This window comes from Perognathus longimembris, chromosome 19 (assembly GCF_023159225.1).
Source record: "Perognathus longimembris pacificus isolate PPM17 chromosome 19, ASM2315922v1, whole genome shotgun sequence".
In the NCBI taxonomy this organism is placed as follows: domain Eukaryota; kingdom Metazoa; phylum Chordata; class Mammalia; order Rodentia; family Heteromyidae; genus Perognathus; species Perognathus longimembris.
Window position 1 is genome coordinate 37,272,680 of NC_063179.1, and position 288,358 is coordinate 37,561,037.

Consider the following 288,358-nt stretch of genomic DNA (forward strand, 5'->3'; position numbering starts at 1 on the left):
TATCTTATTTCAAAAGGAGAGAGGAAATTGAAAACAGAAAAGCTTTGTGATGTCTTTAAGAGGATTTTTTTTTTCTTCAACATGGCTTTCCACAGGCTGGTATCTTTAGCTTGGAGCTTCGTTGTTGATGGTAGTAAGGGTGATAGTGATTACCAGTGTGTGTGTGTGTGTGTGTGTGTGTGTGTGTGTGTTGTGTGCACCGGTAGGCACACATACACATGCTTGTTTGTGTTTTCTGTGATCATTAACCATTTGAAATGGAAGTCCTTTCATAAGTAGATCTAGTTATGCAAACATAGTCCATTGATGTTAACAAATAGAGACCAGATGCAAATAACCCATTCAAGCCTAACATGGAGTAACTAGCAAGAGTTAAAGCAAACGGTCTTCCCACCAAGCTATTACCTCATAAGAATTCCTTCCATATGGAAATAAGCAAGGGGAAAAGAGGGACTCTTCAGATGTTTCAAAAAATTTTAAAACGTCAGCAGTTAGTAAACTTGCTTGAATCACACAAGATTGCCTTAGAAACCACTGAAATAATTTCAGAGTTGTGTGGAATTAGACATGCACTCCTAAGACAGGTTCGGTCCTTCCATCTCAAGAATGGGCGTAACAGAAGGAAAAATTAATTACAGCAAGAAAATAGACTCCAAATGGAGGCCAGTGAGCAGTGACTCATAGCCAGGTGTTCCCAAGAAAACTTGGTTCTGCTCAGCTCACTGAATAGGGTGTCACTGAAGACATGGCTTTTACAACATTCCCTGGGGCACTGGGTGGTTTAAGTGTTCTGTATAGACTGCCAAGCAGTTGTTGGGTGAGGCCTAATAAGGAATGCTAGAATGGCAATGGTGCTAACATTTTCTGCAGAAAAGAAAGTTTTAGTTGAGTAAAAGGAACTAGATAGTGAATAAGCTCACAGAAAGGCTCCAAACCTCTAAGATGTCTATCTCCTACTGCTGTCTTTTCCAAGAATGCCATTGCTTTATGGACACGTTTAATTGAGAAGCTAAAGAAGTCTTAACCTATATTGGCTGAGATTTTTCTACTGTTAGAACACTTCTTATTTATTTATCTTGAATTTTTGCTTTTGAGACAGGTCTTGCTATAGAATCCGTGCTAGCCTCAAACTAGTGCTCGCCCTACCTTAGCCTTTTAAGTGCTTGGATTATAAGCATGCAGTCACACACTCAGCTTTATTCTCAATTTTTGAATATGTCTTTGTAGGCTCCAAGGATTATTGGCCTTGAGAAACTTCATATATATCTGAGAATAAAAAGAAAAGTGAAGGAATACTTACCTAGCAGTCTTCAGGCCCTGAGTTTGTCCTCCAAACCACAAAAAAATTTTTAAAAAGGAAAGTTCAGTGTGAAAAATATGCTAATAACACTTCAAGTTAGGGAAAGTACTGTAGGGAAGTGTTTGAGTGAAATATTCCCAGTTTTATTCCTAGGACAGAATTAGACACAAACTAGGAAATCCCTAGAAAGGATGCTGGGAGAACATATGTGTGGGGCCCACAAGCTCCTTCTGTGAAGTTCTCTAGCACTTCCAGGTTATTTACCGGAAGTTCATCCTAAAGTTGACCTCAAAAATCCCTTCCCCAGCAACTTTGGCTAATTGTTTCTCTTGCTCTGAGAAGAAACAAGAAACATATTACTATGGCTGTTCTTATATTTCTATTAAAGTTTTTACCTATTATGCTTGTTCTCAATCTTGCATTTTGTAGACTAACCCTCAATATTGTAAACTTTTCCTTAAAAAAGTGTGTGTGTGCGTGTGGGGGGTAATTCCACAAACATATCCACGTGCCCATCTTAAGAGGCACAAGTCTTCAGAAATAACATACATATTAATATATACATGTGGAACCATACTGAGATAAAAGCTGTGCTTGGTTCATAAAACTGCGGCTTTATATTGCAATTCCTGCATCCTGGGCCATCAGAGGCAGTGAAATAGAGCTCTATCTTCTCTCTGGAGTCTGGAAGGAGTTGATACTGATAAGCCAGACTACTAAGACGTACTTTTGTGCTGATTAAATGTCCATTTTCTTGGGAAATGGCTGACGGGAGCAGGATAAAGCTGTGAGCTTGTAGCAATTTCACAAATCTACCACTACCAGAGAACTGTATTTGTGTGCTTACAGCTATTATTAGCAAAACAATGGCTGGAAAATATACCAGAGAGAAAATTAAGAAATGACAGACTTGGTTTTTAAAAGAAAGAGCAAAATCTTCTTTTTTAAGCTTTTTTTTCAGGATGGCCATCCAGAAGATAAGGAGAAAGATGCTCAACTTCCACCGTGCCTGGGGAAGGGGATGTCAGCTGGGGCCGTGGGGGGGAGGGGAGAGCTCCAGTTACCTCAGGTACCTGCTTATGGGCTTCCAGCTCAACGACCATGGGAAAGGTCCAGGTCCTTTAAAAGGGAGGAAAAGGGAGAGCGATGATGCAAAACATACTGATTGCCATCACATCACAGAGTCACCTGTGAACCGTGGAGTACATAGATGCCTAGGGGACTAAGAGGGTTCTTAGGAGGAACTGGTGGATGGACAGTTGTTTTTCAAGAATAAGAGAACTTTAGCATGGTGGCCCGTGGCTGTAATCCTAGTTATTCCACAGGCAGAGATTGAGAGGATATCAATTTCAAGCCAGCCAGGGAAAATGTTCAGAAGACCCCCACCTCAATCAATAAAACGCTAAATGCTATGCTATACACCTGGCCTCCTAGCTACATGGGCTATACAAATTGGAAGATTAAAATCCAAGCCAAGGGTAAGAGGAATGACACCCTGTTCGAAAACTAGTGAAAGTAAAAAAGGCTGAGAACATGGCTAGAGTGACAGTGTTAGGCTTTGAGTTCAAAGCCCAGTGCTGCCAAAGAAAGAAAAGAAAAGTAACAGAAAGGATTCTGTTGTTGCTGAATAGTAGAGTAGCTACAATTTATTAAGATTTGAATGTGACTAGTCTGGTTGAGATGTGCTGGGGGAAAAAAATCCCTAATGTTCAAAAATAATATAGTGTGCTAAAGGCAATCTCGCAGAGTCAGAAGTTAAATGAATGGTTTCACGGGCCAATGGAGTTTTAGATGGAAATGCAAAGCGAGCTAATAGTATGAGGTTTCCTTGTGTTGTAATAAAAATGATCTAAAATTGGTTATGTGTTAATTGTATAACTGTGAATATACAATGTGCACAACAATGAGTGAATTACATAGTATATGAATTCTAATTCAGTAAGGTTAATATACATATAGATCGATATACAAAACCCTAATGTTAAATGTACGTGAGTTTTAAAACATGTGTGTTCTAGAAATTTTTGAATCATATAAATGTCTGCCATTATCTTCTACTGGACCTGCTGGGCTGGAAGAAGGATGAGGAAGCTGGGATCGAGAAGTGAAGGCCATAAACATAGGGCAGAAGAGCAGCCACAAATGCTCACCTTGGATGTACAACCAGAAAGGGTGAAGGAGCTGGATATGGTGACACACTCACTCCAGTAATCTCAGCTACCTGGGAGGTGGAGGAAGGAGGATTTGGGGGTTGAGGGCTGCCTGGGAAAAGTTAGTGAGACCTTATTTCAGAAACTAAATACAAATACAAAGGCTGAGGGCATGGCTTGAGTGGTACAGTGCTCCCATAGCATGCACAGGGCCCTGGATTCGATCCTTAGGACTGGCATATGTCACAGAGAACGAAAAAGCAAAGAATGAAGGGAACATTCCTGGGCCAGGGTCAACCACTGCCAGCAATAGGACTAATGATGCATAGGCATCTCTGGGCAAATATGAAGGTTCTATCTTTATTTACTTTCCTGGAGAATTCTCGTTAGCCCAGCTGATAAGAGGTGGGGAAGAGTTGTTTACCTTTCACAGGTGGGTGTCTCAGTTGCCTCTTGCTCTGGAAGCAGTTTCTGACTGGGGGCTTCCGTATCTTGACCCTCCTCTAGCATTTACATACTTGTAACACAGCCTTGGCAGCTGCAGTGGGCAAACCAGGAAGCCTGTCCTGTCCTGAGGGCTGAAAGCTTCTTCAACAAGTACTGGCCATGTATTGCTTTTGTAGTTGTTTTTCTTTTTGTACCCTGAGTCTCTCAATTTTGGTATTCCCTTTCAATTTCCTAGTTCTAATACCAGTATACACGGTTTCCAATATACTCAGATAATGTTACAGAGATAGTGTAGGTACAACCACAGGAAGGTGATACAAGAACATCATCAATAATAGAAGCTACAGATACACATGGTATGTTGAAGGTAGTTACAACTGTGATATAACAATCGTTTCCATAACATGGAAATCATTTCACTTAGCATCATCTTATGTGTTCATAAGGGTATAGCTATTGGGCTCTTGTGATCCTCTGCTGTAACTTGCCTAAACCTGTACTAATTACTCCCAATAAGGGAGACCATAGAGTCCATGTTTCTTTGGGTCTGGCTCACTTCGCTTAGTATAAATTTTTCCAAGTCCTTGAATGGAACACCTCATGGGGGGAAAGGGAAAGGGGGAGGGGGAGGGGGTATGAGGGACGAGGTAACAAACAGTACAAGTAATGTATCCAATGCCTAACGTATGAAACCGTAACCTCTCTGGTACATCAGTTTGATAATAAAAATTTGAAATAAATTAAAAAAAAAAAACAAGTACTGGCCATGCGAGCTTGTCTGACCTTTTCATGATCTACTATAAACAAACCTTAGCATTAGTCACAGGCTTGGCTAAGGCCGCATGCAGGGAAGCCTTGGGTGCCTTGCTGGCATCTTCTCCCTGCCCAGGTTTTGTTCCGATTCAGTTCTCCCTTGCTCTCCCCCAAACTGAAAGTCTTTCACAGCTCAGTGAATGACAGATAAAGAAGTTATGCCTCGGGCCCCACAAAAGAAAGGATTCTATTGCTTATCTCTGGAGATGACAAAGATGGTTGAACTGAAGGGGAGATTGGTGAATAAGCCAGATGAACTAAGACCCCAAAGGCCTAGCTCTGGAGGAAGGGTCAACAGCCTCAAAGGAAGAAAGAAAATCAAATGCACTGTGATTTACAGTAGCTGCTTAAACTTGAGAAATATAAAATGAATATTTGACAGTATTCTGTGCTTTATCCAAGCTATGTTGCACAATGTTTCCCCATGGCAGTAAACATTCATTTTTCTCTTGAGTGACCATGTGCAAGGCTCTGGTAGAAAGCCAAGAAAATGGACTGGACAAAGTTTATGACCTTTGAGTATTTTCTGGAGTAAAGCCATGTCCCTTCTTCCTTGCTCTGGTGTAGTCACAGAAGGAAGTTACTAGTGTTGGGGCCAGCTTGGTGTGTCTGTAAGCTCCTCGTGGGCAGGAGTCATGGATGTTCATGGTTGTCTCTCCATCATAGGGCCTTGGGTGTGTTAGGCTCTCAAGCAGTATTTGTGTCTGAATGGATAGATGGGTGGATGGGACATATGGTAGATATTTGATTAACATCATGTTATACAATGAATTAAATTTTCAGTGATTGATGATGAAAGATTTCATTTTTGTGATAAACACATTGTATTTTCGGATTAGTCATCCATTTATTTCCCCCCTAAACAGTGTGTACATATGTCAAATTAAAGTAAAAGAGGAAAAGGAGATTAAGTTTCATATAGTTCATGGAACTTGTTTCTTACGGAATTTTGTAAAACATCCAGTCAATAGAAAGAAGAGACTGCATTGTCTATAAGTTAGTCTTTCCTCCTGTTTTAATTTGGATCCAAACTGTTTCCCTAAAATGTGGTAGGCTTAGTCTCCTGTGGTGCAAGTGGAAGGTCTTGGAAGCTTTAAGAGGTAGAGCCTAGTGGAAGATCTTCTGGCCTTTCTTTTTTTGTCTTAGTCATGAAGTGAGCAGCTTTGGCCTACCATGTGCTACCCACCGTGATGTGCTGCACTGGCCCAGACCTAAAAGTAATGGGGGCAACCGACCAGAGAGTGAACCCTCAGAAATTGTGAGTCCAACACGAACTTTTTCACTCTACAATTTTATTATCTCAAGTGTTTGTTACAGTACCAGAAAACTGCCTAGCACATGCTCCTAAGATGAGCCTTCAGTGTGGTTTACCCACCAAAATGGTAATCTTTGCAACTCAATCTCCACTCGCTTCTTTTGCCAAACAATATAGACAGGACTGCTCAGTCCTCAGAAGAAAGGAACTTCAGTACTGGTTTCAGTTCCAGGATGTCTATTTTACCAGTGACCTCAAGGTGAAAGAACCACTCTGTTCAGCAGGGATCTTAGAACTGATTGAAAATCATTGATTAAAAGCAGTCCTAGCGGTAGGGGAACAGTATAAAAGCTAAGGTGAAGCAGTTCTTCCTGACCAAAGATTCTATTTTATAAGTGAGGGGTGTGTGTGTGTGTGTGTGCCTGTGAGAAGTAGCAACCTATATATGTAAACCATTTGATTTTTTTTTTCCCATTCCTGGGGCTTGGACTCAGGGCCTGAGCACTGTCCCTGGCTTCTCTTTTGCTCAAGGCTAGCACTCTACCACTTGAGCCACAGTGCCACCTCTGGCCTTTTCTATGTATGTGGTGCTGGGGAATCGAACCCAGGGCTTCATGTATGTGAGGCAAGTGCCCTTGCCACTAGGCCATATTCCCAGCCCTAAGCTATTTAAAAATCAAGAAAAAGCTATGTCTGGATCTAAAATAGAGTTGACAAAGCTCATCTGGAATATTAGAGGGCTGGGAACTTGAAAGCAAGCAAGCAAGCTAACAAGGAAGGAAGGAGAAAGGGAAGGGAGAGGGAGGAAAGGGAAGGGAGAAGGGAGGTAAGGAAAGGTAAGGAAGGAAAAGGAAGGAAAGAAGGGGAAGGAAGGAAAGAAAAAAGAGAGAGAGAGAGAGGCTTCTATTTTCAGATTTAACTAAGATCTCTAATGAACTCAGTAACTCTTTTCTATGAGTCCATGGCCCATCAGCAAAGGAGGTGGACATGACCTCACCAGGGTGACCTAAGCAACCAGATTCTTTGAGGGAAACAACTTGCTGTGATATCATGGCTGGCAGGGGTATGCAGGTGCAGCTGGATGGGAGACTATGGCATGACAGCTCCTTGTAGTGGGTCCAAATCCCCCTTGCCCACGCCGCTTGACCTAAGTCATTCCTGCTCATGCTATCGCCACTGTGACTCGAGTTGCCAGCATAGCTGACAGGAAATGATGTGGTGACTGTGTCTGAACTCTGATTAAATGCTGGAAACAGAAAAGAAAATCTACTTTGAAACATACCACTGTATTTTATAAAGGCTATGTGAGATTTTAAAAAGTATGTTTAGTATTCCAAGTATTTTCCCTTCTGTGTCTTTAGAGACTGGCTCTGAGAGTGATGTTTTGTTTACTTAACATTTAATCAAAAGAGATTTGGACCCCACCAGCTTTTGAGCAACAGATTCAGTGGCACAGCCTCTTCGAATTTAGTCTGAAGAGAGAAACTTCAACCAGACGGGGAATTTGATGTCTATAATATGTTCTAAAAGATCAGCTGGTCTAACTTTACAGGGCTAATAAAACGGAAGAATTTTCCTGTGCTCAGGTTTTTTTTTAATAAATTATAAATAACCATTCACTTTGGAAGATAGCACATCATAAAATCTTTTCACAAATATGCACAGATCCATTTTAAGATCCAAGGAAAAAGATGTTCAAAAGTCTCAGATGTCCTCAGTTTTGATTTCATGGGGGAAACATGTTCTTTAACCATATGGATGCTTTTAACAGGGCCTTCAGCTGGGGCTCAGTAATGACACCCCAGTGGCTAAATAAGAGATTTCTTTCCTTCTAACATTATTTCTCTGTTATTAAAGGTGGAAAAACCTTCCACAAATAGCATACTATTAGAGTGCTTTCGGGGGTATCTTGGGAATCAAGGTTATGTGTCTGCTCCAGAAATACTGTCTGTAATTATCATTCCTCAGTGGTTCTGAGGACACAGTCTCGGGCTTTTCATTAATTTCTTGATTCTGCAAAGTCTGGAGTGAGTGTCTCCTATTCATATTCAATATATTACAGAAGGAGTTTTGTGTTGTTGTTTTTTTAAGGTCATAGACTTTTCCTTCTCTCTCCTGATTCCTCTAATATGGATTTCCTAGCTTCTTTTGTCCATTCAAATGAAAAAGAGTATGAAAGACTGATATTGGGAAAGAAAACAAGTCAGCCATAAGATTCTTTCAAACCCAGATTTTGTGTTCTCTATAATCTGCTACTAAAGATATTAAAAAATGGAACATGCAAATCTAACAGGGGAATAGAAGAGGGTCCATGGTCAGAATAGCACACCGATTTCACTAACACTCTTATGAATATTTTCATACATATATCAAATTGATAGAATCTTACAGTGAACACCATCTAGTTGTAGATGTTACATTACTTGTACAGGGAGGTTTTCCATTGTGACATTTCCATATATAAACCACATCCCCTCTATTGCTCTCCTTTACCCCTTTACTCCTTTCTTTAAATTTGTTCAACACGTTTCATTGTCCTATTCCTATATAGGCATAGATAGTACTTCAACCATTTTAACCCTCATCTATCCTCCCTCTTTTTGCTGATACTCATCTCCTAACACAGCTGGTTTTATTTTTCTGTCACTCATTTTTTAGTATACATTGATTGTACCATTTTTCACTATGGTATTTTGTATATTCATCAATTATATTTGAATCAGAATAATTCTTTCTATATTGATCTCTTTCCCTTTCCCTGTTTCTCACTGACCCAATAGAGTTTTATAAACCCAAACTGCCTTGTTGATTCTCATGAAATTGTCTTGAAATAAAAAGCATGGATAGAATGGACTAATTCAAAAAGCCCTGAACAACTCTAGCCCTAGAATATATTAAGCAGTGACTCAGGTGTGATTCCTAGGATGGGATAGGACCTAAGACCGTGATAAGTTTCATAACTAACTCAGCTTCTCCAGTAAAATGTGAGAGATTGGTGGTAAGTTTTCTGGTCTTCTCAATCTCTTCTTGGAGAGTACGGACAAGGTAAGAATAGGTTCTGAGTTAGAACCTATTCTGAGTTAAATAGAATGTCAGGACCTCTGAAATAAAGATAAAAGCCCTAATTGATTAATACATAAACATGATAGGAGTATTTATAAAGGAGAAATGAGTAGAGCTAATGTCACAGGACCATATGACAAATTATGCCTAGCTATGTAAGTGGTATAAATCACTCCCTATGATGTTGCCAAGCAGCACAAATATCTGCATTTACTATCACATTAACAACAGAATTAACCAAATACACTCTACATTTCTTCCCCTTTAGAACAGTAATTCCTAATTTTAATACCACTTCCATTAAGGCACTTGGAGAACCCAGGCAAAGCCGAATCAAAATAGGTACTACTGGGTGCAGTGGAGATGGCCTTAAATGGGTACAGGAGGAAGTACTATACAGGGTACGGTGGAGGAAAACTATAAAGTTACTTCTTTTCTTTCTTTCTTTCTTTCTTTCTTTCTTTCTTTCTTTCTTTCTTTCTTTCTTTCTTTCTTTCTTTCTTTCTTTCTCTCCCTCTCTCTCTCTCTCCCTCCCTCCCTCCCTCCCTCCCTTCTCTCTCTCTTTCTTTTCTTTGCCAGTACTAGGGGTTGAACTCAGGGCCTAGGCACTGTCTCTGAGCTTTTGTGCTCAAGGCTAGTGCTCCACTACTGGAGCCACGGTTCCACTTGCAGCTTTTGAGTGGTTATTTGGAGCTAAGAGTCTCATGGACTTCTCTGTTAGGGCTGGCTTTGAACCTTGATCCTCAGATCTCAGCCTCCTGAGTAGGTAGGATTACAGATGTGAGCCACCAGCACCTGGCTCTGAAGTTTTATTTTCTGGGCAACTCTTCAGTCAGTCCTACTGCCAACCTTCTTCAAAATTTTATAATTTAGAAAGACAGCCAACTTAGTGAGAGATGATCTTTACCACCAACACATCTGACAAAGGCCTAATATCCAAAATATACAAGGAGCTTAAGAAATTAGTCTCTCCCTAAACTAATAAAACAATCACTTAATAAGCAAAGGAGCTAAAGAGAGACTTCTCAGAAGTAGAAATAAGAATGGCAAAGAAAGACATGAGGAAATGTTCAACATCCCTGGCCATAAAAGAAATGGAAACAACTTTGAGATTCCATCTCACCCCAGTGAGACTGTCCAATATTGTGAATTCTAGCAACAAAAAATTCTAGTGGGGATGTGGGGGGAAAAGAACCCTATTGCTGGGAATGTAAACTAGTACAACCACTGTGGACAGCAGTCTGGAGGTTCCTCAAAAAACTAAACATAGATTTTCCCTATGATCCAGCCATATCACTCCTGGCCATCTACCCAGAATTGCACAAACCAGGATATAGTAAAGACACTTGCATATTCGTGTTCACTGCTGCACTAGTCACAATAGCCAAGTTATGGAAATAGCCCAGTTGCCCTAGATGAGTAGATCTAAAAAATGTGGCACTTCTACACAATGGAATTTTACACAGCCATTAGAAAGGATAATATGTCATTCGCAAGGAAATGGATATACCTAGAACAAATCATGTTAAGTGAGGTAAGCCAAGCTCAGAGATACCAATGGCACATATTTTCTCTCACAGGCAGAAGCTAGATCTAAAATATATTGGGAATGGGCTAAAGACCTAAAGAGACTTCTTTGAAGAGGAAATGAGAATGGGCAAGAGACATGTGAAGAAGTGCTCTACATCACTGGCCATAAAAGAAATGAAAATCAAAACGACACCGATTCCACCTCACCCCAGTAAGAATGTCCATTATCAAGAAAACTAATAATAACAAATGCTGGAGGGGATGTGGCCAACAGGGAACTCTACTACATTGTTGGTGGGAGTGTAAACTTATTCAACCACTCTGGAAAGCAGTATGGAGGTTCCTCGGAAGGCTAAACATAGAGCTCCCCTATGATCCAGCAACCCCACTTTTGGGCATCTACCCAAAAGATTACAAGCAAGACCACACTAACACCACCAGCACAACTATGTTCATTGGAGCACAATTTGTCATCGCTAAAATATGGAACCAACCCAGATATCCCTCAGTAGGTGAGTGGATCAAGAAAATGTGGTACATATACACAATGAAATTCTATGCCTGTATTAAAAAGAATGACATTGCCCCATTGCTAAGGAAATGGAAAGACTTGGAAAAAATAATCCTAAGTGAAGTGAGCCAGGTCCAAAGAAACATGGACTGTATTGTTTCCCTCATTGGGAATAATTAGTACACGTCTAGGATAGTCCTAGCAGAAGATCACTATAATAGCTCAATAGCTATGCTCGTATGAACACATAAGATGATGCTAAGCAAAATGAACTTTCAGTTATGGAAACAAGTGGTATATCACTGGTGTTGTTATTTTCAACATGCCATGTGCCCTTTCAACATGCCATGTGAAACTGTGCCCTTTTTTTCTTTTCTTGTATTTCCTTCCTGTGGTTTTACCCCTGATATCACTGTCACTGATTCTAGTACCCTGGATATTGTATATACATATATTGGAACTAGGAGGACAAAAAGACAACCCACTGCAACAGCAATACTTACAAAACTATATGGTGTAAGCCAACTGTACAACTCATGGGGGGGGGGGAGAGGGAAATGGGTAGAGGGGAGGTGGGGAATAATGAGGGAGGAGGTAACAAGTTGGATAAGAAATGTACTCACTGCCTTACTAAGAAACTGTAACCCTTCTGTACTTCACTTTGACAATAAAAAAATAAAATAAAAGATGTTAAAAAATAAAATATACTGGGACATGATAAACTATACAAGACTTGTCATTTACACACAGTGAGACCAGAGGAGGACACTCTTAGGGGAGGAACACAAGGGCCCAATGTCTCTGTGCCTCTGATCATATTAAACAATATTTATTGAAATTAATTCCAGGAAATGGAAACAAGAGGGTTTTGGTTTTGTTTTGTCTTATTTATCTGTCTTTGGAATGGTAAGAGGGAGTGAAGAAATGAAGGGACAAAGGGTGAACAAATGCAGCAGTGATATTTGCTAGACACTATGTGGAAAATGAACTATATAACTTGAGTGGGGAGATGAGAGGAGAGAGTGAAGGGGTGAGATTGCCCAAAAAGAAATACACTCATTACTCAATTTATGAAAGTCACCCCTCTTTAAATCACCTTCATAATAATAATTAAAAACTGAAAAAAAATGTTCCCCACCCCCTGCTGCGGACATTCTTCTCTTTACCAGTGGACTGGGAGGTAAAACTGTCCAGAACTTAGAGTCTTATATCTTTTTTCTCTGTCATTTGGAGTCACTTCTTAATGTATATAAAGTAAAACAATCAACTCTAAAAAGCCATGGCGGCTTTAAACTAAGCTTACTCTCTGTAGCTTGACTGTAGAAGTAACAGCAGAAGGGACTTGACAAGATAATAGGGGATATACATAGAAAACATACACTGATAATCTTTCTTGGATTTTCCTTTCTCCCTTCCTCCCACTCTCTCTCCCTTCCTCCCTCCCTTTCTCCCTTCCTCCATCCCTTTCTTCTTTCCTCCTTCCCTTTCTTCTTTCTTCCCTCCCTTTCTTCTTTCCTCCCTCCCTTTCTTCTTTCCATTTGTATTCTTTTTTCATTCTTGTCCTCGTTTTTGGTCTGAGATTGGGACTTGAACTGGGTATCTGCTGCTTTTGCTCATTGGCTAGCACCCTACCCATGGAGTCAAGCCTCCAACGCTTCCATTTGTATTCTGGAATGGTATCTCTATCTTTATAGAATATGTCTGAGAGCCCAGTGAAAAGCTTGGCAAGGAACGCCTTGGGAGACTTTTCTTGTGACTGAATAAAAAGTGACAATAAAAAGGTTTAAAGCCTGGAGATTATATTAATAACTGAAAAGGAAAACAAGCTCATAGAGAAGCTTGGCTTATTTTTCAGCCAAGATAAGTTTGTTTTTTTCTTTCTCTTCTTTTCTTTCTTTCTTTTTTTTTTTGTCAGTCCTGGGGCTTGAACTCAGGGCTTGAGCACTGTCTCTGGCTTCTTTTTGCTCAAGGCTAGCACTCTACTACTTGAGCTGCAGGCCACTTCTGGCTTTTTTTTTTTTTCTATATATGTGGTGCTGAGGAATTGAACCCAGGGCTTCATGCATACGAGGCGAGCACTCTACCACTAGGCCATATTTCCAGTCCATAACTTTGGTTTTGATATAGCACCCAAATTCAGCAGGAACATCTTGCTAACGGATGAAATTATCCTTTCTGAAAGAGTGCTCTGCCATGACCATGGTCAACATGTGGTTATTTTCCTCCGTTTCCTAAGGTTTAGCTGACTCCTCAAATCTCTATGGTCTAGGTAGATCCAAATTTCCCTTTAAGTTGATATTTGTCTTTCACTTGTTTCTGACTTAGCCTGCTGGTTTCAGCCCAGGAGTGGCTTCCCAGAGCCCCAATACCTCTCTTGGTATGACCCTTACCATTCTAAAATGAATTTTGAGAACTCCTTTGTGATACTCAGCTTTGTTTGTGGTATGAGGTCTGTGAATGTTTAGTTAACAATACATGTGTGCCTCTCTCATTTCCTGTTTTTAAGGACTGCGTTTAATTTATTTGAAAGGGTGGAATATTTTAAATTACAACTCAGCAGTTTTACCAAGGAAGGCAGTAAAATACAATGAGCAAGGAGTTTTACTTCCTTCTTAGAATTGCTACTCCCCTATTTTGAACTCTAGATATCTTCCAATCACTGGAAATGACTCTTAACTTATGCTGTAACATTTTGTACAGCAACCAGGCAGGCCATGGCTGGAGCTGTGGAGAGCATGAAATTCCTGCACACTATAATTCCACTTTTCCAGACGCCTTATTAGTACACAGAATGCATCTGCCTGTGCTTGATATTGTTCTATCCTTTTAAGCCCCCATCTCCCCCAGGCAGAGCATTTGGATTGGTTAAGGAATACAATTGCTTAGCCAATCAAGTGAAAGATTTCTTCTGCAACCCTAGCAACACCTGACAATGGTCATTGACAAGTGTTAAGAGAAAAATTCCTAAGGAAGCCAACCAGACCTTGAAAGCAGCCCCTGTCAAGGGCAAATTGGGTTAGTGCTACCTACAGAGCACTTTGTGTGGCAAGGACACTAGTGGTTTGTGTCTGATCTGCTCCTATACCAACCAAACCGCTGTACCCACTAGCTTGTTTTCAGTGGTTGGAGGAAGAGTTCACAATAAGACTTTAGCTCAGGGGTCACCCTTCTGTCACTGATGCTAATTTGTTCCTCAGGGCATGGCAAGAAGAGCGTTTTCTGAGGGCAGCAGGTCACTTGGCTGTGTCCCCAGTGGCATCTTTCCCAGCCTTCTGGTTACACATCTTTCACCTCCCAACTTCACTCTGAACCCTGATGGGGTGCAGTTGGCCAGGCTGCCTCACCTGCGGGCATACTGGGGCAGTCCTCTAAGGATGCAGCTAGAACAATGGGCTCTCACCTCTTTCTGGAAGGCTTGGTAAGTGGGATCTTAAAGGCAGGCCTGACAGAGGAAGGGGCGGGGCAGCAAGCAGAAAATAAGAAAGGGGACCTGCCAAAAACATGCATAGACAGTTCATTGGCAAACACATGCTTCCACAAAAGACATAATAGCTGTGTGTATATGATACCCTCCTGAAGTTCCCTTACAGGAACATTCCAGTTAGGCTAGTTCCCTTGAAGGCATATTGCAGGCCCTGGTTGAGTAATCCATTGTGCAGTGATTAGCTGCTAATGAAGCTGAATATACCTAAATCATCTGACGAGTAATCTGAATTAATTTTTTTATGATTACTACTGCTAGACAAGCTGCTGTCACGACAAAGAAAGACCTTGGAATATAGACATAGACACTTGTACATACACATATAATGTACTCACATACACATACATAAGCAAACCCTGGCAAGAAATGCCAAGGTGGGAGGCGGGAGAAAGAGCTCTTCATGGAGAACCTGTGGATTGAAGAGTGTGAAACCCAGGGGAGAATTAGTCAAGTTCATTCCATCCCCACAACCTCCCCACCACATAATCCTTTTCCTAACTAGCACCACACTCCAGGGCCTGTCCTAACTTTAGTTTTCCATTGGGGTTTGTCACTCAGTTGGCCTAAGAAGTCCTTTAGGAATCTAAACTGATTGTGACTTCCAGTCTCAGCCTTCCTTCAAGGGATATTGGCAGTTTTCATAGTAGACTCATGAAAGTGCAAAAGAAATAAATCTCTAATGGCTGAATTATTAATCAGGGGTTAATTTTAGTCTGGAGGCTTCTTGGCCTTGCTCCAACACACCTTTTAGGTAGAGGCCTCCTCTGGGTACTCTTAAGACCAGAATTACAAGCAAGAAAAAGTTGTGGAAGATGGGATAAAGGGTTGCAGTAGAGAGTAATTCAGCAGGTAGGTGTTCAACAGGGAAATGCATCCTATTTAAGGAGAGACAGAGCTCAGGTGGCCGAGCTTCCGTGAAGACCCAAAGTAATAGTTGGTTTGGGGAATCTTTCCTATCTGCCCTTCAGAACATGTTAGCTTTCTAGTGGCAAAAGAAGTGAACTATTCTAATACAGTGTATTATAACATAGCCGTATATGTGCACATAGGTTATAACTTCCAAGTCAGAAGGACACAGCCAGTCTAAAAAGGTGTAAAACTGTGGACCCTTGACCATTGTGAAGGTAAGTATTTTCTTATTTTTCTAGAATTTTCAAAAGTTTTAATAACCTTTGGTCAAGTTTCCTGTGCATATGAGAAACTATCAACTGCTAATGATCCAGGATAACCACGAAAAGCAACATCAGATGTTGATTTCTTGTCTGAAAGCTAAGATATTTTATCTGCCTGTGAAATAGGTGCAGAAATACCTAAAATTGAGAATGCATATCATATGGCACTTTGTAAACTCAAGTTTCCAGTGTGTCAAGAAGAGCTCTAAAAAATAGGTGAAGGTTTGTGAAGGTGCCTAGAGGGAAAAGGAAAAAGTTCTCACTTAAGAGTTGATAGCTGGGTCTGGGGCTATAGCCTAGTGGCAAGAGTGCCTGCCTCGGATACGCGAGGCCCTAGGTTCGATTCCCCAGCACCACATATACAGAAAACGGCCAGAAGCGGCGCTGTGGCTCAAGTGGCAGAGTGCTAGCCTTGAGCTGGAAGAAGCCAGGGACAGTGCTCAGGCCCTGAGTCCAAGGCCCAGGACTGGCCAAAAAAAAAAAAAGAGTTGATAGCTCATGCTCAATAATTTGAACTTCACTTAAGGCGAAACCTGGGCACTGGAACCTGGGAGAGCACAGTTATGTTTAATGGGACAGTGTGGCAGTGGAGGCATTCCTGGCAGAGAGCAATGTCTGACACATTATAAGCACAAAAATAAATATTTGCTGACATAGAAACACTGCCTCCAATTTACAAATACTTACAATGTGCAAATACTACCACAGGCAGAAAACTCTAGAACCCCATAGAGTGGATAGCCCCCTTCCCAACTCTGAGATCATTATTTCCTATTTCCATGGCAACAAGAAGACTTAAAATTGCCCAAACTTGAGAGACACTTGAGACGAAAGCCAGAAAAAAAATTAACAAAAGACAAATGCTACAGGCGTCATATATGACAGTGTGGTAAAGTTTTTGACATTTGTTTGGGAAGATTTTTCTTCTATTTTTTTTTTTTTGCTTAGTATAATGCAACGATTTCCAGAATGTAGAAGCAATAGCTTCACACTATGCTGCTGAACATTCTTCGGGTAGATTTTATTCTTTTCTTAAAAGGAAAGAGCCATGAGCTTTGGCAGCAATTGAGTATGCTGCTTTCCAACTCTCTTGGCACTGCTTGACATTAACTACAATGAGGAGGCCAGTTTGGTTGAAGTGTCCTTGTTTACTCCCTTCCATGGAGTGAGCAAATATTTATTGAGCACCTACTATTTTTCCAGTTAACCTATCCTACATATAATTAAATGAAAAATTAGAACTCTGATAAGGGTTGTTGGGAGAAGTATATATAACAGGCAGAACTGACCTGGCAGGTAAAGAAGCTTTCCTAAGGAAGTGTGATTAAGCTGAGTTGGAGAAAACCAGGCCACGGCTATAGGGTCCGGGGAAGAACATCCAAGAGGCGGGAACTCTTGGGTAAAGGCCTTCTGGAGGAAATGAGTGTTCAAGGAACTGAAAGTAGGCCTGAGCAGTCTGCCTTGGCAGAGCCCAGGAGGGTAAGTAAAGGGAATGAATGTAGAGTAGCTGGAGAGGTGGGCAGGGCCGAGTCATTCCTAATGCATAGCCTTTGCAAGATGGCCTTGTGAAAGATTTGGTCTCCAACTCCTGATTTTGCGGGGAGCATGAAGGCATAACAGACTGTTCTTGTGTACCATCCCGCCAACAGCACCTTTTGGTTCCTCTAAACTCTGTCAGATCATTGCCATAGTATGTATGGTAGTATGTATGGTAGTATGTATGGTAGTATATGACAATTGGTACTACCTGACAATTTGGCACCTTAGAGTTATCATGGATTTAATTACCATCAGGTATTAACCCCTCAGTCACTGTTCTATAGTTTGGTCACATAATAACCTGTTCATTATTTGGGACCCAGAAGAGATGCAGGAAGTCTGTAAGAAGCCAAAATAAACAGGACAAATATCACTTATATTTTAAGAACTTGATGGATTTTTACTTTTTCATTAAAAAAACTTAAATTTGAATTCAACATGTCAGTCTTGATACATGTCACCCCTTTCATAATTCTCTCATGTCTCTCAACTCTACCCATCCCCTCAACTTTCCAAGCTCCATTGAATTTTTACTTTATACACAATTCTAACAAGCAGATTTCCTTTTGCATTCCAAGGAGCCAGCAGGGAGGGAACAATAGTTTGGAAAGAGAAGAAATGTTATGGGCAGTTACAGGACAATATTTAAAAGTAATAGGGAACAGTACAATAGTAAAGGGGAGGTAGAAAATACTCAGGACAAAAAGGAGATAAAATTTGAAAAAAGGAAAGAAAAGGAAGAGAGGGAGGGAGACAATGAAGGGTAGAAGGGAGAAAAGAGGAAGAGAGAAAGAAAGGAAAGGGACCCAGGTCCCGAGTTCAAAACCCAAGACTGGCAAAAAAAAAAAATCAACAAAGAAAGGAAAGGGAAGGGAAGGAAAGAAAATAAAAGCAATCTAAGAGGTCTTTAGTAGTTATGGACAAAAAACTTTAGATAGATATTAAATGCATCACTGTGTTTATGTTTAAGAAGCCAAGGAAGTATGTTATATGTTAGAAAAATTCCACTTACAAAGTTAAGGTTTATAAAAGTTGTGGTGCTGGAAAAGCAAATTTTCCACACTTTGTGAACCTGTCTTTTTAGGATGGCTCTGGCTAGCCCTCATGTCTCTGTAGTCTGGTTCTGTGGATGTATTAATGAATACAGATTTCTCATTGAAAAGAAAATGTCGGGTATACCAGCTTTAGTTGAAACCTCTTTAGTTTCACAAGTTGTCTAATTCTGGGGTTGAACAAAGTCATTGTAAGTGACACTTTTCACATCGGAACTGTCATGATGCTATTATTGACAGAGTGAGTTCTTGAATATTTAAAAATATTGTAGGTGATTACATGCCCTTAATAAATCATTTTAAAGCGTATCTCTTCACATTTGTAACTTTTTCCATGTCTGTCTTTTAAATGCAAATAGTATTTATCTAGGCGTAAGGTGCCCCCTAAAGTTACCTGGTTGTCTAAATTCTACATTTTTACTTGAACAAAACTGTTTGATCACATTGGCAAATGCTCATTCTACCTGCTTGTGAAATTATTTTTGGAATGACATTATTTTCTGCAAATATATCCTTCATACATATAAAAGGCTCTTTTGGGTCCCTGGAAAGTAGATTCATATTGTAGTACTTAATATCTTAACTGTGTTTCCCTCATGCCATATCATATATCAGAGATTAAAAGAGTGAACTGGTAGAATAATGTTATTTTGAGACAACCTTTAATTTTCCTTTTGTGCCAGTACTGAAGCTTGAATTTGGGACCTGGGTGCTATTCTATAGTTTTTTTTTTTCACCGCTTCCAGCTTCTTTCTGGTTAATTGGAGTTAAGAGTCTCATGGATTTTCCTGCTTGGTCTGGCTTTGTTTGAACCTCAATCCTCATACTTCAGCCTCTTGAGTAGTTAGAATTACAGGCATGAACCACTGGTGCCAGGCTTTTATTTTCTAAATTATAATTTTTGTATAATGTCCTTTTTCAGTTTAGAGTTTTCCCCCTAGTTGACAGAGGTAAAATAGAATTATGTTCAGTTTATCCAGTTAAAGTGTTCTATCTTATGAAGAGCTTTATAAAATTTATAAGTTAATTGTAGAAAGGAGGAAAAATGGAAAGCTACAACTAGATGTGACATTTCATATTTCTTTTGGCTATCACTTTGTTTTAGGCCTGATCTGAGGTCTGATAAATATTCCAGTTATGAGATGTTTTTATTTCCTAAGACCTTCACTACTGCAATGTGGGTTGGAATGAAGAGAAGAATGGTAATAATCTGGCATGTTTTCACAGTACTGAAAGGCAACACCTTTTACCTCTGGAGCATAAAATAATGGTCAAAATGACAAATTTGAAGTAAATTTGTTTCTGAGTAAACTGCCCCGCTGATTTTTAGCATGTGTTGATATTAGATGATTTATTCTTTAAAATACAGAGCATAACTAAAGGCTTCTAGCTTAGCAATTTTTTCTTTAGGAATATTAGCTTTATGATCAACTATTAATCAAACAAGTAGATCAAGAGTTGGATATATTGTCTTGTAATTACAGCAAATTTTAAAAAGGTACACATTATAGAATAATGTGTGTTTGTGGAAGATGATGTTTTCCAGTTTTCCATATTCTGAAGAATTGGCTTAAAAAGATCCTGCAGGCCCCAACCCAACCTGATTGAATCAGAATCTCCAGAGGGGAGGGTAAAGGAAATCTATATTTAAACAAGTGTTCAGGGTGGCTCGTAGGATCTGGAAAGCTTGGGAAATATTGGAAAATGAAAAAAAAAGGTCTGGTTTAGGAATCTGAATATGAGTCTCTGCTTGATTAGGAGCCAAATAACATTTTGCAAACTTCTCTGAGCCTCAGTTTCATTTGTTTCTTGTACTAAGGGGACTGGGGAAGCAAAACATTGAAAAGGATCTAGTATTTGTCACTCTCTAAAATGTATTAATGTTAGTGACTTGGCTCTCTAGTGATTAACAAAGTTGAAATGGGCCAAGTTTTTCTTCTCATCCAAGATGGAGCACCTGTTTTAAACTGTTCAGTTTGGGGTTCATCATTTCTTGCCCACCTCTTTTTCTTCTCAGAAATGTACTTAGTCGAAATGACCAGACTCATTTGATACGTTCTTCTATGAAGTGCCATCTGTAATACTTCATTCTTCATCCTTTTTAGCCACAGCACAGAATTCTGTCATTCCACTGGGGGGGGGGGGAATAATGCCTGGTTCATAGTTTTAACTATGCTGTCTGAAGCTTTCATTGCATCCTAAACAATTGAATTATATTCCATGGGCTATAATTGGCTTTGGTTATACTATAAAAAACATATTCCAGTATGGAAAAGAGAATGGAAATGAGCACAACTTTGTGTCCATCATCAAATGATTTGAAGTTTCTTAGCTCTAATCCAATTTTCATGTCTTGGAATCTTCCGACTAATAGCAAATAATTGTCTTAATTAGCTGAAATGACTAGCAGTAATGATGAGGCAATGTTATTTTCTTTCTGCAGATCTAACCACTGAGACTGTGAAGTTCTTGCCACTAAGGGGGTAGTTTTCAAACTTTAATGTCAAAAGACTCATGTGGGAAGCTTGCCACACGTTAGTTTCTGGTTCCTGACTCTGAGATTATGTGCATTTTGCTTAGTGTACCACAGGGATTTCTGAAAACCACCATTCCATGAATTTGGCAAATCCTTATTGAACTTAATTCAAAATTATTTTAATTGTTTGGGGGACAGTCTTGCTAGCCCAGGTTTCTTTCAAAGTTGCCATGATCCTGCTTTTAGTCTTTTAAATAGTTGGATGACTGGTGTGAACAACTAAAATTTTCAAATTTGAATTCAAGGTGAGAGGAAGAGGCCGAACTGATCTCAGGCTGGCATACACATTTTTTTTTTTTGCCATCCATCCATCTATATATCTGACTGCTATGAGTCAATGTTAGATATGGTAATTGATTAGGGTTTGGGAAGTGTTTCTCTTGTCCTTGAGTTTCACTTTAGCTACTGGGAATACTATTTACGAAACCTGTCTGGTAGCCTAGCACCTGACCACAATGGCCAATGTGGTGTGCTCTGATGTGATATGGTGAGTCAGTGCTTATAGGGAGCTGTAGACTTTCTGTACTTTGATTTCTTACCCATTGCCTAATGGCAAACATTGGAGAGGACTCTGTCCCTGGTCCCTGGGGTAGACGACTGCAGGAAAAGGGCAATTTAAGTAATTTGGTAATGATTTATATAAACACCAGAAAAATAACTATAAATCCTCAAAAATGAGCAGTAGTACAAGTTTTAGCCAAAGATGACACCATTACTTGACACATGGGCGTAGCTAACTTCTAGGGAGACAGAAGCCTTCCAAGTAAAACTGCTGGGCACTCTGAGACTACAGCGATGGAGGAGGAATCCTTGGGATGCTTAGAGAATTTCTAGTGGAAGGGGTTTGGAGGAAGGGAAGAAGAGACAGAGGGGGAGGAAGAGGAGAAGGAGGTGGCAGCTGGCAAGTATAATCACAACACAGAATGCTAAAGGGTTCAAGGAGAGATGGATCACACACCCTGGATGTTTTTCCAGAGGAAGTGGTATTTGATTAAATCCTTTAAGGAAGGGTAGGAATTTGACATGTTTAACATGAAGAGATGTCAGGAATTTCTTGGGCCAATGTGTGGAATGGACAAGTCCCATTGAGACATCATGAAATCCCTTTTGGGGAGCTGGGGTAGGTTCTTTTGGGTTTTAGGGAAGACAAGGCTGGAAAAAGTTGGGTTTGGTCAAAGTCATATCTGAGTTTGGACATTTTCCAGTAGGCAGTAGAGAGCCATTTAAAGGGCGACACAATCAGAAATGAACTTCAAGATGCACAGCAGCTGGGTGGAGGAGGATTTGGAGGAGGAAACACTTTACTGACATGCCAGCGAGGAGGCTGCTGCAAAGAGAAGAGGTGGAAGCAACAAGAAGGGCCAGGAAAGACAACAGAGCAAGAACTGTGGGAACTGCAAGCCAGAGGCAGTGGAAGAGAACTACAGTTCGGGGGCCCTAAGGACAGGAAGCAAAGGCAATAAAACTTCAGAGTAAAGGGAATCTGGACTGGGGGCGGGGGGGGGGGAACGGTACCTCGGTGTTCATAAGGCCACGGGCATCCTGATGGCGATGGAAAAGTGATGATGAGCAGAAAGGGTGAGGGAAGTTATCAGAGACTGCAGAGAGGGCAAATTGGGTCAGAGCTGGTGACAGTGGGCATATCTTTAAATTAAGAAATTAAAGTATACTCTCCCAGGGTTGGGGTGTACTGAGCCCTTTAAGGCCCTGGGTTCAACACTCCATAGGATCCGAGACAACTAACCAAGAGAAAACAAAAGAAGCCAACAATCTGGAATCTCTAAAGGCTAGGCACGTCTAAAGGTCTAAAGGTGTCTATTTTCCTGTTCAGTGTGAATTAATCCCTTCCACTAACAAACACTCCATACGACACTGCATGAGTCACTTATCCTGTCTGAGGGCGCCAGTTTTGTCATCTTCAACTTTCCAGTTCAATTATTCTGTGTGTACACGTGTAAAAATGCCCCGTAATCTACACATTACCACAAGCTCAAGTCCTGTCACGACGGAATCGAGCTCCACTTGTGTTTTGCTTTCCTACTCGGATCAAATGTGCTTTTAAACTGTTTCAAGCTGCTGGCTGTATTTTTTTTTTTTTAAAGAGGTCTCAAAAATGAAACGACGGGAAGAAAGGGACTCGGTCCGTCCGTCTTCCATTTGCCTACAAAGCTCTTCCAGTTTTCTGTCCAGGCCTTTCCCTAGGTACTGAGGAGGTGCCCAGAACACTTCGGGACAGACAGACAGACCGACCGACAGACAGACACACCCAGAACGTCACTCACATTTTCCTAACACGCTGCCACGGAAAGTCTGCCGGCGTCCCGTCTTCAGGGACCCGCAGCCTGGGGGGGGGGGGGGCTCCTGGAAACTCACGTGGGGCTCCGAGGCTCGGGCCCTCGGAGGACGGTTCTGTTTGGGGGGCGGGAGGAAAAGCCGCGGCGATCGGCTGCTTTCGGTCCCCGCACCGAGGCAGGCGGTGGGGAGCGGCCGGCCGCTCACCTCGGAAGCCGCGAAAGTGTCAAGGGAGATTCGCCTTATCTCCAACAATAGGACGCTATCTCCAACTCTGTTTACCCTAACGGCAGAAGGCGGGCCGCGGGGGAAAGGTGTCTCAGCCACCTGGTAATTAAGTCTGCGGCTTTGGAGGAGCTCCGGCCGAGCTCCGGAGAGTGCGGGCCAGAACAATGTCCGCAGGGCTCCCCGTTCAAACCCCGATTGGCTTCTCCGCCTCCTCCGGCGCCCCGGCACCGGCCGGCGGAGCCGACGCTCTCCGGGCTGCCCCGCGGCGGGCTGCGGAGCCGTTCGGGCGCTGCCCGGACGCCGGGGAAAGGCGGCGGCGGCGCGGCTCGGAGCGCCTGGGCTGCGGATCCGAGTGCGCACGGGGCGCGCTCCCGGGCTGCCGTCCGCCGCGGACCGGCCGGGCCGTGTCCGCGCGCGCCCCTGGGGCTCGCGGCCGCGCCGTGGCGAGGGTACCCACAAAGGTGTGTTTGCTAATCCCGCTGGCGAGAGAGGGAGCGGGGGAGGGGGGGAGCCCGCTCCGCCGCGCGCGGCCGAACGCAGGTTGTGCCGCGGGGGGTCGCGGCGGGGCAGCCCAGGGCGGCTCCGATTCCCGGGGCTCCACCCGGGCGGGCCGGCTTCCTGGCCCGAGGCGCAGAAGGGAGCGCGAGGGCGAGGGCGGGGCGGCCGCCGCCGGCTCCGGACGCGCGTGGCGGGGCCGCGCGCTCGGGGCACGTTTTCGGGCACCACGCCTGCTCGGCTTCCAGCCTGGCCGCCGGGACGGAGCGATTGGGGGTGGGGGTGGTGGTTGAGAGCTCGGGGTGTTGACGCAGTTACGAGGGGGGGGGCATCGGGACGCGCGCTTCCCCACCCGGCTTGGCAAAAGTGAAGTGGAAAGCGGCGGCCGAGTGCAGCCCGCCTCCCCCCTTCCCCGGCGCCGCAGCCTCGGCCGAGGGTGGTGGGGGAAGTTCCCCCGCACGGGCTGGAAGGAAAGCGGACCGCCGGGCGGCCGCGGCCGCGCCTCCTCCGCCTTCCTCTCCACCCGCGTCCCCTGGGCTCCGTGCCGCATTTCTTTGTTTTGAAAGCGCCTCCTCCGCCCAGAGGCTTTTCCCCCGGCGGGCGGGCTGGCGGGGGGCGGGGCGTCGGGCCGCGGCCCCGCCCCCCTCTCCTCCGCACCCTCCCCTCCTCCCCCCGGGTCCCCTGTCTTCCCCGCCGCTACCCACGAGGCGCGTCCTCACTTGTCCGACATCAAAGGGAGGCAGGGAACCGAAGGGGTGAGTGGAGGAGGCCGGGGGCGGGGGGGGGGGGCGCAGAGACTCAACTACCTCAGGCCCGCCCCGGCGGCCCGCCCCTCCCGCGGGAACCCCGCCCGGGCCCCGCCCCCGCCCCCCTCGCGTCACGGCAGCCAGACATTCTCACAGCCCACCCGGCACCCAACCCCTCGGCCCCTTCCACCCCCGTGTCCGCGAAGCGCTCTATTTATGTTTCAGCCCGGCGATTTGCATAGGCCCCGCCCCCAGCCCTAGGTTCTCCCTATCGGAGCCCCGCCTCGGCTTCGTCGTCACGGCAGAGGCCACACCTCCTGTGCCCGTACAAGGAGCGGCGGGCCCTAGATGGCAGCGTGGCGTCGCCACGGCGTGTGCGTGTCGCGCTTCCTTGTGCCGTTTATAGGGTCCCGGCACTTCCGCTGTCGGGTTAGAAGCGGCGCGGTCATGGCGGAGCGCGGACAGCAGCCTCCTCCCGCGAAACGGCTGTGCTGCCGGCCGGGCGGCGGCAGCGGCGGCGGGGGCAGCAGCGGCGGCGGCGGCGGCGCGGGTGGCGGCTACAGCTCTTCCTGTCGGCCCGGCCCACGGGCATGCGGCACGGCGGCGGTGGCGTGCGGGGGCGGCGCGGCACTGGGGCTGCTGCCGCCGGGCAAGACCCAGAGCCCCGAGTCGCTCCTGGACATCGCGGCGCGCCGGGTGGCCGAGAAGTGGCCATTCCAGCGTGTGGAAGAGCGCTTCGAGCGCATCCCGGAGCCGGTGCAGCGCCGCATCGTCTACTGGTCCTTTCCCCGCAGCGAGCGCGAGATATGCATGTACTCGTCCTTCAACACCGGTAGCGGCGCCGCGGGCGGCCCCGGCGACGACAGCGGCGGCCCGGGTGGCGCGGGCGGCGGCGCGGGCGGCGCGGGCGGCGGCGGCTCCTCGTCCTCACCGGCCGCCACCTCGGCTGCCGCCGCCGCCGCTGCCGCCGCCGCCGCCGCCGCCGCCACGGGGGCCGGGGCTCCGTCTGTGGGGGCCGCCGGGGCGGCGGACAGCGGCGACGAGACGCGACTGCCCTTCCGCCGGGGCATCGCGCTGCTGGAGAGCGGCTGCGTCGACAACGTCCTGCAAGTCGGTGAGTCACGGGGCAGCCTCGGGCCGTCTGTCCGTCCGTCCGTCAGTCGGTGGGGTGGCGGTGGGGGGGGGAGGGAACCCCGTTCTTCTCCAGGGTCAGCCCCCTCCTCCGCCCGGCCGGCCGGCGCGTGTCCGCATCCCCCGCCCGGTGCCCTCTGCGGCCCGGACGGTTCTGGGAGCGCAGCGCCCATTTCCTCACCGCGGTCCCCGCCCCCTGTCTCCCCGGACGGGCCGGCGCGAGTGGGAAATGAATCAGCAGGACGCGCCCCTCGGCGGGGTCCGCGGGTGGGTGCCGGCCGGCGTCCCCGACCCCGCTTCCTCGGTCCCCGCTCTCCGCCCGGCGCACGTCCCGGAGAGCTGCTCGCTACTGCCGGGGGGCGGATGTGGACAAAGGAGCGGGCGGACGGCGGGGCCCCGACTCGGGTGTGTGGTGGGGCCGTGCGGGGCGGGGGAGGGGGCGCGGGCCGCGCAGACAATGCCGGCCGGGGCGAGTCGGGCCGGGCCGCTGGGCTCGCTCCCCCCTCTTCCCCTGCCTGTCGCCGGCTCTTTCTCTCTCCCCTCTCCTGTCCGTCCCCCGCGATTGGAGGCGAGGGGGGGGGTGTACTTTGAACACCGGCTCAGGGGCCGCTCCGCTGTGGGCTCCGACGGGCGGGTGGCTGCGGCGGTCCGGGGGGTCTCCGTCGGCTGCCCGGCGTCTGTCCAGTTCACCCCCCCCCCGGTCCCCGATTCCCCCACCCCTCCCGGCCCGGTGCCCCGCGCCCCCCGCGGGAGCGGGGCGGAGGCGGGCTCGCGGAGGGACCTCGCGCCCCAGGACGTCCCCGAATGAAAGGGCGCGCGGCCAGCGCGAGCCGCTTGCGCTTCCCCTGCCTACGGGCTGGCTCCAGACGCGGCCCCCGCCCCCCACCGCCCGAGCTGGGTCGGCGCCCGGGTCAGGTCGCGGGGCTCCGGGCGAACCCGAGTTGCACCTACGGACCGTCCGCCGGGCAGCTCGCGGCCAGGCTGCGGGAGCGCAGACTTGCAGGCTGGGCGCCGCTACCCGGCGCGACCCGGCACTTTGTTCTGCTTTTTCAGGTTTATTTGTGCCCCTTTCAATTTTCTGTCACCCTCCGAAAAGGGGAAACCAAACAAAAGAGTCTCTTTATTTCTTTTCAGGGCTTGTAAAGTAGAAGATATTTGACAAAGGCGAGAGAAGGACTTGTGATTTAAAGCTGCACAGTTCTCCTTTCTCTGACAGACCTTCAGAGTTTTCTCAAAAACCCAGTTGACAAGCGGCCCCAGCCCCTCCCAACCCCCCCCCAAATATCTTTGCTTTTCCTCTCTGTCTAGATATCTTTACCAGCCGTTAGCAATGGAAATATTTGAACTGGACTGCAGTGAACAATGTTATAGTAAAACTCTTCTTCCCGTATTTTTCTCCTGATTGCAAAATAGCGTATTTTCTAATCCCCGCCCATGTTAAATCTAGTTGAAATAGCAGTGGTGAATACCGTTCCAAATGAATGGGGATAGATTTGGAAGCATCTCAGTCTCTTTGATTTTTAACTTAGCCTTTCCTCTTTCTGTTAGTCACTTTCTTTTATCTTTCTCTTTGGGAGTGAGACGGGGGTCTGTATAGTGGCCCCAAGAGAGAATTAAGATTTGTTTTAATCCCGTCTGGTTAATTTGAATTCTAATGCAATCTGCAAACGTGATTTTCTGCATGGTCATTTATTTCCAAAGGCAGCCCTCAGTGTTGCCTTTTCTGTGCTCAGCACCCTTTCCTTCTGTCTAGAGAGGGGGGCAGGCTTCTGAAGCTATCCATCCTTTTTCTCCCCTTCCTTCCTGTTTAAAACATCTAATTAACAGTCTTTCAAGCGTTATCTTTTCTGGTTTTTCTTTACCCCCAGCCTGTTTCAAACATATCTATGGTTTCTCAGTATAACAAACTAGAGTCTTCGGGAAATTTTATGGCTTGGCTGGCAATGTTGAGCTTCCCCCCACCCCCTTCTTTTTCCTTCCTCCCCTCTGTGCTTGACTCTGCTTGCAAGCAATGAGGAATGACAGGAGAGCACATAGGGAGGGTTTCTTGGCTGATTGCATTTAAGCCAGGAATTCACTGTGAAAATAAAGCCAAGGGGCGATAAATAAAAGATGCAATCTTCTCTAGGAGACAGACACACAGCGTGGGCTTTGCCTGCTTTCATCAGTGGAAGAGGCCTGGATGAGTACTTGTAAAAGAAAATAGTAACTTTTTCTTTGGTCCCTAAAGGAGAAGGTGGCCACTGAATGGAGTTGGCAGTGGTTGATGTGTAGTGTAGAATGATGTTACTAGTGTAGTTGGAAGAATTGACCACCACTTCAGAAACACATACGTGCTAAACCTAAAGTGCTGTACAAATTGTGGAAAATATTCTTTTTTCTCTTTTGAATTCTGCCAATATCCTTAACTTCCAAGTTGTGTTTCTTATGCCAGTCAGCTTAGAGATGGAAGGCTGTTAAATGCCTGGCAGCTGGCACTATGAGAAAGAAAACTTATGACCAGGTTTCCCCCCCTCCCCCCATAGAGTAATGGAAAGAGAGTGACTAGATTAAGCAACTAATTTAGCCCTAAGTGGTTTGAATCATACAGTAATTTACAAGGCATGTTTTATATTTGTGATTTAAGGTAGGATTCTTTTTGTTAGTTTCAGAACTGGAATAAAATAGAACAAAATACTTTGTTGATAGCACCAGAAACAGTTTTCTGTTATTGAAAACTTGCAAATTTAATCAAATTGATTATATAGAAAGTACTATTTGACTTCCATAGAGATGACTAAAATGTAGGTGTAATAGGGAAAACTTGTTCCTTATTTTACTTTTATGCTACCAAAGATTAAGGATTGAAGAGAGGAGAGCCAGCTTGTTTGCATTTAAAAGTAACAAATGTTTGTGTGTGTATGTATGTACATGTATGTACTGCTCCTGGGCTTGAACTTAGGGGCTGTGTGCTGTCTCTGAGCTTTTTGTGCTCAAGTTAGTGTTCTACCACTTTGAGCCACAGCTCCAATTCTGCTTTTTTGGGTGGTAAATTTGAAATCTGAATCTCATGGACTTTCTTGCCTAGGGTGGCTTCTAACCACAAACCTTAGATCTCAGCCTTCTGAGCAGCTAGAATTACATGTATGAGCCACTAGCACTCAACGTAACCTTTTATATAATAGTTATAAACAATTTTTGATTGATGCAGAGCTGCTTTTCTGTGGGCCATAAACGCTTTTATAGAAATGTAGTTTTAAAATAATATCCAAAGAGAGCCAGCTCTAACGATGCTGGTGTGTATTATCTACATTGTTTAATAATTTAGAAATTACTATTTAAGCAACTTTCTGCCTAAATTTGTGCTTTCTATGACCTTAAACTATGGAGAAAAAGACAGGTATATGTTGGATTAAAAACAAAAATTTCTGTAGGTTGTAAACACCATAAACTAAATACTGAAGCAGCTAGTCAGGACTAGTCTTTATAGCACGTTTGCCCAAAGTCTGACAAAAAAATAACCCCCAAACCAAATAACAGAACCAAATTTTTAAGTTAGTTAAAAAGCAGCAGCAGCAGCACACTGTGACCTATGCCTGGAATCCCAGCTACTGGGGAAGCAAAGATAGGACGATTGCAGTTTAAGACAAGCACAGTTATTAGCAAGTTAGTAAGACCTTATCTTTATTAACAAACGAACATGGTAGTGTTCACCTGCAATTCTAGGTATGTGGGATACAGAGGTAGGTAGGAGGTTCATGGTTTGTGAACTGCCTTGAGCAAAAGTGTGTAATAGCCTATCTGAAAATTGATTAGGACAAAATGACCAGGAGGGTGTCCAGTGGCCAGTTCTCTTAAAAATGAAAAAGACCAGTAATCCACTAGGAAAGACAAAGGAATGCAAATGGTGAAAAAACACACTCCTCTTCCTTCTTACAAAAGATATGTGAGACAAGTACAAATGAGATGCTGTTGTCCTCTACCACCTTGGCAAAAAGATAACTAAGGAGTAAAAATGCCCAGAATCGGTTGGCAAGGTAGAAGAGGACACTGCTTACTTTGCTGCTTTGTAAATCTTTTTGTGTTATTTCTAGGAATTTGTCTTATAAATACTGATACTCTGTATGGCGATGATTATTTTATTTTATATTTTTTTCCAGTCCTGGGGCTTGAACTCATGGCCTGAGCACTGTCCCTGGCTTCTTTTTGTTCAAGGCTAGCATGCTAGCGCACTCTGCCACTTGAGTCACAGCGACACTCCTGGCCGTTTTCCATATATGTGGTGCTGAGGAATTGAACCCAGGGCTTTCATGTATATGAGCACTCTTGCCACTAGGCCATATCGCCAGCCGCTATTCTCATTTTAGTAATGAGACATCCGAACAACCTTAAAGTCTATCAGAAGGGAACTGGTTAAGATATACTCAATGGAATACTATGCCATTATTTAAAAAAACCAAGTAGATTTATATATTTTTAACAAGGAAGGCTGTTTTAAAGCATATAGTAAACACCTTTGTGTAGTGTACTGTGATTTGTTTTTTAAAACAAAAAGACTCGTGTAAATGCAGGCTATGTAAGCATCTGAAGGCTAAACAAGTATTAAAGAGTGATGATGTCTTTGGAGAACAGTGCCTTGGTGAGGTTTTGTGGGGGGATTTTTATTTACGCCTATCTTATAGCATATTTTTTTTTGTAGTAAGGAGCTTAAAATTATCCTTGGTTATCATTTGTGTTTTGAGGTAAGTGCGTGCATACACATGCATATAAGTCCTTTGTAAAGACCTAAAATACTTCTTGGTTTTGAAACACTAGTTTCCTTATTTTGATGAAAATAGTCATTTTAGAAACAAGACATGTCTAAGCAAAACTGCAGTCTTTTGTATGAGAAGGAAGGAGATTCCCCGTCCCTCCTCCCCCCTCCCCCACCTGAGTACCAAACTCAGTAGCAAGGCAAGGGTTCGTCCACTGAGCTAAATTCCTAATCCCAGGAAATAACTTTTTTTCTTTTTTAAAGTTGCTGTGTTTTGTTAGTTTTCAGAGTGGTAATGCCCAGAAATCTATCAAGACTTTGGTCCATACATTTTTATGGTCTGAAATTTTCAGAACTTAAAAAATTACATTCTGGGCAGGGAATATGGCTTAGTGGTAGAGTGCTCACCTTGCATGCATGAAGCCCTGGGTTTGATTCCTCAGCACCCATAAACAGAAAAGACTGGAAGTGGTGCTGTGGCTGAAGAGGTAGAGTGCTAGCCTTGAGCAAAAAAAAAAATTATTAAAAAATACATTCTTCTAAGGGGACAAGGTAAAGGGAATCATTGTTAGAGTTAAGGTGAATAAATATTAGTCATATAGTTTATTGAGCTTTGAGTATTTTGATTTTTTTTACAGATCAGAAATGACTATGTGAAAGTGGAATTCTAGGTAGTGCTAGAGGCTCATGCCTGTAATTCTAGCTACTCAGGAGGTTGAGTTTTGATGATCACTGTTAGGGAAGGAAAGTCCATGAAACTCAAAATTAACCACCCAAAAAGTTGGAAATGTAGCTGTGGCTCAAAGTGGCAGAACACTAGCTTGAGCAAAAGAGGCTCAAGGACAGTGCCCAGGTTATGAGTTCAAGCCCCAGTACTGGCACAAAAACAAGACAACAACAAAAGTGTAATTCTGAATGCAATTTTATGATTGGGTCTTTATTTTTAAGTTGACAGCATTACATTTTATTGAGTACATTTTCAAGGTTAAAATACAGAATAATCTTTCATAGGATCCTGTGTGTGTGTGTGTATGTGTGTGTGTGTGTGTGTGTGGTGTGTGTATGTATGTGTGTCAAGCCCAGGGCCTCACACATGCCAGGCAAATGCTCAACCACTTAGCTGTGTTCCCAGCTCTTTTTGTTTCTTTCTTTTTTTTTTTGTGTGGAATGAAAGTAAAGTACAGAAAAGATTTTGAAACTATTCAAATAAGTATTTCTTCTTTCTTTTTTTTGATTCTAAATGTTTGTTTACAGTTGTTTTCTGAAATTATTCAGTATTGGGTACATTATGGTTGTGAAGTGTTGTTAAATGTTCAGTTTTAGGTGAAGCAAATGTGGCATTAGGCAATGATACTCTATTCTCTGATGGTTGGTATTGGTCCAGTAAGGAATTCTGTACAGAATATTTTTGCAGCCCAAAGGCTTATAATTTATAAGTCTTATAATTTAATGAATTAGTTAATTTTTGTGGTGATAAGCCTTGAACCCAGGGATTCATGTGTGATAGACAAATGCTCTACCACCAAACCATACATGTTCTCCAACCCCAGTCTTATAATTTCTTGCTATACAGTTGTGTTAAGAGTGTACCTTTGGACTGAAAAGTCCATGTCTGTTATTTTTTCTCTTTTGTATTGAAGTTCACTCTTTTAACACATGTGAGACTGATCTCTTCCCTTTTAGAAACATTGGGATGCATGTGAAACATGTTCTTTAAAAGAAGCATTATTGCAATTAATCAAACCATTAGAGTCCTAATTGTCTTAAGCATGTCCTTATTGATTTTTAAGATGTTTATCCTGGGCTTCCTTTTATAATAGGTAATCAATTACTACCTCAATGCTAACTCTAAATGTTTCATATAGAAAAATACAGGCCAATTTATTTTCTTGTCACACATTAAGTGTTTGAGAATGTATGATTTCATCTTCATGTGTCCCTGAACAGGATGACAGAGGAAGAAAGAAGAACATGTTTACTTTGAAGAAAGCTGCCCCTTTAATTTTTAAAATTATATCTGTACTGTTTTTCTGGAGGTACTGAGTTTTGAACTCAGGGCCTCATGCTTGGCGGATGCTCTAGCACCTGAGCCATAGATCCAGCTCTGCTTTTTAAAGATTATTTCATAGATAGAGTCTGGCAAACTTGTGCTGGAATGGTCTCAAACCTCAATCCTTCAGATACAGATGTGAGCCTCATCATTAGTTCCCAACTTGAAGCTGTACTATTTCTCAGTGTATCTTTTATATTTCTGTGGTCAGATGGTAAATTTTCTCCAGTAGAGTAAATTGAATTTGGTACCTTTAGGAAGCATTCTTAAGCTCATTTAGTGTTAGAAAATTTCATAGAAGCAGTTATTAAATTCAAGCTGTTAATGATTTAAACTGTTGTATTTAAGAGCACATATTTGTACAAAAGAAAACAGATTACTGCTACATATGATTGTCTAAGAAATAGCAGATTTATGAGCAAACTTTTTTTAAAGGCTAAAGTACATGAAACCTGCAAAAACATTTCTAGTCACCTTTCATATTACTGAGGTACAATTTTAAAATGACTGTTTCTTACAATAAAAAGACTAATTTACTTTCCTTGGCTTATTAACTTCTGACATGTAAATGTTTGGGGATTATTCTGAATTCAAAATATGATCAGTTTCCTCCTTTACATCTCCTTAGTAATTGATATCAAATGGTATTTTGAGAAAAATGTTCCATAGTATTTTTTTAATCAAAAGCTATTCTTGTTAATTCTAGCTAGATTCTCAAAAATAAAGTGTGTTGGTTATATGTGTTTAAAAAATCAGATATTCTTTTTTTAGTGCCCTGTGTGCTGCTAAGAATATGCTTTGTACATAGTTTTCAGTTCTTTAAAAATTGAATGCTTCCTTTTTTTCCATCTAGAAAAGATAGCTAAAACAGATCTTGGCAAAAATGTGGTTCAAAATCTGCTTATCGTGTTGAACCTTCCACTTGATTGAAGCGTTGGCTTTCAATTTATAGTAAGGAAATTTGCTAAGGGGATGCTAAATATTTTATATGGGTGGATTTTTTTTTTTTTTTTTTTTTTAGTACTCTTAGGTCATGCACTTGCTCCGCAGGTGCTCGGCCACTTGGGCTACATCCTTTAGCCCTTTTTGCTTTAGTTATTTTTCCAAACAGGGTCTTGAGTGTTTCCCATGACTAGTATGGACCGAGAACCTTCTAGTTATACTGCCCTTGTAGCTGAGATCCCAGGTCTGTGCCACGATGCCTGAATTGTTAATTGACAGGGGTGTGGGGTCCTCACTAACTTTTTGCTTAAGATGATATAGATATTTTGTTTTTAAGGCAAAATCTTGATACTCCTTGGTGGCCTCCAACTTTTGATCCTTCTGTCTTGTTTTAATAAGGGTGGAGATTGCGATCATGTACCAGCACACATGGGTAACATCTGTGGAATTCTTAAGTGATAACTAATTTTGTGTCAACTGCTATAAACATTTATGGTGTTCTCAAGTAAGCAGAAAAAGAGACTGATAAGCCAGTTATACTTCGAGTATTGTCATCTCAGGCATATTTCAGTGAATTCTGTGTACAGATGTATTGGTCCATATGAGAAGCTGGTTTTATAAATAAAACTGAATTGTGCTGTTCTACACTTAAAGAGAGTTATGGAGGCTTTAGATATAACATTGATTTCAGCTTTTTCCACTTGCCTGATGATAAAACTGAGGGCCTGCTGAACATTGAATGTGTTTTTGCACAGCATGGTCTTTGTTTTGCTTTACTGAGAATATTTGCTCAGAAATAAAAGCAACCATATTCTTGAATTGACAAGACTATTAGCAAGGTTATTTTATTGAATGTTATCAAAGTATTTTCAAGGTAGCATTTTAATTTCAGACTAAATCTCAATGGCTTCAGTTCAGCAGTGGTTCTAGAATTCAAAGTAGATGCTGCTAAGTATTTGTAGATGTTTGGAGATGTAATGTTATGAGATTAAAAGTTCATGAAAAGTTAGTTATGACTGCTGACTGTAAAACTGTATTACAACTGTATGAGTATACATAGATAAGGTATATACTCATATAGGAAAAGATACACTGAAAGTTTAAATACTTCTATGGAACAGAAATAATGCCAGCAAGAAGTTTTTTATTTAGTGTGTTTAATGTTCATATTTGCTATGTTTATATATATCTCACTGTTCTTGTCAGGGTACAAACTCCTGTTATCACCAGTGATTAGTATTATACACAGCCCTTCAGGGCGCATTCATATATTGCACAGTATTTCATGTAATTGATGTGGCCCCCAAATTTTAGTGTCACCTTTTTAATATGTAAAGACTTTTTGTATGATTTGGGATAGTCCTTTACTGAGCCAGCTGAAAATTACTATGGTAGGGTTCTTTTTTTTGGCCAGTCTTGGGCTTGGACTCAGGGCCTGAGCACTGTCCCTGGTTTATTTTTGCTCAAGGCTAGCACTCTGCCACTTGAGCCACAGCGCCACTTCTGGCCATTTTCTGTATATGTGGTGCTGGGGAATTGAACCCAGGGCCTCATGTATACGAGGCAAGCACTCTTGCCACTAGGCCATATCCCCAGCCCCTATGGTAGGATTCTTAATAAATATTTATTAATAGTAAGCGTGATAACAGCTAACCTTCATTTAACAGCCATGTACCAAATACAGCACTTTCTACTTTATTTCTTTACAGCAGACACAGGTATTAGCTGGTATTCACATTTTACTTATGAGGAAACAAGTGCAGAAGGCAAATAACTTCTTTCCCTTTCACCCCTCCCCCCCTGCTTGAAATAACAGAGTGAGACAGTGTCTTAACACTGTAAACGACATAGCTTTGATGCATCACCAGTACCTATTCTCGGTTGTCTTTAAACTTACAACCTCTTAGTGCTTTCTCGAGTGACTTTCAAAGTGATAGGACTTTTATTGGGATCATAGCTATTATTTTAAATATGTGTCTTACAATTTTGCTTGAATAGAATTTTAGTTTGTCTTTTCCTCCCATTGCTGAAGATTGAACCCAAGGCCTCTTGCATACCACAGTGTACATCTTGAAACTAACTTTTAGTTAAATAGTTAAATGAGCTTTTTTTTTTTGTTAAATGAGTTTTATAAATTTGTTTAAAATGAATTCTGGTTTTGGAAGATTGATTTGGGCAGTTGCATGGGTAGTTAAACTTTCCAAGGAAAAGTAACTGTAGGGTAAATTTTAGTCATTAGTGTGTTGCAGAGTTATGAAATTACTTCATTTTAAGGCTATTTTAAAATACTCTGATTAACCATGCTATTTGTTGCTACTAGTAGATTTAGCAATATTTTAAGAATATAGTTTTTCCTGTGCAGTCGCTGAACCCTGATGTAAATTGGAAGGACTCACTCAGTAGGATCTTTTAGTACATTTAAACTCTTACTGACCTGGTCAGCTGATAAGCTAAATTAGAAGCTCATTTAATGAATTAATTTGCATACAATTCAAGTGACTGCCGGTTTTATATTATTTAAGTCTGTATTTAGTCTTTTTTTGTTGTTGTTTTAAGACGGGGTCTTGCCATGTACCCTAAGCTAGCTCCAACTCATAATCCTCTTGCCTCAGGCACCTGAGTGCTGAGAGTATAGGTTTGTACCACCACATCAGAGTAAAGTAATAATGTACTAAGGATTAAACTCAGGGTCTTATGTGAGCTAGGCAAGAACCCTATCCCTTGAGCCACAACCCAGCTACTTAGAGCAAATTTTCCTTGTTAATTGGTGATGTCACATCACCACTACTGGAAGATATTATGCAGAAAATATGTATAGGAATGGATTATATAGGAAGATTCCTACGTAAGGATCAACTTTTAATTCTTCCTAATTACAGAAGTATAATTTGGAACTTTGTATTTACCTAACTTTCCCTGTCATTTGTTTGCTGACAGCTCCTATTATTTTTATGAGTAAACTATAGCCGTTTTATAATTTAGGTACAAAGGATAGAGCTTGGTGTCTTTCAAGACATTGACTTTCCTTGGTAAAGACTAGCACAAGGTTGAAGGGTGCATTATGTTTGGTCTTACTGAACTTTGGTTCCTGTTACCCTCCTTTTTATTAATTCATGTCTACATGGAGGTGATCATGAATTTCATAAAACCTATAAAATACAAACCTAATGTTCAAATACTAGAAACTTGTAATCTGACTTTTAATTATTAGCAAACTTCCTTAAGTGTTACCTTATTCATTAGGATTGCTTTTTTGTGTTGCTTCTCGATGGCATCTTAGAATTCTCCATTCCTTTTTCTCCTATATACCAGTTGTTTAAGTTTTTTTTTTTTTGTCTGACGAGCCTCAGCTGTCCAGTCCTAAGAGAGATTGTGGTTTATGTCTTTTCTAGACAGTAGTAAAGTTGAAGAGTAGCTGCTTTGTGATGATAGCAGTTAAGTGAGAGCTTTGAAGGCAGCTTACCTCAGAGGGGTCTCTCTCTCTCTCCTCTCTCTCTCTCTCTCTCTCTCTGTCTCTCTCTCTTCTTTCTCCTTCCTATCTTTTCCTCTGTTCTTTCTTAGGTTTGAGATGGATGAAATGTGGAGTGTGAAGGTGTAGTAGGAAAAAGGGAAAAGATTGGAAGATGTATGAAATAGCCCGTGGAGAGTGTGTTAGGCCCCCATTCCCTGTAATTGTCCTTTCTTACTCCAATCTCCCTTGATTTAGGGAAATAAATCTGAGGTCAGAGGGACCTATGTGTTCCAGCTGCTGCTTAGCTGCTATTTTTAGCCTGGCCCTACATCAGGCTGGCATCAGGCCATGATGGCATAGGGCCAGAACTTTTTCGGACTGCCAGAAAATGTCAAAAACTTATTTTTTTAAAATCAAATTGAACCAAGTTTCAGACATATTCTGTGCTGTGTGCTGCTTATCTGTACCTTTTTAAAATACATTGTGCATTTTTACAAGGAATGATTGATTTTTAATTATAATAAATAAGCTTGGGACATGTAGCATAGAGTTTCTTCTAGATAGGAGAAAGATTTAAACATTGCCTTGCAGGTCAGACATATCCAGCTCAGTTGTGTGTGAATGTGTGTGTATGTGTGTCTGTACACACACGAATGTGTGCATGTGTGCCAGTACTAGGGCTTGAATGCAGGGACTTGTCTCCCTTAACTTTTTTGCTCAAAGCTAGTGCCTTACTATTTGAGCCACCTCTCTACTTCAGACTTTTCGCTGTTAAATAGTAGACAGTCTCATGAACTTTTCTGCCTGGGCTGGCTTTAAACCTAAGTCCCCAGATCTCAGCCCCCTAAGTAACTGGGATTACAGATGTGAGCCACTGGCACCCTGCTTAGTTCTGCAGTTTTGATGCACTCGGGAGTGTGAAAGTTTCCCGATTTTATTTATTATGTCTTGGCATCATTACAATTGCCATTGCAGTTTAAGTTGTGGAGTCTGAATTGGTTTATGTAATCATAGGTGTTATCGGACACAAAGAAGGGCACTTTCCCTGTAGTGGTCGATATTCTCTTTACTATCATTTATGTGTGTTTAGGTTTAGCCAATACTCCAGTGATATATTTAACTAAAAATATTATTGTGAATAACCTAGGTGAGGTTTGGTAGGAATACCATTGTGTGGATGTAGAGTTTGTACATGCTATAGCTATGCTTGTAAACCAAGTTTTAATCTTTTGAATACATAAGTGAATTAAGAATTGACTTAATTATCTACTGTACTTAAATAGAATGTATGTTTTACTCATTCTTGAATAAAAAGAATGTTCTATCATGGATTTATATCTAGAGTGACTAAATTAAGAATAATATCTGGGTTCTTTTTTGTAAGGTTCTTAAGGTAAAATGAGAGTTTATTAGGGATGATTTGTGGTATACTGTGGACTACCTTGAATAGCAGTAGCATAATTATTATTTCCTTATTCAGTGAAGAGTGGTGTAATGTACTTAGATTTGTTAAATGTTGGGGTACTATTAGTTGGAAGTGACACTCTTCCTAAGGTAGCATAAAATAATTGGCCCAAATAGGGAAATAGAATAAAATAGATTCTACTTTGTCTTTATATTAGGCAAATTCTGCTGAGTTCACTTTGGTGAAAATAAGAAAGCTTAAATTTAGTGAACTATGAATGAGGAATTGATGATTCAATAGTTTACAGAAAGCAGATGTGTTATTTACATTATTTACATTTAGTTTTTTAATTTTTTTGAGACATGCACAGTCTGGCCTCAAATGTATGATTAGTGTGGTTTATAGTCCTTGTAAACACTGTTCAAATGACATTTCTTATGGAACTTTGTCAGAGGAAGTTCTTTGCAGCTTTATTTTTTAGTAGATTTCTACTTACCAAAAAAGTATTTTAAGATGTTTCCTAAATAACAAGAAATTCCAGAAGCCTGAAGACTGTATTGGTTTTTTGCTTTCAATAAGTATGCCACAATAGAAAAAAGTTATAACATTTCGTTTTTAACAATAGAAAATATATTTACTCTAAGATGGATGGATTTAAAATTGAGAAGATTTAAGTTTCATTCAAGATTTGCCATGTGATTTCATTATCAAAATGTTAGTTATTTTGGGTATATTCGAAAATGGTGATATTAGAGCTGGTGACTGAATTTATTTAAAATCAGTGTAAGTATAAGGTTTGGATTTGTGTTAGCTGATAGCTTAGTGGCTTTGTTCTGTTTGGGTGTTTTTATAAGCACTTGGTATGATTTATACTATCTACCCTGTATTCTTTTCTAGCTAGTAATCTTCAGTGGCTTCCCTTTGTCCATACGATCAAAGTCTTTCAAGGGTGTCACTCATCCTCGCCTCTCATCTGCCTCTTGCATTGTCTTCCTTGTCCTTCATTTGTCTCCATACTGTCCTGTCATTGCCTTTACCCATGTTCTTTTTTCTGTGTGGAATTCTTCTGTGCCGGGTTCATGTCTTAATTGTCTGGAATAGGGAAATATTTTCCTCCTTTGTAATCCTAGTCAGAGTTTCCTGTGCTGTTTTATTTTGTTGTTGTTGTTGTTGTCATTTCCTCTGTTAGATTGTGAGCTCTAAGAGGGCAGAAATTCCGTATTTGTATGGCTGTGTGTATGTATAATTTTATTTATTTCTATCAATGGCATTGGAGCTCAATAAAAGTTTACTAAATCAATGAATGAAGTGGTGTTTTATTTTGGGAGTAGTTTTCTAACTTTCTAGGAGATACTGGGATTCCATCTATCTACCCTACACCTGTTGCATGAAGAACATGCCAGTTTGAAAAATAAGAACCCTGTTTTGTATTTATTGTCATTTTTGTCCACTCTCAAATCCTCCAAAGGTACATTTGCGTTTACCTCTCTTTTTAGACTTCAGAGTTTGAGAAATGCTGTGGTATTTATTTATACTAAAGGACCTTATCAGGGTGAATTGCGTTGGGATGTGGGTCTAAATGACATGGACTGAGAAATTCAGCTTGGCATGTTTTACTGGAAGAAAATAAACAGTTATATGTTTATAATCACAGGTTTCAAGAGGATGGTAGGTTATATAATAAGGGAAGAAATCTGGGTTCTGGCAAATGTCAGTCACTTCTTTCCTCTTTTCCTTAGTTCTGGACAAGCAGTTGTATTTGTCATGATAGGGAACTGGCCTGAACAGAGTTCATGTTCAAGTTATTGTGGGCCACTTCAAAAAGAGTGACATATGATTTTTTCCTATTATTCTGTGCATTCTTGTCTACTTCAACTTTTCCTTTTCGGTTAGTTTTCATTTATAATTTTACTCTTTGTTTCCTCATATTAATCACATTTAAAAGTAGCAAGCCAGCCAGGCTGGTGGCTCAAACCTGTAATCCTAGCTAATCATGAAGCTGAGATCTGAGGATCTTGGTTTGATGCCAGCCTGGGCAGAAAAATCTGAGAGACTCCTATCTCTCATTAATCACACATGCATACACAGACACACAGACAGACACAAAAGCTGCAAGTGGAGCTGGGTTCAAGTGATAGAGTGTTAGCCTTAAGGAAAAGAAGCTCAGAAATAGTGCTCAGGCCCTGAGTTAAGCCCCAGAACTGGCACTTTACTCTTTCATTACACAAAAGACAGAAAAGAGCTGGGAACATAACTAAGTGGTTGAGCACTTGCCTCTGGCATGTGTGAGGCCCTGGGTTTGACACACACACACACACACAGACATACACACACACACGCGTGTGCGCGGGCGGGAAAATAAGAGAAAAAAGCAAGTCAGAATGATGCAGGTAAGAAATAACAAATATCTATTCTATTAAAAGCCATCATGAGCCAGACCAGTTAGGAAAGCCTATGAGATTCTTACCTGGTGCTGTGGTTCAGTGCTCTGGCCCTGAGTTCAAACCCCATACCAGTCCCACCCCCAACCCCACCCACAAAATAAAAGACACTGCACTTTTTTAAACCGTTGAATCTTAGAGCTAAGGGCCGAGGGGAAGCCTAACAATTATCTTGTTGAATTCAGTTTTCTTTATATAGAGATAAAAATAGCATATGTTCATTTCAAAATGCTAGAAGATTTATTCTGAGTCCTTGGGTAGCAGAGGCAGGGTCCTTTCTAGTTTAAGGTCAGGCTGGGCTACCCAGTGCCTTCTATGCCAGTCTGTCTCAAAAGCCAAAAAACACACAAACAACAACAACAAAAAAAAAACAAACAAAATCTAGAAGAAAGGATTTTTAAAGTATTCACCATTAAAAAAACGGCACTTATTTGATGAGACAAATATGTGTAACCTGAGTCAAACATTACTCAATGTACAAATATCCATCCAGCATTGCTTGTCATGTCATTCATGTGTACAGTTTTTATGTTTTGTATATTGGTGAAAATAAATTTAAAAATTGAAACTTAAAAAAAAAGCCATCATGGTGAAAGAACTTTTTCATGTTGTAGGTGAGGATTGGAGTCCACTCTAATTTGAAGTTTGCATTGAATTACTATGCTAAAAAGTTGCTGCTTATAATATCTACCACCTTGTGATTATTAGTACTGTTTCTTATAGACATATATCTTGTCCTATTACAAACTTGAGGAAGGTATTTTCATTTTACCTCTGAGGATATAGTAATGGGGTCCCAATTTACTTTGCCTGTAGCACTCAGGCATTCTGGGATAGATCTGCACACCTAGGCCTCACATTTTCTTAACTGGGTTCTTTTTGTTGTAATACCTTTCTTTGCAAGTATTGCCAGGGGCAACTTTTCTTCTTAAACATGATTGAAGGAACCACTCAGAGAATGGTGTCCTATGACTTACAAATTAGTTATGATATACCTTCATATGCCAGGTAAGTAGATATATGATCTACCCATATTTTGTACTTTTTTGCTCCTTGAAGTTGTACTGTACTTAGTTGAAGATGTCTTTTTTCTTTGCTGGACTCTTCTTCTTAATGGTTTCAGTCACATTTGATGACATTAGAGTTTGTTATGAAACACTTTCTTTTTACTCAATTTCTTGGTTTTAGTGAGACTTGGAGAGAGTGTGTACAGTAAAGACGTCATGGAGAAAATTAGTGTAACAAATGTTAACTGGGAGGTGCTCTATTACGGAGATATGGCCCTGGGTCTTTAGAGTGTATATTCCTGCTTGTCAATGGAGAGTTTTACCAAGTTGCTGAAATGCTGTTGTAATTCTACTACTACCAAATCATAGCCTACAGACCTGTTGAATCTAGAGCAAATCTTACGGTTTTTGTAATTTTAATTAATTTATTTTTAGGAAGTGTGTCTTTGTAGGAGAGGAAAATAGGTCTTTGGGATATTTTTGTGCTCTCACTACACCATACCCCTCCCTCAAATTAGTAAACTGCTTATGTGTTTAACTTTTGTGCCATAGCTGAGTCTGTAGCATTTCCAGCTTTCTATGTAGTTTGGTCACAAGTTAAAAGCTTAGGAAATCTATATAGTTGTTATAATTTTAACACTTTAACTTAGTAAATGTCTTGACTGTCTGATTTAAACAATAACAAATAAAAATCTGCCTATGTTATATTGTTGCTGAAATGTTGAGCTTTCCTTTTTATGGCTAGGTTACGGGATGAGTAATTACTCTCTAGAGTGAATGGTTCAAAATGAAGTAACTGTATGCCTGTGGTGTGTGGTGACACCAGATATATTTAAGTCCTAAAGGTATATGATTATCTCAGTACACTTGGACATACACACAAAAGTGTACTTATGCCTATGGCAGAAGTTTTATGTGCCAAAGAAAACTTAGTTTCTGATAAAGGAAAAAAATCTATTCCTTCAGAGGGACTCAGAGATTGTTTGCTAGAGGCACCATTTTAGTTAGGGTAACATCTCTGGATTCTAGAATCATGCCAGTACTCTAGTTTTGAGCTGTTAAGAATAGTTTAGGAGCTGGGTTGGTGGCTCAAGCTGTAATCTAGCTACTTGGGATTCAGAGATCAGAGGATCAAGATTCAAGGCCAGCCCAGAGATAAATTAAGAGATTCCATCTCAACCAGTGACTGGGTGTAGTAGTATGTGTCGTATTATTCTAGGTATAGGGGAATGCATTGGGGTGTGCAGTGTCTACCTGTTATCCTCAGTGACACAGGGAAGCACAAATAAGAGGATTGCTGTCCAGGCTATCCAGAGTATAAAGAGATATCCTGCCTTGAGAATAACCAATACCAAAAGGAAGAGAGGGGCTGGATGTGGTGGCCCAAGTGGCAAAGCTGTTAGCAATCACAAAGTACTGAGTTCAATCCCCAGTACTGTCCTCCTCCCCCCTCCCCCCCCAAAAAAGTTTAGGGTTTTACTCAAAGCACCATGCTTATTGTTTTGATTGCTTCTTTTAAAAGGCAATACCTGTACTTAGCTTCATAGTCTACTTGGAAGTTTTTTTATATAAATTATCTGGTATCATTTTATACATCATGAGCAATGGTACTTTAAGCTGACATGTCTTTTCTATTTTAGTTCACAACTGAAGTAGTATTTTCATCACATTAAAAATGGGAACCTCTTCTCCTCTTCTCTTCCCTTCTCTTCTCTTCTCTTCTCTTCTCTTCTCTTCTCTTCTCTTCTCTTCTCTTTTTTGGTGCTGTTCCTGGGCTTGAACTCAGGGCCTGGGTACTCCACAAAGTTTTTGTGCTCTACCACTTGAGTCACAGTTCCACTTCTAACTTTTTTGGTGGTTAGTTGAAGATTTGAGTCTCCTGGACTTTCCTGCCTGGGCTGGCTTCCAACCAGATCTCAGCCTCCTGAGTAACTAGGATTGCAAGTGTGAGTCCCTGGCACCTGTCTTTATTTTGAAATCACAATTCTACTAGCCTTATTGGGAACTACTCTTTTGGCTGGTGTGAAGTGATGAGGTAACATCAGTTTCTCTTGCTAAAGGACCAAATAGTTAATCTTGGAGATCAGTTAGGGTTGTAGTTAGGACCTAGCTCCCTGTTCACAAGCCCAGGAGATGAGAATTCCTTAGCCTGGAGATCCATAGAGACCTATGGTGCCTGCTAAGTTTTCCCTTGGGCTAGAGAAAGGCAACTTGAGATGAGGCCTGGCTTTGGGACTTCAAGTAAAGTAGTAGTGATGGTAGCTTACTTACCTGTTTACAATGTGATCCTCTGGAGAGGATTCTTAAAAAAAAAATAACAGAACTAGGTGACAGGAGCCAAACATTGTCTTATAAAGTCTGAAGACAAATATTTAAAACTTTAAATTCTTAAAATTGCAATTGGCAAGTAATTATGAAAAAAGCACAAGAAGTTGTTATATTATGCTACGTATAAGCACATTTACTAAAGAGATACAAATATCTGTTTAATAGTAGTTTTACCATCTGATAGAGTAGTTACTATCCACATGTCATTATTGAGTAATTGACATGTGAATTGGGTGCTGGAAATACATATAATTCATGCACCAGAAAGTAAAAACTAAAGCAATATAAACATTACTGATGGTTGAAATGACAATATTTTGTGCTAAGGAAATGAAGTGTTAATAGTAATTCCACCTGTTTGTTTTTACTTTTTTAGAAATAAGACTACTGTAAAATTTAAAATTCTGTATGTGGTTCATGTAAAATGTTCAATTAATGGTAGTCTGTAGGCTTTTTTGGTTTCATAGTAAGGATTTTATTATGTATACAGTTCAGATATAATTTGCTTACATGTTTGTTTATAGATTTTTGCCAACATTAAACACCCTATAGTGATTTTTAAAACTTGGTTTGAAGATAATGATCGTTATAATTTTAGTTGCTGTTCAGATTACTTGAGACTTTTTTTTCCTTGGTGGTGCTAGGGCCTGCTAGGTAGGCATATTACTACTTAGGCCATGCCCCAGCCCTTTTTGCTTTAGTTAGTAGTACTTTGGAGGGAAGTGTAGTGTCTTTTTAGCTCAGGGCATCCTCTGACCAGGCTTTCTACCTGTGCTTTCTGTGTAGCTAGGATTACAGATGTGCGCCATTGCACCTGCTTTGTTGAGAATGAGGACCTTGCTACTTTTTTACCTTTGCTGGCTTTGAACTTTGACCCAATCTCCACTTCTCACCCCAGTAGTGGGAATTGCAGATGTGCCCTGCCACTAACCTAGTTCCCCCCTTCCCCAAGGGGGAGGGGTTGAACCCTGGGGCCTGGGCACTGTCCCTGAGCTTTTTTTTACTCAAGGCTAGCACTTTACAACTTGAACTACAGTTCTACTTCTGGCTTTTTGTTGTTGTTGTTTTGTTTTTTGGTAATTTACTGGACATATGAATCTCAAGGAGTTTCCTGGCTAGGCTGGCTTAGAACTGCCATCCTCAGATCTCAGCCTTCTGAGTTGCTAGGATTACAGGTGTGAGTTACCAGTGCTTGGCTTTTATTTTCAAAGCTTGTTCCTCATAAACATACCGGCTTCTTTAGAAGAAAGCTAATTAAAATTTTTTTTTCTTTTGGTATGAAGATACATAAGGGTTTCATTTGAGTTTGAAAGTGTTATATTTGTTTTGGGCTCTGTCCAGTTTGCAAAAGAAAAAAAAAAAAGCAGGACAGACTAATGTATGATGGCCAGTATACCTCTTTTTTTTTATTTTAATAAATTTTCGGTTGACCAAGGAAATCTCTTCAAGGGCTAGCCCTTGTGAATTTAGGAAAAAAATTACTTACACTTTTGAGAGGCCTTTTGCTTCCTTTTTACTTGAGGACATGCTTTACCCTTTCTCTTCCTAGTTACCAAGCTGCCCTGTTTTGTTAGTGCCATCCTGTGGTAGATAGATCACCTCAACTTATCTTTAGGCTCTTGCCATAAATATTCTTGTTTTTCTCAGTGTTTCCTTTCTTATATATTGTATAAATCTAAGCTCCATCATTTTGTGTGTCCTCTTTGAAACCAGTATTTAACTCCTTTTTGATTTTTCCATGTTCTTTTCTCTCCTTGGTTTGAATAGTTTTAAACTGGCTGGTAGAAGGGTAGTTATACTCAGGTTGTAACAGTGCAGTTTGTCGGAGTGTTTCCTTTTCTTTTCCTCTTTAATTTTCCTTCCCCTTTTCCTTTTTGTTTTCTCAAAAAAATTTGCTTTTGCTATGTAGCCCAGGCTGGTCTGGAAGGCAATATATTCCTGATTCCACCTGCCAATGCTGGGATTATAGGTGTTTACCACCAAACCCAGATTAACTTGAAAAATTTCAAACTAAAGAAGAAATAAGTCTAAAAATGTCCAAGCCCTTGAATAAGTTTTGAAGATCTTTTCAGAATCTCTGTTAAAATTTTTTCATTTTCTCATCCTTTTAATCTGTTTGTTCCCAGACACCAGCATTTAACTGATATTATTGAAATGGTATCATTTTAAACTACTTAGAAGAATGGAAGCCTAAGAAGATAACCAGTTTCACCTTCTGAGGAAGCACTGTGTTCTGAATTCCATTTGATTGTCTTTAGAATACAACCATGTGGCTAATAGTCTAAGATAAAATACAATATTTGTGATTGCATATAAACTCAGAATACATATTTCCTTTTATTTAAAAGCTCTACTATGTTTATATATATGTATGAACATGTCAAAATGAAACCCCCTTATACAACTCATTGATGCTAAAAAAGAAATCTATTCTCAAATGTGCACACAAAAGATGTATGCTTTCAATTATTAACTTTCTCTTGTATTTACCTGTCAAAAACAAAAAATAAGGCAGATGAGAATCTGGTATAGTTTCCATTTTACTAGTAAGTTCCTACAGTAGGGAATGCTGCCAGTAAAAACTTGGAAATGGCAAAGTAGTTCTTTGTTTTTTGAGTTGCCATGAAAGACAAGAGCTATTGTTTTGTGCTCAAGGTGCTGAGCTAGATGCTATAGAGAAGTGTTTTGTAGTCTCTCATTTCATAGCACACAGAAGATAATATTTTGTACAGAACACTGGAGCACGAGATTTCTACTGCAGATAAGCTATGAGAGGGCTGGTAGGTGGAGACAGCTGGCCTTGGGCGGGACTGGCAGCTCCAAGAGCTGAGATATTGCTATCTCGCAGCTGATATCTCGTACTGGGAAGCTGTGCTGTATGGAGAACATGTAAGAGGTAATGAATCCCCATCTCATTAGGCACTTAATACTTGGAACTTTGAACACATATGACAGTAGATTATAAGAAGGAAGTTTAGTGAAATGCTAGGAATAAATAGGAAGTGTTAGTTATGATTGAGGTAGAGGGCTCTAACAAAGACCGAGGAGAGGGATGGGGCACTGAAGGCATTGCATCTACAGTGTGTGAAGATATGAAGGCACCAAAGGGCAAATTGAGTATGAGGAATGCCAAGGATTTTTGGGGTGTGTGTGTGTAAACCAGAGGATGCCAGTAGAAAGTAGTATATTGAGAACTATTCAGTTGGCAGGGGTTAACTTCAAAAGACCTTTAAGTGACCGAGTGGGCTCATTGACTTTGGGCACTACTCTGACATCACCACACTTGAAAAAAAAGCAGACAAAGAAACTTCCCTTATTAATCATGATAAAATACAGTAGAACTTTCAAGCAGAGAAATCTTCTTGGAGTGAGGAAGACCTTGATCTGGATTAGATGAGGGAGATTTATACCTGGTGAAGGGAAGTGGGTGGACTTGTTCAAAGGGAATCTCTTGATTTTGCTTATTGATAATGAAGAAAAGTAACTCTTGATTTTGACAAAGGTAAAGGAATGGATAATGGGAACATTTTTAGAATTATTTTCTACAGAAGGAACAAGAAATTCCATTTTGGACATGTGAATTTTTTAAAGTGCAGAGCAACACCCTGTTTACAAAGGCTTTCTGGAGCTAGGCAGATACCTATTTTTATTTTATAATTCATTTTATTATACAAGCCTCCAGTAGGTATTGCTCATTAGTATTCAGTCACGAAAATGAAAGTAGCAAGTATTTAAAGCAGAGAAGAATTTAATGCTGAGAATTGGTTACAGTGCTGTTTGAGAAGACTAGAGGAATAAAAAGAAAAATAAGTTCTGGGAAGGCAGTGTAGGAGCAGCAAAAAAGTGAGCATACATGTTTATGTGAGCACTTGGATGCAACACACCAGGTGACTATTGTGAACAAAAAAAGAGGAGATGCAACTCAACCAGGTGTCAGGAAGCTGCTGCATGAACTGCATGTTCTACATGTTTGTGAGAGATCCTCACTGGACTGTTGCTTTGAAACCACTATGGGAGATGTTGGAGCCTACAGTTGTTTGTTCCTGCTGTTTCAGGTACCACTAGAAACAAGGAAACCAAAAGGCATGTTCTTTAGCTCACCTTGCAGTCTCCTGCCAGTGTTTTCTAAAGGACAGAACCCAACAAGGAAGACAGCTGCCAAGGAAGGGAATTTGAATATGTAATTGATAAGATTCCTAGTCTCTTGTAATATTACCTTACAGATAAATCTACTTTAAATAAAAAGCTTTATTCTTACTTACTTTACAGGTGTGGAAACAGAAACATAGAAGGTAAGTAATTAGGTCATACAGCTTTTACTTGGCAGAATTAGAACTTGAATTCAGTCTTATTTCAGAGTCTGTGCTTTGAGCTCCTAATCTTTGATCTTGGCTACACATCTGATTGCTTATTTCCCCTTTTGTATTGATGAGCACTTAGTGACTGTTAACATTGATTTTGCTAACTTAGCACTTTAAAAAATTTCTGATGCAGTCTTGTTTTTTTACCCCTGCATTATCTTCTCTGTCTTGAAGGTCATCACTAGTTTTATAGATAATACATGGAAGGTATTTCGGGGTTCTGTTTATTGTTATTTCCCTGGCTTATGATACCAGTATCCATTTCTATGGAATTCCATCTGTGGCCCCAGTGATGCTGGACTTCACTATGCTTTCCCTTTATATCACTGAAGCATCTTGATTTTCTACTTTCTCTTTCTTTTCTTTAAAGAATTGCTGTCTCTTGGATTCAAGTTGGACTTTTCTGTCTTATAAGCAGCTAATAAATATTCACTTCGTATTTAAATAAAGGCCAACAAAAACATCAAATGTGCATTCTTGTCTTTCTTTTGTGTGGTTGGTAAAGTCACTGAGGAATCAGTGTAGGGTTGCAATTTGAGCTCTATTTTGGGAAGGGGGAAAGGTGAATAGAGATCGAGGAGAGGGAATCACTGTAGAGTACCTATCATGTACCAGCATTGCTTCAATACTCCTGTGTGAGATTGGTAGTTATTTGGAACTTTATACATGTTCTATAGAATACTAGTTTCCTGAGTGGTAGTTGCTTCTTTTCTAAGTAAATATTGATGCAAGAAGTAATCCCACTCTAGGAGGTATCTATCCTGTTTTCTTAAGACTAAAAATACAAACATGCTAATTTGTAAGAGATTGTCAACTAAGGCAAAGACATTTAAAGTAGTCATGATGATAGATCTTACATGTTTCAAGAGATTCCCATTAGCCTCAAATGAGGCTACTGCCCAGAACATTAGAGGCTGTGGCTTTTATTGACAGGAGCTCAGGATAATAGGTTTGGAGCAACTCCAATGTAAACAAAGGGTAACCCTGCTACTCTATTATACATTTTGTTGAGAGCATTGCTTCCAGATTATTATAAGTATACCTATCCTTCCAGGAAATTTAGTGTGAGATTTGCAAGATGATTGTGAAAAATACATTTTAAAGACAAATTTCACTTTGATGTGCTTTGACTCCTTTAGAAAGCCAACAGACATCCCTGAAATGATTGACTATCCTCTGCTTCTCTTATGTATTATCTTCAACCATGGACATAGATGGTTAGGTAACTAACATCATGTTGATGTGTGGTACTGTCCATTAAGTATCAAACAAATATTCCTAGATTTGTATCAGTGGAGTCAGTAAATTTCCAAGTTTGCCCTCTGCCTCATAAATAGTCTCTAACACTATTAATTCACACCTGACTTTTTAAAAAGTATAAAATGGGAATGGGGACACATTTTCTTTTAGGCTTACTGTTTACTGGTTTTCCTTACAGTGGAGGAAACTTTGAGGGGGAACCTCAACTCCTTAATTGTCTTTTTACCTCTTCATTTGGGATTGGTGGTGCTTCCTACTCTTTGCTTTCAAAGTGTTAGTGTCTTTAGAGTTTGAGGTTATGCTCTTCTCTGCCAGAGTTTTCCTTTTTTGCTTCGCTATAACAAAATATTTGGGAGCATTATTAACCTATGAGGAGAAAAGTTTTATTTTAGTTCACAGATTTAGAGGGTCCAGTCCAAGGGATTAAGCAGATCTAATTGCTTTAGCCCTCTGGTCCTCAGAATCCTTACCTTATGGCCAGAAAGCAAAAGAGAAAAGGTTAATTTGGTTTTGTTTTGGCAGTTTCAGTTATGATTAATTTGCCCCCATGGCTTTAGGCCCTTTGGTAGGACAGAAATGCATGATAGAGCAAAGACAAAGAAGATGAGGAAGCGACCAAAGTCCCAAAATTCCCTTCAAGAGATTATTTTCATTAACTTTAAGTAGTTCTAGTAGGTCCTACCTCCTAAAGTTCTGCCATGGTCCCAGTAGTGCCACTGTAGGGGACCAGCCTTTAACACATGGATCTGTGGGGATGGCTCTAAGGCATAGAGGCCACCAAGAGATGATTACTTTGCAATTTTTATTACTAGTCTGATTGCTTGTCTTTTATTTCTACTTAGGTCTAATAGACAGTTTTAGATGATCTTCCTCCAAAGTAAGAAACTTCACAATGCAGTAAACACATTCATAACTAGAAAACAGAACAAAAATCCCATGTGATAAAACTTAATTCTTAGAACATGTCATATTTGCAGATATTCTCAGTAATATTCTTTTATTTCCATTAGAAAAATGGTTTGTGACTTACTGTATAAATTTTCCCCCTTTAGTGAATCACAACACTTTATTTGAAAAACATAGTTCTTAAACCACTAAAGTTGTTTTCTAGAACTTAGATTGTGGGAAACCTTACTTTTTTTTTTCCCCAAAGCATAAGAAGTAAGTATAAAGTGAAAGATTGGTTACATTATCATTTTATCTTGAAGCTGAAGTTTGTTGGATGATATCAGTTCTTACCTGTTGCCAATAGTAAATGGGTGATCTTTCTAAGAAAATTACACTTTTGTTTGTCCCCTTTGTTCAAAGACCTGGATAAATGGAATTAATAATAATTTTAAAGGGTTTCACAATTACACTTGTTCATATTTCCAGGTTTGAAATAGATGTTTTGTTCATATATTTCCCCCTTCTAAATGTTAGGATATTATGGTGCCACTTCTCCAAACAAAATGTGTATGCTGGATATATCACTAATTTATAGATACCTGGGGCAAGCTACTCTGGTTTCAATTTGTCTCTTTTCTCCTGGAGGTTTGGGATGAAAAACTTATATCTAGATTTCTCACATTTGCTTGTGCAAAATTGTTGGAATGAGGAAACTGCCTCCATTTGTAACTGTACTTTTTTCTCTGCCCACTCTACCAAGGACAGTGCTTATAGGGAAAATGGTTGATCAGAGCTCACTGATACCAGCAGATGGAAAAGGTTCAGTGCAGGCTGTTGACAGTAGTTTAAAAGGCCGTTTATGAATTACTACATCAGAATTGTTTCAGTGTTCTCACCAGTTCTAGAAAAATAATTATCTACTGATAGATGGAACCAGTTTTGATACATTATATAGAGAATATATAATATTCTGTATAATTTTTTGTAAGTATTTACCTTGCTACACTTTTGCTACACTTACAAACGGTTGTTTTCCTTTACGTTCTCAAAAACTTGTGTCTATTCTGTTGTTTTTTAAAAAATACCTAATACATTTAACAATGCTTCAGGAAATAGCTTTTACAGTGCTATAGAAATTTATAATTGGCACAGTGCCCAAGTGGTTAATTGACTCCTAGGGGGTGGGGAGCGAACCTAGATATTCAAGGATAGTCCTAAAAATACTCTTTTGGGCCAAAGCACAGTGTTTCAAGCCTGAAGTCCCAGCCTAGCAGGATTGTAAGCTTGAGGCCAACCTGGTATACATAATGAGCCCCTCCCTGTTTCAGAAAAAAATAAAGCAACCCCCTCTGCTATTAATATGAGAACTGCCAAGGTTTACGGTATACTTGAGGAAAGTTAAACCTGTTTAAATATTATTAGATAGCACTGACTTAATTAGCATTTTGGTATTGACTTTTGAGACTAGAACTTTCCTGTAATTTGTATAGTATTGCTTCTATTTCAGAGGATATAATAGCATATTGACAGATCTAGGTTAGAATGTGACTTAAGTTCAGAGTTGCTGTTGATGTATTTTATTTTTATTTTTTAGTATTAGGGTAATCTGTATCAGGGATCAGAATAGTTATGGCCTGTAGGCCAAACTGGCTTGCCACCTGTTTTTTTTTTTTTTTTTTTTGGCCAGTCCTGGGGCTTGAACTCAGGGCCTGAGCACTGTCCCTGGCTTCTTTTTGCTCAAGGCTAGCACTCTGCCACTTGAGCCACAGCGCCCCTTCTGGCCATATTCTGTATATGTGGTGCTGGGGAATTGAACCCAGGGCCTCATGTATACGAGGCAAACACTCTTGCCACTAGGCCATATCCCCAGCCCGCCACCTGTTTTTGTATAGCCTGAAAACTGAGAAATGCCTTCATAACATTTTTAGTTGTTAGAAATATTAAAATATTTTCATGTGAAAAATGAGTGAAGTTCAGAATTCTGAGCCCATAAATAAAGTTTTATTGGAACACACACATGCACATTAGTTTATGTCTTATGCTTTTAAGACTGCCATAACAAAATACTGAATGCTGAATGGCTTATGAGCAACAGAAATTCATTTCTCACAGTTTTGAAGATTGTAAAATCCCAAACATACTGGCAAATTTGAATTTGGAGTTTACTGAGAGCCCTCTTCCTTGTTCATAAATAGTGACTCCTTGTTTTATGTCTCTTGACACAGAACTTTATGGGTTCAATGGCATAAAATACTCTCAAGCCTTGTACAGAAAAGGTCTGCTGACCCCAGACCTTTATGATTTTTATTTTTTAATGTAACTCATACCATCAGTTGTATCAGTGAACTTCATTATTTCAAAAAATTCCAGCGAAGAGTAACAGATAATGGAAAGATAATAGATTGATGATAGAAATGGTATGGAAATTAAAAACAGGAACATTATTCCTGTTAAATAATTTATAGACTAGCTTCTCAGATAGAGAATAGGTGACTTGCTACATTTTGAAAAATGTTTAGGAATGGCATTCACAATGGCACAACACAAATATAGCCGTACTTGGTATATTTGCTGTAAGAGGGGTGGACATTCTAAGCTTTAGTCTCAGATTTGAATGTTTTCCTTCCATTTTGGAGGCATCTCAAGTGCATTTTGTATGTTCACCTCCGTTTCACCCTCCCTTGTGTGTTTTTACTTTAATCCAGTGAAGACTGTCTCATAGCGAACAGTGTGATTATGTTCTCTACTACCACTTAGTGGTTTCACTACTTAACTTTGTCTAATGGGCTCATCATTGAAGGATCTGAAATGGTGGAGTTGGTTCCCTTTGCTGATTTACTGCAGAGCAAGTGCAAATAGCATTGGATTGGATAGCAATCAGAAATATTTTGTCAAACTACCATATTTCGGCTGTAAGCTTGGCACTCATGCCTAAAATGATGTTATCAGTCGACTGCCTTAGTTCTTCTTCCATACACTGTCCCAGCCTTCAATCTTTTATTAAAACTGGATGTGGTAGTACATGCCTATAATCCCAGCATTAAGACTAGGAGTTGGAGGTCAACCTTAAGTAGAGAGCAAGTTCAAAGCCAGCCTGGGTTATAAAGTGATATCTTGCCCCCCAAAACCAAGCCAAACTCTAAACCAAAAATGCTTTTATTAGGTCTCTCTTCCTCTCCTTCTGTCCTTCCCTCTTTCCTTCCTTTATTCCAGTAATTCACCACTTGGGTCTTTAGCCCAGTTATTTTTTGAATGGGGTCTTTTGTTTATATGTCAACTGCCCTAGAACATAATCCTCCTATTTATGCTTCTCTAGTGGCTGTGATGGCAGGTGACTACCACCACTCCTAGATTTTTATTGGGTGAGATTTTGGTATTGCTGACTTTTTTTTTTTTTTTTTTTTTTTTTTGCCAGTGCTGGCCTTCAACTGCTATCCTCCCAGGTAGCTAGGATTATAGGTTTGAACCATCATACCTGATACTAGAGTTTACTTCTAAACTTCCATAATCCATAATGAGCCTGAGAAGACTGATTATACTTGCATGGATGATTTGAGTAATCCAATATACTAGCTCATAGCCACCTTCTTTTTGTCTTTCTTTATGTATATGATTTGCCAGAATTGCATCAGTGCTACATTTTAGTTGTACTCTAGCAAGGCCAGCTTTATCTATGGGTGTAAAATTTATGTTATACTCAACATTTCAAATCTCACAAAGAAGCTAGAAAACTCTGAAAAGCAAAACTTAAATGTTATGTTGTTCACACACTGAAGTTTTTCTCTCAACTGTCTCAGAACCTAGCCTTAGAAATTGGTTATAAAGTCTTGCTCTTTAGTTTTCTGGTTTACAGTATAAGCATAGAAAGAGAAGAAGGAGATGCAGATTAGTAGCTATAGTGCCACCATGACTACGTGATAGGTTGACAGAGGAAACTTAAAAAGAAAAAAAGAATAAAAATAGAAATGACTCAAGAACTTAGTATGAGCAGTTTGAGGCCATTTGGTGTGGGGCCAAAGACCTACATATGTCATTGTCCCCTGAAGAGTAACTTGCTGACTGTGACTATTAAGTCCTCAGTTTGTGGAAGTCACTGCTTTCTAAGCATTCTATTTTCTCCTGACATTTTCGTGATACAGAATACCCCACCCCTAGGCCCATATTTGGAGCTCATACTTGCTAGGCAAGTTTTCTGTTACAGTTATACTCCCACCCCTTTTCATTTTCTTTTTAGAAAACATCTCTCCAAAAGTTACCCAGCCAGGCTGGCTTCAAACTTGTGGTCCTTTTGCCTCAGCCTCCTGAGCTTGGGTTTAATGGCACACAAAACCACGATGTTTGAATTCTTTTTCTAAGTTATTTTTTGTGGTGTTGGCATCAGCCATAGGGCTTTGTGCATGCTAAACAAGTGCTCCACTGCTAAGCTACACCCCCCAAACCTGCATGATTTTACCTCATTTATTACTTACCTTTTGTTGTTGAGAAAAATGAGACACAGATTTTCTCTAGCTTTCCCAAGATTCCTTACTAAACTGTGCAGCTGGGATTTGAATCAAGTAAGTCAGAGTTTAGAGTCCTTGATTTTTCTAGGTCTCAAACTCTCTAGAGAACAGGCAGAACACAGAGACCATACAGAATAATGGTTAGACTTTGTGATTTCTTTTTTTTTTTTTTTTTTTTTTTGCCAGTCCTGGGCCTTGGACTCAGGGCCTGAGCACTGTCCCTGGCTTCTTCCCGCTCAAGGCTAGCACTCTGCCACTTGAGCCACAGCGCCGCTTCTGGCCATTTTCTGTATATGTGGTGCTGGGGAATCGAACCTAGGGCCTCGTGTATCCGAGGCTGGCACTCTTGCCGCTAGGCTATATCCCCAGCCCAGACTTTGTGATTTCTGATCCCAGTTTTGTTACCTTTGTGTTAAATGTTTAGTGACTCTTTGTACATTTATGGGATGAATTTTAAACTTGTTTGTTCCAGTATCACAGGATTATTGCAAGGATTCAGTTAGATTTAATCAGTAGCATTGTGCCCAATACATGGTAAGAACTCAAAACATGTTAGCTACTATATTTTATGTAAAGTATAATTATGAGTAATTTATAGTAGACACACCAGTATAATTTTCTGCATTAAGGAAGATACCTAATAAATTGTTGAAAAATGTACTCCGTTGAAATATTTTAAGAGTGTTAAAAAGGGGCAAGCTATCATTTATTAGAATCAATTATGTAATTGTCACTGTCATTTTAGGCAATTGAAACGAGTCTACAGTAGAAAAGGAGAGGGAAGGACCTCTGAGAAATCTGCCTTCATTTTTCTTTTATAATGTTCGCCACTCAACTTTTAAAATCATCGTATTTCTTTAAAAAATGTCCAGTCTTTCACTTAACGGGTTTTTACCATTTTTGATGATCAGTTTCTTTTTTGGGTAGAAAAGTCCAGTGTTTCAGTAGATGAAACAACTGAACTACTACTGATAGTTATCTTGTAACTTTATGTAACTGAAAGTTACAAGTTCCATGAAAACAAGTTGGAACATACATGCATACAATTGTAAGTTCACTTGGGACTTAGAAGTTATCTCATAAATTATTTAATTCTAAATGTAAGTGGAAAGCCCCGGAGTTTTGAGTTTAAAACTGGGATGTTAAGCCCCTCTTGATAACTATTATTTTTAGTTTTGGGAACTAATCTAAAAGAACATCCAACTTCCATTTCTTAGAATTTGCAAACACCTTATAAAATGCTTTACTTTTTTTGGTGCCATTTCTGAGGCTTGGACTCAGGGTCTGGGCACTTTCCCTGAGCTCTTTTGGTCAAGGCTAGTGCCTTCCCACTTTAGCCACAGTTCCATTTACAGCTTTTTATAGATAATTGGAAATGAGTCTCATGGAATTTTCCTGCCCTGGCTACTTTTGAACCACAGTCCTTAGATCTCAGCACCTTGAGTAGCTAGGATTACGACATGAGCCACCAGTGCCTGGATCCCACCTCCATTTTTTAAAGCTGTTTTGAACTAACAAGTAAACAAACTACATTATGAAATATTTACAAGGTAATAGGTAAATTATTTTTATAACATTATTTTAATCAAGATGTATTTTACATCAATCAGTACTTTTTTTGGGGAAGTATTGAAGCTTGAACTCATTGTGTAATAAGAAGGTATTTTCACCAATCTGTACTCCCTCCTCCCTCCCTCCCCCCCCCTTTGGGGTTTGAACTCATAGGCTTTACCTTGTACCTTGTACTTGCTAGGCAAACTTTGCCATTTGTGTTATATCCCCAGCAATTTTTATGTTAGTCCTTTGAGTTATGTCCCCAGCCATTTTTATGTTAGTTTTTTTTTTTGAACTAGGTCTTACTTTTTTCTTCTGGCCATATTTTCTGTTTATACATCCTTTGTACCTGGGATGACAGACATACCTTACCACATCTAACTAATAGGTTAGAATGGGAGTCTCCATATCTTTTTCTCTGGGCTAAGGTGGTGTGCAACTGTGATCTTCTCCATCTCTGTCTCCTGAATAGCTGGAATTACAGATATTTGCCACCATGCTTGGTTATTTTTATAGCCATCTGTTTCTAGCCTGACACAAAAAGTATTTTTCTTGTGTTACACATTTTATCATTATTGTTCACACTATGTAATAAGTGAATTTACATTATTTGTCTATTGTCTTATTTTATGTCTTACTTGTTTCTGAGTTTTTCCTTTTCATATTGCTCAGATGAACATTATTGTGTTTGTTCCATAAGTACCCCATTTCACTCTCCCCTCATTTCAGTGTTTTCTCCTTAGTATAGAATTCTAGAGAAGGAAATGGGAGCCAAAGGAATGTTTTTATGGTGCTTTATGTCTGTTTCCCAGTTGTGTCCCAATTTCATATACGTATTACCTATACCTGATAATGACAGGGATTTGTATTTTCCCCACATTAATAGGATAAAATCATTTCCTTTGGAGGTATGAGAGTTTGAACTACAAACCTTGTGCTTTAACATTGAATCACTTTTGGATTAGTTGTTTTTGCAATGGCATCTCAGTTTCTGCCCAGGTGCTGCGTGGACCTTGGTCGTCTTACTGTTTGCTTCCCCCCATAGCTAAGATGGCAGGTATGGAGCATGGGCCCAGATTCTATGGAGATAGTCTCTCACGCTATTTTTTACTTAGGTGGCTTCCAACTTAGACTTTAACCTCCTAAGTCAGCAAAAGACACTATGAAAATTTAGAGTTACTTAAGAAGTAAATATTTCTTACATATATGTTTGTTTGTCCAATTTCCTATTAAATGGATGACTTTTCTATCCTCTTCATAGTTGGTAGAGTTGTGGAGGGTCACAGTGGTAGAGAGCATGAACCTGAGGATATGTACCAGTAACAATGTGCACTTCTGCCTTCAGGAGTGTGGAGTGTGGGCAGGTGCTGTCACCATGCTGAGATGTTAGCAGCTTTTTTCCCAAGGATGTTTGGAAGACTTTTAAGATTTCATTTTTTTGTTATAATTCCTTTTCTAAATTTAGAACAATTTCTCCAACTTTCCTAAAGTTTATGACTCATTCCAATTATTCTTCTAGTTTAGGGAATTCTCTTGTCTCCTTAGGCTAAGCAGATTTTATATTTTCAAAATCCTTTAAAATTGGTATAGCCATCTGTGCTGCATATTATGATAAAGACAATCTTCAGGAGTAGAATTTCTCACTTTTGAAGCCTTAAAGTCAGCTATGGGTTTCTTGGACAACTAAATGTTTAGAGTTTCATTGGGTAATATTTAAATAGTTAATGCCTTGAGCCAGATTGCTTTTATTTTTAGAGAAAAGCAGTTCAGGATTAATTAGGAACATTAATAGTTTGCATGGTAACTTGTTAGATTTGGGGAGTATTGTAAACAGTTTTATTTGTTGAGAAACAGTTAGGTTTTTATCTTTGAAGTTTTTTTTCTTCCAAAGATGAGTTTTAAGTAGGAATTTGTACCTCAGGACCACATAGTGTAGTGTGCAGTGTTCAGGGAGCAGTTAGAGCAATTGTTAAATCCTTTGCCTTAAGACATTAGGTGCACTATATAGGGTCCTTAGGGATGTAAATAAAGCATCCATGTAGTCTTTTTTTTTTTTCAAGAAACTGTAAAACCTTTAATCTGTGGACAAATCATAGGAAGTTTCTTGGTCACACACACAGATTATTCTTACCTCACAATTTACAGAGCAGTGATTGATCATTAGGCGCATGAACTTTAAAATTCCATTTCCCATTTGATATGAATATTCTAATTTAATTTAAGTGTAAAATCGCCTTGTGAACTGCTTTATGTCTGTTTTATGTTGATTTATTATCTTTCAGTGTGAATAAAATTGTATTGAAAATGGCTGAGATTTCTTATTACCACCATAAGATAATCCACAGAATTGAGCAGCATTCATATATTTCATGTGTGAGGGCATTATTGAAAAGAAACAATTTTTTCCTTTCTACTGCTTTGCATAAATGATGGGATCATGAAATCTCTTAGGGTCTTAAAATAAAAGGCTCCCTTTTGGGCTGAGGATGTAACTCCTTAGTTCAGAACCCTTAGCTCAGTTCTCGGCAATGCAAAAAAACCAAACCAAATGAAACCAAAAACAACAAAATACTCTTTTGATCCTGAGCCTTTCCATTCCATTTTGCCCCCTCAGTTCCTGTTTGTTTGTGCGTTTAAATTACTGGAGTCATCAGACTCAAGGGTTATTATTAAACCCTACTTCACTCCTTAGTCCCTTCTCCATTCTGGTCTGTGCCCATCACACTACTGAACCAGCTGAAAGTGCCAGTGTTGCTAAATGTAATGGGTTCACAACAGTTTTTCCTTGAATTTTATAAATTCAGTCTTGTTTTTTTCTTGGTTGTTTTTTTTTGTGGCAAAACCAGTTGTCTTCATGAGCCTACTCTCTTCTACATACTTTTCTGGATCATTTTCCTATTTTTTAATTTACTCTCAAATTACTATGTAAAACATTTACTTTTCTTGAGCTCCAGATTATGCAGTACAGTTGGTTAACTGTATATCTTTTCATTACAATCTTCCTTCTGAACTTGCCTTTCTTCCTTGTTCTCTAGTTATGTAAAGGGCGCCACTAACTACTGAATTAGACAAGACAGGAAATTACCAATGTCTTGTCATTTCTGTCTTCTCAGTGTCTGTAAAATGAATCTTCTCCCTGTCATCACTATTGCCACACCCTAACTCCATCATGGCTGCTGTGTTGCAGTAACTTTCTATATCTACCTTTATTTTGTTTTTAGTCAGTCATGGGGCTTGAACTCAGAGGCAGGGTGCTGTCCTTGAGCTCTTTTTACCCAAGGCTAATGCCCTACTACTTTGAGCTACAGTTCCACTTCTGGTTTTCTGGTGGTTAATTGGAGATAAGAGTCTCATGGACTTTTTTTTGGTCCAGTCTGGCTTTGAACTGTGATCCTCAGATATCAGTTTCCTGATTAGCTAGGGTTATAGGCATGAGTCACCAGCACCAGGCTACATCTACTTTTATCATCTTGCAACTAAGCTGTCTCTTAACTGTAATGCAGTCATCTTTTAAAAACATTTATGATCACTTTCCACTTTCCCTATTTGAGATCTCTTGTTGATTTTTCAGGGGTTTCTCTTTCTTTCTTTCTTTCTTTCTTTTTTCCTCCCTCCCTCCCTCCTTCCCTCTCCTTTCTTTTCTTTTCTCTCTCTCTCTCTTTCTTTCTTTCTTTTTTTTTTTTTTTTTGGTGCCAGTACTGTGGTTTGAACTCGGAGCCTTGCACTCCTACTTGGCTTTTTCACTCAAGGGTAGTGTTCAAAGGCTCTCCACTTCTTTCTCTTTTTTGGGTAATTGGAAGTAAGAGTGTCTGGGATTTGTTTGCTTAGGCTAGTGTTGAGCCAGGATCCTCATATTTCAGCCTGTTGACCAATATAAGGATTATAGACATGAACCACTGGTGCCTGGCAATTTTTCATTATTCTTAATACCAAACTAAAATTTTTACTGTTGCCTATAGAGGTTTTATGATCTGACCTTGCCCTATTACTTTGGTCTCCTATCTTGCTTTTACCTTTCAATAGAGAATATGATGCTGTTTTGATATGTATGATTTTTTTCTTCATTTCCTATGTTTATGCCCTATTCTAGCCAGTCTTCAACCTTGCTTTTCTCCCACCCAGTAAAGGGACTTGGACTCATTGCCTTGTACTCTTGCCCTGCTTTCTTGCTCAGAGCTGGTGCTGTACCACTTGAGAAATACCTCTATTCTGACTTTTTGATGGTCAATTGGAGATAGCTTTTTGGATTTTTCTGCCTATGTTGGGCTTGAACTGTGATCTTTCAGGTCTCAGTCTCCCGAGTAGTTAGATTACAGGTAAGAGCCATTAGCAGCCAGCTGCTGCTTTTGCAGATTATTTTGGAGATAGACACTATGTACGTTTCTGTCTAGCATGTCCTTGATCCTCCAGATCTCAGCTTTCTTAGGAGCTCACAAGGGTGAGCCAGTGGTGCTGGCTGATAGTTATGATTTTAATGTTACAAGTATAGACTGGAGAGAAAAAGAATGTTTTTGTTTAATAAACCTGATTATCCATTAGGAAGAATGATACTGTATGGTGTGCAAAGAAATGGAAAGACCTGGAAAAGGTTATGTTAGTAAGTCTAGACCAGAGAAATAAGGATGCATTTTACCCATGTATGTGGAAGCTGGATTTAGTTTATAAACGTTTAAGTAAATCTGTTGTGTGGTTTGCAAGTGTATTATAAGTATGTTAACTAGAATATGGTAGATTCAAAGGAGAACTCAAATACTGTAATTCCTTAGAAAGGCAAAGTAAAAGTTCACCAAAATAAAACACCAGGAAGCAGATAATCTGAAGAGGTGGGGTGGAGTCAAGGGGAAAAGAGTAGACAAATAAATAGAAGTGGGGGAGAATGCAGTCAAGAATCCAGTGTATTACAGAATTAAAAGAGTGAGAGAAGGGATAGATAGGGGATAGATGGGTGAGAAGGTTTAAAGGGGTTACATTGATCAATATATATTGTATTTATAAAAATTGTTTTGGCAACTCCTTTGTTAAAACAATAAAAAAAACTACTTTAAAAAATCTATTCAGGGCTGGGGATATGGCCTAGTGGCAAGAGTGCTTGCCTCGTATACTTGAAGCCCTGGGTTTGATTCCCCAGCACCACATATACAGAAAATGGGCAGCAGTGGCGCTATGACTCAAGTGGCAGAGTGCTAGCCTTGAGCAAAAAGAAGCCAGGGACAGTGCTCAGGCCCTGAGTCCAAGACCAGGACTGGCAAAAAAAAAAATCTATTCATTTATTTACTTTTTACCAGTCCTGGGACTTGAACTCAGGGTCTGAGCACTGTCCCTGGATTCTTTTTGCTCAAGGCTAGCACTCTACTACTTGAGTCACAGTACCACTTCCGCTTTTGCTGGGTATGTGGTGCTGAAGAATCGAACCCAGGGCTTCATGTATATGAGGCAAGCACTCTACCACTAGGCCATATTCCCAGCCCTAGAAAAACTACTTATAACATTATTATTCCTTGGGCTGAAGGTAAAGTGATTGCCTAGCATGTATGAAACTCAGGGTTTGATCCCAAGCACTTTTAAAAAGTTCGTTATTCTCTGGTTTGTAGATAGTTTGTGCATATGTGTGAATGTGTTAATGTCCATCAAAATGTAAACTAAACCATAAACATAAAAAATTGATTCTCTTTATTTTTTGCTCTTATCCATCATACCTTTTGCTTCCATTTACATGGTGAGAGATAATTTGTTAATAATTCCATAGGAACAGTAGAATATGACTTTTCAATTTGGAGTGTCTTTTGAATGGAAAGGTAGAAAGCAGTTTACAAAATAAACCATTACTAAAGGAGAATTAAAGTTTAGAAGAAGAGCTTAGAACCTGTGGCTCATCGATACAGTTTCTTTTCTGTTTTCTTAAGAACAGTTGTTTCCTATTTAATTTGTGGATAACGCAAGGAAAATCCTATTTTTATAGTATTTTTGATACTTGTACCTTTTTCTTATTGCCCTTCAGGCTGAAGAAGGAATTACTACATTAGTGATGTACTAATATGAAGGCTAGATTTTTCTAGTTAAGGCACAAATCACAGCATTCGCAGTTTGGTGTGCCAAAATTGCCTTGCATAAGATTATTATTAAAGTATATTGGCTGGCCATAATATGGGATACTATTATTCAGACAGTTTTATATGTATGTACAATATCCATAAATATACACACACATAGTGTACTTTGCTCCTCTTCACTTTGAATATTCTCTCTTCTCCCTTCTACTGATCTTTTACTGTCTGCTTAAATCATGTCCTATTATTATTGTTAATTCAGCTACTATAATTTTAGACCAGATTCAGCAAGTAAGTGAAGACATGCTAAAAGTGGACCTACCTTATGAGCTTGCCTTACTACTTTTGGGCATATATCTGAAGGAGTATAAATCAGTAAACAAGAGACACCACATATCTCTGTTTATTGCAGTGGTGTTCTCAGTAGGCAAACTATGGGATCAGCGAGGAACCCCCAAACTAATGAGTAGATAGGGAAAATATGGTATGTGTGTATATATTTTCCTATATACAGCACGTTTATATGACAATATACATATTTATTGATATGTATCAATATGTGTTTAATGGTGTATATATGTGTTTATACATATAACACAATACATTTATGCCATGGAGTAGTACTCAACCATAAATATAAATGAATTGAGGGATGGGTGAGAATGTTGAAAGGGGTGACATTAATCAGTATACATTGTATTCATGAATTGCTTTGTTAATTGGCAACTCGTTTGTACAACTACTTAAATATAATTAAAAAAATGAACTCATGCCTTTTGCCCTAAATGGATGGCACTGAAGATCACGTTGAGCCAGATAGGCGAAGCTCAAAAGAGGTTTTTAAAAAGTAACTGACTCCCTAAATTTGTAAATTGAGTAACCCCACATAAAATGCAAACAGGACTTTGTTTTTGTGCTTGAACTCAGAAGCTGAGAGCTCTCCTTGAGCCTTTTTGCTCAAGACTAGACTTTAGCTACAGCTCTACAACTTTAGCTACAGCTCCACTTGCTTCTTTTTTGGTGGTTATTTGGAAGTAAGAGTCTCCTGGACCTTCTTGCCTGGGCTAGTTTGAACCAGGATCCTCAGATCTTAGTAGCTAATCCTGAGTAGCTAGGATTATAGATTTGTGTCACTGGCACCTGGCTCCAACAGGACTTTTTATGGCCTTCAAAATCTAATGTTAATATAGAAGTGAGAATATGATAATACATTATGGAAAAGAAGAGCAATGAAGATGTTGAATCAGCTCTAGCAGGTCTTAAAGAAACCATTAAGCAATAGTAATTAAAACTACAATGAAGGTATGTGTATGGTTGTACATACCAACAAAATAAAACCTCCAAAACACAAGATATAAGTTAGGTTGACATCTGAAATCAATGATGAAATTTATTCAGTAATTATGGTGTTTAGGATAAGTGGGTACACTTCTACAAGAAAAAGCTGTTCTGTAATTTGTAACTTCAAATGATAGCAGACTTTAAATTTATAAATCAAAGGCACAAAAGAAGTAGTGCTAAATGGGTTTATTTTATAATTTAGCATGAAGTTATTGAACTATAAATCCTTGAAGCAAGAGTACAAAGAGATTCATGAATTAGACTGCTTAAAAATAAACATTTCTCCATGTCAGAAAGTACCACAAAGCAAAGTAAAAAGCCAAGTTGAAAGAACATTTCCAACTCATCAGAAATAATGGGTGAATTTCCTTAATGAATAAGCAGTTCCAACAAATCAATAAGAGAAGAGTGTGGAGAGATAAGCACTAATGCATTGATAATAGGAGGGTAAAGTAGGTTTTTTTTGTTGGATAATTTCACAGCATTGATCAGAAATATATATGCATAGACACATTTGACTCAACATCTATAAATTTATGCTCAATGGAAAAGTAGGTTTATAGAAGCATTGTTCATAGTAGCAAAGCATTGGATATAGCCCAAATGTTCATTGTAGAAGACTGATTAAATTAAATATTATCCACTCAAGTAGAACATTATGCAATATAAGAATAAAATTAGTGATATAGAGTGAAGTAAAATATTTATTAAATGTAAAAAATCCACAAAATATAGGATAGTATGTGATATGCTAGTATTTGAGCATAAAGAAGGAAATATATGTTGGTTGTATGTCTGGGCAGCATCTTTGGGAGGGTTTACAAGAAATTAGTAACTTTATGTTGCCTTGAGAGAGACTGGGAGACATACATTTCCAATTTTAAGTCCTTATGGAAATCAATAAAAACTTAAAAGGTGAATAAAAAATAATTTGAAACATAATATTGTATCTTCAGGTTATTCAGAATGTTATTTTAAAACATTAGTTTCAGGACGAATTTTTTTTTCTTTTTTTTTTTTTATGGAGCCTGGGGCTTGAACTCAAGGCCTAGGCACTGTTCTTAAGCTCCTATGCTTAAGTGAGGCTAGTGCTCTACCACTTGAGCCACAGCTCCACTTAGGGCTTTCTGGTCATTATTTGGAGTCTCACAGACTCTCCTTCCCCAGGCAGCTTTGAACTCTGATCCTCAGGTCTCAGCCGCCTGAGTAGCTAGGATTACAGGCATGAGCCACCAGCACTCATCTCATGACTAGATCTTGTAAAAGAACTTCTTTTTCTATCCTTGGAGTGATCTTTGTATTTGTGAAGTGTGTTTTATTGCCCCACTTTTCCTTTAAATCTGTTGTACACTGTCATCTGGAAATAACAGCGATTTACTTACAGTTGAGTAGTCTATTGCCTTTTACAGTTTCATTTTTCCAAAGGGTCTTTTGGTTAGTTTGTGTTGAAAAGTCTATGAAAACCAAGAATTTAATACCACAAAAAAGTGAAGCCTCTTTTTTTTATATTACATACTAGTAAATAGCTCTTTCAGGGATTTTTATTTATATTGTTTTTTTAATCTTTTAAGTGGGCTTTTTCAGGAGATGTAACATATTATTTACACTGGCTTTCGCACAATATCAGGTAAAGACTAGAACAAAGCATGGTGAACCTTCTAGGGTAATTCACCCTTCCCAAGAGAACACCTGTACCTAAATCTTTCTACTCAATTGTAGGCCAAAAATGAAGTACACCATCTAAAGCATAATTTTACTAACTTGTCTTTGTCCTAGGGTAGTTAGATCGGTTAATGACATTCAAAAGCAACTTAAAGTGTGAGCACACGTTGAAAAAGAACTCTGAGCAAAGCAAATGCCAAGTTGCATCTGATAGACAATAAGCAAAATGTTAAGCCTGTTTATGTGATGTTTAGAATATTCACTGACCAAGTTTTCTTCACTGACAACTTTTGCTCTCCTTGACTATTGTTCAGGTAATTATGAACCCTTGGTTTAGAATTATCTCAAGTATAAACTACTTCATTTCTTCACAAATAATGTTCCTTATAGTATGTAACAGATATTTTTGTAGAATGACTCATTCTGGACTTTTTATACAATACCATTGCAACTTCTCTTTTAAATGAGAATTGTTGGTAACTTAAAAAATGTGCGTATGACTATACGGAACTTATTTAAGGATGATGCATCTGTCTTGGACAGTGAGGTCAAATAACTAACAGGATGCATGACATATAGTTTCATTTTAGGGTGTGAATAAAGGTGTACCCATGCTTTGGTGATAGTTGTCTGTACAGGCCCTTTTAACCCAGAGTTTGATTTCCATTTCCTCATTTTAGTTACTTGTAGTCCAAGAATACTAGAAGAAAAATGGCTGAGGGCTGAGAATATGGCCTAGTGGTAGAGTACTTGCCTTGCATACATGAAGCCCTGGATTCGATTCCTCAGCACCATATATGTAGAAAAAGCCAGAAGTGGGACTGTGGCTCAAGTGGTAGAGTGCTATCCTTGAGCAAAAAGAAGCCAGGGACAGTGCTCAGGCCCTGAGTTCAAGGCCCATGACTGGCAAAAAAAAAAAAAAAGAGAAAAATGGCTGAACCAATTTATAAACATCAAGTTACTCTTATTACAGCATATTGTTATAATTCTCGCTTGTATTGTTAATCTCTTACTGTGCCTAGCTTATAAATTAGACCTTGTCATAGATGCATATGGTTAAGAAATGACAGTATATTTAGAGTTTAGTACTAAGCATAGTGTCATGCACCCACTGGGGGTCTGGGGTTATCCTCTGTAAATAAAGGGAATGCTAAGTTTTTTTGTTGTTATTTTTCTGGTCTTTGACATGTGGCCTCTGGTTTGTAAGAACCATATATGACAGGATATAGTTTTCTCTGTTTAACTAGAACTCCCTATAGACAACCATTTGAATGCTATAAGGACAGTTTCCCCCTTTAGTAACTGAGGCATTTATGCAGTGTGATGTGATAGAACCCTTCATTACAGTGCATTATGCTTAGTTCACTGTTTGGATAAATGTAATACAAGCCACTCAAAACAAAATTTACCAGGACTTTTCATGTGGAAGTGGAATGTGGATATCTTTTGTGATAGAATAGACGAAGTTGGTTGTAGCCAGCATGTGTTGTATTAGGAAAGGTCCACCTGCTAACCTTTTTCTTTATTGTTGAGAGATACACAGTAGTGTAATACAGATAATAAGAGGAAAATGAGAACTGGAATGCATGCCAAAAGCTAGTCCTTTCCACATGAATGCAACCAAAGACTATGTAGCATCATGTTTATCTGATAGACAAGTGCATTCTTTTGCTCCTTCTTTCTCTTTCCATATATAGCTGTCAGTCACTTGGTGATAAAATAGCCAGAATTTACACTGAATTATTTTAAACTGAAAGAACCTCTCAGTCTTAAGTTTTCTAGGGTATTATTTCACTGGAATTATGGGAGTGTCCTTATTTCATCTTTCTTTGACATTCACATTAACATTCATAATCTTGAGATGCATTTTTATGATCTGGGACTACCTAGAGTTACATAGCAGTAAATAACAAAATTAACTGAACTCTAAGGTGTCAGTGTTTCCTTTTTTCTTTGACCAGTTTTTTTTAAGTTTTCCAAAAGCTTTAAAACATAAAGTTATGGTGCCTATGTGTAGAACGAAAAATATAGTATTAGAAGTACTTAGGATGTAGATAGGAAATTAAGGGAGATAACTAAAATACACAGGCCCCACAAGTCAGGAAACACAGGATAAAATGTAGTTTTAAATATGTTAGTTTTACTTTCTAGTAGAATGCTGAGTATAATTTTCTTTAACTTTGAAACATCTTTCTAGGTGAAATATCCCTAAAGTTACAGATTAGTTCTAAATCTGAAAGTTGTACAGCAGACACAGAATTCAAACTGAGCACACAAGGAAAAATTTGGGCTTATCAATTGAACATGTTATTGGAAATAAATCTTATTGTATACTATTTTTAAATGCCTTGCTTTTTTGAGTTTTCCAAAGCACAGGGCATTTTGCTTTTGTTTAAAGTTGCTTTTCCTTTTAAATTTCAAGCATAGGATAAAATAACTTTGTATAGATAACAAAAAGACCGAGCAGCTGACAAGGCCGCCTGCTCCTCATTGGGTTAAAAATCTGAGCATTTTGGAGGTGGAAGGATAATGAGAGGCAGGTGATCAGAGTGGAGGATGGGATGACTGGCTGTCATTCTCTTTTCAAGCCTGCAGCTGGCTGTAGTTGCAATTCAGATCTTATTTTGAGTGAATGAAAACCTGGAAAGGTTTTTTTACTCTAGCAAAAACTGCTTAAATAAGTTTAATGCCTTGAAAATAAAAATGACAAATTATAGTATTTGTGGGATATAAATTAACCATTTCAAAGTGGAATCTGGAATGTAAAAAATAAATGACATTAAAAAATAAATAAAAATTTACATTTGCAGAATCACATGTAAATGGCATTTGCTTCATCTTTTTTTTTTTTAACACTTATCTCAGAAACTTAGGACATTTCCTATAGGTATTCCTAGGCTTCAGTTAAGTGATTTGCATAGTCCTTTTCATCTGTAAGGTGCAATGCAATCTCATCTCAAGTGGCAAAGTATTTTAGACATGGGAAGCACACTTAAAAATAGTAATGTTTGGTAGCACCTGTTGAAGAAGGCACTTAAATATTTATTTTCAGAAGTGTGGGAGAAAGATGGAAGGAATAAAATAGGTTAAGATGCATCGTATTCATAAATAGACATGTAGAATCAAAACCCCTTTTACAACTACTTAAATAAAGACTGAATGCATATCTAAAAATACATTGAGAAGGTTTTTTTTTTCTTTAAGTCAAATGTGGCAAAAAGAAACATTTAAGGAAGTCCACCCAAACCAATGTGTACTCAGATGCCAGGAAATGTTCAGATCCTTCTTGAGTTTTAAATTACTTTTGTAGATGCCTGTAGTTAAAATTTTGCTTTCTTTGAAGCCTGATGATGGTATTGGAAGATACCAGATTTAAGAGAAAGAAAGCTACTTTTGTAGTTAAGCCAATTGGTTTGTATTATGGTTCTAGCTCTTAGTCTTTTTGGGACCTGGGGTAAGTTACTTAGCATCTCTGGGCCTCAATTGCATTAATTGAGGTAATTTATGTCTAGTATGTAAACTACTGCATAGGCACTTTTATCAATGTTGGTGTGTTTTCTCCCTTATTGTCCCATGAAAGAATACACAATACTTGTGTATCACATATTGTCTTATGTTTCTAGATTCCTCCACTGAAAAGTATAACCGAAACTCAGTTCTTTTGAAGCCTCTTCTCAGCTTCTGTGTACTAGGGCAGAGAAGTTATGTAATTCTTGTAGTTATGATGTTCACTTCATAACTCTGTGTCTTTTAAATATAGATAGATACCTTAGACTTTTAGTGTCTGATTGGATTTATTGTGTGGCTAGGTTTGGATGTTTGAGTTTTCAGTGGGGATTACTTAGACAGGTTCAAGGTAGAGCTTTGGATATTCCCATTTCTTGAATTGCATTGGTAAGGCATAGGAAATAAAGGGAACTGTGGCATTGTTATCTAGCAATTGAACGTAGCTAAAGACAGGTAATACACAAGTCGTAGCCTGCATTTTTCTTTTATATATTATATACTAATTGGGAGTACATTTTTATGCTTTGAAGTTGTGAAAAGTTCTCTCTACGTTGCAAATTGATGTCTACCTGCCCTCAGCATGCCATTTAGGTACTACATCAGGGAAACAGACCTGGTGAGACCTTTGGTTTACCCCATTGCATCATTGGACATTTCTCTTCCTGCTTCTGAGTTATTTGTCTTTTTCTTTTGTGCCTTGGCAAATTTTTTTCCTTACCTCTGTCTTTAAACAAGGATTAATAAATACTTTTGTTAGCTGAGCTGTGGCTATTTTGTTTGATAGTACTTGGGATTTGAACCCAATTCTTACTAGGCATTATACTGATTAGCCATACTGTCAGCAGTTTTTTTTTCCGGGGGGGTGGGTGGCAGGTTTGATACGGAGTTCAAACTCAGGGCTTCATACTCGTATTCAGCAGGCTACCATTTGTTGTTGTTGGTTTTTTTTTTTTCCCAGTCCTGGGGCTTGGACTCAGGGCCTGAACACTGTCTCTGGCTTCTTTTTGCTCAAGGCTAGCACTTTACCACTTGAGCCACAGCACCACTTCTGGCCTTTTCTGATTATGTGGTGCTGAGGAATCAAACCCAGGGCTTAGTGCATGCTAGGCAAACACTCTACCGCTAAGCCACATTCTCAGCCCAAGCTGTGGCTATTTTACATGGATTGGTCATTATGCTTTTCTGAACAGATGTGGAACAATGAATAGTCTCTCTAAACTTTTTTCAGGTTTTTTTTCCAGTTTACATTTTTTTCTCCTAGATTTTTCTATAACAAATGGTGAAACTCAATGGTCATACTCTTTATCAGCCAGTAGTTAATGGTTTTTCCATATTTCCCAGCTGCTTTATCATGAGCACAGCTGACAAAAACCAGAAGAGCCTTGCTGGTAAGGTGAGCTAAGCTGGCATTTGAGCAGGACAAAGAGCTTTGGTAGAATTAGGGATTTGATGAAGTGAACAAATGTAAAAAAGGCAGCTGGAAACCTGAGTGTTGCTAATCAGGAATATATTTCAAGATTCTGAAGTTTTGAAAACATGTGTGTACTTAAGAAAAACGATCCAACAACTTGTGGGTTAATAGGTTTTCCTGGTTTTTAATAATCCCTTTGTGTAGGTTTAAACTTTTTTTCATACCTTTGAACAGTTTACTTTCTCAAGGAACATGAATAGTTCTTACTTTAATTTTGAAACTCCTTACCCATGTTTCCTGCCAAATGCCCTCTGTCCAACTCACTCATTTACGGCAGGTTCCTTTATGTTTGTTTTTTTCAAGGAAACATTTACTTTCTCTGAGAATTTTTTTGATGTTAATAATAAATACTAAGTAGAGCTCAGAGGCCTATTCTAATTCTTGTGGGTTTATTTCTCTGCTGTTAGTTACATATTCTGACAACAACTTTCTTCAGTAGATTACCCATATACTTTTGGTGGAAATCTGTGCTTTATTCAAATCAAGGATGGGCTAATATCAATAATGACATATAGTAAATCTGTTGCCTCAGCCAAATAGCATAAGTACTTAAGGTTTGGGTTGTATCCATTCCATTTTCTTTTCCATGCTGCATCTAGAAGCATTGGTGATTAATCGATGGACTAGATAAAAAAAATGGGATAAATTCAAGAAAATACGAAAAAAAGGACAAAAACTTGTATTTAAATTACTTACAATGAAAGTAGAGCTCTTTGAATTGAGTGCTTATAAGTCTTAAAGAACTGTAAGGCAAAAACACTTGAACACAATGAATAATCTACAAATAAATTTAAAATTAGTTTAAAATAATGACCTGTCAAAGCTACTCTTTGATGAACAACCTCTGAAACTATTCCTTTTCCTTTTACTCTTTCAAAGATAGAATAGCTCACATTTCAAAACTTTGCTTACAGGCATAATGCCTTGGAAAACCAATAGTTTCTAAATAGTGCTGATATGCCAGTGTCCTTTCAGATGTAAGAAACAGTCTGGATATAAACTGTTTTTCACATTGGGATGCATTTTGGATGATTTTGATCTGACATCCTTTTTCCAGAAGATGATAGTGAGAAATGATTTTAGTAATAATATATTGTGCTAGGTAATGTTGTCAGGATTTTATTCTATTAATTTAAAACTTCCAACAACTGTGATATGGTTTAATGGCACACAAGTGGCTTAAAAGTGTCCCTGACTACTTTGCTGTGTAATTATTGAGAGGCTTTTCTCCTTTTGTTTTTTGCTATTGTTTTTATGGTCACAGTTGTGACTTGTAGTATTTTATGAGTAGGAAACCTTAAGTAGTGAAAACTTATATTACTGGTTTGCATAGAAGTAGGAAAAATTTTGAAACTTGAGTTTTGACAAAAATTATGAAATTTTGAATTTGTCTCTTAAGTTGCCAAACATTAATGCGTCTTTTGGAAAATAATTTTAGGTGGTATTTCTTTAAGTCTTCCACCTTTGAGAGACTCTTAGTAACTTAGAGCACCCTTCAGGAAGATACTCCCTCACCAAACTTGAATGGGTATGTTTTTCTTGCAGCCTTAAGTACTTGGCAAGTTTAACAGAGTACAAATAAGTGAAAAAGTCTGCAGTGACTCATGAAATGAATGCACTTGGAAACTATTATATAGAAAGAAAGAAAGAAAGAAAGAAAAAGTCCAGAACACAGTGGTGCTATGGCTCAAGTGGTAGAGCTCTAGCCTTGAGCTGAAGAGCTCAGGGTCAACATTCAGGCCCAGAGTTCAAGCCCCATGACACCCCCCCCCCCAAAAAAAAAAGTACAGAACACATTACTGACAGATTTATACCGATTTGGGGTCTGTCTCTTCTCAATCTGTGTTGTTAATCTTCCTGTGTAACTGTCAGTATTACCAGTAGTTTATAGCAGGACACAGGTGGATCTTGATGAAGACATTCTGCGCTGAGAAGAGTTTAATAGATTCATGATACATGCACCAGCCTTGATAATATATAAAAAGGAGCATGTAGTTTCTGATCTTGTAATAACAACAAAAAGAGTCCTTTGGTCAATGTCAGGAATTTCTGTAATGAGACCCTACTACCATTAATGACATCCTGAGGGCATCCAAAGCTTAAGGCAGAATGGAATTTTCCTTTCTTTCTTCCATCGTATTTCCTGCAGAGCTTACTTTTTGCTTCACCTTTGTTCTTTGGTTTCCTTTCCTTGACTTGTCTAGCCTGCCTGACTGCATGTAGAATGCCTGCTTACCACTAGAACATCCCAAAAGTATCCCAGGGCAGGAAGTCTGCCACTTTTCATAGTACTTTCTCTGTCTTTACTTTTGAATGTTTTCCCCCCTTCTAGGCTATATATTTTGACTAAGAAGGTTATTCTAATTAAGAATAATTTCCTTATCCCCTATGCTTTTATGAGGAGGAAAATTACTGAAATTCAGAAATAATAGACTAATATTGAACTCTTTTTTTTCCCTCCTAGGAGAAAATAAGTTCTTATTCCCCAGTGCTACCTATCCCTTTCCCCTTGAATTTCCCTTTTGCTTTAGAGAACACCCACAAATTATAAAGCTTGTGATTGAGCATTGTCAATTGAGTAGCAGACTCAGTTTTGAAACTTCTTGAGCTAAGGCTCTTCTTTTAAATTGTATAGCGGGATTTCCTTCAGGTTAATACCTTCCCCATCTTAGTACTTTTAGTACTTTTTTCTCTTATAGCAGAATGTGACACAGTGGTTAACTTGTAAACAAATTCATTTAGTTCATAATTTTGGCAGCTGAGAAGTCCAAGATGGAGGATCCTATTTGATGAGTGCAGAGTGCCTTCATGGTTCCTCAAAACCTGGCAGAAGGCAAAAGTGAACATGCATGTAACAGAAAGAGGAGCCCACTTTTACAGGAACTAACTGGTTTCTTCAGTAGCAGCAGTTTTCTGTTAATGAAGACAGAACTTTTGTCACCTAGCTACCTATTGTGAAGGTCCCATCCCTTGGTGCTGTTATAATGACAGTTACATTTCAATGTGAGCTTGGGAGAAGATAAACATCAGTATCTCCATTGCTTGACATTTTTTTTTTGTTTTAACATTAAACACTTGAGGAATGCTTTCCAGATAGAAATAAATATATTAAATTGGAAGGATAGTTTGGGCAATATGTAAGCTACTCTTACATATAAATATTCTAGTCTTTAAAGTCAGATTTTCTAGTGTTGATGAATTTGCAGTGATGAGACTATAGCTTTCTGCTGATTTTTCTGTTGTAGCAGATAGATGGAAAGCACCACATGGTAGTTGTATATTAGATATATCCACCTACTTGCCATTTTTTCTTTATCTTTTATCTTTTCAAGCAATGTTTGAGATGTATGTGTCTGGGCTAGGATGTATTCTGTTCATTTTTTTTCTGATTATATGAAAAATATATCGTTCTGCAGCAAATTGAGATATTATAGAAAATCATGAAGAGATGAAAACCACAATGAACCATTTGGTAGTACAGGGTTTTTCACCATTAATAGCTTGTTAATATGCATGCTTGCCATGTACACTTACTAAAGCATAAATGGTGAGACAATATGAGTGAAATTGCATAACTTCATGTGCTGTTTGCTAGTCTTTATTTTTGCACTCAATACTATGTTTCGGCTTTCTTCTCTTGTTAATGAATGTAATCTTATTAAAGGGCTGAGTTATATTCCATTTTATATGCATATCATGATAGGTTTCTCAGCTTATAGTTTTTCACTAATGGGAACAACTCTACACAAAGTATATGGGTATATTAGCTTAAATTTTGGGGCACATTTTTACAAGTGGACTTGTTTATAATTTTATTTTAAATGTAACTGTACTTTTACTGTGGTAATATATTGAGACATGTACAATTTTGTGTAATCAGCAGTCCCAGGAAAAGAATGGTTTGCCTCTTTAAACATCAGAATTATGCCCCTTTACATCAAATGTACAGATCATCCAGAAAGGCCAAAATAACTTAGATTGCTAGACTTTATGAGTGTTGGGTATGTTTTCGTAAATAGATTAAAATTTTTTCCTTGTAATATGTCTCAAATGAACTGCTTTTAATTTGTAAGGAGGTTGGGAAACAGATGTAAACATACTATATGCTGCACAAAAAAAGATCAGGAAACCCTCAAATAAAAAAACCTGTAGTATGTTTCAGTAGAGGTAAGATACAAATTTTGTTTGTTGAATTTTGCCTAGGTGAGGACTTGTTTTAGTTTGAGGACTAGCTAAATCAGATTATCTCTGTTACAAAGCAGCAATTTATTGGTGAACGTAGGCACTAAGATCAGATAGATAAGGATAGCCTGTTATGATTGTAAGAACCTCCTTCAGGTTTTGATTCCCTCACTGCTAGTGCAGTGTCGTCTCCCCACCTACCATACTTGCGGTCATCTTTGTGTGTGCTCTTGTCTCAGGGCACGCTCAGGAGTGCTCAGTACTTCTTCAGAGGTAGAAATGAGGAACCAGCCAAGAATGACTGCTATGGTCCTGGCATTCATTGCACAAAAAGAGTTTTTTTTTTTTTTTGCCAGTAGTGGAGCTTGAACTCAGGGCCTGAGCACTGTCCCTGGCTTCTTTTTGCTCAAGGCTAGCACTCTACCTCTTGAGCCACAGCGCCACTTCTGGCCTTTTCCATATATGTGGTGCTGAGGAATTGAACCTAGGGCTTCATGTATACGAGGCAAGCACTCTACCACTAGGCCATATTCCCAGCCTGGAGAGAGTTTTCTGGACCGCTGAACAATACTATTTTTTCTTTCATTACTAACTGATTTGTGCCAGTATTAACTGAGTCCTAGGAATGCAAAATTGACTGAGACCAATTCCTTATCATATTCTTGGGGATTACTGATAGAAAATTAGACAGTCTCAAAGAATGTAGCTTGATTGACAGTACATCATATACCTTGTAAATAGTCTTATATAATGGGGGAGTTATTTATTTGTTCTTCTTGAGGACTTGTGAAGACTTCCAAAAGAAGAGAAAACTTGGATCCAGTAGTGGCAAATGAGATGAGTAGATTGAGCAAAGTACCATTAAGAGAGAAAAAGGTTGGCCAGAAGTGATAGCAGTAAGTAATGCTTATAATGTGTGGGGGTAGGAAACAGTTACCTACATTTTACAATTAAGATTATTTTGCATAACTTCTGTGGCTGATACTGAGTTTTGGAGGAGAAGCTATGATAGAAGCAGACTATACCATAGTGGATCTTGTGTGCCATGTTAGAAGTTGAACTTTATCCTTTGTGATAGCTGAGGACTGTCAAGAGGCTTTAATTAGCCCACTTTGATTTATCACATAGCCATGATGAACAAGTGAAAGCTCATTGTGCTCATTTCAGGGAGTGATAAAAATCACATTTATGAGTTGGGATATATACACTAAGTATTAATGCCAGAGGGAGTACATTTATGATGCCACCATCATCTAGTTCCATCATTGTCTGAAAGATGAGCAGAAAAGAATCTTTTAATAAAGGGGGCTAAGAAAAACTTTCTGCAGGCAGTCTCCCCTGATGGAGATATAGCTATACGGGACCATACAAGAGGTTTCTTTGCATAGACATGCCCAAGACAGGACAGATTATACTTCTTAGTGATGTACCAAACAGACTGAGATTTATAATTTCTAATTTATAAATTGAGAGATTTTATTCACTGGAGTTAGTGAGCAAAATAAGGCACAATAGGCCTTTGATTCTACTATTAATCTGATACTAAAATGTTCTTAGGGAGTTTCTTTATAAAACTGTTCTGATGGAATAAAATTTGGTTTGCCTTTGTGGGTAGTCGGCAGTTGACTTTGAATGTTTTATTAAACTCTACAAATATATTTTGGGGGGAACTTGGTTTTAATCATTCTAAATCTATTGTTTTGAAACCAAACAACCTTGAAATTTTTATGTGTATGTCTGTGCACATCCATGCACACACATGCCCACATGTGTTTAACCTGTCTATGAGCTCACTGAAATCAGAAAATGCAGTTTGATATTGGGAGTCAGACTTAATCTTGGGCATGTTAGACCAGAGGCTGGGCTGGGCTTCCTCTAGGATCTGTATCACATTTTGCTGTGTGCGTACTTTGGAAGTACAGATGTTCTTTTACTTTACAACAGGATTAAATCCCAAAAAATCCACCATAAGTTGTAAAAACTAAGTTGAAATGTATTTGATACACCTAGCAAAATATCACATCTTAGCAGCACAGTAAACTATACAGTATCTGTCCTTTTGGTGATTGAGTAGTTTTCTGAGAATTGTGAGTTGTTACCCAAAGTATTGTATCACATATAGATAGCTGGAGAAAAGATAAAAACCTGAAATGTGGCTTCTTCTGAATAGCTGTCCCTTTCTCACCATTGTAAATTTGAACAATTGTTAAGGCGGTGACAGTCACTGTCACCTCCTTCATTTGTAAAATTATTACAACCACATAACCCTTCTGATTATACAAATTTATTTTGAGAATTCACAGTTTTCATTGAAAAGCAGATGAAACATTTAGGTTGCAAAATGCTATGTAAATGTCATCTGACAGATTTGGGGTCAGGTTCCTGTGATATACTATAATGTTTAAATTAAATTGGCTTGGCTAAGAAGTTTAAAAAATTGGAGAATAAAATCTACATTTACAAATAAATATTTTAAAATAAATTTCATAGTAGAGGCCAGTAGAATTTAAATAAGCTAGCCTTTTAATTTTTTTTTTTTTTTTTTTTTTTGGCCAGTCCTGGGCCTTGGACTCAGGGCCTGAGCACTGTCCCTGGCTTCTTCCCGCTCAAGGCTAGCACTCTGCCACTTGAGCCACAGCGCCGCTTCTGGCCGTTTTCTGTATATGTGGTGCTGGGGAATCGAACCTAGGGTCTCGTGTATCCGAGGCAGGCACTCTTGCCACTAGGCTATATCCCCAGCCCCAAGCTAGCCTTTTAATGTCTTTCAGGTATTCCTAAGTTGTTGAATTGGAGGTAATCTAAAAGTATTGCAAATTCAATACTCAAACTTGATTGCTATTATAGAGTTTAAGGATTGTTTCCAGTTGCCATTCTCAGAAACGGCTTTTCAGAGAGGGGCATGGCTACCAGTGATTGTCCCAATAGTGAATAGTAAAGGAATTAAAACCCAGGTCTTAAGGCTTAATTATATTTGTACTATTTGAAATGTGCTCTGTTTTGTATATATTTAATCAATCATTGAACATATTTCTTAATAGACTGAAATATACTTGGATGAAATAATGAAACAATCCATTTCTTCTGCTTTGTTGACTTACTGCCAGTGTCTGCCTGAATTTGTTTGTAGTACAAACTAAAAAGGCTATTCAGTTTGATTTAATCAGTTTGAAAAAAACTGTATCCCTCTTCAAAAAAAGCATTTCAATTTTTTATAATATATCTTAAACATCTTACAAAATTGTGCTTGTATAGAATGATTATCAAAGTGGTTTTGCTTAAGTACAGCTGGTTTACTAATAGCAAATTTGATCTTTATTACCTTGAGTGTTATATCTAGGAGTCTGTGAAATACCCTGATATGAAACAATCATAAATACAAATCTTCATTTAAAGAGAAAAGTGGCAGTTTATTTTTGTGGGTCTGTGTGTGTGTGCTGAGAATCCTCAGTCTGTAGTAGGATCTTCCAGTGAAGTCGCATGTATAGTCAGTGACAGACAATCTATTGTGAGGTGATTTCTGAAGGAGAGAGAGTCTATGTTAACTGTTTAGTCACAAACTAACTGCAAGGATAGAGAATAGACTAGGTGGTACAAATTTGCAAATCCATATTGAGAAGGAGTTTGATTCTGCTGCCTAGCACAGAAAGAAGATGTAATTATTATTTGAGGATAAGTTTGCCTTTTCATGTCTGTACTTAGTCCTCCTGCTGCCATTTAAGAGTAGTTACAAAGCAACATCTTAGTAGTAGTTCAGATTTTTTTTTTTTTTTTTGGTCTGTCCTGGGGCTTGAACTCTGGGCCTGGGCGCTGTCCCCGAGCTCTTCAGCTCAAAGCTAGTGCTCTACCAGTTCCCTTAGTAGTATTTCAGTAAATGAAAACATCTTTTTTGTTGGTATCTGTGAAACTCGAGTCCTCATTGGTTGTGGTTTCATTCCTTGATTGGAGGCTTAAATCAGTATTCCTGAGCAGTTAGGCAGGCAGCATGGTATAGTGATAGATTTTTTGGATTTATAGTTTTAAGTTTGAATTTTGATTTTAACAGTAGCTCTTGACTTTGGACAAATAACTCATTTTCTTGGCTCTTTGTTTTCTTTGCCTGTAAAACAGGGATACTTTTTACCTTCCCAACACGCTCATAAACTTGTTATTTAGCATAGTAGTATTTGTTCAGCACCAGCAGCAGTGAAGATTGTAACTTTTATGATTAAAGCAAGCAATATTTGTTTTCAATTCTTTAAACATTTTTCTCTTTGTTAGGGAGCATATTGAATTTGTAGACGGGTGAAATTGGGAGTGCTTATTAGTGAGAGAAGAAAAGATAACTGAGTTATAGTTGATTGACAGTGAAGTGTATGACTCTTATAAAAGACATGTAAAGACTGTTATTTAAAAGTATATTTTTACCCAGAAGCTGGTGGTTCATGCCTGTAATCCTAGCTACTCAGGAGGTTGAGGTCTGAGGATCATAGTTTGAAGCCAGCTCTAGCAGGGAAGTATGTGAGACTCTTATCTCCAATGAAATACTCCCCAAAGCCAGAAGTGTTGCTGTGGCTCAAGTGGCAGAAGAAAAGAAGCTCAGAGACAGTGCCCAGGCCCAGCATTCAAGCCCCAAGACCACCCTCCACCCCAAAATCTGTTTTTATTGAAAACACTGAATTTGTGTGGTTATATATTAAGCTTACATATGTAATTGTGATAAGAAAATTACTGACACTGATATTCCAGTTTCTCTTGCACAGTCAAATCTCTCTCTCTCTCTCTCTCTCTCTCTCTCTTGCAAAAAGTAAAAACCTTGTTTGCCTTTTCTAGGATCTAGAAGATTTGAGCACTTTGAAACATTGCTCTTCATAAATTTATGGGCCTAATTGTCTTGTTGCAAAGCCCTTGGAGTTGACTTCCTATGGAGAAAGCTTGTATATATCAGCATACATTAAGCATTGGTGTTTCTTGAGCTATTTGAGTAAGTTTGGACTTTACAAAAAAACCCTGAAAATCAAAATTTGTTGTTCTGAACAAGGTAATTGGTCCCCCTGATTCATATTCCAAGTCTGAGCTCTTAGAAAGAGGATCCTTCCTCTGGGTGAGGATCAGAGTGGCCTCCTTTCAGGGCAAAAAGATGGGGCAGAATTAAAAACACAGATCTAGGTGTTCAGAAAACTGTCCTTTAGTTCTGGCCCTGGCCTGGTTTCAGTTTTCTCCCTTTACACTCACTATCTATAATGACTGCAGTTGCCATTCTCAGAAACGGCTTTTCAGAGAGGGGCATGGCTACCAGTGATTGTCCCAATAGTGAATAGTAAAGGAATTAAAACCCAGGTCTTAAGGCTTAATTATATTTGTACTATTTGAAATGTGCTCTGTTTTGTATATATTTAATCAATCATTGAACATATTTCTTGGCTGGAAGTAGTTTTGTGCAACTTTGAGAACATATATGTCTGTACTTAACATTTACTTCAGGTTGTCATTTTTGTCTTCATTTATCTGTTTTGTTCAGTCTGCTTCTATTGGAGATGGTAGACCTGGCTTTTCAGGTAATTTTAAGAAGTTTGCTATTGGGTAGCTTTTCAGATTATATATGGGTTCTTTATTTTTTAAGTTTTGAACTTGGCCTTGCACTTGCTTACTTTATTAGGATGGTGCGCTGCCACTTCAGCCTCCAGGTGGGGCTTTTAATGGTTTATTTTGGAGATTGAGTTTTACAAACTTTTCTACTCAGGCTTCTGTGACCCTCTAGATTTCTGTCTCTTGAGTAGCTATAGTTACAGGTGTGAGCCACCAGTGTCCTGCTCTTGTCCTCTTAAAGTCCTAAGTTTTTGTTTTACATGACACATTCATGTAGCAAACGATGGTTATATTTGGTCAACTCCTGGTTTTGGTTCTGTCCAACCCTCTATGTTGTGATTTCAGACTTTGCATTCATTCTAGCTCTCCTGGAGTATTCCAGTTTTTCATTGCTACTCTTATAACATGGCTTTCAGGAAAGCATTCAGTACTTAAGATAGGTTGTAACAAGCCAGCATGTGCTAAATAAAAATTTAAAACTTAATTTCATTACATAAACCCAAGTTAATTTTTTAATAGATAGCATTTACCTGTAACATCCAGGATAATGCCATCACATGAATTGTTCATAGGTAAGGCTTCATTTTACAGATAAGCAGCTTATGCTTTTAGTCTTTGAGGACTACTATCTATATATATCCTTTTTTATGGGTTATATTTTATTGGAAAGGTGATGCACATCTTTTTCTTTGCATTCACAGTTAACATGATTACCAGACATCAACATTGCCTAGTAGAGCTTGCTGAACAAGGGGCTTCATGAACTAACATAAAGACAAACTCTCTTAAAAAAAGTTTTCTAATGTTTTCCTAGAGGTATACTGTAAATACATACCAAGGTTTTTCGAAAGGCTATAACTTGAGACAGTTTAAATATATTCTAAGAGATGATAAAGTTTAAAATTCATAAGGAGCAATATACTAAGGTCATATTTTAAGAACTTGAAGGAATATCTAAATACAATATTAAAAAGCACCTTTTAGAATAAAGGATATCTGGATACTGGTGATGTAGATTAAAATGTAATTTACCAAACAAATTTCTAGTTAAAGACATTACTATGATATGAATAATGTATTGGAAATCTTATATATTAGAGTTTGACTTACAGATAGTTTAATAGTGCGTATACCACATCTGTAAGATTTCTACTTTGTAACTTGTATTTTGTAATAGTTTTTCCTTAGTTGCATCAAGTTCTATTGCCTTTTCTTAGCTTGATGTGTTACAGAAGAAGCTTCAGCATAAATACCAAAATAATTTCACTGCCCATTTATCCTGTAAGCCAAGTATTTAAATGTTTTTATTAGCTTTAAGTAGTTGTAGAAAGGATTTGACATTCAGTAAAGTAGCTCATGAATACAGTGTTACAATGTGTCTGGATCACTGTCACAGGTTTCATCATTCTTTCGCTATCCTCAATCCTACTCCTTCCCTCAGTTTTCTTAATTTTATAGGCTGTGCATTGCAAATAGTTTATTAATTGGCAAATCATTCTCATCTTTTCTTGCTGCCACTTCTTTTGTCCCTCTTTTGTTCCCCTTAAGTTCATGTTTGTCTGTGTTCTTGAGCACGAATCTAGGCATATATATCCACTCTTTATTTTTTTCCACTCCAGGTACAGTGGTAAAGGGAAATTAAAAAAAAAATTCCACCCTAATGTTAGTGGCTCATGCTGTCTGTCATTTTAGCTACGTAGGAGGCTGAGATCTGAGGATCAAGATTCAAAGCCAGTCCAGACAGAAAAGACTGTGAGACCCTTATAACTAAAAAAAAAAAAAAAAAAAAAAAAGGAGCTAGAAGTGGAGCTGTGGCTCAAGTGGTAAAGTGCAAAAGCCAAGGGACAGCTCCCCAGCCCCTGAGCTCAAGTCTCAGGGCTAAAACAACAACAAATTCAGAAGTGTTAAAGATGGGACAAATGTCTCATCACTCTTAAAATACCCTTAATGGGATAGCTATATGTTGAGCGGTATAGAAGTAGGCAATATTCCTGTGTTTGAGATAACCTTCAGTGTAAAGTGTCAAGCAGTGGCAGAATAACACTGTACACAAGATGACTATAATAATTATAACTACAGTTTGAGGAAAGGAAGGACTTACTATTGAGAATGACTTTCTAGATAAGTCTGTAAATGCTTGAAATTTTAATATAATGAATAGGTACAATAGATCTGATCATATCTTTAAAACACAATGGAATTTTGCTGTTATTTCACTTATAATTGGAATTTTACTTTAGATTTATCACTCAATGTATATATAACCATTATCATTTGAAGTTGTGACTGAGGTTAAAGCTTTTACATCATGGAATCTAGTAGCTTTTTATTATTAAGAAAACATAGGAATTACTATATCTAAAATTTTTCCAAATGAAGGTGTTTTTTAGTGGCTTTTTCTTCAGAGAACAAGGTTTTGTATGGCTTCTGGATTATAGTGCTTTAGGGGGTCTATTGTAGAAATTGGAATTCTAATGAGATTAATTATTAAGTATCTAGTTTCATCCAACATAGGAAATTAGTTGTATTCCCTTATTAACTATTACTTGGTCCTTATGTGAAGATTTACTGTTGACATTTGGGGTATAATGTATAATTTATATTTCATTATATGTGCAGTTGAATTTGATACCTACATGAATGAACAATTAACTTCAGTTTTGTGTAGATTATAATCAGCCAACATCAATCAATGGTTTTGCACATACATTGTGAGGTAGGTTCTGGAAATATAGAAATGAACAGATAAAACAAATCTCTGCTCTGATATTGTACATTTAGCTGACATGGAAAATGTAAGTGTCTACTTTGGAATCCCATGATGAAATTAGGGAGTAAATTGTGGATTGTATCAGAAATAATGTGGTATTGTCCAGTGATGTCATCTGCCAGATTTCAGATTGGAGGGCACAAGTCTTTGCTAGCTTTCTTTCTTGATTGGAGTTCTCTAAAGAAGTTCAATACTGTATTTTGAAACCATTAGCAGGGTTTATTTTTAAAACCTTCAAAGTGAGGAAGTCATTTAATATTAAAGGAGTTATTCCTTAGAATGTCTTTTTCATGTTATCCATAGTCTATATAGTTTAGGATTTAGAATTCTTTTTATAGGTGTGTATAGTTATGTTTAGAACGATGAAATTAAAGTGTAAACATGTTATAGAATTTCTAAACCATGTAACTTTGGTCAAGTTTCATTCTTATTGATATAAAGCAGAGAGCCATTGTAAATTGGAAAATTTGAATCCATGTGCAGCTAGCAACTTTAGGCTTTTGCAGATTAGCAAGTGAGATTACTATGGACCCTATAGCTCCTGTTTTTCTCTTGTGAGTGCTTTATTATGTGGAAAAGGAGCCCAGGAAAAGGAATACTTTCTCTTTAGTCATAGAAAGTAACAATTGGGAAAAAAAAATCTTTTCAACAAAAACAAAAGGGAGAATATGAATGTGTACACAATATTACATGCTCAAATTCTTTGGACAGGAGTTGAAAACAATTATTGGCTAGTATATATTGTTATTATAAAAAGGAAGCACTTTTTAATGCCCAGTTCTTAGTTTTTATTGTGAGTTTCTGTATAATTCGTATTTTTTGTCAGTGATGAAATTAAACTATATGGAAATTCAGCCCCCAAAGTATACTTTAAGCACCTCTCCATGTATAGGTTAATTGTAGTCTTCTTGTCTGCTCATGGTGCATTAGGTGAACTCTTGCCTTTTCTTCAATAGCCATCATGGAATGTTTAGGAATTTTTTTTTTTTTATGTCACGGGTAACCTTTTTGCCCTTAGTTTCTCATGTTTTTTTTTTTCTGATTTAGTGTGGCTACATGATATTTATTTACTTTCCAATCTTTAGTCCAAGAATGGTATAAATTGAGGCAGATGGAGAACTAACTCCCAAGGTCTTTCACCAGCCTCTTAAGGTTCTGTTGTCCTTGGCTTCTCTAAGTTATGGCTACCATGCCATAAAGGGAATTCTTTCTTCTTGGTTTGGATTTGTTGGTGGGTAACATACTGTCCAGTAGAAAAGGGCAAATGAGTTTCAGGAAAAATCTCCTATAGCTAACAATTCTTCAGCTCTTGTTAATGCTAGTGCTGTTCTATTTTAGTAGTTTGTTTTTACTGGGTGGGGTGGGGGGGAGAAGGGAGTGGGCACTATGAAAGATAAATCCAGGACAGTCTTCTTGCTTTTATGGTCCTGCCCACCTTTTCCTTTTCCTTTTCCAAATTGTTTGGAACTGAATCAAGTCACCCAGGGAGAGTTCCTCCTACCCTAAATTTGTTGTAGGTCCTACCTTCAGCTATAATGCTTCAGAAATCTAGCACTGAGTCCGAAGATCATTTAATTTCTTGAGGTATATAGGTAATTTTGATGTTCAGTTTTATTTGAGAACTATGGGCTATGTATTTTACCCTAACTTTTGGAGTCAATACCAGTAGCTGAAATGGTGATACTGGAGTGCCTGAACTGATTGGTACAGCTTAGGAGTGAGGGAGCAGTTGACCTTAACCCACAATTATTCTCATCTGTCATTGGCATTCGTTTGTATAATATCATATTTAAGGTATATTAACTTTTGTTCTCTTTGTATTCCCTTTAATTTATAAACTGACAGAAAATTGTGTTTGAAGATAAAGTATATAAAACTTACTACAACTCCTTTCCTAAGAGGGGATTTATAGTGAGATATCCAAGTTGGGTTATTTTTTTCTAAATAGGCGCTATAATTTTCTTTGTAATGGTCTATCTAGTTGAGTACAGAATTTTCTTGTTTCATATTTACATTAACTATTTTAGTGACATTTCTCTTTATAGTCTTCATCACCTCCAGCACAATCATCATCATGGAGAGGCTAAATGAGTCAGTGAGGAGCTGATTACTACAAGGGGAAGGAGAGGTGGCCAAGGATTAAAGGTGGAAGAGGATTTGAATTTAGAGATTCTCTTGTTGGGAAGGTATTCCAGATAGAGGAAAATGAGAGCCAACAGCAGTCTAGTTAACAGCAGGCCTCACTTCCTTGGCCAGGTATATGACACAATAGAAGACCAGATTAGAGGCAGGTGTCAAGAGCTTTAAAATCATTTCTGTCTGGACTTTACTCAGTATCATAGTTTCTATAGGAAAATGGGTGTGAAGTTTAAAATGGTAGCTTTATTTACATAACTGTAATACCTCATCTTAGAAGATTCAAGTGTTTTATTTGAATTATATTTCAGGACCTTAAAAGGGGCATCTTTATGATACAAGGAAAATGTCTTTTGACATCCTGTCTGTGTTCCTGTAAGATCTGGTACTTTGGATTGCTGTGAAATAAATGATAGACTTGTCATTCAATGGACAGTAGGAGCTGCAATAGGTTCTGTATCTTCGCTTTGGCAAAGTTCCTTCCCATAGTCCTCCCTTTCCTTTAATGTGCAGATACGTTAAATCTTATGTCTGAAGAACTGTGTCATTTGCTATCCTTTAGGGGATACCTGACTAACCTTATGAGATCCTATTTAAAAAATGCATTTTGCTGCTTTCAGCAACTCATTACTGTCTTTAACATCTACTTAAAGTTGAAAACCCTTGTGTATTTAATAACTTGTATGCCTAAAGTAAGTATTTATCAATTTGGTAGTTTGCATAAATGTGAAACAGTGGGATTTCATAGGGACCTGGCTTAGTAATTACTAAGCTATTGAAAGAAGGGTAAAAATTATTTGAAAGGATTTTTAAAATCTCCTGGTCTTTTTTTTTTTTAAATTTGAAGAGTATTCTTTTATTCCCCTACATTAAAAAAAAAACCACAAACCTTAACATCAATTAGTTGTGCAAGGAGTGTTAAAGGATATTTTTAAAGAATATATTAAAAGACAAAGTTATCTACAGTCAAGATAAAAATCATGTTTAAACAGTGTAAGCATTTAAATTTTTTGATAATTATTTGAAATGTTTATGAAAACTAAAAGTATCTGACATAGTTGATCAGAAAGGATTTTTATTTTCAAGAAGTTTAAAGTCTTTTAATGTAGCTTGGTGACACAGGGCTTTAGTTTGGCCCAAAAATCTTAGAGAAATAATTTGGTTTTAAAAATCAATAAAACTCTCCAAACCTGAAGTCTGTTGGAAGCAGATTTTGTCCATGGAAAAAAAGCAGCTTTTCTTTCTCCACATTTAAATATTACTGTTATTATAAGAGTCGTATAAAATTTCTGTAACCTTCATTTTTCTGCATAGGAGAATTTACTTAATATGATAAGTATTTTTTCAAACTGGAGAGGAAAGATTCTTCTGTCAGTGTTGGAACTAGTGAATAATCACTCAAAGAGAAAATAAAATTACAAACCCCAAATAATGAAATGTGAATCTGGAAACAAAAAAATTAGAACTGCAGGAGAATTTCTTGTATAAGTGATAAACGATAGTTATGTCAGACATAATAACCCAAAGACAGAAAAGAATAGATTGATTTCAATTCAGGTATATTTATTTAAAAAGTCTCTAAGTTCCTATATGGCAGAAAGCACACGAAATGAACTCACCAAACTGGAAAAAAATTTCTGTAAATTGTACCTCAGATAAAAAGTTAATTTTCTTACTATATGAAAATACCCTGCAGACTAATTACTGAGAAAAGACTACTTGCCTAAAAGCATGAAAAGCTCTAACAAAATAGGAGAAAGTAAAAAAACCAATAAAAAGGGAGCCAAATGGGTGATAGAACAATTCACAGATAAATACAACTGGCTCTTAAATGGGTGAGGGGCGGGGGCGAGGGGACTCATAATCTGAACAGTAGAAGTTAAAATTATACTGAGATACTATTTTTCACAGTCTGTCAACAATGACCTAGCAAAAGATCTGTGATTTGGGAACATTGTGAAGCAAAACAACCCGAAGTTTATGAGAGAAATGGGCATTCTAAGGCACTTCTTCAGTGAAGGGCAGTGTGTAAGTTCTTCTTAAGATTATAACAAATGTAGATGTTAGCTTTAATTTAGCAGGTCTCCATCTAGGAATGTATTTTGGCATATGCCATTCATTGCAGGTTTTCATGGCAGTATTATTTGTATAGCAAAAGTTTGGCAATTACCTAAATGCTCATATTCCGGAGGAAAGCAAATTGTGGAATTTCATGCTGTTCAAAAAACAAAACAAAACAAAAACCAAAAAAGACTTAAGTAGCCAGATGCCAGAGGCTCACTCCTGTAATCCCAGCTATTTAGGAGACAGATTTGAAGATAGCGGTTCAAAGCCAGCCCAGGCAATTAATCACTCAGAAACCAGTGAAGCAAACAAAAGACTAAGGAAACAGTAGAGAACAGCCTATGTGATACTTTATCATTTGTGTAAAAAACGGAGAAAAGGGAATATGTTTCTCTTGATAATTAAAATATTAGGTGAACACAAAGGATATAAATACCAGTCATTTATTATGGGTTGAAAAGTAGGCTACTCGGGGGTGATGATGGGGCTAGAGGGAGATCTTCTCATTGTAAATGCTTTCACTCTGTCTTGTACACCACTTGAAGATACTATTCCTTTAAAAAGTAAGTTCTAAAAGATAAATTAGGAATGGTCTTGAAAAAGGAAAACTAAAATATTTTAGGGCTCTGAGTGTAACCCATAGATAGCATGTTTTGAGGATTTAGGTTAAATTCCCAGCACCACCAAAAACAATTAAATGTACATGCATGGTTTCAATAAAATGTTTCATTGCTTGCAAACTTGTTTTAGGAAGCTCATGGTTCCATGCCGTTTAGGGGGAGAATGTCTGTTTAATTAAATCGCCTCTTAAACGATATTAAAAATCAGTCAGTTGTGATTTGTTGAGGAATATATTAAAATCCTATAGAAGACTTGAAGTGCAAGATTTGCTTTGAAGTGGGAATGAGAAAAAGAAGGGGTTAAAGGTGTAATGCAGGTAAAGGAAAGGGTTAAGGGCATTATGCAAGCTGTTAAGTAAAAAGGAAGTGCATTACAAAATGCTGAGCTCAGGAGTCTGGCTGCCAGCCAAGCCTTTGCTTTCCTCACTACAGCTGAGGGCTTTCGAAGCTTCCCACCAGTGGGTTTGTCTGAACTGTTCAGGAATGCGGCCGCGGTCGCCAGCTGACGTCAGCGCCGCCAGTTCAGCCGCGGGCCAGAGCAGCCAGACTGACAGGGTTGGGGCGAGGGAGGGGTGGGATGGGGCGGGGCCTGTGTATGACTGACAGCAAGGGACGGCCTTATTGTGTGGCTGATAGGGCAGAGGGTTGTGTTCCCTTGAGTACTACATGCTGATTAAAGATGTTCTTTCTGATGAGGAGAAAGACTCTCCCTCTCTCCCTCTCCCTCCCTTCCCCCCTCCCCCCTCTATCTCTGTCTCTCTGTCGTCCCCCCCCCAAGAGTCTGCATTACTTCTATTTAAGTTACACTTAAATACCAAATTTTCAAGAACTTAGTGTCCTTTATTAAATTTTTGAGAGGCAGGGAGAAACAGTAAAACACTTGTTGATTTTTTTTTTTTTTTAACAGTTGGGCTTAGAGATGATTTTTGCTAGATAATGACATTCTCACCTAACATCTATTTGCCTTTCAGAACTGGAATGGGAAAGAAAGATCCACACTGAATTTTTTGTAAACATATTAAAACATAGAAAAGGTGGAAAATTGACAAAATTGAACATGTCTCTGTTCAAGCCATCTTTTAATAGTTTTCAATTATTGCTGCTGATTTTTCAGCCTTTCAGAAAATGTGAGCTTGGAGACATCTTACATGGTCATGTTTAAAGTTGTATTCTCCCCCATTCTATTTTAATGGTGATTTATTTTACTGTTAAAAACATTTGTTTTTCTTGGCTGTTTATTTATGAGATAATTTTGCTTGGCCCTAGCTAAATTTGTTCATTCTCTGGGTCTTAGTTAATGTGACTCTGAGTCAGGGATGCAAGTTTTATTTGCCTTTTTGTGGAGTGATATATGTGATGGTGAGACAGTACTACAAATTCACTAACAAGGACCAGAAAGGGGCCACCACACTTCCTGGGAAACTTTTGTTACTTGACCTGGCCAACAAAAGACTATTTTGAATGACTATTGAAGTTATCCTTTGCAGTTATTTTTAATTGGCTCTGGGCAATACTTACACAGGATCTCAGATTTGTAAAACTGGTATTATTATGACATTTGAAAGAAGTTTTGACCTTTAGAGAGGTAGATTATGCCTGTTTGTGTAACAAGTTCTTCTGTATGAGCTTGATCATTTCCTTAGTCAATAATTTTCAGCAAATGGAGTTAGTTGTTAGGATTTCACCTTTGTGTAGCAGTTCAGCTAAGGTGAAGTCAGGTTACATAGCAGTAAGAAAATAAAATTTCAGGACCATCTTTGATAAAAGGTAACATGCTCAGACCGGAACCTAACTACTCAGTTGTAGAGAATTTATTAGTTTGTAAACATAACTTGGCCTTCCCTCCCTCCCACCCTCCCTCCCTCCCTTTCCTCTTTCATTTTTTTGGTGGTGCTGAGGTTTGAACTTAGAGCCTTGTACTTCTTGTGCAACCACCATACCACTTGATCATGCCTCTAGCCCTTTATGATCTAGGTTAATTTAAAGTTTTATATTTTTCCTGGGGCAAAAAAGATCTCTTCCATGTACCTGGGACCACAGGAAGGCACTATGGTATACCACTATGCAACACTTACTGGTTGAGCTGAAGTCTTGCTGGGTTTTCTCCTGGGCTGGCCTGAAACCACAGGACTCCTGATCTTCGCCTCCTAATAAACTGAGATTCCAGGAGTGAGCTATCAGACCTAGTCTGGAAATCATATTAAGTGTAGTAAGCCAGACCCAAAGAAACACAGATTCCATGGTTCCCCTCATTTGTAATAACTAGTATAATATGTCTAGGATAGTTTTGGCAGAGGATCATAATAACCTTGTAGCTATGTACATACATATGACCATATAAAATGATGCTAATAGAAATAAACCCCAAGATATGGAAACTAGAGGTTTTTTTTTTTAATGTACTGTGTGAAGTTATTTCTTTATTCTTTCTCCCCCACCCCCCCCCTTTGGTATTATCTTCTGTTGTCACTGTTTTTGATACCCTGTGTCTTATTTATCTGATTTGGGGAAGGAAAGGAGAATAACAAACTGGTGAGACAAGGAAAAAAGGGTGAACTAATGCAACAGCAATACTCATAAGATACTATGTTGAAAATGAACTTTACAGTTTAGGGGAGTTTAGGGGAGCAGGAAGTCAAGGGCAGGGAGGAAAGTGGGAGAAAAATGAGGGAGGGGTAACAGTGTTTGACAAGAAATGTATTCATTATCTTAGTTTTGTAACTGTAACCCCTCTGTATATCATCTTTATAAGAAAATTAAATTAAAAAAATAAAAATGTAGATTAGACTACACTTCACAGATTCATATTACCTTGTTAGATACCTTTTGATGATAATGCATTTTATGCAGAATGATATTAACAGTGTCAGATATTAATGTCATTCATTTAGCACATGGAAAATCAAATGAAATGAGTTGATTGAACATTGAATTGAGAAGTGTGAGTTCTGCTCATTTTTCTTAGTCACTGATTATATGACTATCCTCTTTTAATCTCATTCTCCCTTTGTGGTTTCTCTAGAAGCAAATGCTTTTAAGTAGTTTCCCCATAAAGTCCTTAAAACAAAAGAAAAGGATATTGTTATGAAAAGATTAGAACCTTTTGGCCAATAATACAGTGTGATTTAGCATGTTAGGAAGATGATGATCTCGTGAGGTTCATCTCTGCTTGTCTGCAACACTGGGACACTTTTGCTGGGAAACGCCCTCTGAGAGTTTCTGCTCTAGGAATGGAGTTGTGAGTACATTTAGTGTGTACTTAGTATTACAGCTTCTGTTTGTTTTCTCCTTGGTTTCTACAAAAATGGGTATTGGTTCTTTTGTTCCTCAGAGTAATAGAGTGGATGCTTTTCATGTTTGGTGAATCTGTTGAAGAATAGTATGACTTGATTAATTATGTATCAACTGCTTGTTAAAGTTTGTTTTATACTAAGATGAGCACATTTTGCGCTATTAACCATGGGAATGCAGCAGAAATAGCTACTCAGTATTCTTTTTAAAAAAGAATTTATTGTCAAGGTGATGTACAGAGGGGTTACAGTTACATAATAAGGTAGTGAGTACACTTCTTGTCATATTTCTTATACCCTCCCTCATTTTTCTTTCCCTTCCCTAGCTCAGAGAAACATATGTACAATACCCAGTGTACCAAAGTCATATACAGTGACCATAGGGGGTATGCACTCAGTATTCTTGATGGTGGTGAAGAAGGATCTCTGTAATTGAAAGCTTTTACCCCAAAGCTGCAATGTAACTTTACTGCCTTTTTAATGTTAGAAGTTTTAACCTTGTCTTTATTTGTGTCTTTGTGTCTTTATTTGTGTCTTTACTTGTGTCTGGCTGGCACATATTCTGAAGGATCCTTTTAGGCTGATATAAAAAATACCTTTACCTGGATGCCTGTGAATAACAAATTTATTTTTCACAGTTCTGGAGGTTAAGAAGCCCAAGCCATGTATTGGCACATTCAGAGTCTAATCCATTGCCTTTGTCCAATCCAATCCAATGTCTCATGACATTGCCTTTTTGCTATATCCTCACATGGTAGAGGTGAAGAGTGAATGATCCCCTGTAAGGGCAGTAATTATACTCATAAGAATTCTTACCCCCTGGCCTAGTTACTGACCAAAGGTCCTACCTTGGAAATAAGAATTTCAATATTATTTTTTTTTGAAGGGAGGAACAAATATTCAGAAGCATAATGTTCATTTTCATTTGCAATTATTACATACTTCATTTTTAGAAAATTAACCAGACAATATAGCTGTTAGTGTAAGACAGCTTTAAATAACTAGTACAGCCCTTTTAACTTGATTTAATTCCAGCCCACAAAGAAAGAAAATTGAGGATTTTTAAGCTCTTGTTTCTTAGCCCTAGTAAATCTGTACTTTCAAGTAGATGGTTTGAAATTTGGGGCAAAGAATGTAGATGCTTTGCATTGCATTCAGTCAATCATGGAAGATTGAGACAGGGGTCCTTATGCTAAGACATCTTGATAAAAAGAGGAAAACCATTGGATATAGTGGTATACACCTGTAATCTCACTAGCTTGATCTTGGTAGGTGGATCTTGAGTTTGAGGCAGTAAAAGGAAATACAGGCAGTCAAGACTGGCCTGGTCATAAAAAGGGTTACTAGTCTCAAAGGGACTGGTAAAGTGGTAGAATATTTGCTTAGCAAGCACGGAGTCCTGAATTCAAACTCTAGTTCGAACTTTAGTTCCTCCCAAAGAAAAGTCGCTTGTCACAATCTTTTAGTATTTGCTTCTGGTTGGGCTTGAGTTAGCTGAAGTATTGTACATGCTATAGTGTACCCCGTAGGAATAGTTAGGTCTTTAAATATAAAAGCTTTTTATCTTAAGTGAGAACTAAGGGTAAAAGTCTTTATGAAGTATTTTTAATGAGAAGTAATGCATGCTTAAGTTATTCAAGATAAACTAAGCAGTGTGTGGAATACCAATAGTCTAATTTTACAGCAAAACCAAAATTAGAGATCATAATCAAAGTCTGACTTACTTTTATGAGGGGTAGATAGTAGTAGGACCATCCTAGGAATCACTGGAGACAAAAAATTGTCATATAGAAGTACTGTCTCTGCACCGAGATTGCAGAACAAAAGATTCATTTATTGTTCAGCTAATTCCAATTTGGAGAAGGAATAAAGAGAAAGAAAGCAGAAGGGTTTGATTCTCATAATGTGCTTCATCTTTTACTAAGGCATTCTTTAGACAATTCAGTTTTAGTAACCCTTGAAATTTCCTACTATTGAAACGTTCATTCATATAGCTTCATCATTTCCTCCCTAGGAGTTATGGAATTTAAAAAATAATAATTTTAGATACTTCGTGCTGCTTTTGACCATCCTCATAGCTGATAACATACCTGTTGGAGCAGATACACCTTAGCTCCTTCTGAGGATGTGATCGAATCTTTTTCTTGGATCCTCTCAGAAGTGATGAGAGTGGCCAGCAGGAAAGCCTTTTAGGCAAGTAATTAGGACCTCCGGCTCCTGAGGCATAAATCAAGAGTTTGATCTGTGTAGGTCAATGAATTACTTGGGTTAGCTATGCCCCCTCCTTTGGACTCATAAAGCCAATTAGCCCTAGCCAGCCACTTTTCCAGAAAACACCATTGGATGACAAGACTGAATTGAAAAGATGAGTTGGCACAAATATGGTAATAAGACTTAGGAAAACACAAAGCCAAAGTAAAAGAACAGAAGTTGAATGAAGACAGTGACTGAGATGGGTGGACATAAAGGTAGTACATACCTTTTATTAGCATCTGCCTTGTGGACTAAGTGAAATTAGATTGGAACTGTAGTTGTAGAAATGAAAAGTACTCATAGTTCATATACATACTAGAGGAGACATTCAAACCTTAGAAAGTATTGTTAAAGGATATAGGTTCAGAATTGCAGAACACAGGAACTGTTGTGACTAGAGTGTGTGAGTAGTCTGAAAAAGAAATGAAAAGCAAAAACTAAAAATGGTCCATGCTAGCATGTGACTTGGTGCTCCAGGTTGTCATACTGCAGATAATTAAAGTTTTATCCCAGGCCAGGCACTGGTGGCTCATGCCTGTAATCCTAGCTTACTCAGGAGGCCAAGACCTGAGATTCACAGTTTAAAGCCAGCTTGGACAGGAAAGTTTGTGAGAGTCTTATCTCCAATTAATCACCAAATAACCAGAAATGGAGCTGTGGCTCAAACCTGTAGAGCACTCGCCTTGAACAAAAAAAGCTTACAGACAGCACCCCGGCCCTTAGTCCAAGCCTATGTCCAGCCAAAGAAAAGAAGTCATACCCCTTCCTTCTTATTGGTTAAGGAAATTCCTCGTCGTCCTCCTCCCCCCCCCCTTGTGTGTGTGTGTGTGTGTGTGTGTGTGTGTGTGTGTGTGTGTGTGTAGACAGGGTGTCACTATTTAGTATAGGCTGGTCTTGTTCGGTGTAGTGCAAAACCACCCTCAAATTCAGATTACACGTGTATGCCACCACACCTTCTAGGACTGTATTATACTATAAATGCATGAATGTCTTTTTCTGTATTTAAAGAATTGGTTTACTTAAAATGTTGGAGAATGAATGGAGTGTTTGAAGCAGATTGTACATAATCCAGTTTTGCTATGTAAGAAAAATATGTGTATTTAAAAAGGTTTTTTCCTTTATTGTCAAAGTGAAGTACAGACGAGTTTTAGTTTCATATGTAAGGCATTGAGTACATTTCTTGTTCAACTTGTTACCTCCTCCCTCATTCTCGCCCCCCCACCCCATGAGTTGTACAGTTGGTTTACACCAAATGGTTTTGTAAGAATTGCTTTTGGAATCGTTTGTCTTTTTATCCCTTGTCTTTTGATATTCCCTTTCCCTTCCCTAGTTCTAATACATGTATATACAGTATCCAAGGTACTAAGATCAGCTACAGTGATGGGGGGGGGGGTGGTAAAACCACAGGAAGGGAATACGAGAGAAACAACAAAAAAGGTGCAGTTTCACATGGCATGCTGAAAATAATTACAACAATGATATAACACTTGTTTCCATAAGGTGGAGTTCATTGCACTTAGCATTGTCTTATGTGTTCATAAGGGCATAGCTATTGGGCTATTGTGATCTTCTGCTATCACTAGCCTACACATGTACTAATTATTCTCTATGAGGGAAACATGGACTCCATGTTTCTTTGGGTCTGACTCACTTTACTTAGTATAATTTTTTTCCAAATCCTTCCATTTCCTTACGAATGGGGTAATGTCCTTCTTTCTGATAGAGGCATAGAATTCCATTGTGTATATGTACCACATTTTTCTGGTCCACTCATCTACTGAGGGGCATCTGGTTTGGTTCCATATTTTAGCGATGACAAATTGGATTGCGATGAACATTGTTGTGCTGGTGGCTTTAGTGTGGTCTTGCTTGTAATCTTTTGGATAGATGCCCAAAAGTGGGGCTGCTGGGTCATAGGGGAGTTCTATGTTTAGTCTTCTGAGGAACCTCCATACTGCTTCCCAGAGTGGTTGAACTAGTTTACATTCCCACCAACAACGTAGTAGGGGTTCCCTTTTGGCCACATCCCCTCCAGCATTTTAAGGTTTTTGTTTTTTTTTGGCAATTAAGTTATACAACTTGGGGGTTGGGGAGGAGGGGAGGTGGGAGAAAAATGGGGGAGGGGGTAACAAGTTGGACAAGAGATATACTCACTACCTAACATATGTAACTGTAACCCCTCATACTTCATCTTGACAATAAAAATTTAAAAAGAAAAGAAGTTACAAGAAAGACATTGAAGCCAACCGAAAGCCAGTTAGAATATCACAGAATAGTAGTTTTAGGATGAAGGTAATTTAGATATAATGTAATCATTCCAATAATTTTCAAATGAGAAAACTGAAGCAATGAGGAATTAAGTGGTTTGAAGATCTTTAAATATATAATAGGTTGAAGAGTCAGAATCAAAACTGGAGAGTTTTGCTTTGCCACCCAGTTCTGTTATCGATACCAGTGAGATACTTTTGAACATAGACTTACACAAAGGAGTAGGAAATAGTAACTGCTTTTCTTTGTAACATTTACAAATTTATCCAAGAATTTTGAAAGGCTCAATTATTAGAACACAAAGAAGGATCAGATGCAGAATCCTGTCATTTTTATTTAACTGGAACCTAGTACCTTGCTAGGTTAATGAGGGGAAAGACCCTGAGACAAAAGTTTCAGGTGTGGATGTAGTATTGTAAGGACGAGAGACAAAGCTTTAAGGAGCATTTTAAAATTCTAACCATGGGCATAGTGTTAGTATGAGATAAATCATGTCTAATTTATTAAGAGAGCTTTGCTTTTCACATCTGTCAACTTGTGTTTGTAATTTTGTTGAGATATTTTCCATATAGAATGATGAATTCTCTAGTAGGAAAGTCGTTGCGGCCTATAGAACAGAGATGACTTCTGGTGCTATGTAGTTGATAGTATCAGCAGGCTTTTGGCTCTGCAGTCACTCACTGGAACGGCCACACAGAGAAGTTTGTTCACAAAGATCAACAGATAATTCTACCATTATCTTGCTGGATACGTTACTGTTGATGGTATCACTTTCATCCCACTTCCTGTAAACCAGTGCTGTGCTCTGGGTACACTATTAAGTTGATTTTCCTTTTCATTTTTGATCAGTGTTGAGCATTTAGGTTAAGCTCTGCTTCTAGTTTTCCAGGTATAAAATTTATTGCCCAGCAAGTTAGCCAGTAGCAACATAGATCATTTAAACTTAATTTAAGTATTGTTAAAAGTTCAATTCTTCAGTGTTATATTTAAGGTGCTAATAACAATGTGTAACTTATGTATTGAGCAGTTTAATGTAAAGAACATTTTACAAAATGACAAAGTTATAGTAGTCAGCATTAATGAAAAATAACATACAAGACACACAAGCCTCTCTGAAATGTTACCTGTCCCAATGAGCAAGCATATGGGTTGCATTAACTATACAGAAAAGTCTATGCAACAGATAATGGGTTGATCTAGGCTGGAGCAAACTGTGTGTAAAGTGGAATAAAGTGAAAGATCCTAGAAATGAGTTGGATCTGGGTTGGGATCAAACTTTCTGCTCTTTGCCCCTTACAAGTTGTGTGGACTTGAGTGTGATGAACTTTAATAACTTGTAAAGTGGAGATTATATCTCACAAGAGTGGTGTAAGTGTCAAATGAGTTGAAAAGTACTTTATAAATTATAAAATCTGTTCAAATGCTTTTATGCTTATTAGAGGAACTACCGTTACCAGAAATTTTGATTTGTAAAAGTAATTTTTAAGTTTTTTTACCTTTGCTTGGAAAAATCACATTGAATTAATTGATAAAGGAATGGGAAATGGTGGCAGAAAAGCTAACGTGTTTTGGAGATTAACATTTTGTTCAATGACAATGTACAATTAACTTCTGGTTGAGGTTAAAGACCTTCAAAATGACACTAATACCTAAAAATCTTACAATACATCTGAAAGTGTTAATGATGTTATAGACATTTCAAGTGCTCTTAGACCATTATGTTTAACATCAGATTGAAAGAAAAATAATCAATATTAAGGTTTTAAAAGATTTTCTATTAGTTTCTGGCATGTTTTTAAAGCATAGAGCCTTGTACTGGTTTGCAGTGACTTATGGCAGGGAATTTGACATTTTTCGTGTTATATACTGGGTAAATTACAGTGGAATAGATGATGATGGAGAGTGATGTGGGGGGTAGAGGGATGTGGATACTAGATCAGCCTAAATTAAGCACTGATTCAGAAGCAAATTTGTATTTGTGCTAGATTCTTACATTAGTTGAATAGAAACTAAGAAACTGAGGCAACTTTCTGTTAGTGAGGAACACGAGCAGAATCTTCAGCAAATGATATTGCTACAAATCAGATGGCACCATCCAGATGGTAAGCTTCACGTTATTTATCCCAACCCTACATTCCCCTGTCAGTAGGATAGTTATCTATGCATTCAGAACTGTACAAGTTGTACAATCCAGTGAACCTATTGCCCAGAGTCATAAAATGAAAGCAAGAATATTGGAAACCAAACGAGTTCAAATGTTTAAAAGTTAAGCATTTCATTTTCATTAACAAATTTGGGGGTAGAGATGGAGCTCCATGGTAGAATATTTCCATGGTGTATGCCAGGCTCTGCCCTAGCACTGTGAACCAAATATAACAACGAACATAAGAAGAAAGAAAAAAGTGGTAAAAATAGTTTCCCCCAATAAACTACTGAGTTTTGATACAGGCTGACAACATTTTATCCTTTGAAAGGCACTTCCTCAATAAATAGTTTCTTATTTCTTCCCCTCCTTTTTCTGTCCTTGATATACATATATATACATATATATTTGTCTCTATCACTTCAGTTGATGGCTGGCTGGACATGTTGCTTGTGAGTAGTTCTTGAAGAATAAGCAGTGCTGTGAAGCAGAGGAATGAAAACTTGCTGTTCATGCTTTGAGAATGGAATAGGACTAGAAGTTAGAAAGAGGAGAGAGACTTTTAATGGAATTTCCTCCTTTCATCTTTATAAAAATGAAAGAAGCTATTTAAGGTGAGGGTAGGTAACCACTTGTTAGTGATGTCACAAGGATAAAGGTATTAGGCAGCAGGCTTTTGCATGTTTTTGTTATTTGTTTATTGTAATTACTAGCTCTAGAGAATTATATTTACTAATTTGAGACTTAGGACAAACAAAAGTAAAGATTAGAGTACGTTTCCTAAGGTGGATGATTGAGAGGAAACCAGGGCTCAGACACAGGGTATTTCCTGAGAGAAAAAAAAATATAGGCCCTTTTCTTGGGAACTTCAAGATATGTTATAGTTTCACTGCATCTAATTTTGGTGTATTCTTTGCTACTTTCCCGGATCCTACAGATCTCATTGTTGGACTCTACCATCTAGCAGGTGCCAGTAGCGCAAACATAACTGAAGACTTATTGAGGAGGCAGTATAATGTGGTTTAAGCATTTAGTTTCTGGTCCTGCCTATCTAGGACTGAATCTTGTTTCTGCCACATAACCTTTAGTGAGTTAATGGAAGTCTCTTTTATAACTTAGTTTATTTGTAAATATGAAGATCTTGGAATTTGTGCTGTACCTTGACCATGATGACCCTTGATTGCAAAGTACATTATTTGCTTTATGTACCACTAAAAAAGCTCTGTCCATTTATTAAGTATTACATCCCAGCTTCAGAGAGATTAAAAATGGAGAAAACGGTGTATATTTATAGAACTGACAAACTGTGGCACTCTTTCTCTTAATATTGTTGGAAGGAGTTAAGTTGATTCTTGTAAAAGTGCTTTATACCTGACACAAAGTGTGTAGTTCACAAAGGTAGTTAGGTGTTTACTGTTGAACCTGTGCTAGTTAGGAAGAATACATTATTACTTAGTGTTTATTAAATGCTGTTTTAGGAAGACGCTGGGGTTTAGACCACTATCCCTTCTCTTGGAGTCCTTCAGAAACTCACATAAAAAAGAAATCTCCATATTGCACAGAGACATAATTCTGTGGGACTGGGGTATAAAGGAGACAGGTTTTGTTGTTGTTAAGGAAACTGGAAAGGCTTTAGGGAGGCAGTGCCATTTAGGCTCAATTAAGTGGCAGGAGAAAAGGCTCATCAGGAAAGCTATCAGAGAAGGTAGAGGGAACAGAAAATGCAAGGGATTTAGAAAGGGGATCAGCATGGGTCACTCATAAAGGTTGTGTGTGTGGACAAGGGAGCATCATATCTGAAGGATCTATGTACCTTGCTAGGGAGTTTGAATTTATAGTCTGCCCAGTAAGAAAATGAGCTGATAACTGGATATCTTAACAAATAGAGTGATATTAGCAGGATTTCTCTTTTTTTCTTCCTTTTTTGGTCATTATACATTTGTGTCTTGTAGAAGCAGGTGTATAACTTAGGCTCAACTGTGAAAATCTGGAGGCTGCTTTTAAAAGCTTTGACACATGTAAACACTCCTCTAGTACAGAAAGGGAGCTCGGGCCATTGTGTGATTTTTCAAGATTGTATAATATGATAGTCTTATTTTCACAGCAGTATTTAAATATAGACACTATTTTCAAGCAAAATGCACAACCTGGAAGTGTTTCATATATACATATACATCGGTATATGTATGTATATACAAACACACAGGTGTGTGGCAAAATATGACACGTGTGTGAAATACATACACTAATTACATATATAAAGCTTTTACACTTGTTTGTCGTTTGGTAATAATTTCAGCCTTATAGAAGTTGTAAGAATAATTCTTCAAAGAATACTAATGAACATTTACTTTTGCTTACTTAATATTTTACCTACTATCACTTGATAAGTTTTGGTCTCACGATCCATGTACATACATATATACATGCATATATATGTACATATATAGATGAGCATATTTTTTCCTAAACCATTTGATAGCAAGTTCTGTAGTGATATTACCTTACAAGATTACAGAAGAGTCAGGACTGTTGTCATCTTCAGTAAATTAACATTGTTTACAACTTTTAAGATAATTCAGTCTGTATTCCAGTTGTCAGTTAAGCCAGAAATTTCTTTATAGGTTTTTTTCCTTCAGTAATAGGATCCAATTTAGATCACTTATTGCATTTAATTCTTTCTCTTAACCCTCTTTTATTTAATAATATTTTCATAGACTTTCTTGAGCTTTATGACAACAGACATTTTAAAGAAAAATTTCTGATGGAACATTCCCTTTAATGATGTTTACTCATAAGTAGATTCATGTTATGTTTTTCTTACCTGAATACAACATAAATATGTCCTTCTCAGAGGATCACGATTAGACACACATGAAATCCATCTGCTCCTGATTGGTAGTGTTAATTGTGATCATTAGTCAAAATGTTTTCCAATTGATTCACTAATTAGATAATATTTTTTTCTCTTGGAACTAATAAGCAATCTATGGGGAGATATTTTGAAACCATGAAAATCCTGCTGTTCATCAAAATTTCCCCCTAGACTTGGCCTCTATTAGTGATTCATACCAGAGCTAATCTTTACTATAAATGACTGCAAAGTGTTTAAATGGTTTATATTTCTTGGGTTTTTGATAGTTACATGTATACCACTATATGTTTTTAATAGGGACCAAGAAATATTTATAATAAAATTCTTGTCTCAAATAGCCCAGATTTTCTGTATTTAAAATGAGTGTTTTGTACACTAACTCTTCTTTATTGAGAAACCCCTTAAGCCAGATACTACAGATGCCTTCCTTAGTTCCTATATGCTTTGTTGTGGGCTCTTAGGCAGCTTATGTATAAGTGTACTGGATTTTAGCATTTTTGTAGAGAGGACCATGAATCTAAGAATACTCATGTATGTGTAATTTTTTTTTGGTTTTGAGGAACAAAGACATTTGTTTTGACTCAAGTGTTAAGAAATGTCAGTCATTTCTTTTTCCCTTTGTTTTCTTTCCTTCTTTTTGTATAAAGGACTAAGATGCTGCTGTGCATATTATTATGAACTATACCATTTAGTATAATTTGGTTCTAACTGAAGTGAGTGTTACAGTATTTTTTTTTTTTGAGTTTTGAAGGCTGGTTTGCTGGTTCTTTTTAGGATGTTCCATTTTTAAAAAGTGTTAGTAATGCTAGAAACACTTAAAAGGTTAAAGAAAATGGTCACCTTTCACTAGCTAAGGTTAAAGAAAATGGTCACCTTTCCCTAACTATCTTCATATGGTAATTCCTTATGCTAAAACTTCTTAGTGATTTTTAAAAATTATTTCTCTATTTTTTCTTATCTGCTCGGACTTTCTGGGTAGCTTTGTGCTGTTAGACTTGTATCTCTTAGTTCTTTCGTTGGTGGACAGTTAATGATCAGAAAGAGAAGGGGAAATGTGAATGATTTATTATAGGTACTGCTGAAACAAATTTTCAGTAGTTCAGAAAACGGTTTAATTTTGGGGCCCAGTTAAATTTTTTTTATCATTTTATGATTTGAAACATGAGAAAAATCTCACTTACAAACAAAGATAAAAGAGGGACAGTCATATGTTACCAATTATTTGAGGTTTGGTTCTAAGATGTGTAGAGTACTTACTTTTGCTGGAGCACTACATACCCCCTAAAGTGCTTGCTACCTATAGAAAGACTATGTACTTACTGCCTTAATCAGGTAGAAAGATTATCTATCATCCATATTGAAATTAACTTAAAAAAATCCTAATTCAACTAATAGTTGAACTAATGAGTGCTGAGTTTATTTGGAAATTTGAACATTGAAATAAGTGATATACATCAGAATTGACCTGTTTCACATAACCATGTTATAAGGGAGACTCAATCAAGGAAAATTTGCATTTTCCAGATTTATTATAGACAGTGACAACTCTCTCTGTATAATATATATGAACAAGAAATCCAGGCTCTCAGTTTTCTTGCAGAATATAATCCCATCTTTGGCAGAGCATATAATATTAGATGGCAGAGCATATAATATTAGTCTTTGTGTAGGGCAGTGCTCTGCTGCTATGTGTTTTAGTGGTGCAGCTAGATTCTAGCAGCAGAATGTTGACCACAGAGGCCATTTATTCAAGCTGGATTAGGCCTGATTTTAGTGAAGAATATTCAGTAATGAAAAAAAGACAGTAAGAGAAAATTTAGAGAAAGGCCTTGGTAAGATTCTCTGTGGCCAAGATGTGAAAAATAAAGGCAGACATGGTCTGTTAGTGGTAGTATAGTAGCTTTGGAAAGTGATAAATTTAGCTGAGTAGAGTGTGGTATCCAGTGTGCAAATATGATTGAGGAAATGTTTGATTTGGGAGGACTAGTGATCAGAAGAAAATAGGAATGAAGATGGAGATTTGAAATAGATGTATGTGTGATGTCTGTGGGATGTTGTAGTGGTGGGTTGGAATTGGAGGCTATTGTCTAGGAAGAGGAAGCCTTAACTGTGATAAGGGGTTGAGGACAATCTTGGAACAGGGCCCCCCCATCACGAAACTTTTGGGACCATTGTTTTGTTCTTTATGTGGAGGTCATTCCCAGGTTTTGTGAAGTGGAGTAGATAGGCAGGAAAGGAACTTAAGACAGGATTTTTAGATGCAAGAATGAGAAAAGATGTCTTGAGAGATTAGAAGAGAGTCATGGCAGTGCAATGTTATAGAAGTTAGAAAAAGTTTTATGGTGTAGTGTCAGTTGCTGTAGAGATGTTAAGAAGAATGAAGCCTTGATAGTATGCTTTACATTTATTAGACCACTAATCTTGAGAGAACCCTGATCATTTGATACTTAGACTGGAAGTGATATTGCAAGGAGTTAAGCGGTGAAAAGAAGGATTTTGAAAGCCAGAGTTCACTGTCATCTATAGTTATCCTACTGTAATAGCATATACTGCAATGGAATTTCTTACTCCTATTTAATCATAACTTAGTACCCATTGGCCATTCTCTCCCCTGTTCTCTGTCCTTCTTTTCTTTCTAGCCTTTGGTAACCCCTAGTCTCCTCTTCTATGAGCACAACTTTTTAAGATTCTGTATATGCAGTGTTTGACTATCTGTGCCTGGCTCCATCCATGTTTTTGTAAATGATGGGGTTTCATTATTTTCTACAGAACAATATTTTATTGTGTATATGTAGTACAGTTTCATTTTTGCCTTTTTTGTCAAGGTGATGTACAGAAGGGTTACAGTTTCATGTGTAAGGCAGTTAGTATATTTCTTATCAAACTTGTTACCTCCTCTATTTTTCCCCACCTTCCCTCCTCACCAGTTCCCTCCCCCTAGCACAGTTTATCCATTTATTAATCATCTGATAGACACTAAGATTGTTTCCATGTCTTTGCTATTGTGAGTAAGTGGCTGCAGTTAACTAAGGGTGCACATGTCTCCTTGACATGCTGGTTTCATTTGGAAATTATTTTGAACTGACATAGTGGTATTTTATAATACAATTTAAAAACCTGTCCCAAAATTTTATATAGTATTTTTGAGAAATCACTTTTACTTCTGCCTTTATTAATTCATATTAGTTTTAAATCTTATGTTAAGTCTTTCTAAATCATATATTTTGCAAAATAGCATAGGCACCGTGTTATTAATAGTATATATGTATATTATACAAACTATAATGAAACAATATTTTTATTGTGATTAATATTTATACAGTTGAAGGCTATAATTAGTAATGATGATTTATACTTGAAATATACACATAGACCTGTGCTGTGAAAATAAATAGGAAATTAAGGGAAAAAGTTTGTGTTTGAAGTAATGTAATACTAAATGAATTAGGATGTCATCCTTATGTAATCTTTACTTACATTGAGGTAAAGATTATGAATAAGAGGGATGAGTCTTATTTATGGTCTTAAATGATATACTCTAAATCATGTTAGGATAATTAAATAGCCTTCCTTTTCCAATGGTCCTGATTTAGTTTGACTATTTCAGCCTCTTTTTTCTTTTGTTAAAGAATTAGTTTAAATAAGATGTAGTGAGCACATGTTGCTATGAACATGAAATCAATGTTTAGAGTGCCTAAGAAAAGTTTGGTTTCCTCTTTTCTCCTTTCTTTCTCTTTTTATTACTGTTTTTTGGCTTTTTATGGGGACTTGGCTAAGACTAGTGAATTTTTTTCCTTTCTCTTTTTGTGAACTGCATTAGCCATTCACAGAATACAAGCAAATAGCCATTTTTAAAATTCATGTCTTCAAATGTTAATTTGTTGCTTTGAGGCATAAATGACCTTTCTAGCCAGCCCAGTCTTGTCAAACAAAGGACTGATAGGAACAAGCTGCTGTTTGTTCTAATACAACAGGCTGTTTTGTTTTTAATAGAGAATTTGAAAACAATTTTGCTTCCCATTTCTCTAAAACCTTAGTTTGAATTTAGAAAGAAGTGTGTATAGTAATTGGTTGAATGGAATCCTGAGCACCTGTGCAACATGAACTATAAGATTCAGCTTGTAAGTTGAGCCATCAAAAACAGTTGTGAGCAGAGTGAAGTATTGCACATGACTTTGTATTATTACTGCATACCAACTGAAACGACTCATAGTGAACTGAGGTGGTTCTATGGAGTGACCACCAGAATGAACTCCAGAAGACAGCTTTTCTCACATCTAGACAGTTTAGCTGACTAGCTTTGGGCCTTAATGCTTGATATACCCACCTTGAGTTTGTGTCAGATGGGAATGGATTGCTCAACCTGTTCCACTAATAAATGTACAAGCCTGTATGTTTGAAACCTCTGTGAGATAATGGATATAATCCTTTTTGTCTCAGTTGTGATGCTAAATTACCAACAAGTTGACCTAGATGTCATTTACTGATACTGATATTTCCTTTTCCTATGTATGATGTAAATAATTACACAGAATACTTTGAGTTTGAATTTTACATTGGGTTCTCATGTTCTTAACTAAATGGATAGAAATTAGAAGCCAAGAAAGTAGACAACTTATAAAATTATTAACCATCCTTTCCACATCCCTTCAGATAATTTACTGTCCCAATTTTTCCCTTGAAGTTTAGTACTCTACAAGAAAAGTAGAACACATGCTTAGCTTCTGTAGTTGTTGCTAGCTTATTTTGTTTTTAGGAATTACAAAAAAGAAAGAAAGAGGGAACTAAATTTATTTTAAAGCAATATTGGCTCCTTAACACAAATAAGTTTTGAATGTTTCCCCTTATATTCAGGAATAGTTTTTCTTCAGTTTTATTAGAGAAATTTCTAGTAACGACAAAAGTTCTATATAGAATACCTTTGGCTCACAGTGTTTCATTCCCTCTTTAACAAAGGAATAGAAATTGGCTATATTAATTTGTATTTGGGGATTAGGTTTGTTTCAGGAAAGCTCTCAGTTGAAAGTTTGATAGTTTTAATTAGGAAAAGACTTTCTATTTAGAAGAAAGCATTCAGTATGTCACTTAAGTATATTATTGTGTGTGTATACTTAAGTGCACATATGTATGTAGAAGTTAAGAAATTAATATTAGATATAAAGTAGTGGCTTAGACTATTGATCATAGATACATAATTAATTTATAGAGATTTTGTGGAAAGGTTATGAGAAAGGATGTGAAATGAGAAAAATGGTTAGTAAAATTAAAATTCTTACAAATTTCACAAGATACCTTAAGTCTGATCAGTTAGGAAACTAGTGTAAGCCAAGCTTTATCGTGAGTTGTTAAATTTTATGGAAATTCTATGTACTCTTAAAATACTTGCAACCTACATTTATTAATGCTGTATTCCCATGACACATTTCATATCTTGGGTCATGGAATTCAGATGGAATAATTTTGTGAAAAGACCCTTGTATTGGAAACCTGTGATGACCTACATTCTGGACAGAGTCCAGTTACTAGTTGTAAGATCCTATATAAATCACTTGATTTCTATGGACCTGCTCTCATTTTTCTAAAGAGTAAAAAGTATACTGATCTTCCAAAATACACTTAAAATTTTATTGTTTCTGACCTTGGTAAGTGATATTAAAACTAGTAATGGGATTTATTTTAAGCATAAATTCAAAATGCTGTTATTTGTTTTTCCTTTGAAGAGTTTTCATTTAGCCAAATGGATTGATTTAAAGTTTTGACCACAGCTGCTACAAAAATGTGTGCACAGCTACTGTTTTGGTAAACACAGACTAGTAACCAGATGGTAGTAATATTTTTGAAGTTGGGCTGTATGGGCTGGGAACCATCCAAATGGAATTTTCAATGTTTTGCTTAGGTACCTTGGATTTAGCACATACTAAATGAGTTTAAGAAGGGTGTTTTATTACTGCAGCGGCTACAAAGAACAAATAAAGTATTATATAGAATACAAATAATACTTATTAAGCTTGCAGTTGATTTCTTTCTGATGATGTTCCAGATTGCTGTCACACTATATTTACTTACTCACAAACAGATCAGAACAACTATTCCAAACCTAGTTATGCATATTTTAAACAACTGTTAACAATTACATTTAAAAATTATTGTTGGTTAAATAAGAAGTTGATTTATTGTATTTCCAAAGTTGTTAGTTTGTGGTGATTGTTTTATTTATTTACTTCTAATGTTTAAAGATAGAGCCTCACAATGTAGTTCATAACTCATCAAGGCTCAGAGCTAGTGGACCCTCCTTTCTCAGGCTACTGAGTACTGGATTATGAGAACACTGACTGTTGGTGGTTGTTTGGAATGACAAATAACTTAGTTTGGCTTGTTATTTTTTAAAAATCTAATTAAAAGTAGAATATTACCAATTGAAAATTACTTTCTTCCTTCAATTTCTGTAATTCCTAATTAGTTTCTGCTCTGTAGGCCAATAATAAATATTAGAAGATTGAGAATATAGTTTTCTATACTTTAATACAGCTTTAGTGATCCTTAAGTGTTAAGTGATAGTGTTAGTAGCTTAGGTTTGTCTCCTAGATGTGTGTGTTTCTGTGTGTGTATGTTTGTGTTTTCCACCTAGAAGTTTTATTACAACTTACTTGTTAAGACCCTTGCCAGTTAAGTGCCACATTAATTATAGATCCATACATCTTTTATATCCTGAACTTCATGACATGATGCTATGGAATCATTTATTCCTGGGATCCCTCTGTGTTCACTGCTGACTTTTCTCGTCTGTTCTGCTTCAGTGAGCTTGTGTGATAGTTCATATTAGTTCTTAGATTACTTATTTCTAGCATGTATGCTCATGTTTTCACAAGAAATAATTTGACTCATTGTTACTAAACATTAGGTATTGTTAAGACAAAGCAAATGTAAACTTACAGCTGTGCTGAAGTGCCAGAAAGTAAAGATATTGGATAGTACTTGATTCTCAGAAATAATGTATTCATTAATTTAAAAGCGGTACAACTGGTCTGTCTTTTCAGCTTGTAATTATTTTCAGTCTAAATATTCCTGGTGATTTTGAATTATATCAGCGTGAACTAATTTCTATTTCTTATCATCTAACATATATTTTGCCTAGTGACTTAGAATCACTCTTAACATCTGGTTCTGTCTCCTGTGAGAGGAAGGGAAGGCTACATGAGTATGAGCATCTGCCTTAATGTGAAAACACTTTCAATTATATTAGCAGATGGAAGGTCCTTCTGAAACTTAAGTAAGACACTAAAACACAAACAAAGGGAAGAGGCACTACAGTGCCGCTAGTAAGAATTGAGAAGTAGTATAAGATGAGTTGCGATAAAAAAGCACACTGCGGAATTGTTTTCTTACAGCAATGGGACCTAAACTTAATGCATCTCCAAGGAAAATGGATTAAGTTTTTAGAAGTTAATTACCAAACTTGTAAGCCTTACATTTAGGTCCGGTGCCAGTTATTATTATTCAGTTTTGGCATCTGTGATGGCTACTGATATACATCACACTATCAAGCTTAAACCTAGCATCAGACTGTATAACTCCACTAGAATCTTCCTAGAACTTAAAGGGGATGTTCATCAACAAATGTGGAAGCTTTATAAAGCCAGAATAACCTGATTTATTTGGCTGAGCAAGTCATTAATTATAGCAGCACTTACATCCTATTCAGTGATCATGCTCCCCTTCCATAGCTTATTTAGTAACATATATTGTCATAATTTATACAAAATGACAACTTTTATACAGAGTAAATTGTTGGTATAGATGGACATGCTAGAAATATGACTCTTAACATAATTATGCAGATTTTCCATCACTAACAATTTTAATATCCTGAATTTACCAGCAGCTATTAAAAATTTAACACATCCTTTTTAGTTATTCTTACATCATAGTGACCTAATGTAAAACTCCATCTAGAAATAAGGGATTTAGAAAATTAATCCAAATTAAATTAAGTGAATTGTGTTAGTAATTGAAGGTCTGACACATTCGGTTATCTGCAGAGTCATTCTTTTTTATTTTTAATATTTGATATGGTATTTATGCCCTCTGTTGCAGACAACATAAGGGAAGAGATAAAAGGTCCATATTTTTCAAAGAGAATAATTTAGAATAATGTTACTTAAGAGTACATATGTTGTATTGGAATAGACAGGCAAAGAGCAACATATAATTCTATACATTATGCAGAAATTTCAAATATACATATTAGTAAAGTAGCAGATGCTTTAGTACAGAAATTGGCATGTAAAATGGCACTCTTTCTCTTCAGGGCTTCACTCCAGCCTATGCTTCTTCACATAAAACGAATAGCTAATTTCAGTCCTGTGGTCCATAGGAGACTGACAGGAAACTTGGGAGGAGGAAAGCGTTCCAGCTCCAAGAACAGCAGGATAGGTTGAGATATAGATTTTTAATGGAAACACATCTTATGACTCTTGGGGGGTAATTCATGAAGAGAGTTGTGCCAGTGTTTTTATATTTAAATTAAGGAATTATTAATATAGTTAGACAACTACAAATCTGGCAAAAGAGGAACAAGAGTTTGGCAACTAAACTGAGTTCAGACAAGTTTTGAGGAAATACGTATTCAAACTTCTGTGTATAAACAAAACAGACATTTATTTATTTTTACTTTCTTAACACATTTTTGTAAAGTTGATGTACATAGGGATTATGACTATATGAGAAAACAGACATTTATTAACTGGTTGAAATTTGGAGATGACTTTGGAAAACTGGTCTTTGCTTTTCAAGCAAAGGCAAATGACTTATTCTTCTGCTTCCAGTAGGTTCATGTGCCAGTTGAGACTTCCCTAAGTCCCAGAATTCACTCACTCATTTATCCAGTCAATATTTGTTGAGCTTCTGCTGTATACCATGATGTTCTGCTTGTCTTAAAGTGAATAAAATCAATCTCTACCCTCAAGTAGTTTTAGCCTGGTGCAGAGACACTGTGTGTAGACTAGAATATTTAAACTGGAAGGCTTTAAAAAAATTGTGAAGTATAAAATACATAAAGAGGATGGTGGATGAAACAAGTTACATAAGCCAGGCCCCAGTGTCTCACAACTGTAATCCTAGCTACTCAGGAGGCTGAGGTCTGAGAGCTAATTGGAAGCCAGACTGAGACAAGAAAATTCACGAGACTGTTATCTCTTATTAACCATTAAAAAGCAAGAAGTGGAGTTGTGGCTCAAGAAATAGAGTGCTATCCTTGAACAAAATGCACAGAGAAAGCACCTAGTCCTTGAGTTCAAGCCCCAGAACTGGCACAAAACAAAACAAAAAATGTATGTCTACAATGGAACATATAGGCATTTGCATTTTATTTATTGTTTGTGTTTCTTTTATTCAATATTCTGTGATTCATCTGTGTTGGTTTTAGATCAACACTGCTCTACTGCTGTATCTCTTCTACATTTTGTTTATGCATGCTACTGTTGGTAGACATTTGCATTGCTTTCTATTTAAGGTATCAGTCATGATGCTAAGATGCTAAGAATGTTCTTGATTATATCTTGGTACATGTAAGAATATTTACCTGTCATGGACAGTCTGTATAGTTTTAACTTTACTACATAGGGATTAGGGCCTAGGGATCTAAGTGATTAGGACAGGTTGTTCACATTAAAGAGTTACGTATTTTCTCAAAGAATTATTTTTTTCATGAGTATGTGATGTTATATGTAGCCATCATAAAGTTTAGCTGTTCTTTGCTCTAGCCTAAATTGCCAGGACAACACTTGAAATACCACATTATGAGTTGATATTTTATTTTAATTTTTTGTTTATTTATTTATTGTTGGCCAGTCCTGGGGCTTGGACCCAGGGCCTGAACACTGTCCCTGGCTTCTTTTTGCTCAAGGCTAGAACTCTGCCACCTGAGCCACAGCGCCACTTCTGGCCATTTTTCTGTATATGTGGTGTTGGGGAATTGAACCTAGGGCCTCATGTAAAGGAGGCAAGCACTCTTGCCACTAGGCCACATCCCCAGCTCCATGAGTTGATATTTTAATCTGCTATTTGGAATATTCTTTGAGGCATAATAGGAATATGGGAAATATTTTAAGACTGGAAACTATTATCACAGTTTTATTTAATGGTAGGGAAAAACTGAAAGAAAACAAATAGCTTAGTGATTAAAACTGTTGAGCCCATATTTTGAATTGAAATTCACTTTTATTCTCTTTCCTAATAGAAGTGAAAACGGTTTGGTAGGATAATCTGGTTTGAAAATTTGACTTTTTTTTTTTTTTTTGGCATCAGGCCTGTATTTTCTTTTCAGATTTTGTGTAAAGGAGAAAAACAACAGTCACTTGGTGCTATGCTATTCAGTGGTGTAAGAAAAAAAAAGTCTAAGGGTCAAGTACTAATTTATATAGTAAAATAGGTAAGAGATATTTCAACTCTGATCAACCTCTCTGCCTTCCTTGTTAGGAGAAAAATGTCAAGAATATTAGAATATTTAGCAAAACATAAATACCATGGACCTGCACCTTTTTCTTTGCCTTTAAATCCATAAGAAACATGAAGGATTTGAAAAAAGATAGAACTCTCTAACAGGTAAATTGACAAGATCCTCAAAATTTGCTTTTTCCATCCAAAACATGTCTAAGCATTAATGTTTGGAGTATTCTGGCCTCAATATATATTTTGTGAGTGAACAGGAAATTTTCTATTCAGTTCAGTGAATATTTAATGCGTGCCAGCTATGTGCCTGGTCCTAGTAGGTACTGGAGACACAAAGATGAATAAAATAGCTTAGTGTTCACTGAAACACACAGGCATATAAACAATTCACCACAGTGTTGTGTGCCAACAGTTCGATAAGAATAGTCTGCAAAAAGTACTTTACTGCACAAAAGAGAACAAATATGTGTGTGTGTGTGTGTGTGTGTGTGTGTGTGTGTGTGTGTAAGTGGTGATAAAATTCTAGGTAATAGTGACCTTCCACATCCTTGATTTAAAATAGGTTGTTTCAAGTGTCTAGGATTTTTATAGATAAAGAAGGGACATTTTTGGCAAAGGAAATTGTATGAGTTAGTGAGTTTATTTTGTTCATCTAAATTATAATTTACGTAAGATTATATTATGTATAAAAAGTTGATTCAAACTTGGAAGTTGTTGCTATTTTTTTCTTTTTCATTACTAAAGTACACATATTCAAACATTGTTTTCTGTTGGCTACAGTTGGGTAATTGGGAAGACCCAACTTGGACCCCTCCTGGATGTGAAGATAGCTTCTGGTGAGGCTTTTGTCAGGTCATCTTTATCCATTCAAAGCTACTTACTAAGTGCTTAATTTATCTTAAATCATCTTGTTTAAGATTGTCTAAGGAAGAACTTATAGTCCATGCTTTACAGGGCGGTTTTTGTCCTTCCCTGCCATATGTTTTGGACAGCTGTAAAAACAGTTTTAATCTACATAGTTTACTATTACCATCAAAGATAAATAAAAATGGTGGATACAAGCCAGGTGCTGGTGGCTCACACCTGTAATCCTAGCTACTCAGAAGGCTAGATCTGAGGATTGAGGTTCAAAGTCAAGCCCGGGCAGAAGTCTGTGAGACTCTTATCTTCAATTAACCACCAGAAGTGGTGTTGAAGCTCAAATGGTAGAGTACTAGCCTTGAACTGAACACCACCCAAGCCCAGAGTTCAAGCCCATGACCAACCAAAAAAAAAAAGAAAGAAAGAAAGAAAAAAAAGTGGTGGAGACAGCTTTCAAAATTGTCTGTTCAGCCTTCCACGTTTGATTTGTTGGGAACAACATGTTGGTTAAATGACTTGTTAAAGACCCTACATCCCATTTGCAGGCTGGTACTAGGTAAAGACAAGGAGCAGAGAAGGTTCAGATTCTCCTCACCCAGGCCCTGGCCTTTATAATGTGGGTAAGAGTTAAATGTTATTTCTTGGTGTTAGTTTTGGTCAGTCGTGGGGCTTGAACACAGGGCCAAGGCACTGCCCCTGAGCTTCACTCAAGGCCTTGTGCTCTACCACTTTGAGTCAGAGCACCACTTCTCATTTTTTGGTGGTTAATTGGAGATAAGAGTCTCATAGACTTTCCTGCCCAGGCTGGCTTTGAACTGCAATCCTCAGATCTCATCCTTACCGAGTAGCTAGGGTTATAGGCATGAGCCACCAGCATCTGGCCAGATTTAAAATTTTTATACACACAAGGCTTAAGTATGTCATAGGTCAGTTGTTCCATGTTTCCTGTAATTAGCGATTAGAAAACTTAACAGCCTAGCAGCAGAATTGTAGTAGGAGACCTGGTCAGATGAACTGTTATTTAGTATTACATTAACATGATTTCTGAGTTTCCCTTTTCCCTCTCTATGTAAAGGAATAAAAAGTAAGTCCTTTACTGAATTGTGAAACCTAAGTGTGAAAGCACCAAGCATGATGCTTGGCTCTAAATTGCTACTCATGTCTCTGTCTATCTTATCTATATCTATCTGTCTGTCTGTCTGTCTGTCTGTCTGTATCAATGGATCAACAGGTAGATTTATAGGTAGTAAAATAGTTTTAAATACTATCACATAGGAATGGGCAATATTGATTAAGATGCACTATACTCCTAAATTGATATGTTGAAACTCCTTTATACAACTAATTAAAAGATAATAAAAAGAAATGTTATGTCTAGACTTAGTTTTCTTCTCATTCTGTTTCATTTTTTCCAATTCAGTTGATTTGTTGAGTGACAATATTATTTCTTAAAATGGTTGTGAAACTTAATTCACATAAGTCTCTTCTGAGTCAGTGTGTAGGAACATCAGTATATAGCCAGTCCTGGGGCTTGGATTCAGGGCCTGAACACTGTCCCTGGCTTCGTTTTGCTCAAGGATAGCACTCTACCAAAGCCACAGGGCCACTTCTGGCTTTTTCTGTTTAAGTGGTGCTGAGGAATTGAACCCAGACCTTCGTGCATACCAGGCAAGCACTCTACCACTAAGCCACATTCCCAGCCCTCAAAATATTCTTGATATTCTTTTTAGTGGAGAGGAGATGAAAGTGCATTCTGGAAAAAAAAAAAAAGCATAAGGGATTTGAAGCTTGATACTGTTTCTGTTTTAACCCAATTAGATGCAGCAAAATAGAGAAGACTTATGTATAAGTCAAAAGTGGTATATTTTAGGAATGACAAGAAAGGAAAAGAATAGCTGCAATTGCCAATCCTGTTAAGCTGTCCTTGACTAGAAAGACAGTTCTAGGGGCTGGGAATGTGGCCTACTGGTAGAGTGCTCTCCTAGCATGCATGAAGCTCTGGGTTCAATTCCTCAGCACCACATAAACAGAAAAAGCCAGAAGTGGCTTTGTGGCTCAAGTGGTAGAGTGCTAGCCTCGAGCAAAAAGAAGCCAGGGACAGTGTTCAGGCTTGAGTTCAAGCCCCAGGACTGCCCCCCCCCCCCAAAAAAAAGAAGACATCCCTAGTCTCAGGAAAATCAGGTTGCCAGCTGGGCACTGGTGGCTCATGCTTGTAACCCTAGCTATACAGGAGGATCAGATGTGAGGATTGTGGTTCAAAGCCAGCCCTGGCAGGCAAGTCCATGAAACTCTTATTTCCAATAAACTACCCTTAAAAAAGCTTTGAAGTGGAGATCTGGCTCAAATGTTAGAGCACTAGCCTTGAGCAAAAACAAACTCAGGTACAGCACCCAGACCCCGAGTTCAATCTTCAGGAATGGTATAAAAATAAAAACAACAACAAAAAAGAAATGTCAATTGGAACAGAAAATTTTAGATATATATTAGATATTTTGGCATTATCTACTTAAAGTGTCACCTGCAAGGGAACAAGGTAGAAAAATTCATAAAATCACAATACAAGTTAATATTAGTCCTTGTAACCAGGAAATCTTTTTTTTTCTCCCTCCCTTAATGTCTTTTAGCCATCTTACAGGTTTCCTGTTTGGCATTTACATCTGTGAATATGATTCCTGGTGTTTGGTGTAGTCATGGGTTTATCCCAGTAATGCAGCAGAGTGGTAATTAAGAAAGAAATGGGACATATGTAGAATATGCTCCTTATTTTGTAGTCACATTGTTTTCTCTCAGGCTGAGTTTTAAGAGAAAAACTTTTTTGTGTGATTTATGAAGCTTAGTTTTTCACATAAATAAGTCCACAATGGCTTTAATGTTTAATATTGCTGAAATTTATATAATAAAATATTCTTTAGGCTTATTCAACTTTTATGCAGCTTCAAAAAAATTTACTTACTTGGCTTGTGAAAGTTTTAATGTTTTATTTTATAATAGACTAATTTTGAATAAGGCCATATACACAGTATCTTCTGGTAAAAATCATGACAATCTGGTCACAAAATAATTGGTAGTTCAGTTTTATTGGAATTGTGTTGATGTAGTTCCAAGAGTCACAGGTCCAGTGTAGCAGAGGTGGACAAGTACATTGTCTTGCTGATTGTCCAAAGCTTTGTAGAAGACATAGTTCATCCCCTCATCCCTTTTATGCTCTTTCTCTCTCCACTTGTGAGTGTGGATACCTGAGGACAGGAACAGAGTGAAGCAGATAGAGGAGGACAGACAGATGAAACTTCTGTACTTGATTGATCTCTAGGTGTCAGTAGGCAGCTAAAATGGGAAGGTTGACCAGAAACAAGTATGAATAATTAGTTAACCCATTGCCATCTTTCCAGAAAGGCACACAGAAATGGGATGGGGAACTGAATAATCGGGACCAATTCTGCTAAATAATTCAGTGGGATGAATGGATAGCTTCCATTTTAGGAACGTCTCTATCCGCCACTGCTTTTAGAAATGAAATATAAATAGCAATGTAGGAGCCTCTTGAGCCTTCTGGCACCCTCAGCACCCTTTTTGTTTCTGCACTTTTTAGATTCTTTCCCATTTATTTTTTATTTTTTAGTTTTTGGCCAGTCCTGGGGCTTGGACTCAGGGCCTGAGCACTGTCCCTGGCTTCCTTTTTGCTCAAGGCTAGCACTCTGCCACTTGAGCCACAGCGCCACTTCTGGCCGTTTTCTATATATGTGGTGCTGTAGAATCGAACCCAGGGCTTCATGTATATGAGGCGAGCTCTCTTGCCACTGGGCCATATTCCCAGCCCTTCCCATTCATTTTATCCTTCTAATGTTCTGCAAGATAGATGTGGGAAAGAATGATGACTTGTTCACATTTTTTTCTTTGTCCCACAGGTGAAATGGGCATTGCTGAAGATAGGAGAAATGAATATTTAAGTGCTTTGATAATGACTCTACCACGTTCCCATGCTCCTGGGAAAGGGATAGGGCAGGAATAAATTCATTCCAGAGATTCATATACTCTTGCTTTAAGTGATTTTTTTATTTGTGTGAATTGTAAAAAAAAAAAATAGCTACACTAAATAAAGACTACTAAGAAGTAAAATACTTTACAGAATTGCTACATTGCCACATTTCCCCCTAAAGTAGGTTAATAAAACTTACTGATAGGGATTTTTACCATATTTTCCTGGTACATGAGGATACACTTTTCTGAACTCTGAATACTTAATTTGCGTAGTCAGTTGATTATATTTTTAGGACTTTAAATAGTAATATTACTTCTGGGAAGTAAGGAAAATGACTTAGGAATGTAAGAGACTTTTGGCAATGCCAAACATGAATGCAAGGGAGAAATAAATGATCATAGGAGGAGGAACTCCAAGAAAATTTACCATTGGTCATTTGGGGAACACTTGAAGATACTCCATTGTATTTTTTAGAACTATTTGTAATTTTATTTAATGAATTGAGGTTTATTTATTTAAGAATAATGTGGTTCCAAGGCATCTGTTTCCTAGGTCTATAGTTTGAAGCTCCTGTTACTTCAAAAGTATGTCCTGGTTCCTGAACACTGCCTGTCTGGCTGTTGTGGTTGTTGCCATTGTGATCAATAAAGACTGTGTTATTCTTGAGTCGTTTATTCTGCTTAGAGCTGCACGGAGAGGGAGATCATGTTTTGGCTGCTGTTTTGCTGGAGGAACTTGAGCTTCCTTAGTCCTTTCAGAAAGCCTGGCTAGGAAGTTGGCATCATAGCAAGAATGTTTTAGTTAGAATCAGGAAGTCAGAGTATAAATGTTGGAGTAATTAGATTTACAAAATCACTGGATTATTATTATTAGATCTAAGTTGTGCTTCAAACTATGATTGTAAAATGCAATATTTGAAAGTTTGTTAGTAGTTTTCAAGAGACCTTGGAAAATACTAAATTCTTTTATAAGTTGTTTTTATTTCTCCAGTGTTCTTAATTCCTGTTTTACAATTTTTCAAAAGCAAAATTTCACAATGCTATGCTAATTCACCATGAAAAGAAATGTGGCTTTAAGCATTACCTTTGTTACTTTAGTATTTTCTAGGTCATTGAATTTTTTCCTTTGGAATCAGAACTTGACTGGAAAACATCAAGTGAATGGTCATTTTCATGTAGAATGATGAAGTATTTATCACTGATATTTCTATTGTAAGTTAGACCTGTTTCAATATCTTGCTACTTCTCATTTTACTTTAGACAGAAGAGGCAAATATATTTTCATTATTAGCAGATTTCAGCTGGGCACCTGTGGCTCACAGCAATAATCTTACCTGCTTCAGGAGGCTAAATTCTAAGGATTATGGTTCAAAGTCAGTCCAGAAATGAAAAGTTCATGAGACTTATCTCCATGTATCCACAAAAATCAAGAAGTGGAGCTGTGGCTCAAGCAATAGAGCACCAACCTTGAGTGGAAAAGCTAAGGGACATACCTAGGATTTGAGTTCAAGCCCCCAGTACTGTTGCCACCAAAAAAGAAAAAGAGGCCATGTACTGGTGGATCATGCCTATAATTCTAGCTACTTAGGAGGCTGAGATGTGAGGATCATGATTCAAAGCCTGTTCAGGCAGGAAAGCCCATAAGAGTCTTATCTCTAACCAACAGAAAACTAGAAGTGGAGTTATGGCTGAAGTGGTAGAAGTGCTAACCTTGCACACAAAAAGCTCAGAGACAGTGCCCAGGCCTTGAGTTCAAGTGCGTAGGACTGGCACCAAAAGAAAGAAAAAAGAAAATAAAAAGGAAAAAAAGCAGGATTTATATTTTGCCTAATAAATTATTTGAATTACAATGAAACTTTTTTTTTTTTTTTTTGCCGGTCCTGAGACTTAAACTCAGGGCCTAGGTTCTGTCTTTGACCCCCTCTGTGCTCAAGACTAGCACTCTATCACTTGAGCCACTGCTCCACTTTTGGCCTTTTCTCAGTAGTTTTTTTGGAGATAAGAGTCTCAGGGACTTTTCTGTCCAGGCTGACCTTCGAACTCTGATCCTCAAATCTCAGCCTCCCGAGGAGCTATGATTACAGACGTGAGCCACCTGTGCCCTGCTGAAACATTTGTTAATGTGTTTGACTTTAAATATGTTTCTGATTTTTCCTCAAAATTCCAGACTGTAAACACAAATCTCAATCAGATAATCGTTTTAGAAGAGTCTTTTTTAAAAAAAACTAGACTAGCACAACACACATACACACACAAACACACACATCTATATATATTTTGTCTGGAATCTTATATTGTTGACGTTCTGGAGTTTTTGTCTGCATTTAATATGTATGTAATTGTATTTTATAACAGAACAGAATAGTAATCAAAATGGTAGTAAAATAGAATAGTAATCATAATAGTAATAGAATAGTTAATCAGTCTTTGATTCAATATTCATGATATCAGTTATAATCAATCCAATCTACACCTATCCAATATACATGATATCAGTTATAATCAATCCAAATCTACATCTATATCTATTATATATGTTAAATTATAGATACTTGAATAAATATTTTAATAAGATAAGTTCAGTCTAAGTAATTTATAAAATGTCCTCAACTATCAAAACTGAAGAAAAATAAGGGCAAAGGCCATTTTCATTATGTATTTTGAATACAAGCATGCATATTTTAGAAGCATTTGACTTGTTTGGAATCTAAAAGGTTTGAGTTCTTGAAGGTCTTTGGGGGAGGTCTACAAGGATGCCTTTACCCTAAAAATAAATGAGTTCCTGAAATACTCAACTTCATTTTGTATATATTTTGGAAGGAATGTTTATTGCCTTTTATCTCATACAGGGATCTCTTCTAGTACTCCTCCCCCACCATCCCAAAGAAGGTAAGGGACTACCAGTCTGGCCTTTGGCTTCTTTGGCAGATAGGAAAATTATGCTGAAGACTTTAAAGCTAAACAGTTAATTACTAGTGAAGCTGGAATTAAACTCAAGTCTATTACCCAGGTCAGTTCCCAAACCATTATATTGCCATTTCTCAGACACAGATTTTCATTCTGAAGCGTGGTTAAGCCACTGTGTACGTAATTGCTACTTAATTAGTATGCCTTTAAATGTGAATCCATTTTGTTTCACATTTCTTCTTAAAAATGAACAAAAGTAAAACATATGGCATGACAATTATCTGTTATGATTTTTTATAATCCTAAATTCAATAATGTGAGGTCATTATTCATAGATAAGTTTATTTAACAATTATTTGATATTGAAAGTACAATTGTTGTGGTTAGATCCTTGCACAAATAGCTGTTTTTTTTTCCTGTAACATCACTAACATCTAGTGGGATGATAAAATGGAATATATCTTCATTTCCATTATAAACACTTTGCTTTAAAAGCAAATGAAAGCAAATTGTTATTTACAGTATTATGCATTTATAAGCTATATTTTTGCAAGATTTTGAAAAAGCCATTTATTTATTTATGGCAGTACTGGGGATTGAATTCAGGACCTCGTGCTTGCAAGGTAGACACTGTACCACTTGAGTCATACCTCCAAGAGTCAGACTTCTAATGAGGGATATTATCTATAAGAGATTAATTCTCACTATCTTCTCCTTCAACAATGCTTCCTGGATAATTACACATATATCAGTTGTTTTCAGATTTTACTATCTGACAGCTTCACACAAAAGGGCAATCTAGTATTATATTAGTTTTATAATATTAGTCTAATATTAGATATTAGTATTATAACCTGTTAATAAACAAAATTTCTACTTTGTTTACACAGTATTGTGTCAGATGTCAGTTACTTACATTTTAGCTATTTCTAAGTGCCATCAAGATGTTAATAGACCACGTTTCATCAGACCATGGCCTTCCTTGTTATGTTATGAAATAAACTGGAATGTAGCGTTTGTGTGTTAGATTTTTTCAAGTTCCTTCACAAAGGCATATTGAAACTGCAGAGATACAGATAAGAACTTTGCTAATAAACTTTTAATGATTTGGCTATCAAACACTATAGAACTTTATTTGACCCTTGTGGGTAAAGAATATAATGGGTACATGGTTATGGTTTTGGTTTTTAGGGTCACCGTACATGAATAGGTGTGTGTGTATGTGTGTGTTTTGTGTGTGTGTTTCGTGTGTATGCACTGATTGGTCCTGGGCCTTGAATTCAGGGCCTTGGGCACTGTCCCTGAGTTTTTTGTTTTTTGTTTTTTTTTCTCTCTCTCTCAAGGTTAGTGCTTTACCACTTGGAACCCCAGCACCACTTCCAGCTTTTTGGTAATTAATTAGTGATTCTTCAGAGTCCCATGGACTTTTTTCCCTGGACTACCTTTGAACATAGATCCTCAGATCTCAGCTTCTTAAGTAGCCTATGATTACAGGCATGAGCCACTGGCACCTGGTTTTGTAAATAGATATTTCTAGTTAAGAGTGTACCAGATGAATGTGTGTGTGTGTGTGTGTGTGTGTGTGTGCACGTGGCAAATTATATATGTGTATGTGTGTGATTTAACTATATACTTGTGCAAATAGCAATTATATTTTCTTTGTTATTGCAATAATCACTTTTCACAAGCTTACCTCTCCTAATAAATAGTTTGGGTTTTTCTTATTGTGGTGGAGGAGTATATTTATGATAAAGCATCTTCAGCCTTTAAAGAAACATACATTTAATGTGGCTTAACCCCTTGGAGGAAGAGTCATAAATCCTTGTAAATTTGCATGTGCTGATGTGATTTCCAAATATTCTGTTGAGTTCATTGGCCTTTTTAGAAGTTGTACTGCCCATCCAGAGTTGTTTACATTTGCATTTTCTAAAGCTATTAGATCTTTTTTTTTCTGTCATTCTCTAAAGATCTAGTAAACAATTACATAGTAGTCCTTACTACTGTACATTGAGGTTCTTGTAGCCATTGCCATTGTTGCCATTTCAGTGGGCTTTCTGAATCTCCAAAAGAACTCCCAAATTAAACAGATAAAGTTAATCGTTGTTATTTTCAATGAATGATGTGAAATTATGCCTTTTTCTTCCCTATAGTTTTACCCCCAGTTGTCATTGTAACTGATTGTGGTAGCCTGGGTTTTTTTTTTTTTTTTTTTTTTTGCCAGTCCTTGGGCTTGAACTCAGGGCCTGAGTACTGTCTGTGGCTTCTTTCTCCTAAAGGCTAGCACCCTACCACTTAAGCCACGTTTATGTGGTTCTGAGGAATTGAATCCAGGGCTTCATGCATGCTAGGCGAGCACTCTACCGCTAGGCCACATTCCCAACCCTACCCTGGGTATTGTATATACATTTATTGGAACTAGGGAAGGGATGAGGAATTTCAAAGTGCTGAGACAGATGGTAAAAGGCAAACCAATGCAACAGCAGTATTTACAAGACAATATGCTGTAAACCAACTATACAACTGGGGAAGGGAGGGAATTTGGGAGGAGGGAAAGTGGGAGAAAAATGAGGGAGGAGGTAACAAGCTTGGCAAGAAATGTACACACTGCCTTATGTATATGATTCTAACCCCTCTCTATATCACCTTGACATTAAAAATAGTAAAATTAAAAGAGTAGTTTTCTGTAGCTTCTCTATCCACATGTGACATCCAGTATGGCAAGGCACGTCGACTATCATACCTTGCTGTGTGGTCATTACCACTTCCTTCCAAGGATAATGTACATCTCAAATTCTTTACTCAAGAATCCCTTGAGTACTTCTTCAATTTTAGTGAAACATCTTTTGTCCTTGTAAGGAATGCACGGTTTTTTCCCTGTAAGTAATATAAGTTCACTGAAGTTCTAGAAGGAAACACTTTCTCTAACACCAGTTAACCAAGAAAAATAAAAAGGTGTCTGTAATTACACTGTTCTTAAGGTATAGATGACAATGCCTTAGTAATTTCTAGTACATTTTGAACTGATGACCTGTCTTTGCTTCTTTAATCACTGTGTATTTAAGAGGAAAAATATACCATTACCCAAGGAATAAATATATCTGTTGAAGTTGTCCACAGAGAAGGGAGTATAACTTGCAGTCAGTACTGGCAAAGGCCAGTTTCTTGAGATTTTTGAGGCAAGCAGGAACTCTGACTTCTCTTTGTTTGTGAGGCCACAAATTACCAAAAATAAAACTCTGTGGTTACTTTTTTCTTCTACAACAAAAATTGCAAGGCTTACTTTTACATACAACTTTCAGTTCGTTTTCCTTTAGAAAAAAGACCGACTTGAGTTGTAAAAAATAATTTTAGATAACACCTGGAAGGCAAAGCTTAGTAATAAAAGGTCTATTTTATGTTTTAGTAGTGTGATCTTCAAAGGAAAGTGAAACATTTACTTACCGAAACTGAGAATTTACTTTGAGGCAAAATTAAGACTTCTTGTTTCCTTTTTTCTTTTTCTTTTTTTTGAATCAAATTACAACTTAAGAATGTGCTATGTGACACAATAAAAAGTAATAGTAGTTCTATTAATTTGGAAGTGCAAATATAATAGAATATAAACTATTAAAAAAGCTAACCCTTGTCTGTTATTTTAACAGGATGACAGCATGCTCTTGGGAGCTTGGCATTTCCAACTGTATGTGCCTCTAAGAGGCTGGGGGTTAGTGCACATGTTGAAAATGCCAACCTTCCCAGAGCACAGCATTTGTACTACAGTAATGATATTACAGCCATTCCATAAAAGGAGATGTGATGGTGGCTTGCAGTAGCTGCTAGCTCTCATTTCATCCTGGAGGCAGCCACGCGAGATAGTTATTATTATCCTTTTTGGTAGGTCATTTAGTTGAGTCATGATGAAGTTTTAAGGAAGAAGGATCTATTTTTTACAAAGTTCTGATTCTTTCTAAAATCCTGCCCTACCTTGTGCAGCTTGCATTCTCTGGCCTCTGACTTTCTCATGTAGGGTAGACGGTACATTATGCCAAAAATGTTACTAAAAGAGTTGCCAGTATGTTTTCATTATTTAAATGATTTCTGTTATACAAAAAAAACCCTCAATTATGGAGGGTCCCATGGGACATTGTACAACAAGCCTCTTTCGTGAAAACAAATATGACAATGTACATTTTTTAATATTTTGTTTTGTATTCTTAGGATAGTTTATGAAATACGATTTTAAATGGTTGTATAGCAAATTATCTGAGAAACCACATTTTGAAGGATGGAATCTTGGAGCCTTTACTAAAGCATTAGCAGTCTGTAGGCAGCCAGTTGTTACAAATGCCTGCAGACCACTAATACACGTAACCCTATCAGGAAACAGGCAAGAGAGGAAAGCAAGAACATAAACAATACCAACAAACCAATTACGCTTCAATGGAGAGCTGACTTGGGATGCCATGATGACCAGAGACTAGACAGGAGACAGAACACAGGACAGGAACATGGAGACATGCGGCATGGCGTAATGACACCCGAGCTGTCCTGACCCTAAATAGGGTCAGATCACGGGGCTGGGTCACAGGAAGCACCCAGTCCCAGGCACTTGACTGACTGGTTCAGTAACCTATAGGCCAAGTGCCCATCCCTGTCTCTAGGGATTCAGGAACACCCATCACCTGGGGATGGGATTTCCCTTGTAGGAATTCAGGCCCACCCATCAAGACAAGATGCCAGATAGTGCAACTCACCATGTGGCCAATGATGGCACTGGCTAGATCTGACCTCCACACTACAAAATAGCTGTATTAAAAATACACTGAATTTTTTTAGCCTACATGCTTTTATCCTTATACCTAACTTCTTAAAAGTTGAAACATTGATTTAAAGAATTTATTTAGAAATTTTGTATATTTTTGTCTTAATATTCTTATTTATATTATTATCATCATCATTGTTGTGGTATTGCTGAGTATCAAACCCAGAACTTTGAGCATACTAAATATATGCTGTTTCACTAACTCCTCCAGCCCCTGTATCCAGTTTTATATCACAAATTATTTCACTGTCACTTACTATGTTTATTACTTAAATGTATTTTGACTAGAAAAGCTTTATTTGGATTGTAAATGTAATCATCTAAGTTTTAACGTTGTTTCTCAGACCATCAGCAATAATATCATTACCACGTGGGTTGAATCAAAGCTGTGAATCCCAGCAATCTGTGTTATCATTCGTCCTCTTGTAATTCTGATGCACATTCTGTTCAAGAGCCGCCAGTCATTGTATGCTTCACATGCCAAGAATATTTATATTCTTTCATCTAAAAAATTTTTAAGTACCTCCTCTGAGACACTTGTCTGTGACTGAGATGTCTCATTGTCCAAGCTTCCAGCTTAATTCTGAATGTAAGGAGTGGACTTGTAGAACTAATCTTGAGTTTTAAAGTATCTTGGGCAGTAGGCCAAAGTGTTTAGATTTTTGTGACTTCTGTAAAGCATAGAACGCATTACTTTGAAGACCTTTATAAGTTCCCTCATATAATATAGTTTTAGGGCTCTAGCCTATTTCAAGAACTGTCCTGGATCCTTGGACTCTTGATGAAAGATGCTGCCCTTTTTTCAGCGGTGTTTGACAATGTTTATATACAGTGTCTGGATCCACTAGTTTACTTTTTTTCATCTTTTAAAATCATTTGGTATGGAATGGTTTTGTCTGTGCATGTTTATCAATTATATTGTAGAAACTCCATATTCCTTCTGTTCCTTAAGAGGCTTATTTAATTAGAGTATGTTCTACCACTGTTTATCTGAGAGAACTTCAGTTTCTCTATTTGTAAAAGGGAGACTGTCATGTCTACTTTAATATTGTGGTGGAAATGAAGTGGATCAGAGGCTGAGTGTGGGATAAGACATTAGAAATGAGTTAGGCCAACGTATGAGGGTTCCTGCTGAGGTTAAAGTCTGTCCAGAGCTGCAGAATGTGGATTGAGGAATTTGGCTGTCAAGACGTGCATACTCCCCTCTCCTTGATCTGGTAAACAGATGTTTGTCTTCAGAGTTATCTACTCCTAAACAAACATGTAAGCATTACTGAAAGTTGTGAGCAGCAGCAGGAAATAAACAGGTTAAAAGATTTTCTACCTCTTCATCTAGATCTTTGGTAGGTAAGACAGAGTTGTGTAGGTATGTTAAGACTTGATATCTGGGCAACAAAGGGCCCCCATAAGTTTCTGTTTGCACTTCAGAAGTTGAGGACCCAGAGGTCAGAGTTAGAGAGTACTGAAGGAAAGAGGCTCTGAAAAGGCTCGGTCCTAGAGAGGAAGGGCTGTTGTTGGGATCTCTTCTTTTAAGAAAGGCTGCTTTGCTTTGCTTATATTAGAAAAAAAAAGTTGACATCAGAGAAAGCAGCTTAAATTTAAAAGATAACAGCAAATTACTTATGTTTCTAAGCATTTTGCAGAGTTATAATTATGAAAATACGAACTGGAATTGTACCTAATTTTTCATTTCATCAGAACCCTTTGCTGGCTGTCCACCCATGATCTGAGGGTAGACAATGGATTGTTTCCCTCAGACATCACATGCTACAAATGCAGAAATGATCCCTGGAAAATTACTTGGTGTTAATGGAGGTGGGCCCACATACTGTAGGATTTGGAATAACACAGCGTGTGATAGGCTTTTTTCCCCCCATTAAATAAAATTCAGTATTCTCCTATAAACTAGTACTACTTCTTAGTTCGCATTTGCAGATAGTCAGGTTAATAGGTAAGTGTCTTACTTTCAGAAATATTCTTAACTAATGCCACTTATATCTAACACAAGCATTCTGATTAAGAGGATCTTTGTATGAAATGTTGTAAAACTCTAAATTAATGAGAAGCAAAAACGAATAATGAGCAAAATGCTGCTGGGAACTCTTGGTTGGTCCCATCTACTGCATGCTCCGTAAATTTTTATGTTGTTTGTATGGTATGCTGCAGTTTATAGTCTGGCCTTTGCATTAATTTACCACTGTCTTTCTCAAAATATTAATGAAGTGTAGGAATGTTTTCATTTCAAATAGACATTTTAAAAGTGGACCTAAACTAAAGCTTTTGCTTAAAAATTAATTTTTCAGAAAGACAAACTGCTGCTTCATTTGTGTTTGCCAGCAAAATATCCTAATGTCTCTCTATAAGCTATTTAAGCTTAGCATTAGAAAATTAGGGCTAGAGAATTTAATTAGCAAGCTCACAGGATGTAGTATTTTTAATTTAGGATTTACTTTTGAGAAAATTGCGTGGTTGAAGAAGGAATATGATATTTTGCTTAAGTTGGTTCTTAAGTTGAATTTTTTGTCTTTCTCTTGGGCCTTCTAATGTCTGTATGTTTGATCTGGAAATTGTGCATGATTTAAGTAAAATGGTTTGTTTTCACATTGATGACTAAATTCTGGGCTGTTGGATTGCATTTACGTTTTTGGGAGGCAACTATTAATTCATGTACTTTATCAGGAACACAAAATAAGTATTAGTATGCTTCCAATCCAATCTAATGTACTTAATGGATGAATGTATTGTAAGAATGTTAAATGTTCCTACTTTTGCTCTTTTAGACTTTGCTTTAAGAAAACAACAACAAAAAACCTTACAACCCTTGCTGCCCTTTCAGCCATAACATTACATTGCCTTGGTTTCTGCCTTTAATTTCCCTGGGGGTTCTTTTTATTTAGGAAAGGGGTGGAAGATGTATTTTTGTAAGTACTACACCATTGCCTCTGTTACATTCTTCAACAAAGGATATTTTACCTGAGAGTCTCATGCACAGGGTGCATATTTTTCTGAAAAGAATGCGCCATGAAAGAAATAGTTTTTAGCTTGTATATTTATTTCACGTTTGCCTGTTTATTTTAACTTAGAAAGTTTCTAACACTTGGGGTTTATATATCCATTTTGTAGTAAACTGAACACATATACAAACAAAATGGTTAATCTTTACAATTTATTTTAAAAGTTTCCTTTCTATTCTGATATTGTAGATGCCCTTGTTCCCTTTAAAATAAATTACACATTTGCTTAGACCTAAAAAACTTGCAGTTAAGGTGAGCTTTCTAAAAAGTATCAGCAAATAACTAAATATTTTCTTTTTCTTTAAAAAGTTTTATTGTAAAGTTTATGTACATAGGGATTATACTTCTAAATGTTTTCTTTTAAGAAACTTTAGTCATGTATTAAATGAAGTTGATGACAAGAATTGAATGTGTTTATGAGTAACATACTTGCCCCATGTATATTTCTTTACTGAGTCTTACTAACTTCTGACTGCTACTGTAATCCAAGTGCATATAATGCCCTAGCAAAGACAGTTTGGAAAACAATACTTGTTCTTCCATGTCTTGGCAGTACATTTAATAACAGCTCTGCAACCTTACAATCTCCCACTTACAGAGTACCACTAGTGCTATTGCTTATGGGAATTATACCCATTGGTACTTAGTGAATTTCAAGTTAAAACCAAGAAAAATGTATTCCATTAAATAATAAAAAATAATGTTAACAGAAATTACACACTTTTAGGAAAAAGGGTTTACTACTCAAAAGAAATAATTTATTGAGAAGAGCAACTTTGTTTTATGTCTGAAAATTTCTCTAATGTCTTCAGCTAGGTTTTCCTATTTGTGTCATGGCAATAGTACATGTTATGTAATCTCTGGGAAGCTAAATGTACACATGAGAGACAGTTTAAAAAGTCAGTAATGTTTAGGTATCATTGTGAAAATTTCAATATCAAGGGACACCTCCCCCTCAAAGTGACTTAGAGGTCTCAGAATCACATTTTGCAAATTACTACATCATAACAAACTGTAAGCCTAAGTATATATGGTTACAAGAAAAATCTCTCCCTTCTAGTATTTTCAAGTTTCTCTGTGTATGAAATGAATACTTAGAAAGACCTTAATAGGAAAATGGGGAAAGAACTGGATTCGGTAGAGGTACAAATGATTGAAGTTTTTTCAATTTGCTATTAAATACCAATGATTAGTGTTCTAGTGTTTCTCTGCCTATGACCCCCGACATGCTCAGTCATCCATCCCTCTTATTTTCCAATCTACCTCATGAATGAGACCTCCTCCCCTCAAATTCCATTAGCCTAGAAAAAGAAAATCTTATGGATAAAGGAAACGTGTCCACACCCCTCCCGTTTCTCCAGATGAGAATGGAAAGAGAAATAAAACTTAATGAAAGCTTTCACTATGTGCTAGGTGCTTTGCATATGTTATTTCATTTTAATATTCAAGCAATCATGTATCTCTATGCATGTTCTTGCATGAATGAAATGAGACTCAGAGAGGTTAAATAATATATATACATATATGTACATTATATATATATATATATGGCACACAGAGTTTAAGTGACAGAACCTGATTGTGAACCAAAATTTTTATGTTCTCAAGGCCTATGCGCTGCTTTGCTTCTCTTCTGTTGTTGCAGATTGTGAGAATATTGACTCACTGATAGAATGGTGATTTGAAAAAATATTTACTGCCCTATGAAGTTTCTTGTGGAAAGTTTTCATAGGTTATATTTTAGAGAATTAAAGATTTTAAAAAATTCATAATTTATTTCAGTTTTAGTTCACTGAAAATAAAACATTTAACTTATCATATCTTACCAAAAACATGGAAATTCTTTTTTTGTGTGCTCAGTTATTACCCTTCAATAGCTGGTCATTACAGCTCTTTAGAACTGCAAAAAGATAAATCTGTTTTCAGGAACATGATTTTGTTTTAAGTTAGTACCTTAGAGATGAGAGATGGATTGACTGCTAGAGGAGAGGATGTGGTCTTGTCTTACAGTCCTATTAGTATTGTTGTAAGTAATATTGTCATTTCTCAACTAGGTGCTCTGATAGAAATTGGGACTCACAGAAAATTAGAATTTCAAAGCTTCTTGAGTTGGAGAGGCCAAGACATACTATACAATTCTGTAGTCAAGTTTGATGGAATTCCTTCATTTTGGCTCAGTACTGTATGGCATTAAAAATAATTTGATATAAAAATACAATTTTAAACAGTTTGAATACTTAATTGAAATTATTTGGACAGATGAAGTGGTAATCTTTGGTGGCATCAGATTAATGGAGTCGTATTAAACTTTGAGATAATTTTTTCATGCTTTTGAATATTTCTTGGATTGCGCATACTGCATAATTTGTAGTTTGATTTTTAAAACACAAGAATAGGAGTTTGGAGATGTGCTTAGTGAAGAGCACTTGCCTAGCAAGGGAAAAGCCCCTCAAGTTTGGACCTCATGATTGGAAAAACAAAAAATGAACAAGAATAGTAATGTTCAATGTGACATCAGGTCATATGTGGGGTTCTTTTCACTCAGGATTGATTGTACATTATCAGGATTCAATTATACACTACATTCTGACTTGTACTGAACAACTTAGATGAATAGGGTCATTCTAACAAAAAATATTTGACAGCTCTACCAGCTTTTCTAAGGACTTCTTCTTTGAGAGGTAAACCAATCTCTTTTGAGTCACTTACTATGTTATCTCCTTTTTTTTTAAGTTCTTTTTTTTTTTTTTTTTTCTTTTTTGCCAGTCCTGGGGATTGGACTCAAGGCCTGAGCACTGTCCCTGGCTTCTTTTTGCTCAAGGCTAGCACTCTGCCACTTGAGCCACAGCGCCACTTCTGGCCATTTTCTATATATGTGGTGCTGGGGAATCAAACCCAGGGCTTCATGTATAGGAGGCAAGTACTCTTGCCACTAGGCTATATTCCCAGCCACATGTTATCTCCTTTTAGACTCGTTTTTACAATTGTTAATTTTTTTTTTATAGTACCAAGCTTTAAATCCATCAGGACATCTAGATTGTTCGGCTGTGTTCTACTGCTGAGCTACACTCCTAACCCTCCATGCAAGTCCTTTGCTGTTGTTACTCTTTTCAATAGCATATTGTACAAAATAAGAATAATATTGTGATATTTTCATTCATGCATATAGTTTATGTTCATTGTATTATCCCTAAATTACCCTCTCTTTTCCACCCTCCCCCTTCCCGCCAGTCCCATTCCTCTTCCCAACTAGTCCTTTCCTGTACCTTCATGTTTTTTTTAAACAATCTGTGTTCCTCATATTAAAGAATCCTTGAACACTTTTTACTAACTAGTTTCACACATTTGACATCTTAATTACCTTGATTACACTTGTGATTCTCAATATTACTTTTGTAGACAAAGATTGTATCTAGTAAAAAGTGTTCAGGGGAAATTAAGTGGTAATGTTAAGTGGAAAGAGGTAGATTTTTACAAATGGTTAGTTTTTTTTTTTTTTGGCCAGTCCTGGGCCTTGGACTCAGGGCCTGAGCACTGTCCCTGGCTTCCTTTTGCTCAAGGCTAGCACTCTGCCACTTGAGCCACAGCGCCACTTCTGGCCGTTTTCTGTATATGTGGTACTGGGGAATTGAACCCAGGGCCTCATGTATACGAGGCAAGCTCTCTTGCCACTAGGCCATATCTCCAGCCCAAATGGTTAGTTTTTAACTATTCTATTATGATATCTGGTTTCCCTGCAAGCATGTATGTGATAGCTTGAAAACAGTTTTCTTTAACTAAGTAAAGAATGTACCTAGGAGTTTTCTGGACTCTTTTTATTTATTTATTTATTTTGCCAGTCGTGGGGCTTGGACTCAGGTCCTGAGCACTGTCCCTGGCTTCTTTTTGCTCAAGGCTAGCACTCTGCCACTTGAGCCACAGCGCCACTTCTGGCCATTTTCTGTATATGTGGTGCTGGGGAATTGAACCCAGGGGCTCATGTATACGAGGCAAGCACTCTTGCCACTAGGCCATATCCCCAGCCCCTCTGGACTCTTATAATCTACTTTTAATTTTTGTCTTAGTCTTTGTCTCATAGATTTTTAATTCTGTAAACTTTAGAGTATATATGTTAGAGAATGATTATTAAGTCAGGACTACTCTTACTTTTTCTTCATTAATCACATCTTTTCAAGGACTTTACTTTTACATGTAATGTTTCTCATGAGAATATAGACATAAATTTAAATAATGTATTTTCTGTGTATCTTTTCTTTTTTTATAGTCTTAAGTATATTTCAGCCAGAGACATTTCTTCTTTTTTTCCCCATTTATTGTCAAAGTGAATTACAGAGGGGTTATAGTTTCTTATGTAAGTCAATGAGTACATTTCTTGTTCCACTTGTTACCTCCTCCCTCATTTTTTTCCCCTCTTCCCCCTCCCCCTTTCCCTCTCCCTCAATGAGTTGTACAGTTGGTTTTGTTAATTATTGCTTTTGGAATCGTTTGTCTTTTATCCTTTGTCTCTCGATTTTGGTATTCCTTTAAAATTTTTTTGGAGAAAAACTGGTGTATCTATTTTGAAAGAAGGATAGTGTTTATCATCCCAAATGGTTTATCATATGATTCTTTTCAAATTTTATTATTGTGAAGCAATAAGAAAATAATTTACAAAATGCTGTCTTTAAAGTGATACCTTTGGTAAAAATGACTACATTTTATAAATGTTGTTGAATATCAATTATCAGGATGAAATTAAATTACTGTGAAACATTTGAGTAGTGTTTCTTCCATCTGTGGCTTGGATAGCTTCTGTTGGAGAAAAGTAGGTACAGAAATTCCATGTGGAAACCATTGGGATTGTCTGTTCTCAAGTCACATCCCTGCACTTCATGTGTACTGATTCTCTCAGAGGTCCTTCCTTTTTTTGTGAACAAAAGAATTTGAAGAAGCAGTGGGTAGTTTGAGAGATTTTTTTTTATTATGAATGTAGCACAAACAGCAGAATGTGAGAGAGAGCCAAGGACCTCATTGTACAACACAAGTTTCTGTCTATCACTTGAACTATTGAGGTGTAAATCAAGTCCTAAATGCTCCCAAAGGGATTCCCTTCTCATTGCCTTCAAGTTTACAACTTGCCATGGAATATTACTTTTAGAAAGAGATGAAACTTGATGCTGTTCACCCGACCACCCCATCTTTCCCATGCATTCAGGGCAAGGTAGTGTGGAATGTACAAGTAGTCCAGGATTGATTGATACAGAATAGTGGTGGGTGACAGTTTGTAGTTGACTTATCTAGAACTTGGCAAGTAGGAAATAGATGCCTGAGTGTGTTAAGAATTATAACTCTTGCTGGGAATATGGCCTAGTGGCAAGAGTGCTTGCCTCGTGTACATGAAGCCCTGGGTTCGATTCCCCAGCAGCACATACATAGGAAACGGCCAGAAGTAGTGCTGTGGCTCAAGTGGCAGAGTGCTAGCCTTGAGCAAAAAGAAGCCAGAGACAGTGCTCAGGCCCTGAGTCCAAGGCCCTGGACTGGCAAAAACAAAAACCAAAACAAGAATTATAACTCTGGATCCTTATGGACAGTGTTTAAATGTCCATTGGTCAAAGAGCCTGTAGAAGATTGTTGAAAGTTTGAGATACAGAGCTACCAGTGTTTTGTTTTGTTTTTTCCCCCTTTGAGATGCGGAGAGTGGGTGTAGAGTTTAACCTTGTGTCTGAATCAGACTCAGACTTTATAGTATGTATGACATATATAGTGAGCTCTATGGTTCTCTTAGCAATTGCTACTCACACATATTGTAACATTGGGGCATATGCTGTGTATTTTACAGGAAATATTACTAAATTTTTTCTCTAGTCAAAATTTGTGAAAGGGATTCCTGTAATTACAATGTAATTTGACAGACTGGTGGCTGCCTAGAATAAAGGAAGAGAGAAGGAGGAAGTACTGAAAAAATTGTTTTAGAAGAAAGCTAAGCAACTTGGCTTTTATGTTAAAATTCAAAGATATTTTCTTTGGTCTTTAATACCACAGACTCAGTCAGAGTAAAGTAATGACTTATTAGTGTTGTGATCTATTTGCTATACACATTATCATGATGTTCTCCAATAATCATTTTCTGCTAGCTGGGTAAAATATAAGTCAGTGTTGATTACCATTTATTGATTGATCGATTGATTGTTTTACCATTTGAGAGGGGGAGATGCAGTGGCCTGAATGCTATATTTGAGGATAAAAGCTGTTGTATCTTTTTTTTTTTTTTGCTGCTATCCAGTATAACTTGTTTTTAAGAGAACTTTTCATATAGCATCAGAATACAGAAACTGAACTCCTTTTTTTTCCACATAGGTTTCCACTTGAGCGGCACGGTGACAGAACCTGCAATACAGTCAGAGCCAGAAGCTGTTTGCAACGTGGCCATCAGCTTTGATCGTTGCAAGATTACCTCAGTGACCTGCAGCTGTGGAAACAAGGACATATTTTATTGTGCCCATGTTGTGGCACTGTCTTTATATCGAATCCGCAAGCCAGATCAGGTCAAACTGCATCTTCCCATTTCAGAGACTCTCTTTCAAATGAATAGAGACCAACTACAGAAGTTTGTACAGTATTTGATCACAGTGCACCACACAGAAGTTTTGCCAACTGCTCAAAAATTAGCAGATGAAATTCTTTCTCAAAATTCAGAAATCAACCAAGTTCATGGTAAGTACAGCCATCTTATTCTACAAATTTCTCCTCTGTATTTATTTATAAGCCTGATTCTGTGTAAATGAATATAAAGTGAATAAGCCTGAGCAGGTAGGTCTTGAATGCTTAATCATCCTGGGTAGGGTAGAGGAGGTGACATTGATTCAAAAGGCATGTGCTCATATATTGACATTTTGAATTGAAACATCTTTGTAAACCTACTTAAAGATAATAGAATATAAATTAGAGAAATCTTTCACACATTGAAAACTGGTATTTATTTGTATAGTATTTTATACATTCCAAATATGTCAACTCACAAGAATATGTGCAACTTTTCAGAAATATACATGCTACTTTTTCATGTAGTAAACTAATATAGGAAAATAATTTTGTCAAAATATAGGTAGCTGGTGCTTTTAAAACATTTGGACATATTTTATAAGGTAATGTTTTAAAGATCACCCAATTTGCCTGTTTCTTTTGGTTAACATTTCTTTGAGGTAAAGATAGAAGGATTGGACTCAAGGCCTCCAGCATTCTACTTGTGTCATGTCTCAGTTGTATATAATTTTTTAAAACTTAGGAATTTTGTTGAAGAAAGTAACTCACCCTTGTCTAAGCATCTTAGGTGTCTAACATTGTTACATTTGTTTTATTATATTTATTACAAGTCACTCTACCCTGTTGTTTTAGGGTTTTTTCAAAGTCTTAATAGAGTAAATAGAAATGTCAAAAGAAAGCAATTTGAGGTTTTAAAAAAATATTATGAGGTATGAAACTCAGAAAAGTACCAACTATGTGAATATGCAGATCAACAAATACAGCAAACCACTACCTTTACCAAGAAATGGCTTTCAGCACTTTTTAGGGCTTCCTATGTCCTCTTCTGGTCATAGACTCTTCCTTTTTCCCCTTGCTAACAAACAACCCTGGATTTGTGTAGCAATAATTTGGTAATGGTTGTCATGTTTTAATAATACTGTTATATACGGTGTTAGTTTGAATTGTTCTTATATTTTATATATCATAGAGTATGATTCAAATATAATCAATCAAAATTAGGGTGGTAGAATTTTGTTCATATTATTTCATGTATCTGTAGTTCATTTTATTGCCATAGATCTGGAATAGCCTTGCCCATTATAGTGTGAGCCTTGCCTGGGACTCCCACTTGTCAATCCTGGCTATTTAGGAGTCTAAGTCCTGGAGGATCTTTTGTTTGTTTGTTTTCTTGCCAGTCCTGGGGCTTAACCTTAGGGCCTGGGCACTGTCCCTGAGCTTTTTTTGCTCAAGGCTAGCACTCTGCCACTTGAACCACAGCACCATATTCAGCCTTTTCTGTTTATGTGGTACTGAGGAATCGAACTCAGAGCTTTATGCATGCTAGGCAAGCACTCTACCACTAAACCACATTCTTAGCCCCGTGGAGGATCTTAATTATAAGGCAGCCCAGTCAGAAAAGTTCGTGAGATTGCATCACCAAATAGCCATCAAAATACCAGGCTGTATCATGGCTAAAGTGGTAGAGTACCGTCTAGGAGTCAGAAAGCCAAGTGACAGTGCAAGATCTTTAGTTCAAACCTCCATACAAGCATACTTAAGTTACACACACACACACACACACACACACACACACACACACACACACACCAAAACAAGTAAAGTAAATTTTAATAGAATGTTTTCTTTAACTCAGTATATTCAAAACATCGATTTGATCATCATATCACTGTACTGCTTCAGCAAAAGTACTGATGTAATTTATGACTTTTTTTTAGATGATGTCTGGAATCTAATGTCTGTTACAGCACATCTCAAATCACACTATAGCTACACTGTAAGTGCAGCTCAACTACTGCTAGTGGTTACTAAATCAGATAGGCCAGCTCTAGAGTATTCTAGGTATGAGAATATCACTATTTATTTATTTGCCCATTCCTCTGTTGATGGGCCTGTTTTGAATAGAACTGCTATGAACATTCTTTTACAAGTCTCTTGGTACTGTGAAATGTGGTTTTTATGTCAGAGGAAAATCCTCATAGTTATATTTCTTCTAGTGCTCCTCATATCAGGCTCAGCTTTATTAAAGTAGCATTATAAGGTGTATAAAGCATTTTACTGGTTAGAGTCTTCCAATGTTAAATAACGTAAGAGCAAATAACTCTGTCATAGACGTACCTGTGACCCACTGAAAGCACATGTATTCAAGGACTTTTCAAGTAGACTTCTTCTTTGTCATATTATCTGTCTAAAATCTTGCTGCCTTGTGAAAATTCAAACTAGCTAACAGTCATCTCAAGATTTTTAGGAACCTATTTATGACTTATTATTCAATAAAGGCAGAAAAATAGGATATACCAATTCTCCTGACTTTAATGCGTACTTCCTCCCCACCCCACCCCCATTTTTCTTTATTTTAGTTCATGTAATCCAGTTAGGGTCACTTTGTTCTCTGAATTCTAGTTTAACCAAAGGTCCACATCAATGACTAGATACTTATTGTATTTGTCTTGCTATTATAAATGATTGCAGCCCCATTTCTTACCTAAAGGATTTTAAAACGATTTCTGCCTTGAAATACTGTCACTAATGAAATAATATAAACTGGGGTTACATGTAAGAATATGTTCACATGTATTTATATTTCTTTCAGTTTCTAAAGGTAGAAGAAAAATGTTAGGGGAATATTGACCAAACACAGATTGGCTTTAGACTATATGATTTTTCAGATAACTTCTTTGTATGAACAACATCATGAGGGAAGTTTAAATTGCCAGCTTTTCCTCCACTTAATTTATCATCAGATTCGCTCCTAGCCTGGACATGGGCCAGTTATATGAGTTGCCTTCCTGTCTTCTATTGCAGTGTGACAAGTGGTAAAAAAGAAGAGAGGTAGGAAACAGGGCCATGATCTTACCTAATGAAGTGGGAAATCAGCTCCCTGGAGGGCCTAACTTTTAACTGTTAGATTAATGGCAAATAGGGGATGGGACTAAAAGTGTTTTGCTGTTACTTGTCTATATGGTGCCACTGGCCTCCACACATCTATAAAGCCATTGTTTTTATTAAATCTGTTTTAAATCAGTACTTCCTGGTATGTCTTCTATTTGTATTTTGGGAAAGAAAGGCACAGTGCAATTTACAAGAAATATGAAATCCCTTGATTTCAGTTCTTTTCCCTTTCATTGAGAAAACCTACCTGAAGCTTCTTACAATTCTTTAAATTGGTTTTCCTTATTATTTTGAAATATTTTAGAAGAATTCTATCCCAAGGAATTGTTAAATTGAAAATTTATCTCACATTTTTTCTCCCAATTTTCTTCTAAACGAGGTAGTAAATTTATAATTGCCATAGTTTTGCACACAGGTATTTGGAATATAGACCTCGTCATCATAACAATTAAGTCTTTCTCAGTGGATCTTTCTGTGTTTTCATAAAATTTCTGTTAATTATGTTATAAAATTAACCCCTGAATGCTGTCAGTGTCTGCAAGATAGTGAATGGGTCACTAAGGAGATTGTCAGTTTTAGTTCTGTAATTTAATCAAAATTGTTTGCGCATCGCTTTATATCTGAACAAACCTTCCACTTTCCATATTGGCAAAAAAAAAAAGGAAGCTAATGTCTTTGCTAAGAGCTTATCTCAAGATTTATTGATTTTGAAGTACTAACTTTATTCTCTTGCATATTTTAATTCAGACTCTCCTAGTCCTTTATGTTTCCAATCAAAGGAGATGTATTATAGATTGCTAAATTGTGGTTTAGGGACAGAATATTGAGCCTCTAGAAGTCAAAAGGTCCAGTGTTTCCTATGTGACTTTGAGTAGGACTCAAATTTTTCTCATTTTTAAAATTATTCAATCTTCTATAACAATATAGAAATAAATTTAATATGTAGATTTATATCAAAGTAATATTGATGCTAATGTGGTAATAATAATAACCTAATAATAATAACCATATCTACCTCATTGGGTTAGTCATGCCATAGTTAAGAAGAAGTTAATAGAAGCCCATTGAAGAATGGGTGATTAAAATTAGAGTTGGAGGTCAGCTTGCTTTCTCCATACTTTCTGCATACATTTTCCCCTCTACAACTTTTACTACTTTCTTTCATGCTTTTTCTTTTCTCCCTGTGGGCTAGCTTGAACAAGGCAAACTAAAAGGGACAAATTGAGAAGAAACTGGTGTTGCCATTGATTTGGAACAGAGGAAAAAGGGTTTCACTATAGTTACCCTTTTACTCACAGAACCTGGACCAGTTCCAAAAGGTGGCTAGGTCCATCCCTCATTTCCTTACCAAGTACAAAAATATACCATCGTAGCCAGCCAGATACTGTGAAAATCTACTCACATGTCAGGTGAGATCTGACATTTGACATCCACAGTCCCTTCTAACACCTATTTTTCATCATTGATGGTAATATATCTGCAAACACTGGAGCCATCTAGGATCTGTACTGCAAAAGTGCATCATCTGTTTTACCCAAGCATATATCTGTGTGTTGTTTAATTTCAAATTGAGCATTTTTTTAATATAAAACAATATGAATCTACTTGTGCTTACCTTTTTCTTGCCTACCTTCTCCTCAAACTGCATGTCAGTGTTTTGGGGCATCTTCTAGCCAGTAGCATACAGGCAAGCAAATGTACTCAGCAGTCCCCTTTTCATTGCATCACTCTTGATTTTTTATTTCATTGTAAGCTCCATGGGAGCTGATATTATGACCTGTGTCTCTTGGTAGTGTCCCCAAACAAAGTACTTAAGAGCTAGTAAGCATTTATGTCGGTAAAACATAAAGTAACAGTGTTGTTTACTTTCTGTCTTGTCCTTAGTAGGCACTTGGAGATTTCACCTTTGAAGATTTATCCACATATATGTTTCATATATACCAGTGAGTGGCAGTTGGAGTTGCCTGATACAGGCCTCATGTCACATTTTACTTCCTTTTATTTCCTCATGGGTAGTTAGTTGTGCTCATTATAATTGGGCTAGCTGTAGCAACCAGGTTTTGTAGGTATTCTAGGGAAATAATTTGATTATGATTAGCATATTTTTTCTATTGTAGAACATTCTGATTTTGAAGGTGAAACAGAGGTAAAATCTAGTGGTGATCAGTATAATTAGCAAATATATTTTATAGGTGAAAATTAAAGCTATTCCATATATTTTCATAGGGCAGTGTTATAAAACTTAAAACTAAGAATGCATATTGAAATAAATATGGTAGTGCAAATGTGTCTCAAGATAAAAAGGCAAGTCCTCACTGGCTCCCTTAGTCAGCAACAGCATCTCTGTCCCACCAAGACAGGCAATGCTGTTAGCTTGTTTGTGTCTTTGAAATTTTCTTTCTTTTTAACAATAGAATTTTATGCAGCCATAAAGAAAAACAATTTCTTTTTCAGGAAAATGGATGATCTGGGGATTATCATGTTACTTGAAATAATCTAGACTCAGAAAGACCAGACATTATATATGTTCTATCAAATGTAGGATTACAGGATAGTTAAGGAAAATAATTTGCCAACCCCTTTTGTTGTCCTGATCATTTGTTTTCTGAGTTAGGGTCTGCCCAGGCTTACTTCACACTCTATTATCTAATTTTAGCCTCCTGCATGCTGGGATCACAGGTGTGTGCCACCACGTCTGGCCCTTGAATCAGTATTTTAAATACCATTTAAGCCCTCTGATAAAATTATTCTTAAAGCTTGCAAGCATAGCAGATCTCTTTAATAAGTCTGAAGAGTTTGATTTGTAAAATTAAGACTTGGTGAGAACTTTGCATAAATACTGTTTTATATCAAGTAATTTTTAACACATTTGTTAGGTGATAATGGAAAATGACTTCTGTAATGCACTGTGTCTGTTTATATTGTGCATTTTTAATGAGTATTGTAGAATGTACAAATACTTTATTGCTTTTATCCATATAAAATATGTCATTATTTCCATACATGAATAAGAATAGTATTCAATGTCTGAAGTAAATTAAATGACAGTAGGACATGAATAATGAAGTCAGAAGAGAGGAAAATAATGGAGGAAGGCCAATAAACCCTGACAGGTCTATTTGAGGTCCTTGAGATATATGCTGATGGCAGTGCTCCTTTATTTACTTTCTTGGCATTTAGCTGTAAGGAAGGGAGTTTGTTGGGGGGATCAGAACCTGGTGTGTGGCAGGGCTAGGGCTTCCTCTGCTATTACCCTCACAGTTAAGAAAATGGATTGTCTTCTAACAGCTTCTAGAGAAGACACTACTCTCCTGTGGCAGCCAGATTACATGGGCTCTGTAGGGAATAATGGTGATGTGATGAAGGCCCTGGCTTTTTCAACAGTTCTATACATTGAAATGAGAATTTAATTAAAATTAAATTTTAAATCTTTTCTAAGGTGTGTGTTTATTCAGTACATATTATTTTTTAGTACTTTCCCACTTTTCTTCTCTGCTCTAAGAATTGCATCTGAATCACTAACATTTGTTATCTTGCCTATTTCCTCACAGTGCAATGGATGATGTAGGATTTTTCCTTTAGCTTGTAAGACAGGTGTATTAATGCCTTTGTAAAGCATAGTCTTAATGTTTTCTAGCGTTAACAGCAGACAGTAAAACTGTGGAAGATAGCATTCTTCTATAGGTTCCCCCCAAAGAGACTAAATTAATTACATCTGCATTGTAAGCATCTGCTGCTATATCTGCCTAAATAGGCTGAATTTGCTAATTCCAACCAAAAGGAACATTGCAAGTAAGTATAAATGATTAAAAGCATTATCTAGATGATAGTGTTTTGGGCACAGTTAGGTCATAGTCAGGCTGAAGATATTAAACATGTTAACAAAAGGCTTTCACTATGTGATTTTTTTTGAATTTGTTCTATAATTGATTAAGAGAAAGGATTACCGTCTTACCCCACATTAGCAGCCTAAATTTGTGTGATCATTTTTTCATAGGTTAAAATGTGCAGAATGCCTTAATGTTGTCTAATTCTTAGGAGTATATTCATGACATAAAGTAGTTGTTTCGTTATGTATGTCTTAAAATATGCTGTATTCAGTACACTGAAATGGTGTCTCTGTGCTTCCTTAACACCTTGAATGCTTCTTATTATTAACGTTCAGAATGTCCCACTGTACTTAACATTCTCTTCAAAAACAGAATCTAACATGTCTGTACACATTGTTTAAGTGTATTTCTTTATTGTCAAAGTGATGTACAGAAAGGTTACAGTTTCGTATGTAAGGCATTGAGCACATTTCTTATCCAAGTTGTTACCTCCTCCCTCATTTTCCCTTCTTCCTTCCCCCCTCTTCACCTCCCTCCCCCACATGAGTTGTACGGTTGGTTTACAGCATATAGTTTTGTAAGTATTGCTATTGCATTGGTTTGTCTTTTCTCCTTTGTACTTCCATTTTGATATTCCCCTTCCCTTCCTTAGTCCTATACACGTATATACAAAATCCAGGGTACCAAAATCAGTTACATTGATATCAGGGGTAAAATCATGGGGAAGAAAGACAAAATAAAAAGGCATAATTTCACATGGTATGTTGAAAATAACAACAATGATAAACCATTTGTTTCCCTAACTTGGAGTGCATTTTGCTTAGCATCGTCCTATTATTCATATGGTCATAGCTATTGAGCTATTGTGATCTTCTGCTAAGATTATCCTAAACGTGTACTAATTATTCCTGATGAGGGAAACCATAGAGTCTATGTTTCTTTGGGTCTGGCTCAGTTCACTTAGTATCATTTTTTCCCCCAAGTCTTTCCATTTCCTTATGAATGGGCCAATGTCATTCTTTCTGATAGAGGCATAGCATTCCATTGTGTATATGTACCACATTTTCTTGATCCATTCATCTACTGAGGGGCATATGGGTTGATTTCATATTTTAGTGATGACAAATTGTGCTGTGATGAACATAGTCAACTTGTTCAACCACGCTGGAAAGCAGTATGGAGGTTCCTCAAAACACTAAACATAGAACTCCCCTATGACCCAGCAGCCCCACTTTTGGTCATCTACCCAAAAGATTACAAGCAAGACCACACTAAAGCCACCAGCACAACCATGTCCACCTTTTTTTATTCCCAGCAAATGTTCTTATTCAGTCAATCTGAGGTGGCGACTTGGCATCTATTTTTTCAGTGCACTAACTTTTAGTTGAGAGAACAGTTGGGATAGATAGGTTTTGATATTGAGGGACAAGGCAACAAACAGTACAAGAAATGTATCCAATGCCCAACGTATGATACTACTGTAACCTCTCTGTACGTCAGTTTGATAATAAAAATTTGAGAAAAAAAAAAAACAACCCAAGAAGCAAGAGATAAAGACTTAGATAGTGCATCTTCCTGTCTGTGTGTCTGTGGATTCCTTTTTGCCCTCCTGTGGTATCACATCAAAGGTAGGAGGTGAATCTGAATCATATGCCCGTCTGGGAATGAGAGACAATTAAATTGTTTCACTATTTCCTCTACAAGATAATTTCACTTCTCCTGAAGGCTTGAAACTAAAAAATTAAGCTTCAGTAATAAAATCCCCACAAAAATTAATTCTGCACTTGTAAATATTATAGCATTTACAAATATAAATATAAATATGAGTAAAAAGTGAATAGGGTTTAAAACATTTTAATGGGACATTTGATTTATATACATAGTGATTCTGGTAATTGCCCAAGTCTGGGCATATTTTGTAACAAAAGTTTAAATGCATGAACTATGCTTTTCTTTGCATTCCTGTTTTAAAGTTGAATGCTAAAAGATTTGTCTTTGATTATAGGTGATGATTACCAAGTAGAAATAAAGTGTGCAAGCCTTATATTTCACCTAAGGCTCAGGCAACACTTTAATGTATGCATTCAAAACATATCTAGGTTTTCAATAGTTAAGCCTCAGCATTAAAGTTAAGCACATGAACTTATTATGTGTGGAAGGTTGTTGTGGAAATCTCATTCTCTGGTCTATAATGTATAGCACACATACTACATTCTTAAGATGTTGAGAAGTATATAGAGCAAATATTTATTTTATAATCACTAGTTATCTTTGCTTTTATACTTACAGCTAAATTGGAAAGCTTTCTACAGGGCATCAGAAGACTTCTAATATGTATTGCCCAAGTTTTTATTCCCCAAAGCAGAATTTAGAGTTAAGGAGATGGAGGCCTTAGGAACTTAAGTAATTTGCCAGAACATGCATAATTTTTCTGAACTGTGCCTAAACAGAAGTCTTCTGAATTCTAATGCAGGCTCAGTACCTGCTTGTCCTTGCAACTCCTGTGTAGACTCCATTGATTATTTGTGATGAAATGTTATACACAGGCCATTTTTCTCCATCAGTGCCTTCTTTCCCTTAACACTCTGAAGAAGTAAGTTAATTCTAATAATCTCTTACCGAAAAATTTAACCCTAACCAATTTTATTAAACATTACATAATTCATATATTTGTTTACTATCAGATACTTGTCCACTTGGACAAAAAAAACAATTTATAGTATGTAAATTAAATGATTTATAAAAGAAATTTGAAAATGTAACATTTTGAAAGTCTATATATCCTTTTCTGTCTTTAAGGTAAAATGTGCTATCTAAATTGAGTCATTCCCTAGATTATTCTTCCTGTCACTTTGTGCTCTTAGCCTGAAAATAAGAGTATTTTGGGTATTGAAAGGTATCTGAATGTAGTCCACTTTGCCAGTTCGGCCCATAAAAGAAGACTTGGATTTTTCTCCAATTCAAATTTAGATCTACTTAAAATATTTGGATATCTTTGTGCTCTAAATCTCTCTTCCGGCTTTGGCCCAAGCAGCTGAATGCCTTCAACCATGCCACAACATAGCTTCGGGCCAAGCAATCCTGAGGCTTGACTCTTAAGAACTCTTTTGTGATGGAAATCCTAACAAAAACAAGCATAAGAAAAGATAACAAAATTTGGGAGAGTAGCCATTGTGTATAATAAATTGGATTTATTTATCTCAGTTCTTCATAAGGAACAGTGGAAATGAATGATCAGTAGCTAGTTGAAAATTTCCTTAAGAAGTAGATATAAGGCTTGTGTCATATTTACAGAGTTCCAAGTTGTTGGGAAAAATAAAAAGCTTGGATCCTGTAGTTGTTTGGAAAGTTTCTTCCAGTACATTTATATAGAGAACCTGTAGTTGTCTTTCTGCAGAAGGCCGTGTAATGAAAAGGTCTTTAGAATCAGAGAGTGAATTAGGGACTTTGAATTTTTTTAATGTTTTTTTTTCTGAATAATTATTTATTGTCAAAGTGATGTACAGAGGGGTTACAGTTTCATATGTAAGGCAGTGGGTACCTTTCTTATACAGTTTGTTAACTCCTCCCTCATTTCCCCCCTCCCCCTCCCCCTCCTCCTCTCCTCCCATGAGTTCAGTTGGTTTACACCAAATGGTTTTGTAACTATTGCTTTTGGAGTCGTTTGTCTTTTTATCCTTTTATCTCTCAATTTTGATATTCCCGTTCCCTTCCCTAGTTCTAATACCAGTATAAACAGTATCCAGAGTACTCAAATGAGATACAGTGATAGCACGGGGACAGCCACAGGAAGGGGATACAAGAGTATCATCAACAAAAAAAAGCTATTTTTTTACATGGCATGTTGAAAGTAATTACAACAGTGATATAACATTCGTTTCCATAACATGGAGTTCATTTCACTTAGCATCATCGTATATGTTCATAAGGGCATAGCTATTGGGCTCTTGTGATCCTCTGCTGTGACTAGCCTAAACCTGTGCTAATTATTCCCTATGAGGGAAACATAAGAGTCCATGTTTCTTTGGGTCTGGTGCACTTCACTTAGTGACTTTGAATTTTTCTAAGGTACATTTGCAGACCAAATAGTTGACTATTCACAGCATTGTATAGCCTAACTTCTTATGAGAGAGAATCTACTAGTGAACACATTGTTATTTACATTTGTCTTCGATTTAAGTTTCTTTGATGACCTTAGGTTCAACTTTAGCTCCAAACTCTGGGCTGTGTTCATTGGCAGGGAAGAGAAACTTGACAGTGTAGCTGTAGGACAAGCCATTACCACTTAGAATTTGTTTTCCTGTGGAATGGGGATTGTGATCTATAGTAACCCCCAAGTATATTAGGAGGGGGAAATCAGGTCCTGTGTGTCAGGATACTATCAAGTACTTCTTATCCTTTCATATGAAGTCCTTTCCTTAGGAGGAAAGTAGTTCCATGAACTTTTCTGTTCTCCTTTACTGCCTTTCCTTTGAGTATTTGGTTACCTTATAATGATTAGGTGAAAAGAACTAGTGGTGAACAGAGTAGATAAAATTTTTGCTCTTAAGGAGCTTGAATATCTGCCTGATTTCCCAGTCCCTTCTTAGAACAGCCCTTTCCTCCTTATTTCTACGAAAACCAGCCTTCTCTTGCTCATTCTTTTAAAATAGCTTCCCTTGAATTTTTTCATTCAACAGTATATCTTAGACATCTTGCTATTGTAGCATATAGAGACTCTCCAATTCATTTTTTATGGCTGCATAATTAATATTTCATGGTAGGAGGGTTGAAATGGATGCTTATAAGGCAGACATTCTTTCATTACAAAGTAAGGAACTTTTTTCTGCCAAAGTCTATTTGGATAATATCACATTTGTGGCCCATTATCAATACATGTGGATGGGCCAGCAGAAGCCAACAAGAAGCATACATATCTGTCCCAACATGAATGAAGCACATGATTTTGTGGGCCTTATAATTTAGCCTCAAGGCCTACATACCCCACTTCTGGTCTAGTGTTCCATTCTCCCACTTTAGATAACCTTCTGATCAATTCGCATCCATTACTCTCAAGGAAAAACAAGAAACAAAAACAAAGCTCCTCAGTAACAAAGGCCTTGAGAATCTGGCTTCTGTTTCTGTAGGAATGCCTTCCCCTCATCTTCTACTGTTGGGTTTCTTCCTCCATGTTGTTCTTTTTTTTGTCTCATAAATCATCTCATTTCTCCTCCCTGAGTTAACTTTCAATCCACTTAAGACCTCTAGTTCATTGCTACTTTTGGTGTCTTACCCTAGCAATTTGAAAACCAACTAAGAGTTGTCTGATAGGTTCTCTGGGCCCTGACTTTTTCTCTAAGCAGATGCTGTCATTTATCATTCTATATAATCATATGACTATTAAATTAATATCTATCTCATGTACAACAGTATTTTCCAGATTCATGGTTGCAATTAAGCTATGCTATGAAATCAGTTTCAAATATTGTGATAAGTACTTTTTTTGGAGATTGGGTCTCACAGTGTAGCCCAGGCTGATTTGAATTTGTGATTCTCCTGCCTTAGCTTCCCAAGTGCTGGGATTATAGGCATGTAACTCCACAGGTTCTTTTAAAAATGAGATAGAATAGAAAATATCATACTGTTCACTTAAAGTAGGGTTAATATTTTTCCACTGAACATTTCCTTCAGATTAATAGCACACATACAAATAAACATATTTAACATGCTATAAAGTATATTTCTTATTTGAGTCTTTGTAAAAAGAAAAACAACAACTTTGTTAAGCCTTTGTACTAGACAGTAAATTTGTTAAGATCAGGAATTCTGTCTGTTTTCAGTACTACTCTATCCTCAAGTCTAGAAAGAAGCAGACAGGAACCAAGTCAACATTCATGCTCACTGGCTGAGTGAATGAATGAATGAACCCTACTTTAATCAAGTTCTTGTCCTGCCTTCCTTTACTAGGGTTTTGTAGGCCCCGTTTCTAAGCAGATATTTGTGGTTATTTTCTTTGAATAGTTGAGGTTGCATTACCTCATTAAGGGACAAGAAAATTATCTTAAAACCACACCTACAAATTGATAAGGAGATGATACACTAAAAGTGAAAAGCTTTTAGAATTTTTTCAATTCCTTGTGAATCTTAGGCTTTAAAATACCATTTAGTTGTATTTTTAAGCAAATAGTAAAACTTAGTTATTACGTATGTATCTTGATAACATTTTAATTTCTAATATAGTCTACATACCCAGGGCTTATTACATAGCTGTTATCTTTTGTGTGTACTTCAGCAATAAAATATTTATGCAGTTTGGCAAGGTGATACTACAACCTGGTGTACTACAACAGCTGCAGTGCCTGTTCCCATGTGGCTTGATTTCCCTTTTTAATCTTCAGTTTTCTGCAACTAAAGACTTATGTCAGCATTTATACAATGGCAGGTAATGGTTAGGGCTTCTTGAATTAGCATAGTAAAAAGTGAAATACTCTGCTGAGTTCTAATGTCTTAGAAAACATTATTATAGCATGCCCTACAAGTTATTTTTTAAATAAACATCACTATAGTAAAACATTTCTGTAACTTGTTAATTCTTTAGAAAACCTGTAAATTCATCTCTTTAAAGAATCTGATATTTAAATATAGAAATATTTCAGTTCCAAAGTCATCTACATTTGGCTTATCACAAATCAGGAAAATTTTGGAAATAAAAAATGACTATTTTCAGTCGTAAATTTGTATGTATAATTGAAATTAAGATTGGCTTTTAAAGTGTCTAGGCAAAGATAGACAATTTGAATCATTTTCAAGTTTGTTATCAGAATCTTTGGAGTATAGATTTTTTTTATCTAGCACATGTGTTGCTTTTTTCTTTCTAGGTGCTCCTGATCCAACAGCAGGTGCTAGTATAGACGATGAAAACTGCTGGCACTTAGATGAAGAGCAGGTTCAAGAACAGGTTAAACTGTTCCTTTCCCAGGGCGGGTACCACGGATCAGGGAAGCAGCTTAATTTGCTCTTTGCCAAGGTATGATTGTTTATTTTTAAAGAAATCTCTATATTTGTATACAGTAAGATCTTTGTTTATGGTAGGATAAAGACTTTTAAAATTAGAGAACATAGTCTAAGTAAATGAAACAATTAGAAACTTTTGTATGTAATGCAAGTTTCATTTGATTAAGTGACCTTTGACAAAGTGTGGGACATTTTTTTGTCTTGTTCCGATTAATAAAATTATAATCTTTCAATAGTAAAAAAATGAATAGCTTATCATTTAACATGCCATCTTTTTTCTTTTTCAAATTATTTTTTCAAGAGGAACATGATTTTAAATATGTTCCTTTATATGTGCCTTATATATTTGTTCTAGTAATGTGAGCATCTTTATATTTCATAAAAGTATGGCTTTTAGAGTCATACAGATTTCAGAGTTCTAATTATACAGACCTTGGCAAATTATTTAAGTCAGTTTCCTTACCTATAAAATTAAAACTGATAGTGACATACCTCCTAAAGTTATTCTGAGTGCATGTCTAGCATTCATTCTCACCATCAAGAATTGATAGCCTAAAACCTACAGTTAACTTAGCCACAAGGTTTTGTAAACAGAACCCATGTCTTTTACATTAGATAGTTGTTTTAGTACCATAAAAACATTCTAAATACTATATAAAATACCCTTCTAAGTAATTACTGTAGCAGTCTGTTTTTCATTGAGGGCATAGTCATTTAGTACATTATGAGTAATGTACTAAAATTGATTTTTTTTCCCCCTGCCAGTCCTTGGGCTTGAACCCTGGGCTAGACTGTTGTCTCTGAGCTTATTTTGCTCAAGGCTAGTGCTCTGCCACTCTGCCATATCACTACTCTGGCCTTTTCTGAGTAGTTTATTGGAAATAAGTCTCACAGACTTTCCTGTCCTGACTGCCTTCAAACCATGATCCTCAGATCTCAGCCTCCTGAGTAGCTAGGATTTACAGGCATGAGCCAACAAACAGTGTCCAGTTTAAAATAGATTTTAAGGGAACAAATAATTATGTTCATTGATACTTTTGTTGAATATCTTGTCTAATATTCACAATAATTTTATTTATTTGTTTTTAAATTTGTTTTTAATTTAGATGTATCAGTGTACATTTTGACTAGATATGGCCAGAAAATAATGTAGTCTGGTAATAAAGATTTATTCTCCAGGCCATATGTAGATTACCAGTTACCCAAGAACTAGTTTACAATGAAATACATTTAAGTAGTTCACATGATTTAATCATCTTTCGGTAATAAAGACACTTCAGATTCATGTAATATCTTAAGAGCCAAGTCTGTAAAGACCTATGACCTATAGGCAATAGACTTGAGTTGGATGAATGGAGTGCTCTAGTTTATATGTTTAATAATAAATCCTTTATTTCATTTCTATGAAATAAATTACCAGTTAGTAACTCATAAGTTGCCCAGTTAGTAATTGGGTAACATATTGGAAATATATAAGAAAAATACTAATTAAATCCATTGACATACTGATTATGTAAACTATATTATAAAGTATACTCAAATGTATGGGAAGTATTCCAAGTGTTCTCACAAAGCACACTGACCAACTGGGAATAATAGAAAACATTTATTACTAGATCAGTTTACATTATCTATTTTTGTTCCTTTATATTTTATGCATATTATAAATGCTGTGTGAAAAGCAATAACATCTAATTTTGGAAATGGCATAATCTTTTATGGCAGATATGGGTTCTGATTCTGGCTGTTACCCTTCATCTTTGGGCAAGTTATTTAACTTTTCTGAGGCTTAGTTTTATAATTCATAAAATGGGGGTTATAATCTTATCTACTTTATGTATTTGTTTGAAGATGACTAAATGGTATTCATAATTGTATATAAAACTCTTTAACACAATATCCAGTAAATACTCCATTTTTTTCCTCCCACGCTTCACTTGTTTTTGTTTTTGACTATACTGCTTCCATACTGGGAATAAATTTGTAGGAGTACTAAAACAACCCTCCTGTGGAAGCACAACCTTTGTGGGTTCTTCACAAGACCTTCACTCTCAAATGGCTAAGGAAGTTCCATTCTTGATTGGGGTTCAAGTTTGAGGGAGGACTTGTAATCTCCTAAATTTGGGCTGCTTTACTGCAATCCACTGTTTCCTCCTTCATTTGGCTTTCTCATAGAATCCTGGAAAAAAAGAGGTTCTTGTTTCAGTTAATTTCCCACAAAGACAAATAGTGTTCTGTTGGGATTCTGATTTTTTGAGTACATAGAAGTGCACAGACTGGGAATAGATGGATTATAGTTTCATGCAAAGATTTATATTTGTGTTGCTTTTCTCCTTTTTTATTTTGGAAGTATAGAACAAGAGAAATAGGGACAATAAGATCTAGCTTGACTCAGAGAGAGGCTGTAACATATTCAGATCAATTTAAAAGATTACTGAAGAGTTTTCAGTGGTCTGTGCTTTAGGTTCTGCTAAGGTACAATTCGTTGGAGGGCAGGAAGGTGGCAAACTTGTGATTTATTGTTTTGATGTTTTTCTGTAGGCTAGTGCAATCATGCCATCTCATCCCCATGAAGCAGCAGCCAGCACCTTGCTAAAACCTGTTTTGGTAAACTAGTTAGGTTCCGATACTTGTTTCCAGTGCCAGATTTCTTTTTTCTTTCTTTTTGTTCTTTTTTTTCTTTTGTTTTTAAATCTGTCATCAGTTTTGAACTCTGGGCCTGGGTGCTGTCCCTGAGCTCTTCAGCTCAAGGATAGTTCTGTACCAATTTGAGCCACAGCACCACTTCTGGTTTTCTGCCGGGGATGAGTCTTGTGGCCTTTCCAGCCTGGGCTGACTTTGAATGGTGATCCTCAGATCTCAGCCTCCTGAGTAACTAGGATTGCAGGCATGAGCCACCAGTGCCTGGCAACCAGATTTCATTTCTATGGTTTGTTATATCATGAACTGGCTAGTTACCTCTTTTGTTAGAATGTGTGTGTGTGTGTGTGTGTGTGTGTGTGTGTGTGTGTGTACATACACACACACATTCTTGGTTTAGATAGGTAGAAGCTTTGATAGAGACCTCAAGAACATGTTTTTACCAGACATATGGAACACAGTTTAATTATTAACCCTGATTAGATGTGTCAAACACAACCAAGACTTCTTTGGAATTATTAGAAAGTTAGGGAAGCTTTCTTTCCTCATATGGGTTCTAAAACATAATAAAATGATGAGTAGTTATTTCTGTGTTTAAATTTCAAGTTAGGATAGACAGTGGTTTTAACTATTTTGGTTTGCTTAAGAGGAATATATTGAGGGTATGAAGACTCAGAGTATAGGATCTATCTTCTGTGTTTCTGAGTTTAAAAAAAAAATGTTTTCATCTGTTTTTTCTCCACTAGGTGCGGGAAATGTTGAAGATGAGGGACTCCAATGGGGCCCGCATGTTGACCTTGATCACAGAGCAATTCATGGCTGACCCTCGCCTATCACTTTGGAGGCAACAAGGCACTGCAATGACTGACAAATACAGGCAGCTCTGGGATGAATTAGGTAAAAAAAAATATATTTTTTTGACAAATTACCATTGAGCTGTATGTGGATGAAGACCATAATTGAATGTTTTAAGTACATGGTCAAAGTATTGCTGAAGGGGCTGGGGATATGGCCTAGTGGCAAGAGTGCCTGCCTCATATACATGAGGCCCTGGGTTCGATTCCCCAGCACCACATATACAGAAAATGGCCAGAAGTGGCGCTGTGGCTCAAGCGGCAGAGTGCTAGCCTTGAGCAAAAAGAAGCCAGGGACAGTGCTCAGGCCCTGAGTCCAAGCCCCAGGACTGGCCAAAAAAAAAAAAATTGCTGATGACAAAGATGCTCATCTGAAGATGTTGCCAATAAACACTGATTAGAAGAATAGGAGGAGTAATGACCTGGGCTAGCTTTTGCATAAAACAATCTTGGCAACATTTTGGGATAGAAATAGTCTGATCTTGAAAAAAGTATGAGCATGAAGGATTTTAAAGGTTTTTTTCCAAACCCTTAAATGTTTGGAAATGAGCTGCATTATTTTAAAATAGCTGTTTAATTTAATGAGATTGTTACTTACTTAGCTAAAATTTGGGATTCTGCTTCTCTTCTCCACAGAATTATTAAGGGTGGGTATGATATTCTGCGTTATTTCATAAACCCTTGTGGCTATTGGTGCACAAATATAGCAGGTGGTTGGAAAAAATAAGAAATCCTCTAGTCTTCTTCATTAAAAGAACACTGAGAATTTTTTTTTTTTTGCAAGTGCTTTTTCCCCCCTTTATTGTCAAAGTGAATTACAGAGTGGTTACAGTTTCATATGTAAGGCAAGTACATTTCTTATCCCTTGTTACCTCCTCCCTAATTTTTCTCCCACCTCCCCCTTTCTCATTCCCTCCCCCCATGAATTGTACAGTAGTTTATACCAAATGGTTTTGTAAGTATTGCTTTTGGAATCATTTGTCTTTTTATCCTTTGTCTCTTGATTTTGATATTTCCCTTTCCCTTCCCTAGTTCTAATACACAGTATCCAGGGTACAAAGATTAGCTACAGTGATGGGCGGGGGAGAGGGGGTGAAAGGGAAAGGGAATACAAGAGAAAAAAAAAGTACGGTTTCACATGGCATGTTGAAAATAATTGCAACAATGTTAGAACATTTGGTTCCATAACGCAGAGTTCATTTCACTTAGCATCATCTTATGTGTTCATAAGGGCATAGCTATTGGGCTATTGTGATCTTCTGCTACGACTAGCCTACACATGCATTAATTATTCCCTATGAGGGAAGCCATAGAGTTCATGCTTCTTTGGGTCTGACTCACTTCACTTAGTATAATTTTTTCCAAGTCCTTCCATTTCCTTATGAATGGGGCAATGTCATTCCTTCTGATGGAGGCATAGAATTCCATTGTGTATATGTACCACCTTTTCCTGATCCATTCGTCTACTGAGGGGCATCTGGGTTGGTTCCATATTTTAGCAATGACAAATTGTGCTGCGATGAACATTGTTGTGCTGGTGTCTTTAGTGTGGTCTTATTTGTAATCTTTTGGGTGATACCGAAAAGTGGGGCTGCTGGGTCATAGGGGAGCTCTATGTTTAGCCTTCTGAGGAACCTCCATACCGCTTTCCGGAGTGGTTGAACAAGTTTACATTCCTATCAACAATGTTGTGGGGTTCCCTTTTGGCCACATCCCCTCCAGCATTTGTTATTATTAGTTTTCCTGATAATGAACATTCTTACTGGGGTGAGGTGGAATCTCAATTTTGTTTTGATTTGCATTTCTTTTATGGCCAGTGATGTAGAGCATTTCTTCATGTGTCTCTTGGCCATTCTCATTTCTTCTTCAGAGAAGTCTCTTTTTAGGTCTTACCACACTTGAGGGGGGGGCGGGGGCGCGTTGGTTCTTTGAGGATTTGTTTGGAGGAATTTAATTTTTTTGTGTTCTGTGTATATTTTAGATATGAGACCTTTGTCCGTTGTATGGCTAGTAAAGATCTCCCAATCTGTGGGCTTTCTGTTTATCTTGCAAACTATGTCCTTTGCTGAAGCTCTGCAGTTTGATGCAGTCCCATTTGTCCAACCTCTCTTTGATGTTTTGTGTTTCTGGGCCTTTAAGGAAGTTTCATCCTGTGCCAAGGGGCCCAGATGTTTGTCCTATTCTTTCTTGTAGTGTTTTTGGGGTATCTGATTTTATTTCGAGTTCTTTGATTCATTTGAAATTGAGTTGGGTGCAGGATTATATATAAGGATCTAGTTTTAGTTTGTTACAGGTGTTGATCCAATTTTTCCAGCACCATTTGTTGAAGATGCTTTCTTCCATCCTATTTTTTTTAGCTCCTTTATCAAAGATTAAGTAGCCATAGTTCTTTGTTTATTTCTGAGTCTTCAGTTCTGTTCCATTGGTCCAACACTGAGAAATATGTTTGGATGAATCTCATCATTCAATTCTCACTGCTGAGCTGAGGAAGTAATGATGTCTTTTTGTAAGTGAAAAAATGATACTTTTTGTAAGTGACAAAGTTTTTTTAAAAATATATGTATCCCTGCCTGTTTAATTTTGTGAAAGGAAAATGCTAGCTGTATTTATCATCTTAATGAAGTTCCCTGTGGCCAATGATGGACCATTTCATGCTTATTGATCACAGGTCTAGACTACATCAAGAAGAGCTGTTATCTGTGATCATAATTGAAAGAGACTTTTGGGATGAACCATTTTACAGATGACAAAGCTGAATTCAAGGAGGCTAGGAGACATCCATAAGTTGACATTGTGTTATTTAGAGTTCTACAACAATTTGGTAAAGGATTTGACATTAATGCTTTCATTTTATCAGTAAGTATAGGTGTTCAGGAATAGAACCTCTTGGTTCTTTTTTTATATGTTTGTCATTTGCCAAATGTTGGATATATTTGTTAATGTTTTTAATCTAGAATTTCTTAAAAAGTATTTTATAATGGTCTAATCTTGGTACTTCACTTCTGCCTCTTGATATAATGGTAGTAGTCTCTCTCCTAAGGAATTTAAATCAATGTATAACTATAGTAGATAGTTTCCATATATTGGAATGATAGTTGAGGAAACAATGTACTGTTTAACACAAAAGTAATAGATTTAAAAAAAATCATCATCATAGAATACTAAGTGATTTACTTTTCCAAGTAAACTCTTTGTAGCTTGTCTTTCTGTATTACATGTTGAGCTGACTAGTGGGTTTATGAAGTTATAAAGGATTAACATTTGATGAAGGGGATCATTTAAAGAAAGAGTATTGGAATACTATTACATGAATACAACTTAATAGAGCTTTGATGCTTAGAAAGCAGAATTACAAATAACTGATTAGGAAGAAAATAGCATCTGGATATTTTGGCTAAGAAAAAGTACAAATGATAGAGTCATATAAGACTTACAAAGTGTTCACATGTGATTCATAGTCACAGCTCACTTTTCCAAGTTCTGAAAATAGTGTATGTCAGCCCTTCAATCAAAAGTATAAGTTTTCACTGGGTGAAAGTTTCTACCAGATGATTTCAGTCTTATGCTCTTGTACTAATTAAGAACTAATTTTTATACAAATGATTTGATTTCAGATCAGGATGAAGAATAATTCTTTTCTCCACTATCTTTCTCCTAATACCTCCTTCCCAATCATTATTAGGCTGTAAGAAATGCTCCTGTGTACTCTGCTGGCAAGCAGATGTCACTTGCTATATTAATGGGATCTAAGTCCTGTGAAGAATCCCAATAGAAGTAACAATAGCTCTCGCATCTTAATATTCATTCACCAAAAAATTAACTAGAAGTTAGACTATGAAAGAAAGGCTTTGCTTCTTAATAAAATGGGAGAATTTGACTTTGTGCCCCTACACAGGGCTCACATTGCTTCAAGGCTCTGCTTTGGAATTAAATGCTGAGCACTGCCAGATGCCAGACATTGAGAAGAGGCTGAGTTTTGTCGGCAAATGGGATCTGCAAGTTAATTGGTGTTTTCTGCAGGCTTCTGGCTGTGAAATGAAATTGGAAGCCCTTTAGCCACATGGATAATACAGGACCTGAATACAAATGTCACATGTCACCATCAGGACCCACTGTGAGACAATAGTGTTCCCACTCCAACACTGCACCATTACAGATCATTTAAATATGGGGATTACATTTAAACTAAAAGCCCCATTTGCCTTTTACTGCAATTTAAATGTCCTCTTAGCAAAAGCTAAGTGACAAATTAAATGAAAAAAGTGCCCACATTTTTAAAGCTGTAATGCAAAACAACCTTTTATTGCTTCTCATGTGCCACGAATGAATCATTATACTTGTCAACCCTAAACCAAGCCATAATTGGAGCAGCTACTGTTATCAAAGTGGGGCCGCTCTGTGACAGCTTAATAAAGCTGAAACTGTTAAATTAAATCTCAGATGCTTAACTCCTTAGCACCAGTGGATTCGATGAGTCCATTTCTGGCAGTGGCCAATACACTAGGAAAAAAATGCAAAAGTTCTTGGCATGTAAGCCTTCATGTGATGAAAGTGTACAGTGAGAGTGTCTTAGCCAAGTCACTCTGCTTCTTGGCAGAGGGATTTGGACTGATTAGTTTGTCAGCCAGAGACTGCAAAATCTTTTCATACAACCAGATAACTCTCCTCCAGACTTACAGTTTTATTACAAGTGATTTATAAAAGTTTAAATATTAATGTTTTTAAAATTAGTAAAAAAAATATTTTAGCTGTTTTCTTTCACCAGATACATACAAACTTGTTTGTAGTAGCCACAGGCCCATTTTTTATCCATCCTCTAGCTAACAAAGGGACTGATTATTCTTAGTTCTTCTTTTCTAATATAAGTGCCTATGATATTCATTTGGTCTGAGTTAATCTATGTGATTTACTCCCTGATTTTCATAATGTAGTATGAAATAGATACAGATGCATGTGAAATAGATACAGATGCATACTATTAAGATCCTTGTTTATTGCATCTCATTTGCAGATGCATTTATCTTGTACATGAATCACTTTTCAGATATTAATTTTACTTTGGTACATGATGTTTATTTTCCCAAACACACGGCAGGGTTCTCAAGATGAATAATGTTGCATAAGAAATAGCTATAAGAAAAAGTATGTATTACAGTCTTAAGGCAGAATGTCTTATTGTATTGGTGTAACAGCTGCACATTTGATAGAAGCTGTGCATTGGGAGAAGCTGTAGAGCATACACTTCTGTAGTTCCAGTCCTTATTTCGTGATGTGCATATTTTCTGGAAAGCAGATCCATGAATTCAAAGAATAATCCAATGCTGACTGATGGCAAGCATACCTACTGTTACTTGTAATGGCTGTCTGTTCCATATACTTAATTACTGTGAGGGTCTTCAGGGATGAGGGACTATATTGTAACCTCTCGTGCACTGATGGGTCTCTTTCCTTAAATGCCTTCCTAAACTGTAATTTTACTTTGCTTCATGAAACTATAAGTTGTGGCTGCCAGTCTATTAAAACGTAATTAAAATGGCTGTCATTAGAGGAAAGAGTTCAATAAAATTTAATTACAATTTCATCACAGGGAAAGATTCTTAAATTTTAATTTTCAGGTGTTATATAATATTGTTTAGCTTTCTCTCTGAGCTGAGTAATGTGCTTTACTCTTTAGCATGTGAATCCTGTTTCTTAGGAAAATGAGTTGTTACTACAAGCTTCTGTCTATGCTCAGCTCACTTATTTCATAAAACAAAATGGTGGCTCTTAGAGATTTTTTTCTTTATATCTTCTCAGTTCTTTGCGAAGAAAGAAAGACATAGATGTCTCTTTCTAGTTTGAATTTCAGTGTAAGGATTAGGCAATAGCTGTTATTTTCTAGGGGCAGGTTCTAAACTGTGTAGTGCACAGGGTCATGACACTTGGAATCAGGGAATGTTTTACTGTGGTCAGTGGTAGCAAACTCAGCTTACCTATTGGGAAAATAATAAAAATCACCTGTTCCATAAGCCCACAATGCTGTCCTGTCTTCCCTCTCAGATACAAATCATCAGGTTTCCACATCTACCCACATTATTGGTAAATAAGGTAGAAAATACGTTTAAGCCACACATTCAAAATGTTACTCTTCAGTAATTTAGTAGGGTCTTTGTGTACACTAGAAATCTGCTGTGGAGATAATTGTGGAGAAATTTCTGGGGAAGGCTACCTTAGATTTCTGAAAGCAGTAGACTGAATTAACTGCCTATATCTAGTCCTTTAGTTTCACATTTTAAAGTAGGTGAAGGTTAGTAAATGGTTTAGAAGTCACTGCTTCTTGTTGAGACCTAGAAAGTATTCCAAAGTGGTTTCTCATATAAGGAATTTTACTTCTTTGCTACTTCCTGAAGAAAATAGCAATTTTCAAAACTTTGTTGCAGCAAAAGGATGCGAGTAACTTGGACAGTTCCAGATAACTGTGAATATACAATGCATTCCTGTTGAACTACATAGCAGGGATGGCTTGTCATCTACTAGATTGTCTTCCTATAGGTACAAGGAGATTATAGACTTATCCCTACTATATCTCACTAGTGATGACTTTGTGTGTGTATGTGCACATGCATGTGTGCACACGTGCACATGTACACAACAATATCGGGGTTTGGACTCAGGGCCAGGGCATTCTCCCTTAGCTTTTTCAAGCTCAAGGATGGTGCTCTATCGCTTGAGCCATACCCTCACTTCTGGCTTTATGCTGATTAATTGGAGGTAAGAGTCTTTTATATTTATCTGCCTGAACTGGCTTTTGAGCTGAGATCTTCAGACCTCAGCCTCCTGAGTAGCTAGTACAGAGGTGAGCCACTAGCACCAGGCTTGGTCTCTCAGTTGGTAGTCAATAAGTAGTATGTCCAGAGGAATAAAAGTATTTGGTGTTTGATTTTTACTATTGGTGGTGGTACTGGTGGTAAGGAGGGAGTTAGATGGCAAACATGAAGAGACATGATAAATTAATAATGAATTGAGGATACCTTGATCGAATAATTTCTATACAAATTAGTACAAAGATTGTTATAGCACTGAACTTAATATAGTTTTTACAAGGTATTCATAGGGCTGAGTTTTAGGGAAGGAAATAGTGATAATAATCCAGAAAGGAGGAGTATCACGGAGAAAGACAAAGGGAAAGAATATTCATTATCAAAAATATTACATGTAAAATTTTCAATCTAACTGTATTTGTCTTTGTACTTAATTTTAAAAAGGAGAAGGAGATACTAAACCAGTAGCATAGGACCTAGATTTTTGCTTTGAGTTCCCATTTGGTTCAGCTACTAAGAAGAACATAGTTACCAACACTACATATAAAGTACTATATTCATCAGCTCTTAATTGCTTGTGTTTATTTTGTTGGTGCTTTTAATCCTTAAAATAACACTAGGACGTAGTTACTTGCCTTCATTTTGAAGGTAAGAAAATTGAAGCATAAGAAAGCTACAGAAATTGATCTGAGGTGACAGTAACAGGGCAGGGATTTGACTCCAGATTTAAGTGACTTAGGATACTTGACCACCGATCTAGACATCATCATCAACTCATTTTCTAAGACTTATTACATGCTTCTTTCTACTCTAAAAAGACTGTGGAATGAAGCTTACCTAGATGGAAATAAGCCTTGGTAAAGCTGCCTGACCTATCGACCCATGGTGCCACCATCCTGATGGTACCAGTTGGCTGAGCTTGCCTAGTATAGTCTAGCCAACCACCTGGTACCATATGTTCAGGGACTTCTTAACTTTAGATTCTTTGGGAAAACAAATACATTGATGGAGAATAGCCAGATGTATGCAGTTGAGAATGATATTATATAACAACTTAAGAAGATTATGATAAATACAGATACGACATGCTACTGTGAAGACCTTTTGCCCGCAGTTTGTTTGCTCTGGTCTGTATCTAATCCTAATTATATTATGTCATATGATCTGTAAGATCTGCAGATCCATCTTGCACAGGGGTATGTCCTGTTCTGGAATGGAGTATGCACTCTTATCTTGGTTTCCTTTTCTTCATTACAAGGACCAGAGTTTTTTTTTTTTTTTTTTTTTCCTGTTGTACTATAGCTCATGCTGTACTATAGCTCTAAAACTGACTGCTTCGCTTTCCTGGGTCAGAAGACTCTGAGTTCTTCCTGTGCTGTGGGGACAGAAGTTTATTCTCTACTTCTTTACATAGTAAAGTAACTTCTAGTTTGTATCACAAAGTTAGCAAAAACAATGTATATTTCTGTACAGCAAATGAACTTAGGATAAATTATTTCTATGTAATACTATGAACTGTTGAAGAGTGAAAATAAAGAGAAAAAAATAAAATACATACTGATAGAAAATAGGACTTTCTTAGGATTAAAGGAATTCATTACAGGTATTTGATTCTAATACTTAACCTATTGGACATTCTTAAGATACTGTTTATTTAGGTGTACAATTAGATAATTTGTAACAAATTTAGATGACTTAGATCATTTGTCTTAATGATCTGCCTATTTATTGTATGTTTTTGTAAAATTCTATTGTAATAGACTGGTGGTTTGGTTAGAAATTAAGATGCCTGTGGTTCACTGTAATATACTTTATTGTTACCATGTATATGTAGCATGCTGGGAGCATTATTTATACCAAGAATGGGTTTCAGTTACATTGTTTTATGTTATATTGTTTCTTTCTACATCACAAGTCCATCTGCTAGTAGATACTCTTCTTACATTAATGACTAACAGCAATCAGAGTTGGTATATTGTGTCCTTTTTTCTCTCACAGGAATTTCAAAAAAAAGTTCTCTCCTTTTCCCACTTCCTATGTGTCAGTACTATTCTTTCCCTCTAGAAACAGCTACCAAAGGGGAATCTGGCAGGGGAACTCTTCCTTGCAAGATTGTCAATCTAGACTGAGAGGAGGAGGATGGAAATGAAGAAAGACACTTCTTACCTTGATGTAGCATCATAGAAATATAAAAGAGGTTTAAGAATCCTCATGTTAAAGCCTCTGGAATTTCCAAGGACTTTGTTGTGGAATCAAGGATGCCAAGAGCTGGAGTGAGAACAAAGGGGAATGTGCAGGGAAGAAGAAGCAGCTACTTAGGCCGCTCTAGATGGCACAAACAGGGTGTTTTATAAATGTTATCATTGTTGACAGAAGCTTAGGTAGATGCATATGGGGGGAAGAAACCCCAAGGGAATGAAAAATGATTGTTCTGAGGTAGCAGGTGGTCAGCTCTTGTCCAGTAGAATCCCTTGCAGGAGTAGGGAACCTTTGTGCCAAGGGAGATTTGGATATTATGACATCAATTGTGAGCTATTAAGAATTATCAGTACAGGCAGATTGGCCTCAGGAAGCTGATGAGAGGCATGTGTGTCTATCCTGTCATGTACCAATTGATTTTGCTGGCCTTACATAGTTCATGGCTATTTATTTCCCATCCCTGCTGTTCAAGAGGGTAGAGGAAGCAAGTACTAAGAAAAGGATACAGGGTCCTCTTAAGCACAGCAGCATGACTTTTACCCTGGTACATATTAGCCTTTCCATGATCATTTCTCTAGAATAAAGTGTTCTGAGATGAAAACTATGCACATGGAAATCACTGACTTCACTAAGCTGTTAAATAGTCACTCCTTTTGGGTAGTAAAGAGTAACATGTTAATAACTATTTCTTATGTTGGGGGGGTCAGGACACTGAATAATTTATGGTAAGTGAATAATTGTGAGGTTGTTATAAACTTGCCTGATAATTGCCTTACCTTATTTTTATGATTTGTTTAAAAAATCTGAGAGCTGGGCACCAATGGCTTACTCCTGTAATCCTAACTACTCAGGAGGCTGAGATCTGAGGATCCAGCCCAGGCAGAAAAGTCCCTATGAGACTCTTATCTCCAGTTAACCACCCCCAAACCACAAGTGACACCGTGTCTCAAATGGTAGAGCACTATCCCTGAGTTCACGCCCTACAATTGACCAAAAAAAAATGTACGAAATTGAAGTAAGCATAGATCCCTCTGTAGTATGATACAGATGCTTTTTGATACTCACTAAACTGAGTTAATAACTAGTCTTCAGTTTACTTTTCAAACTCCAACCTAGTGACCAGGAATAAATAAAGCAACCAGAAATAGTGATGGTAGCTTTCAGAAATGTGGCTAACTCACTCAAATCTATTGAGTTGCTTTCTGTTACAAGTATTACCTTTCAAATAGAAAGCCAAATTGCTGGTTTGGGTCCATGATCAGCTAGCCCTTGATGTAGTGCTTCTCCACCCTTTCATTCTGAAGACATTCCTAAAGTTCACTTTTTTTGTTGTTGCTGTATCAAACTTTCAGAGTATGAGAAGTATTTATAAAGTAAGAGTCAAATCTTGAAGTTTTATTTAAGACTGAAAGCCTCAGTCTTTCTTTGCGGATGAGCAAGGTTGAATGGTTGAAAGGGAGGATGCCAAAAAGGGCACTTCAGTGAAATATAAGCTTGGAATGGACAGGAAATCCTCTTAGGGAGAATGCTTCACAATGCTGCTTAGAGCAAAAAAAAGTGACCCCTGCAATGAGATTACATAATAGGCCAATCCAACACAGGTGTTTTTCCCTAAACATGCTGACTAAGTAGAACATGAGATATTTGTTTTGTTTTGAAATCATTAAAACGCCTCTTGTATTTAATACTGACAGTCTTGTCAGTTGCTATCTTTATTGAGACATTAAAACTAATTTCTTCACTACCTTCCCCCTTATATTCTTGGTGTTACTAGGTTTTGAACTCAGGGCCTTTAACTCAATATGCAAGTGCTCTACCATTTGAGCCACACTTCCAGCCCTTTTTGCTTTGTTATTTTGGAACAGAATGTCACTTTTTGATCAAAGGCTTGATTTTTCTACCTATGTTAGGATCAAGGTAGCCACATAGTTCAGCATAGCCTCTGAATCTCTGCCTCTTAAGTAGCTGAGTTGTTTTATTTTTGTTTGTTTGTTTGTTTTTGCATTGGCCACCCTGTCTGAACTCCTTATTACATTTTTTTACCCAGTGTTATCCACTTGAACATCTCACTCCCCTTTGACTAATGAGATAGAACACTGAAAGAAAAAATATTTTTCCTTATAAAGATAACAAACAAAATAAAATAAACCGAAAGCATATCTGGCATAGTTGGTTCTCATTAAATGTTTGTGAATGTGAATGAATGAATGATGCTGTATACCTCTTTGGAAGCATAAAGAGGCATGAGGCACTAGCAACATTTTCCCTGAGCTTGCCTTTCCACTGCTTTCCCATAAATGGGGGTAGAGTCCTAGTAAACCTCCATTTTTTCCTACTTACTCATCTTGGTAAATTTCTAATTAGTCTTTATTTTTCTGTTGAGGAAAAAGAGAGGCAGCACAGATATTTTTGATAACAGCTAGAAGACATTAATCTTCACTGTCCTCTATTTTCTTTTCCACTCTGTGCTTTATCCAGCCTTTTCTCTCCATGTGGGAGCCCATATGTGCACATGCACACACTTATATACTGAAATAAAAACAGTTTAAAGTACAGAAGGGCACTGATTTTCCTCTTGCCATCAGTGCTGCAGGTAATCTATCGCATTAATCAGCCAGCTAGTGAGAAATGCATGGGGAGTGATTATACTATCATACACAATACAATCAGCATGAAACACTTGTCAAGACCAATACATCAAAGTTTAATTCAGTAATAGAAAGAATTAGAGCAAAATGAAACATTCTGTTGTCTAAGAAACCCAACTCCCATCTTAAATTCTTTCTAAATTCCTTAGAAAAGTCAATGCATTAAGAAATTGGTTTTATGGTCAAAATTATACTTCTAATTACTATACTGCAAGAATCAACTTTTCTTGGGATTCTCAGACAAGTATAGGTCCAAAAGGTTTACTGGACTGTCAATACTTCAGAATGATAATCATGAATGGAAAATTTGATTGTATTTTAGTAGGGCCTTTGATTATCTTTTGTCCTAAATTGATTCTTCATGGCAAATGAAACGAAAGTCTTTGTGCAGTAGCTCAAGGGAGCATTTATATGTAAACAAGGATGGTGGACTGTTAAATGATTTGCCAGAATAGTAGGCAAATTAAAAAGAGCCTTATATTTATAGTGTTCAGTGGTAAATACTTCCATTGGTACCTTTGTCTTACTGTCTGGTCAAGTAAGGGGAAGACATAAGTGAGAAGTAAAAAACAGCATATGCTGAGTGTTGGTGGCTCACGCTATAATACTAGATATTCAGGGGGCTGAGATCTGAGGATAGCAGTTCAAAGCCATCCTGGGCCGGAGAGTGCATGAGACTTTTCATTTAACAATCAAAAAATCCAGAAGCAGAGCTGTGGCTCAAACGGTAGAGCATACCAACCTTAAGCAAAAAATCTCTGTCAGAGATAATGCCCAAGCCCTGAGTTCAAGCCCTAAGACTAACACACAAAAGAACAAAAAAGTTATTTTAGTACTTTCTCAGAACTTGATTAAATGAAAGCCGATTGTATGTTATTTAGCCTTGCTTGATTTAAGCAATCTCAAAACTCTGTAGTATCCCTGAGATTTTATTTTGAAAAGTTCCCCCAAACATGAAGAAATGAAACTAACATATCAAAATTAAAAAAAGAATGTTTTTGCCAATTAGACTTACTTTCCAAGCATGAGGTGACTGACAGATTAATACTGCATTATACTGATAACAATACTGTAATAATTAGTTGGGGGGGTCACAGTTTTGGTGTGATCTGACCCAAGAAATTTTGTGACTTTAGTTTTGCCAGCATAACTAATTACACCAGTGAACTATTTGTGATTGCAATTAGGCATTTCATGACCTATAAATTGGTACAATTTGTTAATTAGATTACACATGAAATTCTAGATTATTGTAATAGCCTCTAAGAACAGAAACAAATAATGATAACCATTATAAATTGCTTAGTAAATGCAAAACACTTGCAAATACTATGATTGTTTTACTTTGTCTATTACTATTTCATAAGAATATAATCATGACATTAAAATATAAAAATCCTACTTTGCAAATAACAGCCATAATTTTTCTACAGTTGCGACAGAGGTTCATGTAACCATTGACCTTTCTTGCTCCTGTTAGAAAAGGTGGTATTGGTTGTTCTATCCTTTTGTTCTCCATTGTTCTGTCCTACTGTTACTGTCCCTGTGGTTTTTGTTTGTTTGTTTTCCCAGTACCATTAAGTAATATTTAGTGTAATGTTCCTGGAAAATGGAAGAAAACATTTATAAACATTTCCAAGGGTATTATTTATAAAATATGCGCTATTCTAGTTAATCTATTCCTCTCCACAAAAATGTATAGCTTTTCTCCTGAAATGATTTAATTTTAACAAACAAACATGGAGAACTTTCATTGAGTGTGAGGGGTATCAATAGAAAGAGTCACTAGCTGATTTACTCAGTCACATCATGACTCTCTGTCTAGCAATATACTCCTTCTAGGCAGAAATTATACTCAAATCACATATGCATGTGTTACATCAGAAATGCTGATGTGGTCTTAACTCTAACAGATATGACTGCAGTATTTTCAGAGATAATAGATATCTCCCAGTTTTAATAAGTTGAGCTTTTCTTTGTTCATCTACTGTTTTACTCTACAGTGAAATTACTTATTTTCTGAGTTTATCAGTCTTGAAAAACACAGTTTTCTTTTGTTTAATTATAAACTACTTTTATATGAGCCTTTGTTCTTTGTTGGATATATTTTCCTCCATGTGAGAAATATGTTCTAAGTACATGAGAACACATGGTAAATGAAGTAGAGTTTATTAGGTGTACATTAAAGGATACATCATAGTTTTAGCTTAAAAGTACACTATTTGTGTTACACTACTGAAATATGAGAAATGAGATAATTCTGCTCCAAACACAGATGATTAATCTTGGAATCTGTCTATCTTTGAATGAATCTTAACTTTTAAGAACTTTATTACCATAGAATGCTAAACACCATAGTGTTAAAAGAATACTGATTTGGGGGAACATGAGCCTTGGACTAAATCTTGGCTTCTTTTTTAAAAAGCAGTGCAACCTCTGCTTTAATTTGGTCTTCAGCTTTCTTATGTACAAAATAGTACTTGTTTGATTTTTGTGAGAGTAATAATGAATGTATAATATTTTAGTAAGAGCTAATGCGTGATAAGCAGTCAGTAAATGACAGCAGTTATTGTCAGATAAATGTAGGTACCACTCACTTTTAGAAATATTAGTTAAATTAGACCTACTAGTCTCCATACCATAACTATAGGCATTTAAAATTTAAAATGTAGTATAAAATTAGAAACCTAATGTGTATATCTTGATATTGTTAGAATTTCCTTGAACAGATAAAAATTAGTATACAAACCAGCACTTAATAAGATTGCAGTGTGTTTTTGGATACTGTTTATGTACTGTTAGTTTTTTGTCAATAACTGGTTGTTGTTTTTCTGTTGTTTGGTTGAACAGCTCATTTCTCTGTGTGTATGTGTGTGTTTAAGTAGTTATACAAAGAAATTTCATGTAAACACATGTTATTTAACTGTTTTCAATTGTTGAGTAATTTGCTTGAACTTGATTATTTTAACCACATACATATATAAATGTAGCATTTATATATATGTATACTTTCACATCTTTACACATACATATTTATATACATTAGACTGAATATTTGTTTTGGAGGTCTTACTGTATTACTTGTTTAACCACATCTTTGAGTCTTACACATTAAATGCTATTAACACATCCCTTCTTTCATGATAACCACAATTGTATCAGATATTGCCAAATGCTTCCTAGGAATTGCCAGTTACTTTTAGTTGACAATCACTAGTCTACAAAATGAGGCAATGTTATAGAGGGGAAAATGTAACATTGGGGAAAGTAAATGTTTATAGTAAGCGCCACAATAGGTTGTGGAATGTGTGTGTGTGTGTGTGTGTGTGTGTGTGTACTTAAAATTTCCCCATAAGACATCTTTCAAAACTTGGCATACTATATTGCCAAAGGCTATCTACAAATTCAATGCAATACGCATTAATATCCCAACACCATTTTTTAATGAAATACAGTAAGCAATCCAGAAATTCATCTGGAACAATAAAAGACCCAGAATAGCAAAAACAATCCTAAGCAGAAAGAACAGTGCTGGAGGAATCACAATACCCAACTTCAAGCTGTATTATAAAGCTATGGTAATAAAAACAGCTTGGTATTGGGACCGGAACAGGCCTGAAGACCAATGGAACAGAATTGAAGACCCAGAAATGAACCCACAGAACTATGCCTACTTAATCTTTGATAAAGGAGCTAAAAACGTCTGGAAGAAAGATAGCCTCTTTAACAAATGGTGCTGATAAAACTGGTTCAACACATGCAACAAACTAAAAGTAGATCCTTATATATCACCCTGCACCAAAATCAATTCCAAATGGATCAAAGACCTCTAAATCAAAACAGACACCCTGAAAACACTAAAGGAAGGAGGAGAAACACTTGGGCTCCTTGGCGCAGGACGGAACTTCCTTAACAAAGACCCAGAAATGTGACAAATCAAAGAAAGTATGGACAAATGGGACTGCATCAAACTGCAGAGCTTCTGCAAGGCAAAGGACATACCTCGCAAGATAAACAGAAAGCCCACAGATTGGGAAAAGATCTTTACCGGCCATACAATGGACAAAGGCCTCATATCTAAAATATATGCAGAACTAAAAATATGACGTTCCTCCAAAACAAAACCACAAAGAACCAATAGCCCTCTCAACAAGTGGGCTAAAGACTTAAAAAGAGACTTCTCTAATGAGGAAAAGAGAATGGCCAAGAGACATATGAAAAAGTGCTCTACATCACTGGCCATAAAAGAAATGCAAATCAAAACAACATTGAGATTCCATCTCACCCCAGTAAGAATGTCCTATATCAAGAAAACTAACAATAACAAATGTTGGAGGGGATGTGGCCAAAAGGGAACCCTACTTCATTGTTGGTGGGAATGTAAACTGGTTCAGCCATTCTGGAAAACGGTATGGAGATTCCTCAGAAGGCTAAACATAGAGCCTCCCCTATGACCCAGCAGCCCCACTTTTGGGCATCTACCCAAAAGACCACAAACAAGAACACACTAAAGCCTCCAGCACAACAATGTTCATCACAGCACAATTTGTCATAGCGAGAATCTAGAACCAACCCAGATGCCCTTCAGTAGACAAATGGATCAGGAAAAGGTGGTATATATACACAATGGAATTTTATGCTTCTATCAGAAAGAATGACATTGCCCCATTCGTAAGGAAATAAGAGGACTTGGAAAAAATTATACTAAGTGAAGTGAGCCAGACTCAAAGAAACATGGACTCTGTGGTCTCCCTTATAGGGAATAATTAGCACAGGTTTAGGCTAGTCACAGCAGAGGCTCACAAGAGCCCTATAGCTATACCCTTATGAACACATAAGATGATGCTAAGTGAAATGAACTCCATGTTATGGAAACGAGTGATATATCACTGTTGTAACTACTTTCAACGTGCTATGTGTAACTGTAGCTTCTATTATTGATGATCTTCTTGTGTCCCCTTCCTGTGGTTGTACATACACTATCTCTGTATCTTATCTGAGTATTTTGGAAACCATGTATATCGGTATTGGAACTAGGAAATTAAAAGGGAATACCAAAATCGAGAGACACAGGGTAAAAAAAGACAAACAACTACAAAAGCAGTACTTGCAAAACTAGTGTAAATGAACTGAACAACTCATGGGAGGGGGAGGGACATGGGGAGGAGGGAGGGGGAATGAGGGACGAGGTAACAACAGTACAAGAAATGTATCCAATGCTTAATGTATGAAACGTAACCTCTCTGTACATCAGTTTGATAATAAAATTTTTTAAAAAGTTGCCATACATTTCTTAAATTTCAGATCTTTAAGATGGTATATTATCCTTAAGTATTATATGATAATGGATGATACAGAAAAATAATTTATTCCTTTAAAATGTTTTATAAATTGACTTGAATAATTCATTTCTTAATCCTGAAGAGTTAATTTGTAATTTCAGACAAGACTATAGTTAATGTTTATTTTATCAAGAAATAAAGCCAATAAATCTTATCACACTAAAAAAGAATGTATATGCTAGAGATTTGACTTAAGTGGTAGAGTGACTGCCTAGCAAACATGAAGCTATTGGTTGTCCTGGTACCACCCAAAAAACAAGTTATAAGCTGGGCTTGGTGGCTCACACCTGCAATCCTAGCTACTCAGGAGGCTGGATTCTCAGGATTGCATTGAAAGCCAGCTCAGGTAGGAAAGTCCGTGAAACTCATATCTCCAACCAGCCACCAGAAAAACCAGAAGTGGCACTGTGCTCATAGTGGTAACAGCTCAAGCCTTGACTGAAAAAAGTCAAAGACAGCACCCAGGCCCTGAATTCAAGCCCCATGACCAACAAAAACAAAACAAAACCAGTTACGTAGAAAATGAGTGACAAGTAACTTAGGTTGTCATTTCATCATCTTAACAGATTTTTAATCTTTCTTGATATTGTGATCAATTGGAGCATGTCCAGATTCTTTGCTGGATGAGATGAGATCTATGTTTTGCCCCCAAATCTGAGCAAACTTTTTAAGTACTTGACCAACAGAGTAAGGCCAAGCAAGGTACATTTGGGCTAGTTTCTGAGTCTGAGACTTAAAGTGACTTGGCAGCATGTACTTCTGTCTCTTAAAAGGATCAGTCCTGAAAGACAGCATAGAATTGAAGCATTGCATCATTTGCTCATCATTTGGCAATGGAATTATATAGAAAAGGGACCTTTTTGGGTCTTATGGCTGATAATCTGCTTGTTAATCAACAGTTTATGTTGGAAATGTCAAATAATAATAGGTGAGATGGGAGGAAATGCTGGTGATCATTGTACATGTAAATATTTGATGGAAAAGACTGTTGGAGAATGCCGTTAATTCTTGTTGCCTTCACTTACTAAAAGTTGTAGTTTGGCACTCTGCTATCAGTAGAATGCAGTAGTAACTAAAAAGTTTTCTGGATGATTTTGTTATGATTCTGCTCATGTTGTCTAACTTTTATGGTCAGATACAGAATGTGAATATTCTTAAAACCACTAGTTGGGCAGGAAGTATTTACTCTAGTGAAAATATTTGTGTTTTTTTTTTTTCTTGAAAATAGGTTTGGTTTACTTTGTCTCATGTTATAGTGCCTTTTTTGGCTAACATTGAGTAGAGATTAGGTGGAGTAGTGGGAAAAAAAGAGTAAAAGCATGCTGGATGGTAGAGAAAAATCTCTGAAATATGCCATGGATAATTAAAAAACTAGATAATGCATATAGCAATGATTTGATAATTCCCATTACGGACACTGAGGTGTTGAATCTAGAAAAACCAATTTATAAGCACTGAATTTGTTTACATTTTTATTTCATAGCCAATAATAAGCAGCTGTTTAAAAGAACAGTAGTTACTGTATTAGGTGCCACGTGCTATGCTAAGTGCTGAAAATGCTAACTTCTCATGAAGTTCTCTGGCCTGTTATTTGTGTGTTTGTTTTCACTGAATCCTTAAAAGTGTTATTATATCAAGAGAAGTAGCAGAATGAAGTACTTAATCATAAAAATTGCTTCATTTTTTCACCATGTTAATATTTTATTAGAATGAGATGCAAGAACACATCATTGCAAATCATCAGCCTAGACATCACAGTCAATCACGTACTACCCCATCCCCCAGTTTAAAAACATCCATGTCCACCAAGTTATATGTAATTTAAGTTACAAATACTTCAGGCATGTTAGCGAGAAGGAGATAAATGCTCAAAGTGGGACTCTGAATTAATAAAATTTGGAGAATGACTTACTCAATTGGCTAACTTGGTTATTAAGGCTAATTACAGCTTTTGTAGTAGTGACTTGAGATAAAAGATGGTATCTATTATGGCACTAACCTTGGAATCCAACATTAAGATAAACATTCTTTCAGGATAGAACTCTTTAGGGAGGTGAACAATAAAGGAATGTTACAGGCAAATTAATAAACACTTTTAAAAACATTTCTCATTCTTCAAAATGAAAATTTTCTAATTAGAGAAATGTAAGCATGAAAATCTAAGATAAGTTTCATGAATTTGTTTTTTTTTTTCATAGAAAAATTTGCAAAGAATATTCAGGATTTTGCATTTATTTATTTATTTTTCCATCAGCATCCATTCATTTAAGACATACCAATAAATACAACAAGCTAAGAAATTCCTTGCCCATTTGAAGACAATTAGTATAAATTTTAGTACTTTAATAACTGTTCCAATAATAGCAAATTATTTCACAATTTAAAAAATCTTGGATTTCAATTATCTTGCTTATCATTATGTTCATAGTGCCAATAAAAGCTAGTTTTAGAGGCATGCCTTTACGTTTAGGGTCCCTGCTCATTTGTTCTTGTTTTTGCTTTTAAAAATTTAAACTTCACCTCGATTTTATCTTTCTCATTGCTATGATCTGAATTCTGTGAAACCACCAAATTCACATGGTGACATCCTAACTCTCAAGGTGATAGTATTAAGAAATGTGGAACCTTTGGGAGGTGATTATATTCTAATGACTTGTGAATGGAAGTAGTGCCTAAATGACAGGCCTCAAGGGAGACTGCCTCTTCTGCCATGTGAAGACACAGCAAGAAAGCACCATCTGTTAGGAATAAGCCTTCACTTGATGCTGAATTTGCTGGCACCTTGATCTTGGATACAAGCCTCCAGAACTAGGAGGCTTATAAAACTATTGTATATAAGCTACACGGTTTATGGTATTTTGTTACAGCAACTTAAGTGGACTCAGATACTCAACTTCTAAATGGAAATAGTAATTCTATGGGAAATTATCATAATGAATTGAGGAATGACTGCAAAACTCTAAATAAAGTGCCAATTGTATACATGAGCACTCAATAACAGGTGACTTAATTATAACAATTATTTAATTTTCAAGGTCGTACAGTTCTTACTTTACTACAAGATATGCCATAAATGCATTAAAGTAATTCTTTGTGCATTAAAATACTCTTCTGAATGTAATGTATTTGAGATATGTTTTAGATTTTTGTTATGGCAAACTGATGTTCTTTTATGTGAATAAACCACAGTTTATCCATTCATCAGTTGAAGAACACTTTCATTCTTTTTCATTGACAAATGAAACTTCTTCAAGCATATTTATACAGGTTTTGTATGAATGTAAATTTTAAGTTCTCCTGGGTAAATCGCTACAAGTGGACTCAACAATGATGGTGTTGTGAATGTACTACTTTCCTGAGTGGATATACTGTTTTACATGCCAGACACAACTTATAAGCACTACAGTTCTTACCATTGTGTAGAATTCTTGTCAGGTTAAAGTCTGATTGTAGACATTATAATAGGCCAATAGTAGTATTCATTTACATCTTCCTAATGAGAAATATTTAGCATATTTTTATCTGAAACTTGCTAGCATTTTTTCTTCTTTAGTGCAATGTCTCTTTGTTCCTTATTCTAGACAAAGTATTTTAAAGAATGGTTTCTGGTTCACAGAAAAAAATATTTCCCATGTAATACTTTTCTCCCTCTATCTATCTATCTATATATCAGTCTCTCTTACCAAAATAGTTGGTACATTTGCTGCACTTATTGAATCTACCTTGATACAATATTATTATTCAAAGCCCATAGTTTATATTAGAGTTCGTTATGGATATTGTATAGTCCATGGTTTTGGGTGAATGTAAAATGGTGTATGTCCTCCATTTATAAAATTATATATACTGAGTAGTTTCAATGTCTGAAAAAAATGTTTTCTGCCTATTAATCTTTTCTGTCTCCTAACCTCTGGTAATCACTGATTTTTAAAAAAATTTTCTCCATAATTTTGCCTTTTCCAGAGTGTTACACAATTGGAGTCATACATATGTATAAATCACAGTATGGAGCCTTTTCAGATCAGCTTTTCCATATAGTACTATAAATTTCCTCCACATACTTTCATGACTTCATAGCCTTTCTTTTTTGATGTATTTAATCAGTTTCTTCTTTTTTCTCATTAACTTTTGAAATAGCTTTACATATAAATGTATGTATATATTATATATATAATTTGTCACATACATGACTTTACAAATATTTTCTCTACAATTTTTTCTTAGTTTTCTTCCCTCCCTCCCTCCCTCCCTCCCTTTCTCTCTTTCTCTCTCCCTTTCTCTTTCTGTGACCCCACTTTGCTTCTTTTTTTGTGCGAGTTCTAAGACTTGAAGTCAGGTCCTATGAGTGCTGTTCCTGAGAACCACAGCTCTACTTATGGATTTTGTTCGTAGTTAATTGGAAATAAGTCTCATGGGCATTCCTGCCTGGGCTGGCTTTGATCACAGCCTCTGGAGTGGCTTGGTTTACAGGCATGAGCCACCAGTCCCCAACTCTTTTCTTACCTTTTAAACATTAAAAGTTCTTTATTTTAACGAAACTAATTTATCAATTTTTCCATATATCTTTACTATCTTTACCCTCACAATTTTATTGTTTTAAATTTTATATTTATGTCTGTGATCCATTTTGAGTGGATTATAATAAAGTGAGTAATGTAGATTAAATTTTTTTTCCTCCATGAGTTTCTAACTATCTCAAGATAGATGTTGAAAATAATAATACATTGCTTTTCATTAAATTGACTTTGAACCATGAATTGAGTAGCCTAGCCACATTGATACAGCTGATAGTGTGAGAAATATACAATGGGTAGCAAGAAAGGGAAATGGCTGGTCCTAGTTAGTGATCTGAGACTAGCTACAAGAGTTAGAGACACTAGTTTATTTTTTTAATTTGTTGTTAAAGTGATGTGTACAGAAAAGGGTTACAGTTTCATACATAAGGCAGTGAGTACATTTCTTATCAAACTTGTTATCTCCTGCCTCATTTCCCTCCCATGTTCCTCCCCTCTCTCCAGTTTCCTCCCCTCCCCCTGAGTTGTACAGTTGGTTTACAGCATATTTTCCTGTAATATTGCTGTTACATTGATTCTCCTTTTACCCTTTGTCTCTTCATTTTGATGTTCCCCTTCCCTTCCTTAGTTCCGATAAACATATATTTATAGATATAGATATTTACACACACACACACACACACACACACACACATATATATGTATTACTCAGGGTACCAAAATCAGTTACAGTGATATCAGGGTTAAAACCATAGGGAAGAAAGGCAAAAGAAAAAAGCGTAATTTCACATCATACATTGAAAATAACAAAAATTAAAAACCACTTATTTCCATAACTTGGAGTTCATTTTGCTTATCATCATCTTATGTGTTCATATGTACTAGCTACTGAGCTATGACATTGCACCATTTGTAAGGAAATGGGAAGACTTGGAAAAAAATCATATTAAGTGAAGTGAGCCAGACTCAAAGAAACATAGACTCTGTGGTTTTCCTCGTTGTTAATAATGAGTACATGTCTAAGATAGTCCTAGCAGAAAAACACTAGTTTATTATACTACCTTAACACTGTAAGTTTCCCCTATGAATAAAACTCTACCAAAATGCTGAGTGGCTAATTCCAGATAGGCTTCTCTATGTGGAAGAGTAATCAAGTGGAATGGTGGTAAATTGTATGAGATACTTTGATATGCCTCTGGTCCTTTTTGAGGATCAAGGTATTTAATTTTCCAGCTTTAGAGTATTGACTATTGACAACTCAGACTTCCCCAGCAATTTGTGTAGGCCTTTTTTTGAGTTCATTGTTCTGATGCCTTTATTTGCCTAATCCTGCCAATAGAGCACTTTTAAAACTTCATAGGAAGTTTTGAATTTATGTACTCTGAATACAGCTTTGTCTTTCCTCTAAAATTATTTTGGCTATTATATTTTTATTCTTGTCAGTCGGTATACAAGCACCAGCTGGGGTTTGAATGAGGTTACATAGACTCAGTAGATAATTTGGAAATGATTGACATTTTAGCAGTAATGAATTTTCCAGTCCATACATGTAGTAACTTTTCACTTAAAAGATGTAAATTTTTTTGATCATTATTTCATAGCCTTTAAAATAACCTATACACCTTTTGCTAGAATCATAAATCAAATATTTTTAGAGTACTTTCCTAATTTTTGGTGGTTCTTATATAAAAAAAACCTGCAGTTTTTGTTTGTATTTGGTTTCTGCTCTGAACTTAAATATTACTAGACCTTTTACTATTGGAGCTTTATTTGGGTTAGTTGTCTGTAAACAGAAGCCTTTTCATCTTCTTTCCCAATCTGTCTAGCTTTAGAACAGATTTCTCACTTTATCTTAAAGGAGTTGCATTCATAGTAAGTTTTCTTCTATTCCTAGTCTTTTGAGAGATTTATTATAAGAAGATATTGACTTATGTCAAATGCTTTTTTCTGTACTTGTTGATATGCATGCATGGATTTTTCTTCCTTAGTCTGTTAATGTTAGTAATTGCAGTGATTCATTTTGAATGTTGAGCCGGCCTTGCATTCCTGGTATAATCCCTATGTGGTTATAATTTATTTACCTTTGAAAAATAATTTTGCTTAATTATACATGCTGTTATTTTGTTAAGGACTTTTAAAATTTTCATGCTCACCATGGATATTATAGTTACTTATGATGTTTCTGTCTGGTTTTTGAATTAGTGCAATGCTGGCTTTACAAAACAGGTCGCAACCATTGCTGCTCCTGTTTTCTGGAAGATACAATGTAGAATTATTACTATTTCTTTTCTTAAAGACTTAACAGACTTTTCCTTGAAAATGTGTGTTTTTGTTATTAGAGATTTTCAAATGCAAATTTAATTTCTTTGATACATATATATACAAATATATAGGCATATATACACACATGTATACACATATGTACATGCATATATATATAAGACAGGTTATTTTTCTTGAGTTATCTTCGTTACTTTATTTTTATTTTTATTTTTATTTTTGGCCAGTCCTGGGCCTTGGACTCAGGGCCTGAGCACTGTCCCTGGCTTCCTTTTGCTCAAGGCTAGCACTCTGCCACTTGAGCCACAGCGCCACTTCTGGCCGTTTTCTGTATATGTGGTGCTGGGGAATAGAACCCAGGGCCTCATGTATACGAGGCAGGCTCTCTTGCCACTAGGCCATATCCCCAGCCCCTATCTTCGTTACTTTAAAGAATTTTTTTCAATTTTATTTAAATTGTGTAATTTATGGGCATAAAGTTGTTCATAGTGCTCCCTCATAAATGTTACAATATCTGTAAATATTACAATTATACCATAAACCTTACAATACAGTAGGATCTGTAATGATGTTCCCTCTTTTGTTTTTGATACTGGTAGCTGTGCTTTCTTTTTTCTTTTTCTTTTCAGTGTTTTTAGTATCTTTAAGTAGTTGTACAAAGGAGATATTGTTTACCAAAGCAGTTTATGAATTCAGCACATCTTGATCAATGTGGCCCCTTTGTACTTTTCTCGCCCTCTCCTTCCCTTAATTTGTTATGTACTTTTTTTTGCCTTTTAACAAAACAGCTTATATTTACAATACACCTTGATCTGTGTCATCACTTCAACATCTTCACCCCCCTTCCACCCACCTCTTCCCTTATATTTCTCAATTCTGTCCTATGTACAATGAATTCTTGCCTGCATTCTCTGCTCTTCCCCCTTCATTCTACAATCTCTCTCCCTTTGGCCCCAACCTCCCTACCTCAAATTCCCATTTCGTGCTACTTACTTTGTTGGGCTTTGACTTAGTTTTTTTTAAAGATGTACATTATTTACGCTCACCATAGAGTCTATTCTACTTCAGTGAATTCATTTGTAACCCCTTGTTTAACACCCAGTGTGTTTACTTTATATTTATAGGTACATTTTAGCTACTACAAATAAGGAATAACATGCAAACCATATTTTTCTGAGTCTGACTTACTTCCAAGTCTTTCCATTTCCTTTACCAATAGTACAGTATCATTCTTTCTGATGAATGACTGACTAGAATTCCATTGTGTATATATACAGCCTAGATTATTTTCCCATATAAACGTAAAACTTTTATTGAATATTAATATATTTATGAGTACAAAACTTTATTATCTTTGAAGAACTAGATTTTTAAATTACATTCTAGAACATACTGTTGGGTAATAAATACTATATACTTTTGCTGATAGGTCACCATCATAGAATCCAATGATATTTTCATTGGCTGTAGAATTCTCACTTGACTTCAGTTTTGCTTTTGTTTTCTGTTGTGCCAGTCTTGAGGCTTGAACACACGGCCTAGTTGCTGTCCCTGAGCTTTTTTGCTCAAGGCTAGCATTCTGTCGCTTGAGTCACAGTTTCAATTCTCCCTTTTGATGGTTAATTAGAGATAATTTCATGACTTCCCTGCCTGGGCTAGCTTCAAACTGTGATCCTTACATCTAAGCCTCCTGAGTAGCCAGGATTACAAGCATGAGTTACCAGGGCCCAGCCCAGACATTTCCTTAAAAAAAAAACACAACCAAAAACACCTTTAAGATATTGCTCCATTGTATTTTGTTGTGCTCTTGGTTTTCTAATGAGAAATATAATTATTTAAGTTACTGTTCTGTATCTGGTAATTTGTTTTTTCTGTTTACAAAGTTTTCTGTGTCAACTTTCAAGTGGCTTGTCTAATGGCATATTTGAACATGACTTTCTTTGTTTATATATCTTTTTGAGATTGGCTGGTTAGATCTGTGAGTTCCTATCATTTCCAGTTTGAGACATTTTCAACCATTATTTCTTCCAAACTTTCTAATTTTTCATCATTTTCTGGCAATCCAGTGACATAAATGCCAATGAACCTTCTAATGTATTCTCACCTGCCTTTAAGGCTCTACTTAACTGTTAACTAGGTACTTTTGTTCTTTGGATGAGATCATTTCTATCTTCAAGTTCAATAAATTGCCTCTTTATTCTGGTATTGATCCCATTCAGTACATATTTAATCTTACATTATTTTTTCACTTCTAAGATTTTTGTTTAGTTCTCTTTCTAGTTTAGATTTCACTTCTGAGACAGTTATTTTATTTGTTTAGATAGTATTCAGCTGTTGATTTTTCCTTTGAGAATTAGTCACATTTTCCTGTTTATTTGTAAGTCAAGTAATTTACATCCTGGTCATTTTAAATACTGGTTATGAAATTCAAAATTCTATTAAAATCATCTAGATATTTGAGAAAACGTTTGTTATAAGCAAGCAATGAAGCAAGGTTGAAATCAGACTATAACTTGTTTTAGTGTCTTAGGCAGTGGTGCCAATTTCTGTTTTCAAAGTTCTGGCTCTACTGCTTTGGTTCTCTGCCTTATGCACAAACAATATGACAGAACTTGAGGAATTCCTCTTCTTCATTTCTGGTTTGGGGACTCCCTTTTCCCCCTTCCTAGTACTTAGAGTAAGTAAACAGTTATTCTCAAGAGTTTGCTGCATAAGGCATTTATATATTCCTTTTAATGGGGCTAATCTTCAAAAAGAAGATAAAAGTAACAAAAAAATCACACCCATATGAGTTATTTTAATTTTCTTTCCCCAGTCTGCTTGCTTTTATTTATTTTTGAATCCTTAGATTATTACTTTTAAAATTTCATCTATACTTTTTAGTTGCAATTATCTCAAATGAGAGGTTGTGCTGGGCTTACTCTATCTTTGTTTCTAAATGGCATTTTAAAATACACAAATGTAGATTATAAATATTGAAGCCTTAGATAAGTTGCTACTTTATGGTGGTAAAAGTTACTTGGTATTTAAAATATCAGATACTCTAAATATAAAAGATGGGAAAGCATCTCTTTGGACAAATAAAACAAATAAGCAGTTTCATTATTCACTTGGATACAATTAAATGATTAAAACAGTTATGCTCAGAGACCTTTCTAAAACAAAAGTCTTGTAAATTGTTTTGAAATACTAAAATCATATTATATTGAGTTAGCAAAATAAAAAATTGTCTTTTAAAAATTGTTTAATCTCTAGGATAGCCATAGCAGAAGATCACAATAGCTCAATAGCTATGCCCGTATGAACACAAACTCCAAGCTATGGAAATAAGTGGTATATCATTGTAGTTATCTTCAACATGTCATGTGAAACTATACCTTTTTTTTTCCTCTTGTATTCCCTTCTTGTGGTTTTACACCTGCTATTACTGTAACTGATCTTAATACCCCCGATACTGTATATACGTGTATTTGGAACTAGGGAAGGGAAAGGGGATACCAAAATCGAGAGACAAAGGATAAAAATACAAACCATTGCAATAGCAATACTTACAGAACCAATTGGTGTAAACCAACTGTACAACTCATGGGAGGAAGGGCAGTGGGGAGGGGGGAGATAGGGGAAAAACGAGGGGAGGAGGTAACAAGTTGGATAAGAAATGTACTCGCCTTACAGATGAAACTGTAACCCCTCTGTACTTCACTGACAATAAACAAGAAAAACAATTGTGCAATATTCTCTTGAGTCAACTACTACTTTGAAGAAAGTAAAAAGAAGGAATTGATCACTTATTCAGATTATTAAATTTGTGGTTTTCCTTTGAAAAACTTGTGAATTTTTTGTTAATATTTACATTATTCATATAAAAACTTGCATTTAGTATTTTCATATGAAATGGTTAATTTCTTGTTAAATTATTTATGGAAGTGTGTTCAAGTGTGTGTATGTGTGTGTGTATTTGTTTGTTTGTTTGAGACAAGGTCTTTATTGTATAGCTCAGGCAAGCTTGGAACTCATTGTGGAGCCTAGTCTTAAACTTAAGTCTTAAACTTTACATATTTAAGCTCTGCCTCCAAGTTCTAGGACTAAGTATACCTTATAATGCCCATCTTGAGGGTTTTGTTTTGTTTTTAGCAAGTATTTATTTTAGTACAATAGGGCTAAAGTAAGGAGAAAAAGAAAAGCGAAACAGTCCTTGTTCTACTACAAGGAAAGGGGAGTTAAAAACTCTTGAATTTTTTTGAAAAGAATATTTACTGAAAAGAATAATTGCTGGATGCTGGTGGCTCAAACCTGTAATCTCAGAAAGCTGAGATCTCAAAAACACAGTTTGAAGCCAGCCTGGGCAGGAAAGTCCGACATATTTATCCAATTGACCATCAAGCCAGAAGAAGGGCTGTGTCTAAAGTGGAACTGTGCTCAAGCACTGGTCTTGAAAAAAATATACTGAGTTTTTACCGAAAATTATTTTTACTCCATTGTTCTATATGTATGTGTGTATGTATGTTCTATATGTAGTATATGTCAGAATTGTGTACATTTATGTGTCGCTCCACTTACATGTTGTAACTAATGAGTAAACATAATATAATTTGAGATTCTTATGAGATTATGTAATGATGTTTATTGTATGCCCTTAATACATTATTATAAAAAGATGATCTTAGAAAGTAAATTATTTTTTCCAGAATCATTTCAAATGATATATTGCAACATTCATAGTACATTTTATTTTTATATGTAGCAGTATTTTGGACCTTTGGTTCAAACTTGAGGTATCTTATATAATTTATTGTTAAATTTGCTCCTGTTACATTGTCAGATAAAAATGACATTATGAAAACAAAAAATTTACATCCATCTTGAAGTGATTTAAAATTCATCTTTAGTTGTTAGCATTACTTTTACAATTTTTTGAAATTACTTCTTTTCCTCTTTTAGGTGCTCTGTGGATGTGTATAGTTTTAAATCCCCATTGCAAGTTGGAACAAAAGACCAGTTGGCTAAAACAGCTGAAAAAATGGAACAGCGTTGATGTCTGTCCGTGGGAAGATGGAAATCATGGCAGTGAATTGCCCAACTTAACCAATGCTCTGCCTCAGGGTGCAAATGCCAACCAAGGTGAGTCCATTGTAATATTCTTCACAGTTGATATCCACATCTTTGTGTATGTATGTGTATTTAGAATGGTGATTGGCACTATATGCGGAGATATGATTTTAACTACTTCAGAACTTAACTATTATTCAGGACTTTAATACATTTTGACTGTGAGTGTAAGCATGTGTTTTAATTGTGTTAGGTATCTTTGTACTCTTTGAGCATACTTTGTATGCTCAAAATATATAGATACATTTGTATGTGCTAAAGTAATATTTTATGAAACAAAGCATTAAAATGCTTGAGAAACTAATTTTCATCTCTTGGTCAATTCATATTGGGGCTGCTGTGTAATTAAACATTCTTAAGTTTAGAATATAGCAAGGAGAGACATTTTATGAGGAAACTGAGGGGCATAGGATGCTGTTTGTGTTTGGACTGGGTAAATTCTTTATTGGTAGGATTATGTAGTATATTTGTTCCCATCTAGAGCAGGCAAATAGTATCTTTCAGTCTCTGAAAGAACTCAGAAATCTCACATCTTTCTAAAAGAGCCTCTATCATTTCTATGTTGATTTTTCTTTCCTTCTCTGATTTTTCCATTTAGTTCAAATTCCCTCCATCTTTAAAAAATACTTCCTTGGCACCATGTTCCTCTGTAGTTTAGAATATTCTCTCTCCAAATTAAAGTGTTAAACTAATTAGGTTTTACAAATACAGTTTGATCCAGTTCATTCCACTATTTTTGCATGACTTTTGTGCCTTTTCTTTGATAATCAGGGGAATTTGAGACTAATTTAAAGCCATAGTAGAGGTGAAGTAGGATTTAAATGACATTTAAAGCATCTAGGATCAAGACTATTTGTTCTCTGTGTGTTGGCTACCTAAGGCATTGATATTACTAAAAAGGGGCTGTGCAATGTGCCAAGTTTGAGTGTAATGTTAGTAGAGTGTTTCAGTATCTATGAAGAAAGAAAATGAAGAAAGACTCCATAAAGTCTTGTCCAGTAAAAAGTTTTAGGACTTTGGAAAGCTCTCTTTTTCAAAAGACGTTTTAAATACATCCTGTCTTTATTGCTCAAGATGATTTTATTCAGTATTTGAAGAGAAAATAAACGTGCTTCTTATCCCCCTCCCCAATTATATGTTTCCTAGATGTTCAGAATTTTCAGCCTAAACTGTTGAATATTTGTTATTGTCTATTTCTAGAGAAGGGTTTGCTGATATCTACACAGACAGAATCTTTAATGTACTTCGGGTTTTTATACTTGGAAGTTTTTTGTGTGTTTCATTTCCCACTACTACTTAGGGATTGCCACTCTGATACATTAGACTTTTCTATTCATTGCTTACTTATTATGTTACCTTTGGTTAAATACAAATATTTCATAAGCCTCTTTAGCAAGCTGTTAAGAAGTGATCCAGTCTGAAAGATACCATAGTTTATTTCAGTTATAGTTTGATCTAGGCAGTATAAATTTAGGTCCTCGTTTCTTGAAAGTAATAATTCATAGCTATGTGTCTAAGTGTACCAAGGTACCAGCTTTTAACACAGTACCTAATCCCTTCTGAGGGGCTATTAGGAAAGACATCCCTACAGGTAGTGCTAGCATCTCTGCCGAATCCAGAAGCCAGGCCATTACAACTGGACTTAGTGTTGAAATGGGCAGATCACAGGCAGCATTTCATGTATTAACACATTAAAGTGAATGTGAAGGTTTATAGGCCTACCTTTGTTGAGGAATATGGTTACAATTAACAATATTGGAATCTATATACTTTGAAAGATATGTGTACAAGAATTAGAATTTCCCCTTTTCTGCTTTTTATTGGGGCAGGGGAGGGGAACTGGTCCTGGGGCTTGAACTCAGGGCCCGAGTGCTTTTCCTGAGTGTTTTTGCTCAAGGCTAGCACACTACCACTTGAGCCACAGCTCTACTTCTGTGTGTGTGTGTGTGTGTGTGTGTGTGTGTGTGTGTGTGTGTGTACGCACGCGCATGCATGTATGTTGGTAATTTTTTGGAGATAGGAGTCCCATAGACTTTACTGCCTGGGCTGGCTTTGAACTGTTTTCTGCAGATCTTAGCCTTAGCTAGGATTCTAGGTGTGAGCCACCTGCACCCAGCTCCCTTTTGCTGTGAATAACTTCTCAAGGTTAATAGTACATATACTTTATTTTTAAAACTCTTAAAAATTTGGGGCTCAATGGCTTAGCTTGTAGTGCCCTGGGTTCAAACCTGGATAGTATCACAAAAAAAAATTCTCATTATTTTTTGTGTTAATCATTCAAAATTTTTAGTCATGGCAGTCTTTTTTCTATTCTTTTTCAGACCTATAGCAAAAACTAAATGAATAGACATCAAGATAAAAGTTGATGATAGTTGGTTGTTGTTGGTTCATGCCTATATAATCTTAGCTACTCAGGAGGCTGAGATCTGAGGATCATGGTTTGAAGCCAGCCTGGACAGGAAAGTCCGTGTGACTCTGAACTCCAATTAATTACAGAAAAAACTGAAAGTGGCCCTGTCATTCAAGTAGTAGAGCACTAGCTTTTAGCAAAAAGAGCTCAGGAGATAGTTCAAGCCCCAGGACCAGCTTAATAAAACAAAATGTTGACCGTATTTTTGACACCAAATCAAACTAGATTTTCAGTTGTTCATTTTTTTGTGTGTGCTGATACAGGGAACTTGGGATCTTGTGTTGTTGCTTGTAGCTGGTGCTATATTACTTGAGCCATGCAACCCTTTATGCTGGTTAATTAGCAATAGAGTCTCTTGGACATTTCTGGCTTCAAAGTGCTAGCCTCACATCTCAGCTTCCTGAGTACCTAGGAATACACATGTGAGCATCAACATCCAGCAACTGTGCATCCTTAATAATTGTATTTCTCTCTATTTTTATGTATTTTACATATTACTTTATTTACTTATTTTCATTCATGAGAATTTGTTTTTTGTTGTTACTTAAGTGCTCTTGTTCTCAGCTAACCATTGTTTAAAACCTCTGCATGCCATCTTTGTTTCTCTTTGCTTAACACAGTCATAGGTAAAAACATGTAATCATTACAGTTTAACTTTTTCACCAAATAAGACTCTACGGCTTGCTTTTATTTATTAGTATCACAGATAGTGGGGCAAGTCAACATGTAAAACTCATTCTTTTAATACATGCATAATACTAAATTGCTATTTAAATTCTCTTTAGATATAAAATACAGTATTTAAGCTAAACAAAATCAATGAAATCACAAAACCACTTAAAGTTACTTATGTGTGACCTGATTTGATTGATTGTAAGAGATCATATAACCCATTTCTTTCTGGGTATGGGCATATTTTTTCTGTTCTACACAGCAAAAAGCCCTAATAGATTTAAAAAGCAGTAATAGGTGGGGCATACCTTTCCATTCTACCGTGTGTACAGGATGCTAGTAAGGACTCTACGGAGGGGTCATAACAGATACATCATTATTTATGCCTCTTAAATTTATCTGTCACCCATAGGTTTTGATATGTCTGCCATCCAGATACAGATATTTCAGCTAAAGTAATATTGCTGTTAAAGACATATCATACTATAGAAAGCCCAATGACTGCAACAACCTCATCTTCCTTTGTACACTATAAACCTAGAATCTTGAACAGTGAAGATAAGAGTGATCAATAATTTTTTTATTGAAGTAGGAATTTCTTCGGTGTTAGGCTATATGTTAATGATATAATGGTGCCTAAGTTACTTTCTTCCCTCTATGAGCTTACAGAGTCCTAATATTATTATCTGTGAAATAAGAGAAACAGGAAAAGAAACAAGCACTTACAGAGCAATTGATATAGTATCATAGTCTTTGCTTCTACCAGCAGAATAAAGAGACTGAACCACATGAATTTTCCAGTATCTTCCTCTTAGCTCACTTTTTTGATGTTTGTAATTTCCTTTCTGTTTGTACTTAGCAAGTGGTCCAGAGACAGGAAGATGGAACCCTATTATAAGAAAGGTCTAGATCTTGCTTTTCATTTAGTTGATTCTCAGAGCAATAATCCCTTGTACTTGAGCTAAGAACACATACATGAAAATAGTTCATTACTCCAGTTTCAATGGAGAATTTATTAAAATTTATGTCATAAAGGTAAGTTTGGAGTGGGGACTCAAGGGGAGGAACTGCAGGTTACCTCTTTAGGAGTTGAATACTCCCAGGAGCAGAGGTGAGAATATCCTTTATTCCCCAAACATTTCTTTTCTTTGTCAGGTCCTGAAACTTGAACCCTCTTCGGAGTGTATGCTTCTGCTCTTTTGTGATGCCCCCAGCATATGCTATGCTGGGGGCATCACACCAGTCATGGAACCTGCCCAGGAGTCAGGAGGCAGCCTGTAGGGGCAAGGTAAGTGCGCTGGTTTGTTTTGTAGCTATGTTGTGTGGCTTTGTGAAATGTTAAATACATGCATTTATGCCCCTTGGGATATAAAGTGGCATTTAATCATTATATCCCAAGAAGCATAATCATTTTTAATTGTGCAAAACCGCACAATATAGTTAAAAAATACAACCAAAAGCACAACCCTTATGCATACTTTGAGGCTGACTGCATCTTCCTGAAAGGTTCCATGGCTGGTGTCACATCTCTTGCATAGTGTTTGTAAGAGCTGCTGATCCAATCAGGGGAAGCGCACCATAGCACCTCAGAAGTGGGGAGCAGTGAATTGACATGTGAAATTTTTTTTGGCAAGTGTCTCTTTTGAGTGTATTTGACGTGAAAACTAGACTTGACAATTCTTTTCACAGAATGCCTTAATACATAGCTTTAATGGCTACAGAATGTTTGTGTTTGATAAAACAAGAAAATGAATAGTGGCTCTTTGGGCTTGACTACCTTTTAGCACTTAGGATATGAGACTATTCTATTCATCCTTCTGCTTAGGGGGATGCAAGACAGTGTGTGGAAGTGTGTTCATGAACATCTGGCCACAAAATGATATGGCTGGTTTAGTCATGTGTGAATAATAGCTGACATGGCTTTCTGAATTGCGGAAAAAACAGATTCATCGAACAGGCCACATCGGACGGTGTTCACGCGAGCCATTGAAGCATGTGATCTCCACTGGCAGGATAGCCACTTGCAGCACATTATCAGCAGTGACCTATACACCAACTACTGTTACCATGACGACACTGAAAACTCTCTCTTTGACTCGAGAGGGTGGCCCCTCTGGCATGGTAAGTGACCAAACCGGAAAGACATTCCATGACTTACTTCTTTGTTTAGTTTCTATAGCATTATTGGAGTGGGAGGTAGAAAACTAAGGGATTCAATGGGAGATGGATGAACGCTTGGCGCAGTAGAAGCTGAAATTTTCATTGAAATCCAAGTTCAGAAATGGCATCTCCTATCTTATTTGAGAGAAACATCTATTTAATCCTGCTTTATAGTGATACTGGCAACATTATCCCCCTGGCTTTCTGTTGTAGAACATGTTCCTACAGCCTGTGCAAGAGTGGATGCTTTACGCTCTCATGGGTACCCCAGAGAAGCACTGAGACTGGCAATAGCCATTGTTAACACGCTACGAAGACAGCAACAAAAACAGTTGGAAATGTTCCGGACTCAAAAAAAAGGTGAATATGAAAGAGTTTGTTACCATTAGAATGAGTATTCTTGAGATGGCAACCCTAGATTTTGGTTTTTAAAACTGTAGAGCTTTAGAAATATCCTACTTACACGCTCTTAAAACTATTTAACAAATGCTCTGTAAAAGAATTGAAGCCCCATTTTTCTAAGTTCAATGTCACAACGTTAAAAAGAAACATTTCTATTTTTTTCTATATATGTGGTGCTGAGGAATCGAACCCAGGGCTTCAGGAATATGAGGCAAGCACTCTGCCACTAGGCCATATTCCCAACCCTTAGTTCTAATTTTTAAGAAGGATTTTTTGTTTGAGTAATAAATATGCCTGGATTATCCAAGCTTAGAGTTAGTCAAACACCTTATTATGTGCAAATGTATTTAATTCTAACAGTAAGGGCTCTGGGGATAGACTGACTGACTTGAACCTCAGCATTAAGTCTCAGCTGAGCAACTTTAGGCAATGACATCTCTGATTTAGATTCCTCTTTTGTAGAATGAGGCTGAGTAATGGACCTATTTCTTAGAGCTGCTGGTATCAATATAGTTAATTTCTGTAAAGTACTTAAAACAAGTCTTAGCATTCCTAAGACATGATAATTTTTAAAACAGGGCATATTATTTATTCAAAGAGACAGGACACAACTTCTGGATTTATCAAGTTCTGTAAGTGACATTTGATGAACTGTCAACTGACAGAGTAAATTTAACTTCTTTTTATCTTTTTTTATTGATCTTTTCAATTTTGAATAATTACAAAAGTGATATTCCATACTTAAGGCACTGATCAGATTGCAAAACGTATGTGCTTTATCTAGTTATGTACTTCTTGATCCATCTTTAGGGTATAAATTTTACTTTTATGTTTCTTTAGCTGGTTTGGTTGGTTTTTACTCTGTGATTTTACATTAATTAATCTTTTTTGATGTTCTCCTTCCCTTCCCTAATTCAGACAAACATATATACAATACCCAGGGTACCAAAATCAAATGCAGTGACAACAGAGGCTAAACCCTAGGGAAGATAAACAAAAGAAAAAGAAATAATTTCACATAATGTGTTAAAATAACAATGATAAATCACTTGTTTCCATATCTTGGAATTCATTTTGCTTAGCATCATCTTATGTGATCATATGTATACAGCTATTGAGCTATTGTGATTACTTTCTAGGAATATCCTAGACATATCAAAATGGTAAGACAAAGGGTAAAAGGCGAACGAATGCAACAGCAATGCTTACAAGACAATATGCTGTAAACCATCCAACTCGAGGTGGGGGAATTGAGGAGAAGGGGCAATTGAGGAGGAGGGAAGGTGGGGAAAAACTGAGGGAGGAGGTAACAAGTTTGACAATAAATAAACTCACTACCTTACATATGTAAACTGTAACCCCTCTGTACATCACCTTGACAATAAAATTTTTTTAAAAAAGAATAATCTTAGTTACTATTCAGCTTGTTTTTCCTTGGTTATATTTTAATCCTTTGGACATTATACACATACCTTGAGGAACAACTAATTTATTAAATGTTGTTGCAATAGAGTTTGGAAGTAGTAGTCTTAACTTTTAGTGCCTTCATTATTGGAAGTACTATGAATGTTAAATAGCACTGTCTTTTTTATACAGTGAAAAAAATCAAGTTATAATTTAAAGCAAAGGAAAAGGAGCTCAATGAGATCTGAATATAAATAACCTTGATATATAGTTACTTTGGTTCTCTTTGCTAGACTCCAGAAAATTTTTAAAAAGTCTTCTCTTTCTATGGGCTGGGGATATGGCCTAGTGGCAAGAGTGCCTGCCTCATATACATGAGGCCCTGGGTTCGATTCCCCAGCACCACATATACAGAAAATGGCCAGAAGTGGCTCAAGTGGCAGAGTGCTAGCCTTGAGCAAAAAGAAGCCAGGGACAGTGCTCAGGCCCTGAGTCCAAGGCCCAGGACTGGCAAAAAAAAAAATTCTTCTCTTTCTAAACTTACACATTCACAAACTCATTGACCACAATTTTTATTTCTGAATAATATAGGCTAGAGAAAATATGACAGATTCTGAAATGTAAAAAGAATGTGCTCATGATGATCATTTGATTTTTAAATCACATAAATTTTGCTAAGAATTGTTGGCCTTTAAATTTAATTTAGTGGAAAGTTATAATATTTAAGAAATAAATGCAAAGTATAAAATATTTTATTTAGAATGAAACATGCATATTAGTTACAGTACTATAATTTTCTTTCAGATCATTCTACTGACTTAGATATAGGCCATTCTTAGATCCATTTTTCTTTTATTCTGCAGCCATTATTTTAGACTTTTTTTTCCCTCTGTCTCTGTCTCTGTCTCTGTCACTGACAATACTAAGGTTTGAGCTCAGGGAGGGCCTTGAGCTTGTGCTAAACAATTGCTCTATCACTTGAGCCACTCCACAGTCCTTTTTTATGTTGGTTATTTTCAAGATAGGATCTTCTTTATGCTTAGACCAACCTGGACTGAGATCCTCCTACTTTTGCTTCCCTTTGTTGTTAGAGTGGTATGTGCATATCACTGTAACTATCTCTGATTAAGATGAATGGAGTCTTTCTAACTTTTATGCCTAGAGTATCCACAAACTGTGATTCTCTGAGCTACGATTGAAGGCCTAAGCCACTGTGCTCAGCTCAGATTATTCTTCAGTATTACTATGTGTTATGCCTGCATCATTCCTTGATTTTTTGTTATTGTTTGTCCATATTTAAAGACCACATTTTTGTAGTTACTGTAAATACAAGGTGACCTAACAGTTGTTAATGGACCAAGATAAAGTAAGTATAGTGTCTCAATATTTTCCATGCTATGTGGCATAATTTATTAGCTTCTTGATATTGACAAAACAAAAACAATTTTTCCTCTTTCTGGTTTATTTCTCCCATTTCTTCAGTTTCCAAGACTTGTTGGTGTAACCACAGCACTTCCCTTTTCCATAGACATGTATGTATATGTGTGTATATTACCAAACATACGTATTTGGCTATTCACACAACTAGTGCTCATGTTTCTTTTATTCATGCATGTGAGAGCAAGTGACAAAAATCAAAGTAAAGTACCTTTCTGAAGAGTTTAGAACATACTTCAGTATATTTTAATACATTGTACCAAGCCATTTTTTAGGTTTATATATTGGTGGTAATTCAAAATGAGAAGAAATCTTGAATCTATGGAATGACTCTTTGGCTAGTTATAAGTTAATTTTTCTACATATATATTTTCTTGCCCATATCAATTTTATTATATTTTCTTTTAAGAAGAAACTATTGGTATTTTAATAAATACATCTTAAAACATTTACAGCATTTTTCCCTCGGTACTCCATATTGAAACTTGAAAGTGCTAACGTTCTGTTAAGGAAATGAAAAGAATATTTTCCTCCAACTATATTAGCTTCTGCTGTTATTCACCTTTGTGGCTACAGAAATCCTCTCCTAAATTATACATCCATAGTAAAGAAGACTGCTATATAGTGACAGGAGTCTAACTTAATGATATTTATGTGGAAATCCAACACTAATCCAGGCTGTAGCTGCTCTCAAGTCTTCAATGTACTTGGCCCAATGAGTGCTGACTTATAGAGCTGGATATCATAATATAGTTGTAGAATTATCCAACTTTTCTTTCTAGGGACTTCTTTATCCTCTCTAGTGCCATTCCTAATGAAGCATTTGGATGGATAAGAGAAAGGGAGAGTGTCCCTAGCTTCTCAGAAGAGAATTTACAATTAACTTTTCCTCATGACATGATTTAATATTATGAGGAGTAATATTAGCTCAATACATTGGACACATAAGTTAAATAGGTGTTTGAGAGCTATCCTGGGGATTTGATACCATTTATTTTGATGTACAGCTTGAACCTTTAGAATAGTTCACAAAATGGGAGACTATGGGACCTTTGGATTGATTTATTTTAATTAAAGGGACATTTCCATCTAAATTCATTACTAATTTTTCAGGGTGCTGTTATAAATTAGTAAAGCCTGCCTTATTCCTGCATCTCTCCTTTCATCTCCCTTTTCTCCATCTCTCATTTCCTTTATTTATACAGAGCTACCCCATAAAAGCATAACCTCAATAACCAATCTGGAAGGCTGGGTTGGACATCCCCTAGACCCTGTGGGCACGCTCTTCAGTAGCCTCATGGAAGCCTGCCACATTGATGATGAAAACTTCTCTGGGTTCTCTGATTTTACAGGTAAAGCCATTGACATTTGACTGATGTTTTTGCTTATAGTATTTTATAAAGCCATGTAGTTCATAGTCTGTACGAGTAGCATTGAGAAGGAGGAAATTGGCACTGTTGCTTTTCAGGAAGGCTTCCCTAGACTGGAAAGATTCAGAAAAGCCAAAAGTTACAGTTACAGCAGTCTGTGTCAAGAATCTTGAACATACTATCTTCTGACCAATGATTCTACATCTGAGAATGTATCTGTCTGCATTTGTGATTATAAAGTTAAAATACAGATAACAAAATAAGGATTAAAAATAGGGAGGTACACCATAGTATTAATAATTAGAAATTTCAGTTTGGTTGCCTTTTAAGTTTGTGTTCGCATTAAAAGTGAATTAAATGTTTTAACTCTATTTTAAGAGGAGTAATAAATGACAATCATTTTTTTCACACATTTCTTTAAAATAGTTGAAAATTTCTCCATGGCCACTGGTGAATCTTAGAAGCATTCTGCCAAAAATTATTCAAGGGCAGTGGGTGGAGGTAAAGAATGGAGTATTAGAATAAGGATTGTCCCATTGTTAAGAGGGGATATGGAGGTTCACTGTCTTGTCCATCATTGTGTTCCCTGGGGTGGTGGCCTTCATGGGTTAGGGATGATCCAAACTCTGCCAAGAAGGTGTGAGTCTCACAAATAAACTGACTAAGAATGGTATACTTAAGGGAAGGAGTCCAGTATTTTAACTCTTCTGAACAACTAATGAACTATTTAATAAAATGAATACCAGGAAGAGGAAATATTTTCTGGAGATAGGGGGCAAGGAGAGAGGGGGACATTGGAATGGAAGGAAGAAAGGTGAGCAAATGCAGTCATTGTATTCCATGTGCTTCATGAAAAAGTTGAACAACGTAACTTGAGGGGAGGAATTGGAGGGAGGAAATGGGGGAGAATGATAGAGAGGGTGACAGTGGTCAAGGTGCATTGCTTTCATAACCTGACTTATAGAACTGAAACATCTTTGTACAACTACTTTACTAATTAAAAAACAAGGTATGAGTCTGAATTTACTTTCCTTAGAAGTTGGATGGGAGAAGTTTACAATTTCTAATAGAAGCACTTCAATAGAGACAAGAGAATACTTGAAGAATCATCCCTCTAATGATAACTGATGACTCACAAAAAGGACCTTAAAATTGAGTTACATATGTTATGTTGTGAGATATTTTTATTACAAATTTCAACATTGTAATTGCAGTATGGAAACATTTTAATGCCAGTATTATAACCATATATTAATCACAAAATAGTAGGTTATATTATGAAATTGTGGCAACTGTAATTTTACTTTTAGTATCTATTTTTACTCTTAAGGAGTCTTATTGTAATGTTTTCTTTGTTGACTCCTTTTCAATGGGAAAATATTTCTAGGTAGATATTTCATAAAGTATACACTGAATACATGTTTTACAAAATATACAGATAGTCATTAATGGTTACTTTTGAAAAGATAGTAGAAGAACTATACTTTAACCTAAGAATTATATTTTCTGTCTTTCTTATAAGTAAGTCAATAGTTCATTTATTACAACTGGGAGGAATAGTTAAAACTGTCAAAGTTCCTGCAAAAGTAGTGTGTAACTCTGCTTTTTCTTTTTTGGGACATTTATACAGAAAATATGGGTCAGTGCAAGTCTCTGGAATACCAGCATCTCCCCGCACACAAGTTCCTAGAGGAAGGGGAATCCTATGTCACCCTGGCTGTGGAAGTAGCCCTGATAGGGCTCGGGCAGCAGCGGATCATGCCTGATGGGCTGTACACACAAGAGAAAGTCTGCCGGAATGAGGAGCAGCTCATTTCTAAGCTTCAGGAAATTGAATTGGATGATACACTGGTGAAAATTTTTCGCAAGCAAGCAGTCTTCCTATTAGAAGGTAGCTTGATGAATATGTTTTCCACCTAGCCAATTTGTTCATCTTTATATTAAGATAATTGTTTTAATGCAGTTAATACCATAGTTGTCCTGATTTATGTCGTTATGTAGGGTCAAAAATGCTCAATATCTAAAAATTAAGTGTTACCAAATTAAAAGCACGGATGTTATATTTGTATTATTGGTTTAAATTGTCATATAAAATAGCCTGTTAGAAATTAGTCTCATTTAATGCCCCTGGCTTTGTAAAAACCTGTGTTTATTTAGGGTATGTAATTCCTGAGATAAATGTGGTTTTGGTGTGTAGTAAGTTATTACTAGTAGCCGTATTCCTGTTTGCTAGATCAGTTAAAGAATAACAGAAATTGGTTACCACTTCTTCAGATTATTGGCTGTATAAATGGCATCTGTTTTTCAAATGCCATGCTTAACAGAACTGAAGGCCACTGGAGTTCTAATTATCCATGAAGAATAGATTCGCCAAGGAAAAAGCTTTTGTCACATTTCTAGAGCAAAGTCTAAAACTTTCTTACATTATGAGGCCATGATTTAGAAGGCCTAACAAATTTTGACAGGTACTAGCTTTAAAAGTGTAGTGTCTATTTTATATCTCAAACGGTTACAATAGAGGAGGGCTTTGGAGAAAAAGCCCTTCAAAACCTCTTTAGTTTCTCCAAAGTTAAACATCTATTTGAAAGAAAATGTCTTATTAAAACAGTGCACATTTTTTTCTTTTTTAAAGTTTTTTATTTTAAATGTGATGCTGTACTTATGTCATAGAAAAGCATTTTAAAAGGAAATGTTGTTAATAGAATTATCCATTTTGGTACAAGTTCTCAATTTTGCTTTTTTGAAGTATTCCTGAAGTTTTATTTTTCTTCTAAACACAAAAAGCCCATATTGGCAAGTTGGGAGATTTGATTCTGATTATTTAATTACCATTTTGTTTCAGTTTCCTTCTAAAAGAATCCCTTAAATATATAAGCAATATCACTAAGCCATCCAATAATTTCGTTATGTTTTGCTGGTCCTGGGGCTAAAGCCCAAGTTAAAAACTCAGAGTCCCAGCACTGCACCTGAGCATCTTTGGCTCAAGGATAGCATTATGCTCCATGAGCCACAGCCCCACTTCTGGCTTTTTAGTGGTTAACTGGCGATAAGTCTCACAGGCTTTTCCTGTCCAAGGCTGGCTTTAAAACCTCAGTCCTCAGATCTCAGCCTGTTGAGTAGCTACAATTACAGATATGAGCTACCCTGGCACCAACCAGTCTTTTTTAATGCTGTCATTGACTATACTGACTTTTGATTTTCATTACATTGAAGTTTAGGAAGAGGATATGTAGTTGATAGTGTTGGATGTGTGTTTATCATTTACTTTTGTAAATATTTGTCTGTGTACATTATCCATGAATTTTTTAACTTTCTCTTAGTCTTTAGTTTATCCTTTTCATCAAGCAATTTTTACAAGAACTGTGCCAGAAAAGTTGTCTTAACTCATCTGCCTCCTTCCCTTTCCTGGTGCCCTGCATAGCCTACTAAGAGTAGACAGAACAGGACAGAAGGCAGTCCATGAGAAGGTCAAGGGACCATTTATCTTAAAGATACAAGCTTCTTAAGTGATTTGACTACATTCCTGGGTATGGTGTTCCCTTTTCACTTATGTTCTTTACAAATTTCATAGTAATTTAGTTAGCAGACCAAAACATGTAAAAAGAGAGAGTAGTAATGCTGTGTTATTGCTGAATTTTCATCTCTCCTGGACTAGGTAGGGTATTGAATGAATTAGTAGGCATATTAAGAAAGTGCATCTGAGGAAGTTTAGTGTCAAGTAACCAGATTTTGGTTATCCAGTACACCTGGTTTTAGGGTTTACAGTAACCATCAGTCCCCAAATACTTCTGTGATACATGACTGAACATTTTTTTCTTACTGGGAAATGTCATAATAAAGTATTGATGATGCATCCTGGATTTCCAAGATTAGTATGAAAAGGTAACTTACTGTTTTATCAAGAAACCAAGGGGGAGGAATGAAGAATATGGGTGATCTACAAATGTGCTGTAAATGATCTTTAATAAAATGGATTTAGAGTCCTAGCCAGCAATGCCACTATAAAAAAAATTCAGTAGGCTGATGGCATAAACAAAAATTCATTTCACACACTTCTGAAAACTGAAGTCCAAGATCAAGTATTGGCCAGTTCTGCTTCTTCAAAGGGCTCTCTGCTTCTGCCTTAAAGACAGGCACATTTTCTCTGTGTTCCCACATGATCTGTCATGGCTCGCTGGTATTTATTCTTCTACAGGCCATCATCCATTTGGATCAGTGCCCTGTTCTTTTGAACTTATTGCACATTAGGATCTGGGGATTCAATGAGTTCGGAAGAGAGATACACATTGAATTTATCATGTTAACTTACTATACAGTCTTGCTATATGAACAGAAGATACAAGTAAAATGCTATATCAGGGTTTGAAGAATATCAGATTGCTAAAGCATTTAGAAATGTCTGAAAGAAGAGAAAAATGAATGGATTTGGTAAAAATGCAAATATAGAATGGATTTTAGTTTGTGAAAGAATGAGAATTTCATACGATTTTCAAAGTACTTACTTAAATGGTAAGTAATTCGATAATATGACCGAAAATTGAATTACAGAATAATTTCCATGAAATGATCTTGCCTTTTTTTCAGCTCGGTAACTTCTCTCATCGTTTCTTCTGAACTGTGTTTCTTGCATTCTAAGCTCTTCACTAGGCTGATTTTTTTCCATGGGAAACAAATGTATTATGTTCTCTGAGCAGTAGTGTCATGGTTCATAATTCTAGAAATCATGAAACAGATGTTACCCAAAGGTGACATGGAAACTAATTTATTAAACACTTTACAGTAACTAAACCACAGAGTACCTAAACACAGTGGTTGAACTAACCACTGTGGTTTCCTTTTAGAGTTTATTTTGAAAAAAATCTTTGTTTCACAGTCTGTGCAGTATTCAGGAAGTACACAGGGGAGGTTTGCCCTGCCACTATGCCTGTCAAAATTTACTAAGAAACGAATTGTGACAGCCTAAATATAATTTGCTTTTACAATTGGGCTTCGAAAGCCCAAAGAGCAGTGAGTAGTAGGTTTCATTTATTTTCATTTCTTTTCTTTGCCTGGGTGAGTATCAAATGAGTAACTATTTCTTTTAATCATTTTATAGGATTAATATCTACCTCTGCTTATTAAAACTAGTAATATATAAACTCTTGATACTGAGAGTAATGGTGCAGTCTTCCCACAAGTCTCACCTTAAGACAGAGCGCTTCCTTTTCTGGAAACCTTGGATGTCTATGTCCCCAAGATTTGTTGGGTCCAGCTTCATAAACAAGCAGTTATCTGTGCATTTATTTACGTACACAGATGTTCAATTGTCACACACTGGGAAAGGATATTCCTCAGCTTCCTGCTTTGAAGTACTTAAGAGCTCTCCCTTAGCTAGGTGTCTGTAAGACAGTTGGAAAATTGAAGAAATAAGATCCACATTGGATATTCTACCCTGTAAAATCTTTTTGGACAAGAATTTTTTTTAACCTTTCTAGTGTCTTATGATTAAATTCCTAGCTAGATTAGCTTCTGTGTATTATATAGAAGACTTTATACTTTATAAGAAGTGTTAGTTCCTTTTTTAGGAATGTAAAATGTATATGCTCTCTTCCCACAGCCGGACCATATAGTGGTTTAGGCGAAATAATCCATCGGGAGAGCGTTCCAATGCACACATTTGCCAAGTATCTCTTCACCTCTCTCCTACCTCATGATGCTGAATTGGCATACAAAATTGCACTGAGAGCAATGCGGTACGTATTCACAGCCCCCACTGGACAGAGACCATCCAAACTTCCTACTGGAAAAAAAAATGACTGTTAACTGACTTCACAAATTCATTCATGTTTTGCAGAAAAGCAAAAGAGAATATTGGTTATGTAGTTATGTTCCCTAGATTGTGTGGAGTTCATTTGTTTGTTGGGTTGTTTTGATACTGTTTTAAAGTAAGGAAATATGTTCTCCTTATCTTCTGTCATGCCGTAATCATCATGGCTTTTCCTCCACTTTTTTATTAGAGTTAGACTTTGGGAATAGAGTATAGTTGCAGACTATGCAAGGCAATCTTCTTGAATAATTATTGTTTTGTAAGTATTCAATTTTCAAAGCAGTGGTTAATAATAAATACACTTGACCAAATATAATAGTTGAGGGAGGCCTTATACCTCTTGTATACCTCTGTACCTTTGTATCTCACCAATTGTGGAGGAAGGCTCTGTGTTGCCAGGGCATGTCTGCAATCATCAGGAATCCAGGAAAACATGGGGTGTGTATCTGGTGTTGAAGGAATCCCTGCTAGTAGTTCTGACTGCTTCTATGTCCTTGTCAGGCCTTCCTTTCAAGTTAGAATACCTTATTTTCTGCCAATCGCCTTGTTCTTACATTCCCTTTTAATTTTCCAAACAATTGTTTTTAATCACCAGTTTGGTCACAGTGAATAATTTTCAGTGATCTTAAAAAATTTTTTTAGTCTTGTGTTTATCTATTAAACTGTGAGGATCTCAAGAGAACATCAGCCTTAGAAAAGATCAGCCCTTTCTCCCTTTCTGTTTTTCTTCTTTAAAAAATTTAGGAAACGACACAGTCTGTTTCTAGTAAGTAAAGATTAGAAACCATTATAAGTTCACTAAACAAAGACCCTAAAGTTTGAGCTTGTTGAAGTATGGTTTGGTTCCATGAGAAAAAGGTTTTATCAGAGTCTATGTTCATGATCATTACAAGAATCAAAAACAAATTCTTGCTTAAAAGTGTACCAGTGTTCCCAAAGTTACTATGTTCTTAAAGTATTGAGCTTACAGCTATCTCATATTTGTGTAGTGATGAAGTGTGTGTGTGTCTTTATACACCTGGGTGTCAGTTTTAAGGCTTACCTCCTTTAATTTGACATGCTTTGCTTAGCAACATGAATTTCAGTGTAATAAGTCTGTCTTATTGATGGACTTATTACAGTGTTGTCTAAACATAGTCAAAGAATAATAATTTTTTAAGTCAAAAGGAACTTCAGAAACAAAAACAATTAAATTCTCACGTGCACATTATTCAGCTTGTTGATAAGGAGTTCTTAGTCTTACACTATTACCAGTTTTATATTTAAATTGTGTGATATGCTGGTTCCCTGCCCTTAACTTTGTGAAAATAAACCTCTATATAGTGCCCAAATGAAAGTAAAAGTGAATGTGTTTAATTGATAAAGTAAAAATTTTAGATTTGTTGAGAGGGAAAATTTTCTCTTTGTGGAAGTTTGGCAACAAAACAAGGGTTGCACTGTACCACTGCATCTGGTGCATGGGGTTTTTTTCTCAATAGCAGTTGGTCGAGACCTTGGATCCATACACCCATAGTTACCAACAGTCTAATGTGATATATTAGAGAAACCTTATAAAGTATGTTCTTGTCTATTTTTAAAGTATCAAAATATCAATAATTAACAAAGCAACAGTCTCCTACCTAATTGCTTTATACCACTTGATTTGTATTTTAATGCACATTTGTATAATATATTCCTATTTCCATTTTTGGAATCCTGAAATAGAAATTGTCTTCTGGAGACAGATGCTCAGCTCTATATTTATTCTATTCCTAACAACTCTACTCTTGTTTTAAAGGGAAGGATGTTAATGTTATGATGCTACCAGATGCTTTTACTACTACTACTTCTAGAAAAATTTAAGAGTAAAATTGTGTCGATAAAGTTTTAAGGGTAAAATAGCATTGGTTTAGTATGTGGTTCTACCTTATGTAACAATATCTGCCAGGAAGAAAAGGTTGCTTTTCTAAATAATTCTTGGCAGCTCATTTCTATTCTCTTGGCAGATCTTTCATGGGGAATAATATCAGGGTACAAGAAAATTGTTTCCACCTTTCTCTTCTACATGCCTAGTCAAAGGCCTGCCAGAGTATTTCAAGGCAGCCAGAGAAAAAGGAAGGACAACAATGTTTGGTTGCTTCTTAGTTTAGTCCTTCTGGAAGGAGGATGCTGAGGAAGAGCGTCTTCAACACATACTTTTTCATCATTCCTAGGTCGTTGACCAATTTTCTCTTAAAACATCTCTAGCAAGATCTGCCTGTAATTCTGCTTCAGAAATAGAAGGGCTTGTCATTTTAATCTAACTAGCAATCTTTCCAGAATTCTTACTTTTGAGTCGCCTGCCTTGCCACCTTTTCTAATGCTAACATCTCTTTGACCTAGAGAAAAGAATAAGAAAAGGCGAGTGATAACCTGGATGCTGGCTTCGCTCCCTGACCCTAGGATTTCATCCCAATATCTTACTCCATAGTCGCTAAGTGGTGGGCTTGAGTGCAGGCCAATGTTTTGATTATCTTAAAGAAATTATTTCAGTTGAACTACTCTACTGATCTTTTTTGATACTTAATATTCATGAGATTACTAAAGAGCATGTGTTTATTTTAAAATTATTTATTAACATATTCTTGATCAAAGATAGATTCAAGTCAGAAATGCACTAAATTATGAAAACTGTCACAGGATAGATTCAGTTGTTTATCTTCTCTGATGATATATTGATAGAACAAATTGTAACTTAATATTTCTGAAGTCAAAGGAAATAATTCTGCAGGAATATGAATGTGAGAAATAGGTCATTTTTTGTTTACTTCTTATTTTATGTTTAATAAGCTTTTTCATCTTCTGATACTGTTGTAATCTCAGTATTAAATCTGCATTTTACTATCCATTTTTGTTTTTATTTTGTAATAGGATTTGATGATAATAGGGGGGATAATCAAGATTTGTGTTTTAATGTTCTTCATTGTGACATGTCTTAATTTGCTTGAATATTGCAATTCACCGAATGATGTTAAATTTTTTAAAAAACCTCTTAGCCAGGCACCAGTGGCTCATCCCTGTAATCCTAGCCATTCAGGAGCCTAAGCTCATGGTTCAAAGCCAGCCAACGTTTGTGGAACTCTTTTCTCCAATTAACCACCAGAAAACAAGAAATGGAGCTGTGGCACAAAGTGGTAGAGCACTAGCCTTGAGCAGAAAAGCTCTCAGGGACAGTGCCCAGGCTCTGAGTTCAAGCCCAAAAACAGAAAAAAAAATTTTTCTTAGGTTTGAGCAGTGGGCAGCTATTAGGGTGACTTGGCATCCAGACAGCAAAGAGTAGCCATGCCAACTTTTCCTGAACCAGGAGCCTCAATGGTTTCCTTCAGCATCTACCCCTTTCTTTGGCTTCTGTTAGCTAATTATGGTGGCCAGACTAATGGACAACTAATGACTAGAGGCCATCTTCCTTGTCTTCTCATTACAGGTTACTAGTATTGGAATCTACTGCTCCAACAGGAGACCTCACTCGCCCGCACCACATTGCATCAGTTGTTCCTAATCGATACCCTCGTTGGTTCACTCTAAGCCACATTGAATCCCAGCAGTGTGAGCTGGCATCCACCATGCTAACTGCAGCCAAAGGTACAGTACTCTCCTGAGTCCTCATAATTCTGTTCTCCTGTTTGACTATTTTCCCCCAAAGAATCATTGTTTTTATGTTGTTGTTTGTTGCTTTTTGGTGTTTTTCTTTTTTACACACTTTTCAGTAGTGATGTTAGTGTCAGATAAGGTATATGGGAATCTTTTCTTTAGATGTTAGTTTCATGCTTTATTCTTGAGGCAACACTTTTGAGCCTAGCCTTTTCCTCATTTACTTGTGTCATTAAAGTTACTGCCAGGTGAATTGAGTTTAGCTTCCATGTCCAAAAAATGGTAAGTGGTTGAGATTTAGAAATAGATTGAAAAGGTTTGGTTACTGTTGTTGTTGTTGTTGTCCTATTCCTTAACACATCATCAAAATGCATAAAGAGAAACTAGGAGGGCTGTTTGCTATCTCCTGTTGAGTCTGGATCATATGAATACATGCTCTAGTCTTTGAGGTGTGTCTCAAAGGTCTTTCTGGAAAAACAAGATTCATAGACATTTCAGGAACTAGGAAACAGTTGTAGCATCTGTGTCATCTGTGAGCATGTCAGGTAAATTAACTTGTACTTGATGGATGTTCTGTTTGTATCTTCTTTCTGTGTCTGTGTGTGAGTTGTATGGTTTTGTTTGTTTTGCTTCACTCTTGCTTGACTTGATTGGGTTTGGTTTTCCCTTGTCCATTACAGGCGATGTTCGGAGGCTGGAAACAGTATTAGAGTCCATCCAGAAAAACATTCACTCCTCATCACACATCTTCAAGCTTGCCCAAGATGCATTTAAAATAGCAACTCTCATGGACAGTTTGCCAGACATCACTCTTTTGAAAGTATCTCTGGAACTGGGCCTGCAGGTACAAGACAGGTGTCTTTCCTGGGGCCCTAAAGACTAGTAATTAACAACACCTTTTAGGATTGTGTTTACTTTTTTAAAAAACTTTTTAGTGCAGGTAAATGACTCTTCAGAGCCAAAATCTGTTAGTCTTCAAAAGAAAACTAGTTTCAGAGCTTTGATTGTTTTTAATCTGAGCCAGACTATTGCCTGAGGTGCATGACCTGTGTATTCAGAAGCCTTATCTGGGTTTTTCAATTTAAAAAATAATTTCTGAATTACAGCCTTTACATCTCACTTTCTTCTCTCAATGAATGGAGACTTATTGCTATGAGAGACATGAGCAAAGCCAGTGTAGAATAAAGATTTACTTGTGAGGATTAAGTTTTATTTATGTTTCCATTTGTCAGTCCTAGATTTTTATAACCCTGCGAAAATTAGATAAAGAAGGATAGATTGGGCCAGGGTCTAGTTTCAGATGTCAGCAGGACATTTTGGGTTAGTCTGGCAGGTAGATGTTTACTTCTTTAATAGTTTCTGCACATACTGCTGTGTACACTAGGAACTTGCTGTGTACACTAGGAACTAAAACACTTGTTTCTAGTTTTTCCCTTAAATCTCTATTAACATTTGCTTTCCCACTCATTAAAGAGAGTGGTAGAAATCGCTAGACATTAATTCCCTAAAGTCCAGGAAATAGAATACCCTGGTAAACCACCTGTGATGGTGAGTCAGACCTGTAATCCTAACTACTTTGGAGCCTAAGATGTGAGGATCATGGTTCAAAATCAGGCCAGACATGGAACTGTGGCTCAAGTGGTAGAGCGCTAGCCTTGAGTACCAAGAGCTCAGAGACAGCTCGCAGGTCTCACAACAGATACCTGATAAATAATTAATATAGATTTTAGTTGATTCTAGTTTTAATCTAGTTAAATACTCTTACAGTGATGAGTTAATAAAGTTTAAAGAGTTGAACCATAGGAATATATCCTTACCAATATACAATAAGAGAGTAACGTGTGAGGTTGAGAATGTGGCTTCGTGGTAGAGTGCTTGCCCAGCATGCATGAAGCCCTGAGTTTGATTCTTCAGCACCCCATAAACAGAAAAAGCCAGAAGTGGCGCTGTGTAGAGTGCTAGCCTTGAGCAAAAAGAATCTCAGGGACAGTGCTCAGGCCCTGAGTTCAAGCACCAGGACTGACAAAAAAAAAGAAAAAGAAAAAAAAGCTCAAGAGAATATTGCAATATTGTTCAGAGAGTATAGAATATTGTTTTTAAGTTATATAATGACCATTTAGAAATTTATTTTTAAATATAAATGCTTATTGTTTGGTTTACTTATGCTATTATTTGCCCCATCTGAAAGATTGCTTCACTAGAAAGAAATGTTAATGTGAGCTTTCTGGTTGGAATGCTGCATAAATAGCAGTTTTGTGAAAGCTTTTTTTCATGCCTCATTTTTTTTTCAGAACCTAAGAAAGGGCCTTTCTAAGGCTCTAGGAGTATATTCTTAGATGTTTGCATTTTAAGAATGGGGGAACTAGGAAAAGATGGACACGTTAATTTAAAGGCTTCTTATTAGAAAGTGAAAAACAAAATCAGATCACTAGTAATGCCAGAGATAATTTCTTTAAGCCTTGGGTGAACTTCAGTGTCACTAGACAGGAACATCCAGAGATGATAGAATAACTAAAATGATTATTTAAAATATTTCTTTCTACTCTCTAAGTTCTCTGAGTGAATTCATAAGGAATCTCAAAAATTAACTCTAGAGTGCTGAAGCTGGAGAGAAGAAGGACTGAATTTAATGCTCCATTGTAGGCCTCTGGATTTTCAGAGGAGAAAAGACATTGAGAGACGGGTGCAGGATGCCCCGTCTAGTTAGAGGTCCCACAAGAAATAGAATATGGGCCTCTTGCCCTGCTAGATGAGAGCAAGCAGGCTGGAACTATGGACAAACTTAAATACGTGTATGGATTTTTGTTCTCAGTAAAGTGTTCATCATCCTTCTGGTAATATATAGACTCTACCTAGTAGTTTATACCAGGGAATAATGAGGGTTTTTTTTTTTCCTATTGATTTACAATAATCCTCCAAAACATTTTTTCTCTCCTTTATAGGTTATGCGAATGACACTGTCAACCTTAAATTGGCGTCGGCGGGAGATGGTTAGGTGGCTTGTGACATGTGCTACTGAAGTTGGTAAGTGAACTCTAGAGGAGAAGCTTTCCAAGGTGCCTTGTGGTTGGACTTAACCTGTCGTTTACAGGTCTGAAAACACTTCGACTCTGCTCTCTTGCCTTTTCCATGTCCTGCTCCTGCTAGCACCAGGAGGGACTCTCTTCATCCCTGGCCCCAGGCTTCAGTTACACACACTTGTATTGTTCTGTGTCCAAACTCACATAGTGGTATTCCAACTGTTAAAATGGTATAAATAAGTACTTTTCACTCAGTTTCTGTGAAGTTACCCTGTTACTGTTAGGTTTTTCATTATCTGATTATCCAGCAGAAAAAGGCCAGTCACCAAGTGTAGTTTCAGTGGGCTTTCAAGATGTCAGAAATTCTAGTTAGCTATAACTGAAAATCCCGACTGCCCATTGGTTACAGTTGATGAGACCTTTCAGCCTCCTGCTTCTCTTCCTCAGTGGCAGATCAGGACTAAGGAACTGCACATTCCCAGGAAGAATGCAACACAGACACAGTGGTGGCCATGTAAACTGAATGTGGGCTAAATTGTTTTTGTTTTCCAATTTGCATCAGAAAAGGATGTATTCCTCTTGCTGAGAAGACACTGCCTGCCACACTGTGTCTAGATGCTGACACGGCAGATACTGTCAAATCCGTCTTTTTTTATTCATTTGGAACAGTCTGTTATTTTAGGGAGAGGAAATCCAGTCTCAATATGAAAATTATGTTACGTTTATTAAGTCATGTATATATAGATAGATAGATAGATATAGATGAAATAATATTAAATTAACACAAGCTTAAGCTACCACACAAGATAAACACCTGATTTCTCTCTGAGACTTAGTACCTTCACTTCAAGGTTGTCCTATAGGGTAAGGCATACAAGTTCTTGTATTTATTTTAGTTAAGGACTTTGCTGGCCATTGCCAACAACTGAGTCATCTCTAGGATCCCTTTTATTGATTCCTTTTCTCTTGATTACATGTGAAATTTTGTTGCCTCTTTATACATATCTTAAATGCTTGTATGTGTGCTCTTTAAGCTTACATAGAAACACACTGCATATATAAAATTCCTGGTTAGGTGATGATTGAACTTTTTCTCCCCTACATTCTATAGTGGGTAACCCAACAGGAGGGACAGGAGGCTCCATTTAACTAGCACGCATTAGCAAGAAGCCACTGCCTGTCATGGCAGGCAGCACCGAACCAGCTATCAAGAGGACTGCTGCTTTATTATGGGAAGTTCATGTTCCTTTCAGGAGTTTCACCCACTAACAAACCATAATAACTTTATTCTAAGACTGCTCCCAAGCATATTATACCTTCAGGGTTTCTGGCTTAGCTCCTATCCTGTTATAGTTAACAATGTAAACATTGATTATAAAAACAGAAGCAAGGTCTGCAGCCAGCCTCTTTGTCAGTAATAGGACTTGTGTTCCTTGCAGGTGTTTATGCTCTGGACAGCATCATGCAGAGCTGGTTTACGCTCTTTACTCCCACCGAGGCCACAAGTATTGTTGCAACTACCGTGATGTCCAATAGCACCATTGTTCGCCTCCATCTTGACTGCCACCAGCAGGAAAAGCTGGCCAGCAGTGCCCGGACGCTCGCATTGCAGTGTGCCATGAAGGACCCACAGAATTGTGCCCTCTCTGCGCTTACCCTCTGTGAAAAGGATCACATAGCTTTTGAGACGGCATACCAAATTGTTCTCGATGCTGCTACCACAGGCATGAGCTACACACAGCTTTTTACAATAGCACGGTACATGGAGCACCGCGGATACCCCATGAGGGCCTACAAGCTGGCCACCCTCGCCATGACCCATCTCAACCTGAGCTACAATCAGGACACACACCCTGCCATTAATGACGTTTTGTGGGCCTGTGCGCTTAGCCACTCCCTTGGTAAGAATGAACTTGCAGCTATAATACCTCTAGTGGTCAAGAGTGTCAAGTGTGCAACGGTACTGTCAGACATTTTGCGCAGATGTACTCTGACCACTCCTGGCATGGTGGGACTTCATGGAAGGAGGAACTCTGGTAAGCTCATGTCCCTGGACAAAGCCCCCTTGAGGCAGCTCTTGGATGCCACCATTGGAGCCTACATCAACACAACGCACTCACGACTCACACACATCAGTCCTCGGCACTATAGTGAGTTTATAGAATTCCTCAGCAAGGCCCGAGAGACCTTCCTAATGGCCCATGATGGACACATTCAGTTTACACAGTTTATTGACAACCTGAAACAAATCTACAAAGGCAAAAAGAAACTGATGATGTTGGTTCGGGAGAGGTTTGGTTGATAGAACTTGTATGAATGGGGAAGAAGGGTTGGGAGGGGAGGGATGGTTTGTTTTTACTTGAGCCTGCCTTTGTACCCTTTTTAACTTAAAGAACAGAGCCACACCGGTATTATATGTGTATAGTTCTATTGCGTTTGCAGACTAAATTGTCCATGTTGTGAAAGTTTGTGTGTTTTTAAGTTTTTCCCTTTTGCTTCCTTTCCTTTAATTTTTAATTTTTTTTTTTTACTGGTTTTGTATGTGAGAGAGGTTTAAAAGGTTTGGTTTACACTGAGTATATGTTGTCAAGTGGCAAAAGTCCACATAGCTCTCCTGTTTTCTGTATACGTTCACAGCCTCAAAAAAAAAAATTGAAATGGCTTTAAAAACCAAACAAAACACCTCCATCCTGTGATAAGTACCTCGAATGGATTCAGCTTTACTCCTTTGTAACTCATCTTTACATTTTCAGCATATTTAAACAAACCAACAAAATGAAATACTAGTAGTGAAAAGGCTGACCCACGTGGCTTTGCAGTGCTGTTCGTCCAGAAGCATGGCACACGATGCTTGTGCATGTGGAAACTTAGCGACTGTCAACATACATTCTCAGGGATTTATCCAAAAAATTAAAAAAAAAGAATGAGAGCATTTATTGTACTGTATATATATTATAGTATATGTCTGAATATTGAAAATATAACATTAACTAATTTATAAAAATATTCTATGTAATGCAAAATACTTGAAGCTGCAGTAGCTTGGTTTTAAACAAAACAAAAAAACTGAGAGAAAAACCTATCAGAAGGACTAAAAGTACGCCTTGCTTCAGGGCTGGCTCAGGCAGTGAACTAAATGCTGGCATCTATGCAGAGCCATCTTCTGGATTGCATGGTTGGACTGAGCTCTATTGGGAGGAACTATATATGTATATATATTTATACAGCTCTGTATACATATATATATGCATATATATGTATACACACAGATACACACAACACCAACAACCACTACACCACACATGCTTTCAACAGGCACTAGAATAAAGAGGGACAACAAAGTACACAGCCAGAGCAGCAAGCCTTAGCATTAAGAATATACAGTATGTTGGAATTGGGGTTCGTGCCTCTTAGCCTAGGAAACTTAAAAGAAATATCCTTTTGACACAAAACACAAAACGTTTTCCAAAACAATTGACATATGATACATTACGCCTTTGCAGTGAGCTAATAATAAGCTAACCTTTGTGCACAAATAACATTATATATATTATATATCTATTCTGCATAGGTATTTTGACTTTGTGCAGGACAGAAAGTTGTGTAGGTATGACTGTTCTACTTTTCAGTTTTCTTTCTTTTTTTTAAGATATATTTTTATTTTCTCTAGAATTACTCAAACAAAAGCAGCCTTCTATCTTGCCTTGTCTTAATGCTTTAAAATAACCAAACTGGAGATCTAACTACCAAACTGTTCATTATATTATTAAAATACCAACTTTGGTTACAGTATAGTGTCTTTACTTTAGCTGATGGTTCTGTAACCTTGTGCTTTTTAAAGCAATTTTTATGTTTTGGTGCAAAAGTTGTCCAGTGTCTCTTGTTCCCTTCATTAGAGAACATGCTAGAGGTATGTTTGTAGGTATTTTTGTTTAGAAGAACTATTTCATGCGCTCCATTTTATTTATTATAATAGGTAAAAAGAAAAAAAAAAGGTTGTACTTCATCACTCATGTAAACATGCTCATGAAGTTGAAAGTAATTAAGATTTGATACACTGATATCAATTTATTTATGTAACTAAATCACTGTTTTATAAACTTGTTAATGATCAACAATTTTTGTTTTGATTAAAATTAGTTTTTTGAAAGTTGATTCTGCCTCCTTTATGGTATATCTCTTTTAAAACTTGACTTTGGTGACTGTGACTTGGTTGTCACCACCATATCTCTTAAGTGTTTAATACTGACTAGCCCAGGGGTGGGAATATCCAGTCCATGGGTGGTTGAAGCCTGGAGCAACATCGTTTGCTATAAGGTGGGACAGATATGCACTGCCCAAGGCCATCTTCTTGTATTGGTAATTGTTTGGCCTGTGGAGGATAGTATAAATATCCAAATGGCCCTTGGCAGAAAAGAAGAGTTTCTCATCCCCACAAGTCATTTAGGAAATATTTCAGTGATGTTCTCAGGCACTGTCCAAGACCCTGGAGACACAATGGTGGACAAAACTTAGTTCTGGAGCTCACTGTCTACTGAGAGAAGAAGACAGACATAAATCAGATAATCATGATAATCACAAATAGGCAGCAGGAGACAGAATAGTTCATTGCTTTTCAGTCTGTACACTTGCACATTCATCCCTAACTAATAGCTGTAATTTAGGATGCTAAGTACTTGGTATGATGAATAAATGTTAAGTTTATGAGGCTCTTTTGTGCCTGTTACATAAAAGGAAATTGCATTATTTTAAGCAAATTTCACATATACAACCTACATATTTGTACTACACCGTCTCCTTTAAAGATATGAATACAAAAGGTACAAATACTTGTGTGTAGAAAAAAATACAGATCAGTCCCATAAATTTATATTATTGTAAAACAGATCTCTGAGCCTTTTCATCTTACAGAACTAAAAATAATTAAATAACTGTCCCTTTTAGTGCCTGGTAAACATGTCTACTTTCTATTTTTATGAATTAACAACTACTTTAGCTATCTCCCATAAGTGAAATCATACAGTCTTCCTGTACCTGGCTTATTTCACTTAGCATAGTAGTGTCCAAATTCATCCATATTAAAGTATATGACAGAATTTCTTTCTTTATAAGGCTGTCTCATTGTATGTATGGACTACATTTTATTTATCTACGATGGACATTTAAGCTGTTCCTCAGATAATTGTGAATACTGTAGTGAATACTACATGAGTCTAGAAAGGCCTTCCTGAAACCCTGCTTTTAATTCTTGTGGATATATACCCAGAAGTGGGATTGATAAATCATTTTATTTCTTTCCTCTCTTAAAATACTTGGAAACTTTCTTCTTCACATCTAGTCTTAACACACTGGAATCCAAATGTCAAGAGGTTAAGCCAGTGGATGGAAACTAAAATAAATGAGTCCGTAGTGACATTTACAATCCAATTAACACCAAATAGAAATAAAAATAAAAACTACAAAATGGTATGAGGCTGGTTCTTTTTTTTTTCCAATTTTTGCAAAAGTTACTAGTGCCCAAGGGCAAATATAAATTTATATAGATCTACTAAAATACTGGAATAATTGAAGTATAATGAAGACTGCCTAAAAGGAGATGTGACATCAAAGGGATACGAAAAGTGACTTGTAGGAACAAAGGCTTGAGATTTTCCCTGATGGAAATGAATCCCTGTTCGTTGACCATGTTTGCAGAGAGATCTTAAAATTGTTATGAGCCTTTAGAAGACATAGAAACCAAGATTACTTCCTCGTTGCTGTTTAGCTAACATTCCCATGCAGTTCTTTGTCCACAGGTTGAGCAGACACAAATTTGGTTTTGCATATATTTTAATCTCCAATGGAGCTGATACTCTTGAGAAAAAGAATTGAATATGTTAAAATTTTGGATAGGAGAAATAGAAGTGACATGCTTAGATAATTCAAAGGTAAAAGGATTTGTTCCTAATTGGGTCCTAGACTAGAATTCTGCATTTCAGTGTTCTCTGTATTTGCTATTTCATTTGAAAGTAGGGGCTGTAGTTTCAGGGGTAAATGAATGTTTCATGACTTTCAAATATTAATAAGTCAGTGGAATAAAAATTAACTGAGGTCACTGTAGTCACAATGTTATAACAGTACAGTATAGTAGCAAAGGAGAACCCAGCTTTCCTGCGTTGCTGAAAAAGTAATTAGCAGCTGTTTCAAGAATTAAATGGTAAGAAGACAAAACTGTAGAGGCAAAACATCATTTATCTGATAGACTTTACTAAAAACACGTGTCTGGGGGCTGGGGATATGGCCTAGTGGCAAGAGTGCCTGCCTCGGGTACATGAGGCCCTAGGTTCGATTCCCCAGCACCACATATACAGAAAACGGCCAGAAGCGGCGCTGTGGCTCAAGTGGCAGAGTGCTAGCCTTGAGCGGGAAGAAGCCAGGGACAGTGCTCAGGCCCTGAGTCCAAGCCCCAGGACTGGCCAAAAAAAAAAAAAAAACACGTGTCTGAAGTAAAATTGAAGATGAAGTGTTCGCCATTTGTAGGCCAATTCAGTGTAGTTGGAGCCATAGGAAATGGTTTGGAAGGATTCTGAATGGTTCATTCAGCAAACCTGCATGCCTGCCACGTGATCGATACAGTCTGGGTGCTAACAAGACAAAACAAAATGCCTATTCTCATGGAACATTGATTCCACTGGGAGGGAGACTTATAAGAAAATAACATCTAAGTCCCATGTCACAAGGAAAGGCAAGTGGTTTTAGCATGATCAGGAAGACCATTCTAATGTGAAATGAACAAATACCTGAAGTAAATATGACCAAATGCCAGAAGTGTGTAAGAGACTGCTCCCTGCTTATTTGTGGCTGACCTTGGAGGCAGAGGAAAGAGCAAGTGCTACCCACTGTGGAAGTCAGCCTTGTCTATTGGAGAACAACCAGCAAAAGGCAGGACAGATTGGATTGAGTGAAAGTGAAGTGAGCAGAGAGGGCAGGAAGGAGAGCTGAAGAGTAGACATTCGTCTCCTAGAGAGGATTGTAGGTCATTGTGAAAAGTCGTGTTCTGAAGGATCCGAGTAGAAAGGAATCATGGTCCGACTACAGCGATGCAAAACCATTTGCTGACTGCTGTGTGATTAGAACAGCAAGTGAGAGGCCAGGAGCCAAATTAGGAAGCTGTCAAAAGAATCCAGGACAAAGACAATGGTGCTTAGACTCAATGAGGCCAGTGGGGACTCACTGACCAGTGGTTAGAGACTGCAGAGCATGAAAAGTTGAACTGCATCTTGGTATTAGATTTGGCATGTAAGGAAGAGAAGCATCAAAAATGACGAAAACACTGAACTTGTGCAGTAAAAGGAAGAAGTTTTATTACCTGAAATGGAGAAGACACATTTCTTGGAGGAGGACTGAGTTCCATGTTAAACACTTTGAGACTTGAGACGCCTGTGAAACACTCAAGTGGAGCTGTCAAATGAGAGCTCAGGAAAAGGCTTGGGGCTAGATGCAAACAGTTGGGAGTTTTTTCACTTTAAAATGTTTTATATAACCATGAGACAGGAAATAGGTGAAGACAATTTTATCCACAATAAGGTTCATTCCCCTGATTGAACTGTTATGAGGATCGCACCCACCCACACACCACAGACCCTCCTTACCTTGACCTCTAGATGGTGGCGGGTGACAATTTGAGCTGCTTACCTTCTGTTGTCTACAGATTGACTTTATTCTCTTCAAATGGTTTCTCACAAATGGAAAATTGTCCTGACTTGGCATGGCTTTACCGCAGACATAAATGGAGGTGGGTTAGAGGGTACAGGCATGGGTAGGTAGAGGTAGAGAGGGCCACTGGGATGCGGGATTGCAGAGTCGAGTTTATCTTAATGTCATCCTTGGTGTTTTCTCTGCCAACAACAAGAATAGCCTCTGGATGAATAACCTGACAAATATTACTGCCTTATAAATATTTGGACCACTCATCTCTGTCATCTGGCAAGGATGTTAATGCTTTCTACATTTTGGATAATCTTGAGTGTTTCAAGTGAGATGAAGCAATAGTCTCCATAATTCCCTGCTTTTTTTTTTCTTTTCGTTTTTGTCTCTCCCAACTTTTTAGTCAGAAATTTTCAAACACACAGGAAGGGTGAAAAAGTAACCAAATGAAGGCTTTGGGTTCCTCAAAGTCCATGTGAGCTGTGAGACTTGAAGTGCAATTTGGCAACCCCCAGTCTGGTGACTCCATTCTGGACACCAGCTCCTGGAATGAGGCCAATGTCTCCGCACGGGCAACCCTGATTTAAAACGAGAAAGGAGGGAAGCAGCCTCTCTTTGAATCTTTCTTCTCAGGATCAAGGACGGTGTCTCTGCATCTTCTTAGTGGATGTAGGAAGAAGTGTGAAACGGGGAAAGTCTACTTGCTGGAGGAAATGGCCTTATTTCACGGTGTGTGTTAACATCCAGGTGGGAGGAAAAAGGAAAAACTCAGCTGTTACACAACTGATAACTTCTAACTTGGAGGATGTAGACCTTCAAACACAGGTACCTTCAGAGGAATTTTACTTTTCTTCTGCAGGAGGTTTTTAAGTGTTAACACAAAATGTGGAACAGATGAAGTGTCCTTTAGGATGGTTGGAGCATAGGTTCCATTTTCCAATAGCACTGTCCACAGACTCTGATGGTAGGGACTGGTGCTGACACATTTCAGTCCCACATGGTTCTGATTATTGTCACCATAATGACAATCACGTTAATGGTGATGCCAAATACATTTCACACTTGGTGTGTACCAGGCACTGTTTCTAGATACGTAATATGGATTAACTGACAACAACAGTCCTGCGAGGTCTGTTATTACCATCTTAATTTTTCTAGTGCAAGAATTTAGAGACAAGTTGTCCAGAGTCATGTAGGGACTGATTGAAGCCCAAGTAACATGTTCCAAAGTCACATTTCCAAGAGATATTTCCTGTTGCTTCTCAAGGAATTGTCTTCATTGAGCGTGCACTGTGTCAACGCTGTAGGGGACCCAAAGGAATATAAAGAAGACATTGTTCTGGCCCCTCAACAGACATTGCTAACATAATTTTTTGTATTAATGGGTAAAGCAAAGTTAGGAGTAACTCTTGAAAATGATCCTGAATTTTTAAATGCTTGTGGAGCCTTGTGACATGACCAATTTTAATTTTTTCCTAAGTCAAGGAAGACTAATTTTGTGTGTAGATTGGAGCACGTGAATACTTGAAATGAAGTCCACCTAACAGGGAATAAAGCCGTCCAGATCACAACCATGTTTTGCATCTCTGGGTCCAAACTGACTAGATTTGGACATCTGCATACCAGCCTGCAGTTAACAACAGACAGTGGAAGGGGAATACAAGCCCATTAATCGTTTTCATGTTAAATACAAATACATTCCTTAGTAGTTCAGTGGTGTTTATCAGAGCATAAACTCGTGGACCACCTGCATTGGGAACTGTCAGACATACCACTTCCTGCTGCCAACCCAGACTTGGTTATTTTGTTTTTTAACTCTCTTAGTACAGGACACCAAAGTCTCTGTTTTCATTTTGCTCTTCACTTCCAACATCTGCCAATGGTAAGTAAAGGGTGGATTGGGCAATAAGATGGACTGGAAAAGTAGGCATGGAGGATGGATCCCGGGCAAAGCCAGATCCCAGGCCCACACACCTTCTCTGAAGGCAGTTCTTCAGAGAAGCACTCCCTTCTCCTTGACGCCAATCTGCTACTCGTAGAAAGAACATTTGCCATCTGTGCAGGGAGTATGTGGCTACATAGATACGCAACGCGTGACCAGGAGAGAAACCCTAAGTCTGGACCCTGGCAGAACTTTCTCTTGGTGAAAACCCATGGTTAGAGACCAAAAGCACTCAGTAAAAGAGCTCTCTTGAAACAAATTCTTAGGAAAGAATGGCTTGCTGGGGCAATCAATACATTAGACTCTACACATAGCACCAAAAATATAGATGAGCCTGCAGAAAAGTGACAGTAAACTTGTAAGGATGCAAGACTTCCTAAAACTCCACCAAGTGAGTGGCCCAGTACACGTCCAAAGTCCTGCCCAGTGTGGTGGCAGAGCCCAATGGCATCTGCATCCTCTCTCTCTCTCTCTCTCTCTCTCTCTCTCTCTCTCTCTCTCTCTCTCTCTCTCTTTCTCTGTCTCTCTGTGTGTGTGGTTAATTAAAGATAAAAATCTCACAGACTTTCCTGTCTGGGCAGGTTTTGAACCTTGATCCTTAGACTTCAGCCAATTACAGGTTTGAGCCACTGGCGCCCACTGCGTCCACTGTTTTAAATCAATCAATTGTGCTTGGTGATCAAATGCCTTTTTGTTTGTCTTTTATCTGTCATACCTCAAACCCTCAGTTCCCCTCACTGGCAGTGAAACAAAGCCATTGAACTTTCATATTGGGAACGAGTAAATTTAATTTGTGGATGAAATTCCCCAAATCAATTTTGATTGCTGTCACTCTAGGAGATCTGGGGGACTCACAACCTAGGAGGATGTGGGAAAAACATTTCTTTAAAGTGCTGGGCAGAGAATTCCTACTCAAGGTCTCCGTGCCCTTCAGCTCCCCCTGGGTTTTGTATCCTGCCAGTGGCTCCGGTGAAATTGGAGTGGGGGAGGGGCGCCTCTAACTCCACGACCTTCTCAAGTGCCTCTTTCTCTGTGCAGTTTGTCTGCCAGTCCTGAAGTTTCACCACGCGCTGCACAAAGGCAATGACTTTGGGGCTGTAGTTTTCTCCCTCTGGGGCCTTTCTGGGATGTGGGCTCTGTCTTGCTATGTACAGAACCTCCATAGAGAAAGTGGCTTCCTCCATTTGTAAGGCCTTTCCAACCCCTGTCTTCACAGCAGGTAACAAATGACTTTCCTTTCTGCTTGCTGACCTGGTGTCTCCCTGCATGTCTGCCAGGTCAGCACAAGGGCAGGAAGGAGGGAAGCGCCAGCCAGGTGCATGTGTGGTTTGTTCTGGGTTTTTCTTTGAAGATGAAGGATCATGTAAGCATACTCTCACCTGACTCTTGCCCAGTCCGTTGGGGTTTGTTTTTTGGGAGTCCACAGGTAACAAGGCTCTGTGTCGACTACTCAGGAAGTGAATACAACCTTCCAACAATTAGGCACCCACACAAAACACCCAGCTCCTCTTGGTTCTCCATGGACAGGTTTTACACATAAGCACCACACATATAAAAAGAGGATGTTGTAAAACGATTCTTTAAAACCATATGGAAAGAAAATACTAACAAATAATAATACAAAAAGAATCAGCACAGGGCCTATTCAAACATGTTATAAGAAACACATAGAAGGGAGTGATTTTAAAAAGAAAAAGACACCAGAAAAACCATGGCCAAGTACAAAAGCAGAAGACTAAAGGTCAGGGAAGAAACAGCTATTAGTATTAGTATCACCATATCTTAATTTACTAACAGACCATAAAATGTAGCTATCATGATTCAAAGTGTTATGAAGATACTCTTACTACATCCTTATTAGGAAGGTGCTTTACTCACATTAAAGATGAAGTATCCAGGGCTGAGGATATAGCCTAGTGGCAAGAGTGCCTGCCTCGGATACACGAGGCCCTAGGTTCAATTCCCCAGCACCACATATACAGAAAACGGTCAGAAGCGGCGCTGTGGCTCAAGTGGCAGAGTGCTAGCCTTGAGCAAAAAGAAGCCAGGGACAGTGCTCAGGCCCTGAGTCCAAGGTCCAGGACTGGCAAAGAAAAAAAAAAAAAAAAGATGAAGTATCCAACATGAAATAACTTGACCAGAAATCACATGCAGACCCCTGAGCACTAACCATTGTGTTCACTGCTCCAGAACTGAGGGTGCCACTGAGAAGACACAGAACAATGAAGCTCTGGTGGAAATAGATGAAAGATAGGAAGTAAAAGATTGAAAAGTGAAGGGAGGATTGTGCCAAAAATAATGTGAAAATATGAGCTAGGGATGGTCCAATGAGACCAGAAACAAAACTCCTGTAGTTAAAAGAGAAAAACAAAAGCTTACAAATATAAGTAAATAAACACTAAAGATATGTCATCCAAGAAAGTTGACAGGCCGAGCACTGTTGTCTCATACTTGAAACTCTCCAGTTAACCACACACACACACACACACACACACACACCACACACACACACACACACACACACACGCTGAAAGTGGAACTGTGGCTCAAGTGGTAGAGCATTTGCCTTGAGCAAAAAAGTTAGGAGCAGGGTGTTGGGCGACGCACGTCTGTAATCCTAGCTACTCAGAAGCCTGAGATCTGAGGATCAGGTTCAAGGCTAGTCCAGGCAGGAAAGTCCATGAGACTCTTATCTCCAATTAACAACCAGAAAACTAGACGTGGTGCTATGGCTCCAAGTGGTAGAGTGCTAGCCTTGAGCAAAAGGGAGCAAAACTCAGAGACAGCTCTCAGGCTCTGAGTTCAAGCCTAAGGACTAGTGTGTGTGCGCGTGTGTGCGCGCGCGTGTGCACACACACACACTCATACAAAGCATACGGAGGAACCTAAGTGTTTTCTACTCAACAAACATGCTAAGTTTAAAAGCAGGGCAACAAGCATTTTCAAATATGCAAGACAAATAGCCTTGTTTACCAATGTGTTTAAAGAAACTACCAGAAAGTCAATTGTGGTCAACTAAGAGCTCAGTAGAGAAACATTGGCAAAAGAAATGGCAGTTAGTATTGATCCCATCCAACTGGGGGTAAACATGAAAACATCTGTGGAAACTGCGGTTGTAATATAGAACATAAGTGGTCTATACCATGGCAATGTAGAAATGGTATATTTCATCACCATGTGAGGTTCTAGAAAGGAAACAGGAAAACAAACTGATTTCCAAATATTTTAGAACTAGAGGTCAAATAATGTTCTTTAAGGTAGGAAATGACAATAGCATAAATATATTCCAATGTGAGTAGACAGTTACTAAGAAATATTAAAGGGAGATGAACGAGCAGAACCATGTGTTCAGTATCTCGGCATTTATGGGATGAGAAGGTCTGCTTGGTTAGAAGGAGAAGGAGTGACTTAAGATTTCACTTTTATCTTTAGAATTTTATATGAAGTGATTATACGAGCCAATCAGTTAATGATTTTCAACTCAGGTTTTGATACATCTTCATTAACCTCAGGATTATGCCATTTTTTTTTTCCTTTATCCCTTTTTCTTGGCCGCTGTATTTTCTGGCTCCTCCTGCCTGTTTGTTTTGGCTCTGAGCTTTCCTTGCCAGAATCTCAGTGATCCACCTGAGCCTGCCTGAAGAAACAGTGCACTTTCTTTTCATTACAGAGATGGTAAGGTCCTGGTTAGACTCCTCCTTCGCTGAAATGGTGTCCTCCCTTGTTCTCATCCCCACTCCTGCCCATGAGCTCACTGGGACCCGCTTCCAACCCTTTGCCTTGACCTGAAAGCCTTTCCTCCCTGGTTTCTGAGAAGAATGTGCATCACTGGGGATAAAGATACCTGTTTCTTGGAAGCCTGGGAAAGGACCACAATGAGGGTTACTACAAATGTCTGTGCTGTTTTCTTTGCAGAAAACCTACAACCCGTTGAGGTAGAGCCAGTATGCACAAAGGACTTAGGATGTAGGCAATGGCCTCTTTCTTTATGATCGAATTGAAGTCCTCAATGGAAGCCCCAGATGGAGACAGGGAGGATTACTGGTGAATTGTTCCAAACCACTGCATTTCTATGCACCGTGTAGAATGCTGGATGGAGCAGCCCCGACCCAGTGAGGTCAAATACTGTGGCTCACCATTGGGCGTTTAGTTCCAGTAATGTATTTGTAAACTTACACATCAAGATATGCTCTCTTAGTTGATCTCAAACTCCTTCCTTAGGCCAGGCTATTTTTCTAGCGTTGGAGCCACTGGCTAGTACCCAAAGTCACACTTAGGACTGGTGTTTTACCCACTGGGAGCTTCTCATCCCGACAGGAACTGCCTCAGTTCTTAGATCTGAATCAAAATGATCCTTGGCATGAGAGTGTCAAACTGAGCCACCTGCAGTTCAACAACTCGCTGGGCTTTCTTGCACATGGGGTCTTCTAATCTTTGTCTTGGTGACACCCATCGCTGTCAGATCCTCAACAGCCCTGGAATCCACACCATGTCTGTGGAAGGTGTTTCGTTTTTTTCTACAATTCATTGAGGCCTAAGAATGCCAAGCACTGCACAAAAATTCCCTAAGTCAAATTTCATAACAGCTTTTGAGGCTGGTATTTGAGGTTCAAAGAAGTTTCAGACATAGGCTTGTCTCTACCTGACTCTGAATCTATAATTTGTTCAACTGGGTCACCATCTTGTTCTAGCTCCATGGTAATCTTGTGGGGTGCTTATTAGTAACTATATTTCTAGCTCCTACATCATGAAGCATGGGACTATTGTTGAATCTTAAGTGGGCTGACTGAATTGAAAATCAGCTGAGGTTTTATTTAACCTTATCCTTGTATTTTGTTAACATATATTAGTTGCATAAGGAGGGTTATTGTGACTTTTTTTTCACTTATAAACAATGTATTCTAGTCTTTCCCTCTGCTGTATCATTTATATCTATCTACCTATCCATCTGTCTATCATCTATCTATCATTTTTGTGCCACTACTGAGGTTTAGACTCAGGCCTGGGGTGCTGTCACTTAGGGTTTTTTTTTTTTTTTTCTGAAGACTAGCACTCTTCCACTTGAGTCACAGCTCCGCTTCTAGATATTTTTGTTTTGGTGGTTTATTGGAGATACAAGTGGACTTTCTTGCCCAGGCTAGCTTTGAACTGCAATCCTTAGATTTTTTAGCTTTCTGAATAGCTAGATTACAGGCATGAGCCACCAGTATCTGGCTTCACCATATACTGTGAAAAGAAGCCATTTTATAGATATTCCCTCATCTGTAAAGCAGAGCCAGTAAAATGTACTCCACCTAGTTTTTGTAAAATCTGAATTTTATAACAGTAATAAAGCTTACCTCCTTAGGTGCTAGAATAGAAGAGGTATTTGGGAAATGGTAGAACTTGATTACCAAAGAAAGGCACATCTCTTAATGCAACATCCAGGAGAAACTGGTATGTGCTTTAAAAAATTATTCTTCTTAAAAAATTCTTATTCTTTTATAAAACATGAAGTGGCAAATAAAAAAGAGAATGAAAAAATTCTTATTCTTTTGTTGTTTCTGTGGCTCAACATGAGTTGAATAGGGTTGCTAAGGAGCAGAGACAGCTCAGAAGGGAGGTTAGGGGAAGCTCAGAGGGGAACTAGAGGGTTAGCAGGTCTTAACCTATGTTAGAACCCAGTTTTTCTCTCAGATGATGTCTGGCTTCTCCAGTCTTCCCCCTTCATGGTGATTGCAAGGATTAACTTTGGAAACCTCAGTGGGTTACGGTGAGTTTCCAATCAAGTTTATTCACCAGGAATAGCTTGTGAACTAATTACAGAGCTCTTGAACTGTTCAAGACCATCATTCATCATTGCACACACTTCTGCCACTCTTGGGCATAGAGAAATACACCTTGGGGGTTGGGGATATAGCCTAGTGGCAAGAGTGCCTGCCTCAGATACACGAGGCCCTAGGTTCGATTCCCCAGCACCACAAATACAGAAAACGGCCAGAAGCGGCGCTGTGGCTCAAGTGGCAGAGTGCTAGCCTTGAGCGGGAAGAAGCCAGGGACAGTGCTCAGGCCCTGAGTCCAAGGCCCAGGACTGGCCAAAAAAAAAAAAAGAGAAATACACCTTGGAGTCTGGGTAGTGCTGTTATTCAAGAACACTGAAGACTGGATAATTTATAATAAAAAGAAATTTATCTCTCCTTCTTCTCCAGGCTGGGAAGTTCAAGATGAAGGCACCACCAGGCTCGTCGTCTGATGAAAGCTGCTGCTTGTGCTTCCAAGATGGCGTCTGGAGCTCTGTGTCTCCCAAAGGGGGTGGATGTTGTGTCTTTACATGGCCAAAAGTGGAGGGGAAACGGCTCCCTTTGTAAACCCCTTTTAGAAAGACATCTAATCTCCTTAACAAGAGAGGAGCCCTCGTGGCCCCTCCTCCTAATATTATCACAATGGGATGCCTGAATTTTGAATGAATTCAAAGAGAATCATTATCCATTCAGTCTGTGTTACCTACAAGTACCTCAGGGTTGTTCCACATCCTGACTCATTTCCAAAGCCTATTCATCTACCAGGGGAAGCCCAGTGGGAGGGAAGTTTGGTAGTTTGAATCTCTAACCAAGGCCCTAGAATTTCACCAGGAAGCATGAAAATGCCTCATGGAACTGATTTTGCCTATTGTTGCAGTTCAGCAGGATACACATTGTATTTCCAGCAATTGAGTTCAGCCAAACAACTTAAGCAACAAGATTGAACCTTTTTCATTCTGAGCAGCCTGTGTCCTAAACTCTCATCTTCATGTTTCAAATTCTCCCTCCTCTCACAAAGTCTAACTCTTCATTGACCCTGTGGTTCTCCCTCTGCTATGGCATGTGTGCTGTCATTAAGAAGCCAGAGAAGATTTCTTTAGATACTATTGGGATGCTACCTCCATGTCTGACTCAGAGGCCACAAGTTCCCCTAGAACTGAGCAGGATCTGACCTATGCAGAGACTTCCCAAGCAGCAATCCCTGGGACCATCGTTGGCGCCTGGAGATGAAGTTTTGCTACTTAGTTGGTCAGTGCTTAGAAGCTGTGGAGGCTAAGCTAATCAAATCAACACCTACTAAGTCAGTGAGGTCAGCTCAGGGCCTAGAAACATCTACTTTATATCAACACAGTGACATTACACACTGGAGAAGGAACAAGGGAGCCTGGTCTTCGATGGGACTCAGGAAGATGGGCATCCTGAGGAAGAAAGACCTGTGTGGCTCTCAGAGCAGAAGACAAAGTGTCTTGGAACTGGGGAACATCTAAGTCCTTGAGAGGAAGTGGCCAGTACTCCAACCACCAGAAAAGGATCGCCTCTTCCTCCCCTTACCAATCTCCCATGGATATCAGTACAATGGTACTCTAGATTATCACAGGCCACAGGTGGTCCTACATGCTTTATTTAAGTCACTCTTTTGCAGAGAGGTCACTGAGGATATAAGAGAAGATGGATGGTAAATCCGAAGGAACAAAGTCCAGCCCTTGCACTGGGCATCTACTGGGGACTGGGCTGCCAGAGCCTGCCCTGGCTTCCTTCATTCCCACACGTGGCCTTTGGAAGAGAGCTGTTGGAATACCGAGCTGATAAGCAAACTGTCACAGAGTGGCATGGCCAAGGAAATAAGCCCAGTGGGTTTGCTTTCATGCTAACAACATTTACCGAATACTTTTTATGTGCTTCTACAGCTCTTGGCCCTTTACATCCAGATTCTTATTTATTCATCCCCCAAGTATCCCAATAAGGCAGATTTCATGTTATTATTCTCAGTGTATAAAGGCTGGAATTGAAATTCAGAAATGTGAGTCTGTCTTTCCATGGCCCCTACTGGTCAGATCAAGTGACTCACTTGTGGCTTTCGGTGGCTTTCAGGATAACCATGAAAGTCTGGACAATGCTGCGCAGCCCCCCCCCCCCCCACCCTTGACAGCCCCGTCCAAGTCCTCGGCAGGTAGGCAGCCAGGGCTTGCGGAGCCAGGAGACTTCCCACCATAGCCAGCCAGTGCCCAGGTGGCCAGCTCCTGCTGAGGGGACACAGTGCCCCCCAGCCCTTGTTCTCACAGCACCCAGAAGGGCCAGAGCTCAGGGAGGAGGAGAAACAGGCAGCCACTCTTTTCTGCCGCAAGGTGGGGAATTCATTTGTGAAGTCAGCAGCTTCCTCCTGAAGGAAATGCATCCTGAGGAGGCTCACAGCCAACGGATTCTCATCAGCACGGGTGTGTGTGTGTGTGTGTGTGTGTGTGTGTGTGTGTGTGTGTGTGTGCGTGTGTGTGTGCCTCTGCTGGGAAGAGGGAAGGAAAAACATCCTGGCTAGCGAGGGAGCTTGGGGCAAAGGACTTGGGGTGCACTGTGGGCCGTCGGGTTTCGCACTGGCAGCGTTCTTCCTGGAGAGTCCAGACCTGGATTTTCCTCCTCATTCTTCATGGCTCAGTGACTGAATTCCCCAGCAGGCTCCCTGGTCCCCAGAGGGGCCGCACATGACCCGGGGTGCAGCTCCACTCCTGCTTCGGGCTGGCCCTTCCTTGTCACTGCCACAAGACCCAGGCGGTGGATGACCAGCCCAGAAGCACACGCAGCCTCTTCGCGTAAAGGATGATTGATTCCTTGGCTGGGAAAGGTGCAAACGTCCCTTCAGGACCACCGCTCCCCATGCTACACTGTTCCATGGGTGGCTTTCCCGCTCCAGCTCTGTCTCACCGTGTGGACACCTGAAGTAGCACAGGCATTAACAACTCAGTACATCTAAATCAAAGCTCTCGTGTGTTTCATATCTTCGCATCTGCTGACTCTCACAGCTTACACAGGTACACACACACACACACACACACACACACACACACACACACACGCTTGGGTCTGGTCCCTGAATCCTGCAACTGGAACATCTTTGCCACCGTTCGCGATTCTATTGTCCCCTAGGAGTCTATCTTGAGAGGAAGAAAAGTGTGCAGAATGTTTCTGATGACTGCCAGAGATGCCCGGATGTGGAATGCCTTAGGGGGTTCTGTGGAGAACCGCCCCGTCCTTGGGCCTCTTTCTCATTATCATCGACTCACAGTGGGCATTATTTTCTTGTGCTTCCTTCATCGCCAGCTTCCAGAACTCCAGCACTATTAGGCACCCCCCTTCCCTCCTTTTTTCTTTTTTTCAGACTATGTTCTAGAACCATCTGGAAGCAGGCACCACCTCCCCAAGATAGTGTAGTCTCTTCATTCTGGAGTCAGGAGGAAGTCTCTGTAACCACTCTGATTCCAGGATATACACACCTAGCTGCCCCAAACTAGTTTCCTTGAGGTCCCCTTCACCTTGGCCTTGCACCCCCAGTAGACAGACTGTCACAGATATGAGATTCCTTGAAAAAGAATTCTTCCAGTCAGAGGCTTCAACTTAAACTCCAGAACCTGCATCGTTCCCAGCCTGCCTCCAGGCAGGGGCGAGGAAAGACCTTGTTTGCCTATGACCCAACACTTGTCCAAGTGGGGTAGGAACATCCTTTGTTCTTAGTTTGGAGCCTCAGGCAACACTTGGAGAAAGGCGGAGTCCTAACAGCTGGTTAGACAAGTGAAAGTCCCGGGAGCTGCCTTTTCCCTTGGGGCAGGGGATTTCTGGCTTACCTTGGCTGTCTTAAGTGTCCCAAGTCCTGAAGAGGCTGCCTGTGCTCTCACCCGTGGAATTCCTGGGCCTCATCCCAAGCTTGCGCTTGCTTCCTGGATGACTTCATCCTCCCAGAGAGCTTCCACTTTGCTGCTATGACCTCATTGCTGGGAGAAGGCAAGCAAAGATACAACTTGCAAGTCCATGTAGCCCACGCTCTCCTGGCTAGAGAACTGCTCAGAGGCCAGTCAGAGGAATTCAGTGGACTGGATGTTTGCATTCTGTTGGGCTCAGGGCAGAGGGTTTTGACCTGTTTTGTCTAAACTATTAACCAACTAGGTGACTTTTAGAAGGTCACCCACCCCTATAGCCTTAAGGGCTTTTCCAGAAACAGACTGATAGTAGATGAGCAGGTATGGAAAGGTAGTTCCAACAAGTGACAGTCACTAGATAAACCTGAAAGATGTGGAAAGCACCATGATCCGGGCAGGCATCTCTCACAGGTTGAAGGTACCACTCTGAGCTCCACTTTCTTCTTCATCTGTTCCTCTACATCTTGGAACAGCCAGTCTCATCAATTAGTGCCTAGAACCAGAATCCAGGTTAGGCTCTGATTTCTCCCTTCTCATCTTTGACAAGAAAACTACAAGTCCTATAGACTGCCTCCAAAATTTACCTCGAATTGGACCATCTTATCTTAGAAAAACTCTTTGGATCTATTGTTCTGGCTCTTTACCTTAAACCTCTCTTCTTGGATACTTCCTTTTTCAACTCCAGTTGTTATAGATATTTTTTTTTTTTTTGGTAATTCTCTTACTGTTGCCTTTACCTGCCACTGTGCATCTGCATTAGTTGTGGGATTGTTCAGATAAGATTTCTCTTTCATATTAAGATCAGAAAGTCCCTAGCAACAGGACAGGACCTCTTTTACTGGCTTGCTCGTACACTCCAATATGAGCTCAGACTCCCAGTAATGACAACCCAGCCACTCCCATGGGGACTGCTTACTAATAGGTGCTCAATAATAATGAATAATAAATGAACAATAAAAATATAAAACAATAATAAATAATATAAAAATGTGTTCAATAAATGAATGAATAAATGGCAATCTAATAGTCCCCTAAAATCATTCTGCAATTTTCTCAGTACATGTAGACCATGCAATCCTGTAAGCCCTTCAGAATCCAGTTTCAGTTTACTGGCTTCTGAACCTCAGCAATACTGAAAATTTTGACCAAATAATGTTTTCTTGTGTAGATTGCCCTGTGAACTGGCCTCCATCTCCTAGATACCAGTAGTACCAAACCTGCGTTTGTGCAGGACCAACAGTCCTGGTTAAGAACCACTGTTTTTTCATATCTGAAGCTAGCTCCAAATCATATTCTTTCTTTTCCTTTTCTGACTGTTTTTGCACCCACGGTCTCTCACGCTGAGTAATGTGCTCTACTACTTGAGCTGTGCTCATAGCCCTTTAATTTTGCTGAAGTTATTTTTTTCAGAGAGTCTTACACTTTTGCCTGGGGCTAGCTTCAGACCCGGATCCTCCTACCTATGCTTCCCTCGTAGCTGGATGGCAGGTGGGTACCACCCCACTGCCAGCTTATTGGCAGAGATGGGGTCTTACTAGCCTTTTGAAAGGTCCAACCTCAAATCTCCTTCTTTGAACCTATACCTCCCAGGCTGCTGGGATTTGGGGCCTGATCTGTTGGGGCCAACTCAGTTCCTGGACTTCACAGTCTTTTTCCTCTAGGATAAGCATTCCTGTTCATTTTTTCCAGACCCAATCCAATGTTCCCCTACCTGTGACATGTTCCTTGGTTTTCCAATGATAACAACCAAGAGTAATAATACTGGCACTGTGAACATTTTTATGAAAACTAAATAATTCCATGTACTTGAAAGGGCTTGACAGGAAGATATGAAATCGATGTTTGTCCTGCAAATGAATAAATGTTCCATGGTTGGTGACCATGGTGGGGGGGTGGAGTATTTGTCTTCAAATAGAGGGAGGATGATCTATGACTGAGGAATTTATTTTGAGTTGAGAGTGATCTTTTCTGGGAGGCTTATAGTAACTTAACAGTGGGAAAGACCAAATAGTGGGAGCAGGCCTTGTTGTAGGGGGAGGGGAGCCCTGTCTGAGCAGGAAAACATTCGAGCAGAGACTATCAGCTAGGGTGCTGTGAGACCCTGTTCTAAGTGAGATTCAACAAGGTGCCTTCCTAATTCTTTTCTCTCTCATGGACTGTACAATTTAAAATTCCCCCTCCCTTTTGTCACTGTTTTTGATTTCTTCATCCTTTGTCTCGTATATAAGTTTGTCTGGTTTGGAGAGAGGAAGGAGAATCACAGAAACAGTGAGACAAAGGGTGAACCAATTCAGCACTGATATTTGCTAGACACTATGTTGGAAATGAACTGTACAACTTGACCGGGTAGGGGAGGAAAGACAGAGAGAAAATGAGGGAGGGATGGCACCATTGAAAAAGAAATGTACTCATTACCTGACTTACGTAATGGTAACCCTTCTGCACATCCCCTTTACAAAATAAAAGTCTCTTCGATTTGTGTGCTTGGACTGGCTTTGAAGTCAAATTTTCAGATCGCAACTTCCTGAGCAGCTAAGATTATAGGCATGAGAGGCATGAGCCACCAGCTCTCAGTTTATAATCCATTGACGTTCTCAATAGCCTGTGGTGAACTTTAGTAAGGTTAGGGGGCAAAAACTAAGTGCTATTTGAGTGTGCATCATAGAATTAGGGAGTTTGGGGTCAATCTGAAGTTTTCTTACTGCTCCAGATGAGGGAATTATGGAAGACTATTGCGAGTTTTCTCTATATAACAGGTTCCCAAGCCCAGGCCCATAGGGTGAGGTGGCCATGTCTGGATGCTGATGAACACTCTGGTGTTTTCTGGAATGCAGTAGCAAGTGGATCTTTTGATGTATGCTAGAGAAGCCGGCACAGGCCACAGAGCAGCCCTCAGAGGGACCAGGATTTACACGTGGTTAGCGGATTCTGTAGGACATGGCTGTAACTATGGGGGTGAACTGTCCCCCACAGGCTGTGGCTTGGAGAGGGGAAGTCCTTCTCTAGATTGGAAAAGAGTTGAGGCAGAACCATCTCTCTTCCCCCAAAAGCACTCCCTTGAAAGGGTGGGAGGATTCACAACGAAGATGAGGGGCAAGGACTTGGCACACAAATACACTCTGAGCTTTCCCTGGGTTCTCCCAAGTTTCACAACCCCTTTGTGTGACACCGGCAAGGATGAAGAGCAAACCTGAGGAAATTCAGTTCCTCCACGGCTTTCTCGTGGCTCTCTATCTTCTCCTTTCCCGAGGCCTCCTCTGCAAGGTCTGCCTTCACTAAATTGCATTTATTCAAATGATGTGTCTCAGAAGGATGCCAGGCCTGACAGAAATCCCTCAGGGATTTGAACCTTCAGTTTTCCCAGAGCAGAAGTATTTCAAACCCCAGGCTTCGGTCACTGAGTCAGGCCCCAGGAGGATGCAATGCAAATGTCCTACTTTAAGTCTGGGCAGGAGAAAAGTTGCCAGCGAGTCCTGTGCCCACGGACAGTGCTGGCACCCGAGAAGCTGCAGGACCTCTGACCTCTGGCTCCATGGACGCCTCTGTGGGGGGGGGGGGGGGGTCCCAGGCCACGCCCGCAGTGCCTGGAGGGGTTTCCTTCCTCACCTGCACCCTATTTGCATTTGCTGAACGCCTTCCGTGGGCAGAGCACGGGTTCGTGTCATCCACGAAGAAGGAAATAGCCTGGTCTAGGTGAGGCTGAAGTGTCCAGAGCCAGGGTCCTGAGCATACAGCGAGCCTGCAGCTCTGACGCCCATGCTAACGGCAGCCCTGTCATAAGCTCCACCACGGCCCCCAGCTGTGGGCCTGGCCCTCCCATGTGTTGACGGGTGTTCGGGTGAAGCATGGCATGGCCACGCCTCAGGAGGTACTCCCACCGGGGGTGCCCTTCGCTCGTCATAGAAGAGCTTTGAGGTGTCTTTCTTGGTGGATCACTATGGATCCAGCCAACGCACCTAACAAACGATGGGCTGCTGCCTGGAGAGCCCAGGTGCCAGGGCTCGGGCCTTGGGGGGAGGAGCCCTGGGAGTCTGGAGTGACAAGCGCGAGTGACAGTCCCAGCCCAAGCCATGGCCCAGGACTCCTGCCACTCCAGCAAGGCTGGCAAGGGGGAAACGAGCCAGCCTGCAGCACTCCCGGGCAATGGGATGGGCCGCTCTCAAATGGATGCCGCACTTGTAGCTACAGTCTCTGGAGATGTTTGGGAAATGGATTCTCTGCATGCTAGGAAAAATCAAGAAGCCAGTGGGATTCTGATGTCAGCAGACAAAAGCCTTCTAATCCTCTGGCCCGGATAGGAAACCATTTTGTATAGAGTCAGGGTTTATTCCTCGTAGGAAGAAATCCCAGTCATAGGCCATTAGGGTTCTTTCTCCTTTTTAGCCCCCAGGCCAGTCTGCACCAGGAAAGTGGAGTTGAGCTCTGGGTATTGCTCTGGCAGGCCTCAGAGTGCTAAGCAGCCTCGGGGGTGGGGAGGGGGAGGGGAGGGATAGCAGGGTGGGGGGGGGTGGAGGGGTTGCAGATAGCTCAGCTGCTGGGGTTCAGTCTCTTCCAGGGGAATCAGTCTATGGGTGTTGCCCTTCAAGATCAACTGTGTTCTTTCAAGGCCATCGTGTTCCCTCAGCGTCAACTGGGTACCAGGGCTTGAGGCTCCACTGGCAATAGGGAAGAAATAACTTCCATCATGTAATTTCCCTGCAAATCATTACAAGTCAGTAATAATCCCTGCTCTGCTCATGAAGCTATTTACGGACTTCTCCCACATATAGTGGCTCTGGAGAGAAGGAAGGGAAGGTGCTTAGCTCTGGGCCTCTCAGGAGGGTGACCCAGCAGTGGTCTTCTCTGCTAGATGTGCTTACAGCTGAGGAGACCCAGCCAATGGGAGTGCTGGTAACTATACTGAGTCACTGTGTCTCATACAGTACACAATACAAAAACAAAAAGAAAAGAAAAGGAATTACAAAATACCCAACCAGCCAAAAAGGAATTCTTCTACAAAATACCCAACCAGCTGATCAACTATTTCTTAAGTTGCTCTGTCAGGATCACACAGGATGCCACATACAGTGGAGAAATTGGTGCTGTAATCCCTGTCTCCAGAGGCTTCTAGTCCCTCCAGGAGCGGAGCCCCCGCATGCACATGGTTTTTGTTGAAAAGGAAGATGAAAAAGCAGAGAGAGGAATATATCTAGTGCAAAAGTCGAGTCAAATTCTTGTGAGTAGAGTAGGAAGACGGCTGGGGTTTGGTCAGGAGGAAGGGGCGGGGCACGGGGACGAGGCTGCCCAGGAAACTCTGGTCTGATGCCCAGCCGCCTGGGAAGGCCTGGTGTCCAGTGTGCAAAGGCCACAGCCAGGCTCTGAGCGGGCGGGGCTGGCCGTGTGGTTTGAGTTGCTGAGTCAGGGCGCCGCCCAGACCTCCCGCTTGGACATTTTTTTTTTTCTTTCCAGAATTGGCTTTGTCTGCTCTGTGAGCCCATTTTGTCTCTGTCTACAAAGCCTTCAGACTGTTTGATGCACAGTCATGCATAAAACATATGCACATACACACACACACGTACATGCAGGAACCACTTTGAACTTTCAATGCTTTATGCTTAGGGGCAGAGAAATGAAGTGAGCACTCTAGAATCCAACCCCTAAACTGTCTCTAGAATGGGCAGACACAGCTTCCTTTGTATCGTTTGCCAAGGGTTCAGAATGCCATGTGTGGCTGTTCTTGCTTCGGTCCCTCTGGTTAAGGAGGAGCCCGCCTCCCTCAAGCCCAGGAATCCAGCTCATTTCCTGTATTTCTTACTTCACTCGACATGTGGTGCCCAGTTCTTGTAAGCTGCATAATCCAAGCCTAGCGGTTAGGGGAGGTAGCAGTTCAGGAAGGCCTGGTGCCTTCTGCTACAGACTAGAGCCATCTTACTCCTGAAGCAGCCTGGGGTGTGGTTTACCTGTGCAGGTATGAGCATCTTTGAGGATGGCCTCCTAGCAGAAGTAAATTCACAATAAAAAAAAACCCAAAGGATTTTGTGTCAGTGGAATGCTCACATTCACTGGGGACCTATCACTTTAGCAAATCAGAGGCTCAAACACAGAAGAAAGTCAAAGGGTCCTCTGGATTGCAGGAGTGTACAAAGAATACTTGATTAAGCAATGGTTCTTGGACACACTATTGTGGTTATTTTTTTTTTTTTTTAATCTGGCTTATCTGGTGAAAACTTCCAAGCAAATGGAGGAGCCAGACTCTGCCAGGCCTGTCAGGAAAGTTGATTTCTGACACAACTGGGGTGCATTTGATCTTGGCATTAGTGCTTTAATCTATGAAGAATAGGGTTAGCTCTGTTTCTAAGGGGTGTTCTATCTGATAAGGGTCTTGTGGGATGGGTCCCTCAAGGCTTGGTTGTCTAACACTTAAATCTAAACACAAGACAAAAGATTCCCTCAGCTTCCTTATTTCCTGTAGAAACCTGGAATCCATCACCCATAAATTTAATTCAGTAAACACATATTAAGCACTTTGTATTTGTGGAATATAAATGCAGCTGTTCGAAGGCAAAAGTGAAGTAACAGTGGCTTAGACGTAGTGGAAAGTATTTCCCCCCTGTGCATCTGCCTGTGCGTTACCAGCCCAGCTGGCTGGGAAGCTGGCCCCTGCAATCTGAGATCAGCCTTTTCTGCCTTTGTTCTTTCCTCTGACCATGGAGTTTTGCTCACTTCTCCTGGACTAATCAGGCTAGCCAGCACATCTGCATTCCACTTGGGGAAGGTAGGATAGAAAAAAAAGGGGACGCACACTCCTTTTAAAGGGGAAAACCTGGAAGCTGCATGTGCCCTTAGGTCAACTTCTCCTTGGCCCAGGGTCACAGCTAATACTGGGGAGGCTAGGAAACGTCACCTGTGCCAGGTGGCCATGTGTGCAGCTCAACACGGCCATGGACGAGAGAGAGAAGCAGGAGTGGACAGGAGGAGACAGATTACTTTTCTGTCATGCATGTTCCATATGCTTGATGTTAAGTAGGTGCTGAACCAGGAGAACTGAAGTGGAGTCCATTTGCAATAGATTCATTTACTCTAAGGAAACTACAACCTAGGATTCTGCATAGGAGATGTGCAGTATTGGAAGAGAGGAAAGGAAACCCCCACTGACACGAGAGTGGAACTCGATCAGGATTTGTGGATGGGCAGATCAGGAGGGGAAGAGGCAGCCATAGGTAGAGGGAGCAGCCTGAGGTCCTGGTGGAGCAGGCAGGACCTGTGCCGGGAGTGGTGGAGTTGAGTGGCTGGAGAATGGCAGCTGTGGTTGGATAGAGGGGAGATCACAGCCAGCCAGCTGGGTCACCAGTGTCGCTGGACCACCCAGACTCAGGCTAGAATCCTCAAGCCACAAAGGGACTTTGTCAGGGTGGCCCTTGGTGGAGATGACTGTGGAGGCAGTGTAGTCTTTGGATAAGGCAGCAGGCTTGTGTGGAAATGTCCCTATGTACGTGCATCCCTAAAGAGAGTCATTGTTTTCTTCGGTTATTTCCAATCTTGAGCAACAGACTTCATGTACAACATCTTTGCAAATGTTTGATTAATGACATATTGAGAGGATGAAGTGGATATCCAGTCTTGACTTTGGAGAGAAAATCATCACATGGGGATCATTTACAAAATAAAGCTACTTGAGTGTGACGAGATCACTTGAGTGACTGGAGTAGTAGAAGGACAGAGGATGAAGAGGAGTGGGTGGAGAGGAGACAGAAGATCTAAGGACAAGCAGATGGAGTAAGGATAGAGTACCTAAAGGAGCAAGAGTGCAGAACAGTAGAAGCCAAAGGAGGAAAACAGAGGAATTTTAAGGAGTGGTCAGAAATTCCAGTGATCTCATAGTCAGAGAGTAAGGTGATTCAGACAAAGATATAGGAGATTGTACTTTGAAGCCATCAATGATATATTTGAAAACAGATTAAGAAGTCTGGCCAAGGGGAATGCCCACTGTAACATATTTGTGCTATTGGTAAGTATATATTATTCCTTTTGGAATTCACATAAGATGAAGGAAGAAGAGGGATGACTATATATATATATATATATATATATATATATATTACTAAAAGGACCCACTCTACCTTTTCCAATAAGTGTGATGTCTAAGGTTTCTTTTTTTCTATGTAAAGTAATGCTAATTTCCTCTCTGTTTGCCATTTTCATGAAGCCTGTCTTGACCTACTATTTGGTAGTCAAGTTTTATTAACTACAGACTCAACTTTTTATGATGTTGTATGGTTGCTATCCGATTTCTGTGTATTTCTATGGAGGCTCATGTGTCTATCTTTCATATCTATCATCTATCTATCATGGATTGATCTATCATCCATCCACCCTTATTTCCATCCTTCCATATACTAAGTATTTATCAGGCTACTCATTAAGGTCTAGGTACTACATCAAACCAAGACTACCTTCCAATAGTTTCTGGTCAAGTTGAGAAGTTTAGAACACACTGATGGCCTTCCTGAAACTTTTCTAGTCTCATTCTTTTGGGAACTGCGGTTACCTTTTGATACTCAACATTTCCTGGTGATGTGCTCGACTCTAAAGTTTCATAGGAATTGACAAGCCTAGTGCTTATCATACATGCCAGCAACCAGGAAATCCACGGAAGTGATTGCCCAATAGCAAGCAAGAGTGCAAAGGCCACAGGCTGTATCATTTGGGAACCTCTGAGAGACTTGTGTGCATTATTCATGGCTTGTCATTTGCAGTCAAAGCCACAGGCTTGCCCTCTGACATCTCTGAAGAAGTTCATGATTTATTGGAGGCATCAGAAGAAATAGAAAACTAAATAGTAATATCATCCCCTGGGGGAAGTCTTGCTCCAGTATTTTACATAATATTAGAACATCAGCAAATAGTGTCCCTGGGATAAAAACTTTGGCAAACATTCGACTGAAATGTTTGAGAAGTGAAACCATTCATGTTTTGTATGTCAGGAGACTTGAGTCTCATGCAGCCTTTGAAACAGCAAAGTTTGGGGGTGGGGCGGAAATCCCCCAATCATAAGCAATAGAAAGTCTTTAATTCAAGCCCCACAGTACCAGGAGCTCTAACCTCAGGATGGGGATCATGGGAGATTCTGAACTCTTTTTCTTTGGTCCCATCTCCATACCATCAAAACAAGTCTTACCACTTTATTTTGTGATTCTTTAGGTTTCTTCTTTAGGATCATAAGGAAAGAAATAATGCTGAGTTCTTAGTATCTCTCTTAGGATCATACTCATGTATTTTAGAAGTAAGTTCTGTGTAAATAACGGGAAATCCAAATGGAAAAACTTTAAACATGGATTTTTATTTTCCTTAATGACAAGAAGTCTGGAGATAAACAGCCCAGGGCTGGTACAGCTACTCTGCAGTGCTGTTAGTTCCTTTGCATCTCTCTGTCCTGTCACTTTAGCATGCAGTTTAAAGCTTCCTGTTTGCAAGACAGCTCCCAGGCAGGAAGAAGGGGAATGCCAAAGCCTGCTCCGTGAGAGGGTTGATCTATGTATTTGGAAAGGAAGGCTTCCCTGTGGCTTCCAGTGGCATCCCCTTGACCAGAACATTCCCATTCCTGCCTGGAATGGGCAGGTGGCTCTAAGGAGGAAAATGGAGAACAGTATTAGCCCTGCAGACTGTGTTAGAGAATGGTAAGGAAAATATGGCTGGCACTGGGTATCAAGTCATCTTGTAGTATCTGCTGCAACACTCTCAAAACCACTTAAAAAGTTGGGAAGTACAGAAATCATGTAACATATATTGTCTTTAAGAAGTCAGTGAATTAAAACCAGTGATTAAGCCAGATGCTGGTGGCACATGCCTGTAATTCTAGCTACTCAGGAGGCTGAGATCTGAGGATACTGGTTCAAAGCCAGCCTGTGCAGGAAAGCTCACGAGACTCTTCTTCTCTTCAGCTAACCACCATGAAGCCAGAAATGGGGCTGTGGTTCAAGTGGTAGAGTGCTAGCCTTGAGAAAAAAAAAAAAAGAAGCTCAGGATAACACCCAGACCTTTAGTTCAAGCCCTAGGACAGGAACCGATACATAAATAAATAAATAAATAACTGACTCCCCAAAACTGAACACTGTGGTATCTCATTAGGACTTTTCATAATGGTTGATTAAGAAATGTAATGTTTTATTGATGTTTCTGTTCAATTGAGATCTAGGGAGCCAAGGAGATGATGGAAAACGAATGAAGAGCAATTCTTTTCCTGAGAACATAGAATGGCTTCTGCTTCCAGCTTCCTGCGGTAATATAATAGATCCTGGTAGGAATTGAGGAGTCACTGTGGGGAGAGAGGTGGCATCAGCCCCTGATACAATCTAAACCCAATCGTCCTGCACAATTCTTTTGATGGAGTCCTCTCTGGGAATTTCACAAGCACGTGTGGTGAGCATGAACCGCAGAAGTAGGGTGGAGAGTTTGAATGCTGAGACTTCCATTGGCCTGCCTGAGGGACTCAGGTTATGCCTGCCCTAAGAGAAAAGTCAACAGGCTTTCCTTGACAGGCTTTATTGTTTTACTTGGATGCTGGTTTCCATGCATGATGAGCTGTACTGGGTGCTAGATGTACTTGGACACATATATATCCCTCCATCTCTTGTGAGATTAGGTAATTAGTTACCACAATCCAGGAATCCACTTGAGGAGGAATTCCCGAGCACCCTCCTGGGTCCCCAAAGGCTTAGCATTTGTTTGTTTTCCTTTAGCATTCTTAGATGCAACTTGTCAGAGATGTCATGGACCAAGATGGTGCTCAGGCAGAGTCAGCCCAGCACAAGGCTGAGAGAAGAATGTCAGGACTGGTGGCAATGGAGCGGGTTAGAGATGAAGATAGCGTGTGTGTGTGTGTGTGTGTGTGTGTGTGTGTGTGTGTGTGTGTGTGTGTGTGTGTGTATTCATTCCTAGAGCTTGAACTCAGGGCCAGAGCTCTGTCCCTTAGATTTTTCATTGAAGACTGGAGCTCTGTCATGTGAGTCACAGCCCCACTTTCAGCATTTCAATGGAGACAGGTGTTTCATGGACTTTCCTGCCCAGGCTGGCTATCTCAGATCTCAGCCTCTGAGGAGTTAGGATTACAGGTACGAGCGATTGGTGCCTGTGGAATAATTGATATTTTTGTTTATATGTCCATTTCATGAAATTCTGAAGCAGTGGCTAGAGGGAAAGGCTCTAAGTAGGGCAGTGTCTTAGAATTTATTCCAATTGTATTAATGGGCAGCTTCTCTCTGAAGAAGAGACGAGAGATAAGGAAAAAAGCTGAGTGGTTGCAAGTAAAGTATACAACTTGTGGGGGAGCAGAGTCTGGAGGGAAAAACTGGGAGAGACTGAGGGAAGGGAAGACACAGTTCCAGAAGGAATGTACTCATCACCTGACTTATGCAACCGTAACCCCTCTGTACATCACCTTTACAGTAACAAGAAACTAAAAAGAAAAGAAAAGGCAAGTGGATCAATGCTCTGCATAAACCATATGATTTAATCTGCGCAATCATTCTACAATGTAAGAAAAATCTACTGAAGAAAATGAGACCCGGAGAGTTGCTGTTCAGCCTTGTTATTTCCCAGCTGGTGAAGGATGGGTGAGGTTTGAACCCTGGCCTGTTGGATGGCACACACTCTTTACGGGGCTGCCTTTAGATTCTCCCTCTCAGGCATTTGTTAAGAAGCCCCTGAACTTAGACGTTTGGAAATGAAGCCCATCCTTAGCATTTGAAGGAGGAATGGCAAAGGAGCTCCTTTGTCCGTGGGTGCAAATGTACCAAGCTGGCAGCAACTTCAAGAGCAAACACTGAATACTGACCAAAATGGATGCGGAGTTCAGTTAAAGCCACTTTCCTAGCTCCATCTGGAAGCTCTTCAGAGGCATAATTTCATTCCAGCCAAATGTAATTAAGAATTTGATTTGATTAAAAAACAAATCGAAGGCAAGAGATGCAATTTCTCCTCATTCCCTCCCTTTCTTCACAAATAGGGCCCTCATTGACAGATTGTGTGCACGTGACCAGAGCCCAGCCCACCTCCCCTTGTCCTTCTTCCCCCTCCCCCCCTTCCCAAAGAACAATGGCTGGGGGAGGAGAAGGAAGGAACCAGTGTGAAGGAGGAAGGATTCCCACAAGAGATCAGGGAGCTCAGCAAATAAATGCGAAGGATTTCAAACGTTCTCCTTTGGCTTCAGGATGCTAGTAAAACATGGCAGTTGTATAACCGTGCCAGGGATGAGATGTCCACTTAATTATAGCATGGGGTGGGGGGGCGGTGGGCCAGTGTCTCCTCAGGAGGGAGACTCAGCAAGGCTGGTACTGATCACACCAGATCTAGTGCCAAGAAAACAGTGGTCAGTGAGTACCAGCTGGCTTTCCAAGGAGACTGGGGCTCCACAGACAATTTTGGTATTAAAAAAAAGAAAAGAAAAGAAAAGTAAAAGGGTAGGTTGAGAGGAAAGGAGCTGTGATACTGTATTATTGGCTGTGCCCCAAATAATCTGCCTCTGACCTACACCATCTTATCTCTGAGGCTCTAATGAGAATTCTGTGGTGAGCTTTGATAAAGGGCAATTCAAAATGAGAACAGGGAGGTCAAATACTGTGCTGGCTGCTCCTGTCAGATTTCTGCCAAGATGTACCTCTTGCCGGCTTCCCTGTTTGTGGGAATATTTCTTTAGAATTCATTTCCTGAGTCTGCCCTCTCTCCCTTCTTTGAAAATGGCCTGTTTGAGAATCTAGGCAAACTGCTAAGCAGGAGCTGGAGACAACTTTTCAACACTCCTGTGGAGTCAAAGTAAGGCAAAAGTTACTGAGAAGAACTGAAATTTTTAAGGAAAGTTCTGGAACTCAGGATTGTCACAAGAATGACACTGGAGCAGAAGCGCTAGGCCTAAGAGTTAAGAGAGAGCCCATGATCGATAATGTCAGCTATCTTTCGACTCCACCATGTCTAGTATATTACTTTTTGTCTCAAGTTTGCTGACCCCTGAAGCTCCAAAATCATGTCCCCACTTAGAACAGAGGAGAGGGTAGAAGACTTAGCACTAGTCCTGGCTGTTGCATCTTATGAGAAGCAATTTTCTTTTCCTTGAAATCCCAGAAAACTCCGTAGGTAATTTGAAGAAGGGACTACAGTATCAATGAGAACCCCAACATGCAGAACTCCCGGACTTCTGGTATAGCTTCTGCTGCTGGCTTACATAACCCAACGCCTGTGCTGCCATCGAACCGACAGCAGCTGGGGATCCGGAAGACTTCCGCCCTGCTGGTCCTGCTCTGGGAGCTAGTGCTTCAGAAGCATGGAGCTGCCAACACTGCCGCCATGAAGGCCCTGGAGCCCAGGTCCTCCTCCTAGCCTGTGACTGCTGCTGCTTCCCCCCTTCCAGGTTTTCCCAGTGCCTTCCATTGGCAGAACGTAACTGTCAAGCAGCTGGTGTGGGAACTGATCTGGGGAACGTGACGTGTAGACGTCTGTCCCCCCATCCCCCGCCCTGGCATGCTCTTCTCCAGAGAGGAGTGCAGATGGCCTGAGGGCCATGGCATACGCGACGCCCTGCATCAGTATGGAGAGATGGGGTTGATGCCATCAGGCTAGTGAGGGGCTCTGGGTGATGCATTGTCCTCGGTCTGCACTGATTAAGGAAATGGAAGGACAGGTGACCTGAGAAATTGAATTTCTAACCGTTTTGACTCCAGAAACCACCGTTTACCAAAAAATAAAAATAAAAAGGGGGAGGGGACTGGGAATATGGCTTAGCGGTAGAGTGCCTGCCTCGCATACATGAAGCCCTGGGTTCGAGTCCTCAGCACCACATATATAGAAAAGGCCAGAAGTGGTGCTGTGGCTCAAGTGGCAGAGTACTAGCCTTGAGCAAAAAAAGAAGCCAAGGACAGTGCTCAGGCCCTGAGTTCAAGCCCCAGGACTAGCCAAAAAATAAAAATAAAAAAGAGAAAGAGAAGGAAAGAAGGAAAAAAATTGTACACCCAAAGAACTAGACTGTAGATAAAAGCTGTGGTCTGAGAATGGAGGTTCAAAGCAGGGAAGACTGTTAAATTCTTATCTCCAATAAACTACTCAGAAAAAGCCAGAAGTAGTGCTTTGGCTCAAGTGATAGAGTGCTAGCCTTGAGCAAAAAAAAAGAATTTAAAGCACAGGGACAGCACCCAGGTCCTGAGTTCAAGGCCTTGGACTGGCACAAAATATAATTATTCTCACACTTTTTTCTTTTTTTTTTTTTTCCGGCCAGTCCTGGGCCTTGGACTCAGGGCCTGAGCACTGTCCCTGGCTTCCTTTTTGCTCAAGGCTAGCACTCTGCCACTTGAGCCACAGCGCCACCTCTGGCCGTTTTCTGTATATGTGGTGCTGGGGAATTGAACCCAGGGCCTCATGTATACAAGGCAAGCTCTCTTGCCACTAGGCCATATCCCCAGCCCTATTCTCACACTTTTTAACAGCGGGTTTATTTAAAGTTGCCATGAAGAAATCATGCTGATTGTGGTCTTATCATCACTCTCCTGTCATTGTGACTCCATTTCAATGCAGACCTCTGTGGCTTGCTATGATAGCAAATACTTGTCCTCTATGCTAGATTCTGGCTGGAAAAATCTGAGCATCAGAGACCATTTATGGCATCCAGTTCTGAGGGATTCCTCTGGCGTCCTCTTTCTAGATGTAGTTAGGCATTGAGAAAACGGAGATGTGAAATGTTTAGCTGTGAATAGATGCAGGGTTGAGAGTGTGGGAATATGGGTGAAGAACCTCAAGTAGGCAGCCCCCAGAAGTTCCTGGGGCCACTCTTTCATCTTGACCTCCTTTAAAAGCTCATATGGGAAATTCAAGAGCTCAGTCACAGAGCCAAAGCTGAACATTGCCGTGGACTAAAACACAGCCCCCAGAGTTGATTTTTGAGATGGGATGGTAAGGACAGTGGAGGACGATTTGCTGTTGTGGAATGCTTTATGGTTTATGAGGTGCTTTTCTATTATCTTAACAAGTAATCTCACATGGTAGCCACTTGCTGTAAAAGTTGGTGATCTATCAATAGGTAGCAAACTTGCCCAAGCTCAATGCTTGTCCATCCAAGATGGTACATTCCATGGCTGGTAGGTGAATCTGAGTTGAAATATACTCAAGTTGAAATATAGATTTGTTGACTCTATGTCTGGTGTTAACACACATACACACACACACACACACACACACACACACACACACACACACACTGCTTTTATACCCTATGTCCTATGCCTCTCCCTCATGCTTGTTCACAGAATGCAGAATCTTCTAAGTGAGCTGGACCCTCGCCTGACTATCATCAGTTACTACTCTTGCAATGATTTCTTATGGCCCTACTCAAGGCAAATAGGTCTCATCATACAAACCAGAGGGTCCACTATTCCAGAATTCAGAGGCAACCCAGGGGCCTCCTGTGCTCCTCAGATCCTGAGTGGTTTTGTTGATGTTGAGGCCTCCAGAGAATCTTGAGCCTGTCTGATCCGGAGAGTGTGTCACATTAGCTATCGGAGCTACATGGGCCTCTGAGGTTACTGCATCACACTGAACCAGAACGAAAGACTCAGAGGTGGAGAGAGATGTGTCAGGATCCGCAGCTCCGTCTGACATGACAGTCGGTCAGGGTAGGAGACAGACACATCCCAGCACAGTGATGAATACATAGACGGAGTGAAAACTGTGGCGGTAGGAAGAAGGGAATCAGCTAGCAACTGGCACAGAAAACAGCTGGAGTACCTTGTGTTGAGTGGGTAGCTGGGATGATGTAATGAACACATTTGAGCTGAGGCCTGACAGATGGAGAAAGCCAGACCTATAAAGATTAGGAGAGCAAATGGCAGAGCAGAGGTTGTGAGTGTACAAAGAACCTGGCGACTTAGTGGAATGGAAAGAGGGCAACAGCAGTTGGAGAGAATGGGTGGATTAAGCCAGCAAAGGCAAGAACCAGGCTGGTGAGAGATGGACTTAGGACTTAGAGCTGCCACCCCGACCTCCTAGGCACCTTGTTCTTGATCTCATGTTGGGCCACCCTGGCTTTACACCAGCTCAGAGGCTTCCTGAGGACATGGGATGTCTATGCCAGAAATGGAGTGGGCTTAGCATGGGGAAGGCAGCACATTTTACTGAAGGACATAAGGTAGCCTGCAACTCTCTTAGCTATGCTACATTTGCTTCCTAGGAGACTGTGGGTCCCTGGAGGATGAGAACCCTGTCTACACATCTCTTCATTTCTGAATCTCCAGCTCCTGGCTGATCTGAGAGCCAGCTGGCACTCGTAACATGTGCAGTTGGCATGAGGCATATTTGTCATGGCACCCAGAGCAGAGGTGAAAGTGGAACAGATAACTAGGAAACAGAAGGTGGTGACTGCCCCGTCGTGAGTGAGGCAGAACCAAGCTTTCCTTTTGGAGGAGAACAAGGCAGACTGAACAGGAAGGAAAGCCAAGGACAGGCAGGGTGGTGAGTTTTCAGAAGGTAAACGGCAGCTGAATAGTTACGGCACAGTTAGGTGCTTTCTTGCTGCCTGACTCTGCAGATGGCATCTGGGCTCCTGTCTTCAGGGCCTCCCGTGTCCCACTTTGCAGAGATCAGCCCTTTTACCGCTTGGGTTGTCAACTCCTGCACCATTTGATTTGTATACATATATGTCAGGCTCGCCTAAAGTGAGTGTAATCTTAGGTTCCTTTGAAGACTCGTTTCCCTTTTCAAACGATGCAGTTATGTGAGTATATTGTCTTGACTAAACTATTTCTGGAAAACAAAACCACAACGTTGGTTTGTTTCACAGATCATTTAAACAACAACAAAGAAAGGAATATTTAGTCTCTTTTTTAGGCTGGCAGCCCAGCAAATTACAGAAGAGTGGTTTGCTGTGGTTTTGGATTTGTTCTTCAAGTCCCCGGTGGTGACACAGATGTTGGAAAATGGTAGGGAGGGGGATCCCTAAATTAGGGGGATGGGAAGAGGCTTCTGAATGAGAAGAGGCAGGTGGCTTGGCTGGAAGGAGGGCAGAGGGGACGCAAAGAGAAGAAGCAGGTGGGAGAAGCAGAATTCTGCAGCTGCCCCTGTTAGCACAAGAGCTTCTGGGTCAAAGGGCATCAAGAACAATTTAAGAATATGACCCATGCGTGTAATGATTGTGAGTGAACTGCTGGAAGCTTGTTATATATGGTACAGGGTTATATTCTTATTTATTTATTACTTGGTATTTTTCCAGGACGAATTCTGAGAGAGTCTTAGCTGCTTACCACCTGCTGAGGAATGTCAAATGATCAATGCTTGCTTCTTGTTCACTCCGAAGCCCTGATGTCATGGGCCTAGGGTATGGCCTGGGCATGGGGACATTTTCAAGGCTCCTCAAGTGACTCTGAAGTGCAGCCAAGTTTTAATTAAGGCCACTGACTTGAGTGATGTGTAAAAATAGATATGGCACAAAAAGGCAAAACAGAGTAGTGATAAATGGATGAAGAAGTTAAGACAGAGGGGAGATGCAGGCAGGAAAGAGTCAGCAGTGGGCAGGGGGGCGGGGGAGTCTTCAGGCTTCAGGTCCACAATGCGGAGTATCTCAGGAAAAGCCCCCCAATCACAGGTCCTGAGACCCTAGAGAAGTTTCCTCTGTGATTTACCATTGACAGTGTGTTCTCTGCCATTGAGCAAAGACCTTTTTTTTTTTATTTTTTTTCTCAAATTTTTATTATCAAACTGACGTACAGAGAGGTTACAGTATCATACGTTGGGCATTGGATACATTTCTTGTACTGTTTGTTGCCTTGTCCCTCATGCCCCCCTCCCTCCCCCTTGAGCAAAGATCTTTAAGGACAGAGCTCCCCCCACCCCCCCATCTTCTGTTCTGAAAGTGGCAAGTTTCTTTGCATGCCTGATTGGCTTGGAGCTTTTTCTTTTTTTTGGCCAGTCCTGGGCCTTGGACTCAGGGCCTGAGCACTGTCCCTGGCTTCTTCCCGCTCAAGGCTAGCACTCCGCCACTTGAGCCACAGCGCCGCTTCTGGCCGTTTTCTGTATATGTGGTGCTGGGGAATCGAACCTAGGGCCTCGTGTATCCGAGGCAGGCACTCTTGCCACTAGGCTATATCCCCAGCCCGGCTTGGAGCTTTTAAATCCATTGCACACATACAGCTCATTCTGGAGGGTTCTGCCTGTGTTGAGACCGGTGGGCTGAGCTATCAATCTGGATTTGAGAGCTCCAACCTTCCTTACCCAACTCCCAGCTTGAATAATCATGTCCCAAACTCCAAAGTGGGTTGTAGTATATGATGAAGAACTGGACTTTTGAAACTTTGATTTCAGAATTGCTACTGTGTGTGACCCTATTCACAATACTGAACCTTACTCTGTCTTAGTTTTATCATCTCTAAAATGGGCATGATTGCAGAGATGATAATAATGATGTTAAAGAGAGAGTTCATGTGAATAACCGGAGTACTTCCAGCCAGGTAATGAATGTCCTTACTGTTTAACATTCTAGATTTCCTTCCTGATGAAACCAAATTTAGATGTTCTCGTATAATTTTTCTCATAAAGTTTATCATAGAGTTTTCTCAAAGCAAAGACCGGCAAAAATGAAATGTTAACTTCAGACAATCCTAGGTAGTCTCTTACTGGTTAATTCAGTTGGCATGAGGCGAAGTTTGTTTAAAAAAACAACAACTCCCCATGTAATTACAATGTACAGCTGAGGCTGAGAAGTGGTCTTGGTATCTGGTACTATTTTAATGGCTGTCACAATAGCTTTCCAAGCACCTTTTCCAGCAATCTGGTCTTTAGTTATCTGAGACCCGCTTTACAATGCTCTAATTCTAAACAATTCCTTTTGTTTTCATGTGTTTGTGCTTTGTGCCTGTGTATGTGTTTACGCACACACACAAGTAGTGTGTATATGCACATGTCCACTCATATACATGTATACACACGTGTATGAGTTTAAAAGTAATTGGTTTGGAAAACACATGTTTGAATCCAGAGATAAATAGTACGTTACATTTCATCTAACCTTTTTTATATCGATATATATATAATGTTAAGTTTTAAAATCACAAAATGAATTTTGATATTGGCTTCTATTTGCTAAAGATTCTTGAAAGAATCAAGATTTTGTTTTGTCACTATTCTGATCTCTCTCTCATATATGTGTGTGTTACATATAAAATTATATTCTATCATCATTAGCTGTATTGGTTTCCTTCAGTGACTTAATAGAAGTCCACATCTTGGGTGGCTTATAGCAACAGAAATGTATTCTCTCAGAGTTCTTGAGGCTAGCAGTGTAAAATCAAGATGTAAGCATGGATAAAGGTGTAAGCATGGATAGTTCCCCGTTGAAGCTTGGAAGGAGAGTCTGGTATTCTCTCCTGCTGGCCATCTTTGAAGTCCCTTGGTTTGAAGGTGAGTTTGTTATCTGCCCGTCTCCACGTGGTATTCTCTCTGTGTCCCCAGGTTTCTGTGTCTGAAGAGCCTTCTTAGGAAGTATCAGTCATTGGACTAAGAGCATCTGGATTCACCAGATCTTATTTGATTGCATTTGCAAAACCCTGTTGTTGTTTTTAAATTTTGTTTTGTTTTGTTTTTCGGTTGTGGGGCTTGGATTCAGGGCCTGGGTGCTTTCCTTGAGCCTCTTTGTACTCAAGGCTAATGATCTCCCATTTAAGCCACAGCACCACTTCTGGGTTTTGAATAGTTTACTGGAGGTGAGAATCTCACCCAGACTATTTTGCCTGTGTTGGCTTCAAACCTTGATCCTCAGATCTCAGCCTCCTTAGTAGCTAGAATTATTGGCATGAGCCCCAGCGGCTGGCTTCAAAACCCTGTTTGCAAGTAATGTCCCAGTCACAAGCGCTGGAAATGAGGAGTTGAGCACATTGTTTTAGGGACCACAACTCAACCCAAGTGCATCCACCTTTTCCTATATCCAGCCATCTTTTTAAGGGTGCTTATGTACAAACTTGAACCTTCCAGCTCTTTCCATGTCTCCTAGTTCATTGCAAGTTCAGACAGGTGCTGCCAAAGCTGGGCCAAATAGTCAAGCTGGGGAGCAGGGAAGTCAATTTCTGTCCTCTCCAGATATCCACCTTCCTTCACACTATCAGAGAAAGAAGAGCTGCGGCGCTGGCTGGAGGGAAGTCCAGAAAGGGCCAGATGAGGAGGGACGGGAGCCACAGGTGGCTGCCGGGCCGGCTGAAGGCTTCCCGCAGCTGCTTGGCCACCTGGCGGACAGCTGTTCTCACCATTGGGGAGCTGTGTAAAGCAAGGACTGCCTGACTTACCACCGCTTCTCCAGAGCCACAAGATGCCAAAACGCCTGGTCAAATCTGTCAGTTTGGTTGAGCAACTGTTCTAGAGGGGTGAGGTGGGGAAGTTGGGGGGGGAGTTGGAGGTGTGGAATCAATGAGCTGATTATGGTGACTGCTCAGTTTGGAACAGAGTTGTCCCGAGTGCAGCCACGTTACTGAGTCCGTTGGAAGAGTCTGGTCCTGTGTACCTCAGGCGAACCCCGCTTCCTCAGCTCCCCGCTTTGCACAGGGAACTGGGCCAGGTTTTCACAAATAAACCTTTTCAGTTGACTTGATGAAAGGTAACAATAATGCTGAACTCTGATTCAGCCAAATGATAGCCTTCTTAAGTGAATTTTATTCTTGCTATTATTATATTTGTGTTATGCAAAAAACATAGTTCATAAGAGACATGTTTTGAATATCATGAATAAAGATCTGTGGAAATTTCTTTCCTTTCTTGTTATGCAAATGACTTAACTTCAGTTTACCATCCCCCCTTCTGTTTCACTGATGGTAGTGAGGTTTGAACTCAGAGTTTTGCCCTCGCTAGGTAGGTGTTCTGCCACGTCAGCCAGGCCTCCAGCCCTAGATGATAACTGTGTCCAGCTTCTTTGCTGAAATGGGGTCTCTCTAGCTTTCTTTATTCCTGGGCTGGACTTGAGGTCTTTCAGACTTTTTATTATAGGTGTAAAGCAAACACACAAGTCAATTTTCTCTCTCGATCTATGACATCTAAATTTGTTTGCTCTCTTGGTCCTTTTCGAGGATTTTATACCCATATATCTGATGATAGTCTTAGAGGAAAGAGGGTTATTTAGATCCCAGTTTGGAAAGTCCAAGATGATGGCTCTCATCTGTTTGGGCTCTGGGGGCGGGGGCACTGCTGGCTGCATCACTTGACAGATGGCATCGTGGGAGAGGCATGTGGAGAGGAGCAAAATGAGATAGCCAGGAGCAGAAGGAACCAAGCACGTGGGGAGGGGCGGTGGCCTTCATAACAACCTGCCCTCTTGAGAACCCACTGGCTCTGTGAGACCGTCCTTGGTCCCTTCTGAAGGTGACACCCTGATTTAATTATTGTACTAGGTTTTACCATCTCAACGTCCCCATACCAGGAACCAAGCTTTCAGCCCAGGAACCCTTGGGATATACGCTTTGAAAGAAAATGTCTGTCAATCCATGTTCTAGACAGGTTGTCTCAAACATGAATAAGCACTAGAAAACAGCAGGGTTTTAAAAACACAGTTTTTGCTGTGTTTTTCAATCTACTTCTGGGGTTTCTGGTTCAGGAAGTCTGGGATAGGCCCTAAGGATTTGTATTTCGAGCAAGTGCCCAGATGCTGCGGCTGCTGGTTGAAAGCCACCTGTTGGGAAGCACAGTTCCAGTCAACCAATTGGTTAACAAACATTTACCCAGGCAGCCACATGGCACAGTGCTCACAAAAATAGGAGCTAGCATCCAAGCTGGGCCATTGCTAGCATCCGCCATCCTCTGACTCTGTGATCTCCAGTCTGTTATTTATGTTTCCTGCACTTTCATTTCTGGATTTGCAAAACAGGGATGGCGAAAGTGCTTGTCTCAATAGTGTGAACCTTTCACACACGCTGGCTATTTTCTAAACTTATGCCATTGGACAGTTTACACTTTGGGACTGTGGGAATGGAACTCACTTTAGCGAACAGGGCTGAGGGCTAAGGGCTGGGCCAGGAGGATTTCCTGCAGAAAGTGCTGGACTGGACACAGAAGAGGCACAGGGGTGACAAATCAGACAAGGTGTGGAGTTGGAGATGGAGTGAGGTTGGGACACTGGACAGAGAGGGACTCGGACCTCCTGGTAGGTAAGAAGGACAGCCAGGTGGCATGAGAGGCCGAGAAATGGTCGGCCAAGTCGCAGAGTTCCCCTGAGACTCTCCTCGCTCATGGATGAGTCGCCCAAGTCCACTGCTCTAGGTCTCTCCTCACACTCCGGAGGTGGAGGAAGCCCCAAATGCCCTGGGCCTTTCTGAAAATCCAGCTCTGCTCTTTGGGGCTGCACAGTGGGCCGGGCCTCCCCCCCACCCCCCCCATTCTGCTCTGTTTACCCCACACATTCCAGCTGTTTGGTAAGAACTGCGGCCTGGCAGAAGCGTTTGGGAAGCTTTCTCCGTCTTCTAAGAAACAGGAAGTCATTATTTGCCCAAAGCAAACAAACTCACAACACTGCAGGGTTCAAGTGCAGTCCAGGGCTGGAGTCCCAGGAGGTGAGTGTGTGGGCTGGAATTGTGGGGACCTGAGCGGACCCCCTGCTCTGCCCTCAGCTCCCACGGCTGCACAGCTGTGACCTGCAGGAAGCCGGAGCTAAGCGAGCCTGAGCCCAGCCCCACGCGGGCTGATGCTGATGCTTCCCAGTGAGGCTTTTCTTCCCATGACCTCAGCAAAACCAGTTCCGTTATTCCTGGAAGTGGAGGAGCTCAGCCTTCCTCATGCTTCCTGTCTTCCCTCTACCAAGAGAGAAGGAAGAGGGAATTTGTTAAAAGTCTACTACATGCCAAGCCCTGCACTTGGCGCCAGCATTTTCAGGCTGTTTAAAATCATGCAATAATCTTGCCAAGTAGATACTATTGTTTGCAATTTACAAATGACTAAAACCCAAGTTCTGAAAGAATGAGTCCTTTCCCCAAAGTCATTGAATCACAGAGTTACCATATTTTCTGGGAGTTATTCATTCACGTGTTTATTTTTTTAAGACGGTTTCTCTATTAGTCCAGGCTATCCTTGAATCCTCAGTCCTCCTGTCTGGAGTCTGCTTGGTCCTGGGATTACAGGCCTGAACTACCCTGCCTGGATTAGAGCTGCCATTGCTTTGGAGTTTGGCCTTTTCAAGGTATCCTCAGCACTCCATCATTTCATTTGGGGCCCCTGCGAATTCTCTTTCCCCTCCATGACTTTAGAAAATTTTGCTTTGATTTGTCAGACAAGAAGCCATAGCTTTTGTGTAGTGTACCCAGTTCCCCGAGCTACTGGAATAGCATGTGCCTTACTCAGGTTCAGACAAGGCTTGCAGGAGAGAAAGAGAGGCGCTTGAAGAACATCTCAAACCTTCACAACTGAAAGGATACAGTCAGCCAAGGGAATCCATTTTCTTCCTTGGAACAGAGCAGAGAGAGACAGTAGGCAAAGAGGGACCAGGAAGGGACATGGCCAATCCCTGGCTGCTCGGCTCTGTCTTTGACTTGTGCAATCTATACGGTTAAAGCATGGTGGTGTTCTTAAAACCCAGCCTAGATCCTTGGGGGCCAGCGTGATGGTTTGATCGTTCCCTAGCTTGAGCTCTGTTGGTACCTCAATTTCTTCAGTTGTGAAATGGGGATACTAACAATTTCTACCTTCTAAGATAGTAAAGGGCTAAGGGACTGGGGTCCTGGGACTCCGGAGTGACGGAGATGCACACAGAAGGTGGCTTCTCCAGGCAGCCTGGTAGCAGCTAGCCCAAGCTAAACCTGCAGCCCCTCTGGCTCCAGCCCCAGCTCCATATCCTGACTCAGGCAGCTCAACTGCCTGTGATCTCAGGAGGGCCAGATCTTTCTTCTTGACAGAGATTTGGATGAATGTAGTGAAACTTCTCAGGCCAAACTCTTGAAATATTTAAGCATGTGTATTTCAACCAATTAATAATGAATGGGTCACAATCTTCAACATGGTATCTATTTCTCCACCCAGTCTTGAAGAGGCAAGGCAGGAACTGGTACCAAGATTGGGGTTGGGTGGGGGGAAATACAATGGACAAAAAGATTTCTGGTGATCATTTTCTCAACCTTTATAGCCGACTACTCTCCACACACTTTGCCATCTTGTTTTCTGGGGCTGTTTAGGGAGCCTCCAGCACGTGATCTCGGTGGGCTCAGGAGCTCTGATTGGCTCAGGTCCTCAGATCTCTACTGCAGGGAGGGTAGAGCGTCTGGGTGGGGTTTCCTGAATCTGGAGCTCTAGGTTGGCCTGAGTGCCCAAGAGACTGGAATTTGAAGACCTCCCTTCTTTGTCTTTAAGTCTTAGGTTAAAAAGATGACTAATAAAATGCATGGGGTCTTCATGATGGTCATCATTATTCCTTGGCAATAATGATTATGAGCATAAATGTTGTGTTCTGAAAGCTTATGACATGCTGGGTACTTGGTACCATGTGTCCTTTCTGTTTGAAAGTCACAGGATGACGCTAGAGCTGCCCAATCTGGTACTTTCCATACCTTCTTAATACCCTCTTTTTTGGATATGCGAATTCAGCTTTCTAGCTGCCAACCTTTATAATTCTTTGAGGGTCTTTTGTGGAAGTGGAAGTGCTTTCTACTTCTGGTGAGCAGAAGTATTAGAAAGAGCAGCTGCCAACTAGTGGTGCAACGGGCCTGGTGGTTCGCGCTCCCTTCTCGTGCCTCAGGTGGGGCACTCTGAGGTGAAGGTGTCCTTCCCATGCTTTCCAGTGGCCCTCCGCAGAATTGTGCTCGGTTCCCACAGGGCCATTTGCTAGACAATGTCTTTTTACTGCTTTGGCTCAGACCCGTCCTGGGGATTCTCCCCTAGGTCAGCTCCTTGCAGGTGAGGTGTTGTTGGGGTTTTTCCCACCCTTGTCTTGGCACCTGTCTTCAAGTGCCAAAAAAGAATCAATTCACTCTTGGAACAGCAAATTCGGCTTCAGAATCAGCTTGGTTCAGTGTTCAAAGGATGTCCACCATGTCCATCATTCCGCTTTATTTTGCCTTCCCTTTTTGGATTGTCTCCTCTACATCTCTGAAATGCCCTCCAGAAAGGCAGCATCAAATGCGCATCATCACAACAGCCATGACAGGGGAGGAGTAAGACCTTTTCTCTGATCAGTTTGTGGGAAGGAATCGGGTTCTGTGGGCCCCATCTGGTCCTACTTGAGCTCCATGCTATCCAGGTAGAGGCGAAGCTGGCAGACGGGCTGTGGAGATGTCCACCCTGGGCCAGATGTTCTTCTCCCGAGGATCTAGGCTGGCATGGAGGAGGGGTGATCCCTCACCAAGAAATGGAGGCCACCCGAGAAGGCAGAGGGATGACTGAGCAAACACAGCAGACAGCTCCCGGTTTCCACTGGCTCAGCTGGAAAGGAGCAGAGTAACATGGCATCCTGGTCCCCCTTCCTTTCTCCTCCCTTCCCTTTCCCTTTCCCCCTTTTCCCTCGCCCTCCCCCTCCCTTCCTCCTCTCTCCTCTACCCCTCTCCCTCTCCCTCTCCTTGTCTCCTTTCCCCCCTTCCTGCCTTCATCAATCACCCTTTGCTTTAGAAGCAAACCTGGTTTCTGGGATGTGGGCTCTGCTGCTTTCAGATCCCCGCGTCCTTCCCATGTAGACGGACCTCTCCCATGACGCCTCCCCCGCCATTTCCCCCCATCTCCGACTTCAGCTTCTTTAAAGGAAGACCTTAACGTGCTTGGTAATGCTCTGTGTGCAGAATTCGTGAATGCTCACAAGCGCCTCTTCCAGTCCTTCACATATGTTTCCCGCTTTCCTACCTGATTTGACAGTATTTCTTTTGGAATTTGCCTTCATTTGGGTTTTCTGATGTAATCAATAATTTTCAGAGAAGCAAAAAGTTCTGTTCGGTTGTGGGCTTGACTGGTTTCGGGATGGTTAATTAAGGGACGCGATCGCCACGGCAGGCACAGCTGTCTTGGGGAAGTCCGCGAGCACTTGGAGCTGACTGGTGGTTGGCACACTGCTTGCTCAGCTGGCAGAAGACAAGGTGCCCATCCTGGAGCGTCCATCTGCTAGCCAGCCAGGAGGCTCAGCTGTGGGCAATAGGCAGTAGGTTTTAGAGAGGAAGGAGCAATGGCCATCCTGGCCACCAGGCTACTTCTCTGTAGTCCTAGGATGTCGAAAGAATTACTAAGAGATGCTTCTGGTGGTTGCTCAGAGATTGAGTGTCGAACATTGTTTCTGAGACCACAGGTCCCTGTCCAGTGCCCTGGGGTTGTACAGAGTGACAAGCCACATGCTTTGATGATGCTTCAGGCTGTGGAAATGTCTCCTCCCACAGGTGTCTGCTCTGAAGATCAAGACCTCCCTGAATCCTAGACCATCCCAGGACCTGGGGAATTTTCTTGGACTTTCAGAGCAGTGTGTTTGGTGTTCCTGTTGTCTGTACTGGGGGACAAGGAGGTTTATTTCAGGCCACTGCTGATCTATGTGTACTTTTGTGCCAATTAGAAAAAAGGGTACTTCTTCTCCACCACTTTTCTAATTTTTCTAACAACAAGAGCTGTGGAGAATGTCTGGAGGGAAGGGGGTGAGGAGCATTCTTGCCATTGGTAAGAATGTGAATGAGTGAGCTTGCTGTGGAAATTAGTATGGCGATCCCTAAAACACAAAAAAATTCAAAACTAAACTTCTACTGACTCTGCCATACCACTTGTGGGCACACACTAACAGTATAAAATTAATATACAAGAGAGAGACTTACATATCCAGGATTATTGCAGTTCTGTTCACAATAGCCAACCTGTGGAATCAGCTGAGATGTCCAATTGGTGAATAAAAAAATATGTACAACTGAATTATGTACAGCTGTATCACATATATTTGGGATACACATATCATCATAGAAAATTACTCAGCTATCAATAAAAAACAAGACTATATCATTTTCAGGAAAATGAGTAGAACTGTAGATCAGAGTGTTGAGTGAGATAGGCAAAGTTCAAAGTCAAAAGTCATGTATTTTCATTCTTTTGCAGACTGTAGGCCTAAAACATATATGTGTGTGTGCATATGTGTGAGTGCATATGTGCATATATTCACACATACTTATATACACACACATATATTATAAGCTGCTAAATAATAGGGAGATAGAGAAATGGGGACAAAGAGAAATAGAGGAGATTAAAATGACTAAATTATAATACATGCATACATGAAACACAAGATGAAAATCCTTTGTACAGTTAGATATATTACAGAATAAATACTCTATAAATAAATACACTAAAAATAAATGTCAAGGAAATAAAAAGGGTCTCAGAGCCAGGCACTGGTGGCTCACGCCTCTAATCCTAGCTTCTCAGGAGCCTGAGATCTGAGGATTGTGGCTTGAAGCCAGCTCAGGTAGCAAAAGTCCTCACGAGACTCTTGGCTCCAATTAACCACTCAAAATCCACAAGTGGCACTGTGGCTCAAAGTGGTAGAGGGCTAAGCAAAAGAGCTCAGGGACAGCGCCCAGACCCTGAGTTCAAGCCTCATGACTGGGGGAAAACAAAACCAAAAACCAAAGGTCTCAGAAAGGAGGAGACCAGCACGACAGGTGAGATTGAATGCAGAGGTTGAATGAAGGGGAATTTGGTTAAAGCATTTTATATGTGCATATGAAAATAGGACGGTGAAACCTAATGCACTTGTTTGAAGAAGAGGGAGAAGGATGAGGGAGAGAGAGAAGAGATGAATTTTATTGGAGTACATTGCATACATGTGTGGAAATGTCACAGTGAAATCCTCCTTGTACAACTAATAGATGCTAATTAAAAGTCTTTAAAAAAGAAAGAAAGTAGGTGGGTAGAATTCGAAAAGAAGCCCTTTCTGACACATGAGCCTTCATTCGCATTCAACCCAGCTTCTCAGCAGAGCACACAGTAGTATCTCATCGCCTCAGCCAGGCACCTTTGGGCAGTGCACAAACAGTGCACCACGCAAGGCAGAGCTTCGCAGTGTTTTCCCTACTGGTTCCTTTGGTTCTAGGCTGAAGGGCAGAGTGCAGCAGTAAGGCAGCAGTCCTAAAAGGGTGGAGGATGCACTAACAGCAGCAGCAACAGATACAGCAGCAGCTCTTGGAACTCACTAGAAAGGCAAATTCATGGGCCTCTGCCCCAGAACTGCTGAATCAGAGTCTCTGGGGATGGGTGCAGGCATCTGGATTTAACCAGCCCTCCAAGTCTGTCTGCCGCTTGCTAACAATGGCTGAGAACCAGCACAGTCCCTTGCGTTGGGATGCTTGCATCTGCCTGCCTGTTACAAGTGCTCAGCACAGCGATGCCCGTCCCTCCCCGGCTGACATATCTGAGTCTGCCCGGGCGGGGTCCCCTGGCCTGGCCACTGTGAGCTCCCACTTTTGCTGGGAAGGATTAGTGAGCCTCACTCCAGGACTTGCCCAAACAAGCACATCCTTGCCCTTCTCATGACATTTCCATGAGTCTTCTTCCTAAGTAGGGGAATCCATCTGGGCCCAGGAAGGGTTTTGGCTCATGAGCCAGAAGGCTACGCCAGCCTGGGAATGAGCGTGAGCGGATATGAGAGCCTGGCTGAGTGGCCTTGGGCGAGGGGAAGTCATAATCCCACATCATGGCCTGATTCACCCCGCTGTCGTTAACCATTCCGAGAGCCAGGATGAGGCAGGAGGACGCTCAGCCCCTCCCCACCCCAAACAGCTTCTTGACTTTCTTTCATCACTCTGACGTCCTCCTGAGCCCAGAGGGCCTCTCACGCCCCTTCCGACTCCCTGGACAGCACTGATAAGGCACAGTTTGTCAGGCAATGGTTTCCCTGTGTTGCCCATTGGAGACCAGCTCTGTCTTGTACATATTTGATCTCTTTGCAGTTTGGGCCCCTGTGGCTTCATCTTTCTAAATTGGTGTGTGGATGGGGTAAGCAATGCTCCCATGTCAGCCCAGGGTTGTGAGGCTGGTGATTGGGGCATCTTGCAGGCCCCATGATGTCACTGAGAGGCAGAGGACTTACTGTTGGCGTTTAGAACAGCAGAACTCTGTGCTGGACGCGGTGAGTGCCAGACTCTGTGGGGCAGGCCTGCAATCCCAGCACTAAAGAAGCTGAGGAAGGAGGGCTAGCGTGAGGTGAGCCCGGGACCGAGCAAGCCTGTCTCCAAAACCAAAGTAAGGGCTAGTACAAAGTTTACTACTTAGAGCCTAAGAATTAGAGCCACACAGAAAAGCAAGGCAAACGGAAAAAGACCTATAAAAAGGTGAGGAATTAGGCCAGCTTTCCCATCCTTTCCAGCCTTTGTACAAAGAACTTTGAAAGGAGTTGATTATGTTGCAGAAGTTGAGAGAATATTTTCCTCTCCCCACCCCCATCCCGACGGTGTCAAGATCCTATTGACCACCAGGAGCACTGAGTCCTGTGCTGGAAAGGGAGGAGGGGGTGTTGTGAGAGAGACCGGGGCTAAATGGGATCACCATTAATTTGCTGTGTGACCTGGAGTAAAGTTCTTAACTGCTCTGAGACTGTCAGTAACTTAGACAAGGTGCTCTGCCGTCATATTAAGTAAAGAAAATGTAAGAATTAAATAAGAGGCTGCACTTAAAGCATTAATCAAAGTGACCCCGATGTTCGTCCCTTGCCTTCACTAGTCACTCGTTCATAAAACATTCCTTGTGTTAAGTGAGAGTTGGTTTTCATGGAGATGAGGTTAAAATCCAGGCTCACATGTTTCTCAAAGTGAGAAGGGTATGAGGTGCTTAGTTTGGCTAAACCTGTTTCTCGTTCAAGTGGAGGTGACCTTGGTGCTTACCTTGAACAGTGGATGAAGAGAAGAATTGAGACGACTTGTTCCAAACTGTGCTTTGAGCAGTGTATGGCACCTGGCTATTGTGGCACTGTCAATATCATGGTCATATTTGCATATGTGATTCTCTGATCCTCAGAGAATCCTCCTGCCAGGCAGGAGCTCAGTCAACTACCAGTGACATGAGGAAAAAGGAGCGCACTGTGATTGGCTCTGTGATTGTCCGCAGGAGCTATACAGTCTACTGGGGGAGACCAGCAGTTAGGCAGGTGGGTCACATAGGCCAGTAGGCCATGATGGTTGTTTCTCTGTCAACAGGGGAACAGAGGGAAAGACATCCAGGTCTGGGCAGCACCAAGGCAGAGGTTAGGAGGCTGGAACAAGCCAGGCAGGTTGGAGGCTGCAAAATACAGCTGGGGAGTGGAGCTTGCTCAGGGCTGCCAGGCAAAGGAAAGGAAAGCTTCGCCATCAATGCCACACAGGCAAACATTTCCATCTGCTGTACTCATTGTGTCTGTATCCTCCGCCACTGCTGGATGGGTGATAACCAACCATATTGTCAGTGGGAAATAATTGGTTGAGCCAGAGGGGGAGGTGAGTGGCAGATAGAGGAGTCACCCAGCATGCCCTCTGACAGCAGGATTCTGGTCACGTGGGAGGGAGTGGTGGGGTGGGAAGACTGAGCTCAGGAGATGCTGCCTGGTCCCAAGGATGTGTTGGAAAGTAGAGGCCAAAGCCTCTGCTGGGAAGGAAAGAGGGAGCAGCCTTCAGGAGGCTGTGGTGTTGACCTGGCAGTTGTGAGGACTGGAAAGAGCTAGGGTACCAGGGCTAGGCTACCTCTGACGGTCTAGGGCAGGGTGGGCCTGGGGACAGGGGAGCACCCTCAGTACTAGGATACTTTTCTTTCATGGACCTCACCTGGTAGCTAAGGGTACTGGTAATCAATGGGGTCTCATCAGTGCTCACAGGGATACGGAGGGGTGTCCCGGGAAAAGCCATGGGCAGGCCATGGGGTTTCGCAGAGGGTAAAAGAAGCTCTGTGATTCCAACTGAAATGAAGGCAGGAGGCCGCGGCCGGGTGGGGGGTGATGGAGGGGCTATGCCATCTCATGGGTGGAGCTTCCCTGCCTTTGTCTGAAATTCTCCCACCACTATCTCTGTGTTCTGGTTTTCCCATCCTTCAAGGCTTCATTTCGATGTCACTTAAACTTCTCAGAGCTGATATGTCTCTCTATTGAACTCCAATTCTTTCTAGGGGAATAATTAGTCACTCAGACAACCAGTCTTTCTTGAGAATGAAAGCCCTGGAGAACACAGTGGGTTTCAATCCCATGGCCGCCACAGATGCTGCTGAAGCGGATGAGCACGTGTTTGTGAAATGAATGATCAGTGATCTTAGATCAATAGATGGATACGTCAAGAGATAGATCAAACAAGTATTTGTAAAATGGGCCAATCACTTCTACTAGAATCAATTCTATTTCAGGTTGATGTTCCCTTAGAATGGAAAAAAAGAAAAAGAAAGTCTGCTTGCAGGTTCTTTTTCTAGAGAAAGGAGGTGTTGCTGGGGAGAGGCATAGGAATTTTCAAGCCAGCAAAACTTGGGTTTTCTTATTGGTGAAAAACATTGACACCCTAGGGACAAGAATAATATATCAATAAACATGGCATCCAGTAGTGCATTTCAGAACACGTTAAAAAAGGTACCCTTTTGCCTTGGGACAGCATAGCCTGCAAGGGGACAAAGGGTTTGCAAGGGAATTTCAGTCCCCACTGTATCCCTAGTCAGACACCTTTGTACAGGGCACAACTGCAAATTGTGGCCTTGGGACAATGCCTGGTCCGCAGTAGGCCTTAAATAAAAGTAGCAATTATACTTATGGTTATTATTAATACATCATTATTGTTATTATGCACAGTACCCACCTGGTACCTCATGCAGACAGATCTTTTGATTAATATTCCTCTGCAGTTGAAATTTTCTATTTTAAAGATTCAAGTCATAGGAACACCGCAGTAGCACAGTCTGTCTTGAAGAAGAAAAATGAAAGGTTGATGCTATTAGAATTATACTTTCCTCATTACAGACATAATACAGCCCTGTTTGGGGGCTCCCTACTCCCACTGATGCTGAAATTTAAAAGACAGAGCCTAGACTAGGCCCCAGAGTAACAGGAGTGATTGCAGGAAGTCATATAAATGGATTTGATCTCTTGTTAGTGGTCCATATTCTCTTGATAGGGCTAGAAGAGCCAACTTACTATCAATAAAAAAGAATAAACCCTTTATACGAAGCCATTTTCTCTGTCACCAAATGTTTTATATACCTGTCAATAATTGTAACTGTTAAATATGACATATTGATGGATATAGTGGGACAAAAGGATGCTTTTTCCTGATTAGGGTGAAAAGATTTTATGGTCTTTATTTTATAGATGGAAGTAATCCAACTCACAAACTTCAGCTATCTATAATCCTCTGTGGGAAGGCAATAAAAGAAGAAGAAAATTTTGGCCAAGAGCCCAGCCCCGTAGACCCTGTCCTTAGATTTGGCTCTGAAGGTTTCCTGGAGTAGCTTGGGACTGCTTCAGCCCTTGGCTTTGGGTCAGACCTGTGTAGACAGGGCCCTGTTGGGCTGTTGGGTGGTGGGGCTCCACCCTCCCTTACATTTGCCTGTTTGGCTCTCATGGGAATGAACTTTGCTATCAAGCAGGCTTTTTAGAGGTGGCAGTTAGAATGTTTACAGACAAACAGAGAAAGCCAGGGCCTCCTAGGTTTGATTCCTTAAGAGGCAGAGGGGAATCTATGAGATGAATTCATGTGACCGTCTGTTCAGAATTACCCACCTCTTCCTCACAACTCCCCCTCTCTATCTCCACAGGTATTATGAGGGTCTGTCCATTTTCCTTTATGGACATCTGATTCTCTCCTCTCCCTCTTCACCTAGTGGTGAGGGACACCCCAAGTTCAGAGTCTTCCAGTTCTCTCTATTGCTAGTCCCAGCTACCCACTCCTTCATATGCTAGTGTCTCAACAGTCAGAAAACATCTTCAAGAAGAAGGACCCAGGAAACCACTAAGTGTCCTGGATTGGTCTGCAGGTGCCTTCTTCATACTCCTCCCCTTAGAGTTGTTTGTGTTCCCTCTTCACAGGCATTTGTAACTACTGTGTTCTCCCTCGCCTTCTCCCAACTATGTTAGTTAAAGAAAAGCTCGGAGTCCATATCTTCTTGAGGGTATACAATTAATTTGTAAAACTTTAATTTTGAATTAATATAAATTAGTAATATACGAGGATTTCATTATGACAATGACAACATATGTACAGTGCATTTTAAGCAAATGTACCCCTCCATTGTATTTCAGTTTATCCCCTTTGTTCTCCCCTCCTTTTTAGTGGTTAGTGGGTTCCATTATTCTATCTATCCATCCATCTCTTCAGTCCTCTACACCCCTCAGTATCCTTTCTTTTCCTCATTGCCGTCTCACTGATTCCCTAGACAATTTACTCCCTTTTCACTTTCGCTTCGTCATCATCATCATCGCCATCATTGGTCTATATTCTACAAATGAACACGAATGTATATGGATTGTTTGGTTTTTGGTTTGGCTTTTCTCTCTCAACATGATGACCAGTCTGGATTTTTTTTTCTTGCCAGTCCCGGGGCTTGAACTTAGGGCCTGGGCTCTGTCCCTAAGCCTCTTTGTGCTCAAGGTTAGCATTGTGCCACTTGGACCACAGCACCACTTATGTTTTTTCCTGAGTACTTTATTGGAGATAAGAGTCTCATGGACTTTTCTGCCCAGGCTGACTTTGAACGATGATCCTCAGATCTCAGCCTCCTGAGTAGCTACAATTACAAGCATGAGCCACCAGCACCTGGTATAGATGTGTGTGTGTGTGTGTGTGTCCTTGGGCTTAAACTTAAGGCATGTGCTTTATTCATGCACAGCTTGTGCTCTACCACTGCTCTGCTTCTGGCTTTTCTGGGGGCGGTGGGGGGAGGCTTTCTTGTTTTGGTAGTTTATTGCTGATGAGAGTCTCAAGGACTTTCCTGCCCCGGCTGGCGTGATCCTCAGATCTCAGTCTTCTGAATAGCTAGGATTACAAGTGTGAGCCACTGGTGTCCAGCGCACAAGTCTTGATATTTAAAGAACACAGTGCAGAAAGAAGGGTTATGAACTGTAGGTGGAAACAAGGATCAATAGAGTATAGAGTAATATAATGAGCAGTTCAGTTGGATATTGTTATGGTTAATCTTACATGTTAACTTGTCAAGACTATTTTATCCACATATTTGGCCAAACACTAGCCTATTCCTTATTCTGTCAAGATTTTTTCAAATTAATAGACTATTAGATCAGATTACCTTCTATGATGCGGGTAGGCTGTAGCCAATCAGTTTGAAAGCCTTAAAAAACTGATGTTTCACCAGGCTCCAGTGGCGTGCACACACACACACACACACACACACACACACACACACACACACTACTATTCCCTCAAAAGAAGGAATTCTACTCAATTTGGCCTTCAGCCTTGAATTGGGATGTCTTCTCTAAGTCTCTAGCCTGGTGGCCCTCTCTGTAGAAGGTGCCAGTTTCTGCAGCCACAGGAACCAATTCCTTATCATTAATCTCTCCATAGATGAACTGGTAGACAGATTGACTCCTAACTGGTTTGTTTCTCAGAGCACCCTGGAAGTGAAGGGGGGAAATGAAGAGCCAGACTTTGAAGTCAGGCCCCACTTTACCATGCGAACCCCACTTTACCATGTAAACCTGAGATAAGCAGGCCCTGTGAGCAAACCCAGGACAAGCTTATTAGGGCCCAGTTGGTTGAGAACTCTAACCACTGGGAATGCTTAACTCTAATGGCCCCTAGAATGCTTCGAGCTCTATGCCTCGAGCCCTGAGCCAATCAGATTTGTACTCGTAATCTTGCTTGCTTAAACACCTGATTGCTGTAACTTTGTCTTTTGCCTTTATAAGCTCTGTATAATCGCAGCTCGAGGCTGCCTCCTAACCTCCGCTGTGTCGGTGGGTAGGACAAGGCCCGGGCCGCAGCCCCGCTTGAATAAAGTCTTGCCTTGCTATTGCATTTCGGAATGTCTGAGTCTCGGTGGTCTTCTTGGTGGTGGTCTCGTGACTTGGCACAATAGAAGTTCAAATAGTATGGCATAGTTTTAGTTTCATGTATCATATTTAGTACATTTCACTATGGAGAGAGGAACAACTGGTCACTAGAGTAAATGGTGACAAAAATATTTAAAGAAGTATGTCAGGCTAGGCATAGTGGTTCACACCATAATCCTAGCATTAGGTAGAGGCTGGAAGCTTGAGAGTTTGAGACCAATCTTTGTCACATAATGAGTTAGAAGGTCATTCTAGGGCTGCATAGCAAGATCCTATGCAGATCCTAAATACTGATCCTAGCAAGATCCTAAAGGAATAAATAAGTTAGAATTTCCCAAAGTGAGGAATACAAGATCTAAAAGGAATTTTATCATTAGTGTTTTTTTTCCGTTCAGGTAAAGTGAAATTAAAAATAATCCCTTTCAATTTCATAGTTTAAATAAATCTCCAATGCTCATTTTATTTATTTTTATTTTTTTCTTATTTATTGTCAAAGTGATGTACAGAGAGGTTACAGTTTCATACGTTAGGCATTGGATACATTTCTTGTACTGTTTGTTACCTCCTCCCTCATTCCCCCTCCCCCTCCCCCTTTCTCTTCCCCGCCCCCATGAGTTGTTCAGTTGGTTTACACCAAACAGTTTTGCAAGTATTGCATTGAGATTCCATTTCACCCCAGTAAGAATGTCCTATATCAAGAAAACTAACAATAATAAATGTTGGAGGGGCTGTGGCCAAAAGGGAACCCTACTTCATTGTTGGTGGGAATGTAAACTGGTTCAGCCACTCTGGCAAGATGTATGGAGATTCCTCAGAAGGCTAAACATAGAGCTCCCCTATGACCCAGCAGCCCCACTTTTGGGCATCTACCTAAAAGACCACAAACAAGAACACACTAAAGCCACCAGCACAACAATGTTCATCACAGCACAATTTGTCATAGCTAAAATATGGAACCAGCACAGATGCCCCTCAGTAGATGAATGGATCAGGAAAATGTGGTCCAATGCTCATTTTAAATGATGAATCTCCCTTAAATACAATAGCATAGGAGTTACTGAGGTAGTACTACATGTTGGGCACTGTTCTAAATACTCTCCAGATATTCTCGCAATTGATGATCAGGTCATCAGGTGTGGATTATTGTTTGCTGTTACCCTCTTCTTACAGATGGGGAAGGGAAGGAAAAGGAGGTGAAGTACCAGGGTGACTAGCTGGTCAGTGCCAGAGCTGGAATTCAAATCTCGGTGCTCCAACCCAGGAGTCTAGGCTTGTCTTGATATTTCATTACCTTGACTTTGTAAAAGAGGACCGTGCTGTTGGAGGGAAGGTGGGAAGAAGCAGAAAGGAAGAGGGAATCCTGGATGGAAAAGTGAAGAGGGAATTCCACAGGGGCATCTCAGCCATGTGCATAAAAGTCGAGCGCTTCATGTTTAAGAATGATACTAAACGTGCCCTGTAATTATTATTAATGTCCAGATCCTGTGATAAGAACTTTATGCACATTTTTTCATCTAATTCTCAAGGAATGCCTGTGAGGTGGGCACTATCATGTCCTCCATCTGACAGAGGAAGTGAGTCACCAAGAGGACCTACTGAGCAGTGCTCCAAGGACACACCCTGGGAGGAGAAGCAGCCCCACAGAAGATCCAGTTTCAGCCTCCGTGGAGAGTGTGTGACAGCAGAGAGGCTTGGCTAGAAACTCACAGTGTGGTTAGAAAGCTCACAGTGTTGCCCACTCTTTCTTCTCTGGAAGCCATCCTTTGAGGGACAAGAAGGAGCCCGAAGAAGAACCTGATGGGGAACAGCTCCTTGCAGGGCTTGCCCTGGTGCTCAGCACCCTGCTCTCTCCCTTAAGTCAAAGCTTCTTCAGAAGCCTCCAAACAGAAAGCTTTCCGAGAGGAATAAACACCAACCCTGTGGCGCTAACGGAACACACTCCAGCAGATTCGAAAATCAGACCAAGCAGCCTGAGGGGAGGGGACCTATCACAGAGGCATTTTAGTGGCACCAGCTGTCAAAGGCCTGGCGTGAAGGGCTGGAGCAGCTTCCGATCTTCCTGGGGCCTCCCCTCTCCAGTGCCATTGCCACAGGGAAAAACAAAATCAACCAGAACAAGACAAGGAACAAGGTTAAAGCGTCCCCTGCATCACAACCTATGGTGGCCTTCCCTTGGTTGCGCCCAAGGACGTTGCCACAGGCCAAGAATACACACGCCCATTTGGCAAAGCAAGGGTGCCCAAGGCTCTGGCAGTGTTCTCTAGGGTGCACAGAACTCCATCCTTCTCAGAGCATCGTGTTAGGGCACTTGGTGTTAGTGGCTCCCATTCCTGGTGATCAGAAGTTTGATCACTTGCCTCAAGTGGTATCTACCAGATTTGTGTCCTATAAAGCACCTGGTTCCTCTTTGTGATTACTAAATCATTTGCAGGGACAGACCACACGGGTTTGAAACTAAAACATGTTTCTAGTCAGATCGTGTCGACCATACTTTACAAACTTCAGCCCTGCCTGTTGGCCAGATAAAGAAATAAAACCTTCTCTTTCAAAAGTAAAAATGAAAAGCCCCCCCCCCGCCACCCCCAGCTTTCTTTTTTAAAAATAGAGTTTGGAGAGGCAAAGTGCAGAGCCAGTGTAGACCCAGAATGCTCGTGACGTGTGGTGCCCATTTGCACAGAGCTGGAACAGACAGCCACGAGGCCACTTGCCTGCCCTGTAGGTTTGTAGTTGGTGGGTGCAGGGCTTGGCTGCTCCCAGCCAGGTCATTTCAATAACAACAGGAGACTCCAGTTCCAGTTGAATGGCATCTTTCAGCCTGAAGAGCTTTCGCAGTCTCTTCACTTTCATACTGATTAGAAGTGCTTGAGATACATCATAACAGTGTCAGTGCAGTGTTTATGGGGAAATTGTCGCTGTCTCTCGCTTGTGGAAGGTGACATAATGGGATTTCTTCCCTTTGTCCTGGTGACAGGATGATGAGTACTGTCTGGGCTGGCGTTCCGCAGGCTTTGCCACTCATGCTCCCGCCTCCTGACAAGCCTGAGGATGGATATGCAGAAGGTGTGTCCTGTCACTGCCATACTGGGGCTCTGGCACATACTGGGGAGGTGGGGAACCAGTGGGTTGGGTCTAGAAAGAGCACTTAGAAGTGATGGTGGAGGGGCCGAGGGGGGAGGGGCAGCTCTGAGCTGGGAGCAGGAAGCAGCTGCCTCTTGGTGGCTGGGAAGTTTCTGAGATGGGATTGGTACTCAGGGTTCCTTTATAAGGGTGCCTGTCTGGCAGAGACGCTAAACATCTTTACCTTGACACTCCCTCCCTACACCCAACCCCACAACACTGACAGGATGTATCTGTGTGTAAATATCATGTCTTGTTCCAGAAAGGTTTTGAGATGTCTTGGTGTGATATATTATTAGTAGAGTTGAGCTGCATATTTAAGTTGACATAAATTAAACAATATGTACTGGAGTGATTCCTTCGCTTATTTTGTCACGTTTCCCAAGTATCCCAGGGAAATGGATGACAGAACAGAGATACAAACAGAAATCAAATAAGTTCTTGCAGGTGCTTAGGTCTTGGCCTGCCTGCCTGCCTGCCTCTCTATCTATTGCTTGATCAATCTATTGATCTATCATCTATCTATCTATCTATCTATCTATCTATCTATCTATCTACCTACCTACCTACCTACCTACCTACCTACCTACCTATTATTTAATGCTAGTACCAGGGTTAGAACTCAAAGCCTTGTGTTGTGGAACAACTATAACCTCATGATTGGCGCTACCTTCTGAGCCACACCTTCATTCAGTTTTTTTTTTTTTTTACTGGTTAATTTGAATCAGAGTCTCAAGAACTTCTCTGTTCAAGTGACTTTGAACTGAGATAACGAGTATAAGCCTCCTGAGTAGCTAGGATTATAAGTATGAGCCATCCTGGTTACTTAAAGATGTTTTAAGGATGACTTTGTTATTATCATCCTTTGCCTCCATCATTCAGATCTTTCGCAAAGCTCCTGGCTGCCTACCTTTCTAGGACGCCTCCTTTCCAGTCTACCTTATTTCCAGAATGAAACTTTAAGTCCACACACATGTTCTTCTCAAAAGAACATTCTATGAATTCTATTGCCTATTGTCGAATGACCAAACCAAGCTGGAGTACTATTCATAGCAGCAACATAAGACCAGCATAATTACCTAACACTTATTGAGCATAGAGTGCATAGTGGATGTCATTTTACGTGCATATGTTATTTAATTAATTCTTCGCAATAGCCCCATGGAGTAGTTGCTGTTAGATGTTCCCATTTAACATATGAGCAAACTGAGGCCCAGGAAGCAAAGTCACCCAGTCAGTTTGTGGCAAACCAAATAAAGCCTTGATCAGCCTTGTCCTGGAGCCTGACTGGTCTCAGTAAGTTGTGCTTTGCCGTTTGGGGTTGGGGCACCTACTGGTACTTGCACAAAGCAGTATTGAGAATAACAAGTATTTATTGGGATTTGAATATGCATATGCCATGTACTGATTTCCATAATCAAGCTATATAGCAATCTTATTTATGAGGTAAATACTATTATTATTGTTTTCTTTCCATTTTCCCAGTGGAGAAGTAGAAGCACATTCCTGCCCCATGGGTGGAAAGTGGCCGGCTTGAAGCCCAGGCAGTCCAGATCCCAGGCTGCGCTCCTTGCTACTTAGCACACCACGCCTAGTACTTGCTTTAGTGTCTACACTGGTGTCCCCCAAGGGACACCCATGTTAACAAACTTAGAGACTCTCCAAACTGGAAGGGCCCTCCAGCTGTCATCGTGTTCTGTTCCCTGAGTTGAGCTAAGTTTGCCCCCTTGAAAATGGCAAATAGACTCTGTGGGTGTTATGCATCCCCAGGGTACAGGGATTCTGCCCTTCTTTTGGAAGCCTAGCCCAGTGTCTTATCACTTCAGGATGCCACTGCCCAGGCATCTTTAAGGTCTCTCAGCTGGAAAAATGACTATGAATAAAACAAACGGAGCTCTCTCATTTGTGATGGAAGCTCCTGACGGTGCCTGCATTGGGGGGTATTTCCCACATCTGTCTCCTGCCACATTGAGATCATCCTTTTATTGACCAAAGATGTTGCTCCTGTTTTGACACTGGCCACTAACCAGCTGACGGCTCAGGTACTGGGAGTCCAGGACTGCCTCATTATTCAAGGCAGTCAGTGTTACACCCCAGACTGCAATCCATTATCATTCAAATGAGCTAGCCACAATGGAGGAAAAAAATATGCAAGCTGATTTCTCTCCAATGTCCTCTTCCCAGCACTCCCTAATTGCAGCCGGCAGTTGATCAGGACAGTTGCTCATGGAGGCTGACGGGGCAGCCATGGTGTTCTCATCTAAGCAAAACACAAACAATGCATACACCGGCTAACACGGCCTAGGTAAGCAGAATTTTATTCACTGCTCAGCGGTGTCATGAGTGTCTGAATTCGTCAGTCAGTGGTATATTATAGCATTTCTCTTCCTATGTCCATATTTTTTGGCTCTCTGTCTCTCCTTCCCTCCCTCTCTGCCTCTCTTCCTCCCTCCTTCCCTCCCTCTCTGCCTCTCTTCCTTCCTCCCTTTTTTTGCTTTCTCCCTCCCTCCTTCCCTTCTTTTAATCTGATTCATTAGTGACCTTGGCTTATCTCTCCTTCTCATTTCCCTTGTCTTGCAAAATGGATTTCTGATGGCATTTTCCTACCCAGTGCTTAATATTTTTTTCCAATAATAAATGAGCTTCCATGTGCCTTATTATTTGATTATTCATTTTTTTCAATAAATGTCTTTGTTTTTCTGTTGAACACCTACTAAGTACTGAAATGCTGTTCTGGTGCTGAGGATACAAAATAGACATTATCCTTTTCCTAACTACAGCATGAAGACTAGCCCCAGAGTTAGATAACAAACACGCAACTAAATATCTTCCTGAAAATCATTGTGGTAGGTGCATTAAAAAAAGGAGAAGGTACTCATTATTACATGGCATCTAGGTGTGCTCACTAATGAGGATTGTGGTTTCAAGACAGCCTGGGAAGGAGTGTAATTATCTCAAATTAATCACCAAAAAGGCCAGAAGTAGAGGTGTGGCTCAAGTGGTAGAGTGCCAGCCTTGAGCAAAAAGTGAAGGGACAGCTTCCAGGCCCTGAGCTTAAGCCTCATTATTGGCATAAAATAATTTTTTTAAAAGGTTATGTGAAAAAGAACCTTCCCCTAGAGGCCTCTCTGCAGCAGTGCTAGTTCACTGGCAATCATTTGCTACCATGTTCTGGACACCCTCACTTTGAATTTGTGACACAGCCAAGGAAAGAAACCATATGGTGATGAATGAGAGGATTGGAACACTGGTCCTACCTCAACGTCTGGTTATATGCACCAGGAGCTCCTCTTCGTTTTCCCAGATCTCCATTTTCTCATCTGTAAACTCTGAGTTGCGCTCTGTGAGCTCTCTCGGTCTTGGTGCCTTGCAACTCTATGAGAGGTGAAGTACATGCTGATGTTCTTGGGCCAGCCCTTTTCATTGGAAGACCATTAGTGGCAAGTAGCATAGGAACTTGGGAAGCCTTTCAACAGTCAGAAAAGATGCTGACACCTGTCAGAGGCATATCAACCACAGCAAGCCAAAGAGGGGGTCTGGCAGATGATGTCTGTAAATGTTCATATCCACTGCTCTGGAATGAGGAATTTTCCTAGGGGGACAAGTGCCCCAAATCCCCAGCTGTTCAAGGGATCTACTGTTATGTGCCAGGGGCTCCATAGAGTACTGTTCCTCATTGGAGTCAGGCTCTGTGCCTGGCAGCTGCAGGGTCTGGTGAGGATAAGGGGAGACCCCAAAGGGGAAAGGAAAGTGCCCAACTGGCCTGGACACTTGCGTTCCAAAAGGTTTTGAATGGGTTCTTATCATAGAGGGACTGGCTCCACGCCTCTCAGCTCTGACTGACAGCCCACGCTGCGCCCTCCACACCTGGACACCCAGCTGGCTGCGAGCTGCTCCTGGATTCCCAAGGGTGGATTGAAAACAGTCCTCAGTGGATCGGCACAATCGTACTGGCCTACCTGGGCCCAGACCTTCTGGTTTCCTCTGGCTTGGGAGTCCATACCAAAGTACTCTAAGCTGCAGTTCATAGAAAACCCCACGGAGGCTGGCTTAAATAAAGGGTACATTTTTCTCTAGTGTAACTTGTTGATCCAAGATGGATAGTTGCTAGTCCTGTGTCTTTCTTAAATAATGATGCCACCAAGGACCAATATTCTCTGTGCTGCTCCTCTCTGGCCTCTTTGATGTTAGCTTCATCATCTGTCTGAGAACAAGGTGGTTATAGCTGTCCCAGATAGTTCTTACTGGTGAATGCAATGATATGCAAAGAAGAGAGACTGTGGCTTGCCTTAAAGAAGGAGGAAGTTTACGCCCATATCTCATAGGCTCTGATTCAGCCAAATGTCCACCAAGGATTACTTGATTTATCTCTGGTAAAAGAGTCAACCAACATATGCTATGACTTCTGGCGTTATCTGTTTCCTTGGTAGACAGTGTGATCTATCTGATTTCTTGCATGCCAATTGTCCTTTTCTTCATCTACTTACATTATATCCCCTTTTACATTCTAGCAACATTGTAAGCCCCTCTCTGAAGTTACTGCAGGTAGGCACCTCTGGATTCTAATGACAAGAACTATATCTTGGTCAAATGTGCTGATGCATACCTGCAGGCCCAGCACTGGAGGCTGAGGAAGATCTTGTGACTACATAGTGAGACCCAGTCTCAAAGAAAAGAACCAGACTTTAAGAAAAAGCATCACATTTTGCACGACCTATCTGTTTCCTGGACTCTTCCTATTCCTTTGGGGGTGAATTTTCAATGGCCTCCTGCTCTTAGAGGGACAAGTCAGATAAAGAGGAGCAAGAGTACACTCGAACTGAACCTCAGGGTTGGGTGAAGTCCCCTCTTCTTGTCTTTCCTTTCTGGTGACATAGATAGCTTGGAAGGCACTTTCTTTTCCAACTGTGCCAGTGGAGGTTGTTAGCACTGGCCAACTGCTTGTGCTGGGAGTGGGCAAGTGCAGGGGCACCGAGGAAAGGTATAGATTGTGCACACAGGAGGTGTCACTCTGTTGAGAATCCCACCATGGCTTGCTATTGGGCGGCATCTGACAGGCTGTCCCTTCCCTTCTTCCTCTTGGGAGGAGCTACTACTTTCTGACTCTGTTCTCATGGTCACAGAATGACTGACATGAGTCCTATTATTTTCTAACGTGTATTCCTTTATCCTTGTATTCTAGGGTCCGTGTGCAGTGGTGATGTGGTGCTGCATAATGGGGGCAATGTGTAGCTGAGGGTCAGGCCCACAGTCACACCATACTATAGAATGTGGTGATAGTTACCAAACAACCGAGCATTCTCTACATGAGACAGGGAGGGCGATGAGTTAGGGCTGAGGCTGGAGCTAAGAGAGAATGTGCGATCCATTCCTTTCGCAGGGTAATATAGTCTTTATGTCTCAGTAAATCTTATTTCCTTTTGCAAAGAACACTTCTTAGATAACGAACTATTTGGTTCACAGACATCTGTTGTAAGGTAGATCAGGAAGAAATCAACTGTCCTGTCTGGCAGCTGAGGAAACTGAGGTTCAGAAAAAAAAATGAGGCCATTAGCTGTGTAGTAAGTCTATCACTGATTGTTTCCCTTGCCCTCTCCCACACCAGCTTGGTTAAGCTTTCCATTCAAGGTCAAGCTGGCTATTAGAGATAGATTTGGATTTATGAGTAAGTACCCTGCTGGCAGTGCCGTGTAGTTATAAGGAGGTGTTTCAGTGGGTTGTAATGCAAGCGTGACTTGAGTTTCTAATTGGACTGTCTTCTTTCCAGATAATACTCCCTAACCCTCGGGACTGATGGGCTCTGGGCCATGTTCTTAGGCAGAATTGTGGACAACTTGCAGTAAAGATGCTCCACATCTAATGTGGGAGTCTGTAAGTAAGCAGTCCTGTGGCTTGAGGAAATTGTATTCTGTATGTGCATGTGTGTGTGTGTGTGTGTGTGTGTGTGTGTGTTGTACAGGTGCACAGGAGCTGTAGTAATCACCTAAGTGGACCTGTGCACACATAGTCTATTTGTGCCTGGCATGCCTGGCATTGCTGGACTTCCAGATTCCCAGGGTGCACTTGCTATACTCTGCAAAGCTTTGGGTCTAGCTTATGTTGCTCTTTTAAGAAAGGAAATTGTCTTTCAGATGCTTCTTTCACCCCCCCCCCCCACTTGATAGAACTGCCTAAACTTCCCGTTCAGGGGCTCTAAAGAGGAGTGTATCATTTCATGCGCTCTTGTTTAGCTTTTCTAAATCTAAAGCCAAAGCTGGCACAGCTACTGATTAGCAGAAATCAAAAGCGAAGGCAGGGCTTTTGATGGGAAAACTGCTACATTAGAGAGGGCTGGTTGTTTCACAATTGCAGGGTAAGATCCATAATATTACCCACTACTGAATGGCCATTAGATTGCAAATTACCGGTCACTTTGCTGGACGGCTCAGTCATCCTGTAATCATGATCATAATATCCCCTATAATGGTCAAGCCCAGGCACCTACCAGGAGTCTGTTGCTGAGGCACTAAATTGCTGGGCTACATACAATAATGATTATCGCAGCAGGAAGGAAGGAAAGCTACCCCCAAAGTCCTGGGTGTGCGGCATTCTGTCCTTCCCACGAGGAAGCAGAAGTGATGATCAGAATGATTTCAATATTCCCTCTCCCCAGTGAGAGTTCGACCCACTCGGCTCTGATGCTGCGTGTGTGACTGTCAGGCTCCACCGTAGCCCCTGGCCGCAGTGTCTTGGGCCAGCTGGGCTGTAAACCCTGGCTGAGGGAAGGGAAAGGAAGGCCATTGTTTCCCCCAGTCTTTGGTTCTGGTGAATTGTCACTGTGTGTATTTGTGTATGCAGCTGTGTGTGGATATCTTTGGTGATGGGGCACTGATGACTAAACATACAAAATGTTGCCGAGGTATTGTGCTGTGCTATAATTTTAACATGTGTGGTGGCTTCATAGCTTACATAGATGCTATTTGTATGCTTTTTAGGGCCCAAAACTGGGGGGAAATGATAAAGAAGGCACAGTGAATGAGGCCTTAGCCAGCACTTGGTCCATATCAAGGCCTTACAGGACAGATCGTTGAGTCAGATAGCTAGAAAATTAAGGGGAGCTCACAGGGGCAAAGTCAATGTATAAGGAAAGTAATTGTGCCAGTCCAGGAAGAAGCTCACTCACTTGCCCTAGGGCAAAAAGGGAGGAAACTGAGGCTGGCGAAAAGGCATTCCAAAAAGGGACTCAGTAAGGCAGTGGAGTGAGGGCCAGTGTCTTGACTTGCTGATTTCCTCTTCTTTTGCCCTTCATTCCCCTGGTACTGCCTCCTCTTGGCCACCTCCGACAGGAAGCTAGAGAGCATGGGAAACTGGTTAGACAGGTAGAGGGGAAGGTGGAAGGACAGAGAGAGGGACAGGGGGCTGGTGGCTAGCCCTTCAGGAGTTTGCTAATGGTTTGTCTAGCCATTGCCTGGTTGGTAGGAACTCTTAGGTTGCATAGTTGGCATGTTAAGACTATGGTCCCTTTTCATCCTGTGTCACTTAGAGTCAGCCAGGTGAACTCCAGACCTCTCCTCCCCTGCCCTGCCCTTCCCTCTGTGGTTGTTTTCCTGGTCCCACAACAGTGGCTTCTCAACTTCCTCCCAGCTTCACTTGCTGCCTACCACTTTGGTGGCTCTGGCTATCTTAGGAAATGGTCTCAGGTGACTCACTGGAAGTGACACCTATGACTCTGTGACAGGGGTGCTTTAAATAGAGGATGAAGGGGGGAATGATGGAGCCTCGTATGGGTTCAGGATCTGGACTGGAGCCTTGGTTGTGATTTGCATAGAGGTTCTGCTTTATGCCTCGCTCCAATCTGAGAGAGATGGTGTCCTGCCTAATTCTCTAAAGAATGCAAGATCTCTTTCCAACCCTCTTTCCCAGCAGACGTGAAGGCTAGCTGAGACGGGAATTGAGGTTGGCATTATTTTCAGCTCCTCCAGAAAAAACCTACGACTTCCTATCCTGTGAGAACCTGTTGTTTACCCAAACTCCTTTTTCAAGGCTGAATGAGTGATAGGAAAAGGACCTCCCTTAAAGGTGGAAAGACGGCAAGCACTAACAACCTAACAACAAGCTGACCCTGTGCTGGATGTGTTCGAAAGGCTTCCCCTCTGTGGTTTTGTTTAAGCATCACCATAACCCTATGCAACAGGAACCAAAGTTACACCCACTTTTCAGAAGAGAGAAATGGGGCGTAGGTGAAATAATTTGCCCAATGTCACACAGAGGGCAAACAGTGGAGTTGGGACTCAAACCTGGGCCTGAGAATGGCTTTCATTCTTTTTTGGCTAACATCTCCTTGTAAGTGCCAAGAGACAGGATGTTCTAAATAGGAATGGAGGGCAGAGCTGCAAAGAGCTTGTGTAGCCCAGTCTTTGTGTTCTTACAGAGGGGCCAACTGCAGGCCCCAGAGGCTCAGTGTCCAGGGCTCCAGATCCCTGATACAGAGAATGGTGAGCCAGGCCCTTCTGGAAATACAGGGTAATTCAATGGCTAGCCCTCTTGGCAGTGTTCCTAGCTTTATTTACCAAGCAAATTTCTTTGGAGCAAAATCCCTTTTATCTAAGAAACAATGTGACCTCCAGTCTTGTTTTTATAAAACATCTCTGACGTTAGCTGTGTGAGGCAACCCCCTGAAGGTGTTTGTGCTGCCCTGTTTGCTCTGATTCTAACAAGGCCTCTGTTTCCACTGTGTATAATAGTCAAGCTTGGGGGCTGGGTGGTGTGGAGGGGGGAGGAAGGAGCGGCCAAGGTCCAGGTGAGCTGGGCCTACTGGGGGCACAGATGACAGCTAGTTCTTCATCAGTTTCCAGGGGGCCAGGGCACCTGAAGCACCTTTGTAAAGTTTCTAGGCCCACCCAGCCAAATGACTGTCACAAAGAGCAGAGTGTCTTGGGCCATGTGACCAAGGGGGAAGTTTCCCCGCCCTCTGAAGGGGCTGCCAGCTCTGAGCAGTGGATTCCATGACGCTGGGATCCAGAGCTGTACAGAAAGAGCAGCATTCTTCCCAAAGAGGCTTGTTTCAAATAGCCTTGTGGCTTTCTTCCCTTCAAGATCAGCAGAGCTACTGTGGGGAAGGACAATTGAGGTTGTTGTCTGACCTGGCCCAGAGGCACGGCTGCCAGATGCAGAGCTGGCACCCTGGGCTCATTCCTGCCACACCTGCTGTCCTTATCACTGGGCCCCCTACAGGAGCCTGCTCCTTTCCAATTCCTGGAGTCATGGCCTGAGACAGTAGCTTTCCCCTAGTCCAGCCCAGACAGCCCAGGGCTTATGGAGAGGCCCCACCTCCCCCGGTGCTTGACATATGCTAGATGTATTTTACTTTTTCTTCCTGGATATGTTAGAGTGAAGGCAGAGGTTCTCTATGACTAAAAACAGGCTTTGGTGCTAACATGGAAGACATCTGTTCTTGGTTGGTAAGTAGTATACTTTTGAAGACTCGAAGATGTTATTTTCCTCCTCTGTCCTGTGGCTCAAGTGATTAAGAGCACACACAACTTGATTTCTTAGGGGAGTATCTGCTTCCTGTTCTCTCTTGCGATTGTTGGTTTTTAGTGCCTGATCATGACTGTTTAGACAAGGCAGGATGTGGCTAGACCAACATCTACTCCCTTTCAAGTAGCCAGTGGGAGATGGAGCATCTTTCTCCTTTTGCAAATAGCCGATGGGAGATAGAGGTTTGCATTGGGTTCCTGGGAGAGCAGGGTCATGGTGACTTGCTTTGGTTCAAGACCTTTCAGCCGGTCTTGTGTGTGGCCAAAGGGCCCAAGAATTCCTAAACCCTATCCCACACTGACAGCCCTTCCCTTAGTGACTTCCTAAATCATCTGTGTCAGAGTCAAGCAGGAAACATACGGCTCCCCCAAACTCAGTAACTGTAGGAGGTTTTCACATGGGGATGATTTATACAGTATGGGTAGGGCCTAGGTCTAGGGAAGCCAATGAAGGACAGGACAGTATTCTGGAGCCACAGGAGCAGGGGGCTTGAAGAGCAGAGGACAGGCAGCAGGGAGCCGCCATTACTCGCCAGACAGCCCACCCACCAGATAAACTCAACCAGTCAACCATGATCTAGCAGGGGAGTGGAGGGAAGTAACAGAGCCATCAACTTCATTCTCTTCCAGTACCACTATTTTCCTCACAATGACCAAGTCCAATTAAAATGAGAGAGAGCATGCTGATGACATCTGTTGAGCCTGCCTTCAGAATTGACTTCTTGAGACACAGAGCAGGGTGAAGAAGAATGGAGAGTGGGTTTGGTCATGTAAATTGGGCATAGCATCTTAATGTCACCATCTCAATCTCACCATTCCTTTGATGGTATAATCATTCAATGACCTGCATGTTTGTGTTTTGGGTAATCCATTCCCTGCTCTGTGGTATTAGTACCACATTTCTCATTTTATTTGTCTGGAAGTATTTAAAAATATATATATATATAACCACATCATAGTACATGGAAAAGGCTCTACCTTAAATTAATTGACTCTTAACTGGGAATTAATTTAGGACCCTCCCCAGGGAATAGTTGGCAATATCTGGATCATTATTGGTTAACATGCCTCAGGAAAGGTACTACAGGCATGCAGTCCACAGAGGTCAGGCCTCTGGACACCCCTCCACGGCATAGCATTGCTTCCAATCACAAAAAGGTATCTGGTACAAAATGTTAATAGTGCCACACTTGCAGAAAGCCAGCTCTCAGTAGAGAGGTCTTGACTCCATTGAAGGCCATTGACCTACTGGTGAAAGGAGAGGGCAATTTTCATTTCTTTTTTTGTTTTGGTCTAAGACTGGGCTTTGAAGTTGGTAACTGACACTTTCACTCACTGGCTAGGGCTCTACCAACTGAACCACACCTCCAACCTGAGAGGGGTGTTTTGTGTTATTGGTTTTGTTTTGTTTGGGCAGAAAGAGCTTGTAACAAAGGAGATTTTCTGTTTGTCTTTGAGGAAAGCACTTTGGGGCCACATTCTGAACATCCCAAGTATCAGTGGGGCTGCAGGATTGAGCTTCTGAAAAAGCAGTCAGCAACACTTTAGGGGATCATCTCAGACCATGTCAATAACCCCCAGTCTCCCTGTCTTGTGGCTGTTGCAAATGGCACAGCAGATTTGGAAGAACTCATTCAAGAGGGTTCAACTAGACTCAGGCTTTGGGGCTCACTGCATTTGAGCTCAATGTTCTCAGAAGGTTAATAAGTAGAGATTTATAGAAGTCTTGAAATAGTTCTCAGAACACAAGGAAAACATTTTAGTCCAGAAATTAAATGAGTGTAGCCAGTGTCTCTCGGTTTCTTTGCTTCTCTTTCCAGTTTCTCCCTGTATCCCATTTCAGAGTTATTTCCATGGCTGTTGGTGACTGTGCTGCTAGTAGTGAGGCAGGCAGATCATGTACAGCCATGATGAAAAGACAAAGCAGTGGCCACATTACCTGCCCAAGGCAGCACGGACCAACACTGTGCTACCTACCCCTCCATTAGAAGCCCATGTGGATTTATCTCAATTTTTCTTTTTAAAAGATTTAGCAAGGCTGGGGATATGGCCTAGTGGCAAGAGTGCTTGCCTCCTACACATGAAGCTTTCAGTTCGATTCCCCAGCACCACATATATGGAAAACGGCCAGAGGGGGCGCTGTGGCTCAAGTGGCAGAGTGCTAGCCTTGAGCAAAAAGAAGCCAGGGACAGTGCTCAGGCCCTGAGTCCAAGACCCAGGACTGGCAAACAAAAAAACAAAAAAAAAAAAAGATTTAGCAATAATTCATTTTTACTATAACAAAATAAAGAAGGGAAAAGTGGAGGAGAAACATTGCTTCTCCATACAAGAAATGAGAAGCTCTCCTCATTTACATCCTTTACATGAAAGATAAAAGGAGCTAAGGGTTTCTACAGAAGGGGAGCCATGTCTCCATTCTCTATGCAACTATGCCTTCCCTAAAGTCAATTTGGATCCAGAGCTAGTCTATGACTAAACAAACAAATATACACATGAAGTATGTATAGCAAGTAAATGTTTCTTTTCTCCTCTAATAGAAATAGGTATTAATCCATCTTGAAAACCTTCCATATCAGTGAAGAGATTTCTCTTAACCCCCCCACAAAAGTGTGTTTATCTAATATAGATGTTTATATAAGGATAAAGAGAACTATGGATAGCTATATAATATGGCTAAGTGTATGTCTATATTTTAATATTGTTATCCAAAAGTGGCTTTAAAAATGATTAAAGAGTCTTCATCAAACTGGAAAGAATGCTCACCAAAAACCCCAAAGCCTAAACAAACAAAAACTTGTTTGAAGTTCACATAGGAGGCCAATGGTTATTATTGTTTATTTGGTAAACTTTCCATTCTCTCAATTTACAGAAAAATTTTTCCCCTCAGCATTTGCCCTGAACATGTCTATCAAATAGTTCTTTCAGTATCCAAGTATCCAGTATCTAAATATTGCTTGTGACTAAATTGTTTCTGTTTCATTAAATTACTAAATATTTAGCATTCTTACTTGGGGAAAGCCAGCCCAAGCTTTCTAGTAATTTTGACACCAGAAAAGCGTGCTTGAGCTTGGGAGAAGATTTGGAGCCTGCGGGTCCCAGTATCTGCATTTAAAACTACCAGCTTAGCTCCTGGATCTTGGCAGTGTTGGAGCTCTTGTGCTGGGCTGGATGGAGAAGCCAGCGCCTCCCTGGCTGGGCTGGGCTGTGTTTCTATGTTACAGCCAGGACCCAAGTTAAAAGATGAACACGTCTTAAATCACGAAAGACTTGGGCGCATTTGGATGGCAAAGCGAGGGCAGGAGAAGAGCTGTTGGGGTGTGCAGTGTTCTGGGGCTCTGGGACTTCGAAATCCTTTTCTGTGTTGTCACTTGAATGTCGAACACGTTATTCTCAGTGGACACTAAAAAGAAGTACAGGTACCGCGGGCTCCAGGGGGGATTCATTATTCAAGGCACAAAATTTCCTACTCGGCCTGCAACGCATTCTAATTCAAATGAGCCTAACACAATAGAAGGAAAATATGCAAGCAGATTTCTCTGTGTCGTGTCCCCCCTTCTCTCTGAAGCCCTGTAATTACAGCAGACAGGTGGGCATCTGTGGGGAAGTCCACCGGATTTTTACCTTCCCCGAAACGCAACTTGCCTGCCGCGGCCATCTATTTTCTTTTTAATTAAGTGCTTATTGCAAAATCTGAATCCCTATGCCAAAGCCTGATTCCCGGATGGGTTTGTTTTTTTTTTCCCTTCTTTCTTTTTTCTTTTCTTTCTTTCTTTTTCTCCCGTGTCTCTCTCTCTGTGAGATGTTGCTCCTATTACAGCTTCACGCTTCTTCTTACCTTTTCTCTTCCTCAATGAGTTCTAGCTGGCCCTGTGCTGGCAGGGGGTCCGTTGGAGGGGGGCCTTCACCTCCTTTTCTCCAGTCCTGGCTCAACTTCTTGGGGTACCAGCCTGCATCTCTTCTCCCCATCCATCCCACTCGCCTCTGCCCCATGGGGTGACCCTGGGCTCCTGAGACCTCACCAGCAGCAGCAGGGACCCCGGGACACAATGACCTCAGGCCCCCGGGCGCCCCTGATCTGATCTTGCCTCCTGGGGGTCTCCCCTCCTCCGGCCCCAAGCACTGAGACTTAGCAGGTTTGGAGGAGGAGGGGGCTGAACCCAAGAAGCCACGGCCACTTGAACCCTTAGATTGGGCAAGGGGAAACAAGAGGGGTGCAGGCGATCCCACAGTCTAGGTGGGACCCCAGAGCTCCTCTCCTCTCCTCTCCAATGTCTGCCACAGAGGAGGCTCTGGGGCCTCTGTGGACCTCGACTTTCCTAATTAGAGAAACTGGGGGAGCCTGGGCCCAGGCAGGAGCTGTCAAACAGGGACAACAGTGTGGGTTGGTATGGGGTGGGGGGCGGGGGGCAGAGGAGAGAACTGGTCTCTGTAAGGACAGGTCTCCATGGTGCCCAGGAGCCCCCAGGAAGGGCTGGGAGCACAGCACCCCGACTCTCTCACGGTTCCCAGAAGCCCTCCCCAGAAATCACTGCATGTAAATGTGTTCCCAGAAATCCTGTGAGCCATTCCCAGCCTCTGTGCTGTCCCCCCGGGCTGGGAGCTGGCATTTGTGGGAGTCGCCATTCACAGACAGGCAGCTCCCCAAGGCCCCTAGTGACCTGACCCACGACCCCAAGAGTCAGGGGTACTTTTCAGCAGATTCAAGAGAGAGAAAGGGAGATGGAAGGGAGAAGGAGAATCCAAACCCTGGAATACAGATCCCACCCCATCCATGGCCACCACTAGGACAGGGGCCTTGCCTGCCCCACGGGGCTTCTCAGCACCTCCACTTTTCTAGGCACTCTTCGCAGGACGTACACAGGCTCACCCTGGCTTAGAGTGGAGCCCCACGGGAAAGCAGAACGGCAGTGTCGGGCAGGGCGGGCTTGGCCGGTGTGAGGAGCAGGCCTCCTCCAAGGGCCAGTGAGTACCGGGGAAGGCTTCTCTGGCAGGGACTAAATCGCCCCCCTTCCACTATAGTAGAAAGAAAGGCCACCCGGGGAGGGGGGCTGGAGCTCTCTGAGGTTTTCCTCTTGAACAACTTCTATTGTGTCCTTTTACTTATTACAAAAGCAGTATAGGTTTATTGCAGAAGGAATGAAAAAAAATGCAAACATACAAAAGGAGGAAAGTGAAAACCAACCACCCTCTCATTACCTAGAGACAAGACTTTCTTGTGCCTCTGGAGTACAAAGACAGCTATTCTGTGGGGGTAACTGGCCTTTTCTGTTTTGAAACAATGTATTATGGATATCTTTTCATGTGAGCATCCTTTCACTGCATACAATTCAATAAATATATGATCTTTTTAATGATTACACAGTACTGGGGTGTGATATTTTCAGCCATTTCTTTCCTTGGCTTTTAGGGTGTTGCCACATTTTTGTTTTCTTATTTATTGTCAAAGTGATGGACTGAGAAGTTACATTAGGCCTTGGGTACATTTCTTGTACTGTTTGTTACCTCTTCCCTAATTCCCCCCTCCTCCACATTTAAAAAACCATCTCAGTTCACACTGTCCTAGGGTCATTTCTCCTGCTGCGTGACCATGAAACTCCTTAACTATTTTCTTCAGATCCATTTCTCAAAATGGCTGGGTCAACTGTTCTGCATTTTAAAAAAAGTTTCACTACATTTTGTCAAATTGCCCTTTAGAAAGGTTATGTCAATTTTCTCTTCCACCTGCAGAGAACAGAAGTTTGTTGCATGCATTGTCAGTCATCAATATTTGTCTTCTTGTTATCTCATTTGCTTATTTTTAAGTTGGAGTATTCATCTTTTTCTTAGGATTTGTGAAAACAATTTATATATTCCATCCACTCTTTCTCATATATGCTGCAATTTCCCCCACTTTACTAGTTGTTTTTATATTGAAATTTACATTTTAAATATTCTCTGAGGTCAAAAATCTCATATTTTAATTTATAGCTTTAGCTTTTGGTATCATCCTATGAAGTCCTTTCCTACTTCAGGTTTTGCTAACTAATTGCCTATCTGTTGTTATTTTATTATGTGCTATTCTACTTCTTCTATTGTTTTATTTAAAAATTTGTTTCCTATGCAGTCTACTTTAGAATAAATTGTGAAATAGGAATTTAAGCTTACTTCTCTACCTTCATTGCTCATCCTGAATTCTTTCACTCCTTGACATACACTGTAGCCCATTTCCAAACAAGTCAAGTCAGGAGAGAAGGGAAAGGAAGGTCTGATTTGGGACATCTTACCTTCAAGAAACACCTTGACTCAATTGTGACATGGGCTCAAGCAACTTCCTTAACAGAGACACATGACCTGCAAATGTTGTACTCATATAGATCTTGATAAAATCTAGTCTCTGTCACTTTTATCCTGTGGAACCTGGGGCAAATGATTTGTTTAAATCTTCGCTTTGTATCAGTGCAATGGAGATAATGATAGTAATTACCTCTCCAAATGGAATTGCCTCCCCAAATGGTAATATAGAGGTGAAGTGCTTTGGGCACATAGCAGAACTCAGCGTTAGTAGTAGTAATGGGTGGAGGGAAGGTGGGAAGAATAATCTCAGTTGGATGTGATGTAGAGATGTTAAAAATAATTACATTGATCAGGATTTACTGTAACCATAAGCTTCTTCGTTGAATGGCAGCTCCTTTGTACAACTACTTAAAGGTCATTTAAAAACAGCAACAACAAAGGCAATGAAGATAAAGAAAAAACACGGCACATATAATACCAGCAACATGGAAACTGGAGGTCAAAGATCTCTGTTGGAGGCTAGCTAGGGCAAAGTTAGTGTGAGACTGTATCTGAAAAACAAATTAAAAATAAAAGACTGAGGGTATGGCTTAAGTGATAGAGCATTTGTAATTCGACCCCTAGTACTGCTAAATAAATCAATAAGAAATAAATAAAATAAAGACTTTGTCAATAATTATAGACGTAAAGGTCGTAAGTGTATGTGCTATAGTTCCATTTTGAACTCAAGGAAGCTTATCTTGCCAATTTGGAGAGTTTCTTGAAAAGAGTTGCTTATATTACTGAATAGTCTGGCTCTTTGGAGCCTTGACATGCATTAAACACACCCATTCTAAGGGAACCCAGGCGTATTTTTGTTCTCATACTGGTTCCAAGCCTTTCTGCTGGCCTGGCTTGTGTTGAAGTGAATCAGCAGAACGAGCTGGCAGTTGGAGAGTTCGCAGGACAGACAGCGCTGGGGTCTTGTGCTCTAAGTGAGCAGCCACCTCCCTTCCTGGCTCACCCCCAGCTAAGGACTGCTGCGGAGAAACAGTCCCTGGACACGAGCCAGGGGCACCAGTCAGCTTAACCAAAGGAATCAATGGACACTGTGTTTTCCCTCTGCAAATCAGGAAAACGACATGGTGAGAAGGCATATGCCTTGTCCAGAATCACAAATCGCAGGGGCAGGGAAAGCAAAGGAAACATTTCCCATTCTGGGGAAGCCCAGACCTAGGCCCCCAGGAACAAAGGAACTGGGAACTCTGCTCTTCAGCTCCAGGGGAAGTGGAGGCCCAGCATATTTTTAATGGGGCATGGACAATGAGTAGCCATTCAAAAGGCTGATGCTGCCTCTCCTTAGAAAAGAGCAAATATTTTAGGAATCCCTTGTTACTAGGCAAATGCTTGACTACTGCTTTATAGGGGAGTGGGACTTGGCTAGAAGCTTAGTATGTAAGACTTTATGCTTTGATTCTAAATTTTGCTACAATAGAACAGTGCTTTCCAATTCTGGCCATATAATAGAATTCGTTCTGGAGTCCTTTGACATAGAGATGGCCAGGGCCTTCTTCCAGAAGTAAGGATTAGATTGGACTGCAGTAGGACCTATATGTCAGCATTGTTAACAGGTTCCTTAGCAATTTTAACATGGAGATTAGAGCTGAGAAGGAGCCCATTCTTTATTGTTCTTCCTAATGGCATCTTGCTTCTCAGCTGGTGAGAACAAGAAAACAAAGTAAGATTCTCTGAGCAAACTATTTTTCAAACTTTAGGGAATTGCCTGAGGATTTTGTTCAAGTGTGGGCTCTCATTCTGGAGGAGTCAGAGCTTGAGATTCTCTGTTTCTGACAGGTTCCCACCTGCTATTGCTGCTCACGTCAGCACCACTTGAATAATGAGAGCCTAAAAGTGGCCCTCAAATTTCAATGAGCATAAACTTTGTCCGGTGGGTCTATTTAAGAGGTCGATTCCAGGGCTTAGACTCTGCTAGCAACAGGGGCCAGGAATCTGCATTTTTAAATAAGCCCTCAGGTGAACTGGTGTACTGGGTAGTTTAAGGACCATTCTTGGAGGCTATGATCAGTCAGCCTACAGTTTTTTCAGGCATTTGTCCTTTTAGTACAAAACAACCCCAAATGCTGGAATAAACTCTTGTCTGGAAGACAGCATTGTCAATTGGTCTGGAATGGAAATTGAGCAGTAAGCCGAGGATGCTGAGGCCTGGTTCCCGAGTCTCAGTTCCGTCCTGCTACCTCTTCACATTCAAGCAGAACCCCATCACTACAGCGGACCTACAAGACCTTACATTTTTCTTAGGATAAAGTACCCAGCTATTTAGGTTTGGATTTTGATTGTAGACTTATTTGACCTGTCCCCTACTAGAACTGTGACTAATGCAGCTACTGTCTGAACATAGCTTGAGGAAAGGAAAAGCAAAGGACATTAGAGGGTTTCCGCTCAAGAAAGAGCCTCCACAGGAAAGCAGAAGATGCTAAAAAACCAAAATGCTAATACTTGGTATGATTTTATGGACATCAAATAATACAACTCTACCAAATTTCTGTTCCTTTTCTCTTTCATTGAGATGCACTGTAAGAAAGGATGCACATAAAGCCCTGACATGGGAGTTCAGGAGGAAATGGAGAATCTAGCCTATTTTTTCTCTTTGGTTACTGACAGGTCCACCAAACTTCTTCAAGTATTATTTGGCTTGTAGCAGATTCTGCGCATCACATATTTTTCCTCCTTGTTGTTCTCTCTTGTTTCTGCTCATGCTAGCCATTTCTCTGATTACTAGCAGCTTCACCAAGAAAAGGACATGGAAATGAACACCGCATGTGAGTCAGCGTGAGAGCTTTATCTGCTTAGCAGCCTGATGTGGGGAAAGAGAAACTTCCATCATGACTGTAGGTTTATGGAATCCCCTTCAGTGTGTCCATTGCTGTGTGACAAATTCATGCCTTGGAAGAACAGATGCCCCCCCACCCATAGTCTGTAATGATTTGTTAGAAAGGTTAGAACTTTAAAAATACTTCCTTATCTCACTCAGATGTACTTAATGCTTTTGATACTTCTCGAAGTCATCTGGTAGAACTGTTCTGAGACAGAGAACCTAAATGTATCATCACACATGCTAAGGAAGATGGGCAGTGTGACTTTTCAGTTTAAGGGAGTTGTTTTTCATTTATTTCGTATAGCCAGTTTCAACACATTATATAAGAAAACATACTTCCTGTTCCCATTATTTGATATAATAAATACCTTGGTGAAATTTTGTACTGGGTTTCATTATTCAGTCAAAATCTAAATATCCTACTGGGAGAAGAACAATCATTTCAGTGACATTGTTCTATGCCTCAGTTGAATCGAATAGTCACTAATCCAGGCAAAGAAGAAAGACAGAAGTAAATGGATTTGAGCAAACACATTGAGCCCTTCAAAAATGTCTAATGAGATGAGAAGTGTAAAATTTCCCATCAAACATCCATCTGTCTCTATTTTCTCTCCTTCCTTAGGATACTTGTAGTGGCTGTAGGAAATGACTCTAGGGACCAGGTTTACACTAGGGAGGAATGTCATTCCTCATTCAAGTACTCTGGAAATGAGTTTAAACAGACACAATCTGCCAATGGTCAATATGAGGTCAGTAACTCCAGTAGTCAAGTTGCATTTTCTTTTAAGAAAATATAATACTCCAACTGTCTCCTAACTTCTCGTTATATAAATCACCAGATTTTTTAAAAGATTATCTGAAGGTAGACAATTTGTTAAGTGCCTGACTTCCCAAATATACTTGAATAAATTAATAGCAACATTTTTGTCTCTTATCTATGAAACCCAAAATATGAGGGCTCTTCTGGGGCCGCCATTGGTGATCAGGAGATCACAGGCTGGGGCACTGGTTGAAGGGTGGTCAGGACTCCACCCTGGGTATTGCTGAAAGCTCCATGACTCTTGCTCATTGTTAAATCCTGGGGCTGGGCTCTAAGGAAGCAAAGAGGTTGCAGTCTGAATTTGAAGTACATCAGGCAAACAAATGATTTTTATTTGCTGTATTTTTGTCCTTTTTTTTCTCTCCTCTGTGGTACTGGGATTGAACCCAGGGCCTTGGGCTTGCTTGACAAGCATTTTCTACTTAGCCACACTCATAATTTAGGACTCTTTAAAGCTAGAAGAGATCTTTGAAGAAGTAGAAGTCATTATACATGTCCTATGCATTTCCCAGTGAGAGAGCGTAAGAATGAAGTTCTCAACTCACAGAAGACACAAAAGTTTGCTCACAGTCACATTGCAGGTGACAACAGAACTCAGCAAAAGAGACTGAGTCCTTTGCTCCAGGGTTACTATTACCATATACTGCCTCTCCCACTGTTTTTAATAATAAACTAAAAATGGTTTTACATTTATTGTGTTCCTATCTGACCAGCTATGGTAGAAGTCTGGAATTTGAACCCAGCTTTTCTGACAATATAACTAAATTAAACTGGACAAAGACACCTACCCAGGCAGAGTATGTTTTCCACTTTCAAGAACTGGAAACACGTTGTTCCTGATTACCGGAGAGCAATGAACAGAGAGACTTAGTCTGCTGGATAGCTATGGGCAGACAGACAAGGTATACACACACCTGTCAGGGTCAAGACTTGCCATGTAGAAAGTAAGGGAGATCACATGACTTTGTCTAAGCCTTTGGACCATTTAATGGCCTAGACAGGCAGAGGACTGGGTGAGGCTGGAGGAAGAATAGAGTTGTGAGGGGCCTCATCCTATCTGATCTTGGGACATTTCCTCTATCTGTGAGATCTGGGTGTCTCTAGTGCTGTCTCCAGCTCACCCATGAAACGGCTCAGGGTAAGGTGTATCTGTCATGATTTCTTCTTTCACAATGTGGCAGATACCAGTACTCATGAACTGAACATGTTATACGTTATTGTTAGGGTGAAGAGCAGCAAATTAAAAACAAAAACACGGACTTTAAGAACACATTCACTTGATTCTTCCTTGTAGAGCTGCCAGAACCAATGAGACAAAATGGCAGCCCAGCCTGTCTGCACCACTTTGGAGTAAACTTCTCTGGCCAGTTTGAATCCACTGCGGAATGTTGTTGGGGCAGGTGTGAATTGCATACTGGATTAGTTTTCCATTACTGCTGCAACAGTAATGGATCAGTTTACAATCAGTTTACAATCACCACAAACTCAGGGGCTCAAAATAATACAAACGTGTTATCTGCAGTTCTGGCAGGCCCTACATCCAAAATAGATCAGAGAGCTGGGTGTCTTCAGGAACCTCTGAGTTAGATCTGTTTCTTGCATGTAGCTATTTGTTTGAGGATGGCCTCACACGCACAGTCCTTTTGCCTTAGCCTCCCAAATGCTGGGATTAAAATTGGTTCCTTAACTCTATGGGTCCCCTATCACTGCCATCTCCATTCCCTTTGTCCCATCTCTCCCACTCTGACTGATCTTCCTACTATTATATGACATACTCCTGAGATTCCACTGGGCCCACCTAGATATCCCAAGATAATCTCCCCACCTCTGTGTTCTTAATCACTCTGTAATGCCCCTTTTGTCATTTGAATAAAGAATATTAGGTGTTGGGGGTCTTTGGAGGGAAATGGACATCATTCTGTCTATCACTTATGTCCTCAGGGTCTGTTTCTATAGCTGAGAGGTAGAAAATGTGCCTTCTTCATAGGGTTATGGAGGGATGTATGAGGTACATTACAAATGTAAATCCCCGGCACCATGCTTGGCATTGTGGATATGTTTTAATTTGGTTGTAAGCCACAGGCCAAGAACTATGACTTTTCCTTCTTTCTAACCTTTGAGCTTCTAAGTTATTGCTGGGTCCTGAGTAGGAAGTCTGTCAATGTATAAGTAATTATCTTGATCGATGACAGCAGTATCACAACTGCTCTAAATGGTTTGTTGATAGTCATTTTGGTGGTAATGAATGGGGTGGGGAACATTTGATTAAATGCTATTATCTACTAGATCCAAAATATAAATCTGGATTCTTCTGTTACACTTTTACCTAATTATACTAAACACCAGTGGGAGAGAGAAATCAGTTTACAATTTCTAGGGGAAATGAAATCTTGCTGTCCCTGACATCTTTCCTTGGTCTGGAAACTTCTTGGTTTCCTAGGGTGCAGCTGACTACTCTCTGCAACTGGAAAATTTCTCCAAGGGCCCTGTCCAGTTAGGTTACACAAAGCCCGGCTTATTATTTAGAGAGCACACAATGCCCCTTCACATGGGGCACAGGGAGGAGAGAATTTTTTAAAGCCAATTTCAGTCCCCTGGAGCTGCAAACTGCCCTCAGGGCAAAGAAGGCTGCAGAATAATTGGGAGGAGTCTGGCAGGAGGGAAGCTGAGGTATGATGAGCTGCATTTTCTTTCTCTATCCACCAACACCAAGCATTTCTTTCTGGGACAAATAATTAAATAATAAGCAAGGCCAAATCAGGAAAACAGTGGCTTCAGCCCTCGAAAATAACATTGAGAATCCTTAGCCTGTGTGTCAATAGCTTCTGGGGAAGTCTGGTTCCCATGATTTTGTGAGAGAACTGGGTCAGGGAAGAGATGCGCTCTGCTTCAGAGAAGTTTCCTGTCCCCTAAGATTTATGCATTTGGGGGGCAAATAGGTGGGCAGTGATCTTACTTCATCCCTCTATGAAACCATAGTGCAGCTGCTAAGGAATTCCTCCTGCAGTTGTAAATGATGTGCCTTAGAGAACGGAGTAAGAGAGAGTCCGGAGACTAAACCCCAAGGCCAGGGTAGAGAACCATGCCAACATGACAAATCAGTGGGTGAGAGACGGTAGGGGAGGAGTGGGAGTGAATGCTGTATCTTCCTGGACTAACAAATCGACATGCACTGGCTGGCCAAGGCCAGTGGCAGGCCATGAAAGCAAAGGATGGTCACAAAATTCCGAATTCCTGGTCTACTGGATTAAGCTTCACTAAGGAACATTTTTTTTTTTTTTGAGGAGGAAGCATTATTCACACAGTGAATACAGAGTATAAAATTCATGGTTCCAGGAGTGGGTATGGATGGACAGGTGCTGACTAATCTTCATTTCTCATCTTCTCTTAGGGCAGCCTGGCAGGCCAGGGGCTGGCTGAGGTGGAATGTTTCAGTCCAGAGCTAATCCCAGCAATAATACCCAAGAGCATAGCCAACTGGTGACTAGGGCAAGCATGCCATGTCTGGGATCAGGTTTCTAAAGTTGTATAAGGCAAGGAAGAAGGGTAAACAAGTCAAGGTTCTGGGACATCTGGGGTGACAGGGACCAAGTAAGAAAAGAAATACAGTAGGGAGGTAGAAGGTGTGGCCTTGAAGGGGTTCTTTGGATTGCTATGTTCTCTTAGAGACTATGGCCATACCTCAGGCAAGTCAAAAATGCTTTGGGCAGATTAGTTCCCCTGAAGAACTGGGATACTCAGTCTTCAAAATGGACATAGAGAGAGTACAGTTAGGCTAAACAGGGAGGACCTGTACCATGAAATGGAGGGTGGTCCTTGAGACTGGCTTGTACAATAATTCCAGCCTCAGATCAGCCTTGTCCTGTGGAGGATTTTTAGAACTATATAGCAATCCTCCCAACCATGGTTTTGTTTCCTGGGATTTCAGTTATTTTTGGTCAACCGCCATCAGAAAATACTAAATGGAAGCATCCCCAAGATAGACAATTCACAAATTGTAGACTGCATACTGTTCTAGTAGCATGACAAAATCTCACTTGTCCTACTCCATTCCCACCTGAGATACGAATCATCCCTTTGTCTAGGACATCTATGCTGGACACACCACATCTGCCCACTAGTCACTTTAGTCTTCTCAGTTACCAGATTGTCACATTATGGTGGTGTTCATATTTATTTTATTAATAAAGTCCTCAAGCATGAGAATTAGTTAATACTGGAAATTCTAATATGCCAAAGAGATGTTATAAGGTCTTGCTTAGGAGTGAAAAGGTAAAAGAACAATAATTTTGACCAAGATAGACAGAGAGAGAGCCCATTGCTATAACTTTTATTATAGTACATTACTATAAGTGTCTGTTTACTGTTAGGTGGTAATCATTAACTGAACTTCATTTGTAAGGTAAATGTTCTCATTGGTATATATGTACAAGAAAAGTATGTAGTACATACATAACCTCAGGCATACACTGGAGGTCTTGGTCTTGAGCTCTTGGACTTCATGGATAAGAGAAGGATTTCTTTGCATCTGTCTACCTTTTTTGTCTCAGTATGGTAGAATCAGGGACAACTGGCTTTGAGGTCTCTGCCTTGTAGTGTCCTCTTCCTTCACTAAGATAACCCACACTCGTAGAAGTCCCACTCTGAAAACCCCAATGCGGGTCTGAATTGAATAAGAACCAAGGGATCATAGTACATAGTATATAGTACATAGCTGTGGGAAAATGCTTGGCAAAAAAAAACTCAAGAGAGGAAATACTGATTTTAGCTCTGTTTCAGAGACTCCAGGCTTCTGGGTCTGTGTTAGGCAGTGTCATGACAGAGAGGGCGAGGTAGAACAGAGCTGCTCACATCATGGTGCCCAAGAAGCAGAGAGAGACAAACAGGAAGCGGCCAGGGCAAGATACACCCTTCAATGACCTACTTCCTCCAACCAGTTTCCACTTCCCTAGTAGCCCATGGATGAAGCCAGAGCTCTCATGATCTAAGCACCTCTCAAAAGCATTACCAGCTGGGGACCAAGTCACCAGTCAATATGAGACTTTTGAGGGGAATACTCATATCCAAGCTACAGTGGCATTTATACGCTATAAGGGAACAGAGGAAATTTATTTAGTAAATAAAGCTACAAGATGCTCAGTTAAGTTTTAATTTCAGGAAAATGATTAAAACACACACGTACCCCCACACCTCCCAAATTATGTACAGGATATACTTAGTCTAAGCTACATCCTGTAATGATGAGCTATCTGCAACTACTTGGCTACTCTGGTACAGCAGTCCATACACATCCAATCAGCTGGAGACAATCCCAGGTTCCAGGCCAAAGCAAACAGGCAGTTGTCTTTCACTTCCTCGGCCACAGCTATGGGTCTCGTGTTAAGGTCAGAGCCCCAGTCCAACAGAATATTTGCCATCAGACAATCCTATGGAATGTAGTCTACAGTTCACTCCTCAATGTGCCTTCACCAAATAAACACATAGCTGCACACAAATAGAGCTGCTAGGGAAAGAGATGGAGCTTGACAATGACACAAGGCACAAAATCCCATAATTTGCCCATGGCTTTCAAACAGCTTACAGATATTTCTGTCTCCTGCTCTGAACTCTCTATGGAGAAAATCACCAAGGGATAAAGCAATGACTTTGCTCTCATTGGGGCCAGAAATGACCCAGGGGAAGCAGGCAGGTTTGACAATCTGTCAGCTTCTGGATAGAGTTACTCGTCAATCACTCTTTCCTGCTAAATTGCACAAACTCCTTTTCTTCAAATCGAACTTCATTTGCTCATGATGCAGCTTAAGTCCAGGGTCTGGCATGTGGACAGGGAACTGGTACCGTGCTGTCTAGCTGGTCATGGAAAGCAGTTGGAGAAGCTGGACTTCTGTCTGAATATCTCTGTCGATGGCTTCAGCTAATTTTTCTTCTCATCTGAGACCTTACTGTTGGGATTGTTTACATAGAAAGATAAGAAAACAACTGAAACTTGGTCTTTCTCTATGGAGATACAAACAAAGTAGTATTTTATTCAAGGAGAATGTAATAACAGTAATCTGGAAATAATGATATCTATAAGGTCTTTGGCAAAGCCCCTTAGGAAAAGAACAATAGATTTGAAAGCTTCAGGGAGTCATAACACCACCTTTCAGCACCCAAAGGCCCTGGAATCCAATTCAGATAAACGGGTCTCATCAGCTCCAGACTCAGCTGGACCGGTCCTTTTTTTTTATTCCTAATACCAATGCATCCTTTGCATAATGGCAGCTTATTGGCTCTCCTTCAAGACACTCCACTGTGCAGAGGGGGGATGAAAAGGGTTCTTTTTAAATGTCTAAACTAAAAAAATAGCTCTCTCCCTTGGGTGCCCCATAAGCTTCCCTTGTCCTTCAGATATCAGAAGGTTGGTTGGACCGGTGTTTATCAAAGGTGGTGTGTGGACACTTGTAATAGAACTGTATAAATACTTATTCAAAATGCGAAGGAGTCTTGGCCTGAGATTTACCAGAGACCTGGTGAATCTAATCTCTTAGACAGAACCCAGTAGTCTGCATTTTCAAATGACTCCACACCACAAGAATTCTTAAAAACGCCAGAATTTAGGGGGCACTAGGTTTATCCAGCTGCCTGGCCCTTATCTCCTCCTGTTGCTGGTATTGTCACTTGACTTCTTATATATGACAGTCTCCTCTTACTCCTGAAACTTCAAGGCCAAAGGTTGTATTTTAAAGTCCTTTTTGCTCCATTTTAAAGCTAAATTGACTGTAGGATTTTAAATAACAACACTGGATGAAGGGCCTAAAATAATAATTCCCCTTTGCTTTGGGATTGTTCAAGAAAAATGTTCCCCTGAGAGCTGGATCATGAAGTTATCAATTTAATTTTAAGATAGGTGAGTGTGAGACACTAAAGCCACCAGCACAACTATGTTCATCGCAGCACAATTTGTCATCGCTGAAATATGGAACCAGCCCAGATGCCCCTCAGTAGATGAGTGGATCAGGAAAATGTGGTACATGTACACAATGGAATTCTATGCCTCTATCAGAAAGAATGACATTGCCCCATTCCTAAGGAAATGGAAGCACTTGGAAAAAATTATACTAAGTGAATTGAGCCAGATCCAAAGAAACATGGACTCTATGGTCTCCCTCATAGGGATTAACTAGTACACGTCTAGGATAGTCTTAGCAGAAGATTACAATAGCTCAAGAGCTATGCCAGTATGAACACATAAGATGATCATAAGCAAAATGAACTTTAAGTTATAAAAACAAGTGGTATATCACTGTTGTAGTTACTTTCAACACACAATGTGAAACCATGCCCTTCTCCTTTTTTCTTTTTTGTTATTCTTTTTCCGTATTCCCTTCACATGGTTTTACTCCTGATAGCACTGTAACTGATTTTAATGCCCTGGAGATTGTATATACGTGTATTGGAAGTAGGAAAGGGAAAGGGAACACCAAAATCAAGAGACAAAGGATCAAAAGACAAACCAATGCAACAGAAATAATTACAAAACTTTATGGTGTAAACCAACTGCACAACTCATGGGTTGAGAGGGAAGTGGGGAGGGGGGAGGTGGGGGGGAAAATGAGGGAGGAGGTAACAAGTTGGATAAGAAGTGTACTCACTGTGTTACGGATGAAACTGTAACCCCTCTGTACTTCACTGAGACAATAAAATAAATTTAACAAAAATGATAGGTGTGGGGGAGGAGGTAGAGAGAGAGAGAGAGAGAGAGAGAGAGAGAGAGAGAGAGAAAGAGAAAGAGAGAACAAATGGACAAATGCACTGAGCCAAAGGCCTCCCTTTGTCCAGAAAGAATCAAAAGGACACATTTCTAGACAACTCTGCCTGACCTCCAGAATAGAAGCAGTCTTTTTCACTTTCCTGGAACCAGTGTCAGAAAAGACCAGTGAGATCTGGAGGTACAAAGGAACTAAGGAAACATGTACATGGTATTTCTGGGGTGCACAGATTCTGTCTGACCTGGCTCTTCAGTCTGCAACAAAGTATTTGAATACAGTCACTTCTTTTGAAGTCAGGTTTGATCCTGTTGGCAATGAGTTATCCTTCAGAGCTTCTAAAAAGCACAAGAGAAGAGGAAGCTGACCAGATTTCTGTTTCAGAAAGATCAAGCTGATCTAAGTTGGAGGATGAATGAGAGGAAGTTCACTGTGTTGAACCTTAGTGGTCGAGCAGCGAGAGGACCTGGATGAGCCATTGGAAATGAATGCAATTGGCATATGAGGCGGTCTGGCTATAACAAGTGGACTTGAGGGTGACTGGCTGGATGTGGCCATGTGAGAAGAGTCAAGAAGGATGCCCATTCTATCTTGTGCAAATGATGTCGATGCCACTCACTGACACAGAAGTTAAGAATGAGGAACATCCCTTGACAAGGGGGATGAGATGATAAATCAGATTTGTTTTGGAGGTCTTGAGGAACCATTGGATCATCCACATGGAGTTAGCTAAAAGTCTGCTGAAGAGGGAGTTGGATCATCAGAATGATAGATTTAGAAGTCCTTGAATGATGTGTATGGCTGAATCTGGACAGTGTTGATTGAGAGAGAGAGGAGATACGTAGGGTGAACTCCAAGTAATTCCAGCATTTCATATATGAGGAGCCCACAGAGAGGCTGAGGAGAAGGAGGTGGTCAGGAACATAGGAAAGATAGATTTGATGTGGGCCCATGTCAACCAAGGGCAGAGGCCATGTTAGGGACTGGTTTGCAGTAGCAAATCCTCCTGAAAGTTCAGGAGAGATGGAGATGGAGAAGAGTATGATGACTGGTGTTGTGGCAGATGGGGGTAGTCCCTGTCAGTGATGAGGTCAGAAGCTAGTGGCAGTAATTAAAGAATAAGTAGGAGAGTAGAGGAGGTGGGAGAGACTGCAGATACACTCTGCTCTTGAAGAAGTTCAATTGGGAAGGAGACGGTGAGGCCAGTAGCTTGAGCCGAAGGTGGACTTGAGTGATGGCTAAAAATGGTAGTGATAAAACACAGTGTGTATGATGTTGACCTTGCAGGGGACGGAGGGGCTGACTCATGCAGAGAGGCCTCTGAGGAAATGTAGGGTACCTTCTACAGCCACTGGAGGACAGAGTAGGAAAGGCCAGTGAGGGTACAGGGAGATGATTATTGGAATTACAAAGTAGTTTTACTTTAAGAACGAAACAAGGCCAGTTGTTGCTAGACTCACATAGATTTGAGGAGAGTAGGGAAGTCTTAGGTAGTGTGGTCAGGGAAATTGTGAGTTTCCTGGTAGTTGTAGAAGGCTCAAATGATCTTTCGTTATCTTCTGTTCCTATAGTCTTTAAGTCATCTCTGGTTCCTCCAACCCCCTCATGACCTCTGACAGGGTCTGAGCATTTTCTGCCTCGTACCACTCCCTTTGGAGCCTCTTAGCTCCACTTAAGAGGGTTCTGAGTTCTGCAAATCCAGCTTCATCTTCCTGACCTGCATGGCTCTGTGACTTTGCATGGCACGTCAAAGGGGATCA

At 39.4% G+C, this 288,358-nt stretch overlaps 1 protein-coding gene and 1 long non-coding RNA gene across 2 annotated transcripts; one reads left to right on the forward strand and one right to left on the reverse strand.

Moving 5' to 3' along the window:
• Positions 1-24,861: 24,861 nt before the first annotated feature.
• On the forward strand, positions 24,862-206,156 carry Zswim6 (zinc finger SWIM-type containing 6). Its single transcript, XM_048368406.1, has 14 exons — positions 24,862-25,727; positions 133,206-133,562; positions 147,190-147,338; positions 150,712-150,862; positions 179,544-179,723; positions 184,738-184,914; positions 185,167-185,313; positions 189,402-189,548; positions 191,197-191,457; positions 195,163-195,298; positions 198,815-198,972; positions 199,662-199,825; positions 201,924-202,005; positions 203,441-206,156. Exons 1-14 carry the CDS (start codon positions 24,962-24,964, stop codon positions 204,301-204,303), a joined length of 3,738 nt encoding a protein of 1,245 aa, XP_048224363.1. The 5' UTR covers positions 24,862-24,961; the 3' UTR covers positions 204,304-206,156.
• LOC125367706 lies at positions 51,690-53,001 on the reverse strand. The gene is made up of 2 exons (XR_007214131.1): positions 52,488-53,001; positions 51,690-52,267 (listed from the first exon to the last, which is right to left on the reverse strand). It is a non-coding gene; the product is annotated as an uncharacterized LOC125367706 (long non-coding RNA).
• Positions 206,157-288,358: the final 82,202 nt, after the last annotated feature.

What these genes read in the sequence shown, in the direction of transcription:
- Zswim6 (XM_048368406.1), top strand. Translation starts at nt 24,962, where the DNA reads ATGGCAGCGTGGCGTCGCCACGGCGTGTGCGTGTCGCGCTTCCTTGTG. An exon ending in CGACAACGTCCTGCAAGTCG is followed by an intron (nt 25,728 to 133,205) that starts GTGAGTCACGGG and finishes TTTTCCACATAG; the next exon opens with GTTTCCACTTGAGCGGCACG. An exon ending in AGCAGTCTTCCTATTAGAAG is followed by an intron (nt 191,458 to 195,162) that starts GTAGCTTGATGA and finishes CTCTTCCCACAG; the next exon opens with CCGGACCATATAGTGGTTTA.